The 288,358-nt window shown below is 40.5% G+C and overlaps 2 protein-coding genes across 15 annotated transcripts; one reads left to right on the forward strand and one right to left on the reverse strand.

The window, feature by feature from the left end:
• Nucleotides 1-11,649: 11,649 nt before the first annotated feature.
• On the forward strand, nucleotides 11,650-177,449 carry PHF21B (PHD finger protein 21B). Its single transcript, XM_040565494.1, has 14 exons — nucleotides 11,650-11,841; nucleotides 12,797-12,862; nucleotides 117,701-118,045; nucleotides 139,393-139,485; nucleotides 149,337-149,687; nucleotides 151,890-152,012; nucleotides 157,333-157,384; nucleotides 162,187-162,263; nucleotides 166,273-166,327; nucleotides 169,859-169,881; nucleotides 171,289-171,447; nucleotides 172,904-172,979; nucleotides 173,925-174,028; nucleotides 176,342-177,449. The coding sequence occupies exons 1-14, from the start codon at nucleotides 11,788-11,790 to the stop codon at nucleotides 176,564-176,566; spliced, it is 1,803 nt and encodes a 600-aa protein (XP_040421428.1). The 5' UTR covers nucleotides 11,650-11,787; the 3' UTR covers nucleotides 176,567-177,449.
• A 15,010-nt stretch (nucleotides 177,450-192,459) lies between these two features.
• Nucleotides 192,460-283,139, reverse strand: ARHGAP8 (Rho GTPase activating protein 8). Of its 14 annotated transcripts, XM_040565071.1 has the most exons (15): nucleotides 282,109-282,185; nucleotides 281,631-281,732; nucleotides 281,175-281,240; nucleotides 259,877-259,987; nucleotides 255,218-255,355; nucleotides 244,212-244,299; nucleotides 241,356-241,487; nucleotides 238,238-238,324; nucleotides 235,213-235,311; nucleotides 233,987-234,097; nucleotides 223,674-223,747; nucleotides 209,339-209,416; nucleotides 208,514-208,642; nucleotides 199,727-199,830; nucleotides 192,460-192,916 (listed from the first exon to the last, which is right to left on the reverse strand). In XM_040565071.1, exons 4-15 carry the CDS (start codon nucleotides 259,911-259,913, stop codon nucleotides 192,719-192,721), a joined length of 1,275 nt encoding a protein of 424 aa, XP_040421005.1. In that variant the 5' UTR covers nucleotides 259,914-259,987; nucleotides 281,175-281,240; nucleotides 281,631-281,732; nucleotides 282,109-282,185; the 3' UTR covers nucleotides 192,460-192,718. The 14 variants fall into 14 exon arrangements, with proteins under 14 accessions (XP_040421005.1, XP_040420985.1, XP_040421038.1 ...); XM_040565051.1 differs by lacking the exons at nucleotides 259,877-259,987; nucleotides 282,109-282,185 and adding an exon at nucleotides 282,922-283,057; XM_040565104.1 differs by lacking the exon at nucleotides 259,877-259,987 and having other exon boundaries at nucleotides 281,175-281,235.
• Between the last annotated feature and the right edge of the window lie 5,219 nt (nucleotides 283,140-288,358).

Genomic DNA, 288,358 nt, shown 5'->3' on the forward strand with positions numbered 1-288,358 from the left:
CAGCAGAAATGTTAAGCAGGGCTTATATGTGCAGGAGTGTGCTGAATACAGTGAAATGGGTTTCTTCATCTTTTCTTCCTATTCAGCAGAAATTTGACTGTCCCGTGAAAACGTTTCTCAGTACTGCTGGGGACTTTTGCACAGAGCCAAAGAGAGGTGAAAGCATTGTTGTAATACTACTCTTGCTCCCTGCTGGGTCACTGTCTGTTCATGGCACTACAACACCCTGTTGCATTCTACCACAAAAAATTAATTTAATATTTTCATCTGAAGTAAAAGTGGTGTTGAGAGAAATCACTAGCAGCACTCAGGGGAACAAAACCTAGGGAATACATTTGCAGGCACTTCGTGTGAGAACAAAATGTGGCATCAGGCAGCGAAATCAATTGGGATGGAGCCAAGACGACAGGTTGTCAGAGTGCTTTTTCCATACTGACCATGAGAAGAAGACAGAGATCAGAAAGTCTGTGGCCTCTGCCAGAGCCAGGCCTTGGTGTTAGGACAAACACAAAATTTCCCCCATGACAGGTGACTTGTTTGGTAGAGTGAAGACGCTAGTGGCACAGATACCTCTGCTATAACAATGTGCTTGAATCATTAGTAGGTTTGGGCTGATACTTTGTTATTCTCTCCTATCTTTCCCTACTGGAAAGCTTAAATAAAGGATTTTCCAAGCTTTCCAAGAGATTTAAACTCATAACTCCAGGGTTTAGGAAATAGGTTTAAGGAAATAGGCCTTAAATTCTCCTTGGCAGCCTGGGAAACCTCAGGCATAGTGTGAGACATATTTTTTGTATGACTGTAATTTTCAGCCAGGCTTAAGTATCAAGCTGCCCAAGTTTTCCCATGTACTAATGGGAGATGAACCTGTTCAGAAAGCATTTAGTAGAAACAGTTGGCTCATTACCCCCTGCCTGAAAAAGAGGTCAAGGTGCACTCTAGAGAGTGGTGCTGGAAGGTATGGACTGCTCATTCCTGGGGAAGGAGACGGATCAACTAAAAGTGAGAACTTCAGATGAACTTCAATAGCCTGTTGATTTCTTCATTAATATGAAACTTCTTGGAATAAGTGATATTCAGCAGAGGCAGGATTCTTTTGTCAAAGAAAATTAGGAGCCCAAATCTCACTCAAGGTCAATGGGACTCAAGTGTAAATGCACACATCCTGAAAAGGATAGAGCATCATAAGTCCAAGTGACTAAGTCACTTGGAGAATGTAAGTTGCTTTTTTAATCCTTTAAACTTTGACACAATTTTCTGCTTTACTAGCTATATGTCCTGGTTGTTATGCCCGTAGCCTAAATTAAAAAAAAAAAAAAAAAAAAAAAAAAAAGTTAAGAGAATTTGACTACACTTTGCTTACAGGTGTATAATTTGATATGTCTCAAAGCAACTTGACCCCACACAAACAAAAGAAAAAAGAAGAAAATAAAAAGTACTCTTTCCAATAGGAGAAATATCCAGAATTTCCTGATCAAATTTTTAAAGTATTCCTTCAGCCTCAAGGTCATGAGAGGGTTTTTCAGAAGTGCTCAGCACTAGCATTATTATACCTCATTTGAATTTTACCCTTCACTTCAAAGTTAGTGATGCTAACCCAGTATGAGAGCTTTTGAAAATCACACCTCATTGATTTAAATCTCACAGTCAGCGATTATACTTTGCACTGACACCACAGGAGTAAATCAGGGGTGTGTTACACCCTCAGGACTTGCTTCAGAAGTACAGCCTGGGCACATCTCCTCTGAGAAAGATGCTAGGTCTTTCTTTCTGCACTGATTACACTGTACATTTCTTTGAGATAGTGGAAACCTTTTCCAGAAAGAACATTTTCTTGACCAGCTTTTCCCAAATGTCCAGGACTATGTGGACTTCAGCCACTTTTCTGCAGAGGTTGCTTTATAATATAGGGACAGTAATAGGGCTGGGGTTTTCATAGGTTTGTATGGGGTTTTCACACTGTGTATGATCATAAACATGACTGTAAAAGTATATTTAGTTAGATTAAAGCTGTTGTTCTATCTAAACAAAGACAGTTGAGTGAGAAAAGATCTCTTCACAGTGAAAATGAACATCAAAATTCCCAATGGGGAATCATGCTTCCAAAAAGCATTTACTTCAAGCACTGTAAAGTATGCCATATTATGAAAAGCAGAATACAAAAAGTAAGTTTGGTATGTAGGATAAAAAGGATTGGGTAAAGAATGGAGTTGACTTTACCTCTTTGCCCCCAGATAAGGAGTGTGTAACTAGCTTGTGATTTTGGATGGATGAGCATCTGACCTTGTCAACTTTTCGTGATCACTCCAGACAAAAGAGAGAGGAAATGTATTGTTTATCTTTCTTACCTGAAGTTCTATGTTACACTTATTGATACAGTTGTTTTTCATTAAAAACAAACAAACAAACAAAAACAGCATTGGGACAGTGCTGCTGAGAATTGCAAACGTTCCAAAAGTTTTGTTTTTAATAGATTTCTCTTGCATCAGAATGTCTGCAAATTTCAGAATTGCCTTTACATGTGGGCGTGACAGCACAGGGAGGGACTTTCCAAGGACTGAACTGAAAGCAAAAGCACAGTTGTTGCTTTATAGTGTCATGTAATCCCCTGTCCAGTGCATTAAAAACTGATGGCATATCGCATTAAGGGGCCAAATCTTTTCTGTAGGTGTAATCAGGCATTTTTATACAGAAGTCAGTAAGAGTCGCCTGCACATGAAACAGAATTTAGTTCTATCTTGAGATTCAGTCTGCTTGGTAGGTCTGATACTGTGCTCCAAATAGGAGGCTGAAATGGGACAGGTGGGACAAACTGGGGGAAATAGAAGAGAGAGATGGAAGCATGGGATGAAAGGGAGAAAATGAATGTGCTTATAACACAACAGGAGAACAAAGGAGAGTGTTATAACTGGAGAACGCTTAGAGATGATAAAGGAAAGAACACCATTTAATTGCAAGCAATGGACTTGAGACTACCAGAAGAGATCCTTTCTCAAGGGAAATGTCATATTTTAAAAGTATACAGGCACCTAACACCCTTTGAAATCAAACAAATCAATGCTTTCAGATTTCCGAAGGTGCCTGGTATCCAGGTCAGAGGTGTAAATATATTTATGAATCTGTCTTTCTGGACCCTTAAGCCTCTGTGTTGAGGAAATCTATGTTCCAGAACAGGGAATGTAGCTGATATGAATGAATGTAGCATGACAGAAAAATTCCATGGGCCAACTCCTGAATGCCTTGCTAAAGCAAGGAGAATCATAGAATGAATTATAAAATGACTTGGGCTGGAAGAGATTGGGTAGCCCATGGCCTCATCCAACCTGGTCTTTAACACCTCCTGGGATGGGGCATTCACAGCTTCTCTGGGCAACATGTTCCAGTGCCTCACCACACTCTGAGTGAAGAATTTCCTCCTAACATCTAATTTAAATTTCCCGTCTTTTAGTTTAAAATCATTCCCCCTTGTCCTGTCATTACCTGATAGAGCAAAGAGTTGCTGTTCATCTTTTTTATGTCCCCTTTAAGTGCTCAAAACCGCAGTGAGGAAACCCTGGAGCCTTCTCTTCTGTAGGCTGAACAGCCCCTGCTCTCTCAGCTTTTCTTTGTAGGAGAGGTGCTCCAGCCCCCTGATCAACCTCATGGCCCTGCTCTGGACCCGCTCCAACAGCCCCACAACCTTATGGTGCTGGGGGCCCCAGAGCTGGCTGCGGCACTCCAAGTGGGGCCTCACAAGGCAGAGCAGGTGGGGACAATCCCCTCCCTCGACCTGCTGCTGTTTTCCCCCCTCTGCTGCTGCAGTCCAGGATGCAGTTGGCCTTCTGGGCTGCAAGCGCGCACTGCTGGCTCATGCAGAGCTTTTGGTGCACCAGAACCCCCAAGTCCTCTCCACAGGGCTGCTCTCAATGAGTTCTTCTCCCAGTCTGTGCTCATGTCTGGGATTGCCCTGACCCAAGGGAAGCACCTTGCACTTGGCCTTGCTGAACAAAAAAACAAAGGTTCCTCCTTAGGTTCACGTGGGCCCAATTCTCAAGCTTTCCCAGGTCCCATTGGAGAAGCAAGTTTTCACTTATAATGGTAGGACAAAGACTGAGGAAAAACCTTAAGATGTTCCACTGTGGATGCCAGTTTTGTAGAATTAACTTTCAGAGACAAGTCAGAGTATTGTTTTCTTTTGGTCGCACCCTAAAATTTCTGTTTATCTGCTTTCAGATTATGAGAGTACCCTAGAACCACATCTTATCTTCCATTATATTGACACTGTAGCTTGTACAGTTTTTGATGTGATCCTTCTCTCACTAAGAAAGCCGGGAGAGTGTGCTTATGTCTACTAACCTCAACTGAGTCTGAATTAGGAAGGATGTTGTACATGTCCTGACTGATATTAAGCATATTTCTGAGGATGTGTAAATCCTTTCTGTGGATGTGGGAGCAGCAAAGCAAGAAGATAATCATGTTCAGAAAAAAATTTCAATACTTCTTTAAAGACTAGAAGTATTTTGGACTTCTTTCAAGTTGTGTTTTACATTTCAAATTATTGCAAATAAAGGATGTCTATTCTCTTTTTTTTATCTCTCTAGATGAAGGTAACTTGAAGGCTAAAAAGCCCAGTAACAGAAATATGGTCATAGGGAATTATGTTTTTCTCCTTTTGCTCCAAGCAATCAAGGGGAAGTTTGGGGTTATGATGCTTTAGGAACAGAAGCAATAGGGACTCCTGGGTTGCAAGGCACAGAGTAATGCTTATTGCCACCAGCTAACTGGGAATAAGAATCACTTAGTGGATGAAATATAAGACAGGACAGCTGAGTATCAATAGGAGGAACCTCGTGAGGAAGGAGAGCTGGTAGTAGATACAGTTTAGGGCATACTGATATGATGTGCTGCGTTATCAGAGCAATAACAGTATACTGGTCTGGAAAAGGTCTCAAGAAGTCATTTGTCTATCCCTCTCCTCCAAAAGAGTATACAACTATACTCCTGTCCTTTCTGGAGGCTACTTGTTGGACCTCTTCTTAGAGATCTCCAATAACAGTGTCTCCAAAGGGAATGTGTACCAGCATGTGTACTTTCAACTTTAGATATGTTTTTCATAATGCTTAGTCTGACTCTCTCTTACAGAAATGTAAATTCAGCTCTTCCTGTTCTCCCTCCTCGGATGAGAACCAGTGATTCCCTTCCTCTTTTAGGTCTCTGAAAACTGTTACCATGTCTCTCTTCAGTCCTTCTGTTAGTTTAAGTAACTCCAAGCTCCTAAGGAATTCTTTCCTTGTAGATAAAATATTATCCAGACCTCTGATTGTTCTTACGTGTGTCCTCTGCTTTCTCTCCAGTTCAGCCACATTTCTTGAAGTGTGGTACTCCAAACTGGACATAGTTGTCCAGCTAAGGCTTTGTCGCTGGTGAGTAGGGCACAGGGATCATCTCATTTACCATAATGACTTCACTCCTGCTCATGAATCTCAGTCCTTTTTACAACAACTTGAAGTTTCTGACTCTTACTCAGCTTTTGATCCATTATAAGCCCCAAACCCTTTCCTGCAGAACTGCTATCTCAGTAGTTAGTTCCTACTTCTGTGTTTGTAAAGTTGATTACATCTACCTAAATTTAATCCCTCACACTTATTCATATGGAATCACAGATTACTTTTTCAGAGCATTTCTCCAATTTGTCACAATCATTCTAAGCTCTGGTCCTACCCTTTAACACACACATTGCCCTCCAAAGCTGAGATTATCTCCAAATTTAATACTCCTCATTTCATCATATTGTTCATAAATGACAATATTACAAAGTCATAAATGACAGAATGAGATATCTGGCAAGATGTCGATTTGCTGCTTCTCTTTCCTTCAACCTTTAGAGGAACAAATGTTATTTGGAGTCAAAGATTTTCTGGCAGGAGACAGGGAAGGAAGTAGGTGAAAGGATTTGTCTGTATTGACAAAAGATCACTAGATGTCAGACCACTGTTGGAGACATGCTGAAGAATCTTAAATAGTTGCTTCATCTGCAGGCACCTGATGTTGCTGTAGCATTGTACTTCCAGAACCATCAGAGGGAGCAGGATCAGACTGGATAAAGTTATGTGAGTTGAGCAACAAGGGAACTGAAAGGGTGCTGGGGAGAAAAACAAAACAAAACAAAACAAAAAAAAGAAGATGAGGAAGAAACTTGCACACTGGGAATAATAGCTTGAGGAATTTCAGTTAAGTAGGGGTTGCAAAGCTCAACCATAGTCTTCGTCATGGTAGGTAGGGTAAGCTCTTTTTTCCCCACACTGAATCTCCAAAGGGATTTAAATGCTTCGTGTTGTTGTTCTTGTCTAGTAATGCTGGACTAATAGTTGGGGTCCTCTCAGCTTTCAGGTGCATGATGCAGAAGAGATCAAAGGAAAGTAAAGTCTACTCTGTGGCACTGATTTTACTGAAGTAAAGGAAGGGAAAGGACACAATTCCTCTTGAAATTGCATGTAAGGAGTAACATATGAACCTAGAAATTATGAATGATTTGCAGCTCTGGTGAAGGAACTGTTGGGAGGTGGGCACTCCCAGATAATGAAATGGTGAGGAGGCCAAGGACTTAGAAATGAACCTGGAGGACGGTTTCTTCATTTGAATATTGCAGCCTCCAGCAAATCCTAGACACTGGCATTTCCATGTTCTTCGTGTACCTTCGCTCTGATAATTGGAGGGAAATCATTAATTTCCTGATTCATTCTGCCTCTACTGAGGGTTTTTCTTTTCTCAGTCTCATTGAGACAGACATTGCCTCTAATCCCCAGTTAAGATGACTTTGTGATGAGGAAAATGTTACTTCCATAAAATGCTTCCAGTTCTCTAAAGCATCTTCTTAGTTAAGCTGGAGAGATGATCTTGAAAGGGGAAGGAACAGATTGTAGAATGAAGGTATTCAGAAAATACAGGACAAATTACATGTCTTGGATAGATCAGCCAACCTTAAGCCCCTCAATGTGGCTTCAAGTTCCACTCTTTATTTTTTTCTTACCTGGCTAGTTCCAGTGGTTTATTACCACTGTCTTCTCCCATGTGCATAAAGAGCCCTTGCTCTTGCAGGAAAGTTAGTACTGACTTGTACAAAGACAACCTCCATGGTACATTGCCATTCACTTGAAGTACTTTTCCAGGGCACCCTGTGTTGAGCAGCTACTCCCTTCCTGTTTGGCTGCCCATGATCTTATTATCTTCAGATACTTTTCAATGCTAGTTTGGGAAGAGGAATTTGAAGTACATGCAATAAAGCCGTTGATTGACTTTACAAATCACTGTTCAGCACTTTATTCCTCCACATCTTTGTACCACTCTGAAGGAAGAAGAGGAAGCATATTACACAAAGGTATGAGGGAGGTGGATTTTCTAAGTTAATTGTAATAGACATAAAGCATTACCAGAAGCAATTAGGTGTGTTGTTCTCCTCTGTAGCTTTGTAAGTCTTCTCCTGAAGCAGTGATAGTACCTGGTAAGGGTGGAGGAACATCATCACCTACCTCATATGGGGATTTAAAGTGTGAGATTCAACTTCTAGGTGTTGGCTACAGGTCTACCTGTAATTAGATATATAAGAAGCAAGAACTTTTGGTTGTTTTGAGTTCTGGGGACAACGATTGTTCCTGGGTCTCTGTCTGCAGGAAATACTGTTACAGAGAGTGTCACTTATTGGTCTTCTATTGATACAGTGCTGTGGATATTCTGGTAATCCTATGAGGCAGAATAGGATCTCTCAAACACAATCCAATCTGTCCACACATTTCTGCAGTAACTTTTTGTAGGAAAAGGATCTGATTTTGAAACACTTTTGCACATAAGTAACTTTATTAGCAAGGCCTATTAAATTGATTCACATGCATCAACTTTTCATTAGTAGATGTATTTGCAAAACTGGCCTCTTTGCCCTTATTCATCTGAAAAAAAAATAAATATATATATATATATACGGAAGCCAACAAAACTTTTAGCAACAGAGTGGTAACATTTGTATTTCACTGTAGAAGACATACCAGTACTCTGGGATTGCATGGGTACTTTAAAATGTGAAAGCCTCTATCCAGGCTCTGAATGTGATCTCCACTGTGAGGAGAAAGGAAGGGTATGGTTTCTTCTGGAGGACTTCCTAAGTTCCAAAACTTGTATGAGCAAGGACAGCCTTTCCAGGGATGAATGAAAAATGTGTTTAAAAATGTGTTTAATCACATGACATGTTATACTTCATATAGCCTGGCTTTTTGTTGTTATTGTTTTTTTCTTTTTGTTTTTGTTTATTTGTTTTCTGGTTAGCTCTGACCATGTAAGTTTCCATGCTTAAGCAGATCTCTTTGCCACACTGTCAGCCAGTCTGCTTGATCTCATTCCCTTTGCATTCTCCAGCTAAATTGGAGTGTCCCTTATGCAGATGCAGAGGTGGAAGGGAAGCTCAATGAGCTCTCACATCCGTCCAGCAAGTAGGATGACTTTTGCCACCACAATCTCCAAGTAAATTGCATAAAGCTGTTAACATTTTTATAGGTGACTGTATAACATTATTGCATAAATGAATTTGATAGATTAATGTATTTTACACAACTTCACTAGGAAACAATATAAGCAGTATCAATAAATGAAAAACAAAGTACTTTATTATGTTTTATAAATTATAATTTATATTTATATTAAAATCTGTGACCCATCATAGCGTTGTAGAAATATAAACCTATTTTGAATGGTAAGCAGATTGAAACAAATTTCTAAAATTTTCCTCCTGGCATCTCACTGATGTGGGAAGGACAACACAATAACCCTTGCCTCTTGGAGCCAATAACGCAACATAGTACACTTCTTGAAATTGTACACTTATTTGTGAGAAGTTAGGCTAACAGTAATTGCCATTTTTATTCTGATGAACAAGCAACTATTTTATAGTGCTGAGAAAAAGTCTCTTTGCTCTACCAATGAAAAATGCATTAAAACAAATCAACCAGCAGAATGTCAATGAATTAACAACTAATACATAAATAAGTCATACCTGACTAGTTTAGTCAATTTTAGTTGATGACCCGATTCTCAATTCCCAGAAGTTTTGCACTGATATAGGCAGAGTTTACAAAGGTAAACTACAAAGGTAAAGTTCCAAATTTACAAAAACCTTCATGCTTCCCTTTTTCAAAAGTTGGTTCAAATGCTTAATTAGCTTGTGTAGAGTCACTTTAAATTTATGAACAGAATCCCATAACCATTTAGAAGCCTAGCCTGCTCCTTAAATGTCTGACATCAAATCTTATCTGGTATTTATTTACCTTACTTTTATTTAGCCTTACTTTTGCTGGACATAGCACTATAAAATACTTTTGTACAGAAGGCATGAGCAGTGACATTGATTTTACATTGAAAGATCTTATTCGTCAGTTTCTGTGTGACTGACCTACTTGTCCTTACTTGTGTGCGTAGAGTTTGTTTTTTAAAAATCCCTTATGCAGATAAGCCATTTTTACTGAATGGAAATTAAACACCCCCTCCAATATTTTCAATCCAGAGATCAGATACACTGACTACAGAAAATAAACTGCTTTAAAAATTATCATCATAATAAGAGTGAAATTAGCTCCTCGATTTTACCTGTTCAAGATGTGTGCAAACCCTAAACAACTGCTAAAAATGAGGCCCATTACCATTACCGTAAGGTAGACCATCAGCCACTACTATTACATTGCTAACTTTAAGATGGGTCTTTTAAAATAATTTGTTTAATCATAAGGTTAATATAAAATTAAAATTTAATTTAGTCTTTATTTCTAAATTTGCCAGGCTGAGAATATCTGAGAATAATTTTTCTTATGACTTAAATGTAAAAAGTTACATCATGTTTGGACAGAATATATTTGAGGAGTTTACTGAAAGTTCGGTACAAATTTTGGATTCCCAGCATGTTATATCTCAAAACAGCTTTAATTAGAGTATATTTGACCTAAGTTGGTTTTGGTGTGTATTGGTGTCTTTAATTAGTTTTGAGATGAATTTAATTAGTTATGAGAATTGGCATCCAAGCACATCTGGAGCACAGTGGTGTTTTAACTACTGACTAATCATTTAGGATGAGTTTCAACTTCATGTTTCAGTGCTGTTTAAGTAAGATGTCAGTGTGCAATTACTGCAGGAACGGGAGTATCTGTGCATTAAGGTTCTTGTCTCCAGCACTCTGTCATCAACCAGCATGCTAAGATGTGCCCTCAATTTTGAGTGTCATCAGTAAAATTATTCTGAGCACTACTTTTGGCTTCCAACCCCACTCCGGCCATGCGTCAAGAAGACAGTAAATCTAACTCTGTTACTGCATCAAAAACACTGCAGCTAGATGGCCAAGCACTGACTGAGTATAAATTTGTGCTGCTGCCCTAAAATGCACTTAAATTGTCAGCTGGATCAGGTGCTGTTGGGATGGCCTGAAGGTGGGTCACACTTTGATGGTACAGAAGTGATGTGGAGGTGATGTGGTTCTGTCTGCAAGTGATGCAGACTGCGTTTAGAGTGCTGGGTGGGTTGGTCGCATGTGTGTTTGTTACTGATGGCTTGGTTTGATTGAACTGGATGAAGTCCCACAAGTGTACATCAACTTTTCCATGGTGGTTTGAAGTGTTGATTATGTGGTTACTGAACACAGGCTCTGGTGCTGAGCAGCCCCTACCCCATCCAACTCCTGGCTTACAATGGGTTTTGGTGGAGACCTGCAGCCCCCCACTGGGAAACTTTCTCCCCCTCAAGAGGGATAAGACTGGCGGGGTGGGAGGGCTGCGTTTGGAAAATTCAACCTCCCAGGCAGCTGGCAGCTGCGTATGCCCCCAAACTGTGTTAGGGAGACAGTCAAGACCTCCCTACCCCACAGCAGCTTCCCTGAAGTGAATTGGTGGGGAATACGTATGAGGCGGGATGGTGTGAAGCGGCGCATTCCGCCCCTCCCCCGCCCGCCCTGTGGCAGCACCCTGTTGTTCCCTCGCCAACCACCACCGAGTCGGGGCGAGCAGTGCGCATGCGCGAGCCCGCAGCCCCATGCTCCCCCGCCCCCCCGTCTCCATCCGGGCACCTTCGCGCCGCCCGGCGAGCCGCCGCACAACTTTTTTTCGCCCGGCAAAGTGAAATCAAGGCGCGGCCGTGCGCGCGCGCGCGCGCTGCGAGGAAATATAGTCCCTCCCGTCCCCCTTCCCCGCCCGGCCCCATTGGCGGGGGAAGGAGGGGGGAGGAAGAAAGGGGGGGCAAGGGGGGTGGGGCGGAGGCTCAGGAAGGGGGGGTTAGGGGGGGGAAGCGGGCGGGGGCGGCGGGGGAGGGGCTCCCCCAGTCCCAGTTTGGCGGAAAGTGAGTGATGAGTCTGTGTACCCAGCAAAGAGGCGACCAACTTGCTGGGTACGCCGAGGAGTTGGTCCCCGCCACTCTCGGGGGCGCTTTTTTTTTTTTTTTTTAATATATCATCGCTATTACCGATCCTTTTTTTTCCCTTTTTTTTGGTTATTTTTTTTGCTTTTTTTTTTTTTTTTTTTTAGAGGGAGGGGTGGCTGCCCGGTTGCCAAAAGGAAAAAAAACAAAGCAAAAAGAAAGGAAAAAAAACGCAAAAAAATTACAAAAACAAACCAACAAAAAAAAAAAAAGCGAAAGGAAAGGGAGCAAAAACCAAGCAAGCCAAACAATCCAAACCACCAACAACAAATCCAAACCAAACAAACAATCAAACCAACCAACCAAACAAACAAAAAAACTTCCCTCGGATCTGAAAGTGGCAGGAAAAGTGCCCGGCAAGTTGCAGGAATGGAGCTACACAGCTTGCAAGAGGCGTTAAAAGTGGAAATCCAATGTCACCAGGTAAAAAAAAAAAAAAAAAAAAAAAAAAAAGGAAATAAAGTTTAAAAAAAAATCGTTTTCGTTCTCCCCGGCGCTTCTCCAGAGGGAGAGGAGGAGGAGGTGGCAGCTCACGCTACCCAGCAGCGGCTGACGCCTGCCGCGGGGTCCTGCGAGGGGCCGGGGGGGCGGCGGGGCCGGGGGGCGGTGGCGAGGCTGGGGGGGAGCGGCACGGCCCCGGAGACACCCCCCCCCGGCCCCCCGCGGCAACGGCGAGCACTTCGCCAAAGTAGTTTTGCGGATTGTTGGCTCGAGTTTTGTCTTGGCTTTCCTTGCTTTCTTTCTATATTTATGTGTGTGTGTGTCTCGGGCTGTGCTGGGGAGAGCCGGAGTTGTTGGTCGGGGCTTGCGGGAGTGAGTGTGCGAGAGTGTGTGTGTGTGTGCGTGCGTGTGTGTGTGCGTGTGTGTTGGAGAGATTAGGACGAGACTTGAATATTTATGAGCTTTGCTTGAAACTGACTCGCAGTGTTTACTTGCCTCTTTGTTCCTTACCCCCTCCCTCCCCCGTCCTCACACATACATACATTTAAAAAAATCTATTAAACTTGAAACAGTTTCTAATTCCTCCTTTTTGGGGGGTGATTTTTATTTTTATTTTTATAGAAACTAGTTGCACAGATGAAGCAAGATCCACAGGTAAATGCAGATCCTTTTTTTTCTCTTCTTCAGTATTTTATCCCTGCTGTAATAAGCGCAGTAGTGCTGGGACACCAGGATGAGAAACTTTATCAGTAAGAGATCTCATTTTGTAGTCTGCACTGAGCTTTCTTACTAAAGAGGGTGTTTTGTGTGTGCATGCTTTCGTACGGCTTTGGTGGAACGGTTTTGCCTTTGAACAATTTCTAGATCGCAAGTTTATTCATTACAGGGGTTAGGTTACACTTTGCCTTTAATATGCATCGTATTGCCGTTTTTGCAGAACGGGGATCTTAAGAAACAAATCCATGAAAGGCAATCAAGAATAGCAGCTCTTAATGAGAAACAAGTAAGGAACATATCGATTCAGTCGTGTTTGGTTTTTCTTCTTGTTTTTACAATGCACTTTCTAAACATCTGAAAAGTGTCTGCGTTAGCTGAAAAATACCGACAGCAGAGAATATAACATCCGTTTTCCTAAGCGTAAAGTAAGAAAATGCATGTTTGCAAAATGAGGTCGGGTTCTTGGATGTCTTGCTGGGGGAAAGAATGATTTTAGTACTACTTGTAGTAGAAAAATAAGCAGTAGTTAAAACGTAAAAAAAAAAATAAAAAAAAAATGAGGCGTCCATTTTGAGTTGGTCGACATGTTTTAGGAATATGGAAAATTCTCCTATCTTGGGCTACTTTGTGCACTTCTGTGTAATGTGCAGAGCAAGAGTTGGGAACGGGGAGGCTGGAGCACAGTTTGGAGCCATTTCTGGGTTTGGTTACAGAACTATTTTTTATTGATCACTTTATTTTATTTCTTTTCTACTTCTTTATTTTTTTTCCTCCCCACTTGCCTTTCTCTTCCCTTGGTCTGATCTGACGTGTTAGCTTTTGATTCGAGTTCACTTAGGCACTCTCACTCCCCCCCCCCCCCTTCCAAAAATACGAATAAAAACGGATTAACCTGTTTCAGCCGCCGGAGGAGGGGGAGAGGGAATTAAAAAATCGGAGGAGGGGAACAAAATAACCCAGAAACCTCTCCCCCCTCCCTCTCCCTCTCTCTCTACCACCTCCCAGACCCTCCCCAAACTTTCCCGTCCCCTGGCTGTGCAGGGGTGCGCCCCCCACTCGCGGCCGGGGAACGGCGTGGGGCGTTTCAGCACCGCGGACAGCAGCGGGGGATCTCATTCTCTGCCGAACTATCCGCCCCCCACCCCAAAAACCCCAGCCAAAGGCCCCTATCCCCACTTGCAGGACTTCCACTGCGCGAAGGGCAGCTGACAAAGCCGGAGACAGATCTGCTTCCATGAGACCCCCCAGGAGTGAACTTTCCCTCTCCACCCCCTCTTTGCTCTCACCCTCTCTCTACTCTCACGACTCCCGCCATCTCTCACGACCCCACTATCTTTCACAACCTCCCCATCTCTCACACTCCCCTCCCCGCCACCCCCCGGCCCCCGGCAGTGTAGTTCCTGCGGAACGCAGCGGCCGCTTCAGCACCACGGCCGCGGACAGCGCCCGCGGGGCCGGGGCAGGGCGGGGGGCACGCGTGGGACCCCCTCTGGCTTCCTTCCTTCCTTCCTTCCTTCCTTCCTTTCTCCCTCCTCTGCTCTGCTCTCCTCCCCTGTCCTCCACTTTCCTTTCCTTTCCTTTCCTTTCCTTTCCTTTCCTTTCCTTTCCTTTCCTTTCCTTTCCTTTCCTTTCCTTTCCTTTCCTTTCCTTTCCTTTCCTTTCCTTTCCTTTCCTTTCCTTTCCTTTCCTTTCCTTTCCTTTCCTTTCCTTTCCTTTCCTTTCCTTTCCTTTCCTTTCCTTTCCTTTCCTTTCCTTTCCTTTCCTTTCCTTTCCTTTCCTTTCCTTTCCTTTCCTTTCCTTCTCTCTTTTTTTTTTTTTCTCCTGGAGTTGTGCTTAAAGTTGAAAAGTGATCCGTGCATATATATAGTCTGTGCCCATAGGTGACGGCAATTATGTGCCACCCTTTTCCTCCCGGTTTATTGTAATCAGAATTTGCCAGCACTCTCAATTTGGTAGTGGAAGCTTCCATTTTGTGAGGAAGGGGTGTTGGTTTCTTCTAACATGGAGAAAAGTCTGCAGAGTTTGAAGGTGGGGGATGGGGCCCCATTCATGCTGAACATTACCATTTTGATTGCTTTGATGCCATTTTTGGAGGGGGGAGGGGATAGAATACTCTACTCAGCAGAGCACAAAGATGTTTAATCACTGTATAGAAGCAAAGCAGATAGTTTCTTCTTAAAAGCAAATCTGACACTACATGATAGCTAAGGGCTGTTAGTCTTTTTTTTTTTTTTGTGGTGTAAAACAGCAAGTTGTTGACTCTAATACTACTATACTGAGTAGAAGATTTTTTCTAAACAAGGTAACAGCCTTTACTGCAACAATGCATCTTTATGTGTTCTTTCTTCAGTATGAAAATAGTTTTACTGTTCTAAGTGGGTATTTAGAACATACATTTGATCATTTTCCCCTGTATTGGAGCAACTATTTCAAGGCTGTTTAAATTTTTATGATGATAGTAAATGAGAACCTATTTATTATGTGTCATGCTGGAATTTAGATAAGGCAGAGAGACACATTTGAAAATACAGTTTGAATGTTCTGATTCAGCTCGGTGAAAGAGGTTTGTGCTAAGCTTGCACAATGTATTTATGCATAATCCAAACTAACTAGTAAACAATTGTTGTATATTTATGACTTGCCCTTCTCATAATCTTATAAATAAATCAATAAACTATGAAGTAATTAAACATAAAATACCAACATTCTGTAAACACCAGATTTGGCCTAGCAGGAAACCTATTATGTTTAGGCAAAAAAATAATAATAGTTTTTTAGATTTCTTTTACTGATTTCAACATCTTGTGCAACAAGAGCTTATAAGAGTCTAGCTCTTATGAATAAGAGTCTGGAGGATTTTAATAAGAGTCTAGCTGGTGATGTGCTGTCTTCTTGGTCCAGACTGCCACCTCTGGAGGTCTAAACTGGAATCTTTCTTGGGTCACAAGTGAAATGAGTTTGGAGGTCTTAGCCTTTGACCAAATCACAAAACCATCATGCAACTTTGCAGACCTGGTTTAATTGGTAGTTGCTCCTTGGGTACTGGCTTAAAAGTGAGGTACTGGCTTAAAAGCTCTTGAGAGTCTCTTGAGGTGCAGTGAAAGCTACTGAGACAATAGTTTGACTAGTACTGCAGCTGTTTACTGGTTTCAGGCTCTCACTTTTGAGGGTACACCAAAACACTGAAGTAACCTTAAGAAGGCTGTGTAAGTAGGGAATTTTTTTTTACATATGTTTTTCCCCCCACCCACACTCACGCCCAATTTGTTTAGGCACAACTGATTCATAATTCAATAAAACATACCTTTGATTGTGCATGCACTGAATACAAAAGATACTGAAATTACATTTCAATTAAAATGCATGTGTGGATGTTGAAGCAGGCAGTAAAATGAATAACACATCCGGTAGAAATATAGCAGGGGGGAGTGTTACCTTTCAGTACCCCCACTCCTCAGTTTTCCATTGTAGCTGTTAGCATTTGTGGCAATATTTCTTTTCCTTTAAAATTACAAATAAAACCAGAAAGAATCGAATGAGAAACTCAACTTTTGGCATATGAGGTAAATGTGTAAGGGAGATTTGTATGCACAGTTGGCTTTTAAGTTGTGGCCTAATTAAAGATCCCTGGCTAGTCATTGATGCTTCTTTTTCTTGTTGGTGGTTTAGAGAAGTATGGAATATAGTTTATATAGTTTTCCTATTTTCTCAGTCTTTTCAAATAAGTATTATGGAGCCATTATTTTCATTACCAAAATGGTGCAGCCTAAATCAATACTTAACTTGGCATCTTACTCAGAAAGACAAAAGTTAGACTTTTGTTCAGAGTCCATCCTTCATATACTATAGCTTTGATGAATTGTAATAGCATTTGAGAGTGGGTTACCTCTTCTTTAACAAGATATGATGTGTGAAGACTCCATTAGTTGGTCCAGTGGTTTTACACCTTCAATCTACAGCACATGCAGAGCAGCAGTAACATTTTTATCTAAATTGTCAAGCAACAAGCATTTATATGTAAATAAAAGAGCTATCATAAGAGCCAGCATTGGTCTTAAAAGCACACCAGAGGTGCTCTGCTGCATGTGTTTCTTTATGTCCTTAAAGAGTCTTTAAGGGTCTTTTCATTTTAGAAAGTTGTCTGTTATTAATTAATAGATTAAGATAAACAAATAAAGAAACCTTTCACCTCCAGTCGGAAGTTAATTGTTACTGACATAAATATTAGGTGGTGAGGCAGGTCTTAAAAATTAACAATGAGTATGTGTGGGCTACTATATTTTCGACTCTGATGAACTCTGAATTCAGACAGCCTGTCCTGGAGCGCAGTAATAAAAATATGTCTTCCTGAAAGACATTATGTATATGCCATTCACTTGTGCTCTGCCTTATTTCTTTACCATAATTTACTATCTATGCAGAAAATCAACATTAGTTTCAGGCAGACTCCCCCAACCTTTGCTATTGCTGGTTTGTATTTTTGGGTAGTATATCTGAAATTAAATCGCTGACTGTATTTTGCCTGTGGTGATCACCAATAAAACCTGTTTGTGGAAAGTGTTAGACTTCTTAAAATTCAAATACAGTTCTTGTATGACTTGTTGGAAAGGATTTAGCTCAAGATGTCTGATTTTACCAATGCCGTATCTTTATTTTGGGGAAAAGGAGGAGGTGGTTTTTTGGTTTGTTGAAATTCAGGATGTGCTGTGCCTGGAAATGGCAACATTGTTTACACACATTAAAGGGAAAATTACTGACGTTTGCAAAAGCTCAGTATTTCATACAGTTGGGTACTTTCAAAATTGTTGAAATCAAATAGGGGTTATAAGCGTCAGTGAAAACTGAGATAAAACCTGAAAGGCATTTCCAAATCAAGTTGAACCTAATGTGAAACTCCGTCACATGGCACACGCAGCACTCCCATTTACTGTGGCATGAATTGTATCTACTTATGTTCATCCCAGCAGAATTTGGTTCGAAGGGCCTTACCAAGTACTCGCTGAAGTCGAGGGAGGCAGGGTGACGAGCCCCGAGGTGAAATATTAAACTTTTCAATCACAAGTCTTTAAACATAAACACAACAGGTATTAAATCTGGGCTTGACCTTACAGTTCCTCTGCATGTTGAGGTCCCACTGACTTTGCTGGGAAACCTGAATGACTGCAGAATCAAATGAACTTACTGGATCAAAGTAAAGATTAGTTTGGGATTGTAATTCAGAAAGCTTCCGTTCCTCATCTTTTTTGCTAGAACCAGCAATTTATTAGTTGCTTTGCCATCTGTTGAAGAAGTGACAAAACTAGGAAAGAATTTACCTTCAGCTCCTTGGAGGAGAAACTTGGGAATACAGTTTGCATAATGGCAAGCCCAGCCTTCTGTTTGTACTTTCAGTAATACTATGTTGAGATTCCATGTTCACATTGGGAAAGAGGGTAATAAAGACCATTTTCATAGAGGTGAACCACAATGGAAATATGTATCCTTGTGGCTTTCTGCCTTCCATTAGGTTGTCCTTCTAAGATTCATGGAAATTGCACATCTGTAATGAAAATGTGTACTGGAGGGGGTTAGAACCACCTTTTGTTTGGTAGCTGCTTGACTGGCATGTGAAATGCTATTTTGTTCTAGCATTTTTCTTTGACTGTATGCTGTTCTGTAGTTGTACAGTATATCACTTGGCAAGGCTAAGAGTTGAAAAGTGAACGTTACATTCATTCTAACCATTTTAAAGAGTTCACTTTGATATTTTAGCCACTTAAAACACCTGCTGTCAGAACAGTACAATTGATTTCAATTAACTTTGAATTTCTTCAATAAGATGACTTTTACAATAACTCCAGTAATCCCATGATGCCTCATTAGAGGAGCTGGCTATGATGATTATCCCTGTGATATAGCATTTTTTTCATTACAATGCTTTTGTCTATTCAGAAGAAGAAAAAAAAAAAGGAATTATGGCAACAATACCTTTTTATTTCACTTCTGGTTTTACACTGACAGAACCTGCTTCCTGTTACACAGTGTAAAATACCTAATTTATACTTGCAGCAAACAGGTATTTGTTCAGATGTACACAATACTTTAGTAGGCAGACCCTTTCAAAGAAACTTTAGTTCTGTGTAGGAACTCTGTCTGGGAGTTAGAATTTGCTTTAATTTCCTAGTAGACACTTGGACAGTTAAAAGCTATGCTTTCACAGGAGTCTTTGTCTAGAGCTCTGGTTTAATGGGACAAATTTTCAACTGGCTCGTGCCATATGTGCAGCTGATTTGGAATTGTGTTATCATGTCAGATGCTTGTATCAGATCACTTCATTTCCGAATCTAGCCCACTGACTCATTCTGCTTGTAGAAGAAAAGTAGAATATGGCTCTAAATGTCTCCTTTCCATATCATGGTGTTAGAGAAGGGTTTTTGAATCGTGATTTTAAATCTCATTTCCAGTAGGATACTGCATCACTCTAAACACTTCTGGTATGTTCAAGTAGAGAAAATCCCTTTTCATCTCATTCCAGATTTGATTTTCAAGATTTGATTTGATTTTTGATTTTCAAAGCATGAAGGTGTATAAAGGCACGTTAATACAGAGTTACTTTTAAGTTTTGCCTCTATGCCTTTCTCTTTGTGATCAAAGATAAAGTATGCAGTATTTTTTTTACTTGATTATAAAATGATACCTCCCTCTCCCCTCAGCCCCCCAAAACAAAATCTGAAGCATCAACACAATTTCTCATCAATAGAGTTAAAGGGTAGAAGTTTGCAAATCAATAAGATAAGACCATGGTAAATGGTGCATGTGTGACCACGATGTCAAAGAGGGCAGTTTGTACATGCATAGTAGTTGGAGGTAAGGGAAGTACAAAAACGGGCTGCAAGTTTAAAATAAGACCAAAGAAAAACAACCAAACAAAAAAAGAATTGGACTAATTGAAATGCAAATTTGTCTTTCTGCCATTAAAGTGGTCAGTTATTTCAACCTAACAGAATTATATTTGGTCTATCCAGTCCTCGTGGTTAAGTCAACTTAACCACACTTCCCTTATGTGCATCTATATAAATGTATGTGTATCTTTTTTTTTTCTTTTTTTTTTTTTTTTAATTATTCGCTTAAGGTGGTGCCACTTTGTTATTTGGAAATATTTTTCTTGAGCCAAAATGTACTTCCTTAAATATGCTCTCTCTCTCTCCCCCTTTCTCTCTCTCTTTGAATCAGCTACTTATTGTTATGTAGTAGCAATTTCCAGAGTGTCATATGAAATTGCTGATGCGGCTTAGTTCCAGCTACAACCTGCAACTGCCAATAGTAACGTCTATTGAAATCTAATATGTACTACAGGGCTTTTTTGCACAAGTACAGGCAGACCCTTCTGGTTAATATACAGTGACAACGGAAAAAATATGAGGACGTGTTTTCTTTTTTTAAGCCATGGAGGAGTTAAGTGTATGCCTGAGTTTAAACTACAAAACAACCCATCTGACTGAAGGAAAGTAAACCAGAGAACTGGCCCTAAATGTGGCTTCAGGAGAATCAAAACAATAAGTATCTGGGAAATCTGTAGATATGATGGGTGGTGTTAATCTGAGGTGTTGTGAGGCAGTCTTATTTTCAGAATTGGAATTCAGTCCTAAGAGCTTGGGCATTGAGGTTGCGGCAAAAACAGTGTGTTCGTCTGGAAATTTGTCTGATTGCGTACATTTCATCAAGAGAAGGGTATAATAGGTCTTGAAACAGAAGTTAAATCTATACCTTACCATGTTGATTTAACTTGATCATGTAGGTACTTTGTGATATAGCTTACTTCTTAACCAGAGAGAAGGAATGGCATAGCCTTTCTGAGCAAACTCGGCTATTGATGACAAATCTTATAAGACTACAGAAAGTAAAAATGTATATTATATTTTGATTAACATGAGTCAAGTGAGAATCATTGATACTTTTGACACACAGCAGAGATTAACCCACAGCTTCTGTAATTTTACATTTTTCTAAAGTGCTTTGAATCAGCTAAGATTGCCTAAAGATTTATTGGCAAACTGAAGCTTTTCTAAGAATGAAAAAGATGAGAGAAGATTCCATTCTCAGAAATGCACAGACTAGAGAGTCTCTGTGTCTGAATGTGCTCATTTGTGTGTGTGTGTTGGTTGGGTGTGAGCATAAGGTCTTTCTCTTTGATATCATTCAGGCAGAAAGCCAATATGCGCATGTAAATGAGCCTGAAAATATAATTAAAAATATATACATACTGGGGACTGTAACACAGAATTTTATATGAGATGCAGGTTACAAAGTGACAAGTAACATTTCCTATATAATCACTGATACTAACTCTCATCTGTGATTTATGCGTCTCATATGTTATTAAGTACTGAACAGATAAATGCTGGAATTATTTCTTAAGATATAATTTCACCACAGTGAGTGAATGCAAAGTATGCCTTGCCCATTCTTCTCCCAAAGCAAAAGCCAAAATACACCTACCACGAAAATGTTACTACGGACACTAAAACTATCTTATATAAGGTCAGATAAAGACCTCTTTGATAGAATATATCTCTTGGATATAAACTGTGGCAAAATAGACTTAGCTGTGTCATTAATATATTAAGATGAAGGAGATTCTGCAAATCATTAACACATATCTAGGAACTCAAATACAGATGGAAAAAGATAAAGATTGCCAGGTGAAAGATATAAACAATCTTGGCCTGTATTTCAGTGTAGATAACAAAGTCTTGCACGTAAAAGCTTACACAAGAGACATCTCAGAAACTCCAAACTTCAGGCAAGAAGCCAGTTTTCTTTGCTGTCTATTCTAAAAGTTAGGTTAGAGTTCTGGGTACAGAAGCTAACATTTCTGCTCTCCAGCTTGGAGAGTAGCTACTTTGTAAAGCTTTATTTCTTGTTTAAAAATACAAGTGGAATCCAGATGTATTTCTATCAGCAGCTCTGTAGCCCGTAAATATACACAACCTTAGCCAGTGTCTTATTTACGTTATTTTATTAACATTCTTTGCTGAGTGGGCTTGAATGGAGCACAATCTCTCATATAGAGGATCTAATTATAAACACAAGGGACAGAACCAAATAAGCAGTCTTTAAAGGGAAAAGAGTCTGGCAGCTTTGTTTAAAGTGTCCTTTAATGAACTTCTTTAGCAGCTTGTATCTTAGCAACACATTTTATTACATACCAGTGCGGGAGAAGCAGTTTGCAGATGTAGTTGCACAGTTGCACACAGTAATTTATTTCACCCCTTTTTTTTTCCCTTTTTTTTTTTTCCCTACTTCTCTGTGGTGACTCAACTGGAATGCACAGACTAGTTTTTCTAGCACTGATAGCTCACTCAAAATCCTTGGTTGGTTCATTTGTATCTGTTCTGTTTTGTTAGTTGATGAAAAAGGCATTTAGTGTAGTAAATGCATAGTGATTTTGCTTGCACTTAGAAATTCAGATATGACTGTTCTGAATAGGCATGGATTTCAATTAAAATCAAACCAAGCTTCTTTCAATGTGCTTTTTTGCTAGTAAGTGTTCTGTCCAGTGCTAGTCCTCGTTGCACACACAAACTAGTTTCCAGATTTGTAGGTTATTTACTCTTCACTGTTACATGGAGCTGTTTTAATCTGTCACGTTTTCCTCCTTGAAAGCTAATTGGAATATGGCAGTGACAAGAACATTTGCAAGCTTTTTTATTTTTCTTCCTTCTTAGACAAAACTTGGCACTTAAAATGCAAATATATCAAAAAATAACTTGTTTTAAAACCAATTAAAAAAGTGCACTACGGTCTCTCTTTCAGATGACCTGAAAGAGTTGAGAGTTTCTTTGCTGAAAAAAATACCTTTTTTTTTTTTTCTTTTTTTTTTCCCTCACATTACTAATTGCAGACTGAGTTCTACTTGCATGTTTTGACTGAAAAACACTGTGGGTAGCCCTTTTCAATAGTGTCTGTTGAGGAATGAGATACTACTGAAGATATATATGAGCATTAGAACCTAGACTTTTTTTTTCTTCATAAATTAAAGGGAAAAATACTTCTTATGAGCAAACTAAATAGCATTCAACTCAATTTGCATTTTCTGCCAGCTAGGCAAATGTAAATCCAGAAATATATTTCCCTGGAGTTCACTGGAGTTACCCACAGTTCGCTCTGGTGTGGTAAAAATTAGAAACTGGTCAGAGGGAGAAAAGCAGGTGAGAAAAGGTGAGGGAAGAGAAGGGCAGTCCAGAGCATTAGGTGAACCCACAGAAGAGGGGTAAGCTAGTTGCCTTAAAGATACTGCTCTTGGGGAAGGTTTCATTATAAACTTCTTTTAACAAGTAACATGTTGGGGGTTGATATTAAAAAGTCAGGAGACATCCATTTCATGAAGTCCTTTGGTATTTGCAAATAGACGGGCGAAGGTTTTTGAAAGAGTTGGAATTGTTTCTATGCTTAATAGTAGTTAAATGTATTTGCATTAACTGACAAACCATTAAATTTCTTAAATCCTTATTTCAAAACAGAAGTTTCTTTTCTCTCCAGAATATTGATGGATTTGACTCTAGTTTTCTGTTTTCAGTATGTCAGGTGATAGTTTGCCTGTACCTTCAGAATTGCAATAGTTCAGCCTTATCAAGATGCATAAAAGAAGTCCTCCAAACTTAAAAACAAAGTGTACTGTAAAAGGAGAAATAAAAGACAGTCCTAACTACCTTTAAAACACTGTGATATTAGACCTAAACCAGTAGGATGTCCTCTGAAACCAAAAGCATTTATGTTGCCATGTGATTAACTTACTTTTTTCTTTTACAGTTCAGCCCACTGTTTATTAACTTAAATTGGATTGAAAAAATTCTAAGCTGGGGAATGCATCAGAATCTTGCACAATCACCAGGATTAATGATGACAGCATGAACTGTTGAACAAGAAAATCATGAAATTTGCAATATTGCTAGACAAAGGTGTTATATGCATTTCTGTAGCTGTATTGGCCATAACAGAAGGGAGTAGCAGTTTCTGGCATATTTCATGTCCTGTCAGGAGAAATAGTATTTACAGCACACACAACATTTGAAGTCCTTGTCCCAGGGTTGTTTTTTTTTTTGGGTGTGTGTGTTAGTGCTGGGAATGTTTAAGTGAGGTAGAAAAGCAAGGGACTTAACACATTTAGAAAGTTCTTCTGCAAATACTGCAGTAACAAGGAACAAAATGAAGCATTTAATTACTTTCTGAAACATTTAGGAAACAATTAGGAACCTGTGTCTTGATTGGCCAAAGCAAAACATCCAGCTTGAGTTGTTCATTTTTGTATCAATAAAGAAAGAAAATACTGTTTTCCAGAAACACTAACATTTCCAGAGACTTCTTTAACCCTCTGAGTGATAGCATTGCACCTTGTTACAGAAGTACTTTTACTAAAAGAAACTTAAAGGAACTTCCATCCCCAGATGAAGCAACAACTCATTTATAAACAATGAGATCAGGAACAATAGAAAGCTGAGTGCATTCTGCATGAATAATATAACTGAGGGTTGTAAAAAGCCTGTGATTTTAGTATGCCAAACTCAGTGTGGGAGTGCAGCATTCAGCTGATTTTTCGACACTGGAGATTCATCCTTTCTCTCCCCCACATGTATGTGCCAACATACATACACAGAGGACTAGCAGTGATGATTAAAGAAGGAAGTCATCAGCAACTCCTATGTGGTGATGTTGAGACTTGAGTGTAAATTCATAAAACTGATGGAACTCAGGTTGAAATCTAGGCCAACACTTCGATTTAATGCATGCCTTAGGTAGGTGGAAGAAAGTCCGAAGACCTGATTTAAGAATAAAGTTTGAATGTCAGTCACTGTTCTTGGCTGCAATTCCGATTTTCTTAGCATTCAGGAGCTTTATGTCAGAGAGCTTATGAGGCCTTCAGAGTGAACTCATATTTCTGGTACCTTTAGGTATATCATTTTTATTAATGAGACTAAATTTGGGTTTAAGCTCAGGATTTCAGGCCTCTTGGTTGAAAAAGAAAATTAGCTGTAGTTAGTTATTTTCTCCTTTCTTCCCATTGCATTTACTTAACTAAAGTCTTTCTTCTAAAGGTACTGAACTGTAAGCTCTTTGGATCTGGTTCTCTCTTTGTCCTGTGTATATTCAGTGTTTGGCTTAATGAGATTCTTTTCATAGAATCATAGAACAGAATCATAGAATATCCTGAGTTGGAAGGGACCCATAAGGATCATTGAGTCCAACGCCTGGTACCACACAGGTCTACCCAAAAATTCAGACCATGTGACTAAGTTCACAGTCCAAACACTTCTTAAACTCCAACAGGCTTGGTGCTGTGACTACTTCCCTGGGGAGCCTGTTCCAGTGTGCGACCACCCTCCCAGTGAAGAGCCTCTTCCTGATGTCTAGTCTAAACCTCCCCTGTCACAGCTTGACACCATTCCCATGGGTCCCATCACTGGTCACTAAAGAGAATAGATTGGTGCCTGCCCTTCCACTCCCCCTCATGAGGAAGTTGTAGACCATGATGAGGTCTCCCCTCAGCCTCCTCTTTTCCACGCTGAACAGGCCTAGTGACCTCAGCCGCTCCTCATACATCTTCCCGTCTAGGCCTTTCACCATCATCATAGCCCTCCTCTGGACACTCTCCAACAGTTTAATGTCCTTTTTGTACTGCGGTGCCCAGAACTGCACACAGTACTCGAGGAGAGGCTGCACAAGCGCAGAGTAGAGTGGGACAATCCCTTCCCTCGACTGACTAGTGATGCCATGCTTGATGCACCCCAGCATACGGTTGGCCCTCCTGGCTGCCAGGGCACACTGCTGGCTCATATTCAACTTGCTGTCAACCACAACCCCCAGATCCCTCTCTGCAGGGCTGCTCTCCAGCGTCTCGTCGCCCAGTCTGTACGTATAGCCAGGGTTGCCCTGTCCCAGGTGCAGGACCCGGCACTTGCTTTTGTTAAACTTCATGCGGTTGGTGATCGCCCAGCTCTCCAATCTGTCCAGATCTCTCTGCAAGGCCTTTCCACCCTCATCCGAGTCCACAACTCCTCCAACTTTGGTGTTGTTGGCAAATTTGCTCAAAACACCTTCTAGTCCTACATCCAAATCATTTATAAAAACATTGAAGAGGACTGGCCCTAACATGGAGCCTTGAGGGACCCCACTAGTGACCATCCGCCAGCCAGATGTGGCCCCATTTACCACAACCCTTTGAGCCCTGCCTGTCAGCCAATTGCTCACCCATCGCATGATGTTTTTGTTTAGCTGTATGCTGGACATTTTATCCAGTAGGATCCTATGGGAAACTGTCAAAAGCTTTATTGAAGTCCAAAAAGATCACATCAGATGGTTTCCCTTGATTTTCCAGGACTCCCAGACAATAAGGTAATGCAAACAGCGGGTAATAAATTGAAGGCAACTGTCACTGAAGTTTAGCCAGTGACAGAATAAACTTTCCCCAAGCTCATCTTTGGGTGTCTTTGCCAAGTATGTTACAAATACAGAACAAGCAAGTTTGAATTTTTCTGTCTCGGGCTGTCTGAGATAATCCACTACATCTACAGTTGTAGATCTCATATCATATAAAAAAGTTTGTAGTTTTGTAGAATATAGCATGTATAGTTATTTTCTTAAAGTTGAGGGTTTTTTTTTGTTTGTTTTGTTTTGTTTTGTTTTTCATTTCAGTCCCTTGTTATTCTTGGAAGTGGACACCTATTAAACTGAGTTCTGTCAGATGATAATGGTGGATTTTGTAAGATAGTCAAATGTCCTGAAAGCTGGACTGAAATCCGCTAATATATTTCCTAAAGATTTTTCTACTGTATGACATCTTTTAATTTTACTAGTGTTAACTGAGCACAAAGCAGTGAGCAAATGCTTTGTCCATAATTACCATTTGTGATAGGCTCCCATTTTGCTTCACCATTATTATTATTTTTAAAAAAGAAAAAGAAGTAGAAAAGTTATCACTGTTTCATCAGCTGGATTAAGATCTTGTAGTTTTGTTGCATTCAGTTGAGCCATAACTCTTGATACTTCCTGAGCATCTGAACCATGTGGACATAACTTCCCCCACCACACTCAAACTACTCTTTATTAAAAAAACAACTTTATTAAACAAACAACTCGTAAATTGACCAACCACTGATACAAAGCATAACTTAATCCCTGAAGTTCTTACTCCTTCTTTAAGCTAGTTCCCACCAAAGTCACTGTTAATTTGCTACTTAGAGTTTCTCAAATGACTGTGTAAAGACTGTGGCTAAACCTTCAGATTTTGGTTCTACTTTTATTATTCCTGTAAAAAATAGCTTTAATAATGTTGTTCTTCCAGAAGAAATTCCAAATAATAAAAAACTATATATTGCTACTTATTTACTTAACAATTCACTATTGTTTAAAAGAGATCTTGCAATCATCAGGCGCTTGTGTATTCATCAGCTAGCTTCTGGGCTGTTGCAAACTATCATGTAAATACATAGTTAAAAAGTTCATTAGTTAGAAACAATTCGTCCAAAATCATTACACTATTAGCAGCTTAGAAAGGCTTGAAATTAGCATTAAAGAAGTACTGGACTTCTGTGGGAATTTGGTTTGATATGCTGAATGTGCAATGAAACAGTCTTATACAAAAATTATTTGGTTGCTTTACAAGCACATCCTATCTTATTCTGAGAGAACTATCCCCGGTTTAGACATCCAAAATGTTTTGTTTTCTTTTGTTTTAGTGACAATGACTTAGAGGGAGAAGTAGACACACATTTATGTTTCAAGCCCAGATTCTGCCAAACTCAAGGACTTTGGCGTAAGTGCCCTTCTTATTTAAAGGAGAAAGATTCCTCTCCACCTGGCAGGAGAGGTTTTCATGCTGCATAGACATCAAAACAACCAAAGAGCTTGAGAAACAGGAGTAAGAGGTGATGCCCAGAGTGAATACAGTAAAGTTTAAGCTCATGGGTTCTTTGTGAACAAAGCAGGGAGGCCCAGGTACTGGGACACAGAATTGAGTGGGACGCTAGCAGGTAAAAGTTTGAGTAGATGATTTCTTTCCCAGTTCCTTTCCCAGTTCCCAGCGAAGGGGAGGCTGAGGAGATTGTGTGAAGTTTGTGACTGTATGCATACCTCTAGCTGGCATAGCTTAGAGCAGAGTTTTGTCTTCTCATGTTTTCTCTTTTCCTGGAAGAAATTTTATGACAAATTAGCTAATGATGAGAGGCAGGAATTCTATTCTGCAAGTTTGATGTTAGGTGGGGAGCTAAGATGGGGATTGGTATTCCTATGCACACATTTCAGTTTTACTCTATTTGCATGAAGTTGATCCATTCTTGCATGGAACAAAATTTTACTGAATACATACCCAGGAAATGTGTAGAGAGTTGACTTTTAATCTCACTCAAATCAGTAGTGGCTGGAATTGCCAAAATGCTTTGTGTTTTTGTTTCTTAAGACTGATACACTTCATCTTCTCTTAATTACCAGCTATAACTGGAGATTGGCTTAATGAAGTCCCCCAGGGCTCAGTACTAGGGCCAGTCCTCTTCGATATCTTTATCCATGATCTGGATGAGGGAATTGAGTGCACCCTCAGTAAGTTTGCAGATGACACCAAGTTAGGTGTGTGCGTCGATCTGCTCGAGGGTAGGAAGGCTCTGCAGGAGGATCTGGATAGGCTGGACTGATGGGCTGAGGTCAACTGTATGAAGTTCAACAAGGCCAAGTGCCGGGTCCTGCACCTGGGAGGTAACAACCCCAAGCAGAGCTACAGGCTGGGAGATGAGTGGTTGGAAAGCTGCCTGGCAGAGAAGGACCTGGGAGTACTGGTTGATAGGCAGCTGAATATGAGCCAGCAGTGTGCTCAGGTGGCCAAGAAGGCCAACAGCATCCTGCCTTGTATAAGAAACAGCGTGGCCAGCAGGTCTAGGGAAGTGATTGTCCCCCTCTACGTGGCTCTGGTGAGGCCGCACCTCGAGTACTGTGTTCAGTTTTGGGCCCCTTGCTACAAGAAGGACGTCGAGGTGCTCGAGAGAGTCCAGAGAAGGGCAACAAAGCTGGTGAGGGGTCTGGAGAACAAGTCTTACGAGGAGCGGCTGAGGGAGCTGGGACTGTTCAGCCTGGAGAAGAGGAGGCTCAGGGGCGACCTTATCGCTCTCTATAGGTACCTTAAAGGAGGCTGTAGCAAGGTAGGGGTTGGTCTATTCTCCCATGTGCCTGGTGACAGGACGAGGGGGAATGGGCTAAAGTTGTGCCAGGGGAGGTTTAGGTTGGATATTAGGAAGAACTTCTTTACTGAAAGGGTTGTTAGGCATTGGAATGGGCTGCCCAGGGAAGTGGTTGAGTCACCATCCCTGGAGGTCTTTAAGAGACATTTAGATGTAGAGCTTAGTGATATGGTGTAGTGGAGGACTTGTTAGTGTTAGGTCAGAGGTTGGACTAGGTGATCTTGGAGGTCTCTTCCAACCTAGACGATTCTGTGATTCTGTGATTCTGTAATTTTCTTTACTGTAGTGTCATTATTAGCCTTTCTGTATTTGGATGTCCATGTTAAAATGTTTGATTAACCCTCTAGTTACAGTTATGATGTCTCTGTTCAGAGTGGTAATTTAAAGATAAGTCATTTTATTTATACTTATTCTTAATTCCCAGACTGGATGAGTCAGTTTTCTTACCTTACCTGTGTACCAAGAGATAATAAAAAGCTGATCTAGCAAAACTCTTGTTTTCTGTAGGTTTACCTACCTAAACTAAAACAAAGTTATCCTGGGCTTTCATTGGGCAGATAAGAATATATATCAGTGTTGTCTTGAGAGATGTTCCCATCTGATGCTATCCGATGCTGGCATGACTAAGACAATCTGTTTCTACTGTGGATATTCAGAATGCTCTCTGAGTAGCACGAGTAATCGTATAGTGAAAACTGAATTTCTGCTAGTCTCTGGTAGTTGTATTGGCTCCCAACTGGCCTCCTGCCTTTCTTGCTCCTTCACTCTTGAGTGATTTTTATGTTGAAACGTGAGCTACACTCTTGCAATACGATCCTTTTGTTTAGCTTCTTGGGGTTTGTAGGAGGAGGGTAGCTATGTCCACAGTAGCAAGCAGAGCAGTGCGATGGAAGATCTGGAAAGCAGAACAGTTGGTGCTGGGGACCTGTTGTCTGCACTGTACACATACTTGGGGTTAGGCTAGCTCTGGTCTGGGCCCAGGGAGTGAATGTCTGTTACACATTAAGTGTGCTCTGGAAGAGTACTTTTCAATTATTTTAATCCAAAAGTAATCCACTTGGTCTGCTCCAAGATAGCTTTATAATGCAAACTGAAGCACAGGAAGGGTTGAGCACTGGGTGATCTGCTTCCAAAGTGAGTTCTTGATTTGGAAATGATAATTAATGTGGATTTCCTCAGTATGTATTCCTTGCTGATGGGTTCCTCACTCAACACAGCATCACTCAACTCCAGCTTTTCTGTCTTTACTGATAATGATATCACAGGGCATGAATGGAGAGGAGAGAAGAAAACAGCTGACATCCTTGTGAGCATGAATGTATCAATTCTATTCCTCTGTATTCTTCATGCTAGAGGGAAATGGAATGAAGAATCAACTCCTATTATCTTTTCCCACGCTATTTTGAGGGCTACAAGTGTTTTACATCTCTGAGCTCTGGACAATTTCAGGTCTAATGGAATTCTGAAATCCTACTTAAAACTTTCATTTCTTTAATTTCAGACATGAAGCCTATACCTTACTCTGGCAAGGAACACTGTTCCTCAAGGAGAAAGTCTCTTCCATGGTATAATAGTATTTAGGGCTGCTGTCTGCAAAGATTTACCTATGTTAATTGGAGTTAGCAAATGTGAATTTTGTTACCTTACCTGGATATAACATTAGCAGAACACTTTGGAACTCCTTATATTTCTTGAAGAAATATCACCAATTCACTTTTTTAGTAAGGAATATTTCCTTTCTTGTCAGTTTCCTAATGCTCGTAGCATTGTCCAGAACATGAGACCCAGAAAAAATAATGTGATTCATATACACAGTTAAAACTTCTTTGGCTTGGTTTGCCTTTATCATTTTGCTTGCTGTAGGAAAGTAAGCAAATAACATAAGTGGAAGAAAGCATACTAGTGCCTAGATTTCTTTAATGTCAAATAATAGTGGCTTTTATACAACAAGGGAGCAGATGGCTAGTTGCCCAGTATTCCTTAAACAAACAAAAAACCAACCAAACAAAAAAAACCTTAGCATTCTTTCTCCCAAAACTTTACTGATGCGGACTTTCAGTGCTCCTAGGAGCTGTGCAAGCAGCCTGGAAGGAGATCAAAATGCCAGTGGCATTTCCTCCTGTCAGATAGGGGACTATATAGATTGGTTTAGGTTTCACACAGACTGAATGGTATCTAGGTTGTACCATAATGTAGCTGACCACTCTGTGCTCCCAGCAGGTGCTTAGATACCACAGGTAGGGGTGCGGGTGGGTGACCTTATACAATTCTTGCCTGTTACGTAGTCATTATTTCATCCTGTCAGGATGTTTTTCAATGTCGTGACACTCCTCCTCTGCAGTAATGAGTCTGCATAGAAACATATGACTACCTACATCTCTCAGTTAGATGGAGAACTGTGTATGCTAAGAGATGAGGGCATACTAGTATGTTCAGTGCATAACAAATGTTTCTTTAAAACTTTGTGAGATGCGTGGTATGTAAAGGTAAATTGTACAGTGGGCCTCTTACTGCAATTATGGTCGAAATAAAGGTTGGGACTTGTGTTAGCCTCAAAGAAGTGATGAGAAAAATAAGGCTCTGGAACAACTTTCAAACAGAGAAAGTGAAAGCAAAGAACCACTGTTAAAAGCAAGGGGAATCTGTGACATGCAAAGGTGCTGGGGAGGCTTGGCTGGCTGCAGGGGAAGAGAGCACATAGCACTTGTTTATAAGCTGTAATGTTTGGAAATATTTCTGCAGGACACAGAAAAAATGTTAAGAGATGAAAGGGTAACTCAAAATGTTAGCCAGTTTCTATTTACTGCATATGGGAAGTCAGTTCCAGCTATCATAAATTTCCCGATGCCCAGATGCTTTTGTCATATTAAGAAACTGATTTCAAAATTAGTTTCTCTTCTGGGTCTTACAGCATTTGTCATAGGAGTGTCTTTTATAATAACCTGAGTGCAGAGGGTGGTTTTTTTGTTGTTTGTTTGCTTGTTTTGTTTTGTTTTGTTTTCCAAAACAGAGGTTGCTGACTTAGTTTGTAGACAGACTTGGTATTCTCACAGTAAGTCAGAATGTTGCTGGCACTTCATTTTTCACTGTGATTTTGGTACCTGGAAGCCCTGAAACATTTTTCCAAAGTGCAGTGTTGCACTTAGAAGCAGAAGGGTAAACAGAGGGCTCTCTACAGACTCAGAGATGAGGGTGACAGTGTAAATTCTGACACTGGTATTTCTTTTTTGCTGCCAGAAAGCACCAGGAGATGGCATGGTTTGTACAGACGCATGCTTGAAAGTGAATGAGTGAGCTTGTGAAAGTGCTATTAATAATCTTGGGTAGGGTGTTAAACACTATCATAAAGAAAAGCAGGAATGTGCAGTATTTTAATTCTTATTTCTTCTTTCTGCCAGTAAGGGATAGTAGTGAAGTCCAGCCTATCCTTTTCTGAGTTTGAATGGCACAGAAAAGGGGAGGAGGAAGTGAAAAGAAAGAAGATGATGTAATTGTGGTGCAACAAATGCAGTGAGGTCAGCCTAATGAAAAAAGGTATTGATGGTAATGGGTAGACATGGCACCTTCTCTCAATAATTTTGACATAAAACTTTTTGTATCTTCTCAGGAATCTGTCAGTCAACCCTGATACAACCCTTATCCCTCTCACTTCCCCTTCACTGCCCGCAGCTCCCAGAAAACACGGTGTGAGGAGCACAGGGTAGTAAGATACTAGTTTACCATCTTGACTGAAGTGCCAGTGCCTGCTAGCTTTAGGGACTCAGGGTGTAAAAGTACAGTATTTGTTTCATCTTAAAAGCAATCCCAATGTTAGGAAAAGTAGGAGTGTATTTTAAAAAGGTATTTTTGTGGGATTCTGCAACATTGATGGGCTCTGCACAGCCTCCCAGTGTTTTCACTGGAGGAGGGCAAGAAGCTTCCACACCTCATGCTGCACCTCTCCACATAGGGGACCCAGCTGTCATCCAGCGGGAGGAGAACTGGTGGAGCCTCAGCTCTTAGAGTCACCGTAGCCTGACCAGTGCAAATAATAATCTGCTTTTTACGGAGACGGAGGTGTATTTGTTTTCTCCCCTGGGAGGAAGAAAAGAACAGGAGAGGAGCTGTGTGTGATGTGAAGGAACAATCTGCTGTTAATTTGACTTTAATGATCTGAGCCAGCAGATAAATGCTTATGTTATTTTTCAGTGTTTGAAAAGCTCAGACAAGGAGGCTACTAAGAGGCAGTAATGCATGTGGGCACATTTGAAAGAGGAAATTTTTCTTTTGATCAGATATAGGAAGAAAAGGATTGCCTACATTTTACTGGACCCAAAGTTTGCTTTCCCACAGATGAAACTCTATATTTTATGGGTTTTTGCTAGTTTAATGCAAAGGAGTTTTCAGTTCAGCGGTTCGTTGAGATCATGGACTAATTATATAATATTTCTCTAGCCTTCTAAAAGAGCAAAGAACTACAAAATTATAAAGAACTACACAAATTCTTGGTTAAAAGTTAATTAGTACGGGTATGAATTTAGACAGGAGAAGAAGCCGGATAGAACAAACTCCTCTACCATAATTGTTTCAGCATGTGAGAATGTCTGAGTTGCTGTGGCTGATAATCACTGCATTGTAAAATGCATGGAAAAGCTGTGTGGCTAAGGTTGAGAGTACATATTTGTATATTGGTGCCCATCCCATCCAGAGACTAGTGCTTCCTCTTTAAGGGCAGGTTGAGTTTACCTCCATGACTTGGTTCTGTATGAATTCTTGAGGTGGAGAGCTCCAGACAGCATCTGATTCTGATGTACGCCAGGCGTAACTCTGCAGAAGTTGATGGAGTGCTTTAACATGAAACTGCTTTTAGAATCACCACAGTACTTACAGGGGTACTCGGGATTTGCTCTGTCATCCCATGTGCTTGTTTCTGAAAATGGAACATTTGAACACACAGGGACATCTGGGGGATGGCTTGTATTTTCTGCTGGTTTAAAAATTCCTGAAATCAGTACATTTACACCAATGGGTAACTTGGCTAGGTATGAGTAAAGGTGGGATTTTAACAGAACTGTTGGATAAATGCACTCACACCTCTTCCTTCCATCTCTCCTGAGATGCTGTCTTTCATTTCCTGAGGTAACTGGCATGTATTCTGAAGCAGCCATATATATAAGCACTCTGCGTTTCAGATGTGTATTGTTTGGTTTTTCATTTGTGTTTATTTCACGAATAATCTGTGTGCACGTAGAAGTGTAAAGAGGCAGTGATTTCTTTACATAGTTGACCCCAGCCTTCAGGTATTGAATAACTATTCCAAACTTCTTTAGAAAATCTCATCTTAACTGGGATCTTGGAACATCTGTTAAAGATGCTGAAACTCCCTGGTGGTTGACAGGTTAGAAAAGCTGTCCATGTATTTTCACAGTCCAAAGGAGCTGAAGAAAGGTTTGCATCGTGGTTTGTAGGGTTTTGTTTTGTTTTGTTTTGTTTTCTGTCTCTATTGGATTAGTTAGTAGTCAGAGGTAAACATTGTGTTGGATCATTCTGGAATTTTATATCTCCACAGTATCATGTGAATCACTTTGCAGACGGGATGCTTCCAAGTATAAAGAGTCTTTGGATGATGTAATAAAATGTAGTTTTCACACTGAAATTATGCTAACCACAGTAGGGGTAGGAAACACTGTGTATATTTAAAGCTAATATTACAGGATTACTGTCAGAAGTTTTTAAGGAATACATGGACTATGATTTTAAATACAGTTCTGTATCCATAGGTGCATTGCCTCTCCAGTATGCTCTTTGTTGTATTCCTTATGGGGTAAGGAGTAGTACGGTTAAGAACAGTTCTGCTCTGAGAAGTGTCAGTGTGTACAGCTAGACTTTTCTTGCTCAATAGATCTGCTTTTTTTTTTTTTGCTGTGTAGCTTAATGATGTAGCATTGGATTTTCAAAAGCTCTCAACAACGGCCTGTACTATCTCTTGCGGAAGTCAATAGTTTTACTGTTGACTTCAGCTGAAGCAGACTAAGTGCTTCTACAAGACGAGCTTTTGCTGAAACCTATCTGTAACTACGATCCCATGTGTAAGTTACCCCAGAAGAGTCTGATCACAAGAGTACCTCTGGTCCCTGGTCCCAAGTCCTTGATCAGCGAACTTCCTTCAACCTTAGTCTAGCAGCCCCTGGAGTTTTCTTGTTGAGAAGGGACAATAGACTGTAGGACCAGTGCTCATTAAACTTCACTAAATTTGTAGGAACTGCCCAAGGAACATGTTCAAAAGAGACTTTTTTTCCCCAATTACCTTTAAGATGCTTTTCTTCCCTCTTCAGATTTAGTAAGTGTTAGAGTCACCAGTAGAGAGTGGGCCAAAAGCCATTTTGCTTTTGATCCAAGGCCATTTCACAGTCAATTGAAAGATCCCTGGCATATAGCATGGACTCATTTCCACTTCTTACAGATTTTCTAGTGGCCTTGGTGCCTTACCTTCAGTTAGGCCAAATGCCAAGTTCCATGTTTTCATGGAGCTTGTTGATAACTTAACGGCCTTGTATCTTTACCCTTCTGTCTGGTTTTTCTGAAATTGCACAGTAGATTCTTCTCCGTATTATCTAAGTTTCATCTGCCATCCAGTGGGAGTGGTAGACTTCTTGAGCTGAAAGGTGTCAAGTTGTTAAGGTTGTTTGTTGTTCTTTCCTACTTAGTAAGTTGTAAGAAGAATCTTAGCACCCTTTTCAGCAGTAATGAACAATGTTTCTGCTTTCCTGGTTATTTCAGTAGGCATCAATGGCATTTTGTTGTCCCAGGGAGGGCTGAGAATCTCGTGGGACAACTCTTTGTCCAGGACACCTGCTCTAGGAGTTCCTGGATGTGTTGCTGCTCCCTCTCAGTAAGAGTAGAGTTTGGCTTTTGTTCTGCACAGATGTTGTTGCCTTCAGAGTGTGCCGCTGAAAGTGCATTTTGCATTTTGAAATTGGAATTTGCACATGGCAGTAAAATTTTAAAAAAGAACAGAGACAATATAGGAAAATCCTTGCATTGACTGGACCAAGCACCCTGTTTAACCCCCCAGTGGAGGTCCTGTCTTGCTTTGCTTCTCAGAAGAAGTCACTCTAAGACCCTTATGAATGAAGTAATGTCTTCTGGAAAGTGTAGGACTTTGCTTTAATGTTGCTATTTACAGCCAAAGTGATACACCAGTCAAAATTAAGGCACAGGTGCAATGTGCTGCAGATAAAGGTCTAAAACACCATCTGTTCTTCATAGTTTACTATCCTAGTCCTCTATCTAGCAACTAATTCTGAGTAAGAGCAGCAGAGCAGCTGACCATTTGGTAGCTAGGTATAAGTTTAATTTAATTGTGACAGTGACAAAGAAAGGGAGGAATAAGAAAGTAAAGAAAGGCCCCACATTTGACGTGACTTGGAAATTCTAGTGGCTGGCTTGTTGCCTTTGGTCTTTGGAGATATAAGTTCAGTTCCTTGTTTTGGTGTTTTATTCTTGTGTGGAATTTAGTAGGTCCCTTGAGGCACCTGAGTCTTGTTTCCTGTTTCTAAAATGGAAGCAGTAGATCACTCTTTTTTTCAAATAATCAGTGTAGTACTTGCAGAATAAATACTTTAAATATTGCTGCATAGCTGAATGCTGAGTAGTTCAATTGCCGTGCATATACATTTATATATAAATGTAATTTATATATATAAGCTGTAATTTTGCCATGGTCATATAAATATCTGATTTCAAAGATAACCAAATATCTAAATTCAAAGCTGTACACAGAAATCCCAGAGAAAGTGAGAATGCTCTGTCTGTAAAATACAAAACAAAAACCAAAATTCTTCTTTCCTTCAGTATGGTATAACCACACTTGTGCACTGATTTATTTCTGTCAGTAGTTCTGACAAAAGATTTTAGGGGAGAACCAAAAACCTGGTGGACTAATTCGGGCCAATATATTGTCAAGAGCTCTTCATATACTCATGTGTCTGGAAAGGGCCAAATGAGACTAGGAGTTTCATACAGTTGCGAATTCATTTGTTCTAGAAGCCCTAAGAGAAACACTGTTTTCATAATGATAACAGTTCTTGCTGTTACTGAAACCAGTGGCAAGATAGAATGCCCAGAGAAGCTGTGTTTGCCCCGTCCCTGGAGGTGTTCAAGGCCAGGCTGGATAGGGCTGTGGGCAACCTGATCTAGCGGGTGGGGGTTGGAACTAGGTGATCTTTTAAGGTCCCTTCCAACCCAAGCCATTCTATGATTCTATGGCTTAATTTTTCTTCAGCCGTGACAGTTACTATTAGAAGCAGTTATATTTTTGGGTGCTATTTTAAGTGAGGATGTTCCCAACCTTAACACGCCACCCCCTCTCAAAAAAAAAAAAAAAAAAGTTGCATATAATGCAATGGCAACATTTTGTGTCCAAGAAACATGACATGCCTGGTGTTATTACTGGTAGGTTTGCAGAGTGCCACACAGTGGATTAATCCCCACAGACCTGTCATAAAAAATCTTTCCATTCGGTTGTTTTCTTTCATAAAATGTTCTGTAGCAGTTAACTAAATGCTGTTTATAACCATGTTAGTAATTAATACTAAATTATGCTTCAATTTTTACATGACTAATCGCAGAAAATTCAAATGAGGAATATTATCCATATTCTGTCTCCTAGAAATAATTTTTTTCATGTATACATTGATGTAGTCAACATGGTAATCACCAGTTGCATAGACCTTCAACAAGTCTTGCAAAATCCATGGGTGTCTCTTGGTGCTAGAGTTGCAGCTAAAAATCTGAAAGAGCTGACAGATAAGTACTGCGCATGCTCTTTTTCCTTCTCACAGTTTCTTTGAACTCACTTATCTGTGAACTCACATCCACAGCACTGGTTCCTTCCCAAAGCCAGAACAGCTCCAGTTCTATAACACACCATGTGTTAAATTCATTTCTGATGGATCCTGCACCAGAGAAAGTTTGACTTCTTTCTGGGATTTATGTTGTTGAAAGGGTTCCCTACTAAACTTAACAATGCACAGTTAGGTGGTGTTGAGATGCAGAGACTATGTAAAAAGCATGCATTGCCTGGAAGATAGGTGATTTGCTGAAGTGTAATATTAGTTTTGTGGCTTGGTTCATAGACTTTATTTGATCTTGGTAGGCTGGAAGCAAGAACTTTATGGCTAGATGGAGGTTCTGGTGACATTGCTTCTGTAGTTTGGGGATGAAGCTTTTCTGTAGGCACTGATCACGAATCCTAGTACTTCTCAGCTTCAGTTTCCTTCAAAGCATACTCTGTTTGGTGATAGCATGAGAAACTGATTTTTTTTCACTTCCTAGTTGGGACCAACAGATAAGTGCAGTTGGAAGTTTGTGCAATGCACTCAAACTGTTTGACATGAATCCTGCCTTTTAGAAAGCCTTTTAGATGAATCCTTCCCTTCCCTGTACCTCTTCAAGTGGATACTGAGTCTGAGTGCTGGATTTTAAGCATTCTGAAGTTCAGGATCATAGTGTCATAGAATGGTTTGGGTTGGAAGGGATCTTGAAGACAATCTAGTCCAACACCCCACCGTGGGCTGGGACACCTTCCGCTAGACCAGGTTGCTCAAAGCCCCATCCCACCTGGCCTTGAACACTTCCAGGGATGAGGCATCAATAGTGTTTATATATATGTAGTATATAGATAGATATATGCACATACTATATCAGTAGTATATTAATAATAGTAATAGTCACATCTGTCCACTGCTACATGTTTTATCTTGTTATTGTCAAACATCAGGAAGATGTTGCATGTCTCACGTTCTTGTTGAACAGGAAGGAGTTGAGGATGTATAGTATCTCCTGTGAAGGGTAGTTAAGCACATTACAGAATGGGTCTACAGCTTGCCAGGCAATTTCTGGAATATGGTGTGCATGACTTGTATTTAGTGGAGTGCCACTGACTCTTGCAGCACAGAGTCCGGCTTTCTCAGAGGTTTCACATTCCAAAATATTATTTTGCTTTAAAAATATAGGGGACAATAAAAATCCAGGGTTTCTATGTCTAGTTTAACGGTTTGCCCACAACACTTTTCTATCTTTCAACTAGCTCCTTCTACCACTGAAATCAGGTGTTTCTCAATAGCTCCTTAGCAGAGTCCATGGGTGGACATCTTCAAAAGGTGCTGCTCACCTGCACCTCAGCTGCAAGTGATCTGTGCCGTTCCCCTTCCTTCTTTGTGGACAAAAGCAGCGGTGGCTGCATGAGCCTGCCAGGCAGAGCAGTGCTATGCACGCGTCTGCTTACCTCCTCTGCCTCTTAAACTGAAACGTTCACAGTACCAAATAGTCTTCCTGATGGCATTTTCTACTACTTTTGTCACAGTGTGAAATAAATGAAAAAAAGCCACTGGCCTCTCCAGACAGCCGTAACAAAAAAAAAAAAAAAAAAAAAAAAAGAGAACAAAGCTTCATTTTTTATACTTGCTGAAATGTTTATTTGAAAGCAGCATGGCAAGGTGGAATGGTTTGATTTGATTAGCAAGTCTAAATGTATTAGCAGCAAGACAGAAACTATATTACAATTAGTGATAATTAGTTGCACTGATTACTTCAGACTGCAATACTGTTTGACAGATGTTTTTCTGTGGTACAGTGTTGAAATAGGAGGGTGCTTTATCCTTGTGGTAGTTCTTAGTTCTCCTTCTGGTGATATTTTTGTCATGTCATTGTTTGCTAATGAAGTCTCTGGTGCAGCTTCTGTAATTTGTGGCTTTGCAAATACAAACACTCCTTTTAAAGTAAAATTTAAACTGGTAAAATAGCATTAGTAGTGTGTCTTTTTATGTTGATGCTTGATAGCCCTAGGGAAGGCCTCTCGTTTTCCATGGAAATGGTTACAGCCCAGCTGATCGTCCCTGCTCCTGCCAACCAGCCCTGTCCTTAAAGTCTTATCCCAAACCCATTAAATACCACTAGTGTCTCCTTTGACTGCAGAAGATTTTGGATCAGATGCCTGCAGTGAGAGGTGAATCTGGCTTCCCTGACCATCCAGCCCTTGGTCTCTGTAAAACACAGTGGGGATGGCTGGTGTTGTCAGGATTACTAGAAAATAGATGTTTCTCAGGTTGGATTAGCTGCAGTAAAACCCTGTGGGGGACACTGTCCCACAGGGAGGAAATGACCTATTCAGTTGGCTTGCTCAGGCCCACCTGTGCAGAGAAATGTGGAAACCAAATTGCCATTTTCAGATTGAGTAGGAAGCAGGGAGGAGAGGGAGCGTTCAGGAGCTACCGTTTACATGTCTATAAACCACCTCATATTCACTGCTTTGTTAGTTAAAGGATTATGAAACGTTCCTGTAAATTACAGATACCGTTCCAAAGAGAATCACTTTTCTTGTTGGGTGTCCTTTTTTGTAGACAGTTGCTGTATTAAACACTGACTATGAATCCTGTGACACAATCATGTTCTCTAATTTCCAGGCACTATATAGACCTAACCCCGCTGGTTCAACCTCATGATGATAAACATATTAGGCTATGACAATCATTCTGTTCCTTAGGAATAAACTGATATAAGTTTGGATGTCGTCTGTTTGTTGTATGAGCAATAATCCCATTATCAGTCATCCAGAATAAACTGAATTATGATATGTATTAATACAGACCTGTGCACCATCTGTGAGCTGTTTGGGGACAGATAAGCTAGAAATATGAATTTGTACAAGCCAAATGTTTTGGGGCTTCTCCTAAACATATGTCTTATGTTATTGTACATGTTTTGCTTGTCTCAAAACAGGGATATACAGACTCCACAAAGCACTTCTGTCAGTTGGTAGACACGGTAGGTCACAGCGGAAAGGATTCTTTAAATATGTAACACGTTTACTTACTGTTAGTGTAGATAGCAAAAGCCAAAGGTTGAACCTCTGGAATGGTCCATAAAAAATATTAGGAGATTTCTGGACAGTTAGTTCTGTTAGAAAGGTCTTGGTCACTAATACTGTGTGACCAGTCTCTTCATGCCTATCAAGTCTTTCAGAAATGTGTGCATATTTCCATCCAGGCAAAGTTATGAGTCAAATATTAATTAGAAAAAATAGTATGTAGGCACTGCTTTGTCATTCTAGAGATGAGATGTTTGTGTCCTGTACCAATAAGGCTGTAATTTAGTTTTTTTCATCTGGCAGATCACATATCCCTTGTGACTGCTGTGCTCAGCAGCCCAGAATCCTGCATTGTAGGATTCTTTTATATTGTGATGTCCCTGAGATCATGCTGAGTGACTTGTACCTTGTACAGTTCTCCAGGTCATTTGTTAGGTTGCAGAGTAAAATGAGGAGAACTGCACAGCAGGTAAGAAAGTATCAGCTAACCTATGTCATCAGGAAATGTTAGGAGAGACTTGTTTGCTGAGTTTGTTCTCTGATGGTGGGATCCAGCAATTCTGCAAAGCTCTGAACATCCTTGGTGCTTTCCAACTTCTGTGGCCATGGGGCATTTCACAGGGGAGCTCAGCACCGGGCAGGACTGAGCCCAGAGCTTGCAGTGATCTACAGCAGGGGCAGAGCACCAGCTCTGATCTTGTGCAAGGAGAAAACAATCACAGAGGCTGAGAGAACTACACAAAGTGTGAAGTGAAATCTGGGGAGTACATGAGAAACAGGGAGTGGGGGAGTTTGCAAAAGGCAGGAATGAAAGAAGGAGGCTGACTAGTTGCAAGCCTGATGGCAACTCTGCCACAGCACTCCCTCCTGCAATCACTGCCTCCCTCTGTGTGCACTTCCCCAGCTGGGAGCCTTCCTTCAGGATTACAGAAGTTGTCCCACTTTTTATCTTCCAACTAACTCTGTCTAATAAAAAGACTTTGTTTTTACATTTCTGTCTCTTCCTCAGCTCTCCAAGCAATTAATAAGCACAAATTAATACCAAACTCCCAAAGCCCTTGTTGTAGAGAATACTTGTCCCCCTTTCACAGGTGGGTGAGGTAAAGGATGAGGCTAAGTGATGTGACCAAGGTCATGTGAGGAGTTGGTGGCAGAGGTGGGAAGAGCTCTCCTGACTTGTGTGCAGATCCAAAGAGGCATTTTGCAGCTAATAGCCCCTTGAAATCAACATCTCATAGATGTGTTTATGGATCTGGACCTTATTTCTAACAGCTGCACTGTCTCTCTGGTATCCACGTAGTCAGCAGAAGAGACTTCATTGAAATAATTATGCTCATGTGGCTTTGCAGCTGTAGTGAACAGGAACTGCACAGTGTACCTTTAAATAGGATATGAGCTTTCCTGCATGTTCCTACTGCAAACAGAATACTCTTCTCCAGTTTGAGTCTTACATGCTTAGAGTTAGCTGGTTGATATAATGAGTTGAAAGCCATCTGTGAATGCATGGTTTCCTTGGAGTATTAGCATGTAAAGTACAATGTCAGGACAGCAGCCCATAGAAAATTTCCTTTACTGGAAATGTAGAAGGTGACAGGTTTATTGATCAACCAAAACAGGAAGTTAAAATGTAGGAGAAAAAGGATAGGTGATGTAAATCTTGTTATGAGGAGCTTAAAATATGGAAAAATTGGATTTGCAGAATTAAAGGTAACTTAAAATGAGACATTAGAAAAGACTTAAGGTAACCTTCTGTCTGTCTTGTTGTATCTGTCCTGATTTTGGCAGTGCACCTGCATAGACCATTAAACTGATTGTCTCAGGATATATGCTTGAGACAGAGTAAACTATCTGATATTAATTTAAGAAGAGGTGATAATGGTGTCATGCTGGCAGTGTACATTTGTAGCAATCAACACTGGCAAATGTTTCTTTGAAAGCTCTGAGCACAGATTTTCATTACTGAAAAAGAAATGAGAGATTAGGACATCCCTAAAATTTGAAATTAGAGACAGCCTTATGCCAAGCTATTTAAAATTAAAACAAACAACCAACAACAACAAAAAACATTACTTGTATTCCTGTATTGATCAGAATTTTGTGTTAATGGCCTGCTATGGCCTGCAGTACTCCATTCAGAAAGCTGGTAGAAAGCTTGGAGAAACCAAATCAGCTCCAAGTCCAACTTCATAATTACATCTTTTCTTAGTTACTTGGCCAAATGGCAGCCCCTCTACCACTCATGACAGTATCTTATTCAAAGTCTGAAATTGGATCTGGATTGTAGCTTTATTATATGTATTAATTTGTGTGTCTGTACATGCCTGTGCGTGTATACATATATATATGTGTACATGTATATGTATGTAATCTCAGCATAAGCATAAAGCTTAGAGTCACTGCAAATTTCTAAGTCTTTGGAACTGACTCATAGAATCTCCTTATAGAATTGTCCTTAAAAATAGAGGCCCCAATTTAGTTAAAATGCATAACTTTAAAATGTAAAAGCTTTATACTGCATCCTCACTGATGCTTCTGGAGTCATTTGCCAAGAGAAGGTAAATGGATATTAGTGTAGCAACTCCAGATAGCTACTGCCTGAGACAATTAATCAACAGCAAAACTCTGAACCCATCTAGATGCAAACAGCTGTTGAATATAGAACAAAGCTTACTTAAAAAATACAGGGAATGTTTTTTTCCTTTGCTAGTGTAGTTCATTTGTAACAGAGATAGTCATCATTTGCAGCCATAATTGATAAAGTAATTTCACTATTTTTTGAAGCTGATAATGTTTCCTTAACTACAGTGTTACAGGTCATACAGTCTTTTATACAGCTGGTCACTCTCAATGAATCTGTTTTTAAAAATCATTTGGCAGTCGTGGAATATATGACAGGTGTCTTATTACATCTAATCTTTATATAAAACATACTTAGCAGTGTTCACTATACAATACTTGCCCTGTTAAATTTCAATTATTGTTGTAGTTAGGAAACCCTGATTTAAACTGTCCTTCTACATGGAATGGAACCGTGTCTGGTACTTAAAAGAACCATTTTTCTTCCTCTTCCACCTCCTACCACCATTTATGCACAGTGTCCTACACTAGGTCACACTGGGTGATACCACAGACTGAGTGAACAGACAGAAGCCGATGTAACCAGGTGCATTATGGCAGCTGTGTGCAACTGTATTAAAAGATTGGATGAGAAGATTGAGTGTAGGCGTGTCTGTCTGTTCACAAAAGAATAAAAATCTAGAAGCGTCTGAAGTTACATGCCAGTAGCAGATATTTGCTGCTGTTCACAGATAAGGAATATTATACTGGTGATTATTTTCTAGAGCTAGATACTGCTGTGCTCAGGACTATGAACCCAAACTCATTAGAAATTATATACTTTTGTTTTAGCACTGAAAGCATCCATGTGCATATCCAAAAGACTTGAGTGTATTTAAAAAAATGCAAAATATAGTTGTGTTCTTATATTTTACACCCAGTGTTTTTTGGAAGTTGTGCACTGGAAACTTTTGCAAATTCCTTCTCCTTTTCTAGGACAATAAACCTGCTAGCTTGCTTTCCCAGCATATTGTAGCTACATAAAGCATTGCTGGCTTCAATTTCCTCCTGAACCTCTTTAACTTTAATCTTCCAGCCTCCTGCCTTCTCTCACACTGTTTCCCAGTTATCAGGCAAGAGCAGGGTGTCACTTGGCTTTTCAGAATTTGATTAGTGTCGTTGTTATGAATCACCCTGTTTGTCTGGTACCAGCAAAAGTGGTACGAGTAACAATTTGCAAAATCTGATTTAGGATTTAACATCACGTAAAAAAATTAGTTAGTGCCACTGTTGAGGGCTCTCAACTTTGTACTTTCATACTGATGAATTTAGTGCCAGTGAAAAGCAAGATACAAACAATCCAGCCAAAACAATGTGTGTTTCTGTGTCACAGAGCCCGTATTCCCTTTTTAACACCCTGTGCTGCAGCACCTATGCTCCTTCCTCTTCAGTTTAAATCTTACTGCCTTATTGTGTGCACATTTCCTTCTGCAGAGTGAGTTCCACAAGACAGAAGTTGTTGATAATGGTAGTTGTTGCAATGGCAATCACACATCCATGGTTTCTATGTGGGTATATTATTCTGTAATCCTACCATAAAACAATTCAGGGAACATTCTGCTCTGTCTGCTCTGTAAGAATTTGAAGCTGCAAAATCCACCTAATTTGTGACCAGAGCTTAGTTAATAACAGGGGCTTCTAATATAAGGCAGTAAATATTACTTAGACATAAATTTGACACTTATAAATTTGACAGTACTTATTTGATCAACAATACAAGACCTTGTATGTTTAAGACAGTTTTACACTACTTTCATTAAAGAAGTGGTTGTAAGAGTGAGGGGTCACTGCAGTCACAGTGCCTCTTCTCCCTTTCTGTGATGTCTGAACTTTGTGGTCACCCAGGCAGAAAGATGTTACTGTTTTTTATGCTAAGGCACTGAGAGATGAATGGAGAGATTTTCAAGAACACCCAGCACTTTCCCCCACTCTTGTCAGTGGGAACCCATGACCACTCTGGGAGCTGAAGCTCTGTGGCAGAGGTGAGCACAGCACCATTGTCTCAAGTCCCAGGGTAATGTCTCTCACACAGGGTTAACCAGCATCTGTGGACCATGGTGAAGATGCAGCTCAGAAGCTTTTGTTCTATGAAAACCCACCTAAATCAAGTGGGTAGATCATTTTTGGAAAATAGGAGCCTGTCCTTCATCACTGAGCATCTGGCTGGTGCCAGCGTGCAGCATCTCAGGTCCTCCCTGGCAGCTTTAGCAGACCTGATCTGGGAGAGGCCCATCCTCGAAGCATCCCAGCACTAGCATGCCTCCCACCCAAAGGAGCACCATGAGAAGGCTGCTGTTGGCTACATGTCAGCGTTTAAACTCAGATTCTGTTTGGTTGCCGAGTTAGGGAGCCACAAGATCATTTCTAGCTTTGTATGTGGGGCTCCCCATTTTGAACAGTGCTTGTTTGCTGTGGCCCTTTTTATTCAGTTGGCTGTCAAGCTGGCGTCTACTGAGAAAACCTCTAATCTTGGCCTGTGTTGGTCAGCCATTTGCTCGGTGCTGCAATGAGAAGCAGGCGCGTAGTACACATCAAGCAGTATGCCAGTCTTTATCCTTGTCAGCGTTATGCAAATCCTCAGCGCTGATGTTAATGCCAGTTTGGTTTTTATAGCCTGGTGACAGCAACAGCCCTCAATATTAAATACAAATATACGTACACAGTTACGGCAATGATTGCTCTAGATGTTCAGCTAGTCATAATATTTGCACTTGGCATGATAAGGAGCTTTGAATGATAATAGCACTATGATAGAAGCTTGTTAAAGTGACAGTAACCCTGGTGTCATTATTGAGTGGTGCACTTGTGCTTGCTTTCCTACAGCTTTCTCAGAGACTGTCCCTTTCCATTTGTGTGTAACACATGCGAAGAGCACATGCTCTAGCTGTGCTTGAGGATATTATATGAAGTCCTCTAAACTTCATTCACAGTTTGATCTGCTGTAAGACAGCACTAAGACCTTGGTTATCTTAGCTGTTAGACATCTGTTTCTACATAAGTCTTATTCATTAAAATAATCCACTCCTGATGCAGGATATCGGGTCCCAATAGATGCTGTTTTTACTTGCTAAAGGAAAGAAGGCTCCTGGCCTCCATCCAACGTTTTAAACAATACTAGCTGCAAAGGGGAGGGAGTTAAAGGCATGCTATCACATGATGGCAGCATTTTGTGCTTTGACTCTCTATTTTGGCTAAGATGATAACATACCAGAAGAATAGCTGCAGCCATCCCTGTGTCTTTTTCCAAAGTGCAGCCATGCAGACTGGCTTCTGTTCTGGGAATTCACGGGACCCCACACCACAGTTGGGTCGGTAAGGCCTGGGACATGTCTGCTGTCAGATGAATAGAGGCAAGCTGCCAGGATTTGTTGGCAGGGTCAGTGCTTGGGTGCCCTTGCGCTGGATGTCATTGAGCAAACCTGAGCCAACAGTCCTCCACTTCCCAAAGTCCCACTTCCCCTGGGCTTAGGCCAGTCAGAGTTGTCCTTGTAGGTTTTGTGTTGTTTGTCAGCTTCCAGAACGTTTAATGTCAGTGCAGGGTAATCACTATGTACTTGCACTGCTGTGACCAAGAATGCCAGTATGTGAATGCCCCTCTTTTCAGGATTTTCTTTTTTGTGCATGGCTGTAAAAACTTGATCCATGCTATACTTGAGAACATTTAGCGTATAGTAGTGTCTGCTGGCCCTTGGGATTTTGGAAAGGGATGAAAATAAAATGTTTCAATGGCTGAAATATTGTAGTAGTTATGCTGTTGCATTCAGTTTTTGTCCACAGCTTGGGGTGAGGATGGGCATGATCTGCAGAAGCAATGAATTTTAGGATGTTCATCTTTGGAAGGTGTACGGCATTCATGTGTGCTGGTCAGAAGGCTGTCTGACTGCGGTGCTAGGAAAGGGAGGGAGGGGTCATATAGTGTTGGGGGGAGACAGGCTGGGGGAAGCTGGGGGGCTACGCCTTGGCTGGATAATAGGCTTTCACTGCAGTGTGAGCCAGATACCATAAACCTGTTTGTGTGCTTGATCTTGAAAGGGTACATGCTTGATAGTTTATAAAACTCAGGGCTTGTAATCTGTGTTAATCTTACACTCAAAATAAAGGCATAGTGGGTAAACCTCTGTTATTATGTATAGCTTTTGCATGGCAGCCCACATAAGGCTTGCATCTTTCACATATTTATTGCATGTAACAAGTCTGCATCAGAAAAGACAAGTGAGATCTAACTGAAGATCTGTTTTGTCAAGCTTCTGCTTCCATTCCTGACCAGTAATGATGTAGAGAGAATTCCCTGGGGAAAAGAAAAAAAAAATGTTAGTGTATTCCTGGAAACATTTAAATAACAACAGATATATATTTATATAAGTATACGAAAGACTGCTAACCGAATACTCCTGAATTATTAAAGAGAAAAAAAAAAAAAAAGGAAAGTGTCTTTTTCATCTATCTGATATCCAAGAGACTATACTGGTAAATAACAGGCACTTTCAAATTAGTCTTTAATTTGACCCATCTTCAGGAAAGCTCACTGGCCATGGGCAGGAAAGCTCTCCCTGTACATTAGGAGAGCCCTGTGGAGCACCCAAGCTATTTGCCAGGTATTGTACCACCCATGTCTCCTCCGTGACAGCAGCCTCTCTGACGCTATTAAGAACAAGAGGGATGCAGGAATCACAAGTAACTGACTTATGGCAGAACAAACACTAATAAAAAAAACTAGTGATTTCAAATGGGTTTCTTGTTAAAGTTGATGTTCTACAAATAATAATCACATTTGGAGCAGGCTGAATTGGCAGATAATGTGCCTTTAATGCCATTTTATGACTTTGCCTTCTTTTCATTGTGAATAACTGAGATTAGGGTCCATTATTTGCCCAGGAAGCCCACAAAAGTCCCTAACTAAACATAGTTACCTCTGTGTTCTCATCCAGGAGACAGGAGTTGCTTCTTTGAAGCCATTTTGTTGAACATTTAATGTGTATTTTAATTCCAGTTCTTCTGTGTTTAATATGCAGTACTGCAGTTTCTATATGTATTAAATGTATGCTTCGTCTAAAAGATTGGAATAGCTCTTTTTTAATTGAGTTTCAATTTTGTTTTACTTTTGCAAAATTAATGGGCACTAGAAACCCATTTGTGTTAAAAAAGAATTCGTGAGGGTTTTGGACAATTTGTCACAAGACAATATTCTGATTTGAGACTCTCATTTGCATATTTTGTTGTGAAATTTGAAAAACATGGAGCAGCTGAACTCTGAACCAGCAGATATTTCTTTTTATAGGGTAAATTGAAATGAAACACTGATGAAATATACTTTTTGTAGTCCTTTACTATCTTAAGTGCATGTGTACAGCTACTTAACTAATGCTAAAGGTTGTGGATGTCTATTAAAATGTTATGAAGTTCAGTGTGTTTGCACAGATTGATATTGTTAGTATTTTGCAGTTCAAGTTAATATATGCTGTTATCTTCTGCATATGTCAAAATACTTAAAACATTGCAGAGTTGTTATAATTACCCCAGAAATAGCTATTATGCATACACAGAAGTAAAGTTAACAGATTGAAGTTTAAAAGTGTACCAAGCATGTTTTAATATGGAATTGGAATATGTAGCCACACAGGTGTTCTTAAGTCTATGTTCAAGCAGTGTCTGGCATTAACTGTACAGCTATGATTACTATTTTTTTTAATGTTATTTTTGATTAATCTGATTCGTTTCGAAACATGGGAGGACTTTTGTCCTTTGTTTATGTTTATATTTGTGTTTGTGCTGTCACTTCAGGTCAGAGTAAGGATGACTTGGTTTTATGCGATATATCTTTCTAAAATGTACAAGAGAGATCTAATACTATTGGCTGTGACATTTTAACACAAATAATGCGAATACAAACCTGTTACTTTCTTCTTGTTACTTCATGAATATCATGGCAACTCCTATGAATCTCAGTCACAGCTCAAGATCCTTTGTCCTGGCCTTTACAAAAATGCACAACAAAAATTATAGTTCCACTCCCAAGATCCTGCAGTCTAAGTTACCTACATTTATAATAAAAATTAGCACACAGTATTATTGTGACCTGAAATAATGCAATGAGCTACTTTTATAAAGAAATGACTTATAGACAAATGTGATATATTTTCACATGAATAATAAAATGAATTATACATTAAGAAAAATGTTCTTTGCAGCCCTGAAAATACCAATACTGAAACTCCAGAAAAGCCTTAGGTATTCAGGAATCTTTTTGTCAAGGAGCAGTAGCTTTTCATGAGAACACTGACTGGTAAATTCTGCTGCATGACTTTTTATCATACCATCTTTCCACTGGGGTGTTAGTAGTTGGAGTGTACTACGGCAAGTTCTAGCTGGGTGAGCTTAGTTGAAACAGTGTGTTTTAAGCAAAGAGAGCTTAACATCACAACCTTTTCCTGAGCACAGTGTTCATTAATACATTTTAAAATAGTAGTTTAAAAGAGGTGTTGCACCAGATGGGTAAGATGCAAGGCTTGGAGAGGCCAATCCTATTGATTCCAGAGTTTTTTGACTCATATCTTATGTTCAGACCTGTTGTGTCTCTTGCTTAGAGAAAGGTCTCACAGAATTTACCTCTCGTTTCACTTCCCCCTTCAAGCAGACTGGACACCGCTGTCAAATGCAGCAGTGTGCAGTGGTCAGTGTCCCACTCCAGGATCATCTGTGCCAGATGCAGCACGTTAGTCAGTCAGGCTTGGCTGGTCAGCTGTTTGGGGCAGGAGGTGGCAGAGCCAGAGGCTGGAGTGTTACTGGAAAACACACTGTCTGCCAGGCACCCTTGAGTGCCTGCTTCTCCTGACTCATGGTTCAAAATGGTACTGAAATACAAGGGGGATGTTCAGGTAGTTTTTGAAAGTATTTCTTGGTCCCGTTGTGGTCAGAGCTGTAGGAACAAATGAATGCTAGGAGGCTAAGCTGGAGTGGAGAGAGGCTCTGCAATATCTCCAGAGATAATGGGAGCTGTAGCTTCTCTCAGGAGGTCAAGAAAATTAGGGATGGGCTTGTAAACTGTATATAGAAGTATCTCTGTTTTTCAGAGATTGCAGCTCCCAACATTCCTAGAAGATCTGTAGCTTTTTGCTTATTGCTGGTTTCGTATCAGTCTTTTGGTTATTTCTGACACCTGCATATGGTCAGCCCAGTGACAGCAGTTTATATCTCTAATTATGTGGGCACCTTTCTCAATACACAATAATCACAGTAGGTTTTGAGCGGCGTGTTATTGTGTAAGTGGTAAAGGAAGTACATCTTATTTTTTGAGGTAATTATGTGTGTGAGGGGAAAGGAGGGAAAGAGATGTGTAAATCCTACCAGCAGGTAAGGCTCAACTAGCCGTTTGTTGGAGGATGCTTGTGGACAGTAGGTGAGAAATCAGAGTCACAGGGTGAAACTCCTGTGTAAATACTGGGCAGGGCTCAGAGTGGCTTCAGTGAGCTCCTCGCCTGAGTTACAGTTTGGCCTCAGTTAGTTGTTCTGCCCGTGCATCATTTCCTTTGAGCAGCCTGGCTTTTCTCACCTGTCTTGTTAAGCAGCTCCTTGGGGCAATGAACTGCCTGGTGCTGAGCTTGTATGGTGCCTCTGGTGTGGGGCCTGGTCTCAGCTGGGGTCTCCAAGATCTGGTGTGAAGAGCCAGTGGGCAGAGGCACAACTCCCCACCTGCTCTGTGACCGAGGCAGTGGTGGCACAGGGATGGCACTCCAATCACACACCAATCTAGGAGCACCTGAGTAACCTCAGTGCTGGGGAGGGGAGGAAGAAATGTGTGTGGCTCTCTAGTGCTTCCTAAATTTTAAACATACAAAGAAGATATTTTATTTATTCTTTGTCAATAGATTGAAGTATTTGGGGATTGAATTTGGACCATTAGTCTGTAACCTGCTTTTGACAGTGACTAGCACTGGGTGGTTCAGAGAGTGGTGCCACAACCCCTGATGGTATGGTTCATCCTCCGCATTGCTGGAGTTTAGCCTTCTGTCCTAAGCTCCAGAGTTGGCATGACTTTCAAACCAAGACCTCTGCAATTCTCACAGCAGATGTTTATGTCTTTTTAAAAACTTGCTAAAGGAATTGATATCATGTGATAGCAAGTTTTAGAGGCTTATTGTTGGGGAAAAAGGAAAAGGCTTTGCATGTTAACTTGGAGTCAGTCTTCTTTAGCTATCTTTGAATTATTCTGTTAGAAGCCAGAATAAAAGAAGATCCTGATTTCCTTACATTCTTACCAGAGGGATCATGCTCGAATTGTGTCAGCAAACCTCCCATTTATCTTTGGCTTAAGCTCTAGAAAGTGTGCAGATAAACATGTATTGAATGTGAGTAAAACACAGGGCTCTCAGTGACTTCAGTGGCTCTTGTGGTTGAAGTAACACCATGAGTGAAACATTGTGCAATTCAACCCTGTGTCCGACTGTGGAACTTCCAGTCTCTCATCTGTAACTGTATGCAAATCATTACATGTCTCTGGCCTCAGTTTTCCCATATAGGAAAAAAAAATTGAGGATAGTCCAACTGTGCTTTAGTGTAAGAGTTAATGTGCAAAAGCTTTGAGACACATGCTTGGAAAAGGCTGCCATGTCATTTCCACACAAGTTATTACACGCAATATTTAATCTTTAATTATCGGAGATGTCTAGTGTATTGCTTTTTTTTTTTTTTTTTTGTGCTGTCAAACTTTTGTATCTATTAGGAGCAAGGCAGTGAATGCCATGTTTTATACAGAAGAAAAGGAATAAAGGAGGAGCAGTAAAATGTTATGACTGGGGGCTCTAGTTACACCCACTGAAATCTATTGATTGAAAGGGGAGCAAGATCAGATTGCTTATGCTTTTATTAATGATACTGGCAGTTTAGTATGAGAGGAGAATGGCTTGTAATTAGGTTTGGAACCGTTATTGATTATTGTCATTTTCAGTATCAATTATCTCACCACTTGGAAAAAAACATAATACTGAGACCCTTCAGCAATGCAGAGCAGGGTCTCTTTGGCCTGCCTTTCTGCTCTTGCAGTGAAGATTAAGCTGCTGCTCAGGATCAAATAAAGTGCTGTCAGACCTGTGGGATGGGCTTTTTGTTGAATGATGCTGGCTGTGCACTGCTCCTCCTGCTTGGGATCTTAGTACATTGGCTGGCCTTTAGGGAAGGGTACACCCCTTCCTTTTCTGAAATGCTTTCCAATATAAATTTCTGAAGGAGATGGGGGCTAAATCCGTATGTCCTAGATAGAGAGTCAGGATTAATGGTAGTTATTTGTCAGCTATAACCTCTGAAAAGAAAACATATTTGTCACCCACTCCTACCATCAATGTTTTCTAAAGCCATGCATATAATGACTGTGAACAAGTGAGAATATCCACGACATGAGCTAACAGGACTGAGGCACAAAATATGCATAACTCCTTTGAAAAGTCTCTGTGATCCATCTGATGCCTCAAATAATCACTGTCAGTCTGTAGGAATGGACACTAAACTAACATTAAACAGCTCCAAAGCTGCTAGATTTCAAAGGCCAGCACTGCTCACCACTCACATATCTGTAAGTCCAAGGTTATATAAAAATTGTTTTTGGAGTAAAAGAAGGGTGTGCTTTAAAAATAGAAGCAATGCCTGAGTTTATCTTCAGTTGTGGTGACATGGCTCGTAAAGGAGTTTTGCAGTTGGCTGTTTCAGAGGGGAAGAAAACCTGTGTGGTTCAGGTCTGCTGAGGTCACTGCACCTCTATCAGTGCCTCGGGAGAGCAAAGCTGCCTGTAGCAGAGGCTCTGAGTTGCAACGAGGGTTAGAGGGCATTCCAGTGTCTGGGCAGTATCCTTCATTTGTCTCTGGCATTCAAACCGAACAAAAAGACTTCTGGGGAAGAAAAAATTCCTCAGATGCCTAGGATTTCTTCTGTGCCTTTTGCAGCAAAGGCATTTTTGCAGAAGTAGTGCCGAGTATTGAATTTTTGCCTAATGGAAGTTTCTTTGAACCCAAGAAGATAAAGTGTTTCCAGTGAATATCAAGAGAGACAAAAGTATGCTATTTTTTCCCTTTGGTCAACTTCTTCTAGATCTTAAGATTTTGGTTTTTTCCACCATTTCTGTTTTGATTAGTATGGAACATCTCATTCTGCAGTGGACTTATATATATATATATATATATATATTTTTTTTTTTTTGGAAGAACAAAACCCGCCTTTGACCTGGATTTGGATGCATCTGTGACAGCCTACTTCACTGCCTGCCAGCTGAGCATAGTGCATTTAATTGATGAAATAATAATGATGAACCGTGCCTGAACTTGCTTTGACGACCACTTGAAGCAGAAGCTGTAGTAAATCAGGCCAGTGCAGCAGCACCCCAGTGGTCACAGTCCATCCTCAAGCTTGGTGCATGGAAAGCATCATCTAAGTGCTGTGCTCTGGGTCTCGAGCATGTCCCCACAGGCTTGCTTCATTCCCACCTAAGAACTCCCCTCTCCTTCTTTTAATTAAAAGCTAAGCGAAAGGAATCTGCAACCTTTTTTTTTTTTTTTAAGTTTTAAAGAGCAACATTTTTATGCACCCTGTTAACTGCCCACTGCATTAAGCTGATTAAAAGAGAGCTTTCCCTTTGTAAACTGTCTTAATGTAGAGACAGGCTAGGGTAGAACTGCTAAATAGACACAATGGCAAGGCAATATATTTGCCTCCATATCAGTTCTTTAGTGTGATTACTGCTGCATGTTCCCTCTAGCAGCCCAAGACTGCATCTCATTAGCTTCCAAAATGGGAATTTCCCTGATAGGGCTGGAGCTTTGGTTGATTGTTTTATGTGGGGAACGTGTGATAGTCTCAGGAAACTTTGTATTGAGACTCCCAGCCTTTTTGTGTACATTCTTAAAGATCAGTGGAACGTACCAGTGGTTTCTTGTTGTAGTTCTTTAATGAGTGGAATAGATTTGGAGGGGTTTTTGTACAGCTTAGTTAACATTACCCATTGGTTTAAAGTTGTGAAAGAGGACTTTAAGAAGATAAATGCTATGTGTATACAGTCCCCCTAGGTGCCCTTTGCCTCGAAAATTGGTCTTTTGTTTTCAGGACCAGTGTGGAAAGAATAAATACAGGATGCACAAGGAGAAAAGGTTTTCTTAGACCTTTCTTAGAATTTCAGGCTGATTGTGCTTTTTTTTTCTCCTTCCCCTGGTCCTCTGACATGCTAAAATGTATCAATTAACTGCAGCAAAGAGGTCAAAGCAGTTCTTGCGTTGCAAAAAGGAATATTTATGCTTAAATATTGTCTTTCAGTGCATGGGATACTGAAAGCTTCTTTTAGAAAGTACTATAGTGTCTTTTTTTTTCTTTTTTTGAGTGAGATACTTAATCTTATATACTGATGGCAATTAAATGAGTGAAAGAAGTTTATGAAACAAAATTATTTTTTATTTTGTTTTCAACATGAGACACTTGATAAAATAATTGCAGGGGGTAAGGCAACTATGTACATGTATCCCTAATAAATGTCATTGTTAGGTTTGCAGTGAATTCCACATTGGCTGGCAATGGAAGAACTTGAGCAGATACACCGTAGTCCTTGATACTCCATCATGATGGTCAACTGATGCAGGATTTCTTGTAGAATCTAAGTAACTTTGCAAGCAACTTGAGATATGGTATCCCAGGAGTTCCTGGGGTGATCAAGATCACTTAGAAGCCCACTTGACCAGCTTTAGAAAGACCACCTTTGGCTAGATAACCTAGATGAGCTTTGCAAATTCAATTCTGTAGAATATTACTTGACCTTAGTCCTCCCATATAAAAGTTATCTTCTGAAACCCAAGGAAACATATGACCAGGTTGAGCGAGATCTAACCTGCTGTGAGTTTCAGTTGCTTAACATTTTACTGTGAAGTGATTTTACCCTCCACTCGAACCAGGGTATGTGCCTGTTGATCTGCAGCCTGAGTGCTTTAAATCCTTTGTTCACAAATACTAATGGAAAATGTTGTCTAATAAGTAGAACACAGGGTGGGAACCAGGGCTCTAGGGTTCCTCCTTGCGTCCTCATGGCTTTTTCACTGTGGCTTTTCATCTGATTCCCAGTGAAGGCATTCCCATTGTCTTCAGCGTGAAGTCATATATGGCTTTGGCTGCATCATTCAGTTTATTGTTTGTTAAAAGGGGGACCCAAGCATTGAAAACACTGGTTTATATTTGCAGAGAGATCAAAGAGGTGAAAAGGAAGGGGTTCTTTAGAACAGTAGATTGTTGTTATTAGTTCTTTTCTGCATTTTCTTCTCTCTCAAAACATTAATGTTTTGCTTCTTCTAGGGGGTGTTTTGGTCAAGAGACAGTCACATTGGCAACTTTAAAGTTGCAGATTTGCTTGTGTTACAAATCAGGTAAACATGTTGGTGTGTTGGCTGTGATGCTGTGACATATAAAAATCCATCTGTATTCTTGTGAATAACTTTGTGGTTTCTGATCTCTTTCTAACTTTCAAGATCTCTTCTCAAAGTAATATACCAAAACTCAACACAGATGTTTCAGGAGATCTTCATTACCATTAGCAATATGAACCACATACCAGCATGATTTCATGAAATTCAACAATTAGAAATTGACGTTGTCTTCTTTTTGTTTTGCCACACACCATACATGACCTCTTCGTTACTTAAGCAGTGTTTTAGGATCATAATTTAAGGTATATTTCTGGTTTCAATATTCTTTAAATTAAGGAAAGTCCTGTTGACAACAGTAATTTTACCAATGAAGACCAAGTCCTGGGGAGAGAAGTCAGGTCAGATATGTTAGAATTCCTTCTTGGGCTCTATAAATCTTCATGAGAAATGAGCATGAATTATATATTGTACGTAGATATTACTCAAATTCTTTTGAAATAAACAAGTGTTGAGTGTCAAGGCTTTGTTTGCCCTTTTTCTTGTATCTCAGTTTTACTAACCTGGAACCGAAATTTCATTCACTGCCAGGATTAACATTTCTTCACGTGGCTTTGGTGGCATGTTCCAGTGGCCAACAGCATCATGACAATCTGTCTATAACTGGAAACTGATCTGTGCCTAAGCTGAGTGAAACAGAAGCAAACAGTAGGAAGAGTGAATATTACTGACATAAAATTGACTTCTTATTGGCCTTGTTATCCTAGATGCTGTATTAGGATGAATGAGGCATTCCCTGTACCCACACAGCTTTCAGCTAACAGCATTTATTTTGAAAAATGTGATCTTATAATATAAAGAAATAATTGTGTTACTCTGCTATTTTTAGTTTGCTACAAATCCTGTAAAAGAGCCGACAGCATCCTGTTAGGGACTACATCCCATTTAGCACTGAGCCTTGCCCGTCACACAAAACCCCCAGGAGCTGGGGAAATCCCTGGAAATAGAAGGGAGATGTGGACTGGTTGTGTGCGGGGGTCTGGCCCTGCTGCTTTTCTGGGAGTGGTGGCATAGGGAAAGGTGCTGACAGATACACACAGTGCAGAACTGAAATGCTTCCCTGTTTTAGCCTCTGCAAGTCACCTGACACCACTCAGCCACCGCTTGTAAGAGCACCTTGTTTGTTGTTGTTCCCCATTTGGCACTGTGGTTATCTGAGAGCACAGAATGAAGCCAAAGGATTTTGAGATCCTGCCTTGAGTCTGGCCGGTTTTCTGTCAAGCTAAGAAATTGTGAAGAGAAATGTAGGTCACTTTAGCATTCTGCTTCTCCCTGGCTTTCAAGCTCTGGTGCAAATTCAAGCAGCCTTCAGGCCACTGGCCCAGCTGGAAATTGCAAAGGCCATGGTATAAAGACTATAAACATGGCCAGAGTCTGCCTCGCTGAGTGTCCTTATGAGCTGGAACCATGTCAAAGTACGTTTTTTTCAGAGTGCAAAATAAGGTAATAATTGGTGGGTGAAAATACTACAGGAATGATGTTTCTTCCCATGTTTTCAGCTCAGAGCAATCTGTTTTTGAATCAGCGGAAAGAGAAGCCCCAGATTAAACAAGAGAGAGAAAAAATAGAGAGTTTGGGATGGAAAGGCTGGCAGAGCTTTGACAACGGTGCTGTGTCAGGTGTGGAGTCGAGCTTCAGCTCCTACGAAAAAAGACTGGGGAGGTGAGAAGGAGATAGGGGAGTGGAGGTACCAGGATGGCATGGTGACTAGTGGGGTATAAATACCCTGTGCACTCAAGAGGGCTACCTGATGCTAAAAGAGGTTCATGTTTCACATACTGATGATATGGAATTATCTGCCTGGAACTGAGGACCTAAAAATGCCAGTTTTTGATTTTTCTATATAGCATTCATGTTCATGCTGTGTGATTGGGGAATGGAGAAACTTGGAGAGCAACAAAGTGTCTTTAAACCCCTTCCATGGTACCTGAAGAGATTCCTCCCTGCTTCCCTTCCCATTAAGCAACGATGTGCTCTGCAGTGAACGAACAGCCTTCTGAAAATGTACCTCCTCGCTTAAAATGCCAGAGGGACAGGAAAAGTACAGCAAAGCAGATAGAAAAAGTTTAGTCAGATTGAGATAACACAGGAGAGGGAAAAAAAAAAAATGCTCCTACTAAAATTGTACCTTAAATGTGAAGAAATGGTGCTTATATGAAGTGACAAGGAGCTAGTTAATGGGATCCATATCCACAAGTTACAATAATGCAGCTTTTAAATTGAGTTTTTGTGGCAGACCGGCTGAATAAAATTGCTAAGCTGTGCTTCAGTTGTGTAGTAAGTGGTGCATGTGGTGTGAAAGACAAGCTGCGGCGTGATAACAGACTATCTCTTCCATGCACAAAGAGCATATTCTGATCAACTCAACAGCATGCACTGGTAAATATTGGTCCAAGCTACTTGGTCATTAGAATTTATTGTGTTGGTTTAATCACACTGAGTTTAGGCACTCTTTCGGTCTGAATTTACTGGTTAGCTTTCGGAAACACTCTTGTGCAATTATTACCCTGTACCCTACTGGCATGAGATGCAGAATTAGTGGGGAGCCCAGTGAGATGTAATGGCATGTACAAGAGATTGGGGTGGCTGAGAGTGGAATCAGCTTTTGCTTCTCTCTGGGTTTTCAGGGTCAATTCCAGGAGTGTTCATCTCTAATCTGAGTTTTTGGCAGGACTAGAAATAGAACAAATTCCACCATGGTTCACTGATCACCTAAGATTCATTTGGAGAAGTTTTGCTCATATTTGCTAGCAATGGGGTAGCTCCCACGTGCCTCTCCGCATCCCCTTGTTGTGTGGCAGAGTTGGTCTGTTATAAAGAGGGGCAGCACAAGCTCACGATCATCTGCTTTGGTGACTTGGCAGTGATGTTGCTTTGATCCTCTCAGTGCACACCCAAAGTATTGACTTCAATACAAACATTTCCCGATATTTCCCCAGTGACTTTTATGCCTATAGTTTACAGATGCCAACAGCACCTTCACTTTGTTTTTGTTTGTTTGTTTTTTGTTTTTTAATCTTGCTTTTGTATTTTTTCAATTGTAAGCTCTGCTGCTTGGTGAACTGAAATGTTGGCAAAAGCTACATTTACTTCGGACAGTTGCCTAGCAAGTGTCCTTCTGTCCTGGCTGATGTGAGTGCAGAGATGCTGTTACTGCAATTCCAGCAGTCCATTGGAGAGACACTGCTTGTTGTCCCACTATGTTTTGTTATTCGGAGGTGTTGACAGATGGGGGTTAAGGTGAGATAAAACACATTTTTTACTGCTTGTGACTTCACCCAGGTGAAGTGGCTTCAAACTCAGCTTCAAACTCAGCCTGATGTCCTAAATGAGAACTCTGGGACTCTTTGAGGCTTACATCACTGGCAGCCCTCATGGTTTTATCATAGGTATCACAGTGGTGAACACTTTTCAGATTAAGACTCAGCTTTTGTTAGCAAATGTTAACATTTCATTCTAAAAACAGAAAAGTTGTTAGCTCACCTGATGGTTGAGAGAAACTTGAAAACTCAGTTGATTTAAAGGAGCCTACCTATATTATTTTGCTCACTTCTTATAATTTTAAAGCTCATTTCTGTTCTTATATGTTTGGAAAGGGAACTAGGTCCTGAGTTTCTGAATGTTTGAAGCTGACAGCATTGCTTTTTATATAGCACTGCAAGATTGTAAGCCCAGGTTTTTAGACATGTGATAGCTTTTAACTCACATTGAAATCAAAGGGAGCATAAGCACCTAAATACCTTTTAGAGTTTGATCTCCAACTTCATACTAGCTTGTACCCTCAGTCCAGGTTATTATTTCTTTGAAAGCAGTGTAGGGGTCAGATTCTTTTGGAGAGAAGAAAAGTTTCTAAAATCCCTGAAAGAACTTAGAATTATCTATGTTGTCTATTCTGCAGGCTTCCCTGAAATGGAAGTAACTTAGAGAGAAAACATAAGTTGAAGATTTTTATTTTCGAATTGCAGTCACAGCCACAGGAATTTACTGGATCCAGCTTGCTATTTTTGCCTGTGATGTTTGGAGAAATAAACTCCTTTTAAAATGTAATTTCCAGAGTAGAAGAACATATCTGCAATCATTCTGGCTCTGGAAACACTAGGAAATATTGGAGAATCAAGGTTAGATATTCTTCCTGGCACTAGTCAAATGGAAACTCAGCGTTAGGGTTTGTCATGTACCTACCAAGTTGATATTTCGTATTCAGTCTATGAAACAGTTAGTATTGGAGTTGACATTTTTCAGCTCACACTTCTTACTGATGCTGGCTTCTTAATAACAAAAATATCCATAAGAACTTATAGGGTGGCTTACAAGGTCAAATCAAAGGTCCATTTAGGCCAGTATCCCATCTCTGTTAGGGGAGTGGTCAATAACAGGTACAGGGAAGAGCAGGGCAAGCAAACAGGGATACTTCATTCAACCTCCCACAATTTGTGGCTCAGGGACTTTGCAAGCCAAAAGCGGTCTTTTTCTAATGTCTCTGTAATGGTCCTCAGCGATGTCTTTATTTGAAATTTGAGTAATCATTTGTCTACTTGGACTTGAAATAATTTTTGAGGCATATTTATACTGAAGGCCAGGGGCCCATTGGATAGCCCAGAATATATTGCTACATGTGAATCACCACAGGCAGCATATCTAGCTGTGCTCAGAAACATGAACCCCTATCAGCTGCCTTCATTATGGTATTAAACTTGAGGGGATAAAGTGAGATGAAGAAATTAAACCCCACAGCCAATTAATGAAACAAAAAGAGTGGACTGTGGATTTACAGCCAGGTTTTCCAGAGTGCTCAATACCCAAAGCTCTCACTGGAGGATGATAGCTGGATTTTCTGAACAGCTTGGTTCCCAGCATTTGAAGTCCTTTTGAAAACATGCCTTAGACTTGTGAAGGGTTTCTGAATGGTTGGCCTTTAGGTTTGCAGCCTCAGGAGCCCTGGCAGACGTTTAGGGGCTGTTTCTACTGCACTTAGGCTCTTCAAATGAGCCCCAAGCTGCCATTGAGGTGCTGTGACACTGGTGGAGCCATGGCTGGCAGCGTGGTAGTGAAGCAAACTGAGAGGGTTGAGAGCTGAGGAAGCAGGCACGTGGATGACTGATCCACATGTCACAGAACCAGTCACCAGGTGAACAGGTTTGCTGCTGCTGTGGCTTCCCCAGCCCTCCTGCTTTTTGCATCCAAGGGCATGCCATGTCTACCTTCTTTTCCTCATGGTGAGGCTCTTGTTATTTGTAGCTAAAAGGTTGGGAGAGCTGGCTGATAAATTATGGTCAATGCCTAGATGCTATCCTTAAAGCACTCTCTTGCCCAACCATTCTTCCTTCTCCTACACTTCTTTTCACCATTCGTGGACTTGCTGAAGCATTTGTGTGCCAGCAGGACCATTTTGGAAAGCTGGGGGGCATCATGAAGCATTTTGAGGCAACAGAACTGGGCCTGAGATAAAGTGAATGTAAACACTTGAACAACCCATAGGCCAGCATGAGGTCAGGCTGCAAATGCATGTGTGGTAAATGTGGAGGAAACCCTTGCTAAATCATCACTTGACCTACAAATCCCTAGAGCAGTGCTTCTACTCGGCCACACAGGTGCAGCACACCTCCTCCTGTCTCTTCCCATGTCCTTGATAAGATGATGGAGAAGGAGTGGGAGAAGGTTTTGCTCGGTCACCCGAGGGTATCAGTGAGCACTGCTGAGTGGGGTTGGTGCATTGTAATTTACTGCTGCTGTAGATCAGCAGCAAATTACTATCTCTTGGAGCAAAGAGGAGGCAGAGATTTGATTCTCTTCTGATGCTGAGGAGGCAGAGTTATCCACAGTGCTTGGGGCAAAGATACAATCTGGCTCTCCATTGTTAGTGGTGTAATTTTTGCATGGGATCATTAACACGTGTATAAATGTAAACAACGCACCCACAGTTTGTGGGGACTTGCATTCAAAGTTCAGATAAATAAAAATTGTTCTCCAGGTGAAAGGAAGGCTCTTTGGCTGTGGGCACAAATTTATTTTCAAACAGCTACAAATATGAAATTATTCAACTCATTAATTGAGTGTGCAGCTTTACGAGAATGAGCATATGGCTACAAAAATTCTTTTCTCCCTTTTTCAGCGCATGCTCCCCTTCCCCCCACTCCCCATGATAATCAGTCTGTGTTTAGACCTGGAAATTCAATGCACCATAAAAACTATTAAAATTTCCTGGCTTTGCGAAGCATAAAAGTCTTTGTAGTATCAAGCTCGTTATTCCATTTTGTCAATTTAATAAAAATTATAAATACTTTTGGTCTGGCTCAAAAATTTAAAAAGAAAAAATTCTAAATGAAAACCAGATTTTTTTTTTTTGTTTTGTGCAAATGCTTATGCCAGGACCAACCAATCGAAGTGTTTACAATGGAAAATAGGGAAAATTTCAGAGACATTTTTGTGAAATGTTCCTGTTTCTCAACCAGATCTTTGCACATTAACAGGAAGCAAAGTATGATAACTGTGCATTCCATAATGACATACACAACACATGGAATTCCAAACAAGTATATGCAAACACATGATTAGCAAAGCAGATTGTTGCCCAAATTAATCCCAAAGCAGATTTTTTGCTAAATCACTTACAGGAAACAAAGGCATATTTCCTGCAACTTTCTTAATCAACTATTTAATTGCACAGGTTGCAATGTTATCTTAGGGCTGAGCTGTTTCTTGCTTTGCAGGTAGATACAGAGAACAACATTTTATGCGCTAGCATCTCGGTTTGGGAAGCCCTGCCTCTGAGTGGCTGCTGTGAGCAGAGGATTTCTCCCTTCAAGCCAGCGAGGAGCAAGAAGCGAGGGATGTGCAGAGCCCTTTCTTGGGCATGCTCCTGCAGCTGAACCCGTGCGTGGGGAGAAATTATGTGCAGCCACTTTTCATAGTGCAGAAGGGACCCTGTGCAAGGCCATGCTGGAAAATCTCAGCTGGATTTTTCCGCGGGCAGAAATTCACAGGGGACTGGGGGTGATAGAGGCCATCCTCAGGCAGCCTCCTACAAAGCTGTCTTGGTCGCACAGGACAGAGGAGCTTCAGTAGCTTTTCAGAGGGAGAAGTCTTTCTGCTTGTCTGCTGATGCTCCGTACCAGCTTTCTGCTGGTGCTTGCTGGCCTCCCCTTCTCCTACAAAAACCTCCTAGCTCATCCCCCAGGGTGAGTTGAGTATGGGTCTTTATACGAGCAAATATTCCTTTGAGATGTCTGGGCATTAAGGCAAACTTGGCCCTCTGTGCCCTCTCAGCAAGAGAGGGGAAGAGAGAAGGTTGAATACTCAGCCCAGGTGTGCCTTTTCTTTCTGATTTCTGACCTTTAGGGAAACACTAAACTGTCCGTGGTGGATATGATGAGGTTTTGTGTGATGCAGTAACAGATGCATGGAGTCATACAATTTTTCAGGGGGAAAGGGTTTCATCACAAAGTATGTCTCATCAGGGAGCTGAAGTGAACATTTTGGTACACCCAAAATAGTGCTAACAAAAAAACAACAGAGTTGTAGCATGTTCATTAAAAGGGAGCAATAACATTGCTGCTTGTTTTCTCCTCTTGGAAAGCTGGGCGAAAATGATCTGTCTTCAGTTGATGAACTCTTAAGTGGTCAAAAGATCAGTAATGAATGTCACGAAAATGTTTCTGGTTGGACTCCCCCTACTTCTGTAATGGCTTTTATGTAACTAAGCCAGCAAGGTCAAAAGAGTAGAAATTAACCCTGATTGCCCTGGGTTGTCATTAATATATCAGGTTCTTCTAATGCCAACCGTTGTGCACTGCTAGCTAGTCAATGGGTGCTCTTAGAAGAACCAAAGTGTAGGTGCTGTCATGGTGAGCTTACCTGGCCCCTGGATACTCACGGCAGCACCCTTTTGCCTCTTCACTGGCACTGAGTGCCCAGAAAAGCAGGCAAAAGGAACAAGGCCTTAGTGTTCAAAATCCACACTCATAAAGAGTGACATATGACTTAAAGCCGCGTGGACATTTTGCCTAATAAAGGAACACCATATCTACTGAAGACTCATAAAAAGTGATAAATACCTATATTTCTGTCATTAAATGATATTGTAACTGGAGCTAAATCGCCACCTGCAATGAGTAAATTAAATATTGACTATTTCATTGACTGTTAGATTTAATTTGAAGCAATCATGCAGGAGCTATAATGGCTCAGAAGATGAGTGACTATTTAATCTTGGCTGTCATCCCTGTTAAGTGTTGAATAATGAGAAAAATATGCACTTGACAGAGTAAGGGAGTTGACTTCATCTTGGGTTTCTGTGTCAGGACTTCCACTTCATAAATTTGTAACAAAGCTGCTAGGAACAGCTGTTGTGGCAGCATTCACATCCCTTTTAACATGGCAGGATTTGGTAACTTCAGTGCTCTGTCTACAAGAGCTCCAACCCCATTCTGTTTCCAGCAGAATTGTTTGTATGAGCTAGCAGAGAGAATTGGTGCTCTTCGGAGAGCCTGTGCTCTGCCAGTGGACAACTGTGCCCAGGAGCCAGATACAGCTCTCATCAACGACATTGCCTTCAGCAAGCTTATCATGGAAAGTAATATGGCCTGCTGTGTTTTGCCTGGGATAGCATTATGCAACTCGGGCACACATAGAGTATCTTCTCTTTTTCCTTTTCAGAGATACTTTCTGCTTACTGCTTAGCCAACTCTATTAGAATCCACACCTCTTTAACAGAAAGCTTTTCTGGCTCCTGGGGACTGCTGTCTCATTTAAAAAGAAAAAAGCTTGGATCTCATGGCAAGCCGAGTGCCCTCATGTTCCATTAAAATCAGTGGCATTTCAGGTGCACAGCACTATTTAGCATCCAAAAAAGTCATGTACAGCAACACTGTACATGAAAAAACTGTCTTCTTCCAGTTTTTGCTCTCACAGAGTTGCTGGGTTTCTAAGGGGATAGCAAAGGATGTTCTTTACAAAGAATGGAATGTTTATCTTATCCCAAGCTTAAAACATAGAGATCAGATTGAATTTAAATCTTTCTTTTCAGTTGAGATTTTTTTTTTTCCTAATCTCATCTTTCTCCTTTGATTGGATGTTTTTGGTGTGTGGAACAGGTAAAGGTTCTTGTTTGCACAATGCTGACATTTTTCCCTTTAGCATTCACATATCTTCATGAAATAGAGGTGCTCTCAGCAGTGCATGCAAACTAGTAGCTCTGCAGGTTAATGCCACCATTACTGTGTATGACGAAGAAGCCTGCACTTAGATGATTAAATTTAAAAAGCAGCTGTCATGTACAGGCAAGCATAGGAAAAGCTATTAAAATGGTTCTGTTCGCTTTTAATGCCTTCTGGGTTTTCAACTTTGCCATATTATTGCTTATTTAATTGTTTTCTACTTCAAGTAAGGTCTTCAGCTCTAGGTGGTCAGCTCCTGACCTCTCTTTCCATGTATTTGTAGCATCCCAGTCTTCAGCTATACAGAAAAGATTGGGATGAATTTAATACAGTAAATGAGGTCTCACTGCTAAACAACCTATGAACTGACTTTGAATGTAATTACAGGCAGTGTGTATTACTATATACCATCTAGAGGCTTTTAAGGCCAAACCATTAGGCCTGAAGTTTTTTTTTTTTTTTTGGAATGTGCTCACAATCTATGAAAAATGACAATAAAATAAAGGACAGCTGTCTCTTGAGAGGACAGTAACACTGATATTCCTTGGAATTGGTGTTGCATTAAACTTGGGAGCTGAGGCTACACCTGGTTCCTAGGGTTAGTTCTGTTTTGTTATTTGAAGAGGAGTAGCACCAGGCACAGGCTTTTCAAGTCCTATCGCTAGATGCAGAGAAGTGAGATTATGTTAAGGGTTCTCTGCTTTGCTGTTTTGAGGGGATGAGAGAGGTGGAACAAATCCTGTGCTGGGTTTTGCAGCTTTACTGTGGCTGCTCGCACCTGCCATCCAGAGCTTTGCAAGAGGTGCTGAGATTCCTTCAGGTCCTGGTGCAGCATGGCAGGCCTGATTCAGATCACGTTGTGCAGTTTGTTGATGGCAGACAGCTAGATAGCCACCAGCACTAACACTTCCTCACATGGCTGGACCCAGTAGAATGAGCACAAGGTGAAGGTTGCAATCAAAGTAGCTACCCTGAACTTGTGCTTGAGTGGTCACCTGCCCATGGCATGTCCCATGTAGGGAGTCCTGGTTTGCAGATGACCTGAAACTGTTTCCCACATAGCCCCGCCCAGGTGGGTCTGGTGACACTTAAGTTCATTGATCCAGAGGCTACATCTGGCTCGTGGCTTCCAAGTTTGCTGTCTCCAGCAGCTGTGAGCTTGGTCATTGAGGTGGCTTTGGGAAATCCTTTCTAAGATTGTGGCCCTGCTGCTCTACAGATGGTCCTTCATGTAACCACTCATCCTGGGCAATGACTTCGGCAGAGTCATGCCTGCTTTACACAATGCTAAAAAGCTCAATTTTTGCCCGATATCTGCTGTAACAGCCCTCTACATCCTCCTTGGATTGAAATTTGTGCTTTAGGCAGTAGTGGATTGAAAGACATGTTACTAGTTAAAACAGCTATTTTACATTATCTGGTTGTGCCAATTACACTAATATGTTCTGTGAGGTACCATGCTTTAAACTTTTAAACATGTTTCAATAGGCACACAGAAGAGTCCAATGTGTGAGCCCCATCACAGTCTGTGGGCAGAGGTGCTCAGAGAAGTTCATACTTCTGCAAGATACTTGCTTTGCCTGGCTTTGCTTGCCCAGGTGGGTTATAAATAAGGAATGTGGATCTGAGATCTTCCAATCACTGTCATCCATGTGGCATGCTTTCTGTGAAGATGCTCTTGGCAAATGTTTAATAAGCCTTGAGGGAAAAAAAAAAAAAAAAAGATAAAAAAGACACTAGTCAATTTGCTAATTAAATTAATTATGTTTTCAAAGGTAGGTATTAGAGATGACAGCTAAAATTTAAATGGAACTTAGTGATGACTGCAGGAATAAAACAGAAAGTCAAAAAGCTCCTACCTGTAGCAGTTAAATAATTATTTTGTGTGTCCAGGGCAAGATGGGCCAGATTTTTCACTTTTCCCCCACAACATTCATCATTTCTACATGAATCTTCTACGTGTGGGACATTTTTGGAGTTTGACCACAAAGGCATAGTTTAGATTTTTTTTTTTTCACATGATAGTCAATCTAATATAGTGAAATTAATAACTTTAAAAGTCAGTGGCTGCAAAACTTGTATATAAACCATACCTATGGTAATCTAGAATATGCGTTCCTTTCTTAGAGCAAGCAATACCTATGAAACAATTCAGTGCAATCTGAAAAGCAATGGTTCTGTGACTTAGTAATGCCTGGGAATTTAAAGATCTGCCATTGCAGAAATGTGGCTACTAGATCACAAGAAAAAAAGTGTGGCCCTGCCAACCAGTTGTTTCCAGTGCAAGTGAAGGAAACAGCTTCTCTTGTTTCCTGTACATCTGCAGATTCCTACAGGTTGGTACTACAGGTTAATTTTTATGGGCCCGTTCTTGATCTCAGATAAAATTTTTGCCTCACTATATTAAAAAGAGGATTGGGATTTCTGCTTGCTGTGGTTTGTATGTATGCTGGTGTGGCTACAGGTTAGCTCAAAAGTTGTGCTCTTTGGAGACAATTTCACCTGAAGCTCATTTTCTACATGGTAACTCATATATATGCAAGTAACAGGCAGAAGAAATACACACAGTAAACGACTAGTGTATCTTTTCTGTTTATTTTCATCATCACTGAATCACTCTGATCCTTCTGGGATTGAAATGTTGGATCTGACCTTTGCATGCTAAAGTCAGAAGAAAGCCATAAGAGCTTTGCACATGGATCAACAACTTCATTAAGTTTAGAGTTACTGACTACTATGAAAGCCTTCCTAAACCCTCAATAATGTTGATATATCTGATAGAACATAGGAAGGATTTAATGCCTTGTTGCTTTCCTTACTCTTAAATACTTTACAATTTAATACCTATGTTTATTATTATACCATCAAGGCCTTAATCCTCTGTGACATAATTTCAGCATTGTCAATAATTGTAATATCACAATATACCACTGTTCTGATGATTCTTTCAACAGTCAGTGGTTTTGTCTGGATAAACATACTTTTTTTTTAAAAAAAAAAAAGTTTTGTTCGATTGTGGTCTCTCAGTTAAGGCAACTTGATGATGTTTGCTTCTTGTGTATTTAGCACAAGACTCAAATCCACCACTCAGTTCCAATTAAGATAAAATTTGAGGACTGAAAGTAGACTGACGTAGTAGATTGGATTTGGTGATGGCCTTCTGCAGAGGGTGAATTTCACTGTTCCCTTACTTATTCAGCTGAAATCCCTTTGAACTCCTTTCAAATTTCTTTGAGTGTAAATTAAGAAGGAAACAACAGTACCAAGGTCTATGGGGAATGAGTTCCGTGAACAAGTTACTCAGTCACCGAGTAAGGATTTCAGAATTTTGTCCTTTGTCTTGCCCAGAAATTAGCTTCTGTATGAGAAATGTATCAATGAACAAAATTACTCATCAGTGAGAACAGTCTTCTCTGGATTACATTGCTCTAAATTGTTTGGCAGTTCCCAGAGGGAAGACCTACTCCATTTGAGAAACATTCCTTCCAGAAAACATTCAGGGTTTTTAATTGCATTAAATGAAATACACTATGGCTGGATTATATTTCAAGAGAGCTGATTAATTAATAAATTAGATCAGCTAAAAGGGAATGAAAGTGAAGATGAAAAAAGCATAAAAATGTGAACTTATACAATTAGAACACAATGAAACACATTTACTGTCTTAATTTGCATAAAGTGGGAATGGTGAGTTTTGTCATTAGCCTGAAATATGGGGATTGCTGAAAGTGATAACAAACAGTTCAGTACATGGGTACAGCTAGTTTTAAATGACCACTGTTGAGAAACAAGAGAATATCGGGAAATACGTAAGAACCTCTACACAGAATGCTCCAAAAGCCATATCAGGCAAAATTCCATATTCTGCTCTTCAGTGAGCAAAGACTTATTTTTCTTGGATATATGATTACAGGATAAAGCATTTACATCTCTGAACACTGTCCTTGAATTTGAAAATCTTAAAAATTGCACTAGTTCTCAGTGTTCTCCATACCTTATTGAACCACATACCATGATGACGAAATATGAACATTTTGAGGCTTCAGCAAATACTGTTGTTTCCAGACTTCTAGTTGTTTTCAGGCTGAAAACAGTTTTCAGGTGTATGGTTTCCAGAGTAGTTGTGGGTTGCTGGTACAATCAGTAGACCTTTAATTTGGACCAATTGTTAGGGAATTAGTGACTCAATCAGAAGTTATTGAGCAGGTATGGGAATTCCCCAGTGGTACTTGATGTCTGCTTAAGAGATAGACAGTAAGACTAAATAATCCGTGCTGACCTTGAGCTCTTTGAACGCAGACACTTTTCTGACTTGTGAGCTAAGACTTTATGGGAGAGAAAAGATTTTATGTTTCCAGCAATAGGATGGTCAGCTGCACATTTGGAAGGAGCTCTGGTATGTTATAAATGTTGTGGTCGAACCAAGCACACAAAACAATCTGTGAGCAGAAAAGCAAGGTACTAGAGACTTTTTTTTTTTGAAAAGGCTGAGTATGCACAGTTAACAAATAGAAGATATTAGTAGCCTTTTCCTTAGACAGCTCTTTTACAAATTCTGCCTTTATCTCTGTTAAAGAAGGAATTATAAACAGTTTGTCTTCAGGGTAAAGGTAGAACTGGCTCTCAGTCCTTTCTGAACATTTTAAAGATGATTGTATAACAAGACACTCCTTAAGAATAATGCTTTTTGTGAAATGCTGAAAATGCCAGGAATTATCAAATTCCACAGAAAGAATCCTATCGAGGAAAAACACTGATACATTTCCAGGAAACCTATTTAAAGAGATTAATATTCCAACTCCTTTCAGACATTCCCGGCAGGAAGTAATAACTTTACACCTAAGCAGGTTTTAAGATTTTAACTGTGGCAGTTGAAGCTGTTTAAGTAAACATGCTTATCTGTAAACAGATAAAAGTGAGGACAGACTGGCTTTGGAGTTTCAGAGCTCTGCAAAAACACATTAAATAAACCAAGATCCTAATTTAAAATAGTGAACCACATCCTGAGCTGGTATAAATTATGTAATTCCTTTTGAGTGAATGGAATTATGCTGATTAACACCATCTGAAGACTTGTTTTCCTGTTTCTCAGAGTGAATGGATTTTTTTTTAAGTCTTTAACAATTCTTTGCACTTTGATAATCAGCTAGATATGAATCGCAAACAACAAATGTGTGTTTATTCAAAATTGTGAGTAAAGCTGCTAGTGTCAAGAAAAAATATAAGACAGGCTCACCAGAGAGAGAACAGAAAAATAGATAATTACAATATTTGATTGTTGTTGTTATTGTCAATCTTCTTTTCTTGATAATAGATAGTTGAAATCAGAGACTCTGAACTGGTTGGTTATTTTAAATTCATTTTCATTTTAAGATGCTATCATAAGTTATTTTCTTTTTTCCCTTTGTGTTGAAAACCTTTTTGCCTTTTTTTTTTTAAATAATTTATTCATATTAAAGATTTTTAACAAAATATTTTTAATTTTATAAGGTGGTCCAAAACCAGAAAATCTTCACTAGTGTTAGAAAAGTTGAAAAAATTTTGAACAGTTTCCAGAACAGAAAGAATACCTGTTCTGTTGGAAGTGCGAGTTGTAAGTAATACCATTTTCAATGGAGTAACCTCTAAAGATACATGAGGTCTCAAATCCACAAGCCATAGAAAGGCAATCTGTAGCAGGACAGGATGCAATGCTGTTACTGCTTTGGAGTGGTTTCTCACCAAAATAGAGCTGAAAGTACTGCCATCTGGAATGGTTAGGATTGTGTGAACTCCCCTTAGCCTGCTGGACATTAAGTACAAAATTTCACTTCAACTAATGATGAAAACCAGGTTTGATCTAAGCCTAGACTTTGCATTGAAATCGTCAGAGGTACCTATGTACCTTTTATCACAAACTCTGGAATGGCAGTCTGTAGGGAGATGATAGATGGAATGGTAGTCTTGGAGAGGATAGGTGAGCACTAGACCAAGCTCAGGCTGAAAGGATTCATCATCTGACGATTTAGATGAAGCCAGGAAAAGGTGGAGAAAGAGGGTTGCATTGCCTCCATTTTACACTTAGGAAAGTGAAGCAGAGAGGTGTGCCTTAAGTTTCAAAAAAGCGATAGCACTTAATCCAGATTTCCGGTGAGGGTTCTGCCCACCGGACAGACCTGTAATCAGGATAGACTTTTGGTCTAGATTTGAATAATTATTCTCCAATTGCATGAGCTAGACTGCCATAAAGTTGCTTTTCTACCTAAGTAATAATGAGAATGCAATGTGAAATGATAGTTGGAGATCTGTAAAATGATGAGTTTTTGAAGCACAGAAAATGTTTCGGTATGTGTGAGCTAGGAGCGAGAAAACACAACTGAATCTTGAAGCTCAGATCAAAATCTCATACACTGTTCCTATCACAAAATGCTGTTTTTATTCTTTTTCAGGAGAGGTTGTTACTAGAATGAGCATAAAACTCTAAAATCCTGTGTGCTGAATAGTTGTCATGATAAATGATGCCTCAGGGTAGAAATGCAAATGGAGAGGTATTTGAAGTACAGTTGCTTGTGGATTAGATAGTCAGAACTTCCTTCTCATCTCTGTTACACTAGAGTAAGCTGATATGGCACACAATTAGAGTCAATAGAATTGCACAGGCATAGCACTGGTGTATGAGGTGAAAAATCAGTTCCTTGCATTTTTAGGAGGGCTACAACTTGCTAAGGTACATCCACGTGTCATAAAATGCTGATGATTTTCAATAAAGTACCCTCAAAATACCCTTGCAACCCCTTTTGTTCCCATGGACTTTAATGTGGAATGAGGATGCTCAGGATACTATGGCAGGAGGCCTGATCTGTGCTTATCTGCAGGCCTTACTTATGCCTGGCTTATGCTTAAAGGCCTGATTCTGCTGTCCCGATGTGCATTCCCAGAGGCAACAGTGCAGCAACCATTCTGTGAAAAAAAGGATGCAGGATAAGACCTCATCTCCTTCCTTTGCTGGTTGCTAATTTTTTAAAATATGCTGGAGGAAAAATAATGTGACTAATTAATTATGTTTTTTTTCCTCGCAGCTCTTTAAATGTAAGGTCAGACTTATAATGATGAGTATTTCCATTGAGAATTGCTCACGAAATACCCAACCAAATGATTTTACCCCACTACAAGAAGTTCCTCTTAGAAGAAACATTAGAAACAATTAAAACATTTCAGAAGTTAATAAAGAGCACTATGAAGTGGGAAAAGGAAAGCCATGCTCATCTATTGAAGCGTTCAGAAAGAATTGTTCTTATAGTATCTTCCAGCGAATCTTTTAATATTAATGTAATTAAGAGCAGAATTTTGCAGTAGTTCTTTCTGGGAAGGTTGTTCATTGGGATTTCTGCCCTTCCCTTCCCTTCCCTTCCCTTCCCTTCCCTTCCCTTCCCTCCCTTCCCTTCCCTTCCCTTCCCTTCCCTTCCCTTCCCTTCCCTTCCCTTCCCTTCCCTTCCCTTCCCTTCCCTTCCCTTCCCTTCCCTTCCCTTCCCCTTCTTCTGCCCAGGGGATGGATTTCCAGGCTGGGCAGCTCTGGAAGGAGTGATAGAAAGGGAAAGGGGATGTATAGGAGAAAAAAGGCAGACTGCAGGTTGCATTGCGGCTTCAGCAGACCCCCAGTGGAAGGTGCAATTTGCTGCCTTCACCAGAAGAATGCCAGTCTGCACTGTCAGGGGGATGTCTTCTTGTCCTTCTCATCTTCCTCATGGCTATGCATGCATATGTGCATGTGTGTACAGGGTTTTCTCCCCCTTTCCACCCTCTCCTAAAGGATAATTGGAGGAAGAGTCAGAAAAAGGAACAGCTGGCAGGTTATACAAATGGTTTTAGGGAGGGGTCACCCAGGAGGATGTATACATTCTTGCTCACAAAATGGCAGCCTCCAAAGAGATTTACCAAACACATTCTGGCAGATGGACTTCTGCTCCCAGTTACCAAAGACAGATGCAACTCTAAACAACAAATTCACAAGCGCTCATCATTAAGGAATTGCACTTCAGTCACAATCAAACAAAAAAGTCCTTTAAATGCCTGCATCCTCCTTGCCCTCATGCAGATGGAACTCTAAATTTCATATATGTTGCATGAAACTACTTAAAAGACAGTTGAATGTAATGGAACAGATACTCCCCTCCTCCAGCAGGCAGTTTTAATTGATTTCTTTAAAAATTCATTGGGAACATGTCTTTCCATCTGATTTGGAAGAGGTTGTTGTAGAGTATTATAGGCTGAAACTCTTACTGAACTTTAATTGTGAAACATCTTAGAGGCAGTCCAGAGTTGTCTTTAGAATATTTCCATACCCCTGGCTCTAAGTGTGTTGTCAGGGGAATGATTTATGGCTCAAATAGGTAAGGCTTTTGCCTCGAGGCAAGTTGAATGTGCATTGCATGTGCAGTCATACCAAACTTCTTTGTATATCCATCAGTTTTTTCTTATAATTGAGCTCAGCAAGAGCAATCCTACCTGTTTGCAGTTAATCACATCTTATACCTTACAGTTAAGCTGTGTAGCAGTCAGCACCTTATAATATGAAAACAGTATTTCTTTCCCTTATTGCTAATGCTGGCACCTGTGTCTGTCTGCTGTGTGGTTAGGATTGGTTTGTTATTGTTTTATCTTTTTAAAAAAAAAATCTAATTTGACATTTTTCCACTCATTCGTTAGCTATCAGGAGATTTGCAATTACACCTGAGAGAACTGCTGGCTATGCCAGACTACCTGGGAAGCTCAAACCTGAGTTGGGTCAAGGATGGTCTCATTTACAGCCTGGAGGAAAGTGTTCATTTTGCAAGGGACAATCTCTCTCTTTAAACCTATGTCTGGGAAACCTCAGGTTAAGCCTGAAATTTGGAGAAAGTGTAATTCCCCACATTTAGTAAACAGAATAAGTAATTAGCTTCAAATCCTAAGTTTCCATTTCTTTTCACAAATGGGCTAAAGTCAGCATGGCAGTCATCCAGAACTTTCTGTGACTGGAGTTTCAGGTGTGGATTGCAGGCTGGTCTGCTAGGGAATGAGGATGAAGCAACATGAAGCAACTACAGTAGCTTTTCTGGGGGAAAAGTGGGAACATTGCTTTTTGGGAGTAAGAGTCTGTTGAACACCTAGTTCAAGGAGAGGGAAGCCAGAAGAGTAATTAATCATGGTACTTACCACTGATATTGCAGTTCTTTTCATCTTCAAAGTGCTTTGCAAACATTAAGTAATTAATCAGGTTCTGAACAGATCCTTGAGAGGCAGAGGGACAGCCACAGCAAGCATCTGAGCCACATGGCAGCGGCAAGGCTGCAGCTACTGGCATTAGTGCTGGGGGTGTGCAGGATGGAGGGGAGCTGCCCCAAGACCTGGCTTGCATTGGGAGGAGTCTTTTTAAAGACAGGGTGTGTGTGGGGGCTGGGGAGAGGCTGGTGGGAAGGAGAGGGAGAATATCATAACTGGTGTGAACAGCCATGAACAGTCTCATTTCTGAGACCCTCTTACAGCTTGTCAAGAAATCCTTGCATTTTCTAAATGCAGTGAACAAGAAAAGTACCTGCAAGAGGTGCAAGCATCCTGAGCAAGGAACAAGACCTTGTATCTATGAATCTGAAAAGCCAAAGATATTACATGTGCTACCATACATGCACAGAAGTCTTGTCTGCTTCTCTCCCCAGGACATATAGGCATAGTCTAATCTCTCCATGAAAAGGCCCATCTGTCCAGGTTATTCAAGTGACATTTACACTTCAATGGCCTGTGATCATCACTGTTTAGTGGCTTCCTGTATACCATGAGGAAAGAGGTACAAAATTAGTTTCTCTTCCCTCACTTTCAGCTGCCTAGTGTGAAATGATTTTAAGGCCTGTGGAACACGAGGCAGTCTCACAGAAATGTCTCCTTTCTCTTAGGTGACATCATGTCTTCATCCTTGCTACTGAAAGAGAATTGAAGGGATTTCTGATCTGACTTCTTCTGATATCCTCCAGATCAAAAGGTGTTTGACCTCTCTTCAAACTCAGGTCACTGTTACTAAGGGGACTGCCCTCATGTCAGGAAACTTTAGTTCTCCCTTTTGCCTTGGAATTATCACTGGAAGTGTCGAAATATTGTTTAAGTTGCATACATCTTCAACCACTGCTCAGGTGCCTTTGACTGATTGTAGACAAGTACGATGGAACAGAAATCACCTAAATCTTTTATCACCACAGCATTAACTTATCTGTAGGTTTTGTATTTAAAATACAGAACTAATCTCTTAACAGATCTGTTGAAATAAATATTACATTCTTCAGGAATTAGTTTACCCAAAACCCAATTTTATTTATTGGTTGCGGGAAATAAGGCCATAAATGGAAAGCAAAGGCTTTTTTTCATCTGTGCTGCAATATAAGTAAAAATGAGCAACAATCACAAGAGCCCCAAGAAGTTTAAATATATTTATATTTTAACCTTTTCACACTATGGCTGTAATGTAACAAAGTGTGACTTTTAATTACCAATGGCATATAAGCTGCCAAGAGGAAAAGTGTCATGTAAAGACAATATTGTTAGCTTTAGTCTGGCATGTGTGCTGTTCATTAACAAATTAAGTTAAAACTTTATTCTGACTAATTCCTTCTTTAGTTCCTGGGAGCAAAAATACTGACAATTAACGTTACATTTTACAGTTTGCGCTGGTCTGTGTATCCTGGCCTATACCCAAACAGTACTGGTTGAAATAAATTGGTTTCTAAATCAATTTAATAAAATCATTGCTGCCCCCTTGTGCAGACATTCTTAAAACTGAATTAAGCTAGCACAATATTAGCCATTCTTAAACCAATTTATATGTCCTCGCTTGGGAGCTGCTCCAATTTAACTAAATTGATTTAGAAACCGATTTAGTTAAATCAGTGTGATTTCAATGTGTGTAAGCCAGACCTTAGATTCATCATAAATTACTCAAAGTATCAGTTTATCTAATCAGAATGCATTATAAAATGTTCGTGGTTGTGAAAATAAACCAGAACCAGAGGCAAGGATTAAAGTTGAGAAGTTTCTAAGAGATGCTTGGTCAAAAGACAGTACTGCCACCAGGCACTGGCAGGTATAAACTACTGTTTCAGTGGAGTTATATGGATTGATTCCAGATTGAGGAACTAGCAAGGCACCCTAGAAAGCACCAAGTACCCTTACATAGTGAGAACATGATTCTGTTCCCCGATAGTATAGCTGATTTTGTGTGGATCTGATCCAGTAAAAACAAATAGATCTGTGTCTCTTGTGCTCGATTGTTGAGGTACTTATGCCAAAATATCCTGAAGGGGAAGTGAGTCTTTAGATCTTCAGAATTTAAGTATTCAAATAAAATCATTATATAAGCAGCCTGATAGCAGTGTTTTACATCAGCAACCAAAGAAGAGCAGGGTCAGACATCTATTGTTGGGTAGCCATCACTCAAAAGTCAAAAATATACAATGGACTATGAGAGCCTTCTTTCCAAACCTTAATATGATAGGAAGATGAATACCTTGCCAGACACTTTGTGGCGTTCTCTCTGTTCTTTCTAGATTAAGAAGGGTATCAATCCATGTTTTCTTTGATAAGAAAAAGTGTGATTCTATGTGCCAGTAGTCTGAAATAGAAGCCAGTAGTATTTTGGTCATGAAAATAATATAATTAGTACAATGGGAGTAGGCACTTATTGCTGTCACTTAGGAAAATAACTTACATATGGCTGTGATTTTCACTGATTTCATCAGGGAATGTGTATTTAGTTTACCACAAACGGACCTGGATGCAATAGGATGATCAACATTTATGAATAGGGTGATTCAGTCCAAGAGAAGTTCTCAATGGTGGTCAGAAGTTCTTCATTTAAAAAAAAACAGTGTTCTGAAATAGTGTTTCTATTAGATCCATATTTGCTAAAGCCCTTGTCCTGTGAGAATGTGTACAAAATTCCACCTGTCATTGACACTATAGCTGAGCTTTACTCCGCTTTCAGTATGTTAGGCTCTTGGTTTATCGTAATACTTGAAACAAAGTTTACTGTAGACAAAAATCACAGCTTTTGCAGCATAGCCCTCAGGCTGGTGTTAGAGTCCCAGTTGCCTTGTCTGGGGGTTTACTAACTAAGCTATGGCTTTCTCTCCTGTTGCCACTCATTGGAGAGCACAAGAGTCAAGAGTGTGACACCTGATTTCCTGTGGCCTTCCTGAAAGCACAACTAACAAATACTGCTCCTTTTTACATTCGAAACAGAAAAACAAATGCAAAAGAGGTACCAAGACTCTTCTGCAACATTATGCTGTTTGGCAGGCAAACTTACATATGCATAGATACTGTTATGAGTTTGTCTTCAAAAACAGCTTGTAATCACAGTTTTGTTCCACGCAAGTAAAGTATTTCTTTCATGAAAAGGGTGACAATTAATAAGTTTATCTTTCAGATCTTGCAGAGGTTTACTTTTGTCTCTTAATTAGAGAAGGATTCTTTTTCTTTTTTTTCTTTCTCTTTCTTTCTTTCTTTCTTTCTTTCTTTCTTTCTTTCTTTCTTTCTTTCTCTTTCTTTTTCTTTCTTTCTTTCTTTCTTTCTTTCTTTCTTTCTTTCTTTCTTTTGTTTCCTTCCTTCCTTCCTTCCTTCCTATCTATCTATCTATATCTTTTTTTTTTTTTTTTTTTCCTCTAGCAGGAAAAAAGTCTTTCTTTTTAAGGAAGAACTAATTTAGCATAAAATGTATTTAGTGTCAGGGCTTAATAGAATGAGTAAATCATCATCTAGTACAATAATATCTTGGGTTAGTTAGAAAAATTGTCAGAACAAGAAGTAAGCATTGGTATTGTGAAATCCCAGCAGTGCACATCTAACATGAAAAGCTGACTAATAACATTTCTAGTTTGGCTAATAATTTTTCAAAGCATTAATACTGCAGCTAGTGTGTGGAGTCTTCCACCTTTAGCATCATGAATTATTGGAACTCTGAAAACACATTGTAAATAAGTTACAAATGTGTGTTCACAAGGATCTTTACGTTTCCTTTCATTACAATGAAAAATTTCACATAATTAAGAACCTGACTTCTACTGCCAAGGAGGAATAATGGTTAAAGCTGGATATGAAAAATGATGCTGAGTGTGTAAGCGTGGAAACATATTTTAAGATAAATCTTACTTCCAAATCTACCCCTGTCAGCTACCATCTGAATTCATATTGCACAGAGAGCATATATAGAATGCTGCATCCATCTCCCTGGAAAGCAGGGAATATAAAGTATAAGCAAACCCAAACCTCATTAGCTATTATAATTTCTTCTGAAGGTATGTAGTTCGCAGTGTCTTAGTAAAGTGCATTAGCTGTCAGGCTTTTTAAATGCCTCATAATAAAAGTGCCGGCTGCTGACAAGCTAGCCTTCTCTCCTCCCCCTCCCAATGCACACTGGGTTTATGGTTGCTAACACAGTTTTTATTAGATATTCTGATTCAACTAGCAGAAATTAAAGTGTTTAAGTTTTGAAAATCTGATGATGAGAGACAAAGAAGGCTGTATGCTTTCCTATGGCTTTCATTAGGGATGTGAAGAAGTGAGTGCAGCTTTGGAGGTTCTCAAGGCATTCAGGGCAATGTAGCTACACTTTTTAGGCAGCAAGGAGCAAGTAGAAATAATAATCTTAAAATTAGGTAAGATGCTTTACTTTTTTTAAATGGTGTTCTAGGTATTATTCCAGCCATAATTTCAAACATAGAAAGTAAAAGATCCTCCACTGGTATTGCTTTGCTTGTAGCTATTAAAGGCGCCTGATTTAAATGACCTTACACTGGCTGTAGGAAACACACTCCTTCTCCAAGCTCATTTGTGTTTCTAGCGATGTTAATAAGAGCTGTGTTGTTAAGCATGTGAATGAGAATGGGGCTGTTGTAATTCATACACTTGTATCTCCAACTAGAATCCAAAGTCAACTCTAATTTCATATAACAGAAAAATCAGCTTTCACTTGTATTACTGTTCTCACTTTAGTGCAGAGAAAGCACAGATGTTTAAAGATCCTTTCTGGACAATGTGTAAATAACTTGTAAAACAGACAGAAAAGAGGGCTTTCTACAGCTAATTTCTTTTGCTCCTTTGCTTTTGTTAAGATGTATTGATACATTGGCAGAATTTCCCCCACCTGATATTTCAAGAGTTTTGTAATTCCCAAATCAGAGAGGATGAGTGAAACAGTCTTGTGAGCTGTCCTGAGTTCAGTAATGTTTTTCACTGGATATGGGTTTTACAAATCCCTTTTCTACATCGTGTATTTCTTACAGACTGACTTTGCAGCAGAGTCTTGGCTTAGTTCCCGACCCAGCTCTTTTTACTAGGTTGAAAAAGACACGTACGGCCACACAGTGCCAAGCGTCCTTAGTTCTGTTTGATCTTGGTAGCTATCCAGAACCTATTCAGGAATATCTAGGAAATACATGTCGCCCTATAGATTCTCTCTGTTTATAATCCTAAGCCTAGTTCTCTGTCTCCTCTATAAAAGTAGTAATCATAATAATATCTGGATGTTTTGTAAAGGATGAGGTGAGATGCAGTTCATCCATGTTTGAGAAATTCTTTGGGATCCCACAAAAAAATTGGCCTCATTAGGACTCCGTTTATTACTAGTGCTTTATTGTGACTGGTGCTTCCGCTTCCCTGTGGAAAAGGTTATAACTAGATCAATGGTTTTCAGCATGACCTGAGGGGTCTGGGAGAAGTAACAAAAGGCTCAGAAGGTCTGGGGAAAACAATCATATTATTGCTATGCTTAAATTTATTGTCCTGGTATTAACATGTGCACTGGCAAATTTCAAGGGGTACACAGACTGGAAAAGCTCTGTTGTTTTTCATTAAGGTTTTAAGGCCACACAGTGATATTATAATTATTGTTAGTTAAACTGGGCACTTAGAAAAGACGTTTCTTTTATACAGAGGGTTCCTTTACTTCCCTCTGTCCATGCTCAGAGAGGTCTGAAAACTGTTGGAAAGGAGTGTTACATTGCATTTCAAGCCTCTTTTCAGTAAGAGAGCAAAGTACAGGAGAATTCAGCTCAAAGAGGCCACGCATGAGTTTTGGGAGCTGCCTCTGAGCCAGGTGGCTCAGTTTTTGGGGACATTTCTTTAGGATGAGAGAGAGGAATTCTCTGAGCCAACCTGAGTGGCACCTGGGTAAGCAATAGACTTTGCAACAGACTTTACTACACAGAACCCCGCTGCTTTACTGCCATCCTTATTGCCTCCAGTCATGTCCCACTGGGTTTAGCGCACCCGGCACCTCCACATACGCAGAACAAAGACTGATATGAAATAGGAAAGAAAGGAGGAAGAGGAATATATCAGGGGAAGACAATGCAGTTTAAATGTTGAACAGTGGCATCCTTGTGACACTGAAATAACAATTGGTGGACAACAAACAAAAATCCACCTAGGATAATAGGCAATCAAACTGCCGGTGAAAATCAAGCTCATTTGGAAGATGATTTGTTAGTGTTGTTTGTGAAGGATGGTTTGCAACTGCTGTGTACTTTTTTCTTTGCATGAGCAGGAATATGTTATATTATACATCTGTGATAATGTTACATCTCACAGGCAGAGGAAAGAAATGAGATACAGGACAAGAGGGACACCAGTAGATTTTATTATTATTATTGGTTAGAAAATAAGGAAGATGGAATTTGAACATATTCACTATTTTTTATCAAGATTTTTGAAGTGTACATTTTCTCCCTCTGTTATTGTTGTAATGACAAACGGGAATAGTAAAGTGGTTTAAACCTTGAAAGCATGTGTAAGTAATCTTAAAGTAAAAATCACTACAGTATGTAGGTCTTAGAAAACAAACCCAGTAAAATCAGCAGAAATCCAAGGTCAACTCAAAGAATACCTAAAGCTTTATATAATTGTGAAGATGTGCAACTAAAGCAAACCAAAACGACCATTTCCTTTTCCTTTCCCATGGCATTGTTCAGTAATCATATATTACAGGACGTATGAGAACAAATTAAATTACACATACTGACTGTGACATTTTTTTTCCAGTCTTCCTCCTCCTGATTTCAGCAATGGTCATTTTTATAGTCTTCTGGATTGAGCTTTCTATCTTGGGTTGTCGATTACAAGATGAGTGGTTCGTAAAACCAGCCACTCACTGGCAACCATGGTTAGACTAAGGATGAGGCCCCAGGCCTGACACGTGTAAAGCTGCTTTAGTGATGAATGTGCAGTTCCAGCATTAGCAACCGTTTCAGCAGGGACTGAGGTGGGGTCAGGAAAGTGGATATAGCCATGTTTTGATCCAGTGTTTCGTGTCCCCAGAGGTGACTGCTTCACCTTGAGTGCTACAGGTGGAGGTGGAAGTGGCAGTATTATTCACATCAGCCTACTGCAAAGCAGAATCACCACAGGAGCTGATAGTTTCCTCCCTGTTAAAGAAGGCCCCATCAAAGGGAACAGACATTTCTCTCTTGTTGATGATAGAGGATTTGGCCAGTTCCTTTCCACAAAATCTCTTCTTTTCCTCTCTGAAGGATGATCTCATTGTTATATGTCCTTTCAAAGCTGACTTTGATCAGTGCTGTGTACAGTCAGGTTCATGGATGTACACTGCGAAACTGTTATGCCTGCCACTCAGTGCAGTGTTCTGACCTTAATAATTTTGGCACTCCAAATCCACAACCCCAGCATACTCAAATTAAACTTTTTTTTTTTTTTCTCCCTGGCTGGCTGTACTTTATTCATGTGAACTATAATTTTGTGCTGCTCCTCTTCCACACTGTAAAGATTTTCAGCTTTTATAGATTTAAAAACTTGTCATGGTGTGGTTTATTTCAGAAGGGATGTTGAGATTTAATGAAAGGAGCTTGCCAAGGTAAAAAGGAGCAAAATGACCTGGCCTGTTTGTTTTAGGAAGAACATTAACAATTCACTATGATAAATGGAGCCAGGGATTAACAGTGTAATGACATTAATATTCCCCCTGCAGTTATACTCTATCGATTTGTACCAGAATTATATTGCCTTTCCTTACTGCATTTTCATATTTGGATTCATACCATAAAAGCTTTATTGTCACAGATTCCAAAATGATTTTATGCTTTCTGTTCCTCATCACTTGATCATCTGTTGGGCTTGGGAGAGCCCATACAGTGAATTCTGTGTGTCCTGGGTGGTACACAGAACACTTTGGAGTCTAGAAGCTCAAGGACAGAGAGTTTGAGTTCCTGTCCGATGGCCATAGCTGTCCCTACTGCTACTTGTCCTGAAGCCCCCTGGCCCACGTGATGCCACTTCTGCTAGAGACATTATTTACCACAGGAGAATGTGGTTGGCTATGCCTGCGTCAGTTTTCTTTGCCCCTTGACTTCTTTCTTCTTGGCATATGTTTTATTTATTTTGTTTCACTTTAGTGCCTATATTTAATACAAATCTTTCAGTGATCTTCACCTTTATTTCCTTCTCTGCTTGCTTCAGTTCAGGTTCTTTATGGTGAGATGAGGAAATCTCAGATTTTTCCTGATGTCTGCCTATGCTAAGCCTACATTAGCTTTCAGTTGTCCCCCATTACTAGAAAGCCCTAAATTTAAAATTAAAATGTATTATCGTCCTACTCAGACCTACTGCTATCCTCCTTTTTCATTATTCTGGTTTATTAACATTTGAAGGCCTGAGAAGAATGCAGCAGGACAATAGAGGACCTTTTAATGTGACGGCTTGGATGCAGACGCAGCAGGCAGAGCATCAGAAGATTAGAAATGGTAATACTTGTCATTAGGAGTTCTGCAGTCAAGTAATGTTAGGTAGGAACTCAAAAGCATAATTTAGGCACTCAAATTGTAATCTATATGGTGTGAAAATAATTATGTCAAGCCATGTGTTTCACCATCAGGCTATCCCTGGGATGAATCCCTTAGATTGATCTTCATTTTGAGTTCTTGTGATGCAGACCCAGAGTGCAAGGCATCAGTGAGTACAGTGTAGAGTGGGGCCACTAAGTGCAACTTGTACCTGCTCTCTTCTGCAACTGTAAAGGAAGCAGAACTTCTGAATTCTGGGTTTGTGGAGTACAGTTACACATCCTTGTAAACAGTGCTCAAAGTGCTGCAGCGCTGAAAAACGCCAGGCAGGGCAGAGAAAAGTTTTCAGTAGGTACAGATAAATACCCATTTTTTCACAGCTCACTGGTAAATGTCACCACCATTAGACAAGTATGTTTTACTGTCTTCAGTGCTGAGTGCATACATTTCCTATCCATGTCTCCAGGAGATTTGTGGGCATTGAACATCTTGTTTACGATTTGCCTTAGGGAATTTGTCATTGTATAAAGCAGTAAACATCCATTTTGTGGGGATTACAAAAGCAATCATGCTTTAACTAGCACTAGTAATATACAGAGTTTGAAAAAATTATAAACTCTTACATTTTTTTCTCCCAGTTCAGTCCTGTCTCTGCTCTTGAATGTTACCTAGCAAGTCTGGGATCCTCATACTGAGTATGGCTTGTTCTCTGACTGTTTTTTTTTTCTTTCTTTCTTTCTTTTCCTTTTTTTTTTTTTCTTCACCCATACCTGCTGTTTCTCTGTATTTGGAAGCATGACTTTGCTCCTCAACAGGCTCACGCTACGTACGTTTCTCAGGCTGCTTTTTTTTTGAGCTCCAGCTTCTACATTGGCTTTCTTTTTAATGGGAAGTCTACAGGCAACACCCACTCCACCCCTTTCAGTCATTCCCCTGCAGATATGGCCGGACTGTTTTTCTCAGTCTTTGTCCTAAGTGAAACCATTTGAGTTGGAGCCACCAAGAAGCAGCAGCCATTTCTTGTCTGCAGGCTGAATGGTGCATGGAGAAATGCCGTCAGGGTAGGACAGGCTGAGGCACTCGGTGACATAGCAATCTCACGACGTACACCAGAGCTCTGTATAGGCACAGTCTCCTGCATCATCATGCACAGCAAATGCTTCTGTATATCTCAGCATTTAGAAATCAAGGGCTTCTTAAGTTACAGCAATTTAAAAAGGCTGCTGCAGAAGATCACTTCAAAAAAACCTTTCTTTCCTAAAACATGGGAAACTAGGAATACTAGTTCAGAAGCTGAGGTGAAAAAGGTAGCAGATTTGTTTTAATGAGCATTAAAAACTGTCAGTCATTTAAATTCAACTTGTAGAATCAATCCCTCTCTAGCTAGGTTAAACAAGCATCTGTGGGGGAATGTCTAGATATACTTGAGTGCATTTGAGCCTGGCTCTCAGCAAAAGTGCAGAGATGACTGCGTAAGGTCCCTGGGACCCAACATTTCCTATGTTTCTGTTTCTTTATTTGCATAAACACTGTATATTGATCTGAAAACTGTACTAGAACATATCCAAAATTCTTTACTAGGTTATATCCTGGCTTCACTTCCACCCTAGATCATTATATTTTTAATACTGTAATTGACATAATTAGAATTATTGATTCCATTTCAAATGAAGCAATTTAACTATAAATGTGCCAAGAGGCTAAAAAATAATCAAACTACTGTTGCTTTGCTTGCATGAATGAATCTTCATCCAGAATCAGCAGGGGCTTTTTTGTTTTGTTTTGTTTTTTGTTTTTTCCATTCTTGGGTTTGGATCATTTACCACTGAGTAGGTATTGTCCCCAGCTTGTATAATTTTTTGGATTGCTTAGTGTCAAAGAGAAGATGAAAGGTATAAAGTGAGAGTGTTGAAATAATCTCTGATACCATCCTTGGAGGGACACAACACACCTGAAATGTAGAACAATTTGCAGTTTTAGAGCATGCTTCCCCAGTAGGAGGTTGTATGGTAAAATTTAAAATAGTGTGAGTATAATCCAGATCATGGAAAGTGGAACAGAAAGACATTCTGCATGGGAAAATAAATTTTAAAATTACATTACTTTTTGCCTACATGAGGCAGAAAACTATAGTATTTAGATGGCATCATTTGCAAAAAACACTGCATTTGAGTAGATGCGCATGTTCATGGAACAAGGGCTTTGAACAAATGTGAATAACACACAAAGAAAATCTTGGTCTCCAGAGCAGAAGGGACAGATTTGAGCCTACAGGTTTTAATAAAATAAAAAAATCTACAAGAACCTTTTATTCAACATATTGATTACCAAATTCTCATTTTATACCTGTACACAGCAGCATGTTTTATGTATTTTTTTTTTCACATAAAGCTTTAGGAAAGTTCCTGGATGGCATTTCTATGTAATACTTGAAAAGAATGGAAGCAGCAGCCAGTGTTACTATAGGTCTCCCTGGAGAAAATGCCCAATCAATTTATTCTGGCGGTGGAAAAACAGTGGAGGTTCTTTCAGTACAGCTCATACTGTAAAAGTAATTTTTAACTATATTTAGCAGGGAAAGATTTTTTTTTTTCTTGGTACATCTTAACTAAAAGTCTGAAGCTTATATTTTCAACTTACTACATATTTCCAGTACAATGTGCTGTTGTTTCTAAAAATACAGGATTGGAGGAGAACAGAATGTTTAGTACCACTTAACCGGGAGTCATCTGTGTGCATAACTCCTGCTACAAATATCTTTCTGAGAGTGCTGTTTGGAGCTGCTGATGTAGTTGGATTCATGGCTCAACAAAGGTTCAGTGTGGACTGTGAAACAAGCTCTGCTTTCTTAAGGGGCTGGGCTTAAAGTAGTGGCTGAATAGTGAAGGAGAAAGGCAAGGAGTGGAGGATTGCAAGGATGCTTGGTTTGTGTGTCACTGCCACTGCTATACAGCATCTTCTTTTGTAATGCTGTCATATATGAACTTGGCATTTCTCTTGGCATGACATTTGGAGGCAGTTCCCCCCTTCCCTTCCCTTGCTAAATTTATACGGATGTATGGCCAAGGAGAGATTTAAAAGGCCAGAGATACACTCTGTCATATTTAAAATCAAATACTTTTTTTAATGTTACACTGACAGTAGTATTTGAGGGAGGATTGAGAAGGATAATGACATATTGCATTGCATTGCCTATTTTTATGCCTGTTGTTTTCCTGGAATGGAATGTTCTTAAAATACAAATATCTAGTCCGTTTTCAAAATGCAATATAAAATCTGAGTCAGAAATAACATGTATGTTGAGTCTTTTAGAAAAATGGTAGTTTGACAAAGAGAAATGTCAAAAGTTATTCTACCCTCTGCTAATTTTTTTGTTGTTGTTCATTGTTTTTATGTGATCCTTTGGAGGAAAAATATTATAGAAATATGAAACATTTCTTTCATGAATCTCTCTGGTTTCCTGCACAGATCCAAACTTGTAATTTCTAGAAGATTAAACTAGAAAAAAAAATCCTTGTATTTGAAGAGCAAGTTTTGAGTTTTAATTAGTAATATTTAATTAGTATCACAAAATCGGTCAAAGACAAAGTCAGGAGACATCTACTAAGGAGCTGATGCAGTTATTACTTAATTACTGAAATGATACTTAATGTGTCAGGCTCCATTGTACAATTTTCTTGTAACAAAATATAATAAGAAGTACTCAAAATAATAAAGAAGTAATCCCTATCCAAGTACACATCAGTTAAGTGGTTCATTTTTGCATATACGTGCATATATATATACATGCATGCACATAAATACAGCATATATATATAAATATGTATGTTCTCATATATATGTGTCTGTGTATGCATTTATCTCGATTTCATTATTTTATGTCTGTTACAGTGTTTCAGCTTGTTTACATTTGTGTAAGTTAGAATGTAAATTTAAATTGCAATAGCTAACAGGTATGGTTACACATGTAGACAAGACTTTTGTTTCCTATAGAGATGTTATGAGAAATATAATGCACATTTTCACACTTCTCCTTGAGTTTCTATTCCTTCACTTTTTGAAAGTCATTTTACCTCACAAGTATATAGAGATGTTTCTTTCAAAAATGTGTCAAGAGAAATTCGATGTGTTGTATGAGGCTGTGTAGGATGAGCACAGTAGATGCTGCTAACTTGTCACTTCTTAGCATGCTTGTTAATAATTACATTGCCTAAAAACAAGGGACTTTGAGAATATTTAACTACAAGCCAGCACTGCAGGGATAATATACCTTTGCTGTTTCATGTATAATCCCTGTGCATTTTAATAGTAGTCCAAATCTAATATGAACATATTTCTTAACTTTTTAATGGAGTAAGGTCTGACCCTGAAGCACTGCAATTTTAACCACCCCGGTGGCAGAATAAATGTAACCCTGTCTAATGTTCCTTGAATGTTCACGTGTATCATTCTTTGGGAGAAAAAAATGCAGATGGAGCTGGTAAAGTTCCCATCTGATTGCAGTTATTGATGAAATTCTGACTTCAGCAGAAGCAGAACAGGGTCCAGTTGCAAGATATAAGACATAGCTAGTGCTTTAATTGATTACAACCTCCCAGTTCAGCCCCAGTCAAACATTTCAGTCTTTCCTACAGCTTGATTTAATTTGTTTAAATGTCGTGTGCAGAAGCGGTGGGGGCTGTTGGCTTCTTGACAATCTTGTTGGCATTTGATCAAAGTTGAATGTTGCTTGCACTCATCACAAAAAAAAAAAAAAAAAAGGAGTATTGAAAGGTAGGACTGGTGCAGAAAATGTTACCGTTCAATGTGTAGTTACAAAAGTCCCCCCCACCTCCTCTGTGTCACTTAACCCCAATTTAGATGAGGAAGTGATTTGACACCTGCCTGCTGTATAGTATGGAAAAGATAATCAGTTTATTTCTGTTCAAAGACTGTGGACAGCCTGCTGTGTTCTTGACTTCAGTTTCTATCAGAAACAGAAGAAACAACAAACTAGTAGGAGAGAAAACAGTGAACCCAGTCAGCCTGCAGAAGATGGAGGAATGTCCTCAAAACTTTTGCCAGCTTACAGTTACTTTCCCACTCTCAACTCAGATAGATAGCACAAACTTGGAGAATGGTTCACTCTCCTGTCAGACTATTTTGCTGTTTTCTTCAGTACTGCTCACTGAGTTTAGGCTGAAAGCAGCACAATAACCACTGAGATAAAATACAGATTACTTAGCATTTGGGTGAAAGGGATAGATGATCTTTTTCCCCATAAGGAATTCAGTTAATTAGAAAAAGGTTTTCCTTAAAAAAACAAACAAAAACATAAAATTATACTTTTTTTTTCTGATTGACCTTAATCAGAAATAAGCCTTTCTGAATATTATAGCTGTTGTTCCATTAACTTCTAAACTATTTTTGATTTTTCTTTCTCATCATCATCAAGGATTTAACTCTTCTTTCTTTTGTCTTTTAAATATCCACATTTTTATCCTTATAAAATGATTAAGAGTAATTGGCACCTTGAAGTCCTGTACTTATTAGCTCTCATTGATTCAAAATCAGTTTGCATTTGAAAAAACAAACAAACAGACAAAAAAAAAGTTCTTAAACAATAGAACTTCAACACCATCCTGCCTTTTTCAAATAAAGTTGAGTTCTTCTCAATTACATATCATCCACAAAATCAAGTTAAAAAACAAAGGCCTGATTACTATTATGAGAACACTGCAGTGATTGCACTGAATCGGACTGGATATTCATCCATCTCAGCTTCCTGTCTGCATCAGCAGCCAGAAGTGAACATGTAGGGACAAACAGAAGAGCAAGACGTATATGGAATGCTTTCTCTAAGACTCCCCAACCACCAACTGTTTAATCTTAGGTTTGCTAAGCCAAATGTAGTCTTCATGTATTTAGATGCTCTCAGTGTCTTTCTTTACCATGAACGTCTAGTTTTCCCTAATCCCCTGCTAGCTTTCGGCAGCCAGTGTCCTTTCACAAGGCCCTTCCATTTTGAAGCTGGGTCCCACAGGTTTCATTTGACAGCCTGTACTGGCTGACACAAATGTTGCATCTTTGCATACCTTCTCCAAGCTGCTCAAGATTCACTAAACCTTTATCATATTCAGCTCCTTTCCAAACTGTCAGCTCCTTTCCAAACAGGAATCATAATGTTAGTCACTCTTTGCACAAAAAAAAATATTCCTTACCTCTGTTCATGATGTGATGCTGTTTCAGTACCTTATTGATGTCTGAATTTTTTCCTGTCTTAACAGTAACCTTTTGTGATGGTAGGATCAGAACACTATGCAGTACTCAGGGTGCAGAATGTCAGGACTTGCTTCTTCAATCTATAATCTCCTTCGTTTGTGTTTCTCTAACATATAGAGAATGAAATCGATTACAGAAGAACCTCCCCTTCAATTGGTTTTCTAATTCAGGAAAAACAAACAAACAAACAAACAAAACACAAAACAAAACAAACAAAAAAACCCATCAGGGTCAAATTCTGAGAACTTGGAGGAAGGGAGGGGGACTCAGGGTTCCTTAGGAAGAAGAAGAGGGAGATTACTATTGAGGAGAAAAGCACAGTAGAAAAACAGAAAAAGTGAAAAACAGAGATTATAGATTGCTTACAGTTGCACACTAAAAAGAATATATTTTCTCTTCTTTCCTTCTTGCAAAACTTACATTTGGAATAGAAATGGTCTAAAAACTTTTCTTGAGCTTCTTTTAGATTTGTTTTCCCTTTAATCCTTTTTTAATACAGAGGAACTTTTTTTTTTTTTTTTTTTTTTTTACACATTAGAATACCCACAAGCTGGGATCTGTGTTTTTTCCCTCTAGTAGGCAACTTTAAGAACCAGCCAAAGTACCCACTAGATAATATGAAATTTAGAAAGTTAGAAACTGAGTGGTTTGCTAAAAGAAGAAAAAAGTTCAAAAAAACTCATCATGCCCGTATTTATTAACATGCCAAGATGGCCTCAGTGAAAGGAGGAGGCAATCAAATGAAAAAAGCACCTCAGATGTGCACAGGCATGAAACAGGGGCATATCACGATTCTCTGGAATATCTGCTAAAACATAGCTCCCTCTAGCAAAGCCATGGCTCTGTGCTTTGAAAGATAACCATACAGCCAAATCTCCTTTTAAATGGATAAACCCTCAAAGATAAAGATACACCTCTAGGTTGGTCTTGCTGAGCTTATTATTTTCCAGTTCCACTCTGTGTCCTCTCTTGACATATTTAGTCGTGTGAGATGCTTTTCCTGATGTCTGGTCTTCCCTGCCAAGTTTTCAGAATTAGGACCACAGTTGGAAGCCTGACAAATAATTTTATTTTATGAGCAGCATTTCTATAGAGTCAATCCACAAAAGAGACACGATAATTTAAAATATCCATTTTGCTTTAATTTATTTTACATACACTTGTCCAGCTTTTTCTAAAAAGTTTTGAGAACCTGTCACCCAAAACAAAAGCACCATGTGCTATTTGTTAACTGATTCAGCATTCTGATAAAGCTTGGATCTTATGCACTGAGACAGAAATTCAGCATAGAAGCTGTTCCCTTTAAAACAGTGCTTGGAGTGTTCCCAACAGAAGTTGTGCAGATACTTTCCCTGATTTTATTGTTCAGAAGCTGATGTTATTTTTGATTCATAGAAATATGAGAGGCAAAATATAGAGCCCAAAGTATAATTAATCAATTCCAGTATCCATATACCTTTTAAAATATGATTTTGTGGGAGATCTTAATTAATTCATTGTATTCCAGATTCCTAAATCTTATGTTATGTTCAGACATGGGAGCATGTCATTCCCAGGGGTTGTCTCTGATGGCTGAAAGTAGTGACACCCAGAAAAAGAGTCCTGCAGGTCTGGTCCTTTGAGAGGATAACATGGTGCTGGAAGTCACTAGTATAGCCACATAATATAAGGAGCATATTGACAAGTTTAGTCTAGAGCCTTTGAAATGGTTTTAGTGAGGAGAAAAGGGAGGGCTTAAAGATCACTACAAGAGCACTGTAAGCAAAGTTAACTACTCTTGTAAAAAAAACATATATATATGCCCCGCCCCCACCAACAAAGAAACAAACAAAAAAACACCCCCAAACTAGGATGCTGTACTGTGACTTGCAGCTCTCTGAAAGACAGTGCTCGTATTTCTGATGTGATCTGCATTTGTACACAAAGTATATTGTGAGACAGCCCTGAGAGTTAAAATATTTCATTAGAGGTCAATCATTAAGACAGTAAGACCTACGTGGATGCTTTCAAGGGTACTTATCAAATGTGCATTTTTGCATACATGGGCTAGCAATGGACTGTATGAGCTAGGTCTTCTAATAGCTGAAAAATAAAGGATCAATAACAAAACCAATGCTTTCTGATTTGGTGGTTCTAAGTTCCTTGTACTGGCCATTAGCTAGCATTTTTGTTTGTTTGTAGTAGTTTATGAGAGGAGTTTTTAAAACTGTTTTGTGTTCTTTCTGAGTTTTCCTGCAACTAGCAAAACTCTATAATGAATAAAATATGGACATATCACATCTCAAACAAACAAAAATCCCACAAATAAACATACCTCTATGTTATTCTGAGTTGCTGGTAAGACAAACATTGCAATGCTGTGTGGTTGTCTTGTAACAAACTGTTTGTTTTTATCACATAATATTAGTATTTTATAATAGCACTAACAGTTAATTCTGTGTTTTAAGCACTGTAAGAAAACTTGGGCCCAGCATCATGAAAGCCCTTAGGACTTTGGAATTCAAGATCCCCTCTCTGTTAATCCAGGACATGGTGTCCTTGCAGAGATGTCATAAACTGACAAACATTGCCAGGCATTGTCTCTACAGCTGTGAACAGTGTATGAGTATTGATCCTTAGGGAGTCCAAATTGGCTTCAGTTTACTAAAGTCACCTGAATTTTGACGATTATAAACTATACGTAGTCCTTAATGCTCATGCATAATCCTTCAAATGTGCATGTGGTTACTGATGATCCACAGAAACATTAGTCACTGTCACCACTTGCAGTAATTGAAGTGCTGGTCCATTTTGATACGCGAATGTTAGAAGGGTGAAATCCAGAAGCCTGAAAAGGTTATGACTCACCAAGAATGAGTAAGGACTGAAATACAGGTTTTGAACAGCAGCATCAGGTAAAACGCTGCTGGGAAATTTAGTTTCATTGTCCACTTCGAGTATACAGCATATAAATGAAGCATTGCCAGCTGTGGTGGCAATACTGTCTGTCACACAATACTTGACTTTATTTTTGAAGTCCTAGCTTTTGGAGTCATGTGACTGTGTAAATTCTTCACTCTAATTTGTATGAACAATTAGATTTCTAGTGCTTACTCCTGAAAGTCTGGCATCTCTCCTATAGAATGAGTGATTAGAAGGGGGGAAAAAAGCATTGATCATTTATTGCTTTTCAAGTCTCATATTTTAAAATCCCTTTCGTGATTTGTTGGTTTTACAGTATCTGAACGTGTGAGTTCTGTCAATATTCTGGATTTAAATTAAGTGACATAGTGTTTGCTTGTTTGTTAAATGTGTTCATTTGCATTCACTACTAGAGACAGTTCAGAAATATTTGAACAGTAATATTACTGGTGGAGTCCTCTTAGAAATCTTGTGCAGTCTTTGCACTGCAGCATGTAAAGGTGTCTCAAACTGGAGATGCAGCCAATGGAACAATATCTGGAAAAATGGAAGGAAGGCTGTGGGTTTCTTTCTCCTCCCTCTGTGGTAAGGAATGACACAGTTGTAGACCCTGCACTCTAGCTGCCACTACAATTCCACAGTTACTTTAGCACAGTGATGGGAAGTTATGGCATAATAACAGCTGAGCTTCAAACTGTTCCAGGAATACCTGAAATGGTATTGATGGGCTTGTTAGGGATGTGAAGGTTGGGGGCAGCTTGGGATGCAGCGACCATGAGATGGTGGAGTTCAAGATGGAACTTGGTGGAAGACGTAAAGCTAAAAGCAGGATTGCTACCCTGGACTTTTGGAGAGCCAACTTTGACCTCTTCCGGGACCTGCTTGGGGGTATCTCATGGACTAGGTTGCTAGAAGGCAAGGGTGCTTGTGAGAGCTGGGCAATATTTAAACAGCACTTCTTCCAAGCTCAGGATCAGTGCATCCCTAAGAGTAGGAAATCGGGGAAGGGGGGCAGGAAACCTGCGTGGATGAGCAAGGAGCTCATCGATAAGATCAAAAGGAAGAGGAAGGTCTATGAAATGTGGAAAAGGGGCCTGTCCTCTTGGGAGGAGTATTGAAGTGTTGTCAGGGCCTGCAGGGATGCGACAAGGAAGGCTAAAGCCCACCTAGAGATGAGGCTTGCAAATGAGATAAAGGATAATAAGAAGGGTTTTTTTTAAGTATGTAAACAGTAAAAGGAAGACTAGGGACAATGTGGGTCCCTTGCTGAACGAGGGGGTTGTCCTGGTAACGGGAGATGCCGAGAAGGCGGAGATACTGAATGCTTTCTTTGCTTCAGTCTTTGCTTCAAGGACTCCCCCCCCGGGACTCCTCGATCCTGGAGGGAGGAGAAAGGGTCTGGGAAATGGAGGGCTCCCCCCTGCTTGACAGAAGAGTGGTTCGGGAGCGTCTGAGTGGGCTCAATGCACACAAATCCATGGGTCCCGAAGGGATGCATCCATGTGTGCCAAAGGAGTTGGCAGAGGTGATAGCCGAACCACTCTCTATCATCTTTGAAAGGTCCTGGAGAACAGGAGAGGTGCCTGAAGACTGGAGGATAGCCAATGTCACTCTGGTCTTCAAGAAGAGCAAGAAGGAGGATCCGGGAAACTACAGGCCAGTCAGTCTCACCTCTGTCCCTGGAAAGGTGTTGGAACAGCTTGTTCTGGATGCCGTCTCCAAGTAATTGGAAGAGAAGAATGTTATGAGGAGTAGTCAGCATGGATTCACCGAGGGGAAGTCATGCTCGACCAACCTCGTTGCCTTCTATGATGGCATCACCAGCTGGGTAGATGGGGGGAAAGCAGTGGATGTCATCTACCTTGACTTTAGCAAGGCTTTTGACACTGTCTCCCTTGACATCCTGCTAGCAAAGCTGAGAAAGTGTGGGATAGAGGAGTGGGTAGTAAGGTGGGTTGAGAAATGGCTGACTGGCTGATCTCAGAGGGTGGTGATCAGCGGCACAGAGTCCAGCTGGAGACCTGTGACAAGCGGTGTTCCCCAGGGGTCGGTGCTGGGTCTGGTCTTGTTCAACATCTTCATCAACGACCTTGATGAGGGAATAGTGTCTGCCCTCAGCAAGTATGCCGATGACACAAAGCTGGGAGGAGTGGCCGACACACCAGAAGGCTGTGCTCTCATTCAGCGAGACCTGGACCGACTGGAGAGCTGGGCAGGAAGAAACCAAATGAGGTTTAACAAGAGCAAGTGTAGAGTCCTGCACCTGGGAAGTAACAACCGTACGTATCAGTACAGGCTGGGGGACGACCTGCTGGAGAGGAGCTCTGAGGAGAAGGACCTGGGGGTCCTGGTGGATGACAGGTTGACCATGAGCCAGCAGTGTGCCCTGGTGGCCAAGAGGGCCAATGGGATCCTGGCGTGCATAAAAAGGAACATGGCCAGCAGGTCAAGGGAGGTGATCCTCCCCCTCTACTCTGCCCTGGTCAGGCCTCACCTGGAGTACTGTGTCCAGTTCTGGGCTCCCCAGTACAAAAAAAGATCTCCTGGAAAGAGTCCAGAGGAGGGCCACAAAGATGGTACGGGGCCTGGAACATCTTCCCTATGGGGAAAGGCTGAGAGACCTGGGTCTGTTCAGCCTGGAGAAAAGAAGACTGAGAGGGGATCTCATCAATGTGTATAATACCTGAGGTGTGGGATACAGAGGGATTTGGCCAACCTCTTTTCAGTGGTTTGCGGGGATAGGACAAGGGGTAATGGCCACAAGATAGAGCACAGGAAGTTCCGCACCAACATGCGAAAGAACTTCTTCACAGTGAGGGTGACGGAGCACTGGAACAGGCTGCCCAGGGAGGTTGTGGAGTCTCCTTCTCTGGAGATATTCAAGGCCCGCCTGGATGCCTACCTGGGCAGCCTGCTTTAAGGAACCTGCTTTGGTGGGCGGGTTGGACCCAATGATCTTTTGCGGTCCCTTCCAACCCCTACAGTTCTGTGATTCTGTGATTCTGTGAAATAACTGTATTTATTCATTGAAACATTCACATCAGACAATCTAATTACAGAACTTAGTCTCATCTGCCTTTAGGTTGACAAAAGCAATCCTCCAAGGTTAGTGCAGAGTTTTGACTATTTGCTGAACTTCTTCCCTGGCTTGTATCTATACAAATGCAAAAAGTGGAGGGAGAAATATGCAGTGTAGCACATCTTATTCGTGCAGAACCAGTTTGGTAATAATCCAGGATGCTGATCTCTCAGATCAAAAGTGGTGTAGAGTGAGAGTTGGACACTGGGTATGCTTTTTAAATCTTTTTATTTTTGTGAAAGAATATCAGTGGGACAGCTCATCATAACTGACACCAGAACTCGTTTAAGCCCGTAAAACAGGAGGCTATGTGTGTATGTGTGTGTGAGATAGCAAGAGAGTCTCTGGACCTTGAAAGGACAAATAAGTTTTTGGTTCCAGTCCCTTTGGAGAGCCTCAGTTTATTTAAAGCCTGAAGTGAGCTGTGGGACTGCTTAGCTTGTTTTTGACTTCACAGAGCTGGAAGAAGCATTGAAGGAGTAGGATTTCTCTGTGTGTAGAGATGAGCCATATGGGGAGTTTGTGTAATACCTCCTTGTGGGGAAGGTATGAAACAAGATCGTGATTCTCTGTTCCTTCTTTAGAAAGTTCCTCATTATAAGGCTTCTCTGCTCATGGGAAAGACGCCACCCTCTGCCATGCAGAACCAACCACCTTCTTAATAGCAGATACTCCATTATAACACACACAATGTTTGGCTTCTTGCCAGGCTGTAATTTGTTTTTGACATCTATCTACTGACTAATGTGACAACCCACACAAGTATTTATTTCCAGAAGGAGGAATGTATAATGAGAGCAGTAGCTCTCCCAAGTTCTGAAGAGCCGGTTAATGAAAAGGAGGGGGAAAGAGCAGCCTCCCACCCTTCCTCCCAAACGACAGGTTTTTCAAAGCCCAAGCACCAAATTCAATAACTTTGAAGTTGGCCTTTTTCTTTCTTTTTTTTTTTTTTTTTTTTAGCTACTCTTTTCTCTGCTGTAGCTTCACAGAAACTGGTATTTGTTCTTTGTTGGGCTTGGGGTATTTGGGGACTTAAAAGAGGTATGTTGCCAGAACGCGAACAGCTGACAGCTAGGCGAAAGGCTGGATTGTATGCTGCATTGCACATGAATACCACATGCTTCTGCACTCTCAGCCTGCTTTGCTATGTCTGATAAAAATACAGAAATCCTACAGAAACAAGGCAACCATCAGAAATTCCAGCCATACTAGAGGGCTGATAGCTCTAGCAAACCTAGCAGCTACTGCAGGTAAAACTCCTGAGCAATTCAAGTGAGAAACTTGGCTGAAGGCTTTAAGAGGAGCCTGGAGGCAGGGGGCGATTTAACAGTTTGAAGGGATGACCAAAGGAAATAGGGGATTTGCTATTTCATGAGAACATCATATCAAGGCAGGATGCCTTCTCTGGAATGTCAAGCTTTACCTGAAAATGAGTTATTAGTCTCTAATTGTTTGAATGCTATGGTCATGTTAGGTGCGATGTCAGACAAACTGAACTTAATCATCCTTTGTAGCTTCAGCATCCATGAATGGGATGTGTTGGGTTTTCTTCCCTTCAGCTGTACTACTACTGCTACAGGGTCTTTGCCTGGATGCGAATTCATTTAATTCCAGCATTGGTCCATAAGTGTGTTGTTAAATCTTCAAAGTCTGCATATCATGCATGTTACAGGTACCTGGATGATGTGCTTATATTCTTTTAATTTGCTCCTAGTTATTATTATTACATTCATAGGTTTGAAAGCAAATTCAATGATAAAAGGGTTTGAAAAGCTATTTTACCAAAGAGCAATGCATCTTACTGAAAGTTTTTAACACAGTGCCACAGGCAAGCTTCCCTTTGACTCAGTTATTACGAATAACTGTTCATTGAATATAGATTTAGTGTAACTGAAATGGATTTTATTTACACACCATTAGCTAATGTAATGGGTTAATTTTATGTGAGGCAACCATTTCCTGGGAAAATCTCCTGACTTGAATCAAGAGAACTTGGCATCCATATGCAATATTCCAAAGGCAACTTGCTGGTGAGTCCTCCCTGTTCATTTTTTTTCCTAGCATTGAACTGGGTTCAGGGACTGGTAGAGCAAGCATTTCATTTCCCAGGAGTACAAAGAGCTGATTTGGCCCAGACCTAGGCTGAAACAGTCAAAAGTGCCCCCTTTTCTTCTACCCCACTTCAGTGTCCTCTGTGGGTATGGGTGTTCTTATGAAGAAAAATGGAATCATCATCCCTCTCTTCTGGGAAAAGAACTTCTGGGTTAGCAGGCAGCTCTTCTATGTAGCTGAGAAAAAAAGGCATAAGTAGCTAGAAGCTAAAGCTTGAAATAAGATGAGGATTTTTTTTAACAGTGAAAGTCCTTAACCTAGTAAAGCAGTAGATGCTGTTACTTGAAATCCTTAAATTGAGGTTTAACTTTGTTTTTGGATTGGCTTCTGGGAAGAAATTGTAAGCTTCATGCAAGAATTTCAGAGTTAGGTTTTCTGGTTGGTGCTATGTGATCAAGTAGTTACATAGTCCTAAAGCTTCCTTACACATTTTGCTGTGCATATAGTTATGCCAGACCACTGTGTGATAGCCAGCAGAATGAGATAGCCTGTGAGATGGGAGCCAGTGTTGGTCCAGAGGAGTTTTGGTGTACACCTGTACCAACAACTTCTGTCCCTTCAACAGGTTTTCTGGAAGACATGCATTCCTGTACACATCTAGTTAAGGCTTTTGGGGTTAGAACCTCTCTCACATCCTATGGCTTGAGGCGCTGATGGACAATGAGTATGTAGGTAATGTTCTACACGTCTGTCAGGCTTCTTCTAGCAGTCATTGTAAATGCTCTTTCATTGGACGAAATTTCCAGGAAAAATGGAAACAGTTTTGGAGTGCTTGGGCCAGTTTCCAAGGTAAATGTGACTGCTTTTCAGAAACAACACGTTCTCAAGGTGCTAATGAAGGTGTGAAACCTCCAGTCACTCTTGTCCACATGTTTTCAGAGTGAGAAACACAGCGAGAAGCCAAAGAAAACAAAAATGTTCTTGTAGCTTCCTGTTGTCTCCTGTTTTGGAAGTCAGATGTGGTGGCAGGCAACAGTTAAAAGCATTCCCTCTTCTGCAGACTGCTGTGAAAAGTTTGTTATTGCCCTTGAAAGACTTTTCTTTCTCATGAAAAAATGTATTTTTCCTGGCTGCTTGTGCTCCAGCAGATACATGCCTCTTGGTATTGTAATATAATGCAATGCAGAGTAAAACTCACTTGTCTTTTCTTACTGTACCAGGCTCAAACCTTACAGTATCTGTCCCATTCTTTATCAGTCAGTTGAAAGAAAACAGGTATTGTGAGAATTTTTACTTACGTCAACATGAAAAGGGTTAAGAAGTCAGTTTAACAATACTTCGTAAAATGGTAAGAAATCTACTCTCACATAAGCAGCTGTTAGAAAGAATCACATGTAATTAAAAAAAAAAAAGAGGTATCTAATTATAGTTTAGTCACGATGATGTGCGAGCAGATTTATGTTGCCACGAGCCAACTTTTGCTTGATTATGTCTTGTTCTTGTGCTCTTTGCCAGGACACTGAGTTTGTTCAGATCTTTTTGCTCCATCTCCTGCATAGTCGTAAAAATCCTTATCAATAAGATCACACCCAAGCTTCATTGCTCAGCATGGGCAACCTTGATGGTGTCAACCTTCCTCCTAACCAAAATCGTTCCCATATTACATTGCAGCTTCTCAAGGAAAGCCAGAACTTTCCAAGTTAGGAGGGCTTCCATGCCAAGCCTTGCCAAAAGGCACATACATGTTGCCTGCGTCCCAAAGGGAACACATCTGAGGAGCCATTTTGCCCTAAAGCAGAGACAGCTAACTGGCAGCCTCAGACAGGGGGAAGGCAAGGGTGCCAAGCCTCAGAGGCAATTTTGTCCCCATCATGGGGAATGCTGGCTGGTCACCAGCCCATCTGTGTGTGGGGGAGATTATTGCTGCAGGAGCTTGGTGACAGCAGATCCAGATCGGAGGTGGCAGGAGATTATGTGTCAGCAGATGCGTTATGCACCATCATGGGTCCTGAACACCCAGACAGGCAATGTACATACCCAAATTACCTGTCCCTGAGGTCAGTACATAAATTCTCTTGGTTTCATCTGATTCATGTTTTTGGCACAGATTTCCTAAGGCTGAATCCCCACTGAGACATCCCAATTTTATATGAGCACAACCCCCAAGATAAAGAACATTGTGTCTGCATGACTGAACATTATGCCATTTAGTTTTGGGTCTTGAATTCTCCAACTTTCAGCACCTAATAAGGATAATAAATGTAAAAGCCCACATGCCCAATGTCAGTGGAGAATCTATCAGGTCACCTATCAGGTGGGCTGATTTGCCCCCTTAGGTGCTTGTCTCCTTCCATGGAAAGGCACTAATAGGATGTTCCCAGGGTCTAATACACACTAAGGAGCGTGGGTCTCAGCTCACAGTGGGGCTGTGGGCTTCCTTTGAAATGATTGAGGAGCCTCCTGCTTTGCTACATGTTCAAGCTAGTTCTCACAATTGGTAGTGGAGGGAGCCTCATGGAGCTAGTCCGCCTGCCCTTTATAAAACATCGACCGGAGAGAAAGGAGTGGAATTGTTCATGTATTTATATGCCTTTAAATATATTCAATTTGATTTCTTTCTGCTCTCATGAACCAGGCCTAATTCTCCTGAAGTTGATGGGTTTTACTCCATTGAATGAGAGAAAAATAAAGCTCAGTGAGCATATAAACTAAAGCAGAAGTTTCCTCTGTCTCTATAGTCCAACAGAACTCCGAGCTGGAGGTGTGGCAGTGTTGAATCTGCAGTTATCATGATCAGTGAAGAGGGAACTGCAGAGACGTACATCTTGGAAGATGAGTAGGTATCACAACTTCTGAGGCACTGTTTCCATCTCCTTGGCCCAATATGAATGTATGTGCCCTGCTCCAACGTGTGCCATCTTTTGTTCATCCATGCCCTCCCCAGATAAGCAATCAACTAATAAACTTGTATCATGTTGAGTTTTTGAAAGGAAATGCTGATAAGCTCTTAAGTACAGTGATGTTAATGGATGATACTGAAATAATAGATAGGAGGAGATTCAGTCATGCTTACCACTAAAATACATAGGAGCTTCACTTTCTTTCCAGCTTGGAAAAGTTTCCATTTACAGATTGCTTTTCCCTTGTATAGGATTAGCCACTGCTGAATTCAGCAATCTTTGTCTCTTGCCACTTTGTGCACCTTCACATTAAGACAGCATCACTGAAGCTGTACTTCTTCCTGTAACTTTTGGTTAAAAAAATCAAATGTGTTTCCTTTTAGCCTTGCACAGCACTGCTGTGCCAGCATATCTTGCTTTTGGTTCCTGGAAAGACTACTGTCAAAAATTCTTAGGTTTGAATATCTTTCACTTGATGTCCTATTTCTTGAAAACAGGTCTTTCCTTGTCTGCTCTCTCCCTTTCCATTTGGATGATTTTTTTACTCATTTCTGTTGAGTTGTTTTTTTGATGGCTCTAGTTCTTGTGGTTTTGATTCCTCATGTCAGCATAAGTCTCAGGGTGGTATTTGTTAGGGCTTATCTACATGGGGATGTTAGTACATATTAAGCTGAAATGTGAATTAGGAGTACATAAGCTTTTTTGGTAAAAGTTGTTTGTAGAAAGAAATTGTTAGTAGAATTATTAAATATATTTTTATAATCAAGAGATTTATTTTCTTTGAAATGGCTGTTGAAGATATGGAATGTATTCCCTAGCAAGCTATAAATGCTTTAAGACAGGTCAAATTTTAGATCTGAACGACTTGACAGAGACCTATAATCCTCTAAGGGTTGAGAGGGTAATTTACTCTCTGTGTCCATGCAGTCCTTAGCCTCTCTGCTGAGTCTGCTTGTTATTACTGGTTATGTTGTAGGCAGCTGTCAGCTGGAAACTGGACTGTTTCCACACAGGCTGCTGAACACCCAGCTGAAGAAAGTGAGCGTTGATTACTGCTGGAAGCAACTTGTTGGCCTTGTGGTGAAAGGCACTGTGGCTTTTTACTTGGTACCTTTAGCCAAGATGCATTGTCTTAATGAGCAATTCTGTGTGCTCTGTTTCTTTCTTTTATTCTTTAATCCCTTCTTTTATATTTTCCAGTTTCGTCACAGTCAATTGTGAGGTCACCAATGCCCGTAGCTGCCCAAACGTCACACCAGCCCTCTTTCTGAAAGAGTGCTTTTCCCTCCTGCTTAGGTCTGCCTCCTCCTGTGGTGCTGGCCCTGTTGTTCCTGCAGCTAGGGTGTTAGCTGAGGTGGGTAACTGGTCTGAGTTAAAACTTACATTATTTCTTTGCCAGACTAGCTTTAATTAGTAGGAGCTCCTGCTCTTTTGCACAGCTAGCTGAACGCTGATGCAGTCACATAGAGGGGGCAGCACAGGAGGAGGATGAAGAAACCAGGAGATGGCTTTCTTTGGAAGCACTGCGGGTCTATATTGGAGTACAGTGTTGGGTAAAACACAGCCCATTCCCCTTACCTCCTGGAGAAGGTCATCATTATAGGGCTTTATTTTATTTTTCCACAGTTCCCTTAGACGGTTTAGTTCTGAAAATAAAGGAATAAAAGCAGAGGTGAAAGCAGGAATAAAATAATGCAGGGCTGGATGCAGTCACAGTATCAATAGAGAAGCTGCGCAGAGAAGTACTTCTACCACGTTGAGTATCGTTAATATCCTCACCTCCTGCTCGGCTGGAATACAGTGGAATGAGCAAAGCTTCATTTTGTACCTTATTTGCCCCACTCTTTTTCTACATCACATCTTTGCAATTCGTACAACTGCTGGCTAATCTTGTCCCAGGAGGGAGGGTTACACCCAAGACGATTTTGGAGCACGGGAACTACAACAAGGCCTACCTTTTTATTTCCCACTTATGGTCTGACCTATATTTGAACTTGGATCTCTAGAGGCTGCATCACAAACATGCCACAGTACTCCACGGCATGTCCTAATCATTGCCTTCTACTCTGACAAGATGTAACATGCTCCACTCTTCCAGAAGAAGACAAGTGGCGGCACTGCAGAACTAGAGATCAGAGCATGAGATCTTTTACTGGCCATCCTGTGATTTTTTGTGTTCAGCTTCTTTGCACAATAGCTTTTATCAGAAGAAAAGCTATCAGCTATGATAAATGTTCCAGGCAAAGGATCTGAGTGACTGATTGAGGTAGAGTCTGTAATAAGTGGCTATGATGTTTTGCACTCCGTAGCACACAATGGGAAATAAGGCCAAGAGGGCATTGTTTATTTGTATCCTTAAATATAACAAAGGTGTGAAAAAGTTTGCTAAAGCTTCTCTTATTCTCTTCTTGCCTTTCTTTTGTGCCCTTGAATCCTTTCTAAGTATACACACAGATCCGTGTCACTCTGTGTAGCTCCCTATATAGCCCTTGTGGTTGAAGTATCTAAGTGCTTTCCACTATCACAGCAAAAAATCAACATACAAAATGTCTGTCTTTCTCCTGTCTCTGTTTATGAGAGTAGTTTAAAAACTAGTTCGGATAGTCACCACTGCAGACTAGCATCTACATTTTCCAGATAATTTCTGTTTTATCTATGTGCTATGTAATCATCTCTGTCTTTATTTGTGGAGGTAAATGCAGAGTTACTGTATAGTGTGTCCTTGCTTTCTCCTTATCCATTGTGTTCATTTCCTATTGGTGTTTTGAAGTGGGCCCAGTCTGTTCTTTCTCATTCTCTCCTCTAAATTCCATTTTATTTACTGCCATTGGCATGATCTGCATTATTTATTGCTCGTTACTCTCTCTTTGGCCTCTGGAATAATGGTTGTGAAGAGTCTTAGTTTCATTTTAGGATCTACACAGTCCTTCATTAGCAGATCCTTTGTCTGTTTTTAATATTCTTTGCCAACACTGCTTCCGTATACTTTTCTTTCCCTTATCTTACCATTTGAATTTCCATTAAGTTAGAGTGAAAGCATATCATTGCCTTGTTTCTTAAATTTGCCCAATATTTCCTATATCTGCTAATATATTTGTACAATTCAGTCATTCTAAATAGTGTTTTTGGTTTTTTTTTATGCATTCTCTGAAGTTTCATTAAAAGAAAAATGTTATATGCTGCATCCCCCTCTTGAAAAATGTTATATTCTGCATCCCCCTCTTATTATGACTGATCAGTTATCTGTATCTAGGCAAGTGGTATTATTTGTGGTTCCCAAACTGTAAAAGTTTGCTTTTGATTTTTCACATGTATGTACTTTCACAGCATTCTTTGTCAGAGTGCGGGGATTAAGGGAGAAATAATTTTTGTTTTGTTTTGTTTTTTTAAATCTGTCTAAAACATCCATGTCGCTAGAGGAGCTAGATCATTGTATGTTCCCCATTTAAAAATGGTGAATTGTACAGTGGTCTGGGTACATGAGAGAGAGCTTGGAGTTCCTGATTTCCAGTACCCTCTACTTCTGTAAGGGGGTATATTTGATCAGGTGATAGCCATTTGTCCAGGTGTTGAAAATTACCTTTTTTTTTAAAAAAAAAAAAAAAAAAAAAAAACAAGCACATGACAAATGAAGTGGTGCAACTAAAGCAAATATGAAGGAAGGATGGAGTGAGGGCACTGTCTGGATGACCAAAGTTTTGGGTTTGTGACTTAAAGGTTCAATTTCTGACTTTGACTTGTTATGTCAAGTGACCATGTCTCTCTGCCCCCAGTTTTAACTCCTGCAGCTTCTTTCCATGGATGTACTTTGAGCTGCCACCTCTGAAGAGGTTTACTTGGGTCAAAGGGGTTTCAATGAATGATGTCGGGGTGCTCAGGGATCCTGGGAAAGGACAGAGAAAGGCTGTCATCCTCTGTATATTTATTAAGGTGTATCAGGAAGTAGGAAGTCTTGACAGTGGAAGTCCATTGTCAACTCATCCTTCCAATTTACACCTGCAAAGCACCTGGCACAATTCCCATCATTCGCATTCCACATAATAATTAATAGTAAGTTATTTTATCTTACAGTGCAGGGGGAAAATCTCTAAGAATTGCCACTTTAACCTTTTTTGTTCATTGACAGTCTGAGCTCAGAGAGCTCTACTGTGAGTAACATGGTCCCTGTACGTCTCCTTCCATTCTTTCCAGCTTCCTTGACCACCTTCTTCCTCAGACTTGTAGCACCTCTTGTTACTAGTTATCAGTTGCATATTTGTCATCTCTAGTGCTGGGCTTTGCTGCATTTCTGGATCCATTGATTGCTTTTTGTGCACCTTGTGGAAAGGAAAAGACAATGAACTTTGTGCCTTCCACTTAGTTCAGCATGTGGCCAGGCCTACACACACAGACACAGAAAAATACTTGGACCTGTGAGGTCTCAACTTCATCTCCATGAGGATTCCTTGGGTGGACATTAGAAAATGTCAGTAGACAAGATTAGATATACAGTGTGATACTGCACTACCTTTGATATGGCAGCCATTATCCAGTTGGATTAAAATGAGATCATATGACTTAATTTGCCTTTAGTAACGAACAGACAGTATTTAATAGATGCTAGCCAGTTAATTTCCACAGCATCTTTGCAAGAATGACATATTATCAAGTGGGGAAGCTGAGGCAAAAGGATTTATCTAAATCTCAGGGGATGCCTCCAATTAGATTTCAGTTCTGTTATGCTTAACCAGAAATAGACGCAGGTCCAGCTGGAGGCTAGAGGGGAAGGATACTGCTCGATGTGCTGCCAGGCCATATGGGCTCTTCATTAGCAAGGGGTACTAATATAAAAACTGGTGGGAATGACAGCTCTGTTAGTCCCCGTGCTTTCCAAAAAAACTGTTCATAATGCTGTCCTCCTCCCCTGTCCTCTGAACTTCAGGTTTTGCACCAAAATCTCGAGCTCAGCTTCAGCCACATACCAACACTCACTTTGCTTCAGTGCCAGCTGGCAGCTCTCCGTGCGGGCACAAGTGCCTGGGTTTGGGTTGATGCACCTAAATGGAGGCACTCAGTTTGGGCTTTTTTGTGGGCGCGCTTTGTTTACTTTCACTAAAGCTATACTTTGGGGTGTTGGAAAATTAAAAGGTTGCTCTGAGCAGTTTCATGAGCAACATGCAAATATGCCTGCCACTGGAAAACAGTAACTCCTGAGTAATGCAATAATACTAAAAGCTCATGCTTGTCGGGATGAAATGTGCATACGCAGAAGTCCTGGGGAAATTTCTATACAAGTTCTGGAGAGGAGGCAGGGATTTTATTTTTCTTTGTAACTTATCTAGAATTTCTGATGGTAATACTTCACAAGTGATGCTCTGCTTTCCTTTGGGGGAAATGCAACCATTTAACTTCTTTCTTCTTTATATGTATACCTAGGAACTGATGGTTTAATCCCATGAGAAGTCTGTATCTGTTCACAGTTACATTTGTTCATTTCAGGAGGATTCTGTATTATCTGGGAAAAAGAAAAAGGAAAAAAGAGAAAAAAAAGGAAAAAAGGATTTAGCTTAGTTAATAGTATTGCCAGTTCTTTCTGCCACACCAAGGAAAATGTGCATTTGCAAATTTAATTTTAAGATGGGGTGAAGAGAGAGGAATCAAAGAAATAATTACTATGTCTGGGGTAGGGAGGTGGGGGAAGGAGGATGCAGGGAGGGTGTGTGAATCTGGAGGAAGCAGATTTTGAACCGGATATAATAAATTACTCGAATTTATTGTTTACTTTTTTCTGATTGCATGCAGTTGCATCTCTTTTTGCTTTGCTTGATCATAGGAAGTCACACATATGTTTAAGCAAAAACTAGAAGCCCCTGAGTTCACATATGGGTCTGGAGACATACTAGGATGCAAAGTTTAATGACATTCATACAGAGGAAAAGAAAAGAGTGAAGTAGAGTACCAAAACAAAGGGAGGTAGGATATCAAGAAATGTGGGCTTTGATGCTATTTAAAAGGGTCTGGATCCCATGATTTATCTAAAAATGGCAAGATGCCCCTCTAAAAATGCAAATGGCCGCACTATATCTTGTAGCTGTAATGAATGAGTCTTTCACACAACGGGAACATTCAACTTGTTCTAGGGCACTTAGTGTGGCTCCATATGCTGAACTGCATGCTCCTGGCCTTTAATCACTCTGCCTTTGTTTTTTCAAAACTTAAATTAGAAGCACACTAGTGTTTATATGGTGTACACTCAGGTTTTGGTTTTTGTGTGTATGTTTGGGGAGACTTGTTTTTGTGTGCGTGTGTTTGTCTTCTCTTCTCTTTTCTCTTCTCTTCTCTTCTCTCTTCTTCTCTTCTCTTCGCTTCGCTTCGCTTCGCTTCGCTTCGCTTCTCTTCTCTTCCCTTCCCTTCCCTTCCCTTCCCTTCCCTTCCCTTTTTTCTTTTCTTTTCTTTTCTTTTCTTTTCTTTTCTTTTCTTTTCTTTTCTTTTCTTTTCTTTTTTCTTTTTTCTTTTTTCCTTTCCTTCCCTTCCCTTCCCTTCCCTTTTCTTTCCCTTTTCTTTCCTTTTTTGTTTTCTTCTCTTCTCTTTTCTTCTCTTTTCTTCTCTTCTCTTTTCTTCTCTATCATTAGATATGCCAGAAGAATGCAGTCTTCTTGAATGCATGGGACATGGCAAATCATGGGAAACTTGAGTTGGCAACAGCAAAGGGATGTGAATTTTGAGCTGCTAATGGCAAGTAGGATTCCAGCTTTGGGGCTAGGGGAGAACCCATGTTACACAGCAGGGAGCCATTTAAATCCCCCTGTGACCTGCCAAGGGGATGCCTGCATGCTTTCTGGTTTATTCAAAGTGAGATCAAGCCCAAGTTTTTCTTTGTTGTAAGTTTGGATTTAAAATTAGCATTTCATACCTCTGTAGGCCGAGCTGCAGCCTCGCTCCTGTGGACCCGATCCCAAACACAATGAAGCCCATCCAAAGGCTGTCATTAACGGGGGGGTTAGGAGGGGCTGTATCTCACTATTAGCAGTGTACTGTGCAGTTTTTATTGGGATTAAGGGAAAGAATGGAGATCCATCCATCAAATAAAATCTGAAACAAGCCACTCTTTCCTTGAGGATTTTTCAGGAGAGGTTTATCCCACGTGCATAATATTAAATTTTCTATATATGTGTACATGAGCGGGCACACGTGTATATAGGTAACTCCGTTGCAAGTTTTAAAAGCTCTTTTCCTGACAGAAAAGTGGGCTAATTAATAGGAGTAGGAGACAAAATGCCAGCTTGTAGATTTGTTTCCCCTGCAGAAATCAGCCCCCCCTGTTACACTGCTCCTTCTTGATCTGATATAACAAGAAGAGAGAGTCAGCTGTGAATCAAGTGCCTTGTTCTCATTTCCTTGATCATTGACATGGTTTGAGAGAGAGAAAGGAGGAGGATTATTTGTGAGGTTATTAAAAAAAAAATCCAGCTCCCCCTCCTCATCTCCTTCAAGACACACAGGCACTTCCAGAATGTTCCACCATATGAATCTGACTTTTCTCATTAAATATCATCCTCTTTCTCCCCTACTCGTTGTTAGTTAAAAAGTGTTGTTTACAAGTCACTAAGCGGATAATTCAGAGCTTTGACGAGTGGATTGCCAGTTAGCTATACAGTTGAAAACACGTGTTTTTTTTTTTCTTTTTTTTTTTTTTCTTTTTGCCAGCAAGCTGTTTAATGGCTTCAGAAATTAAAGGATAATTGCACTTGAGTGAGTATGTGCTTTTATAAGCCCACTGTTTCCATTATTAGGGTATTTACTGCTCTTGAAATTTCTCCCTTAACATAAATCTGCTAATTCTTCATTCCTGCCCTGCCCGGGAGAGCAGCCACCCCCAGAGTTTTGGCGACATCAGCCTGGTGAACCAGGGTGAGCTTTTTTGTGCAACTTCAGTTGTTGCCTGTTGTCGCGTTTCTGCACGGCAGTTCGGTTGGTGAGGGCGTGCAAGTCTTGTTCACGCCACGTTTACTTTGTGAATGGTCCCTTGTGAAAGAAAATCGCATATCAATAGTCTCGTTGGGTTTCAAGGAGATAAGCACCCTGCTGGTCTTCAGAGAATAGGTGGGAGATTTGGTGGTGGGAAAAGTTTAGCTTTTTGTTTAGCTGCAATATGCTTCTGCAATATATAGAATTGCTGATGTGTAGAAGAGCTTGGTAATGCTTCTAAAACAGGTTTTTAATACTAATAATATTAATGGAAGCTATTCCTGGAGAACATGCCTGGTCAGAAACCCAGAGCCATTGCACCTTAATAGAAAAACTGATTCATTATTTCCTGGCATTTGCTTTCTTTCTAATTAACGTCATACACAGAAGGGGTGATCATTCAGCCATCTTTTTAGCTTAGAAAGAGTCAAAGATTAAAAAACAATTACCCAATGTAATTAATTTGCGAGGGGATTTTGGTGGGTATGTCGGGGAGGGGGCTGTTCCCCTCTTATGTTCCCAGCAGCACTTGTCGTTCTTTGGCAGGACCGAGTAATTTATCGTCTGACTCTCCAATCTGAATTCATCTGGAGTGGCTTTCATTCCCTCCCCCGCCGCCAAAACTCTTGTGATGTGCTGTGCATTTGTTTGGGAGGGGAAGGAGGAGGGGGGAAGGGAGAAGGTTATATGTTTCTGACCTGCTTTACTGCTTTTCAACTGAAAGTAAATTAATGCACACACTAGATTCCCCTCTGCTGCGCTGATTGGATCCTTGCGCCGATTAAATATTTCACACTGATAGAGGGATGCTGAAAGCACTCAGCTGGTAATGTGGTATGTGCATCAGTGGTACAATAACTGACTTTCAGGTTAAAGTCAAACAAAATCCCCAGTTTGCTGCAGTTTTGATTAGAATGAGTTTCACTTTGAATTTAATTCCTTGCGCCTGCTGCAGCGATGGCTAATTAACTGGGATCTGATAGAGAAAATGAATAATTCTTACTTTCTGATGGCAGCCAGGCAGTGAGCTGTCCAAAAAAAAAAAAAAAAAAAAAAAAAAGGAAAGAAAGAGAAAGAAAAAAAGAGAAGAAAACAACAGACAAAAGAAGCTTTAAAACAATAATGCTGTGATTGTACTTCAGCACATGTAAACCTCCCTGCCCCTGTGTTCCACTCAGCACTGCTTGCCCAAAGTCAGTCCCATGCAGCGCAGTGCTGCCAATGAGTATGAGTGACTCACCTGCCTCAGGTAGTTTTTGGAATCCCCCTGCCCAAAAGTAACACCCAAGTTCCACATAGTCGGCAAGTCACTACTTCCTCATCTATAGCTTTTTAAAAATTTTTTGAATGGGCTTTCTTAGGTGGTGGCAGAGGAGCAGCCAAGGGGGCTCCGCACCACTCCACATAGCACCAGGCTGAGGGAGAAGGAGGAGGAGGAAGACGAGGAAGGCTTCATTAAAAATATTTTCTGATGGGTCATTTATGGGGAGGAAACTGGCGGGAGGAACTACCCTGGGCTTCCTTAAAATGCTCCTCCTTCTCCTCCTCCTCCTCCTCCCCCTCCTTCTACTTCTCCTTCTTCTCCTTCCTTCTTCTTCTCCTTCCCCCCCTCCCCAGCTGCACCACTTGAGCAGTGTTACATCGAAATACTGTGTTTCACAAACAGTGCCTGTGAAACTTTTCCACTCAAGTGTCCCCAGTCTTGGTTGCACAGAAGCACACTGTGTTCTCCTCTCATTGGGCACAGGCAACCTCTTGCTCAGGGCTGTATGCAATGGGGAACATTTTTCTGTGGGAGCCCAGAGACAAAACACAGACCACGGGGCCCTGCTCCTCCGTGAACATCCCCCAGGCTCCTTTCGTACTCACATACGTGTGCATATGCACACTCAGCCTAAAATCTGCTCATTTCTGCTTCAGCGTTCGAAGTTAGGTAGTCAGGCAGTGAATTAAAACCCAGATGAGGCAGCATCAAGGGGTGCATGTAAGCAGCAGCTTGGACAGGTATGATAAGCTCATGGAAATTCATAGGACTGCAACAAAATCCTAAGACACCATACCATGGGTGCCATGGCTGGGTGGCCTGTCTGCAATTCATTTGTGTGTTGTCACTCTCAGAATATTAATATTCCATTGTTCAAGTAACTTTTATTGTGACAATTGAGTAAATTAACAGAGGTCATGGCCTGCCTTGCTGGAGGAGTCTGTTCAGTTGTTTTCCATGCAGGGCCTTAGATTAGTGACAAATGTTAGATTATTAGTTGATAAGCCGTCATTTTGGTTTGAAAGTAGATTGCTGTTCTTCTGCAAGCTAAATAAACTCTTGGGGTTATGCTAGATATTTTCTTCTCAGCCACGGGACTGCTAAGGAAAAGAACCGATCTTGCTGTGAAAACAATTGCAAATTTTCACAGAGAAAACTGCTTTGTCAGGAGAGTATCATTCTCGAAAGATTAATGGACTGAAGTCTCTATCTCCAGCATAGGTGTTAAAATATAAATGTGATGGACAGTGCATTTTAGGTCCTTTTGAACGTCTCATATTTTACTAGGAAAACATGAGGGTTGTTGGGAGGCACGCAAATGTTTTAAATCCCTGCCGTGGGAAGAGTAGCCAATAACAGGGTATTCCCCCATTGAAGAACGTGACCAGATTCTTCTTATTTGAGATGTATGTGCAAAGTGAAGTTGACATCAGCTTGGTACATATTTGAAGAAGCGATAGAAACTGCAGCAGAGGAAAAATGAAGAAACTGCAATCTCATGCTGGAAGCAGTGGTGCTGCCTGCGTGGAGCCCAGCTATAGCATGTGCAAGTGTGTATTGTGCTGCTCAGGGTGGGTATCACACCAGCACAAGTGTCTTTCAGTCCCTCTCTCCCACGGCTTTTTGCATTTCTTTATCCCCTGAGCAGAAAGGTCTCCATTTTGTGATGGGAGAGGCAGAAGCTGACTTCTCACCTGTAAGCCTGCAGAGGAAAGGAGGGGAGGGGACTTACAGGGGAAAAGAAATAGAAAGGCCAAGGCTATTTTGACACATATGGAAAAAATAGCTCTGCTTTGAATAGTTGAGACCATGCCACATACAAGATAGGAAATCATAAACAAGCGGCAGCTTCCAGCACATTGTGGTGTGTTTGCATGTGACTGGCATACATATTTCAAACCTCCAGTTTGCCTGTGGCATCCTGCAGTGAAAATGAAAGTTATGTTGCTATTGAAAGGCGCTGCTTCAAAATTGGTTGTACTGTGAGGACTGTTACACTGTGGATAAGAAACAGCGACCTGCTTTCCAGCATTTAGAGTCAATGTTCTTCCTTCCTTCCTCTCTTTTCTTTCTTTCGTTCTCTTTCTTTCGTTCTCTTCTTTCGTTCTTTCTTTCTCTTTCGTTCTTTCTTTCTCTTTCGTTCTTTCTTTCTTTCTTTTGGCTCTTCCATTATATCAGCATGTTTTCCACTGCAGTGTTCCAAGGCATATTTAGTTTCTTATTCATCATTCCAAAAGTATCAGAGAATATGTTATGCTGCCTGATTCTCAAAATGCAGATTTTATCTCTCTTTAAAAAACCAAGACTATTCTTTTAATTAAACTGGCAGAAATAGAATACAGCAGATGTAGGTTTTGTTGAGGATTTTTTTAACCTCTCATATCATAATCTTTGTGTCTGCCAGCACTTTGATGCCTTCAATGCCCATCATGGGTGTATGAAGTATGGGGGTATAAAACCTCCTCAGTAAAAGGATGGTCATTGTCATTGGTGACTCACTGCTGAAGGGAGCGGAGGACCCAATATGCAGACCAGACCCACTACACAGGGAGGTCTGCTGCCTCCCGGGTCCTGGGTTAAAGATGTAAGGAAGAAACTTCCTTCACTAATATGGCCCTTGGACTATTACCCTCTTGTTGTTGTTTCAAGTAGGCAGCGATGAAATAGGAGGAGCTCCTCTAAGGGCTATGAAGAAGGACTTCAGAGCCTCGGGGAGACTGCTCAAGGGTTCAGGAGCACAAGTCATGTTCTCCTCTATCCCTCCAGTTATAGGAAATAAGGAGGGACTGGACATGATGAGCCAGCAGGTTAATAATCGGGTCCGAGCCTGGTGTCACCGGCAGGGTTTTGGTTTTTTGACCTTGGGTCGATTTACTTGAGACCAGGCCTGCTGACAACAGACAGGAATAGCTTTATCCTCCAGCAGAAAGGGGTTTTAGGATGGGAGTTGGCAGGGTTCATTGATAGAGCTTTAAACTAGGTATGAAGGTGGGGTGGGGGTGGAACTGGGAACACTATAAAGGAGCCTGAATGTAACATGCCAGTTCTTGTGGGTGAGGAATGTGCTAGCAAGACCTCCAGTCTTGTGTCTTGGTGAAGGGTGAGGACGACATATTTTGCAGGAAGGACACAAGGGTTGGTGAGAGGTTGGTAACTATGGAAACACTTGAGTATGGTCAAGAGGGTATTAGGGCTTCTCCCTCCACAAAGGTTGCCCAGCTGAGTGCATTTACACTAGTGCATGCAGTATGGGTAACAAACAGGAGGAGCTGGAGGCCACCAGTAGGGAACTATGATGTAGTTGCTTATCATGGTAAACTGGTGGGATGATTCCCATGACTGGAGTGTGGTTGTTGATGGCTACAAACTGTTCAGAGGGATAGGCAAGGAAGGACGGGGGAGGAGGAGTTGCTCTCTACGTCAGGAAGTGGATAGATTTGTGAAGAGCTGTGCCTGAGAACAGCCATGACCAGGTTGAGAGCTTGTGGGTGAAATCAAGGATTGGTCTGGTAAAGGACATCTAGTGGTTGGGGTCTGCTACAGGCCACCTGATCAGGGGGAGTCTGTTGATGAGGTCTTCTTGCTTCAGCTGCAAGAACTGTCATGCTCACAAGTTCTTGTCCTGATGGGGGATTTCAACCACCCACTATCTGCTGGGGTAGTGGCCACAGCAGATTCCAGGCAACCCAGGAGATTCCTGGAGTCTGTTGAGGATAACTTTCTGGTCCGGTAATAGACAGACCGACCCAAGGTGAAGCCTTACTAGACCTGGTGCTCACCAATGTGGAAGAGAGCATTAGAGAGGTTAAAATTGGAGGCTGCTGGGCTGTAGCGAGCATGCCCTGGTGGAGTTTGTGATCTTGGGTCTGGCAAAAAGCAGAGTCAGGACCCTGAACTTCAGGAGAGCAAAATTCGCTCAAGGAATTACTGGCTGGGATCCCCTGGGAAACTGTCCTTAATGGCATAGGAGTGGAACAGAGCTGGCAGCTCTTTAAGGATGCCCTTCTGAGAGCGCAGAGCTCTCCATCCCCAGCAGAAGAAATCGAGCAAAGGAGGTGGGCGACTGGCATGGCTGAGCAAGGACCTGCAGCTTAAACTGAGGGAAAAGAGGGAAATGTACAAGAAGTGGAAGCAGGGTTGTGTAGCCTGGGAGAATACAGGGGTGTCGTCCAGATATGTAGAGATGGGATCAGGAAAGCCAAGGCACAGATGGAGCTGAACTTGGCAAAGGATGTGAAGAATAACAAGAAGAGGTTCTACAGATACATAGGCAGGAAGAGACAGGCCAAGGAGAGTGTTCCCCCTCTGATAAACGAGATGGGAGAATTGGCTTCCTCAGACATGGAAAAAGCTGAGGTACCAATCAGTGCTTTGCCTCAGTCTTCACTGCTGGTCAAGTTTCCTATGTCTGTCAGGACCCTGAACCTCGAGGAGAGGGTGAGAGGAGCAGATTCCGACCCACTGTGACAGTGGAACAAGTCCAGGATCGCCTAAGGAAATTGGATGTGTATAAGTCCATGGGGCCAGATGGTATACAACCCAGGGTGCGGAGAGAGATGGCTGATGTGGTTGCCGAGCCACTCTCCATCATATTTGAAAAATCATGGCTGTCGGGTGAAGTCCCCGGCGACTGGAAAAAGGGAAACATTACTCCCATTTTTAAGAAAGGGAGAAGGAAGACCCGGGGAACTACAGGCTGGTGAGCCTCACCTCTATGCCTGGGAAGATCATGGAGCAGATCCTCTTGGAAGACATGTTAAGGCATGCACAAGATAAAGAGGTGAGTGATCTGAGACAGCAGCACGGCTTCACCAAAGGCAGATCTTGCCTAACCAATCTGGTGGCCTTCTATGATGGAGTGATGGCATCGGTGGACAAAGGAAGGGCGATGGATATCATCTGCCTGGACTTGAGCAAAGCCTTTGATATGGTCCCTCACCACATTCTTCTCTAAATTGGAGAGTGTATGGATTTGAAGGATGGACTGTTAGGTGGATGAAGAATTGGTTGGCTGGTCACAGCCAAAGGGTTGTGGTCAACAGTTCTATGTCTGGGTGGAGGCCGGTCACAAGTGGTGTCCCTCAGGGGTCGGTCTTGGGACCAGTGCTCTTCAACATCTTTATCAATGACATAGATGATGGAATCAAGTGCACCCTCAGCAAGTTTGCAGATGACACCAAGCTCAGCGGTGCAGTCGATACAATAGAGGGAAGGGATGCCATCCAGAGGGACCTGGACAGCCTGGAGAAGTGGGCCCATGAGAACCCGATGAGTTTTCAACAAGGCCAAGTGCAAGGTGTTGCACTTGGGCTGGGGCAATCCCAGGTATTTATATAGACTGGGAGAAGAAGAACTTGAGAGCAGCCCTGCGGAGAAGGACTTGGGGGTCCTGATGGACAAGAAGCTGGACATGAGCCAGCAGTGTGCACTTGCAGCCCAGAAGGCCAGCTATGTCCTGGGCTGCATCAAAAAGGGGTGGCAGCAGGGAGAGGGAGGTGATTTGTCCCCCTCTACTCTGCTCTTGTGAGACCCCACCTGGAGTACTGTGTGCAGGCCTGGGGTCCCCAGCACAGGAAGGATGTGGAGCTCTTGGACGGGTCCAGAGTAGGGCCACTAAGATGATCAGAGGGCTGGAGCACCTCCCCTATGAAGAAAGGTTGAGAGAAGGGGACTTGTTTTAGCTTGGAGAAGAGAAGGCTCCAGGGAGACCTCATTGCGACCTTCCAGTACTTGAAGGGAGCATATAAACAGGAGGGGAAACGCCTGTTTACATGTGTTGATAGTGATAGGACAATAGTGATAGGACAAGAGGGAATGATTTTAAACTAAGACAGGGGAGATTTAGGTTAGAAATTTGGAGAAAGCTTTTCACTCAGAGGGAGGTGAGGCACTGGAACAGGTTGTCCAAAGAGGTTGTGAATGCCCCATCCCTGAAGGCATTCAAGGCCAGGCTGGATGCGGCTCTGGGCAGCCTGCTCTAGGGGTTGGCAACCCTGCCCAGAGCAGGGGGGTAGAAACTAGATGATCTTTAAGGTCATTTTCAACCCGGGCCATTCTATGATTCTATGATAAGTAAAAGTGATCATTACAAAGAAAAAGGGCATTCTCTCTCTTCTCTTACTAGCATAATCTGATTAAGGGGGACATTTTTGAAGTTTTGGTAGGTACGTTTTCAGAAAATTATTAACTGAGACACAGAAGAGATTCCATATCTCTGTTTCCCCAGACAGTTTCTGTAACTCCTTTTTGGAAGCTAATCTGGAACACCTGATCTGTTTTGTATGCTTTCACATTCTGTTTCTAAAATTTGCAGTTATTTAAATAAAATTTGCATAGCATTGATCCCTGTGGAAGTAGCTGGCATGGGCAGATTGGTCCTTTCAAACCCAGGGACAGAATTCTTGTATTTTTTGTATTTTCTTTCAAAAGGTCCAAAACCAAAATCAAAACATAAGCTTTTCACTAGGAGGTGAACGGTCAACGTTGAGCGTTTAATGTTTATCTCAAATTAGACTTTGAAGCAAGCAGTAGCCCTTACTTCAATTTTTTTTTTGTTCCACACATACATATAGGCATTTTTGTCAGTTTATTGGCAAAACGCTAACACACATCATGTGCAAAGAGTCACAAAACTAACTCATAGTTAATGTACGTAGGGAGAATGGCAGAAAATAGATGGTTGTTCGAGTAGTGATTTTTTTTGTTTGTTTGCAGAATTTCTGCTTTTGTACTTCTCAGGATGTTTTCCTCCTTTGGAACAAGATAAAAAGCAATTACTGGCTATTAAATTCTGTCAGGAAAGTAATAACTTACTCCTACTTATTACTTGCCTGTACCACTGAGCTGCCACATATTGTATATCTTTTGGGATCTTGGAGTTTTGTTTGCTTTGATGTTTCTATTGCCTGAGGAAAAAAAAGGTAAAGCTGTATTAATGCCATTAGGAGATTACATATTAAAAGTTTTATTTAAGTGAAAGTATGCAACCAGTGCAGTAAGACCAATATTTGTCATAAGTTGTTCATTCATTTAGTAACTTATATGTTTGCTTTTTGGGGGACAAACATTAAAATATATTTTAATTATACGTGGGCTCCTTAGGGGGACAGAGAATGGTCTTAGCTGCACAAAAAAGAGTCACAGGGCTACTGGTGTCAGCAGTAAAACTCTGGTTGTCTGCAACAGAGCTGGATTTCACTCCTGGACTAACTCCACTGGCCTCTAAGTAATGGATTTACATCCCTGTACAGAGTACAGTGTTTTCATGCAGTCTGTAAGCTTTTAGCGATGTTCACATGACATAAATCAAAACAAAGACATAACCACAAAGCTGAAATCTTAACCTGAAAGCTTTGTACTATGCTGTAAGGCACTGTGCAAGGATGTTTTCAGTAGAGTTGAGAAGAGGCAGTGTTCAGTTGTCCTGCGTGCAGTAGTTTTGCATCTGGAACAACATACTACCAGGACACTGAGATAGTGCAAGGAGCACCAATGGAACAGATAAATGCAAGTTTTACAGAATTTTGTCATAAGCAACTTTCTGCACACACATTAAATGCACTTGAGCTGTTTGGCTTTCACTAAAATACTTTTAAACTAACAGACATGTATTTTTGTGCTGAGAGTAAAGATTCTCCCTTCTTCTTTAAAAGATCTATGACACAGTAGCATAGTATATGGAAAGCATTGCCATTGGTTTCTTGAGATGACTGTTAGGTTAATGGAGAAAAAAAAACATGCAACAAAAACAAACAAAGCTTAAAACAATTCATATGAAGTCAGTTACTAGAATAATGTTGATGTATTGAAAAAAAAAACGTTTCTTTATATAAAAACGAAGCAGCTATCTCTAATAAAATGCATGCTTTCAATTTCATACAAACACAAAACCTACAGTCCCTAGAGCAAACATATTTGACCAGTAAGGCTTACAGCTTCAAAGTATATAGCAGGTTTAAAGGTAAGAAGATAGGTATTTCCTTAAACATCTGTTTGTACTACACAGCTTCTGCTTATACCCAGAACAGTTTTCAGTCTTTGTTCTTAAAAGAACTAACCACACTTGTGTGTTTATACACACACATACATATGCAATATTTTAAGTTGACAAGAAGACTCTTAATGGCTTTGCTAGTACAGCAGCAGACCTAGAAATGTGGGAACCTTCCTGGAAGGTTACACAGTAGATGCAATTTCACTAAAGCCAACTCAGGACCACGCAGTGAATAAAGTTAAACACGGGCAGAAGTCTTTGCAGGATTAAGTACCAGATGGCAGCAGTACCGGACACCAGCCGGCAGCTTCACAGTGGCTGTACAAATCTCAAATACAGTTCTGAGAGGAGATACCGTACCTAGATGGTAACAAGTGTGTTGGTGTTACAAACGAGAGGAACCACTCTGGAGCAACCTGAAAGCAGAGCTGTGAAGAAGGAGAGTTTAAGGGGAGGCAAGAAAGGGCTCGGGCGGCGCTTGGGGCGAGGCCAGGAGGAGCTCAGCCAGAGGACTCCGCTCCACAAGCCCTGGCCCGGCCTCCCCCTCTCCCTCCGCTGCGGCAGCCGCCGTCAGACACCGCCGGGCGGGCGGTAGGGTCCCGGCTCTTCCTCGTCCCGGTGACGATGGCGCCTCTCTCTCTCTCTCTCCTTCTCTCCCCCGGCAGAAGCTGGCGGTGCGGAGCCGCCCCGCGGCCCTGCTGGTGGGCAGTGGCGCCAGCGGCAGCGCCAAGCCCGGCGGTGGCGGCGGTGGAGGTGGCGGCGGTGGAGGTGGCGGCGTCCCGGCGCTCCTCAAGGCACCCGGCGGCGGCGGTGGGAGCCCCGGCGGCAGCCCCGCGCAGAACCTGGCCATCTCCGTCGTGCCGGCCAAGGCGCCCATCGCGATGGTGACAGCGCACCTCAACGGCGGACTGGGCGGCGTGGAACCCCCCCAGAGCGCCCCCATCAACCTGCAGACCCCGGCCAGGCAGGCGGCCGCTCGCCGCCCGCCCGAGCTCGGTTCCCGGACACAGGTAAGGGCGGGCGGGGCCGGGGCCGGGAGCAGGCGTTGGGGGGCTCCGCCGCCGCGGGCTGTGGGCAGGAGGGCCCCGGCGGCGGGGAGGGGCCTCCGGGAGACGGGCCTGCGAGAGACGGGCATGGGGTGGCCCACGGGGACGGGGGGAGCCCCAGGGTGACGGGGGGAGCCCCGAGGGGCAGGGGGTGGCCCCAGTGGGGAAGGGGGTGCTGCAGCCCGAGGGCTTTGGGAGGGGGGGAGCGAAACTGGTGAAGTCGGAGCGTGATTCTTAGGTTGAAATGTGCGGGTGTCCAACTCAGAGCAAAATTTCTTGCCTCCTTTCCGCACTAGAGGCGGTAGTGGTGTACGTGGTGTGTGCACCAGCTCAGGGTGTGAGTCTGGTGATGGGGAAGGAAGAACACAGCAGGGATTAGGGCAAACTCTGACTGAACACGTCTGTAAGTGGGCCTCATGTTACAGGCTTAAGGCTTTGGGGTGCCCAGTTAGCCCCCTGTCCGAAACACTGGAGTAAGGGAATGGCTATCCCATTTTTCATCCACTGGCAGCAGCGAAAGCACACCCAGCCACCTGGGGAACCAAGTGGTCCTGTCCCTGTTGAAGCATCACTGTGCTTAATGATGTCCTTGCTTACACTGAGGTAGCTGCATGGGGAATTCAACTTGGGATCTCTCCTCTGTATTCACGCTGGATAGTTTCCTTCATTGAAGGTGTTTGTGCTTTTGAAAGGATACTTGAAGCTGTTCCAGTGGATACTTCCTAGAATTCTGGAAAATAACTATATAAATGATAATCACATGAATGATAAAAGTTTCAGTATTTCAACAGTCTATCATTTTGTGAAAGACTGTCTCTTACTGGCACTGTTACCTGCTATAGGAATGAAAGAATCTAAGCAGTGGAAGAAGCAGCTTGGAACGCTGTTTAGCCTAGTTAGCCTGAATTATGAAATAGCAGTCCCAGGTGCTGGGGAACAGTAAAGACTAGGACAGTTGGCTGCAAACTTGCAATTTGGGTACGTTGTTACAGGAAAGACTTTCTGACCTGGTAAGCCGTCCTGCTGCTGAATTACCCTTGGTGCTTCCCATTTACCTTTTCGGAAGGGCAAACAGGTCCCACTTCCACTGTCCACTTCCCCAGACGTGCTGTGTTTAGCAGTGTATTGTACCCCACAGCGATAAAGCCCCAGTGCAGCTGCAGTATTGCCCCAGTATTAGGACTTTTTTTTGCAAAGAACAGTTTCATTTCAAGCAGAAGCTTGCTGTTATCAAAATAGCGTGGGAATATTGTCCAGCACCATGGGGTTTGCCTTTATTTTGCTGGAAGAAGAAGTCCAGTGTTTTTCTTTAGAAAAGTCTTCACATTCACAAGTTTTCAATGACTGTAATTTGTGATTTAGTATCTCTCATTATGTTAGTAAATTATGGAATAAAAGCTGAGCAGTTGGCACATTTCTGAAGCAGAGGACTATAGCAGTTTCATCTTTTCGAGAATAGTCAGCAAGCATGGATAAAAACAATTAGAAATATTGAATTGTAAATGTATAAAATGCAAGCTGACCTCTGGCCCTAAGCTGTCGGAAGTTTAGTGCTGGTTGCATGTTAATTATCACTCTTCTACCCAAATTAAATTTATTTTGCAAGGTTTCTTCTTCTGGTCAAATGAAAAAAAAAAATGTGTTTTTGCTTCCATGTTCAGTATTCTTGATTGTTCCTGGAGTGGTGATTACAGATCAATAGCAGTAACACCTTAGCTAGTAGCACTGCAGTGTCAGAGGGAACTTGTTCCATTGTTGACATTTATTAATAAGCATTTCTTTCTTTTTTTTCCCTTTTTTTGGTGGTATTGTTATGGCTCAGAAAAGTATTTTTTTTTTTTCTGCTAAAATGTATGAAGTTTGCGAGATGGAGGATAATGACAGCCTTCTGCAAACTGGGTTAAGGTGGCAAACTTATGGTAGTAAATGAGATTACTGGTGTAGTGTAGCCTATTCCTCTGCATCTGCAAAGTGAGGGAAAGGGCAAGGGCATGAAATGTAATGTTATGAGTTTCTGAACAGTAGTTTCTGCTCAAAAGCATTTAAGGGGATCAGGATGTGCATACGGTCATCTCAAGTGGTATCTAGCAGGAAGAATGAAATGTTAAATGAAATTCAGTGGAAAAAATAGGGCATCAAACACTATAATCTAAATACAGAACTTTTAAATATAGATAGGATTAAATATAAGTTTGTTACAGAATTTTTACTTGGGCAGCTGTGTGTCAGCACTTTCATTTTAGGCTGTCGTTTACCAAGCAGATTTTTAAAGTGATTTTGAAACATCGTTGGCTATAATGGAAGCTGTATCTGCATTGAAAAAAGTATCTAAACAACTATGTGCATAATGGATACTGGAGGATTGTTTAGATATTATCACATCTTTTATTAGAAACAGGAAACATTGTGGTATTAACCATGATTTAAATCTGTAAGCATCAGAAATCGTGAGCTCAAGAAATTAGCGCTAGGTCTATGCTTTTCCTTGGCAGCCTTTCAGTGTCAATACAGTGTATGAAGATACGACTGATGGAGCTACGCTGATGAAAATCTACGTGCAGGGATGTCATGAGTACAGCCCTTTCTCCAGCTCTGAGAAACAAAGCTTAGAGTTTCATTTGGCTGATCTGGAGCAAGTTATGTTGACAAAAGCTGAGTTTTGCTGGCATACGCTGTATACACGCTAGAAGTTGCTTTGCCTTCGGAGTATAGCTATCGCTTTTATAGGGAATGCCCTAGAACTGCTGGATAGTTGTAAGATAGCAGCATGCCTGTACCTACAAAGTACTCTTACTATAACAAATTTTAATATAACCTCTCAAATTTTGTTTTCATTATAATCGTATTTATGTGGTATTTGCTGTTTCCTACCAGCAAATCAGATCAGCAGGATCTGAGGTTGCTTTGCTGAAGGACAAAGTCCCATCTGCTGTGCTGGAACAATGCACTGGGTAAAGACAACGCCCCTTTGCTACCTCCTCATTCTCTTCTAAATAGCAAAACTGAGGGCTGGCAGGCATCCCAAAACCCAGTTCTGGGAAAAGCAGAAAACCTTTTGGCTTTTCAAAGGATGGTTGGATCACTCAGCTATCGGGAGAACCAGCAAAGAGAGGGGATACAGCTGTCAGCCCCCTTGTCTGCTTTCGGGAGCTGTAATGAAAGAAAAAAAGCACCGGGAGGGCATATCTGCGCTGGACTGTGAAGCACAAAGGTGTGGATACACAGAGAAGCATGGCACAGAGTGGCTCTGCAGAGGCAGTCGAAACATCATGCTGGGTGCTGCTCAAAGTACCCTTTGCCTCTCTGGCAGCTGCACTGCTCTAGTTCCAGACAGGTTATTTGCAGCCAGCTTAGCTATCTCTGGGCAGCACAGCGTTGCTGGGTTTAGGCTTACCCATAACCCTGAAGCAAGAGTGCTGCTGGACCTGGCTCTGGCTTCGTCATTGTAGACAGTGGTCTCTGTATTTACCTGTCGTCTGCTGTGTGGGCACTGCTCACCTATGGCAACTCCTGAAGGCTTCCAAAATGCGAAGCGGGTATCAGGTGCGGGAACATTTGGATACTGGTAATAAAAGAGCTGGCCTTTATCCATCATCCTGGTGTGGTGCTCTGTCCCCTGTTACTCTGTGAGGCGCCGAGAAAAGATCTTTGTGTGGCACTGACTCCCTGTCCATTAGGAATCCAAAATCGACCGCACAAAATCTGCCTTCTGCTCCTCTCCATTCTTTCCGTCTGACGCGTGTGTTCCCTGAATCAGCTGGAGAAAAGTTTGGCAAGCCTCCCCATGCACGTGTGCTGTTGCATCTTGGGGCTTTATACAGGGAGGTTATTTCAAAGAAAAATACAGTATGAGGATTTATAGAGCTATAAATTCTTGGCAAGATAGTAAACTGTTCTCCACAAATGCTTCATTAACTCCACTGCTCAAAGAAATACTCGTATCCGTGTTTAGATCGAGCAAGCTACATGGGTATCCATTTTTTTTCTACGAAAAAGTGGCTTTTATACATGTAGGAGGATGCTCATATATACTTCTTAGCTGTCTGTTTATTCAATTTACTAGAAAAACTGCATTCCAGAAGTGTAAGAACATACCTTTGCCTGTGATGGCCATTTTTCAGAATAATTTATTTGTAGAATGATTTGTTACCTTTCTCTTCTCCATCCCACTTAATGTGCTCCACTCTGCTTTCTGTAAAAGTGCTTCCTCCATAATTGGAAATCCACCTGTGTGTATGACTAAGTCTTTTTGCCTGTTATTTATTATTTGTATTGCAGTAGTACTTAGGGGTTTTATTTATAGATACATTTACCTGTATTGTTTATGTGGCTATATACAGCTTTCTTCCATGATCCATGTTACCACAATTTCTGTGTACAAGCCAATAGTTAATTTATCCTCCCAGTACGGAGTTAGTATGACTAAAGTGCTATTATTCCACATTTCACCATTGGAAAACTGAGAAATAAAGGATCCATTTACGCTTCTTCAAAGGAAAATCCCAAGTGCTGCCTTTGGCAGAATCAATGTGTTGGCATCCACACTACTGGACTTTCCGGTCATTTCAAGAATGCCTTTAGACATGTTCATGTTACACACAACATCCTTGGGAACAAAATCTGTCCCATGTGTCCTTGGAGCATGCCACAACCTCTTTCAGTTCTTGCCGTGGGTCTATAACCATCTGCTTCATACTGACTTCTTGACCTGCTGCTTAGTCTTCAGCATGAGCTAACATGACTAACAGTGCATGAGCGAACTGCACAAAAAGCCTGTGGCATTTTAAACAGGCAAGCCCAAGGGTGACGTTGTGGTGCTGCCCATGTCATCATGCCCTGTGGACACAGGTTCATAAAGCAGAGTTACTGTAGACAGAGGAATTCTGATGTCTGGTACAATTAGACAGAGCTAGAGGAACCTAAGGATTAAAATCCGTCTCTGGGATCCCACTCGAGCTGCTGTGAAGGACAGCAGCATGGACAGGAAATTTTGCATCATGGGCTTTGCTGAGGTTGTGGTAGGGACCTAGGTTCTCTGGAGTATTCCCTGCCCTAAATCCCACTGGCAATTGTGCTTGCCATACCTGGGCCCAAGGGTCTTGCCTGTGGACACACAGACACCGTGATCAAGGAGAGAGCTGAAGCAGTCTTAGGAGCCTGTTAACCACTCAGTTAGCCTTTCTGTTTGGTCTCCATGGTAGATACTGAAAGCACACCTGTTGGAGAGTATGTCTGCTAAGGAGCACACAATGTGAGGAGGTAAGACAAATTTTATGGGGGAGTTGAAGCACAGAAAGATGAAGTTACTTCTGGGGTCACACCGTAGGAGAGAGTACAGGTTCATCCATCACAGTCCTGTGTTTAGTCCATTGCACCACACCTCTCAGGCTGTCAGACACACTGCGAATATGCGTAGGACAAAGACATTGGATTGCTTTAGTATGGGACCTCAAAGGGTTTAATGTCACGTATTCAGTCTCTTAGATCATTCTTTGACAGCTTTAAGGCTAGTTATGTTCAGGATGTATTTGTAAATGTAGAAAAGGAAAGGTGTCTCAGCCAAATTAAAAAAAAAAAAAAAAAGATAAGGGGAGGGGGGAACCCCAAGGATTCAAAGCCCCACACAACATCCAATGATCCATTCAGTTCTTGAGGCTTTACTGACTTTTAACTCTACAATTAGAATGTTGTAAAGAGCATGGTAATTTAAGGAAATGGATTACAGGGAGTGTGTAACGCATTCTGCTTGCATTTGCACCATTTTAGCTGCAGATTTATTAAGAGAGGTATATGAATTTACTCCATATTTAAATAGGGGTAGCTTAAGAGCAGAATTTGGCCTTACTGCTTTGATATATGCTGCGTAAAAGCACTTTAAAATTTGTATTTCTTGCTAAACAGCATAAAATTACATCCTTTCAGGTTAATTAAACCATTTTGCAATGCTGGTTGCTGTTGATGGAATATTTAAATGTCAGATTCAGAATAAGCACTTAAGCTTCCTGATTATAAATGGCTTCCTTTTAAATATCCAAGACATATGCATGTGGTCAATACATCTAAAGTACATGGATTTCTTCTTTTCTCAACCTGCATTTTCATTTGGCCTACAATAGGGTCAAACACCCACCGGTATCAAAGGCTGAATAAAGACTATCAACAGCTGAATAAAACCTGATTATGCCCAATGTGGTATTCCTTACACAGCCAAATATTTCTAGTGAAGGCAGTGGAGTATTCAGCAGGAAAGGATAAGCAAAAATGGACTTGCACTGACTGCCTGATGCTGCATTTTAAGAATGTAGGAGCAATCCTTCCCATTTTGTTTCTGTGGGGACAGACAAACAGCATGCTGTAGGTTGTACCAGGAAACAACACAAAGTCCCGGTTTTGGAGACTGTCCTGTGGTTCTGTCCTCTGCTACGTTCATGTCACTTAACGACACTCTGCAGGTTCATGTGAACTGAGATGTAGATCTGGATATGCTGCTCTAGTGTTTATGGAATAGATTTCCCTCCTGCAAGTGTCTGGGAAGAGTGTCTACTGAAGAATGTGAGCAGAAGGAGGCAACTAAAGGGGCTTTCATTTTGATTCCTGATCCTGCAGAAGAATGACTGAGCTCTCAGCTTGTTTGTATATTCTCTAGGTCCTTATAGACAGTTCATTGCAATTAATTGGCTGGTGTATAGAGAATCAACCAGAAGTGACCAGGTGAAAGGAGGGAAATGCACTTACTTGAATTTCACACCTTTCCTTGGGAGCTATTTTAACTTGCTAATACAGATCTCTTATACAGTCTTCAGTCTCTAATACAATCTTCATGTGTAGGAATATATAGGTAATCCTCTTATGGAAGTTTCTGTGATATTTTTATACATTCTTATATATCATCCACATAAACAAAGTTTGGAGTCCCTTGTTCTAATGCTAAGAGTTTCTAGCATGTTACTGTTTTGACACTAATCGGAGTAGCTCCCATGGAGAGCTTTGATTCACTTCAGAAAACGAAAGAATGCTCTAAAAATGGTAATACACTAGAGCTGTTTTGTTGTAATTGTCTATGCCTCATGGAAATTACCTGGCAAGCATTCTTGAAAATGTCAGAATTTTCAAGTTAGTTCTATTTAAAATGGGGGAGCAAGAATGCAAGGGGATGGATAGAAAATTTGAGGGATGTGTGATTCAAACTTGAAGTGCAGTTTGTAATAACGAAAGATGATAAACTTTGGGTGTGGGGAAATCATCTCTCAGGTTTTCTAAATTACAGGATAAATAAAAACATCCACTTATTCTACATGTACTGCTACTTTAATAAAAGGCAGCACTTTAGGAAATGAAAGGCTTTGGAATATAGCCAAACGTCTTAGTTCTATTTATCATCAAAAGGTGTTTTTTTTTTTCATTATCCATGGAGTTTGTGGGGTAGTTGGATGATTTGCAGGAATTTCAGGGTTTGATACCAGACTGTAAACTCTGTATTTATCTTCTTTCAATGTCTATATTGCAAATACAAGCATGATAAGATTTCCTGTTGCTGTTATAGCTGTATCAGGATTTGGCAATAGGTCTGCTACTAATCTCATAATGTGTATCTGAGTCTATATTTAAATTAATTGGAAAACTGTATCAGAAAATGCTGTTCTTAAATTATTTTATGTATAACTAGCAGAGACACAGAGAGAGAGAGAGAGAGAGCAGATGCTGTAAATACAGAGTGCTGATGAATACTCAAGTAGTAAATAGAAATATCTTAGAAGTCATTCCTGGCAGTAATAAAGGCAGCAATTTGATTTCATCTGTGGATAATAAATTGGTTTCACATTGCAATAAAAGTGGTGCTTATGTTATATTAATATTTATTAGCACTTACTGAAGTTAGAGTTTAGTTGTTATCATTTTTTCACATCACAGCCATTTTATATAAAAAAAATCAAGTTAAATTGCAACACAATAAGCAATTAAAAGTGTTTGTGTATGTAAGAGAGAAAGAAGAAGAAAAAACACACACCTGTCTGTGGAGGTATTCCTATATGGAAGGCCAGACCCTCACTGCCTAGGAAGCTGCAGAGATGTGTTCAAAGTAATGGAGTTATGTGAGTTTACTCTAGCTAAAGACCTTGCTCCCTGAATGCATATTTAAACACATAAGCACTGTTCTGCTTTTTATATCAGAATTATTTGTATGGGTTTCTTGTTGTTTAACAATATGTTTTTGAATTCTTTGACTATGTGCAGTGAAATTACACAAAACATTCAGTGGCCTTTTTTGTGTGATGTGTGAAGGATTGCTACCTTGCAGGATAATGTGAGTCAGAGAGTGATCTGATCCAAATATAACCAAATTTGTTCATCTCTAAATTCAGACAATAGCCGAATGGCAGGACAGATATATTTCCGTTTCCATCAGTGAGAAGGACAGAGTGTTGGCGGACAGCTGTTAACAGCTATATTGTGTGTTTTTGATACTCATATATGTGTACGTGTGGGAAAAGACTAGCTACTAACTTTTATTTATCATGAGCCTGTTTCTTCTTTGACTGCTTTTAAATCACTCTTAGGCTTGATCTTGCTTCAGTGCAGATAATTGTTATGCAGGAGGTATGCTGTAGACTTGTGTCATGTTTTGCCCTGTGAGTAGAAAGACTGGCATTGGACTTGGATTTTTATCAGTATGAAAACAGAAATGTAGACCCTTTTGAAATAGGCCAGGTACCAGCCAAGGTAAGAGGAACCAAATTTCTTTTTGTTGCTCTTACAATCAGGCTTCAAAACCGTAACTTCTGATTTTTTCCTGTAGGTGAGCATAACCCTGAGTTTAAGTTTTCTATGTGTATAATTCACGTCTTCAGTAGGATTAATCCTGTGCTTGTAACAGAGTTTGTATTTACCTGCTTTTCTGTGCTGGATCTTAATCTTTTTGATTATTCTAAGTCTTGTCCAAATATTGCCCTTGGGGATTTGGCCAGTGAAAGCAAGAACATGTCCCCATTGCTTTTATACAAGACATTTAGTTAACGAGGACAACTGTTTTTACCTCAGTGAGGTCCTTATTGTAGACTTCAGTATGATTTTATTAAGACCCTAGTTCAGTGACTGTCATCAAATTTGCACATATAGTGATTGACTGTGATATTACAAACGATTTGATTGTTGTATCCCTCACTGCTTCAGTGAGACTGGCTGCTTTAGAGATAAGTTTGATTTTTTACTGAACTAGCAGTGACTGAATAGGTAATACTAGGAAGTGCCTGACAACTTTGATAAGATTTAAGTAACATGTATTTCCTGTAGTTTGCTGAAGTGGTAAGGAGGATTTAAGGGTCTTACCTGCATATTTACTGTCCTTATGTGTGCAAAATGAACACACTAGACAGCCTTATTTAATTTAATGTAATATGCATTTCTCTTTCAGGAATGAGTATGTTAAAACATTCCAAAAAGCAACTGTTTTAGCCTAACAGTAGTGAGAATCTCAGAGAAATTTGGCAGGGATGCTACAGGGTATGATAGTAGAAGAATGTATGTGGTAATTAATTTGCAGTTGCTCTAATAAAATCCCACTATTTGCAGATTTCACAGTGTTAACTTCAGAGTGAAATATTACTACACTCATTTTCCCCTGCCCTTGTCTTTCCAAAATATACAGCCAATAATCTATGTTCTATCAACTTGTATTACTTCTTAATATTTTTTGTTATATGGGAAATTGGACACTGCATTTGTTCGTATTGCTGGAAAAGTCCAACCTTCCTAATAAGAACAAGCAGATAAGAAGATTCAGGTTTCTGCTGTATCTGTGTTCTTAATGTGGGCTTCAAAGCAAGAATAAGTGGCTTTGAACCACCCTATGAAGTTCAAAGTGTTTACACTTTGTTCTCAGGTCTTGGGGAATATGAGATCAAACAAGTTCCTAGACAGAGGCCAAAAATTGTTCCTGCATTTAGAAGTTACTACACAGAACCAGAAACAACCTATGTCTTGATATGTAGAGTCTTTTCTCAAGACATACTTTTAATAAGTTTCAGTTCGTAAGTCTTCTCAAGAGCAAAGTACGATTCTGTGAGTGTTTTCAAATGTGTGAATTTGGAATGTCTCCACTGAAGTCTAGTATGGTGTTGCTAGACTTGGAGCAGCAATTACTCAGAAAGTTTTATTACTGTCTGCAAGATAACATTTCTAACCATTTTCCTAATAGCAATAAAATTGGCTTAATATGTCTTTAATGATTATTACATTGTCTTTGAAAGGAAACTTACCATTAAAAGAAAAAAGCATCTTTGTGACCTGTTCATCCTAATTTTCACATTTTTCAATTTATAGCATCAGGATGTAGACTACACAGAACTTTCATGTCTAGAAGTAGAATATAACTGAAGACCCATGTAGCATTTTTTATCAATGTTTTGCTTTTGGGGTGAACAGCATACTATAAATGACCCTGTCTGGGTAACAGCCAGTTAGTCTAAAAAACTAAAAACGTTTCAGGTAGTAAAGTTCTCTCTACATGTCCCTGATAGTTACTGTGAGCTTAAAATTCCATTCTCCAGTTAAAAAAAAAAAAAAAAAAAGTATTTGTATTTCCTCTTTTAGCTCTGGGAATGACCGTGGAATGAAGTTCTGATCTCTGCAATGACCTGTGCATGGATACATGCACAGACCTTCACTGGGACCAAGTTAGGGCTCATAGAGGTTTGTGGTTATGCCTTACGAATACATTGCTGTGCTGCCAAATTGGCAAAGGACATAAACTGAAAACAGGATGTATTTTTTCCATATGTCTTTAATTTCTAGCAAAAGAGATTTAGAGTAGATCTTTGAAAGTACTTCAGTGCTGAAGTGAACCTAACTGTCTTGAGTTCAAAACTTAGAGTCCCAAACTATTTGCTCAGTAGTTTTCAAGTCTGGACACAGGTGAAATCTCTAAGTGCCTGTATTCCTACTTGTCACATTCCCTATATGCCAAAATGTTGGTGCAGTGCAAGAACTCTTGTCAAGTCAAAAAGGGTTGAACAGCAAGATGCCCAAAGCATTGATTAGAATTATTGGTCCTTTCTTCCCCCAAGGGTTCTCAGACCACTGAGCCACAAGACCATGTTCTTTCTTTTCTCACTGACTAATTTAGCAGAAAAGATAGGAAGAGTCTAGCTCTCGAGTATGTTCTGACATTTAAATTGGTTACTAGAGACTAAGTCCTGGCCAGTGTGGGAACTGAAATCTTCCTTCTGTCAAGCAGGTACTTCAGCTCCCAAGAAATTGGCTGAAGAGAAAGACAGGAAGGAAGAAGAAAGGAAAGCACAGCTGTCTGGGAGTTTGTTGTGAATGAAACTGCTTAAACGGTTTTGCCCCCGAGGTGGGGTCTCAGGAGATGAATCCCAGTTGTGCTGAAGCAGGTCTCTTTCAGAGCAAAGTACCAACAAGACCTGGAGTAAGTAGTAAAACACCAGAATTGAAGTCTATCTAGGCAGCTTCTGCCCCAGGGTGCTGGTTTGCAGATTTCTTCCTAAGGTGTCTCTTCATACTCTTTGCATACCTGCTCCGAGACACCTGGGTTCCTACTAAAGAAATGCAGTAAGGCCCCTAGCAGGTGGACAATGTATGTCACAACACCTTCATGTGTTTGCGGATTCAGTTCTAGACACTGAGATGTTGACACCTTGCTTCCAGGCTTGCCAAGAAGTGAACCTTCAGGTGTCTTGATAATGTTAGAAGTTAAACCTAAAGTGCATTAGGATTTTAATGTCTTTAAGGCTTGACAACAGCTAAGAGGAGGAATGAGAAGGTAGTTTTGAACTCTTCACTTGGAGCGAGGTTGGACACAGGCACACTGGGGCTTTTTCTGAAACTCACACCTACTAGGACTGTGGAAAATGGCCCAGTATCCAGGTTTGTTTGGGACTAGCAGGACAAAACCTCTTAAGCAGGAGCCAGAAAAAGTCACACAGCTACATAGTAGGCCAGAGCTGTGGCTTGATTTTTTTTTCTGGTTTTCTACTTGTGATTTCCGTACTCGAGGCACAGGTACAATTTCTAGGCAGTCAAACAAAGGAACATTTGCTGATTTTAGCGTTTAGAGGGCTAGTTTTGCTAGCACTAACATAAATGTCGAACCTCAGGAAGTAGAGGAGTTTTTCTGTTTATTAACTCTCAGATTTTTCTGGCTCTGTCATTGTGGGAAAATACTAGTGTTCATTTTAGTATATTTACAACTCCAGAAAAAATATTATGTGTAATACATGATGATGTGTTCTGAAGTGTGTGTATATTCTTGTACACAGTGTGTATATATGTATCTAGATGTATTTATTTATATACATATATATTTGCCAAATCCTATTACTATCTGTACAAATCAACAGAAAAGATCAGCTTTTCTGTTTATATCATCAAAGGATCAACTACATTTTAAAGTGAATTCTGTAGAGTTTATCACCCTCCAAAACTAAATAAGGTGCTGCTCTATTCTGCTTATTTCCTTTTAATTAGAAGAAGGCACCTAAATAACGCCATCTACAATGATTTTGAACAGCTGCAATCCTAGAACTGTTGAATAGCGAAGTTAAGAATTCAATAGCGATGGTAATTCAGCTGTGGTGTACTACAACAGTATTTCCCACTGGGTTTTGGTGATGGGCAGGTGGCTCAATATTGCTGAGTAGCCTGCCTAAAAAATAAATAAAGCAAGCTTATGGGATGTTTTGCACATTCAAATTAACATTTCTTGGGAAAGTTATTGCTTTCTTTCTTCTAGCTAACTGTATTAACAGTAAAACGTTAAGATCAGTCATATTTAAACACACCTTGTGTGGAATTTGGGCAAAGACGTGTTCCTTCCCCAAGTTCTGTGCTCAAGGATGTTATGTTCAGTAACAATGTACAGTCATTATGGCTGAGCAGCTCTGATAGCTTGCTTTCTCCAGAAAGGTTGGAACCATCAAGCCATTTTTCTGTACCTTTGTCTTTGTGTTTTGTGCTCCCCCTTCCTCCCCCCAGCTAGGAAACATTGTTTTTTCCCCTTGCCTTTATTCTGGTGCTTGTTGGACACTTTCCTCAGCTAATTCAGTGAGCAGAAAACTTTCTTTATCCTGGCTCGAAAGCTGAATTAGCTCAGCTCAGGGTCTGACAAAAGGGCCTGTGTGCCAGTGAGCAATTAGATTGTCTGAAGCTGTCACTCCCCTCATGTTTTCAGAGTGACTGAAGGATGCATAATAAAAACTCAGAGCCAGAACTGCAAAAGCAGCTCTGAGCCCTTTGGGTGCTTGGGTGGAATGATGTGGAACGATGTGGATGGAAGGTAGTCTTTGTTTTTCAGTAGCTGCGTGGGCCATTCTGGTGTGTGAGGATTCCTCAATCTGTAAGGAGTGGCGTTCATTTTTTCCATAATTTTTCCTCCCACCACCTTCTCTTCCCATGCCCTAACACTCACGCCCTGGGACAGAGCAGCAGTGCATTAGCAGGTGCCAGGCCCCTGTTGAAGATTTTGCTCCTGCTTGAACTCGCTTGAGAGAGGCAAGACTCGCTTTGTGCAACACGCTGTACATACATTTTTCCCCATACTCAGAAATATTTTCACAGACTGTGAACAGAGAACAAGTAATTTGAAGACATTAGTCATTAAAAACATCATCAACCTGGAACAGTTCAGTAGTTAAACAGCAAATCTTTTATGAATAAGCTGAGCAAGAGACTATAGGTTTGATCACAGCTGCTGAGCAGTGTTGCTGCGACTTGGTGAGACTATACTCATTTGTGCAGGAGGTGGAGACTTAATTAATTGAATATGATTGCTGAATAAAGCTTAAAATCACAGAACAGGTATGTTCATGCTAATGCAGTTTGCATTGCTGAACTTTTAATTTTTTTTTAAGGAAGTTAGACTGATCTAATCCTGACTGTTTCCTTTGATAACAATAACGGTGCCTCAAAACAAGATACTAACAAGGAAATAATGTGATGGAAGCTGTGTTTAAGAAGAGGTATTTCGCATGGCTCTCTACCCCCTTGGAAGTAAGCAGTGGGGTTTCTGAAGCAGGGAAGCCCATGAACTTCATTCAGCGTCTTTCCTTTGGTAGAATGCTTGTCCACAGTGTGGCCAAACTGAGTCTGTATTTCTGATGCCCAGATGGGAATGTGCAAGTGGCAAGAAGTAGAGGTAGTGCTCTGAAAAATCTGAGAGCTGTGGTAAAAACAGAAAACTCTTTGTTTTATCTCTGCTTATTCCCCCCTCGTGAGCTTCTATACCACCTGTGGGCTTCCTTGATGACAAGCACAAATAATGCAGCAGCAATGAAAAATTGGGTCGCACCGTCACATTCAGAGCAGGTTTGGGATTTAAGATGGTGCCTTGCCTCTTGCTGCTTGCTTGCTGCTACCGTCTTGCTGGGTCATGCAACAGGCAGTGGGAGCAGTAGCACTGTTACAGTGCAAAAGCATCTGGCATAGGTTGAATTGTTATTTGGCTGTAATGGGGGGTGGTTTAAATGGTACTGTTGGAGCCCAAAGAAAGAAAGGTTTCAAAAAAAAAATGGTACTTAAAAAATGCAATGGGTCTTGTTACATCTCTGATTGTCTACTTCATAACAATAATAAAAGTGCACACAAGAATGTGATTAATGAATTCTGAGTGGAAAGAAAGGAAGGGGGGGAAATAAGCACTTTTAAAAGCTGGAATAGAAATTTCTGTGAAATCCCAGCTAAATTACTGTTTACACAAAATATGTGCTTGAAGTGCACTCTCTTTGGGATACAATCCAAGTGTGAAACTAAAATATGCCATTATTCTACCAAATTATTAGAAATACCATGTACAGTGATTTCACCATACTTTGAGAATGAGGAAAAATGTCCATAGATTTTTGTAGCAATTTAGTCCAGAAGGAAATTAAAAATAGGTATGTGCATATGTCTTGCAGGAGCCTCAAAGTTAAATCCAAGTGCACAGTGCTTTTACTGGATGACTATATGGAAAAATAATAGCATTCAGATATTTAGATTAGCTAGTGAATGGTAACTATGTGGGATTATTGAGCTAAGGTGCAGCAAGTTTTAAGTTGAATGAACTTGGAGGTTGCATATAGTGCTTTGCATTTATATAAAGCAAGCTCAAGGTTGAATGCAGCATTCAAGTTGTAAAATGGATGTAGAATGGGTAAAAAAACCTGCAATTACTTCAGTGATGATCCATTCAGGTTAAGAATTTTCATCTTTGCTGTTGCCATAGCAATCTGTTCCCCTGTCACTACCACATTAAAAATCCATTCTGTAAAACTATTGTTGCCAATATTGAACACATAACAGACAAAAACAATTTTTTTTAATAGCTTAGGTATATTGTTTGCAACAGGAAGAACTAGATCTTAAACAGATGCATGTGTACTTTAAAAAAAAAGATTAGTATTTTTGTAATATATTGTAAGAACACTATTTGTGCTGCAGTATTGATGTCGGTATAAAAGAGTTTGCAAATAATACAGCAATGCAGTGTCAGTTGAACTCAAATAATTGAACTCTTCTGCTAAACTACAACAAACCCCTATGTTTCTGAGTTAAGTATTAATTTTGGTGACATGCTGTAGCGGCAGGCTTTTGAAACTACGTGGCTATTTAACCTTCTGCTGCTCACCAAGTCTGATTCTCTTCAGGGATTGACTTCAGTGGTTTTGTCTGTTCTGGTGTAATTCTGGAATGGGAAGAGAGTTGTGTCCCCTGACAGTTGTACATTTGTGATCTACACCGAAATTCCTCCTGTACCCAAGCTCAACAATGAGTTTAGATGGATAATGAATTGTAGGAATAGGCTTTTGTAAGTACATCCAAACGAGGAAGGAAAGGAATTTATAATTCAAAGCTAAACTAGCAAGACATAGTCAGACATAAATATATAAATACATAAATAAAAATATATTTAACCAAACTGAGTACAATGTAAATATCTTTCAATAAAAACGAGATATATGCCTGTGCATACTCTGGGCTGAGATGCAGAAGTTTACTAATATCAAAAGGTATCCAAGCCATGAATTTAATAACTCAGGAGTTGACTAATAACATCATAACAAAGAGTAGACAACTGAACGTATGGCCCTCAGTCTGATCACCAACAATGCAAATCTCATCCCTTTTTCTAGCTCAGCATCTTTTTATCATCTAACCATCTCTAGCGTTCATCCTTTGAATTCTTATGCTCTGACCATATCATGCTTTGTTTCACTTTTTGTGTCTTCCACTTGCCACTGTCCCTACATACTTCTGTCCCTCAGTTCTCTTTGAGTGCCTTGATCTAGGAACAGTGTTGATTTAATGCAGAAGAAACATCAGAGGAGAAGATGCAGCAAATAGCTACAATGCTATTGGGCATTAATGGAAGACTTGAAGGCAAGAAGTGAATTTAGTTTTTGGCTGCACCTGGCAGTATCTTCTAATTTTTTTCCTTTTCTTTTGGTTACACAGGATGAACTTTTTTTGGTTTTTGGCTTTTAATGCAACTGTATCCTCCTGTCTTGGGACTTTGGGGTTAGTTTTCTTTTAAAGAACGTTGTTGTTGTTTTTATTATTATTATTATTATTATTAATAATAATAATCTTAGTAAACTGCCCACTTATAAAGAGTATTTCATTTGCTTCTCTTCACCTGTTTTTGCAATTCAACTGTGACCCTTCAGAGCATGCTACTGGGTAAACATTTACCCAAGAACTGAGACTGCGGGTCACCACACAATGGGCCTGCTCTGCTTCCTCTCCAAGAGCTCCTGCAGATGGCTCAAGCGAAAAAGGTGCCCCTGGCATTCCAGGTAGCCGTGCACCCTGTATAGGTCACTAAAGACAGAAGTTTGGAAGTGGTTTATGTTGTGGCCATACACGTTCATTAGCCATTAACTGTTACAGAGGGTGATGGCATGGTTGAGGTTCCTCTTTCAGTCCAAGAGGGGGGCTGGTGCTTGTCGTAGGAGTTGACCTAGGGGTCACAAGCTCCCAGATGCTTACCTGTATTAAGTGCTGCTGGATGTAAAGTTTGGTAAATTAGGCAGTGTGACATACATCTGACAAGCTTGTTTTTATTTGAAAACTCTTCACAGTATTAAAGATAATAAATCTGTCTTAAATGTATAAAATCAAAAGAATTCTTGAGGCCAACGTAAATTTGGCTCTTAACTTTCCCCCATCACTACACATTTCTGTACTCCTTCCACATTGTAGGTGTTTCAGAGTGTCACCAGAAAAGCCCAAGTAGGCTTAGATAGAGGAGAGATTTGAAGTTATCTTTGACTTTTATGGACCTTTTTTATTAAAATGCTCAGACCTGTAAATGTAGTAATAAGAAACTCATTTATCGTGACAAAAGCACTGCCATAAACTATTCAGCACTCATAAAATAACCTTTTAAATTATTGTTTCTGCTGGTATCGATAAATTCATACAAAGTGCTTAAAGGTCAGGCATTGCCAGAAAAATGTCTTTTCAGCCTGTTAATTAAAGGTTTGTAAGAATGTACACCAGCTTGCTCTTTGGACAAACTGGAAAAAAGGAAGGAGAGGGAAAAAAAAAAGCGCGCCACATGGATTAAAATGATAGTGTGGAATTAGAGAGTGACAAGTGTTTGATCCACCAGGCTCACCAAAATAGTTGTCACTGACCTAAAAATTAGGGGACTCAAATGTGACTGTGCACCGACAGATGAGATGACATTAATCAACCGTAGGGATGAGAAACTGGAAATAGGAAGTCTGGCTTTTCGACCTTTACAACGGGTTAGCCCTGACAGTGTCATTTTGCCCCAGATATTAGTTTTTTCATCACTAAAATGGAGACTGGCCTAGGTGAAGTACCTTGAGATAAAGATGAAATGTGTTGCAGGAAAAGTCGAGACATTTCTGTTGTTGAATGTTTCTAATACAACATCTTGATCTATTTATTGCCCATGCTGAGAAACAATAACAAACCAATGCAAAGAGTGAAAATTAAAGTAGATTCTTAGGTAGCTCTCTGTCTGACCATGCTATAGTACTATTATTAATGTGAGGTTAAAATTTTGAATTTTCTCTCGGCCATATGATTTTTGTACTGACATTGTTTGAATATTAAATAACAGATTCTTACTGTAACAGCATTTGCAAGCAGTAGGCTGTATCTTTGTCACTGAAAATTTCATAACCCAAGAATGCCGTAATTTGTTTTTTCTCTCTTGAGATGGCTGCAGAACTCCTACTTCAGGAAAATAAATAGGAAGATTTTTTTTTTTGAGAATGCAGGTGACAGAACTAATGGTAGTTCATTCCTCCGATACCCACAGACAATACATCCTGTCTTTGTTTTCAAGTGAAGCCAAGAGAAGAGTGCAGAGTAGTTTTATGACGTTTCTTGTTTCTTCTCATTCACATTCCTTTTGATTCCATTGCTGTGTGTTTTTAAACATAGCAGAATTGGCACAGCAGTACACCCAGCAGCTGAGATGAGCTCCTTTCTCACAGGATAGAGGCACTGTATTCCAGACAGATTTATTTTATTTTATTTTATTTTATTTTATTTTATTTTATTTTATTTTATTTTATTTTTCTCGTGATTGATATCTGAAGTAGCACAGATTTGTTACTCAGACATGGAGTTTTTTTGCATTCTACCAACTGATAACCACATCTTATCTTTCAAGCAAATTGATTTGTATCTTTATAGTCAATTCCCAATTTCACTCATTGTCAGCACTTCTGATTTTGATGCATGGTATTCTGTCTGCCAGTCTGAAAATCCTTGCAAATCCAGTCCTATCTGTAGGAATATGAATGTCTGAATGTGTTTTTCCAAGGCCCGTGGTAACATGTATAAAAACAATGAGAGTTGCAGCCACACTTTAAGCACAACCTTCCAGAAGGAAGAACTTCTTGTTTTAGCTTGCAGTAGAGGTATATGTGCCGCCCAAGAGAAGTTTTGGAGTTTGCAGAGAAAACTTGGCTTGGACTCACTGCATTACCAAAGAAAACTTGTTCTATTCATAAACACTGATGGAATTGAGGGAAAATGTAGATCATACTGTGTGATAAACTTCTAGATCCTCTAGCATAGGTTGGGAAATTCCTTTTGATATTGACCTTAAAAAGCAAAATAACTGGGCTGAATTAATTAGCTCATGCTAGTATAAAGCAGGGAGTGGTGATACATCTAATAAGTGGTGATAGCAGCAGGTGGCAGCTCAGGTTCTCCTTCCCTCCAGACTGCAGGAATTCATCATGTTGTCCTTCCCAGTGTGTGAGACCATGATATGGTAGAGAGGACAAAGAAGTCATTAATTCAGACAGTTTTAGTATCCTTCCCATTTTTTGTTATCCCTTGTGTCACCCTATAGTGATAACTGCAGTGGAAACACTCTCTCTACCTCACTCTGCTGCCAGTATCCTCACTTATGCAGGAAGGTAAATCTTGCATGTTCTTGTGTCCTCAGGTAGAAATGCTGTGTTTGTGTGTGTTTGTTTTCCCCTCTCTGACTCAATACAGTATTAATGGAGTATGTTTTTCCATAGATAATCCAGGGTACTGATAATCCACAAGCACTCAGAAAAAAAAATGACTTGCATGTTTATAACTGTACAACTCTCCTTAGTGGTTAACTCTGGCAAATTTTAAACTTTTCTGAATATATCACATCACATAACCAGATGTCTCTGAGAGGAGTGGCAGTGTAGAAAATATGAAGTCAGTAGGACAGGTAAATTAAAAACATTCAGCATGAAAATGCATGGTATTCTTAACAAACACTATAGTTAAAATGAAACAGGCTATTTTACAACTCTGATGCTGAAGTCTGAGAATAACATATCAGCACAAACCTGGTACAGTCTCATTTTGCTTGAGCTGGCTATGTTATAGTTTCATTTTTATTGATAAATTCCATGATCAGATTGGGATAACATTAGCATACTTTATTTTTACTGTCTGTGATCCAATATCTTTGTTTAGAGGAAAGCTAAATTCAGAGAAATTCACTTGAACCTGTTTTTCTTTCCTTATTAGCCGTTTCTAGCAGCCCAATAAGTTTTTGATCAGTGACTAAGTGTCTCTTGCTCTTGTGATGACAATCATCTGCTTGCTTATATTGCCATGTCATCCCAATAGCAATTAACAAACATTAGATAGAAGTTGTTAAACTTTGTCTTAAGAATACTGGCCAGTTAACCAAAATAGGAACTTTACTTGGAGGTGAGTGAATTAAAGAGGGTAAAGAGGAAAAGTTTGAAATATTCTTTAGACCTAGGTCCCCATCTTAAAATTGTAAACTATCTGTTCTTTTTGTTGGAGAAAATGAAGTACAAGTTATTTACAACATCTCAGATCCACTATTTTAGGAACATCTGTGGGTGAGGCTTGAAAAAGATGTGCCATTCAGACCACCTATAATAGAATTCATAAATGTACATCTATATATATCTGTACCACCATAGATAGATGAGAAGTCAGCAAAGAATTGGGGTTGAGCAGACGCCAATTTTTAGGGGTGGGGAATTCATGTGTTCTTTACCGTATTACAAAAACATATTTTGCTTACTCTGTTGGTGTCTTTCTGTATTCATAAGGGATAAAGACAATACTGGGTTAATAGATATCACTTCTCTGCCTACAGAGTAAGCTTTATGTAGAAGACAGCAATGTATTTCCTCATAGAAGGAGCTACCTCAGATCTCTTAAATAAGCTTTGAGTAAAATTGTTATGCAACAGAGAGAAAAGTGAGTAGAGAAAATGAAGGTGGATGGTAATAGCTGTTGAGTTGGCCCAAATGGATGCTATCTTTGCTGAATGTTTTGTTACAGCGTGCTATAGTAGATTTGTAAGTACCTTTCAGTTTTAATAATTCAGTATTTACTATTTACTAAGACACAGTGAACTTCTCTTATGACCCTGGCTACCATGAAATGCATCATCTTACCAGTGCACATTTTGAAGTCTCACCATGGTGCATTTCACCTTTCTCTTTTGAAAACATGCTGGTGCCCAGACAGCCTTCAGCCATGGCTGCACAGTTGTGTTTGCCATGTGTTACAAGAAAACTTCACAATAATGAGGCATATCCTTTGCACTCACAATTAGGAGCTGCGGTGAGGAGACAGCAGGCTTTAATGAACAGTGCTTTGAGGAGATGGTTAAAGAGAAGGAAGAGTGACTCTTACGAGGGGAGAGAGCTCCAAGTGGACTGCCATGGTATACCCTTCTGCCACGAGTCAAAGGAAGAGACTAAGAGCTGGAAAGGGAATTGCTGGGTAGGGCAAAGTTTACCTGGGAAAGTTGTGCCATTGTTTCAAACCGTGTTCAACTGTTTTTCTTCCAACAGACTTTGGGAACTATCACTGCAGTGCCCATTAAGGTTCCTCAGGTCAGCTCCTTGCAGAGGTTGGCAGGACAAGGACCAGCAGTGCTACCTCAGGTACAAAATACAGTTCCAAGGTTTGTTTTTTTTTAATGTCATTTTGTATGTATTCTGCTCTGTTCCTCTCTGGTGCCCAGGCCTGTGTAGGTCAGCACACTCATTTGGCTGAATAAAGACTAACTTATTTGATCCTGTATATTACCTGGGCAGCTCACTGGTGAGTTGAACAGCAGAGCTGTGATTTTCTCCAATTTATGAAGAACAGAAAAATCAGTTTTCTTTTGGAAGCATACTGTGTTAGCCATAAAAAAAAAAAAAAAAAAGCAAACAGATTCATTGTGGAAGTACAAAATACATATGGTGAACTGTAAATTTATGCTTTATAAGATGAATCGCAAATCACAGATGCAAAAATCTGTAAATCTATAATTAGAAAAGAGGTAGAAGTATTAACCTTTCTGTTCAAGATTTAGACTCATACACTCTTTTACTAACTTACTTGCTTTCTCTCTGCCTATCCCAGTATAGTGTTTTGACCCAACCAACCCAGATGCCAGACTGAGGCAAGATTGGCTGGGTAGGAATGAAAGGCAAGTTATGCTCACAGATCAAGACCTGAGTTTTCTTTTCTGAATATCCAGCACAGTTTCCATAACTGTACACTTTGTTCCCCCTTTCAACCCTCTTTCTCAAAAATTTTAAATGTCATTTTCAGCATGTGTTGTATTGCAGTTCTATGATTTTCTTTTCAGGCTCGTGATTATTAAGTATAAATCTATTTTCCCTGCGTGGCCCTGAGAGGTCTATTTTTCTTATATGAACATTGATCTAGCACTGAAGTCAATGTTGGGTCTTCCTATTGCTCCTTAATTTTTTTTCCTATTATTTTCTTAGTGCAGAATCTAGTAGCAGATCTATGAGCTAAATCTGCCTGGAGGAAGGAGTATTTCCAAGATAAAGGTCTTAAATTTTCTCTTGAAATTACATTTGTGGAAAACAAAAGTTGTGAACGTAAAGGAAGGTCATAGTTTTCTTATCAAGTTTGAGACTTTGCTTTTCAGTTGTTCTTTCAGCATAATGGCACATTTGCCATTTTGGGGTGTCAAAGATTTTCAGATTGCTTCTGAAAATAAATGAGGTTCAAGAGCAGCGGAAAGATCTGTAACAGGGGCTTAAATTATCATTAAAGTTATGTTTTAGCAATGATGATGACATTGCAGATGTTGCACTTAGAGAAGCATCAGTGTTCTATGCTTTTGTTAGTAAGAAGAAAAATTTTCCTTCAGTGTTAATTACAGTTTGAAGAATTGAAAAAAGTGGAAGAAGCTGATTTCCTGAACTTTTTGAAAATAACACAGATTCCTTCTACCTTGCTGTTGAGCTCATGGCAGTATTTGTGTTTGTATTTCACTTTTCACTTGTATTCTAGCACAGTCTTTAATTTCAGGCCAGTTTATGCAATCATACTTAATATTGATGAAATACCAGTGCTTTTACAGCAGCCCTGGGCCATAGTTCACTAAATTTTGTACTTCATAAAGATAGCCATGGAAATAACCACAAAGCAATCTTACTGCTGTCAAAACTAAAACAGAAGTATGCAGCTACAAAGAAGACCACAGTATCAGGAGTACTTTATGTTCTGAGCATTTTCTGACTTTTTACAGGCCCAGACCTCCTTCTTTGGCAACTGCCTTGCCCCATTTACAGGCTGTGTCTTTCTCTGCAGTTCGTCATGGTCTATACGTTCCTCTCCCTCCTGAAGTTTGCAGATAAATTTAACATTTCCATATTGGATTCCATATTCTCCTTATATGAGCATTAGTCTGGCTGTAGAGACTCCCTTTGAAGGGAAGCTTTGAATATTGGATAGAATAAAACAGAAGAGTTCAGTTCAGTTGGAAGGGACCTTCAAAGATCATCGAGTACAAGTGCCTGACCGCTTCAGGGCTAACCAAAAGTTAAAGCATATTACTGAGGGCATTACCCAAATGCCTCTTGAACACTGACAGGCCTGGGGAATCAACCACCTCTCTAGGAAGCCTGTTCCAGTGCTTGACCACCCTTACAATGAAAACATGTCACTTTGTTGCAAAATCTGTGGGAATCTTGGTTACTCACTAGTGGATAGGTTTGATGGGTAGCCTGTGTTGCTGATAGAGGTATGGGTTTGCTGGAGCATCCAGAGTGCTCCATGCTACATATTTTACATGTGCAGCCATGACAGATGAAGGTTTGAATAAGGCAGTGTGATAAGAAGTGTTCCTTGAGGATGGTGATATGCTGTCAGTTGGCACTGACAAGAAATCCAGTCTTCGGCAGTATGGACAAAGCTGAATGTATGCGTGTAGCAAAGGGGTCTGCACCCAGATGCAAACTCTCCCCAATGCCTCCATCTTCTCTGCCTTTCTGAGTTCCTGTTCTTAATTAGAGAACTTATCCATGGTGGTGGTGAAGAAGAACTGGGATTGCTGATTCTTGAGTCTTTCAGATATAGTCAGTGTCATGAACATTTTGAAAAAGATCTGGAAAGACTGATCTCCATGATAGTCTGCAAGTAGGAGCCTAAACTATACAACATACAGGAAAAATTCAAGCCGTTTTAACACTTGACACTGTACCTTTTCCCCCAGGTAAAGTCTCATGTTTCTCCAAATCAAATACTGTTTTGCAGAGTATCAGGAAGGTGAGAACTGTCCCTTTTCTCCACTGACACCATTTGCATCCATGCAAATGATGGATTCAGATCCATGTCTGGCTTAGGTCTGGACTGTGCTGCCTCTCAGAGCCTCATTGTCAGTTGTATAAGCCTGTGGTAGGACTCTGGTCACACAACAGCCTGAAAGAAAGGTTGTCCCAGTCTGCAGTACCTCAGCAGAAGCTTGGAGGAAGTCATTGCACCACTTCATGTCCCTAAAACCTTCGCTTTCACCTCTTGATATCTGAACTTTTTGTGTGCTTTCATCTGGTTCAGGCTGCCACCAAACAGAACCTGTTTTTGTCATTGTGGATAATGGTGACACGATATGTAAAGACTAGTGATGCTTCATCCAGTTTCAGCTCCTTAAACCCTGAGCAGAGTTATGTCGTCATTTAAGCTTTTTGGTTTTGACTAGTCATGGCTGGTCAAATCATTATAATGTGCCATTATTGTTGTCCAGAATCACAAAAAGCTCTTAGCATGATGGACAGCATGAAACAGTGACATCCTGGTCTTTAAAGTGACAGCAGAATTTGGGCTCAAGGAAAGCCTGGTTGAGTGGGTTGGTCCTGAGCCCACCTATAGATGAGTAAGGATAGGAAGAGAGCAGACAGATGTTTGTTGTGCCTAAAGGTTTCATGGACACTTTGTATTTAACTTGAAGCAAGTTAATCACAGATGAGTATCTGGGAGAGAAGCAAGCTGGCTTGAAATACTGAGGAGAGTAGAAATAGAAGTAAGTTATTGACTGTTGTGTTAAATCACAGCCTAGCTTTTATACTTCTATTGTAATCCTAAACAATAAGGATTAAATTCTTTCCTCAGAGGCACATAGATAACTGCATATTCAAGGACAGAATCATTGTGCAGAACAAAAAAACAGAAATCCTTGTCAACTTCAACCCCTGTGTGTTGTTTTTTGTGTTTCTTTTTTTTTTTTTTGAAATAATATTGATTTTAATTTGCTGATTTAATGGTAGTTTTCCCCTTTGTAAATGGAAAAAAGCCACTTAATGAATCACCAACTCAATAGCAGCGATGCCAAACCGGAAAATACAGGAAGTATAACTGAGGAGAGATGTACGTTTCATTAGCAAAAGTCAGTCAAGTTCCTCTGAAAATACAGTTTTGTGTTCAAAATACTGATAATGTTTTTAATAAAGAACTCCCACCTGACTGCCTTCTGCCAACATCCGCAGAAAGCAGAGCTGACAGATTCCAGCATGAACATTTCTCCGAGCAAAACTTCTGTTTCTAGTATCAAGCAAGGCTGAAGAAGAAATAAAACTTAATGAAATACCTTTGTTGTCTTAAAAAATGTACAGGGGTTATGTTATCTGGGTATCACCTTGTCACTAAAGTTGGCTGTCCATGACTAACAAATTGAGGTACTAAAATATAGTAGGTATACAGTCCAGAGGAAAACATCCAATATAGTGCGTGTGATTTGAATATATGTCAAAATATCACAGAGTGATTTTGGGGTGTTTACTTTGCACAGCATGTAAAATGAGAGACGGGTGTTCATTTTGAGGTGCTAGCTGTGGTTCTGGTCATACTGAAGCCTGTTAAAATTTGCTGTTGATTTCAGTGAAGATTAAGATTTCTTCCCAGCTCACCCAGTCCAGAGCAGAAAGGATTGAAAATGTGGGCTAGTATACTTGCTTGGCTTTTGTTCTGCATTTCATATCATTCTTCTGTGGCTTTCCAAGCTTGTATTTCAGGGACGGCAGCAGATGATAAGGAGAAGCTGATGTTATCTGGGGACAGGACTCCCTGAGCTGGGTCATCTTGCATGGCATTTCCTTGTGGTGCACACTGAAGAGAAACTTCTCTTTTGTGTAGCTCCATCAAAGGGAAGGAAGAAAAACATATATGGATCCATAAAAAACATATATGGATCCATAGTCACTTGTGTTTTTAAATCTTCCTGCTGTGGCAAGAAAATAAACTGTGTTTAATTTGTCTGTGCTCTCAGAGCAAGCCGAAGACAACAGGAGCTTATCAGGAAAGGAACCAAAAATCAAGCAAGGTGGAAATGCTCATATTTAAGTCTGCTGGGCATACCGTATTTTAGGGTGTTTCATTGTTGTGAAGTTATGAATAATTTTTTCTTTTGCCCGATTTTTAGTGATCTAAAAAAAAGATGGAGAGTCAGCCCTCAGCTGGCGTAAATAGACACAGCTTTACTGAAGTCAGTGTGCATCTGTTCATTCTGGTGAAGGATATAATTACTCCACATTGCACTCATTTTATCAGCCATTGCTAATGTTTTCTGTGTGATCCTCTAAAGCTTTTCAAGAATGAAAGCTCTGTCTGCTGCTCCCAGCGCTTTGCCACTGTGACATATGAATTGTGCCAAATCCATTTTGAGTTTTTGTTTTTAAGCTCCAAGTACAAGGGTGAAGTGAAAATAAAGTGTGAATAATGGTCTTTCTCTCAAAGGCAATGTGATATTGCGTTGAGATGAAAAATTTACTCTCATACAGATCGGCCCTGCCAGTATGAAGCGCTGATTGATGCTGAGCACGATCCAGCTGATATCTGGTATAGGGAGGGGGAGGGCTTTTCAGTGCTGCTGACAAAGCTATAACAAGATCCAGGACTGGAAGCTGAACTTAGGCAATTTCAACCTTGCAATAAAATGCCAGTTACGAGTGTAATGAAATATTAAAACAGTTTATTGGGCTGATGATGAATTCATCATTAAGAAGTTCTTTGTATTTTCTGTTAAAATGAGCCTTCGGTTTCTGGGGGAAGTTCTATGGCCAGTTTGTGAGCTGGAGGATCACGATAATCCCTTTTGGTTTTGTAGTTGAAGTACTTTTTTTATCATGTTCCCTTCCTCACTGGGTCGTAAGGAGAACACATTTGCCAGAATTCTCATAGCACCTGCAGATCTGCACCGAGATTACTATTCTAATTAAATCCTGTCTTTTAGGACTGCATATCATTGCCCACAGAGATGGGAGGAATCATGTGTCTTTGTTCTCTTCTCCTCCTTCTCCCCCATACTTGTTTGGGTTGGATCTTGAGGGCTTATTTTGTAAGGGTTTATCTTCTTTATCTTACCTTCTTTTTCTTCACTACAGCACATAAGTAGCTTACCTGATGGAATGTAGCTCAGGAAATAGATTGCCCGTGATCACAGTTGCTTTTGTCAATGGTGACATACCAGGCTCTCCCACCTCTGCCACTCAACCATTCATGCACCTCTGAGGTATTCAACAATTTGCGCTCTTGAGAGCTGGAATGATGTTTTGGTATAATGGAAGCCTTTGGGCTTCACACAGGGACATCCGGATGGAGTTTAATGATATAGGATGTACACAAAGTTACGTTAGTCACAGGAGCTGATGCCCTTCTGATCTTAAACTCTTTAAAATATATGAAATTAGAGGTTGCTGAACAAAAGTGCACCCTGCACATGTCACAGGATCAGGCTCCATGTTAGTTCCCTACCTGAAAAGTAGACAGCCACCTCGTGAATTCTCAAGTCTGGAAGTATCTTCTCAAACACCGTACTCACCTGCAGGCTATTTGGGAAGTACCATGGGTGTCTGAATATTGCAGCCTAAAATCAAATGTTTCTTTTATTGTGGTTATTGAGCACACTCAAGAACAACGTGGCTTTGTGAAATCATTACATTCAAGCAACAGCCCTCTCTTCCCGTACATTTATAGCCCTGGTAGTATCACATTCTGCTTTGACAGCTGTCAGAAGTTAAATGAAAGATATTTGGGGAAAGGAGGGTTGAGCTACAGGAGAAACAGTTGTGGTTTTCTCTTTGTGACACACATGCTGTCTGTTACTTCCTCTTTTTTCCTCCTTTTCCAAATTTATGCACCTTGTAATGTTGTGCCTCTTGTAATGGGGACTGGTGCCATCCAACCTATGCTACTTTCAGTAGAAAAGGCTTCTTTCTTACCTTCCATCTAAAATACAGTTCATTGGTGATTGTCAGCTGCCAGATTTCTACTGGTGCTGCTGTCTCCCTTCTGTCTCCCAAATTTAAGCTACAGCTTTGCAGTGTGGGAAAGGAATTTGTTAGCTCTTTCCTTCATTTTTTTTCCTTCCCAGATAACACCATTTATTCTCACAGAGTACTATAGCAGGTTAGTTTTTAAATGTGAAACTCTGCTAAATGTTAGCCTAGCTGCTTTTTAAGTACTATGCCTAGTGTTTCAATTCACAGGTATTAGAGCACTGCAGAGGGGAATGGCTTTCTGTGCTTGTTTTCTTTTTTGGATGCATGCCTGTGGGCTGAGGAAATAAATATTATTTTAACTTATTTTAGCTTTAACTCATGCTAGGAGCACCTGAAACTTTTCTGTAGTCAACCCTTTTTATTATTCTGTAATAAATCTACTTTCACAACGTTAAATGAACTTGTCAGGGAATTTGCAGAGGTTTGGACAATGAAGACCACTATACCTCCTTCGTATCACAAGGTGGCAGAAAATCCCCAGCTTATGTTCACGTGCGCTAAATCAGATCAAATACTTCAATAGGTAGTGCTCTATAGGGAATATGTTACTTTGGAAAATTACATCTGTTTAATTGTGCAGGAATAGCTTATTATATAGCACAGTCATATGCATTCATCCACAACTTGCAGAATGAATATAATTGTGTAAAGAGCGTGTATAGAATTCATTGAAGTATTACATCTGACAATCAATACATATATAGGTAATAGTGTAGAAAAGATAACTATGTAGCTAGAATATATATAGGCATTTAGTTTTAATTAGGCTTTTGGTTAAATATAAACATGCAAGTAAGAGTGACAGATACAGTAGATCTGGGTAGACTGCATGACAGCTTTTGGCTAGAAAAACTACAGAGATGACTTTTTGTCAGACTTGATTTTTTTTAAAGATCCCAGTGACTGTTACATTGACTCTTGGATCTGAGATACTATTTATTTATTTTTCTCCCTGTATATATGTACTTATCTGTTTGCATGTTTACAGTATTTCTGTTGGTAACTGATGTTATACAAATTTACAAGAAAATTGTTTTAAGGAGAGATCCATCATTTAGATGTTTGCCAAACAGCTTACAATTAAATTTATATTTTTTTGGCCATGAGAGTACATTTTAACTGTATTTTGCCAAGCGTCTCAGACTTTTTCTGAATAACAACACTATTTCTGTGCACATATCTCTGAGCACATGGGCATGAGCAACTTGTTAAAGGCTTACATATGAAAGAATTATATAAGATATAACACAGGAGGAAAAAGGATACTATTATGAAAATATAAAAATAGATGTTAAAATATCTGCTTGTATAACTGACTCTGATACAGACATGAATGCTTTAAGAGTCTGTCTCTGCTTCACGACTGCTATTGCACTGGGCTGTTGTTCACATTAGAAGCCTTAGTTTTGCAAAATGCCTGGGCTAGGATGGTTCTAAACCAAACCTCTGTGCACTGCTTTTGAAAATAAAATAAGACCATTAATTAATTTTGAATATGAAGCTGCCTTCTTAAATATCTTGACCAGAGTATTTGTCTGGTATCTTCAATAATAAAACCAAATAATCCTTACATAAAATATGTGGGGTGGAACTCATGAGATGGAGGAAAAAGAGCAAAAAATTTCGTTTACTGTCAGAATACCTTGAGCATGGTTAGTTCTTGTTTAGTGTAGCTTTGAGTCATTTCACACTGAGTCTGCAAGGCTTTTTGTTGTTAATTTGAAGTTGTGAGCCAAACACAACAGATTCCCAGCTTTGTCACTCGTCTGCCGCTGTACTTTGGGCAAAGCCTCTTGTCTGCCTCTGTTTGCTCTTTCACTTTACACCTACCTTGATTACTTGTAGTTTATGTGCTCCTAAGCAGGACTGTGCTTCTAATGCATGTTTATACTATTCACCAGTTTTAGGAGCCAAGTGGCAACTGAGCACTGTGCTACTGGAATAGAAAGAGTTGAGATACGTGTGCTGCCATGCTTCATATTCTCTGCAAGGAGAAATGGGTACAGCTCCTCCTTGATGTGATAGAGGATGACGGCCAGCTTTGAGAGATGATTTTCCCTACATCAGTGAATCTCTGCCTTTTCATTAAATGGCTTACTTAGGCTGGAGATTGGAGGCAGCATCATTGGAAGGGCTCTTGCTGGCTGACGCACAGCAGCACAGGCAGCTGTTTCCACTGCCTGACTGCTGCAGCTTGTCATTTTGTTTCACAGTATGGAGGGTGTGAGAAGTGACAGGATGAAATAAGCACAGAGGGAGCCGGCTGTTTTATGTGGCCATGTTAACGAATAAGCTAGGAGTGAAGTTAACTTCATGTGAAGCAGTTTAAATTATTTATTTTCAATTCTGGAACTGTACTTAACACGTTGTTAAGTCAGAGCCATGTTGACAGGGTGACATTAATTACCCCACTGGAAACACATCACATTAGCTGGAGACAATTGTTTTCAGCTATCATTCACGGCTCTGTGTAAAACCTCAGTCTTCACAAATGTTGGCAAATGATTTCCCCATCCATCCATGTGCCTTCTTTAAAGAAGTGCCTTCTTTACTCACCCACAGCCGCATATCAGCTTTTTTCTTACAGCACAAAATACTAAGTTAAACGTTTGTGGTTGTCTTTTTTTCCCTGTCTTTCACTCTGTTGTTGTTGTTGTTGAGCTGAGTGGTTGTGTCCATTGAACATGTCTTGTCTTAAGAATATAAGGATCTTCATTCACTGATCCACCAGTACAAATGATGTGCATACACTTAATGTTCCTGTAAATGCTTTCCCACAACTCCCTTAATGATTCAATTCCCACTCCTTAATTCATAGCAAGAGTGTTGTGTCCTTCAGAACAGGAAATTATTGCATCTCGGTTTTCCATTCTTTGGAAAAAGGCTTTGGCTTAAACATGCCTACTGAGGCCTGAATGTGGCTTGAGTAGCGTGTGTATGGATGTGTGCTAATAAAAGTGAGGAATTGACTTTTTTCTCCCTTCTTATTTAGCATTGCAATGAGTTAGGGACTACAAAATGACTCAGCTGGGGAGTGCTGGGAATACATCTGCAAGTGAATGAATGGCTGTCTACTTCAAGTTGCTACACTACATTTTTCTAGGCGCTCCTGTGGTGTGGTTAATACAACTAGAGGCTCTACGGCTAGAGTGCACGTATGCAGTGTTTTTCCACTAGAGTGTTGGATTATGCCTAATAACATCTAACCCTCTTTGCAGGTTAGGCCAAAGACCCTGATTCCAGACAGCCTCCCTATTTCCCCATGCAGAGACCAACCATCCAAGCAGCCTCCTACCTTCCAAAAGGCTACTGTCGTCAGCATCAAAAACCCCAGCCCTGCCCTCCCCACTGCCAACAACACCGTCAGCCATGTACAGATGCCTAACAGCCAGTCGCAAAGCATCACCGAGCCTACCCCTCTCTCGTCACCACTGAGCAGTGCCGGTGTGGCGTACGCCATCATCTCCACCTCCCCTAACAATGCAACTCCTATCAGCACTAGCGCTACCGTCTCTGTGGTCAACGACAGCATCAAAGTGCAACCACTCCTCATCAGTGCCGACAGCAAGGTAGGTTCTGCTTCTTGCTGTGTTTCGGCTGCCAAACTCAGGAATTATGGCACAGATGTGAGCAGAATGGTCATGGAATCACAGAAGGGCTGAGGCTGGAAGGACCCTCTGGAGGCCATCTGGCCCAGCCCTCTGCTCCAGCAGGGCCACCCAGAGCAGGCTGCCCAGGACCACGTCCTGGTGGCTACTGAAGTTCTCCAAGGAGGAGACTCCACAACCTCTCTGGGCAACCTGTGCCAGTGCTCTGTCACCAACACAGCATGGAAGGGCTTCCTGATGTTAAGAGGAAGCCTCCTGTCTTCCAGTTTGCGCACCACTGAAAAGAGTCTGGCTCTGTCCTCTTTGCACTCTCCCTTCAGGTATTTACAGACATTGATAAGATCCCCCCTGAGCCTCCTCTTCTCCAGGCTGAACAGTCTCAGCTCTCTCAGCCTCTTTTCATCGGAGAGATGCTCCAGTCTCTTTACCATCTTGGTAGCCCTCTGTTGGACACTTTCCAGTATGTCCTTATCTCTCTTGTACTTGTGGTTCCTCTGGGAGTGCAAAGCCCTGACAGAGTGGTGCTTGTGGTTCCTTTTGAAGGAAATAATGAGAAAGCAGTGGAAAAATCCTTAAGGGGACACCTGGACGCCAGTAGACATTTGTCTGTGTACATGCCTTGATTTTAGATGGACCAAAGTGCATCATTGTGTAGCCTGATGTTAATGGAACAATATGATCTTCTCTTTACTTAAACCATTTCTTACTAATAATGTCCCTGAATTCTGTGCAGGCTCAAATTTCCCATGGACTCCCTCTTCAATTATACAGAGATATCAGTTATATTAACTGATCCCAGGGGAGTGTATCAAATAATCAGGCATTCCCTTCTTCTTTTCTATGGGCAAATGAAATGAGAGCTTGGGGTTTCAAAACCGATCAGTAGATCAGTAGGAAAAAATCAAGTTACAAATTTCTTGTTTCCACTTTGTGTGTCTTTTTAGCTTTGAAATATAAGAACTTTTCCACTCATGTACCAGAAACAGATTCAATAAAGTCTGCCAATGTACCCAGCAGACATTCATTGTAATTTACTGCTAGGTCCTGCTACCCCGGATTTTGTTGGCAGCACAGGTTCCCATACAGTGCTAAGAAAGAATACAGGATGTAGGATGGTTTGTGAGGTAAATAAAAGTAAGCATCTCTTCTACATTTTTCTAACATGATTTATTTTTCTTACTTTAACTGGCTACTGGTTAAAAAAAAAAACTTTTTATGCTCTTGAGTCTTCTGGAGTGACTGAGTTGAGATAAAGTATATAACAATTAAATAAATTTTTTGAAGGTTAGCAGTGAAATAGATGGAAGAGGCCCAGTGTTCAAATCCAATAACCTTCATCAAGAAGGTGACCTTGGGAAGCTCTTCTGTACTCTTTTATGAAGCTTTGAGTATGGGTGTAAAGTCACGTATAGTTCCGTGGTTAGAAATTGTCTTTCATTCCTTTTAATTTAATAGCTTCTGAGGTAATGTTATCTGAAACATGTAAATCTTTATGTGGTAATTCAAATAGTAGCAGATGGACATACAAACACTTGTGCATGCCTAAGAGATCTGTGTAGTAATTCCGATGGTTAAGGTTCTAACCAGAATTAATTTTAATTTAAAACATATATTTTATTTTGTTTATGCAAAACTGGATATCCACTGCTTATAACCCATAAATGCTGAGGACTGAACTCTGATCTGTCACATCAATATTGCTAAGGAGCATCTTCTTTCCAATCCACATGTACTTACTCTGTAATAACACTGGAATAACTGAGATGAGACTCTTATTTTGAATGTGTAGTAGTTCCATCTCTTCTATGTCTCTGTGAAATAAAATAAAAGGAAACAACTTAAAATCACTGGCAATATGAACACCAAAGGTAGGCCACTGAATCAGCTTCAGGAGCCCTCTAAATAGAAAGTGTCCTAATTTTCGGAGATGCTGATCAAATGGCTCCCTTAGGCTGCTGCTGGTTTATGATGCATCTATAAAAATTCGTTTTCAGAATATTTAGAGGCCTAAGCTAGGTATCCAGTTTTTAATATTTTTGGCTTGTGACGTATTTGTTGCCTATGTAGGTATCAACTAACACTACAATGAAGAATCACATTTTCAGGCAGAAAATTCTAGTTATATAGTGAATTCTGTTCTTTTATTTGTATGTTGTCTTTTAGGTTATCATTATTCAGCCTCAAGTCCAAACCCAGACAGAAAGTAAAGTGGAGACAAAGAAACTTCCTGAAGAGTCAGCTCAGGGATCCCCTGCTACCAAAAAGAAAAAGGAGGAAAATCCAGAGGTGACTTTTAAAAAAATTATTATTTTAATAAATGAGCTACAGTATGATTAAGTTTTAGGGGTCATTACTAATTTTTTTTTCTGTGTGCATACATAATTACTGATTTTGTGCTTATGGTTCACTGCAAAAGGTGTGTTCTGCCCCTGTGAGTTGTTCTGACAAATTTGGTTTGCATCTTTCAAACCTCCCAGTGTCGTAAAAATGTAAGAATTGTAGGCATCGTAATAATCCAGGCACCTTGCCTGAGTATAGCTGTATTTCTCGTGAAAGGTATATAAAAGCTGAAAATATTTTCTTTTATGCTATTGAATATGTAACACCGGATTTACAGGCTGTATATGAGGTTGAATTAACATTTCTTTTGTAAGGTGGGCTTTTACATTTTCATCTTATTTGTAATGAATCTTGCAATCTCTAGATTGTGTGTAACAATATAGTTCCTTGCATTTGCTGTGTGCGTTATCCCACATTCCCACATGTACACAGATTCTTTCTACTCTGAAACACATTAAAATTGTTCAAATTGGGGAAGAGAGAAGAAAGCAAGTAATAAGATTAAATCTCTTTAATGAACTATATTTACTATGGAAACTGAAAATACAAATCAGAAGACCTTGTAGAAATGAAATGGAATCTATGTTTAACAGGCGTTTTGGTTTTGACTAGATGTATTCAAATTAGCTTGTAAATACTTTTGAGGCAATTTGAGAAATTATACAAACTGCATTTACTTACAGTGCGGAAATGTTCATATAATGTGAAATCTTAACCTTATTATTCTAGTAAGTTTAGAGCAAGAAAGCATCCTTGGCACTGTAAGTTTAAGAGAACTATCACAATATAAATTTTTAATGTTATGTGGGCAATGTCACTCCTTGTGACATTTGAAGACAAAAGTTGGAACAGTGTTAGGGGATAAATATTGTGGCTTTTAACCTAGAATATCACAGGTTTATGCAAAAGCCCTGCAGAACTGTGCTTATGAAACCTCCGAGTTTAAAATCTGACCTTCATGTGAATCTTCGTTACCACTGAATGATGGGACTGCATCTGTTTTCATTAAGGAACTATTTCCAAAAGATTATTTATTGTCCAGCACCTAGGGGGCAGAAAGGCTAGTAGATCCTGCTTAAAAAGAAAATGCTAGAAAAAAAATAATCCATTTTTCTTTGACCGTAATTTATTCCCCACAAAAGAATACTGAGCAAAAATCTTCCAGAGGAATGCAGAAAGAGACCGTGCAACTCGGGACAGATTATGGTATAGCATTCTTAAATTTAATGAGCTTTCCATTGAATTGCTAACTAGTATATCCTGGTGCCTTTGGCTCCTCTGACTGTCTTTTTTTGTAACCAAGAACATTGTTCCTACCATGTATACAGGATGTCTTGGCAAACACAATTTTCTGTGTAGGATGCTGAAGCTATGCCCTTAAGTGTGACTTTTCATAGATTTGTTTCACAGCCATAAATATGTAAGTCCAGAGTTAATTTCTTTTGTTCTTTGAAAGTAAACTTTAGTTGATTATCATGTATTTATACAATTAGTGTAATTAGAACTAACAGCATAATTAGTGTAAACATGTAATGACATAAATAGAACATGTAATTACAAAAAGAAATGGTTTTGTAAAAATCTTTGTTTTGCTTTGTGAAAAGACATAACACACATTTCTAAAAGCATTCATAGCTGTTTAACAGACGATTGAATTTAAGGCAAAGAGTAACAAAGATACCATGGTATTTTTTTTAAGAAAATAAGCAGTCCAGGCACTTCTTTCCACACCTTTATTTATCTTCAAAGCACAAAACTGAGGCAGGAACTTGAGTATGTCTCTACATAAATGTCAGTCATGACAGACTGGGATTTAACATATTAAATGTAAAATTCGAAATAAATAAACCAGAAGTAGCCAGACCTAACAGTAGCCAGGAGTTCTGTCTGCAGTTTCTAAGCATATCTGAACAAACACAAAAGACTGAGAACCTGCTGGTTGTCTTTTGTTTCTGGCTTGGTTGTTCTTTTGGGAAGCCAGGAAGCTAGCTCTGGACACAGCAGCCCTGAAATACGTATTCCTTTTGCATAAACCTAAGATTTCTTCTTTCCCAAGTATCCTTAGACTATAGCAAATCTCGCTGTGCCTGTATTTCACAGCCGTTAGTCCTGGATGAGTGGCTATTGGAGTGGCTTTCCCAGAAGGGATGGAGGGAGTCAGTCAGCCAGGATGTCCAGGTCCAGTGGTCAGAGCCTTCTCCTGGGACATGAGCTGCGTGGGTTTTGTCATCCGGAGGCTGAGGAGTGACTGGGAGAATGGTGTCCTGTTCCCTTCACTAAGCCAGGTGCTGGTGAGGATGGAGGCCATTAACTGCCAAACTAAATTGCCGCCTGTCTAGTAATGGGGCCTCTCCCACCAGAATGATTTCTGCAAAGAAGTTAAGGAATTACACAAGGGAGTGATCCCTCTGTGGAGCAAATGGCTGTTTTTGTTGTTTTTTGTTTGTTTTTGTCATCGGTATGCTTCTTAGTTTTTTTGTTTGTTTTGTTTTGTTTTACTTAAAAGTATCTGAGTTCAGCACAGAAGAAGCAGTTAGAATTGCACAAAACTTTTTGCATTTCGGTTTGTGTATTACTAAAATTTTACATTGCTGGCAGCATTTTCCTGCACATTCTAACATTCTTTTACTTAAAATAAAAATTACTGCCAGAAATCCTGGTTATTTAGCTAACAGTGATTTTAATCCTACTTAAGAATAGACAAGAGAGACACATTGCTATTGTGGACTAAATGCTAGAGTTGAGCCTGCATTGAAAAGATGGAGAAATCAAAGAATCAATTTTGTGGATTCCTACACAGAGCAGAAACAACATTGCATTGCCATTTCTCTGTGATGCGTGACAGTAAAGCTTTGCAGTGGAACTAGTATTTTGAGTGGAATCCAATGAGCTGCAAGAGTGTGAAACAGCAAAACCCATGAAAACAAATATGCTGTTAATATAATGTGCTTGTTAAAATGAATACCGCTTCTATTGGGATTTTAAAAGAGGAACCATATTTCAAATATCTATAAAACCTAACCCTTCCTGTCTTTAATAGTGAGATAATTATCAAGTCCATTTATGAAAGCTCTTCATAAGCAAATATGCTGTCATTACATTTAATTAGATATGTATTCAAATAAATTTAGTATAAAGAGAAGAAATTTATCAAGCGTGCCAGTACTGAAATAATTTTAGTTTAGATGTCAGAAAACGTATGCTCCCTTTACAGTCTCATCTTTGGGTAATATAGGCAATCTGTGCTCCAATGGGAACATACAATCACACATTAACCATTCCAACTTTCTGATTTTATATCTAAATGTTACTATGACTTCTGCTCAGAGCACTGAGACATCCTGCCATAAAGTTACTTCTAGTGAGGGTGAAGTGAAGCTTGTAATTCTACTCAATTGACAAATTTTCTTCTCAGATCTACACAGTGGGTCTCTGATCAAATATTCATCTTTCCCTTCACGTGTGGAGCCCCCACCATGCCTAGCTGGTGTTTTAGACATGTAAGGAGTGAGCATTAATGAAATCAAGGTCTGATGTGCAAATGTACATGTGCTTGTCATTACCACAGTTATGGAAGGCAGAAATATAGCATGAATGTTATCTAAATTGCAGTGATGAGATTCTACATGACCATTTTTTAATCTACAGGAAGAATTACGCACTAGGAGATCATGGAATGACAATATTCCTATCTTATGACTTTGTTAGTTCACCTTTTTGATGTAGATATTTTCACAGATGTAAGAAGAATAAGGATATCCAATCCTGACCCTCTGATTTGTGAAGAACCCACCCCTTAGCTAGATCTTTTCATCTGTAAAATGAGGATGTGCTTACTTTCACAGTTTCACTATGTGGAAGTCAGAATTGCAAAGGAAATGGTACTTCCAATAACTTAGTAGTTGATTTTACAATGGGCTGAAATGAAAAGTTGAATCATCAGGTGTTTCACAAACAAGAAGGTCAAACTAATTTTGACTCGGAAGTGTTGAAATATGTTCTCCTGACACTTCTCTGATTGAAACAGAATGTTTTGACCATCTACCACTTAAACACTCAATTTTAGTTCAACCTAAATCTACACATTTTATTTTGGGTGAGTATGATAATTACATCTTTCAATGGTCTTTGGGTGCTTTATCACAGCTGGATTGTGAGTTTTGCTTGCTAGATTCGTAATAGCTTGTTTTTTCTAGCCAGATTGTCTCTTCTGTGGAATTGCACCTTGTGAAAATGCCACTTGGGTAGCATGACCCAATGAGGTTGTTCAGCACAGCAGAGAGAGGAGGCCCCACGGTACCATAGATGTGACGCAAAACCAAGTAGTTTGGTTCAATTTGGGCTTCGAACTACACAACAGAATTTCAGTTTTCCTTTTAAGGAAAAAAAAAAAGGAATTAAATCTTCAGCAAAACTTTCTCTTGCAGGAAATTTCATTGGAAAAAAATTCCCAATGAAAAATCTCTGACAGAAAATGTAGAGTCTGCTCTAGTAATTGCCCTATAATTAGGCAATTATAATTATATTGCATATTTCAAAGTTTTGTTAGTATGCAGATGTGGTTTGTGTGTACACAGTGTGCCAAAAATTCTGAATCATTTTTTAGATCACATTCCTCACTGTAAAATGAGTTCACCACTATCAGTGGGAGATGTTTGTTAGCTTCCCCATTGAGGCAAGATAAGGGATCAGCGGACCCCTTCACAGTTCACGCATGTGATATTCTTTCTGTAACTTGGGACAAACAATTTCTGAATTATTCTTTTTTTTTGGGGGGGGGGGGGGGGGGGGGAGATTTCAATATGCTTAAGGTGTCTTGTTAATTATTAACAGATATATAGCATTGAAAAGTTCAGTGAAAGTGTGTCGTATCTTCTCCATATAGCTTGCTTGTATCCAGTAAAAACAGTGCCAGACGGTAATAATAATACACAATTACTTTTCTAAAGAGTGGAGTAACAAAGCAACTAGCAATATGAAATTGAATTGACTGGATTTTGGTCATGCATTATGTACAATTAATAATCATACATCATTGGCTTTATAAGTCTCTGAACTGTTAAAGTTCATATAGTCCTACAAGTAGGGCATGACTGACCAGGCATATCTGAAGCAAATCTTCAATTAGTTCTTCATATTGCTATGCATTCAAGTAATAGACATTTCTGAAAGACCTTATTGGGTTTATTCTGTCAATGCCAGATTATTTACTTCTACCAGAATTGTTGTAGTAGAAAATCTAATGTGTGTTTATTTCCTTCCATAGAAAATTGCCTTCATGGTCGCATTAGGACTGGTTACAACAGAACATTTGGAAGGTAAGATGCCATATGTTCTACAGTTCAGGTTTTGAGTGAAATCTTTTCTCTCTGCTGCTCCACAGCCAAATGGAACTGCTTTAGAGTTCGCCACATTCTTAGATACCTTGTTGACTCAAGAGTCCAAGTTATTTACAGCTTGATTTCTTTTTAATAAGGTTTCTTTTGCTTCTGTTCCTTGGTTTTAAGAGAGGCTGTGAATTCTGGAGAAAATAGCATCTTAATTATAAAGTCTCCGCAATATATGCAGCAGGTTTTCTGGTGTTTTGTTGCTTTTTTTTCCCCTCTCTCTTTCCTCTTTAAATCTGCATTTTAGAAAAACGTTTAATGTCCCAATGATTGAGAATTTGAAAGCAGTTTAGAGAAACTTTAAGCCATCGGCCTTTTTAATCCCTTAATGGTAATGGATTGAAATGGAAATTTAAAAGCTACAGCAATTTTAGGAGAAGATTTATAATCCAAAAAGTGCAAGTGATGACTGGTTCTTGTTTTCTTTGTCTAAGGAAAATAGGACAACGTTTGAAATTATGCTGAAGTGCAAATTATGCTTACAACAGAGAGAACTTAATTTTGAATAATTCTTTGCCCTTTGATTTTATTAGAACTAATAAAGTGTTTGTGTGGATTTAATGCTTATGTTCAAAACATCAAGTACTACTCTATTCTGTTATACAGTAAGTGCAGAGATGCACATTTTGAACCTAACTGGTATAATACTAATCTTGCAGAATCAATTCTATCAGACAAATTCACTTTTTATATTCCTACTACCTTGAAATAAACAGCTCCCACCAAGAGCTATTTACTATGGAAAGGGTATTTCTTCATGAGTGTTGGTGATTGCAACTGCCAAAAATACCCTTATAGCTTTCACATGCTAATGGTTATTTTTTAGTGCTGTGTCATATTTATGGTTATCAGCCATTGCTGTTTATCAGGAAGGAGTGGTCATTACGCAGTTCAGTTTATTTTAGTACTTCTAATGTATTCCTCAGTTTTACATTTTTTTGAATTAAACAGTATCAGGATTGAGTCATTAAAAGCTTATTCACTCAGTATCATTAATCCACAGCATTACTGCATTTCTTCATTTTATTTGCTAATTTTGTGGTGAGGGACTGTGATCCACTTCTCTATGGATTTCTCTATCAGTCCAGCAGCCTTTCCAGCTAACTTCCAGAGGAGGATCTTTCACCTTACTGGGAAAAGAGCTCTGTTTTGCAGGGCCCCTTCCACTGACGTTCTGCAGGATACAGATTGCACTAAAGATGAATTGTCATTACAGGCCTCATAGAATGACCATACAGAGTGTTACATTATACATACATTATACATACATTATACATACATTAGCTTATTGAAGCTTTGCTTCCAACATAAAGCTATCTTCAAGATTATTAATCTCTATCAAATGTATTACCATTTAGTTTCTTTTTTTTTTTTTTTTCTGTTTTGGTTGTATTTTTAAAATTAGTAAACTAAATAATTCTGTGATGTAGTTTGTGGTTGTGACAATCTTTTTCTCTAGGCTATAAGAAAGTTTTTTATCATTGCCATTGTGTAAAAAAAAATCTAGATTGAAAACAAAAGATTTAAAAGAAGTCTTTAGTTCATGTCTTTCTAGAAACAAACTTCTTAGCTAAAGAAAAAAAATCAAGTATTTCCATTTAGCTTATTGGAATGTTTTAATCAGTTAAACCAAATTACTTATTTTTACTTTTTTAAGCCCTGTTTGGAAAAAGGAAGAGAAAACATGCTCAATACCTTTTTGCAGAAGTGGCAAGTAACAAAGTCTACCAGTCTATGCCTCTGGTCTAGCTGGTTGTGATTATTTACAGATGCACTCCTGGATGTATGTACTCCTTTTATCAGAAGCATGGATATTTTTTGTTCACAGTTTCCATAAACGAAGTGCTGACATTGTGCCCTCCCTCCCTGATGGCTGCATAAGGTGGAGTACATCTAGTGCTATTTTAGTTCATTTCTCCATCTCTTTTTCCATATATTTTCACTGCAATTGCTTTTCCCCCCAGCCAGATTTTATTTCTGCACCACAGTGATGCCTCTTCCAAAGCTGTATTCCAGGTCTCTACCACATGTGTGAGTCAGGCTCCATCAAATATTTCTGTTGCCTTGGTGAGAGCATGTACCAAAGAAATTCTCTCTTAAACCTGGGACCCAAAAGGGCAGAGAGTTATAGATCCATCACAGGCTTCTCGTGAAGACAGTCAGCCCAGTTATGCACCCCAACATACAGAAAGCTCTGCTGTGTCAAATCCTTTGTTTCTTTTCCCAGACCAGTGGAAAGTCCCAATCTTGCATCCTTGTGACAACCTCTGAAAAGGAGTAAGTCTGTCTGGGCAGTCTGTCTGTCTCCAGCTTCTTCCCTGTGCTGCTGTGAGTGCTGAGATGCTGCAGCCCCTGGATGCACTGACCCTGTAGCTTGGGTTACTGCTACTGGCTGCAGAAACCACGGCTCCTGCTCACGCTGTTGAGACCAAAGTCAAAAGTCAGCGCAGCTTCACTTGATCCATTTCTTTGCCAGCATCAAGGCACATGGGTTCTTCTTTTGTGACATCTCTGGCACTTCTGGCCTGGAGCACATTCCCCTTGTAAGAACTGACATGGAGAACAACAATCTTCCTTCCCATGGCTCTGTGGCAGGCTGTTGGATCCACATGTAGCACTCATCCGGCTGCAGAGGCCAGGTTCCCTTCATAGGCTGCCAAAGGGTTTGGAAGCTCCAGGATGGCAATTTCTTCATAGCTAGAAGAGCACATCGTAGGGAATACTTCAGTGGTGGGGCAGAAGCCATTACCCATACAATGGCTTCCTGTTTGGAGGTTTCATGGCACCGAGGATGTTAACGACATGCTGGCAGTGGTCTCAGAGATGGGGTTTATTGCACATCTCAGTGCAGTCTCAGATCGCACATTTCTTCATAGTGAGGTGCTGCACAGCTTCAGGAGTTGCATGGAAGCATATGTCTGTCTTATGTCAGGCTGTGATTCAGACCTGCCTGTACTCTTTGAATTGCCCTAGGAGAGACACCTGAGTGTGAGAGGTGACATGTTCCCATGCCAGTGGGAAAACCCAGCCAGAATACACAAGTAGTTGCTCCTCTGTTTTTCTTGTCTATCCAGTTTCTGTCTGCTACATCCACCACTGCAAGAGTGGCGGCTTAGCCAATAGTCCTTTGTGAATGAGAAGTTTCAAATCAGTATCTGGGAACTCAGGGCTGTACAAAATCCATGCAGAGTGTTGGCCTTGTCCCTAAGGACACCGTGTTCAGGACGTGACCAGTGATACTCATATCACATACTGTGGCACACGGCCCTTTTTACTCTGTGGAGAAGTGATCAACATTTGGAATGGGTGCCTGGAAGCCAAAACTGTGTGTCAGGAATCCAATTCCCATGTATTGTAAACATCCTGACAGCTGGACTGTATCTTACTGTTGGGTTGCAAATGGGAGATAGTGCTCAATATCCTTGAGACCGTTTTCTGGCCCGGAGGACCTTCTGGGATGGGCCTCACACATTGGCAAAAGATGCCAGACCTTCTGCAGAACCAGATGGTGTCATGAGTTTCTGTTGGGTGTGCTCCTGGTCCTCTGATGGGCTGACAGGCTAGTGTTCCTGCCAGTTCCTCCCCTTCTGAGAAATTTACTCAGAGCAAGAAGAGTGGAGGTGTCACAACCATGGGAGGGGCATTTAGACTAAAAAGAGCTCTGTGGTTTATCACCGCAGAGTGTGAACGTTGCCATAAAACATTCACTTGGGGAACAAGCATCAGCCCAGCTGCACACACTTGTCATGGGATGGATGCTGGGTGGCTCTCCTTGCTAAAGCATGTCTGCTCTTACTTTATTATTGGAATAAAAAGTAGACTGTAAAATACACGCTTACAATAATCTCACCATTCTGAACAGACATAAAGAGCTGGAAAAAGAAATTCCTTGTGATGGAAATGAAATCCTAGCTCAGATAAAAGCAGCATTAAATCTGCAGATTTCAGTGGGCCAGGAATTCGCTCACTTTTTCTGTGTGTGTATCCAGAAGCTTGCACACAACTAGTTTTTGCTAAATGCAGTCCCGAGTAAGTGCCGTCTTCGATGAGTGTTGCCATTTAGTTGAAGGGAGTTCTCCTGTTTTTCCCCCTTTCCCAAATAGGACAGCAATTCAATGAGCTTATTTTTGCACTGCTCTTTCCAGTGGCACAGTTACATGTACAGCTTGCAAAAACACTTTGCAAGTTTAGGATCATGAAGTTGTGTTATTTTGGATGAATAAGTCATAGTGCCCTAGTTAGAGCTGAATCTACCCATCCCATTCTGACTGGTTTTTCTAGCCTCTGCAGAGAAAAAGTAATATAAATGAAACTTAAGAGGATCTCTATACTTTCATCTGATATGGGTTTCAAGGCTTAACTGCTTTGTATGCTTCATTTTTGTTAATAGCAGACATTGATAGCATTTTGAAAGCTCTCTGTTGATGCTTGCTGAATGTGTGTCTGAAGGGATCATCATAAAAATCTTGTAGGGCAGCAGAATTCCACCATGGAGGAAGGGAAAAATAAAACATCCCTGTTTTGTGAGTCTTACAAGGAAAAGCTTATTAATGTTAAGCCTTGAACTGCAGCAAATATCAATGCTGATGCAACCCAATTAACACTTTAGAAACTGAAACTGAACACAGAGCTCAAGGGGTTGAGGGCAAGAGCATCTTGATTAACAAGTTCGAGCTACATTTTTCCCTGATGAATGAGAAACACACAATTCATGCTTTTTTCCATGGTTACAGAAATCCAGAGCAAGCGTCAGGAAAGGAAGAGAAGAAGCACAGCGAATCCAGCCTACAGTGGACTCTTGGAAACCGAGGTACTTGATCATTCACTTAGTGGATGAGGGAAATTGGATTCACGTAGTGGATGAGGGAAAGGCTGTGGATGTGGTCTACCTTGACTTCAGTAACGCTTTTGATACCGTTTCCCACAACATTCTCCTCAAGAAACTGGCTGCTCATGGCGTGGACTGGCGTACGCTTCGTTGGGTTAAAAACTGGCTGGATAGCCGGGCCCAAAGAGTTGTGGTGAATGGAGTCAAATCCAGTTGGAGGCCGGTCACTAGTGGAGTCCCCTAGGGCTCAGTACTAGGGCCAGTCCTCTTCAATATCTTTATTGATGGTCTGGATGAGGGGATCGAGTGCACCCTCAGTAAGTTTGCAGACGACACCAAGTTAGGTGTGTGTGTCGATCTGCTCGAGGGTAGGAAGGCTCTGCAGGAGGATCTGGATAGGCTGGACCGATGGGCTGAGGTCAACTGTATGAAGTTCAACAAGGCCAAGTGCCAGGTCCTGCACCTGGGAGGTAACAACCCCAAGCAGAGCTACAGGCTGGGAGATGAGTGGTTGGAAAGCTGCCTGGCAGAGAAGGACCTGGGAGTACTGGTTGATAGGCAGCTGAATATGAGCCAGCAGTGTGCTCAGGTGGCCAAGAAGGCCAACAGCATCCTGGCTTGTATAAGAAACAGCGTGGCCAGCAGGTCTAGGGAAGTGATTGTCCCCCTCTACTTGGCTCTGGTGAGGCCGCACCTCGAGTACTGTGTTCAGTTTTGGGCCCCTCGCTACAAGAAGGACATGGAGGTGCTTGAGCGAGTCCAGAGAAGGGCAATGAAGCTGGTGAGGAGTCTGGAGAACAAGTCTTACGAGGAGCGGCTGAGGGAGCTGGGACTGTTCAGCCTGGAGAAGAGGAGGCTCAGGGGCGACCTCATCGCTCTCTATAGGTACCTTAAAGGAGGCTGTAGCGAGGAAGGGGTTGGTCTATTCTCCCACGTGCCTGGTGACAGGACGAGGGGGAATGGGCTAAAGTTGTGCCAGGGGAGGTTTAGGTTGGATATTAGGAAGAACTTCTTTACTGAAAGGGTTGTTAGGCATTGGAATGGGCTGCCCAGGGAAGTGGTTGAGTCACCATCCCTGGAGGTCTTTAAGAGACATTTAGATGTAGTCCTTAGTGATATGGTTTAGTGAAGGACTTGTTAGTGTTAGATCAGAGGTCGGACTAGGTGATCTTGGAGGTCTCTTCCAACCTAGACGATGCTGTGATTCTGTGATCCTGTGATCATTCACTTTTTTCTTTACCCCAGTGCTATTTCATGTCAATAAAAGGTTTAAGTACTTCTTATTACAAAAGTATATATGAATGCAGAGCCATGCATTCAGTTGTAAAGATATATTGATGTGGAAAAGAAAAAAAATTATTTAATCTCAGTAGCTAAGCAACAGGTTTTCACCCCACAACATCACTTACTTCAAACTAGCATTCATGATAGTTTTAGTAAAGGCCAAAAGGACTAAATTAATGTGGGATCTAATTACTATTTTACCGATACACATGGTCCCGTTAGGCCAGACCTGAAGAATAGAAGTGCTGCGTTGTCTTCAGGCTTGCATGGCCATTCCTCTTTTCCTATGTGCCAAATAATAAACTGAGAACTTCGCTTTTTTTTTTTTTATTAGAGACATTCATAAAAGGAACATACTGATTTAAGAATCAGTGTGCTGTGCGGAGGGTAAGAAAGCCTACAAAATAAGTAAAATAATGTATAATTAGAAATAAAATGGATCTGAATGATCTCTATCATCTGTTATGTGTATGCTGTTACATTTATGGCAATAGCAAAATTTGGTCCTACAAAATATTGCATTGCAAACCTGGTATAAAGTCAGCATGTAAATAGACTTAACTTGTTCTAAAAATGTGTTTTTATTATGTTTCTATTTATTTAGCATGTTAAAATTCCATCTTTAACATTTTACCGCAGTTTGGGGTTACTATTTGAACTTCCTGCAGAAATTAAACTGATTTGCAGCCAGCTTTCCATTTAAGCAAGATTCCTCCATGTTCTGGGTTCTTTAAGCCTAAATAAAGTAAGTTTTCTTTACGTAGGTATCAGTGATGAAATTTTGGCATACCAAAATTTTTGCAAATGTCTGTGTTTGTTAGCAGACAGCAGACAGATGAGGCTAAGAAGAAAGCTATCAGTGCAGTCAAGCTGCTTTTTAACTTGGTTGTTCTTTTTTTTGGAAATAGTATGATTTTTAGGCTCCCTCTCTGGGCACTTGAATTCTTCAGGACTCAGTTTTTCTCCAGAAACCTCTTCAGAGCAAATACTTATTTTCATATATCCAGTGTTTAACACAGTAGGAACCTTAGGCTTGCTACCATTACATTTGCAGTGTCTTCTCATAGGCCTTTCTGTCCTGATGAGTTTATTAAAATAACTTACAATCGAGTTTTGTGACTGTAGTCTAATCAACGTTCATGAGAAACTCAGTTATCTTGGAGCAGGGATGGAGGGGGTGACAGAGGAGGTCTGCTGCACCCCTAGTTCATACTCCTTATTATATCTATTCTCAAAAGCATATCATGAAGTGAAGGATGGCATGGAGAAAGAAATGTCTGTAAAAGAGTCCTATGGCTGATCAGCTGTGTCCTCATTCGGAGCTGTCATTAAGTACTGACCATGGGGAATGCCATTCAAGTAAAATGGAGGCAGATGTTTTTTCACTGATCAATTAGCTGCTCAGATTGATTTGCTAATCAGTGAGTTGAAGTATTTTGTGGCATTTCAGGCATTCTGGTGCAGTTTAGTTTACGGTTAGTCTACAGAATGATCTTTAATTCATGATTGTTTAAATCGAAATTGCATATAAATTAGACTTTTTATTTGTCAATGCCCCTCAAAACTGCAGGAGCTCAGCATTCGTAGTGTTGATGTTAACTTCTTTGATTACAAAAATGTGATCAGTCTTATGTCTTCAATTGAATGTTGTGCTTTTCATTTGCAAAGCTTTTTTTTTTTTTTTTCTCTAAAAAGGTTTCTGAGATACCATTCTATTTTCCCACTCTTGGTAGCTTCTTTGTTGTTGTCCTTCAGCATAGGAAAGGGTTAGGTTTCAAACTGGATATTTTTTGAAGACAGAAACATCAATTCAAAATTCCTTAACAAACTGCCATGCACCCGTTTATAAAAGAAGAGTTTACTCATCACAGAATAAATTATTTATTAGCAAAAAAAAATCTACTTTTCCTCCAAGCATAGACTTAACATCTAATGGAGGAAAATGGTACTGTTTCCAGTCCTGCTGTACGAGGATGGCTTAGAGGAGCTATTAAGGGTTATGTAGACTGTTAATGAAGCCCAGGTAGCTATTGACCAACAGCTTTTACCATCTTCTAAGCTGCTGATGGACTGCATTACAGTTCGTTAAACATCTCAGGTTTACAGTGGACTGTGTTTGCAAGTTTGAAGGTCTTTAATAACCACAGCAGACTGAAATGACTGCAAGCTTCTAGAGGTCATATACATTAACTTCTGAAAGAGAAATACTTCACTTGGGTTCTAACGCATAGCTTACAAATGAAGTATGTTTCTACTAACTGTGGGCAAGTGTCACAGAGGATAGTGATGTTTTTCTGCAGGTGGGAAGTCCATCTCCATTTCTATATATGCAAGTAAAGATGTCATCTCACAGAAACAATATGCGGTTTTTCCTTTATGGATGTTATCTGCTAGGTTTGGAGTTACTGTTGCAGTTGCCTGGAACATATACTGAAATTCAGTCAATAATGTGCAATTTGCATTTCTCCCTTGTTAATAAAATCTAATGCATGTAAAACTGCTCTGTGAAGAACTTGTTAGAAAGGTAAGTAATGCAAGTGTTTATATAGCTATCTTAGGGGTTAGCAATGAATAATCTAAGTCACTGAACTGGCTTCTGGATACTTGGTTATGTATAAAGGAAGCTCATAGGAAGTATAGCCATATGGAACAGTAAGAGACAACTAGAGCACCTTTCAATGATGCTATGGTTTCTTTTTCCTTGCAGCGGAAACGCCTTGCATCAAATTATTTGAATAATCCCTTGTTTCTTTCAACAAGAGGTAAGCATATTTTTAAGTGAATATACTACTGCTCTGATGACACATTAAATATTTATTAGCAGGATTTCATAGGAATTACTACTAGGATACCATAGGGCATTGCTCTGTGTAAGGTTCCTGCGCTTTTTAGCGTGGAGTGAAAATAGATGGTTTTCTTGCAAAAATGGGTAAAGGATAAAGCTAAAGGTCAGGGCTGTATAGAAACTGATCCAAAGACTCTGCAATCAATGGCAAATCTGATCTCTAGTATTGTAAGCACCATGAAGTTAGAGGACTGATTCAAGAAGAGAGTATTGCCAACTCCAACTGCTCAAAAGCATGTGTTGAAAAATTGGGATCTAAAAAAAAAAAAATTATATTCTGGACTTTTCATTTGCCTCTTCTTGTCAACTTTAAGAAGCTGTTCTCCATCCTCAAGGGCTAGAAATATACCATATCTTTTGCTTTAAAAACAACTGCTGAAAACCACAGTTTTTCTCAGTCCAAGAGGTGGAGACATAAAACTGGATTTGATGGCCTTGTAGATGCCTTTCAACCTTGTATTTATAAGAACTTCAGAATATGAAAATTTTGTGGTAAAAGCATTGAGAATGAACAACTCGGAGGAGCCATTTGGTGAAGATGATGAATAGCTCATGAGAAGAGCTCGTTCATGGAAAAATGTGCAACATATAGAGAAGGCAAAGCGTTGAGAGGTGGGAGATGAAACAAGGACAACACTGAGTACAGTTTAATTCTTTAGATGAGGCCCATGTAGGAATTTAAGAGACAAAGCAAGAAACTTTAGTTGCATTTCAGAAGAGGAGAAAAAGAAAATAAAGAAGTGTGATTATATCCTTGCCCTTGTGCTGCCTTCTTAACTTGGGCTCTGTTGTTGTGCATTAGAGGTAAGGGAAGGCAGGCTTTTTTCTGATCCAAATATTATTTCCATTTTAGGAGTATTTACACGAATAATTTCAATTAAGTCTTGAAGTTTTGACAGTTTTTCAGTGGTTGTTTGGTATGCCTGTCAAGTGTCATGTTTAGTGCTTGAGAGTCACCTTTCTGGCCTGGCCTTGAATTCCTGCACCACAGGATCACCATCTTAAATGTGGCGGTGCTTCTCTACTTTCAAAACTTCATGTGCTAGATGCAGACAATTGTCCTACTTACTGTATGCCTCTAGTGCATGAGGTGTCAGAGGACAGGAGAGGTTATTATACAGTAAACAGCTATGATGACATGCCTCTTAGCAGGAGCCCATCCTCATGTGAGCTCCAGTTGAAAGAATGTTACTCCCAGCTCAGTTTTAGCCTGAAAATTAAAATTATAATTTTTATTTGTTTTTCCACTTGTTTTTCCCTGGTAAACATATATCTGGAGGGAATGGCAATGTTTGCAAGCCATGCTGCCAGCCCCTTCATAGATTTCTTTTAAGTTAGGATTTGACGTCTCTGACCTTCTTTCCTCCACATGTTTCCCATTTGATTTGCAAGGAAGGAGGCAGGGGACAGAGTTCCAGCAATGTGCCTGTCACGGAGCTGCTTGGAAGCCACGGCGCTCTCTCCTTAATTGTTAATTCCTATTTGGTTCCTGTATCTTTGGTTTGTCCAGCTTCCAGAATCTGTGCTGGGGTTCTGCAGATTCTGTCAATTTTACACTGAACTTCCTGAGAGCAGACCCACCCACCTCTGGAGGTTGTAATTACTTACATGCACTGGGCACTGATGTGCACAATGTGATGTAAGCTCTGACCGAAGGCAGATGCAGTCCCAGACAGCTTGAAATAACAGAGGTGTAGCTGTCTGCCGTTAGTGCATAGCTGACTGCCCCTTCTGCTATAAAACACTCCTTAAAAAAATCCATCTTCGGTTTAATTTTAACTAGAAAGCATAGTTTGACATATTTTTAAATGTCTAGAACTTTACAACAAAACTGAGCTGAAAAGAGAAATAAACAAACTAAAAAAACCTCTGTGAAGTACAGGAAACAACTGTCATTTCCAGAAATACAGAAGAGAACATTTCTTGTAAATTTTCAGCAAAATGTCAGTTAATCAGGATTCATTTATCTGAAAATGTCTTACCTGAAATGAGGTCACATCCCCTGACATACATCATTTGTAGAAAAGACTCTTCAATTATCAAGCCTCTGTTTATCTGAATAACATTTATGCCCCCTGAGTAATCGTGGTGTCATATACCCATGGATCTCTGTGTGTGTATTTGTGCATATGTAGTGACATCTGCAGATAAGTCTGTGGTTATTTATGGAACTGAATGCCAAAGGAAGCTACAATTGTTGGAAAAGGCAGACAAATCTATGGAAGAAAAATCTAAGTCTGTTAAATGTAAAGATGAAGATGCAAGCTCCAGGTTAGGGAAACCCATAAACTACAGACTGCTAGCATTTGGGAAGATGCTTCTGGAGTATAAAAATTTATGCTGTGCTTGCCCAGTTCTTGCACTCTGCCTGAGCAGCAGAGTTAGATGCTCTTAGCAAAGGACCTTGGGCCTTTGGTCCAACTTAGGTGAAGCTGTTCCTGTGTTCTTATGTTCCTCTTTTTACATGTGTGTGACCATGGTGTCTCTGTGTCTGCATCTTCTATGTGTGCATCTCACAGGTTGCTCAGTATATGTGGGCTCACACTGGGACAGCTGTATTCCCAGTTGTGATCAGGGAGGGAACCGAAGGAGCTAAGGACAGAAATACGAGTGTATTTGTCACCACTCCAATCCAAAGAAAGGCCTCTCCATCAGCTGTTTGTCACTGGAACAGCATGTACCAGTCTCTTATGAGTCAGCAGCAAAAAATCACAAGCCACTGTGCAGTTTCCATAAAGCTGTTAAAATTTTCTCAGTTTTTTATTTTTGGATCAAAGTGGGATCAATGTCACAAATATTTTTATGAAAGGCTTGGCCTGTTTTCCAGAGAGCTCTGATGCTTCTTGTTCCTATCAGGCTGTGAATGCAATCACCAGAGCTCAGTTCATCAGAAGGTCAGAAAACGGCAGCATTTTGGGTGGGAGAAGCTTGATGATAAAGAGCTGATGATAACGCAGAACTCTCTCCCACAAGTAGCTGAACACTTTGGCCATGAATCAGCTGAACATTTAAATGCATTTAACAGTAAGTCAGTGGCACCGCTTTTGTACTCCAAGTTAAGCACCTGCTTAAGTGCCTTGCTGGTTCAGGGCCAGACTGTTCAACACCCAGCAGGCTGAAGTCCTTAAGAAAGACTTTCAGACCACTGACACGCAGAGAAGAGCTCCGCAGTAAACTTTTTGAAAACTGAAAATAGTATCTGTGCTTCTCGTATTACCAGACCTTTGGGTGCTGGATTCCTTCAATGTAAATTTTAAAATCTCAATTTGAAAAATACTTGCTGCTGCTCATTCTCCTATTTGTAATTGCATCCTTTTCTGCCCACGTTAATTTTGACAATGTCCCACATCACAGCTTGACTAAAATCACTCCCATAGCTGAGAACTAGCATTCATTGCAGCAATGTATTTCCCACTAATCTGTTCTCTACCCTTCTTTCACATGCTAGCAAATGAGGATCCATTCTGGAAGGTATGTGTAGCAAAATTTGTGTATTTACCAGTGTCTTTTATCATCACTGTGTAGTTCAGAACTTTCTTCTGATTATTGTAGTCTCTACTACAGAACTGCAGTATTCTCTTTGCCTTTCATACTACTTTTGTGAAATATTTCTCATTTATGTAAATCTTTGCACCTCAGAGTTACAATTTCAGAGGCAGAATCTCAAGGGCTTGCGTGTACACAGTTTGAGTTTAATCCCTTTGTAGAATCCCCTAACTGAGAAAGTGCTATTCCAGATTTGTGTTTTTTTTAATGAATATTTTAAGAAAAATGAATTACCATTATAGGTTATATATATTAAATCTCTTTACTTTGAGTTTAAAAATTTAGAGTAGATAATTCTTAAACAGTAATATTTGGAGAGTTGGGTTTTTTGTTTGTTGGTTTGGTTTGGTTTGTTTTTTGACAGGACTGATTTCAAATTCAAGATGTAAGCCTGACCAAAATTATTGTGAAACATTATAATTAATATCCCTAAAAGTGAAAATATACATTTGGAATTAACAGAGATACAACATTATTATTCTCCTTTCTGGAAAAATATTAGGAAAATTTAGATTTTCTTTATAATGATTCACAAACCATGAGAGTTTCAAAATCGGTCTCTATTAAAATGCACTTAATTATACAAAGAGTAATTAACATTGCCACCAGATTAGCATAGCTATTTACTACATGACATTGTAACTTTGTTGATGAGTCTTAGTTCATGTTATATATTGCTTCAGACAAAGTATTAATCAGTCTTGTTGGAGATAGTTCGTCAGAGTCTGAACAGAAAACAATTAGCAAAAGGGAGAACAGAGGGACAGAGGAGCCCTCTAGAGGAGTTCACAAAAGAAGGGTACATAGGGAAAAGCTATACTCGAGCATACTGTTTTCTTAACTGCTCTTTGAGGCATCATGCATAAAACATGGAACTGTGCTTTTTCCCCAGAAACTTTTGCTTGCTTGCTTCCTTCTGCCTTGGACTTGAAGGACAAGTGATCCACATACTGCCTTTTACCCACGCTTTAAAGTAGAGCTGCCCATGTTGATACATGTGTCGGAGTGACACATTATCAAGAACAAGTGAAATAATTCTAACATCACAAACTGGCTATATTAGTTTACTCCTTCCTGTGTTTGATTAGTTGATTTTTATTTTTCTATCTATTTCAATTTAGGGAACTTGCTTCTGGCTTGTTTGTTTATTTGTATTTGTTGCTGTCATACACCGTTATATCTGTTGCCTTCTACAGCTGCTAGGGTGCTTCTGACAAGTAGATTTTGTGTTTGAATGAGCCTGGCTGCTGGAATAGTGGCTGTGAGTGCTGCCTAGGGAGAAGTGCTCAATGGGTTGACTTGACCCAAGCCATTCTTTCTCTTCTCTTGCAGAATGAGATCCACCATGATGAACACTGCACTGCTTGCAAGCGTGGCATTAACTTGCAGCCCTGTGGCACATGTCCCAGGGCATATCACCTCAACTGCTTGGACCCACCCCTCAAAACTGCCCCCAAGGGGGTTTGGGTCTGTCCAAAGTGCCAACAGAAGGTAAGCTACATGGGACATAGAATCATAGAATCATTAAGGTTGGAAGAGACCTCGAAGATCATCTGGTCCAAGCATCACGCTGCCACCAATGTCACCCACTAAGCCATGTCCCTAAGCACCAGGCCCAACCTTTCCTTGAACACCCCCAGGGACAGTGACTCCACCACCTCCCTGGGCAACCTGTTCCAATGCCTGACTACTCTTTTTGAGAAGAAATGTCTCCTAATTTCCAACCTAAACCTCCCCTGGCACAACTTGAGGCCATTCCCTCTGGTCCTATCACTAGTTACCTGTGAGAAGAGGCCGACCCCCAGCTCCCCACAACTTCCTTTCAGGTAATTGTAGAGAGCAATAAGGTCTCCCCTGAGCCTCCTCTTCTCCAGACGAAACAACCCCAGTTCCCTCAGCTGCTCCTCACAGGACTTGTGTTCCAGGCCCTTCACCAACTTTGTAGCATAGCGCACCGAAAAGAGAAAATAGGAAAAACCTTGAATCTGTGTACCACTAAATTAAACTAAACTATGGTCACAGCTTAGGGGACCACATTAGCTAATACTGAGGAGATTTTAATACAGTTTGCAACATTTATTTCTGGTATTTTTGTTATCTCTGACTTAGAATATACATTCTAAGCCTAGCTTCACCATAATCATATCTGCTGAGGTTTGTCCTGGAAAAAGATTAAAAGTGTCTCTTCATTTCCTTTGTTTCTCTTCCTTACAAGAAAGTCACCAGCATGTAGATTGCAAAACAAGTAATGTAAACGTTATGTATGAGTACACAGTGTCAGAAGCAGACACTTCACCAGTAGATCTGAAAGCTGTAAGGAGAGCACTTCATGTTCTTTAAATCATGTTTATTACATGATAGTTATTGATCATAGCTATGTCAGAAATGATAATTTGTCTAGTTGCTGTGAATAATGCTGATTGCAGGAGCAGTAAAACAATTACTAAAACAGTGCAGTGTCACTAAACTGTAGAGTGGAGGGTTAGATTTTGTGCCTTAGAGTTCTTTGTGTTTAGCGCTGAAATCACTGTTACACTCCTTTGAAAATGTCAAAGGGAAATTCTAGCACATAGTTGTAGAGAGGAGAGAAGCCCAGGATTAGGTCTGCAAAGTCATGTTTTCCTGTGGACCATCCACAATACTCCTGTATACTCCACCAGTGTGGAGGTCTGCTTGTCAGGGGCTGAAGAATGTCTTCTGGTCATGGCAACAAGAAGCAGAGGCTTCGTAACCCCCTTTAGCACTGTTTGGTAGGTACAGGGATGTGAAAAGGAGTGAGCCCCAGTGGAGGGTGCTACTCAAATTATTATCTCATTACTTTTCAGCTTGTGAATTCTGAGACAGGGACCCTAGATCTGGTCCTGCAGAGCTGTGAGGCTGGAGGAAGAAAAACATTAATGTGTGCCTTTGTGAGGTCCTAACTTTCTGTTGTTTCCTGGGCTTATAGGTGTTAAAGAAAGATGACAATGTGCCATGGACTGGAACTCTGGCTATTGTTCACTCCTATGTTACTCATAAAACAGGTAGGGATTGACACAGCTTTTGAGAAGTGATTCTCTGCTCATGATAGGTGATACCATTTGAATCCTTCATGGCACTGATACAAAAATAGTGTTGTAATGCTACCAGTTATCATGGCAGTATTAAGCAAAGGGCCATAAGGGGCTGTGGCTGAGAACAGTAGGTGACTTTCTCTTCCCTTCTGTCTCTCTGCTCCTTCTCCATCTTTGCTCTTTGAGGAATCTGAGATCAATCTCAGAGGAATTTCACTCAGTGGAGGAGGCTATCATGGAAGCGGTGCCTTCCTGGGAACAGGGCTGAAAATGGGATTTTGAGGCAGAATCATGTCAGGCTAGGAGGCAGAGAGACACGGTCAGGCTAAGCAGAGCTGTACAGTTGGGTCGGTAGCATGACGCCAGACTAGTATCTCACATACTGCACTAATACCAGTCTATAATTGCGTTGGTATTATTTGGTATCACAGTCATTAGTATCAGATGGTGTATTGTTATACATTGGCCATTATTCTTGTTTTGCTCCCTGCTGCACTCTTACCATGGGCTGTTTGGCATTAGAGTGTATTTGTAAGGAGCTTTGCAGAAGTCTGGCATTGTTATGATCTGTGCTTTTCACCCAGGGTCACTGAACCTGAACCAGGTGGCTGACCAGTTCTTAAATACCCTTCACCTCTTTCTTGAAGACTTCCAGGGCCACATGTGGTCCAAGGTTGTTTCTAGTTCATCTCAAAGGTGCATGATAGCTTTTGGGTTGTCCTGCATGCTAGTTGTTGACATAGATGCATGCAAACAGAAACTCCAGATTTATTCATCCGTACTTGCTGACAAAAGGCTTCTGAGACCTTAAGCTCACCTTTCAAAATACATGCTTCTGCTTTGTGGTGTCAAGCACACAGTTTTGGTGTATGGCCTTTTCTTAACTTTTGCATCCTTAATGTTATTGTTCTGTAGTCAAAGAAGAAGAGAAACGGAAGTTATTAAAGAGAAGCAGTGAGCTGAAGAGTGAGCACAGACAGTTAGAAGAAAAAGATCGACTTCTCAACAATGCAGTAAAGGTAAGACTGCTGACTGGGGACACAGTCTCCCACAGAGTTGTTTATAAAGAATTTATGCTTGAAAAACTGGTATTTTTGTGGCTAGAAAATTTTTTATGCTCCAAAGCTACAGATGTTAAAGCATGCATGCACTTCTGTGTGAGGAAAAACATGTGGACTTCCTTTATGCACAAAAGCAAACTGCTTGGGCAGCCTGATGAGGAGAAGTCGCTGGTGACTGAAGTCCTGTTGCACACGTAAAACACAAAGTAACTGTGCCTATCTTCCTTGTAGTGCTTACACAGCTCTGTTCTATCCAGTGACATTAAGGCGTTTCCATTCTCCAGGTGAAAGATCAGTCACAAGCATGTGTTCCATTGGTAGCTGCTTGTTCATCAGCTCCAAAACTCCTGAGTTGGGGTAGAAATAGCCATCCTTATTTGTCTTAGAGGATAAATGGTGTTACAACCTCTCCATGAGTGAAAAAGGATTCACAACTCTGCTGGAGATGTCTCCCACGCATACTGTGCTATGAGGACCAATCTCTGGCAGTAATGAGTGGGCTTAAATAAAAGCTATAATCCCTATCCTCCATGGAGGAAGGAGCTTATCTGGGGCTAGCTCACCTCAGGCCCACTCTTAAGGGGTAGCTGTTAGTTTGCATGGCCGGCTCAATAAATATTTGAAACTTTCTTACCCTGGAAAAATCAAAGTGGCAGCTGCAGGAGTAACTGGTCACTACTTGTTTTACTACTGCAGTTATCCAGAGGAGGCATACTAAAATATTTATTGCATTTAAAATAAAGAAGAAGGAAAAGTACTAACTTATTAAAAGGCATCACAGTAGGGAATATTCCCTGTAACTGTGCATAGCCGCCACCAGCACAAATGGAAATAAACATATGTATGAAGAAGTGACTCTGGTGTATGGAATATCTCCAATGCTTCGGAGGGTGCAGTAGCATGAGGTGTTCATGAAAAGAAAGGCATTTGGGGATGCATTCAGCTATCATTTATATGTCACTACTGTCAAAATCATAAGTTTTCTACCTAAGCAGAATCAGGATCTTTCAGAGGGAGACAGTCTTATTTAAATGGTAATATCAGCCAATGATTATATTTATTGGAGATACGTCCACTTGAAAGGAGAAAAGCAATTAAAGTTGTTCCAGCACAAAGCAGTTTCATTCCTGATATTTTCCTTAACAGAGATTTAAATTAAAGAGAGAACTTGCATACACCCCCCCAGGTGCAATGGTATTATTTGGTAAAAACAGAATGTGATTTATCTTTCACCTGAGATTTCACCTGTCTACACCAATCGCTGAGCAGCTCCACACAGTGTCTTTTTGAACAACTTGACTTTCAGCTGAGCTCTTCCCACTTCTCTAGAGCTGGAGACTCCCCCACCCCACTGTAGCCAAAGAGGGGCAATCTGTGGACAAGTCACCAGTTTTGCCAGATCCCTGAGACCAACAGGAGAAAGAAACTGGGAGGTGTCAGGTGATAGAGAGGCCACCATCCCCTTCGATCTAGCAGGCAGGCTCTGGTTTTTGGTCCATCACATAGTCCCTCATGGGCCAGCTGGGGTCCAGTGGATGGGATGGGAGCTGCAGCAGTTGGGGAGAGGAGGGAGATTTAGTGATTCTTCCTCATCTCCTCTTGGAGAAGAGGGAGATTTGGGATGCTTTTGTTTGGCTCCTGCTCTCATGCTCATTTTCAGGTAAGTTTGTGTGAAGCGTTTCAAGTGATGGTGAAGTGCAGTTTGGCCACCCCACAGCAAAAAGGTTTTCTTGTGACTGTTGTGGTATAACAGTAGTGTCTTAGATTCTAAGTTTTCCACCAGAAACATATTGACACCATGTTTAGAGAGAACAGCTTACTTTCACAGTACCGACTCCATAAAATCTGTGGCAGGTACAAAATGCATCATGGTGAGGTTTATCCCTCAAATCTTTGTCAGTGCCATTGGGCAAAATTGAGAGACCTCACTGGTGGCTTTATGGCTTTCCAGTAATACAGCTATTACAGTCCAAGCCGAAAACCTGTCTAGAGTGCAAAAGGCATTTCTGCATACAGGACAAGGTCAGAAACGCCCTCTGCATGCATTTGGACGTGGAAGAGTGTTGTTACCTTAGACAGCTGCTGCAGTGGATGTGACACTGGTGATTGCTCCATTCGTTAAACCATGCTTTTGCTATCCCCAAAGGAGAATATACTTCATTTGAGAAGGACATGCCCTTGAGACACAAAAGATGTTTGGAGAGATGTTTGACACCGATTTGAACGTATCCTCAGTCTTCCCTTCTCTCTCCCCTTCTTTTTGTTTGACAGAAATGCTTAGAGCTAAAAAACAGCCTGTTGGCCCAGCAGAAAGGGACTCAGTCATCACTGGAACGTCTCAAAACCCTCATTAGACTGATCCAAAATGAGCAGATGATTCAGGTTACCATGACGACAACCACCACCTCCTCCCTGCTCACCGTCCCCTGGATCAAACCCTCCTCTGCCTCTGCTGCCATGCACAAAGCCTTGCAGCAGTCGCAGGGCAACAACTGACAGAGCCAGCTGCGCCAGAGCCGAGGAAGGGGGAACAGAAACTTTACACCCATGCGCGAAGGAGAGATTAAACTGAGACAAAAGAGAGAAGGAACAATCTCGTGTTTTGTACATGTAGGAACTCGCAAGGAACAAGGAAGGTCCAGTTTGTAGGTCACTGTGGCGGCTGCTTCGCAGGGAGCGGGACGCACTGCGGTTTTGTGTTTGCTGAGACCTTCAGTGCTGATGAGATTTTTTTGTTATGTTGGCCTTAATGTATTTATGACTGAGGATGAACAGGAAGAGTACGGCTGATAGAAGGCGGAATATCCCTTTTGTGGGAAGACAGGCAGTTTTGCAGTTCTGCCTTAAGGGGAAAATTTAAAACGCAAAGAGTTAGTGAGCTAGTGGGGACGTAGTTGGGCTGAAAGCTGTGGGAGGGAAATCGGTGATATCAAAAGAAACCGAGCTACTTAGGACTTGACATGGATTCTTATCAAAGGAACAAAGTTGGCTCCATGGACTCGGGCAAGCCGGAGCTGGGGCTGTTTTGACCAGAACGGACACTCACAGAGCCTTCAAAACAAAAGATCATTTTTTTTAGTATTATTAGAGTTGAGAATTGCAGATATTTAAATAAAGAAACTGTATGAAGTTAGCATTTCTAGTAAAATATTGAAGTATTTTCATGCTGATGCTTCTGTATATGCGTTCCGAAGTATTTAAAAAAGTATGACTGTAAAACTCCTTACTTTTTTGCAGGTCCTTTTTACTTATTTTGCTATTGGTGTATTTTTCTCATGGAGTTTTTGTGCAAGATTCAGCATAAACCAGTGGATATCCTTGGCAGGTTGGCTTTCATTTTTTAAAGAGGTTATTTTAGGGGTTTTCTTTTTTTTTTTTTTTTTTTAAGAAAAAAAAATCTGTTTTTTGTTTATTGACAGTACAGATAATATGCCAAAAAGATAACTTTACATTTTTGTACTGCATTTTTATTGTTAAAAGTATGTAACTTTTGGTATTGTATGTATTTTTGTTATTATTATTGTTGTTTTTTCCTTTTTGCTTGCAGAAATATCTGCTGAAATGGTACAGGAAAAAAAAACAACTGCCTCAAGGGGTTGTTACTGGATAATATCAAGAGTTCTTGGGGAGGGACAGGCGGCGGCAGATCGTAAGGGTTTGTTGGCTGTTTTGGGGGGTTACTTTTTTCAGGTTTTTTTTGGAAACGATTCCTTTTTAAGATTCTGTTGGCTTTTAGCACATTTGGGAAGCATTTGGCATTAGCCTGAGAAAACCCTCGCACGCCTGTTTGTTTCACTAGCTAGTCTTCCTGATCCTGCCAGGGTTTCCGGCCCCCTGCAGGCCACCCACCCTTCCCACAGCCCCACTGCTGGCCTGGGAAGAGAGTGACGGGCACCCCGTTTTTTCTCAGCGTCACCCCCACCAGGTACCATCATCTCTGTCGTTTGAGTTCTTCATCAATTAGCACAACAGATACTTGAGGAAAGCGAGAAGCCACCAGAGCACGGCACGAGGCTAGTCTCTCACATCAGCATATCACATGGTGCCGAATCTCACTCTCTCTCTCTTTTTTTATTTAAAAAAACACAAACAAGCGGGGGACAGGCTTGTTCCATCACCCATCACTAGGCAGCACATGGTCCCTTCAACCATTTTCACAACTCCGGGAGAAACTGTGCAGTACTATACAAATCTATTTTAATACACAACACTCAGTTGAACAAGATTTTTATATTCTTTTATTGATGAACAAAGTGAACTAAATAAAAGACAATTGTTATACATTGGTTATTGTATGCCAATTATGCATTCTAATGTGGCTTGCAATGTAAATGTTTTCAGGTTTAACGATTTTTTTTCCTTCTCAGACAAATTAAAAGAAAAAAAAAAGTGTGGAAGGTTGAATATGTGAAGAATTTCTGAAGAAGTGTCTTGGACTGTTAAAAGTAGTTATTTTGAAAAGGGGACTGTCCAGTGGATAGTGTGCATAGAAAAAAAAGTGTTTGTCTTATATATGCCAATGTAGTTTTACTTCTTTATGATGCATTAAACTCGACTGACAATTTAACAGTTGTCGTGCCATTCATTGCTGAAGGGGTGCAGCTCGCCTTGGTCAGGACCCATCACTGTGAGCCCTTCCTGGCCAGTTTCTGCACAGGCCAGGGCAAGCAACCAGCACTCATTTCTCCAACACCATCTTAAAATTTTTGGGTCCTTGCTCATGGCAGGTTACTGGAAAGAGACTTGCCGCAGGCTGAGGAGACGCGGTTGCTGCTGCTGCAGATCTGCTGGCAGCCTTGCAGGCTTTGCATTTAGACCTGTGCATTCAGGCAATGGTCCAATGCTGGGACGAGAGCAGTTGGGCCCATTCTGCCAAGCTGTTTATAAATCACTGTATAAATGTAGTAATTAAAGAATGAGAGGTTAGGTCCTTTGCAGGAGCTGTCTGGTTTCTGGAAGGTGGAAGGGGCACAACTTCAATAAAACAACCAAAATAGAACAAGCCAATGTTAAAGCCCTATGAAACGTACCATAAATGCTTATGCAGAGCAGGAGACACAGCAACGACACTTGCACCTATTGGGAAGGTTTTCTTTGGTTGGTTGGTTAGTTGGTTTTTTTTGGTTTTGGTTTTTTTTTTTCCAGAGAAGACAGGATTTTTTTTGCTTGGCTGTTGCTTCTGGGTGTGTTTCCCCCCCCACCACCTTGTTTTCACTTGCTGGCACTGTGTCACAGTTTAATTCAGGCTGTAGTTAGCAAGAGGGATTGAGAACTCCTCCACTGCAGCTAGGCTTCCCCCTCCCTCCTATCCTCTGCTACTTGAAGGGCACCCTTATTTTCCCTAAAGGTGCTTCGATTCTAGAAGAAACCTTTCCCACAAAACAGAAATTGTACGTAACCACCACCATCATCCTCATCCTGCCGCCACCTTAACACATAAACTCAACATTGTGCTAACAATAACAGAACTCTGATTGTTGCCTTAATAATTAATATGGTTGCAAAGAGATGTAGAGATGTAGACTTACACTAGCCTTTAGTGTTTGATAGTAATTTAAATTAAGGTTTTGGTGGAGATTTGTGGACACTGTGGTAGCTGCTGCGTTCCTTGCCATGGCACCGGGCACCATCTTTGACAAGAATCAGTAGCTGTGGGGTTCCCATCCTCCCCTTCCAAGTGCAAGTTATTTTTAAAGATATGTAAGACTTCACAGCTTCAGAGCTCTCTTTTTTAACATGACAGACTGTTTTCTGCGTGTAGGACCTTTTCACATGCCATTAGTTATCTCTCAGAGGAGCTGCTCTGCAGATCAAGGTTGGAATGAAACGTTGTCTCCAAGCTTGTCACTTTTATATTTGTACTTCTTCAAATGTAATTTCACCTGTTCTTCCCTCTCTCACTGCCTCCCCTTCTTCAGAAATGAGAGAAAAAGTAACTCTTTATGGAAAAAACACAGAGCCCTTTCCCATTTCTATTAGACCGCTGCATAAGGATGACGGTGCAGACTACAGCAGCTATATAGGAGTTTATTCTACATGTCAACATACCATTGTGTGCTCCTTTCCTAGCAGTTTGATGGCCTATTAGTAACACTTAAACTTCTAGAAGAGTGTTATAAACTGATACGTACTTTTTGTTCTGTGTTCTGCAGGTCCTCTGTAGTTATAATGGCAGGCATTATGCTGAAATGAGTGGCAACAGCCACATCAGATGAAACTCTGCTCACTTTAATCAGATTTTGCCAACTGCAGCTTACTTTGCTTAGAAAATGAAGTCTGGCTTCCGAGATCAATCACTAGTGAATGACTGGTGCAAACAGAAAATGCCAACCTCTGCCTCTATAAGCCACTTTTAAGTTCACCATGGTGTATATCATTAAAGCAAAAGTTGTTGGGATTTTTTTTCCCTCCCTTAAAAAAGCAAACAAAAAAATTAAATTGTCATGACAGGAAAAAAAATACTACAAAGTGTACACGGGCATATAGCGATTCTAGCCAGGGAGAAGAAAGAAAAAAGATGCTGTTGCTCTTTGAAGTTGCTGTTTGCATTTGTACCGACAGCTTGCAGATAACTTGTGTGTTGTTTAAATGCAGCAGAAATGCTACACACCATCCTTTGGTCATCAGCCTTGCTTACTAGGCAGTTACCACAGACATTTTAGTTCACTTTTGCACCACATCTCTGGGCTGGAGATGTGGCACACAGCCTCAATATTCATACAGAAAACAGGACTGACCACTGCCCAGTTGCTGTTGAAGAAGCAATCTGCTGGTTGCTGAGCTGTGAACTGACATGACCATTTCTGTATCCGTGCTTTATACATTCCATGTGGAGACGGCCCTATTTCATTTATCCCACATACTCGTGCCCCCTGCTGAGGCTGTGGATACTTTGCAGAGCTCCCCACCGCCTGCCCAGCACGGGTGCTCTGGCTCCTTCATTGAACTCTGATCCTGCATCTGCTTAACTCCCTCTTAGGCAACCAAAGGGAAGTGTAAGTAGAGCTCAGGGTGCCTTGCCAGAATCATGGCCAAGGTGCTGCCCTGAAAATCAAAGACACGCTAGGCTTGCTATTTTCCATTTGAGGAGTCCTGAAACAATCATTTCACCAGTGAGTCCAATAGCTCTTTAGAAACTACATCTGTCCCTCCCTCTGTCAATGTGTGCTACATTATTGAACCCCGGGATTGTGGTTTGAGCTGTATCTGCTGGAGGTGAAAGGGTTGTGCTGTTGTCACATGTGGGCCGGGGCATCCTTCACCCTGTTGGGCTTCATGTCCCTGTGTGCTGCAAATCACTATTGTCTTCATCTACCTCTTGGGGCCACTCCTGCTTTTTTTGGCTATGGAAATAATACTTCTTCTTCTTAGCTAAAGAAAAACACGGTGAATCGAGAAGGGGTGGCATTAGAAATAAGTGCATGAAGCAGCAAATTGAGAAAAATGGAGTTCTGGGTTGGATAATATGTTGTTTAAAGTGCATTTGCACAACTCTCAGTAATTTTCTCATAGTTTGAAATTGCCTCATAAAAAACTGTGATGAGCCACTGACTACACGTTACTTTCTTCTCCTCTTCCTTGATTGCTTCACAACTGCAAAAAATAAACGGAACAAGTCCTCCACACATAGCAGGCTTCATTTATGGGTGCCACCTAGACCGCCACGGCATCACTCCTGGGTCCCACTCCTAGCACATGGAGGAGGTTGGTGGCACCTCATTTTCAGCTGCAAACTTGCCAGGAAACCCTAAATATCAAACTTCACTGTGGCTTGGGAGGTTCCTTGCAATGGGAGTGAACATCTGACAGGTCACAACCCCTGCAGCATGGTTAATATAATGTTATTCCAGTCATGGAACCACAGAATATCCTGAGTTGGAAGGGACCTACAAGGATCATGGAGTCCAACTCCTGGCTCCACACAGGACCACCCAAAAACCAGACCCTATGTCTGAGAGCATTGTCCAAATGCTTCTTGAACTCCGTCAGGCTCAGTGCTGTAACCACTGCCCTGGGGAGCCTGTCCCAGTGCCCGACCACCCCCTGGGTAAGGAAGCTCATTTGGCTGGCCTTTCTGGGCTCAGGCTGATGTGCCAGCACAGTGGGTTGGGGAGCAGGGCAGTGAGAGCAGGGGAAGGGGAGCCACTGTGAAGGTCTGTGGCTGCTGAACCTCCTGGCTCTGAATGGGCTGTGGTTTTGTTACGGGCAGCCTCGGGGCAGTGCCTCCGCTCCCCACAGTCAGTGCAAGGCAGAGGCATTGCTCTCAAAGGTGTCGGGCTGCCAGGCCCTTAGAAACACAGACTTGATAGCTGAGGGTCCCTCCCTACCACTCACTTTTTTAATAGCTGACGGATGTTAAGCCAAATCTTTATTTTTTTTTTGGGGGGGGGAGGGGAATAACTAAAAATAAAAAGTGTTTAATTATCCACAAGACAAGCACCATCTGTAGACCCAGAGCACGAAGGCCTGTTTGACGCCCACCAGCATTCAAAGCGGAGACATTAGTATATGTACAAGCAGCGAAGTCTAAACTTGACCCCCCTCCACCAAGCTGCCTGCCTCATGCCTGTCCAAGACAGCACCCAGCGGGGCAAGGGTGCTGAGTACCCATGGGTGCTGAGCATCCATCCATGCTTCGGACCCACCCCAGTGCACACAGACATGAAATAATGGTGAGACAAAAAGACAAAACAGAGCTTTTAATTTCACTCTACATACTTTGCTCCCACTAAAAAATCCTTATCAAAGACAGGCAGATGCCACTGCTGCCAGGGGCACTGACGCAGTGGTCTCTGATTTGCATTTATTCCACAAATCTGCCTGAAAAAAACAGAGACACCCAGTGCAGAAATAGCAGTTCTCTGTGGTGAACCCCCCCATGCTGGAATTTAACAGCACAGCAGAGCTGGGTAAACATTTCTGTCCCCGATTCAGTGCTGTAGAACTGTAAATACAAATAAATCCCTGTACAAATGCCAGTGAGTCTCTGTGTACCCTTGAGATGAACTATTACCAAATAACATACATGTTTATTTCTCTGTTGGAGCACAAGCCCTCCCTTCCAGGCTATGTGTTGGGCAGGGGCGACTTTGCAGGGTCTGTAACTGAGGTCCTCCACTGCTCTCCACTTGGACCTCTGGAGAAAGCTGCAGGATGGGATTAGTATTGGTGACTATCATCACCTCTGCAGTCTGCCCTTTGCAGGACTTCGGTCCGGAGGGATCTGACTTTGGGGGTCCTACCATTAAACCAGGGAGAGCTACCAACACTGGAGATCCAAGTGTCCACCTTCAGAATAGGCTGGCTGCAGACCTGTCCAAATGGAGAATTTGCTGTCCACAAACCATCACCATTACACCGCCCTTCAAGATAAATTCACTTGCTTAAGCACTTTCGTTATGGTTTGAGGTGGCATCCACGGAGTAGTGTGGTCAGCAGGAACAAGGACCAAGCCAAGCAGTTGTACTGAGGAAATAAGATTTAATTCAGCTGGCTTAATTCCTTGAGCCCCAGGCTCTATACTTCCAAAATAAGGCAGTGGCAGAGAAAGTTTTTGATGGGCAATGAGCAGCACATGAAGACTACATTGGGTTGAAATCTTTCTGTTTAATAGTAGCTAGGACTTTACATCTGTCCCCACAGCGCTCTGCCTATTTGAACCACTTGATGTGTAGCAGTTTTGCAGCCCTTTCCTCTTGGGTTTCTTTGCTGCTGTGTGAAAGCACAAAGTGAGAGGCTGGTGGTAGGGGCGATGGCAGAGCCTGTGGCACTGGTAATGGCTGAGCCTCTAAGGGCTCAGACTGTCAGGTCTTGTGTCTATCTTATTTAAAATAAAATAAAATAAAATAAAATAAAATAAAATAAAATAAAATAAAATAAAATAAAATAATAAAATATTCCTTTCAACTGAGTATGCCTGGAGAAAGAAAAGACTAAGAAATAGGCATGCTCCAAGACTGCTTTTCCTCCATCCCTCCCCTAAACCTCCCTGTAGAGACAACATCTCAGGGTTTTGCAGCGGCCTGGTGGGGCCTGGCCGGCTGCAGCGCTCACAGACATTGCGCTGTGGAGAGGCCCAGCCATCAGGCACCGATCAGCATTGGAGCAGCCTTCTGAAGTCACTCTGAATTAAACTAATGACAGTCGGCTTTGATAGCTCGCTCCTAATAGTACAGCCAGAGAAAAAAACAGCCACAAAGGAAATTCATTTTTTTTTAATAACTATTTTTTTTAATAATTAATTTGACTCTCTTTACTATATGATTTCTGGGTATTTCAGTCATCCTTTTTAACTTCTCTCTGTACAACATGAAGGAGAAAATCTTCAGCAAATAAAAATGCTTGTCAAAGTCCTGGTCGAGGGAGGACACGGGAATGAAACATACCAATGTGCTGATATCAGTTTATCAGCCAGCCTTGCTCGCAATGTACAAGGAAAGGATTAAATGGGATTAGGCACAGACAAAATACCTGGTTTAAAGACTGAGGCTTGCCTCACGAGGAGGATGTTGGTGATGACTGTGGTGAAGGCCATCAGTAGGGTGTTCAGGGGAGCACATCTGGCACAGCTCAGGCGGAGACCGCCAGCCAGCCGCAGTGGCAAGGCAACGTTTCCCTTTCTCGGTGTTTGTTGGGTATTCACCAGATGGTGCCTGTCCAGAGCAGCTTCCTGTGCTGTTACGCTGTGCTTTCATTGGGGCCTGCTTCCCCTCCAACAGGCCGATGGATAAGTTCACTGCTATGAAGGTCCAGCAGAAGTGCCTCGGAAAAATCCTCCCCCCAGGAGCTGACCATTTACTCACAGAAACCAAATCAGCAGTTGATTTGCACTGGGCAATGCCTGAGTGCACAGAAGCAAGAGGAAAGCACCCAGCATGCAAGTGCTGGTGTCTGACAGTGTGTGGGACACGTTCTGGGACGTACTGTTGGTGGCTCCTCTCCTGCTCTTCAGCTTTGGGACCCCCTACTGGCCAGATCAAAGGAGGATTGGTACAAGATGGGCTTATGAAGATCTTGACACACTGAGTATGTCAGCCCCTTCATACTTGACATGCAGTAAGTCCTTATATTTGGCAACAGCAGACTGTAGCAGAGCAGCTTTGGCTGTTTGCTGTGACGGACATACACATACACTGATATGCACACTCAGTCTAAGGATTGCGTTTAAACACGAAACGAACAAAGGATTTAATGCATTATGGTTGAACTAACTCTGTACAGAGCACGTTCAGTCCAAAACCTCCCCGACCCAAAATGTGATGAGCATGAAGCACAGAGTGTGTGGTCAGCATTGGCTCCAGATGCTTCCCTCTCCATTGCTGCACCAGTTTCTGCAGTGCATCTGGGTTTCCTAAAGGAAAACTGCTTTGTTTCTGCAGCAGCCCTGAACCACTTGTCCTGCCTGCTGCTGCTTCCACAGCCAGGCCCCCAGTGATGACCGTGGATTCCAGACATGCCATGACTATAGAAAACACTGCCGTCACACTGGGAGCAGAGGCCTATTAACTTTCAAGTGGTAATTATACCGAGAAGTTGTGATACTGTGACATGCACAGAATGGAGTGTTTATTTCCTTCCCGGCAGGAACATGCCGGGTGTCAGGGCTGGTGAGCGAGCGCTACAAAGCCTCTCATTATTTTTGTCCTCTCATTTATATTACTTGGTAAAATCTCTTTTGGTGCAGAAGACAGTGATATTATCTTTCTGAATCGTAATGTTATTTTGTAATGGAATGGATTTGTTTTGGCCTTGTGCTATGGCTACTTACCCCTCAGGCTTGCCAGTGAGCACACTGGACTCTGAAACCCTTCTGCTGCAGCACTGCTTGGGAGTTCAGCCACAAGCCAGAGTAGAAAAAAAAGATTTATTCAGACTTTAGGTTGCAAAAGACCTTCAAATCACCAAATCCAACCATCAACCTGCCTTATCGAGTCCCGTCATTAAACCATGTCCCTCAGTACCACATCCATGCATCTCTGGAATACCTCCAGGGATGGAGAGTCCAACACTTCCCTGGGCAGCCCATTCCAATGCTGGACCACCTTCTCCATGAAGAAATTCTTCCTAATGTCCAATCTAAAATTTCCCTGGCACAACTTCAGAACATTTCCTCATGTCCTATCACTTGGCATCTGAAAAGAGACCAACACTCTCCTTGCTGCAGCCTCCTTTCAGGTGGCTCTACAGTGTGAGGGGGTCTCCCCTCAACCTCCTTTTCTCCAGACTAAAAACCCTGTTCCCTCAGCTGTTCCACATATGACTTGTATTCTAGCCCCTTTACCAGCTTAATTGCTCTTCTCTGTGGAGACTTGAGCAACTCAATATCCTTCTTGTAGTAAGGAGCCCAAAACTGAACATAGTGTTTGAGGTGCTTCAGAATAGCAGAGGCCCACGAATCCTTCTGCAGAGGTGGTTTGTAATATTCCAACATCTGACTTGTATATTTGTTTTGCAGCAGCATCAACTATTCCATACAGAAGGAACCACGTGAAAGCATCTGGGGGCTACTGGCTGCTGCTGTTTGGTAGCCCAGCTAGCTGCGGGAGCTCTAGAGACGCGCTGAGACAGATGGGGAAGAGAAATATAAATCCTCGCTCTTATCGCCCTTCATCACAAGATGTGTTGGGTTATTAAATATAAAAGCTCAATCTAGTTATCAAAAGTATAACCATCTATCTGCTTCAGAGATGAAAGAAACATGATTTGGGCAGTTTCACTCACTCAGACACTGCAGTTTGAAACTTCCCTGCAGAACCAAACCTCTCATAGTTTCATCAGTTTATCCTGCTGCAGAACAGCCACGAGAGCTGCCAACCATTCCTATCCCCAGAAAAACACAGCAGGGGACGTGCATGGCAGGCTGAAAACTGCTTTCCCCAACTTATGCAGACTGCTGCCAGACTGAAAATGGACACAAAAGGGAATAGGCAGAAGGATGCAGCTTTGATGGGATAGGAAATATGTTACAAAAAACAAGACAATGCTGGCAGGTGAAACAGAGAAGAATGTGTTTCTTTGGAAGTTTTCAAAACAGAAAAACTATTCACCTTATTTCTACAGCTTTGGCTGAAGAAACGGTTGGGCAAAGTGACAGAAATCCACCCACTGGAAGACTCTTACATGACTGCTGCAGAAATTCAGTTCAGACACTAAAGATGATGCAGTTTGGCCTTTTACAGTCGCTTGTTATTGTCCCATTAATTAAGGGGATAACTTTCATGGCAGAAGAGTAAGAGTCTGTAAACTGCTTTTGTGGTGATTAAATGGTGAAGTGGAAAAATCATCTGAGAGCACATTTCAGTATTAGGGAGCACGGTCCATGGAATAGAGAGAAAAAAAAAACAAAAGGATAGACATCCTGATTCCCTGTTAAGCTTGAGAAGGTTGTCAATCATGTCTGGACTAACAGTAGCTTAGAGGCTTGAAGCAGACAAAAACAAACCAGTTGGCACATAGGGATGTGTTCCTGAGAAAAATGTTTTGCCACCTGAGTGTCTGGGTCAGGCACCAGACCCAGCTGCTATAAACAAACGGCACAAACCCGCACCCTGTGACCAACAAGCTCACACTCTGGGGACTGCAGGCAGATCACCAGCCATTAAAGCAGTTTCTGTAAGATTATTACACCACGGGGAAATCAGGGCCACAGAAAAAGTTGGCGATAATGCTCACTCAGCTATGTGTGCTGTCTCCCCCAGCTCCAGCAGGATTCCCTACTTGCCTCCAAACAATAATTGCAACGCTGCGTGCAGACAGGTGATGCCATCCCCAAAGAGATGGTGATGGAAAGCAGCAATGCACCAAAACCAAGCCTCCGAATAAAATTTTCTTTTTTGTTGAGTTGCTTTTATTTTTGTGGAGTTGGCGCTTTACAGCTGAAATATTTTTCCCAATCAGCTAATTATTTTTATAGCAAAACTTCTGCCAGCTGTTCTGGAGAGGAATAGCCAGGGTAGCAGGGCCATGGTCTTTCTGCAAACAAGTACCATGGCTTTCAAACACTGAAGACAATAGACCCCAGTTAGGAAGAGGCAGGAGAACTTGTGTCCCACGTCCATTTTGTGTTTGTGCATCTCTGTCTTCAAGAGGCAAACTAAGACTCTTTACTCTTTTCTTGCTGAGTGACAACTGGGGGTAATGCTTCTATGCTTCTTAGGTGCCAACAGGACCAAAACATTTATTTATTTATTTATTTATTTATTTTTTCTGGTGGTATCTGGAAGTTTTGTTCTTAGTCTCTAGGCCAGCTCACTGTCCAAGCCAGCAGCTGAAGCCCAAAGAAATCTCACTTGTTAGTGGAGCACTTTCTTGAGCTTTCCAGTTTGCAAGCAGGAAAAAAGCATTTGTAGCACCCCACCGCTTTTGGATCCCCCACTGCTCTTAGGTGATGCTGAAGGACATTGGAATTGTTTGGTAGCAATATACTGAAATGTCTTTCCAGCCTGTGCATGGATAAAGACAGAGATCAAAAGCTCAGATGGTGAGAATGAGCGTTACTCCATCAGGAAAGGCAGAATGCCAACTTACACGTCAGCCACACGTATCATTGAGCACACGCGCTTCTTACACCTCTCCCTGTCACACCTTTGGCTTCAGCAGAGATGTGCCTACTTAAAGCAGGGTGTGTTGGCTTCTGACTTCTCTGTAGGTAAAAATAGTCTAGAAATGAGAAGAGTAGGGACAGGAATGTGAGTGGCCAGTAGACCTTCAACTGAACATGAGCTTCTTATTTAAGAAATTACAGGTGCTGGTGGTAACTCTTCCCCCACCACCCTTGTTGCCACTTAAAACATGGGAGTGTTGGCAAACCCCCATTTTCCAGGGTGCATGGACACCCACTAGACAAACTACTCAGTCAATGAAGGGGAATGACTACACCTTCAATTCCCTGATAAGTTCAGTTTACTCCCTTGCTTAAGCACACATTTAACATGTGAATAAAATAGCTGGGGCTTTTCTGTTATTAGTATTGTGATGACTGGATGAACATATTGAAGTTTGCAAGGCTCAGAGATTCTGTGATGCTCAAGGCGTGCAGCATGCACATGCAAATCGTCTGCTCACACGTAAGTGATATTCATGCATGGAAGTTTTTTGTAAGAACTGTAAAGACCCCCCCCCCCCCCCCCGGTGAATGACATATTGTTCAATCCTCCTACATTTCTTCATAGATTCAGGGTAGAAAAGTACTCCCTACCCCCTTCAGTGCTTGTTGCTAGAAGCATCCTGATAATCAGACTAATCTTGGGACCAATTTTCAACTCCTAACAGCTCAGTAAACTAAAATACTTAGGCAATTTATTCTCTGTATATTGTCAGCTAGGTAACACTTGATTTCTCATTCCATGACTGCATTTTATTGTTTTAAACTGAAATCCAGCATGTGTGTTTCCAACAGATCATCTCCATAAGCATTTTCTTTTTGCTATGGAAATGATCTGAAAATTGTTCTTTGATATGAGAGAAGAGTTCACAGGGCCACACTGTACAAAAGCTTGAATTGTGCAATTATCATTTGTAAAGAGAAACTGTTATCAAAGTAACTGCAGGGGACACCTCCAGGACTCCTCTTAAAGTCAAGAAATTTGAAACATATATTTCTCTAACATGAATTTCAGTCCAAACCCTTCTGAATAATTCATGAGAGCTGATTTAATGTCATAGTTAAATCTGGCACTCAGGACAGAGATTGGGGGTTTCTGCGGCAGATGTAGGATTTAGGATTTTGCCGGTTCCTTTGGGATCTGGGGGGGGGGGGGGGGGGGGGCTGGGGTCAGCTGGGATCAGGAGGGTTTGGCTACTGAGGTGCCTTTGATTTGGGAAAGTTCGTTACCTGTGATGAACAAGTTGGCAGGGAAAGACTGGGGTGGAAGTCACTGCCACACTTGGTGCTTGCTGCTGTCGACAGGGGAGGCAGGAAGGTGATGGGGAGCTGGAACGCGCCGTCCCCCTGCCCCATTCTGCTCCCCACCAGCGCTAGCGGCAACCAGAACCAGAGCCTCTATTTTTCTTACATGGCAACAAATTATCCACACCAAGGGATAACAGATGTTATCTGTTCTTTAAAGAAAGAAGCCACCTCGAAAGAAGAAAACACCACTTTGCTCTTCATTCAGTAAATGAGAGTTATAAATTGCTGGGAAATGGTAGCTTACAAAGCACTCAAAGAAAGACCTACAGTTTGGCATGTGACCAATACCAAGGAGTGACTGCTTCTAACTAGCAGCTGGTGTGTCTACAACCAGGCAAATTAGCTGAGGGGATGCTCATTTTTTGCAATCTCTGCTCTTTCCCAACCCAGGATGAGTTGGAGAACTATGTCTGTGAGGTAGACTCATCTCCCCCCATTGAGCAAAGCTGGCTTCCACGAACTAGGGATTTCACCCCACTGCGATCTGGTATATTAAAACCATCCAGTAATCACATTCCCATTATGCAGTGTAGCCTGAAGACTACTACATTTAAAATGCCATTTAATACTGCTAGATTTTTGGAAGAGCACAAGTGAAATGGAAAACAACCATTTTATAGTGCTTATCAGCATTTAATCTCAAAGCACTTTTCTAATGCCAAGTGCTACCTCATTTTACAGACAGCAAAACTAAATGTTATGCATATGTATTTTTACCAAGGTCAGAGAGTGGAAAAATACTCATGTTTTGTTGATTCCCAGCCTCAGCCACTGGCTCAAAGCCAAATTCCTCCTCTGTTAAGAACATGCTGCTGATTCCCAGAACCATGCTCTGCCAAATCACTGAACAGCACTGAGCAGAACTGTGTGTTTTCCATAACACAAGCTATGATGCTGTCACTGGTAACTCAGACAGAACTGAGACTAACTGCAATACAAAACCTAGACAGTTGTGTCCTTTGCAACCTCCTTTTGCTGAAATGCAACAATCATGAATACATATTAATTATTTTCTTTGTACTACGTAGAATTTTATATTTAAATAGGAGTCATATGTGGTTCTTACTCATAAATATTCAAAAGCCAAAAATTTGTCCTTAAGACACTTGACGAACTACTGAAAACACACGACTATGATGTGGAAAGTTGGTCCTAACGTATCTTGCTCTAAAGCCTCTGTATTTTTCAAATTTTAATCGTTGTCTAATGCCATAGGTGACACCTACTGGGCAAATGAAGGCCTGGCACATCCAGCATGACACAGCCCTCAGTATGCTTGGTTATTTCCCTAAACTGCTGAAAAGAACAAATCATCTTTACCCACTGCAATAAGATTTTGTTGCACCCATTACATAGGGAGGCAATTCATAACTGCTGAGAGGAAGGCGAGAAGTACAAACCATCAACTAGCTAGAACCTTCAGGATAAAAAGTGGCTTTTTTTTGCAGAGGAGGGGATGTCTAAATTGTCCTCCAGAGACAAGTAGTTCTATTGAAGTCCCTCCGTTTCTGTAGTTCTGTAGAAGCAGGAAGATGTGAACATTAGGGCAAATACTGCTTACCTTTTTTTTAACCATTGGTTAATTTTATTTTGCTTTGCAAGCAAAATTTCATTGCACCAATAATTTCATTACACCAACCCACATTAATCAGTGTTTAACAATGAGAGAGTAGTGGTTTAGAGTTCATCAAATACGAGCAATATCAATGTCATAGTTAGAAGGGAAACACTGAAAAATCTCCCTTTATGTTGGCTAATTATTCACATTGAGTCTAATAACAGACTTAAAATGTATAATAATGGCATTAGGTATATTATCCAACTTGTTGCTGTTATTGCTTTTTAGAGAAATCAATTTGAAAACAATTTCCATCAACTTAAACTGCAAAGGCATGCAGCCCAAACATAAGGAGTACTTTTCTCAAAGTTATTCTATATTATCTATTATGCACTCAGTAATGTTCCACTGATAAAGGTTACAAGTACCAAGAGTAAAAATGTAAGATTATTGTTCTTCATTTAAACTTATAATAAAAAGGACCTTCCACACATTTTGCATGTGTAGGTACAGTGATTAACTGCATATGTTAGAAATCTGCAAGCATAACTAGCTAGCTGTCTGCACAGCTCATACTATCCAGGAAATACTTCATTCTCCACGGAAGCAGCAAGCCTGACGTGCCACAACTGCACACACCTTTCTGTGTAAAGCAAGACACTTAAATATAGGGAAAAATAGGTCTAGACATTTTAATATCTTAAAAATTGATTCCATCTTTATTAACTTAGAGAAATTTCTAACAAACTCGTATTCACGTAATAGTAGTAACAACAAAAAAGCTGTACAGTCAGGTGTGGTCCAGAACTTAGCTCTGCATGGCCCCAGAAAATAATGTCACATAGTAAGGTCTTCAGATCCCTAAACAAATGACAGAGTGTCACCTACTGTCATGATTTTTTTTTTAACATATCAGTTTTCGTCAACTGCTCAAGTTTAATAAGGGGATTCACTTTGACCTGTAGGTCCTTGAATGTTCATATTCTCCCATTTGAGAGGAACACATGGGGCAGTGTGCTTCTTTCAATGTCTTTGGTACCTGGAAAGTTATAGAAACTTTACTCTATATTGAAAGTATTTTTTTTTTATAAGAGAGGGAACTGAATATAAAGCTCCTGCCAGCTGAGGCACGGAGACATTTTCCTTAGGCAGCCTAACCTCATTTCCCTTTCTGGGAGCATTAAGGTAAGATCTCACCAGGCACTGTTCGGGAGTTGAATATATTAATGTAGAAATCTATCAGTAGTTCAGTGAAGAGATTCAGAGGTACCAGAGCACTCAGCGAGGCTGTTCCTTTAGACGGCCAGATCAAATTCAAGCCAAAGACACAGGCCAGGCTGGATGCTGTCATTCTGTTATATATGCTCTCCTGCGAAACCTGAAAAGATATAAACATAAATAGGTATATGCAGATGCATGCCCCGTGACTGGGAGATGAGACTCCCCCATACTGAGGATGAGCCAATGATGGGCATAGACCCTGACCACAGGTACGTCAGTAGCTTCTTAATAGCCTCAGGACTGACCATGTAGCTGAGAGTCAGGGGACTACTGGGGTCTGTGTCCCACAAGAAAAGATTTCAGCAACTCAAGCAAAAAGACTGAACTGTTTCCTTATGCTAGGAAAAATAATTGTGTTGAGTCTTCTATATGGAATCTGTTGTTATCTCTGCTGGAGGGCAGAGAAGGACAGCAGAAACAGCTATTCCATCTGCTTGTGCTACATCCTTTACAGAATTGTTGTGGTTTAGCCCGGCTGGCAGTCAAACACCACACAGCCGTTCGCTCACCCTCCCCCCTCCCTCTCTGGGATGGGGGAGAGAAACGGGAAAGTGAAGCCTGTGAGTTGAGATAAAGACAGTTTATTAAGACAGGGAAAAGAATAACAACAATAATAATAATAATAATAGTATTAATAGTAATAATGTGTACGAAATAAGTGATGCACAATGCAATTGCTCACCACCCGTTGACCGATGCCCAGCCAATCCCCGAGCAGCCGGCCCCCCCCTCCACCCTGGCTAGCCACCCCTATATATTGTTCAGCATGACGTCAGATGGTATGGAATACCCCTTTGGCCAGTGTGGGTCAGCTGTCCTGGGTCTGTCCCCTCCCAGCTCCTGCTGCATCCCTAGCCTGCTCGCTAGCAGGACAGAGAGAGGCTGAAAAGTCCTTGGCTTGGTGTAAGCACTGCTCTACAACAATTAAAACATCAGCATGTTATCAGCGCTCTTCTCATTCTAATCCAAAACATAGCACCCTGCCAGCTACTAGGAGGAAAATTAACTCTGTCCTAACTGAAACCAGGACAAGAATAAACCTCCAAAGTTCTGAAGTTGTTTGCAAGGGTTCAAAAGAACTTTTTTCTTCTGCTGAAGCATGACTTCACTTCCAAGTACCTCCACATTCATCCAATTCCTCTAAAGCTATCGAGGTGAAAATGGGCTGTAGGTGAGACATACAGCACTGAAATCTGTTCCGTACCTGGATGATGTGTCCTACATGTGTCTATAGATGTGAACCCCAAACCGGGTAGCAGAAATAATTCTTCTTCCCTGTATGATGTTGGCAAGGAATTTGTGGATATTCTGCCCTCCTGCATTGCGTGTCTCGTATCCAAAGCCCAATAGGGTCTGGGTGTCCTATCTGACAGGTTCCCTGCTATTGTAAAGAGCCAGCAAGTTGAAAGTTGGTTCTTCCTGACATAGGTAATTCAGCCAGTTCTTCCCAGGCTGACGGCTGCAGTTGCTGATGAGCAGTAATCTGTCATGGGAAGACCATACAGTCACATACTGTGACGTGCAGGCTGCTTTGAAGTTGTCGCCTTGGAGTAGAATGGGGAAGAATTGGCTAAATAATCCTGTGTGCTAGAGTTTCAAGTAGAAGAGGAAAACAAAAATTCTGCTTCTCAGTACCTCTCAATTTCTGCCTTTGCCATAGGGCCTCCTGAAAAGGCAGCTCAGTAGTATTGTGAAAAGTCTTATGGCAGTAAAGGAAAAATCTAAGAAACACTATAATCATGTGAGCACTTCTTAGTATATGCATAAAGTCCAGTTGCCCTCTACCCCGTAATGAAGGTTTTGTTCCCGTCTGCCTCTTCGCATGGTCCCACTCTCCTCAGTGCTCTACCTAGAGAGAAGCCTTCTTGCTCAGCCATCAGGGGATATAAAGTCCTTTAGACACACGTGCAGGATGAGTGTTTTCCTTGGGAGACATGAAGAAGCACACGTGCCAAAAGCTTAGCATTTTCTCCCTAGCCATATTAACTTTTTCCAAAAAGAGGTACAATTTTTCCTTCCAGTCTTTCCTTTACCCTCCTAGGCCATTAGAGATACTATGATGTTGCCAGTATTAAAGGGTCCTATTTTTTTCAAGGTCATGAAGCAGGGCTGGATAAAGGAAGGGCTGTTAATAAGAACATACTGGTGCCATAACTACCTTTTCAAAAGATTGAGTTCACAATGCAAGACTAAAAAGTCATCAGATTAAACAACGATGCCTGCTTCATGACCTTACGCAAAACGCACATCATTCTCTCTAGAGTATGAATCACGTATAGCAATGTAGCAAGCTACCACCAAAGTAACTGATGAGGGAAAACAATCAGGACAATGACGATTACCCTGCTATCAATGTGGCACAGACCTAGGTATAACCCTGATGGTAGATGGACAGTGAAGCTTGCCTTTGGATTCAGGTAAATGCAGCAAGGTTAGGGACTGGTGTTCTGGCTCTCAGGTCAAGAGACCCACACTGGCTACATCCACACTGAGTAATGTGCTGAGTGAGAACAAATCATTTTTTGGTGTTTCTTTCACTTGGAAGTCTCTAAAATAATGTGAGAGCTCTGCTGCAGCCCATCACATTGGTGTTTTTTTTACAGCATGAAATGAAAATCATGTGATGCATACCCTAAGGAGGGTACTTTAAGCACATATGGGGCAGATACATTGTGATGGCACAAAAGCACATTGTATACTACTCGAGGGCAGTGGAGGGTGGAAGGAGCCAAACCTGTTGCAGGTGCCTCTCCCATGGTTTTTGAGGGTACTCCTGACATACTCTCACCTGCAAGGTGTACAGGTTCTGTCTCTGAGCGCTTGTTGACACACATCCAGATCAAACTAGCCATCTCCTCAAATGCTAATGCTTCAGCCCAAAGCAACAACACTGCAACTTGCTGGTAGAGCTGGATTATAATAATTCTTATTATTTTTTTATTTTCAGGTCCACTGTCTCAAAGAACGTTTCTAACTCTGAGATGAATCCACCTCTTCTTTCCTGTTACCACTTCATGAACATTTCAAGGAGGCAGTCAATGTTGAAACAACCAACAAAAATACCCACAACACAGCCTCTCTCCTGAGAGAGAAAATTCTTCACATAAAATGAACCAGTGATTATGTCTGAGGCAGAGCTATGCTAAGCCTTGCCTGTGAGTCATCAATTAGGCAGACGCTCAGGAATTCAAGGGAGACACTGCACTCATTCCACCTTGTTCTCATTCCACAGTGCGCAGCAATGCCTTCCTCAGCAGATCCCAGAAAAAGTGTGCAGCTGAATCCTATTCTTTCTCCACAATAATCTTTGCTGGCTCATCAAAAGCTGCAAGCAAGGAAGCCCTTTCATACCAGTGGTAATAGCTTTATCCCTCCGTGAGGGGATTTGGCTTCTTACAAGAAGAATACAAGAATTTGGCCATACAAATGGCATCTTTAGCATATGGACTAACCCCCCTAGACTCTTTCTTTGATTCCATCATGAAGGTACTAACCATTGCCTGTTTCAAGTGAGAATAGACTTGCTCTGCCAATTTGACAAGATAATAAAAGACAATTCTCCAAAGACCTAGATTTTATCTTTGAAGGAATCATCTGAACATCACAAAAAAGTGTAACAAGAAAGAACTACACAACTCCAGCTTGTTGGGTTTTTCCTTCTTTGACTGGAACACGTATAAAAAATCATTATGCAATGACAACTTACATTGAAAGAAAGACCTCTAGAAATCTTTTTCTTTACCTTCAAATAAAACTTGCAAATTGCTAAACTCATCATTGGAAGTAAACACTGAAGATTTAGTGCCACATCAACAAATACAAAATATACATCTCCACCACTCCGGATTACATACCCAGTTTCCCCCAGCAAAGCTGTAACAATTTTTGGACTCCACAAACATGCATCCCAGCACCCTGATGGATAATGCAGGAGTGACACCAGTCTGCCACTATTCTGCATAATGAACTTCAACAGTGTAACGGTAGAAGGTAGAAACAACCAATTACCATCACATTTTACAAATATATTAAATATATAATAATTAAATAATAATAAATAAAATAATTAATAATATATAATAATTTATATTAAATATAATTTAAAATATAATATAAAATATAAAAATAAATATAAATAAATATATCAATAATATATAATAAAATAATTAAATAATAATAAATAAAATAATAATTAAATATATATATTAAATATAATATATAATATGTATTTACAAATACATCACCGTCTTTTTGACTTTGTACTCACAATGCTTAAGGGAAGTTGACAAGACACTTCCAGATGAAAATTACTAAATATTAAAACACTCCCACAAACTGACTGGAAATGCAAATTTCTATCCCTTACTCTCTGCTAATCGTGCAGAGGTGCCAACTGCTTGTATCTGCTCCACGAGGCTTAGTCATCTAATCCTTCCCAACGTGCCCCATAGCCCCAGCCACCTCCAAGCTTTCCTGGTGCTAATTACACTTTTAAATTGGACAAGTGATTGAGATAAAACATCAATTCAGAGCAATTCAGAGTTTTGAATGTTTTTTTTTTTTTTTGCCAGCTTTTACTTTGCTTTAGGTTTGTTGCTTCGGTTTCAGATCTGAAGTATAGCTCACGTGACACAAAATCTTATCTATTTTTTCCATTTGGTCCAGGTAGACGTTTTGAATTTGGCAGGTTTTTGCAGTAGCTCCCTTAGGCAAGTCAGCCACCCTTTCCCTGCATCAGCGATGATTAAAGGGACAGAAAGATGCAGCAGAGTGGGAAGGTGTGTAAGTATAGAGACAAGGGCTGTATTTGCTGTTTTGCCACTTGTTCCTGGTTGTCTGATTTTGTCTACAGACCTCAGTTCTCTGTGAATCCAAGGGGGGCCTGCAAATCCCTCACTAGAGGCCATCTACAGTGCAAAGTGGAGATGGACAGTGTGGATCTTTAACAGTATGCTGGGCTCCTTACTGGCAAAATCCCTGCCAGTCTAAGGTTAAGGAATTTGGACCTATTTTTGAAATGCAAGTCTTTTACTTCTGTAGGAGTTGTAATGTCTTGCTGTAGCACTCTTGGACTAGAAGGAGCTGTTTCATTAAGTAAGGGGACTGAGACTGCAGAGAAAATGGAGATTTTTTTTCTTCTTCCACAAGCCTGTATCAGCCTGTACTTAAAGTATTCAAAACCTGTATCTAGTGATTACAATGCATCCCACTTCATGAAATTAGCACAAGTGCCTCTTGCACTTCTCAAGGCTAAGCTCATGGAAAAATTAAATTGCCTCTTACATGTAAGAAGGTTGATGCTTGCAGGTAAGAACTAGGATTATTGGTAGAGAGGTCTAAGTTTGAATTGTGTCACTTTGCGCAGCACACCAATCTGCAATGAATAGAAATCTCTAGCTCCTAGATTGTTTCACATTCCCTTGACCTTTCCACATGCAAATATTCCCCACGACATTAAGGACGAAAAGCTATGGATCAGCAAAAATTGCAGAGCTGAGCACTAGTATCAACTTGACGCTGTGCTTTACATAACAAGACACACTCAAAAATAATGCTATGTTCTGTTGCCCAATTACAGAAAACACTATATAGTACTTTTGCACACCTCATTAACACCTCAAGTGCTCACCTCTTAAGAAGTGCGTTGAGATGGTGCATCTATTACTGGAACAAAGTCACTTACATGATTCGTAATGCTGAGGAGAGATATCAGTTGCTAAAAGAATAGCTAATAACACGAGGAGTTCCTTAATAGCATTAGAGTTCAGCTAAGCAACAGTAAACAAGCATGTGGGTATTACAGAAACCTTGAAAGCACAGTCGGAGCAAGGGTCGTATCAATGTCTTTCCTTTAATCTTGCTTTTCTGTAGTGTTTTGAGGTAATACGGGATTAAATGTATCTGCTTATGAAATACGCTACAAGCTAGAATATGGTAAGCATGATCATAGCCCAAGAATAGTTACAGTTACAGAGGGCTAATTCCTCCAGTGGTAAAAATCAGCATCGTTCCACACCTGTCATTAGTTCAGTGGGCTCTTCAGACTTCTGAAGGCTGGGTCACTTCATTTAGTTGTCAGCTAAACTATGATCCTCAATATTAGGCACTTGGGTTTGAAAAATGCAATCTAGAAAAGGTAATGCACTGGATAAGGCAGAAGGGAGGGAAACTAACACTCTCCTTACTGTCTTTTCCTGCACATAAACTGGCAGCAAAAGGATGTCACTAGGATGACTGTAGAATGACATGTACTGGAAGTTCTCCAAACCCTCACACTTGTGGGGTTTCCAAAACCAGGTTAAAAATAATCAGCAAATTGTAAAGTAAGACAAAAGACAAATGATTTAGTTTATTCAGAAGTATACCAACCGTCCTTGCAAAATGGCATGACCAAACCTTTTGTTCAACATTGTAGTAAATTCACTGCAGTAAATTCAAATTACAAAATTAGAGGCTAATTTACACAGGAAAATGTTATTTTAAAGATTATATACAAAATATTTTGCTGATTGTTGTTCCAAAGCTCATCAATATTTTTACCATTTACTAAAATGACACAAATGTAGTGTTTTATTTACCCAAAACTTACGCTTCGGAAAAAAAAAAAAAGTGATTTCATGTAGTTTTATTCTGGCACCACAAATTACACACTCACCATTGTCAATCTTTTTCACTCCAAATTAGGGAAAAAAAAAAAAAGAGTAAAACATATATTTGTGAATGGGAAGTGGAGGACAGAGGACTTTATATATTTCAGTGCAGGCAGAGTTTCATTCACACAGTAGATTTTCTTACATCTAAAGAATTTCATGGTCAAGGTACGTCTGAGACTGTTGTTTAGCACTGGCTTTTGTTAGAAGTGGCACTAAAGATTGGCACTACTTTTGGAAATTTTGCTTATACTCACCATATGGAGAAAGCATATCAGATACTTCAGAACAACATAATTATGTTCAGGAAGTCCATGAATGATCTGTTTACATCTGGTTACTCGTAAACTGCTCTCCACACCTGCAATATCAAAGTCAGTCTTAATTTAACTCAAAAACTTCAAAATATTACCAAGAACTAACACCTTATTTATATCATCTGGAATTACTTCGGCTATTCATCTGTAAAACTGACCACAAAAATCAGCCCTATTAACTTCCACCACCATTGTAACAGTTTGGGCTATCTCTTTGTATAAGCCTATCATATTCAGTATTTATCTGGCTAAGACTAACTTCCAGAGTATTTTCTCCGTTCAGTGAAATTGCCAAAATAATTTGCTAGAAAATACTTTCCAAGGTCTTGTTTTGAATCCCATTATCTCCCCATGCATTGAATCCAGATGTCTGCCTTTCATGCCTTGATTTTATTCTTGCTGCTCAAAGTGCTCTTTTGGCACTCTACTAACTTCAAACACACTTTTGTGATTCTGCAGGAAACTTTTCTGTCTTGGACAAGGATTTGTAAGGCAGCCACTTGAATGGGTAAGAACTTCGTAGAGATAAGCTTAAGCAGGTTCATTAACTCATTTCTACAGACAGGCAAATCTGCAACTAGACCCCAAACTCACTTAGACAGTCTGGGTAAGAATTATGCTAACGTTAGAATGCATTTTGAATGCTATTCCAAGTGACTTTTTTTTTTCCCTGTAATATTGTAATTATCTTAGTACTGGAAGTTTAACATCAGTTTGGAGAAAGGTCTGACTGTTACAATCATGCCTGACCTAACCAACTGATTTGTGCTGATGTTTTTTCTCCATTTGTTCCATTTTTCTTTCTCTCCCTGACATTGCTAGAGATGCACAGAAGAATCTATGCATGCACAAAATTCCAGCATGTTAAATGTTCCCTTAAGCTCTGATTTAAATACATGAAGCTATACCATGGTGAGCTCTGTTGATATTTTTACTACTGCAAAGCTATCAGTTCCTGTAAGACACAAAAATCTGAGTCACAAGAATTTTCTTGCCAGCCTTCTGCAGAGTAAATAATTCAGGAAGTACAGCAACACCAGGCAAAGGAACTTTAGCAGTTTTCATGACCAAACAAGAAGTTCTTTGAAAATTTCAAGCTTCAAGTTTCTATTTTTTTTCTTGCCAGTCACTTGGCTAATTTATTTCTCAGCTCCTGTCAATAAATCTTGTAAAAAATGTTTCAGATGAGACACTAAAGAAAAAAGCTTCACTATTATTTCGAAGTATTGTAAAGTAGGCATAGTGTTTTTCTGGGTTTGCAGGTTAAGAGATGTAATAGATACATCACACACTGCTCTGGTGTTTTCCAGAAGCCAGAATGAGAATTTTCAAATCATCCCAAGACAGCTGTCTGTGATCGCACCTCTTCAAAGCTCCCTACTGCACTATATTCACAGAGAATACGCCTTTGCTGCAGTCCAGCTTGGCTTTCAGGCTTAACATCTTTAAAAAGTAGGATATCATCATAGCATCAAGAAAAGATAGTGGACATCACACTACATAACAAAAAAGTTCAAGGAGAAATTCTCTTAAACTCCATCTTTGAACATACACTGACAGCATTTAAAACACCAATAAACAAAAATAACATTGAGACCTTCACAGGTGCTTTGCCATGAAAAAAAACCTCAGTATTCCTAGGACAATGCATTGCTCTCAGACTCTTCAGATTTGTTCTTTTTTTTCACTTAGCTCTAGCACAGAGTAACATCATGCCCAGAAAGTCAGCAGACTAATTCAGTAAAAAATAACATTTACCAAATTGAAATTCCCCTATTCTTTACTCTGTTCTGAATGACTATCCTTACTTCCTTCATTTTTACAATTGCCTTGTGAATAGACTTACTTCTCTTAACACCCTGAGATATTTATTGTGTAGATGGATGAATCCTTGATTTTAGTCTTGCAAATAAAAAACAGTATGGAACTTCAAAGGATTCTGAACATGACTAACTTGATTATTTTTTAATGGAAATACATCAACAATGTTAGTGATATTAAATAATACATGCAGATGCTAGTGATGGGCACAGTATAAGAATTTTATATAGAATAAAGTGTATCTAGGTACACTAAACTTTCTGTACTGTTATTTGAATAGTAGCAAAACATAGAAACCTCAGAAGGAGTCTTCACTACACTTTACCAACATGCGGCAATTGAGATTTATGACCAGCCCTAATTATTTTATTGAGCTACCCCAACAGCAATGGCCATGATAACGAAGATAACCTTCACTTTGCAACAGCAACATCCAGTGGTTACCAGAGGTATGATACCAGACTCTATTGGAAACTCTACTCCATTTAAGATCTAATTTCCTCAAAAAACAGGTGTTGGAAAAATGTGTGCTTGTGACTTGTCACTGGAAGCCCCACTGGTTCTCTGCTAAATTGACAAGAGCCGCAATGGCAAAACACCAGCCTGAACAAGTACAGGGTAATTGTCCTGGTTTCAGGTAGGACAGAGTTAATTTTCCTCCTAGTAGCTGGCAGGGTGCTATGTTTTGGATTAGAATGAGAAGAGCGCTGATAACATGCTGATGTTTTAATTGTTGTAGAGCAGTGCTTACACCAAGCCAAGGACTTTTCAGCTTCTCGCTCTATCCTGCTAGCGAGCAGGCTAGGGATGCAGCAGGAGCTGGGAGGGGACAGACCCAGGACAGCTGACCCAAACTGGCCAAAGGGGTATTCCATACCATCTGACGTCATGCTGAACAATATATAGGGGTGGCTAGCCAGGGTGGAGGGGGGGGCCGGCTGCTCGGGGACAGGCTGGGCATCGGTCAATGGGTGGTGAGCAATTGCATTGTGCATCACTTATTTCATACACATTATTACTATTAATACTACTATTATTATTATTATTATTATTATTATTATTATTATTATTATTATTTCCCCTGTCTTAATAAACTGTCTTTATCTCAACTCACAGACTTCACTTTCCCGTTTCTCTCCCCCATCCCGGAGAGGGAGGGGCGAGGGTGAGCGAACGGCTGTGTGGTGTTTGGCTGCCAGCCGGGCTAAACCAGAACAGTCCATTTGGCACCCAACGTGGGGCACAAAGGGTTGAGATATCGACAGATTTGACCAGAGTGTGTTAAACTAAAATTGGTGTAAGTATTCGACCTGCTTAATAGTTGCTAGTCACAATGTTGATTGCCTTAATCTCAAGTCTGCTGTGCCTGTTTCCCAAATTGAGTTTTATAGCACGTTACTTTCTATATATGCTCCCTGTCGTGCTGTTTATCCTTTCTGGGCCCTGGTTTAAGATTGTTATGGTACTGTGTGGTGTAACGATGGCTTATGAAATGATGAGATTTCTGGTCATGACTCTAACCTGATATTTGTACTCAGCACTGTCGTCGACTCTATACTTCGGAAACCATATCTCAGAAACTATTAGCAATTACACCTATTGCCTTTTTTCATCAGGGAGTCAATCTGTGGAGGGGACAGGGGAAGATATTTTTTCCTACCTGCTCACTCTCCCTTCCTCCTTCACCACCCTCTTATCCCCCGAGCTAGTTACGGTAGCTCTCCAAGATGTTGAATATCCTTGGGATACTCAGACCACCATGTTCTTGTTGTTATGTCTCCTGAATGCGCTTCAAGTTTTGTTTAAGGTTAAACAACTACTTAGGAATCTCATCCGGAGATCTGTCTTGAGGCGGGATAGTTGCGAGTGGCAGGGAGTGTGGGAGGATATGGGCAGGTTTCTAGAGCAGTGGGCACCTCCAGTGTTTTGGACATTCACCCCTGAACAACTGCAAAATCCTAAAAAACTGGTAGAATGCTTGAAAAAAAGGTGTCATGACTCTGGCAGTTCCAAAGTGACACAAATCACTGTGGCGTGCTGGGGTCTGGCTTGTGCCTATCGAGCTGCAATTGATGCTACTATCAACCTAGTGACAGACCCTGCGGCCGTTCCAGTCCCGGCTCCCGCAGCCGTTCCAGTTCCAGCTCCCGCAGCCGTTCCAGCTCCCGCAGCTGTCCCGGCTCCAGCTCCCGCAGCCGTTCCAGCTCCCGCAGCCGTTCCAGCTCCAGCTCCCGCAGCTGTTCCAGCTCCCGCAGCTGTTCCAGCTCCAGCTCCTTCAGCTGTTCCAGCCCCTGCAGCTGCTCCAGCTCCTGCAGCTGTTCCAGCTCCAGCTCCTGCAGCCGTTCCAGCCCCTGCAGCTGCTCCAGCTCCTGCAGCCGCTCCCACTCCTGTGGCTGGGTCAGAGAAACGAACTGTAGCAGTGCAAGTTGCCCCTGCAGAGGGTACTCCAACCCCTGTGGCAGACCCTGTGGCTGGGTCGGAGAAACGAACTGGAATCAAAGGCAGCCAAGCGGTATGCCACAATTGATATTGCTAATGCATTTTTCTCCATCCCTCTAGCAGCAGAGTGCAGGCCACAGTTTGCTTTCACTTGGAGGGGAGTCCAATATACTTGGAATCGGCTGCCCCAGGGGTGGAAACATAGCCCTACCATTTGCCATGGTCTGATCCAGTCTGCGCTGGAGCAGGGGGAGGCTCCTGAACACCTGCAGTACATCGATGACATCACTGTGTGGGGTGACACTGCAGAGGAAGTTTTCGAGAAAGGGAAGAAAATAGTCCAAATCCTTCTGAAGGCCGGTTTTGCCATAAAACAAAATAAAGTTAAAGGACCTGCACGAGAGATCCAGTTTTTAGGAATAAAATGGCAAGATGGACGTCGTCAAATCCCAATGGATGTGATCAACAAAATAACAGCTATGTCTCCACCAACTAGCAAAAAGGAAACACAAACTTTCCTAGGTGTCGTGGGGTTTTGGAGAATGCATATTCCAAATTACAGTCTTATTGTAAACCCGCTCTACCAAGTAGCCCGTAAGAAGAATGCTTTTGAATGGGGCCCTGAGCAACGACAAGCCTTTGAACAAATTAAACAGGAAATAGTTCATGCAGTAGCCCTTGGGCCAGTCCGAACAGGACCAGATGTAAAGAATGTGCTCTACACCGCAGCCGGGGAGAATGGTCCCACCTGGAGCCTCTGGCAGAAAGAACCTGGGGAAACTCGAGGTCGACCCCTGGGGTTTTGGAGTCGGGGATACAGAGGATCTGAGGCCCGCTATACTCCAACCGAAAAGGAGATATTGGCAGCATATGAGGGAGTTCGATCTGCTTCGGAAGTGGTCGGTACTGATGCGCAGCTCCTCCTGGCACCCCAACTGCCGGTACTGGGTTGGATGTTCAAAGGAAGGGACCCCTCTACACATCATGCAACTGATGCTACATGGAGCAAGTGGGTTGCACTGATTACTCAGCGGGCTCGAATAGGAAACCCCAGTCGCCCAGGAAACCTGGAAGTGATTATGGACTGGCCAGAAGGCAAGTACTTTGGGATATCATCAGAGGAGGAGGTGGTCCGTGCTGAAGAAGCCCCACTGTACAACAAGCTACCAGAAAATGAGAAGAAATATGCCCTGTTCACTGATGGGTCCTGTCGTATTGTGGGAAAGCATCAGAGATGGAAAGCTGCTGTATGGAGTCCTACACGACGAGTTGCAGAAGCTGCTGAGGGAGAAGGTGAATCGAGTCAGTTTGCAGAAGTGAAAGCCATCCAGCTGGCCTTAGATATTGCTGAATGAGAAAAGTGGCCAGTTCTCTATGTCTATACTGATTCATGGATGGTAGCAAATGCCCTGTGGGGGTGGTTACAGCAATGGAAGCAGAACAACTGGCAGAGCAGGGGCAAACCCATCTGGGCTGCTGCATTGTGGCAAGATATTGCTGCCCGGGTAGAGAACGTGGTTGTAAAGGTACACCATGTAGATGCTCATGTGCCCAAGAATCGGGCTACTGAAGAACATCAAAACAACCAGCAGGTGGATCAGGCTGCTAAGATTGAAGTGGCTCAGGTGGACCTGGACTGGCAACATAAAGGTGAATTATTTATAGCCGATGGGCCCATGACACCTCAGGCCATCAAGGTAGAGATGCCACATACAGATGGGCTCGTGACCGAGGGGTGGACCTGACCATGGACACTAGAGCACAGGTTATTCATGATTGTGAAACAGGTGCTGCAATTAGACAAGCCAAACGGTCAAAGCCTCTCTGGTATGGAGGATGATGGCTGAAATACAAATACGGAGAGGCCTGGCAGATTGATTACATCACACTCCCCCAAACTCGCAACGGCAGGCGCCACGTAATACAATGGTGGAAGCAACCACTGGATGGCTGGAAACATATCCTGTGCCCCATGCCACCACCCGGAACACTATCCTGGGCCTTGAAAAGCAAGTCCTATGGCGACATGGCACCCCAGAAAGAATTGAGTCAGACAATGGGACTCATTTCCGAAACAACCTTATAGACACTTGGGCCAAAGAACATGGTATTGAGTGGGTGTATCACATCCCCTATCATGCACCAGCCTCCGGGAAAGTTGAACGATACAATGGACTGTTAAAGACTACACTGAAAGCAATGGGTGCTGGGACATTCAAAAATTGGGAAACACATTTGGCAAAGGCCACCTGGTTAGTCAATACTAAAGGATCTGCCAACCGAGCTGGACCTGCCCAATCAAACCTGTTACGCACTGTAGAAGGGGATAAAGTTCCTGTAGTGCATGTAAGAAACATGCTGGGTAAGACAGTCTGGGCTACTCCTGCCTCAGGAAAAGGCAAGCCCATTCGTGGGATTGCTTTTGCTCAGGGACCTGGATGCACTTGGTGGGTAATGCAAGAGAATGGGGAGGTCCGGTGTGTACCTCAAGGGGACCTAATACTGGGTGAGAATAGCCCATGAGTTGAATTGTAGTATGTTAATTATCATATAACACTGTATGTCATCACTACCATGGTTGCTATATATAATAGATGAAAATGGTGATTAATTAGAAGGTATTGGAAAGAGTGTAACCTGAGCATGACATAAATGGTATGGAATAAGGGGTGGATATCTGTCCTGGTTCCAGGTAGGACAGAGTTAATTTTCCTCCTAGTAACTGGCAGGGTGCTATGTTTTGGATTAGAATGAGAAGAGCGCTGATAACATGCTGATGTTTTAATTGTTGTAGAGCAGTGCTTACACCAAGCCAAGGACTTTTCAGCTTTTCGCTCTGTCCTGCCAGCGGGCAGGCTGGGGATGCAGCAGGAGCTGGGAGGGGGCAGAACCAGGACAGCTGACCCAAACTGGCCAAAGGGGTATTCCATACCATCTGACATCATGCTGAATAATTAATATGGGTGGCTGGCCAGGGTGGGGGGACCGGCTGCTCAGCATAGGCTGAGCATCGGTCAGCAGGTGGTGAGCAATTGCATGGTGCATCGCTTGTTTGTACACATTATTATTAGTAGTACTATTATCATTATTGTTATTATTTTCCTTTCTTTTCTGTCCTAATAAACTGTCTCTATCTCAACCCCACAGGCCTTCATCTCTTTCTAATTCTCTCCCCCATACCAGAGAGAGAGGGGGGAGGGTGAGCGAACAGCTGTGTGGTGCTTAGCTGACTGCCGGGTTAAACCAAAACAGTTACCCACACGAACAGTTCCAATAAAAAAAATGTTCCTGTCCCTCTCCTCACCCAAGAAAAACCGTAACAAAAAATAAAATAAGCATACAAATGACCCCCTATTTTTTTTCTATGATCATATTCTATGGTTCTACAGTTTGGAAAAAGGACTTTCCAATTTACTGCAAGGTTCACAGTTCTATCCCACAAAGGCTGTAAGAAAAGGAATTCCAAAATGGAAACATATTTATGTGTGTAAAAGCAGATTTTTATTCTCCCAGACTCCCAGTAGGGAGGATGCATTGAAAAAAAAAAGGGGGAGAACAGTGTCTAAAGTACTGATTTTTCAGGCTGCTTTTCTGCAGAGACTGGACTTCTGGTGTTGTGCTATCTGCCATCCATCTTCTGGTCCCCACCAACATTTAAACTGTTGGCACTATTAGATCAGATTTGATAGCGGTGTAGATCAATGTCAATGTACTATATGCCTACACATTTTGTGGAATTAGGCAACTGGGTAAAGAAGATGGACCCTAAAGGTGTGCCTGCTTTGAAAACATGCTACAGTGTGATATCAATTCTCACTAGGCATTAGAGGAGACAAAAGAAAGCTCATGTTTGTGATGCAAATCCACAGGAAAACAAGCTTCCTTAGCTCTGCTAGTCACAGGACTAGTTGTTCTTAGAGTTCTCTGTATGCACAAACAGTGAAAAAGATTGAGAGTGGACGTTGGTATCAGGAAATGCAAATACAGGGAACACAAGAAAAATGATAAAGATGATTAACAGCCTATTTACCATACTTATAGCAGAGTCTCTAATGTCTACAAAACATTATCTAACAATATAATGTGTTTGTACTTTTGTATTGAAGGTTAAGCCAAACTCCAAAAAGAACAGTAGTGGTGTTAGAGAAATTTGTCCCTCATATGTCCCAGTAAGGAGCTACCTGTCAGCCTTCTGAGCAGCCCATGATACTCAACAAAGCAGCAGAGCTTCTGATTCCCATGTTTGAAACTTCTGACAAGGTAATTACACCACTGTCCTCTTCTGGGTGGAATCCCACCTTGTGCTGGTACAGATTATGAGGTTGCCCATTAATGGCTGCAGTGAAAGCACTAATAGTATTACGTACCCACAACTACGTCACGGTTAGCAAACAACAGTGATTAAGAATTAGCCTGGTCCGGTTCAAATTGCTGTATGAATTTTTCTAAAACTGAGTTAATACTCACTGGTGATTCCAAGGATAGGATCATAACATTCAAAGGTTAGTAATGGCTGAGGGAGTTCCCTAAGGAAAGTCTTTAGGATAACAGCAGGAATATGGATATCATGATAGTCATCGAAATTCACAGTCTTGCCTAAAAAAAAGAAAGAAAAAAAAAAGAAAAAGGTGTTCAATCATATGTTTTACTTATTCTTTAAACTACCAATTAAAACCTGTTTCACACCACAATTAGAAGAGAAAACCTCCTGGCTTTCCAGCTTCTGGCAACTCCTAGCATTTTCTTTTACTATTTTTCATGGAGTTTTATTCATCTTGCTGTAAGAGATTCTCCCCATTAAGGCATTTCATAAAATTACTTCACAGGGATGTCAATGACTTTCAAAATGACTTCAATGTATTTCACAAATTACTAGGTAAAATTACATTTCGGTGCCATAGCCAGGGAAAAACACCAGAGAGGCAAAATGACACAAAGACACTGTACTTGGCATTTTTAACTAACTCTGGTAACTCAAACTGCACAGAGGTAATATGGGTGTTTATGATAAAACAGACCATTTTTGACTCAAACCTCATCACTCATTAGCTGCTACGGTTTTTGGAAGCTTTGGTCTGACATAATTGACGACTCTGTGTTCAGCAAGCTTTCAGTGCCTATTGCTATTTTTCAAGCTTCTGTACTAGTGCTTTTATTATGATATTTTAGTTTACAAATGACTTCATGATTAACTTATTATAAAAAAGCTAGCATCTCTGCTTCACCAACAGAAACAAGATCAATAAGCCCTCACACTATTATTAATCTGCGGCAGTGGTTATGGCAGCTTACCCTGATTGTAGAGTTTCTGAACATCTTTGATAGTCTGGACACTGGCTGACCTTCTGAAGAGGCCCTCTACTTGTAGTCCTGAAAAACAGTTAATGTCCCATCTGTAAAAGCCATCACTCTCTTGTTTTTCCACATAGGTTCAGTTGAAGATAGAACAAAGGGGGAAGGTTTGGGAACAAATCCACTTGATACACTCAAGGTGGTAATAAAGTCCTTCAGAAGAGAATATAGAATCAAACAATGTTGTAGCAGTGCCTAGATCACTTTCTTTAACGTGTCTCACAGAAATCCTACCACCTTTCCTTGAGTGTTTTAGCGTGTTGTACCAACTATATTTTTTCTTTAAAAGTAGCTTTCAATTGTGCCTAGTGACAAGAAGCTGCATATTTACATTCACCAGGCTGCTTATGACCTCACCCTCACTGAGTGCATCTGCAAACTGAGCCCCCAAACTATGCCTGTAATCTGCTATTCTACTTTTAAACGTCTTAAAGCCTTTAGCAAGCTAAAGAGAGTATTTGCAAAGATTCCCTAAGCTCCCTCTTCTGTCAGTGGGAGAGACAAGATCCTTTACGCTGGGGAATTTTTTATAGCATCTTTGGATGGAGGAGCCTATATCTTATCATTGGAGGGACATTAGCCTCCCCAGCCTCAAGACAGTTTTGTGCAAACCACTGCTCTTTCTACCTCTCTCTGGAAGTCAGTTGGATTTAAGACTCTGCCTGCCCATGGTATTTTGAAATACCTGATTCTAGTCTTGAGGCACTGCTGAAATAAGTATCATAAATTTCAGGAAGGGTAGCTGTCTAATTTGGTTTCATGACTTTGACTAACTGAAATCCGTTTTCAGCTACAGAGGAAAAACTTCATACAATCAAGGATCTAAGTAGGATCTAAGTAGGATCTAAGGACAACAGCTTTTAAGGTAAGTTATTTATCTGAATTATTATGCAAAACAGGATTTGGACAAGAAGTGTTACTTTTTTTTTGAGACTTGCATTACTTCCTGCTTTTGAGTTTGGTAAAATCTTTGTTTCCCTCTCTTTTTCCCTCTCTGGTTTGTGCTGTTCCTTCCACCCAGCAGGTAATGCAATTTGGCTCACACATAGTCTAAATTTGAGATACCTACTGGAATCACAGCTATGCAAAATATTAGACTATCCTAGTCTGACAAAACATAAAATTGCAGGCATTTTGAGAAGGGTGGCAGACTACTCACTGACTTGAAGGGGTTGCTGTGTGTTTTCTTTACATGAATGTGTGACAACAGATGATTGAACTTTTATTTTCTTTATAATCTTGCAGAAGCTAAGTAGCCAGGCTGAAAGCAATGCTTGTGTATCTCAATTGAAGTATGTGCATATCTATTTGAATGGTCAAGAACTGTTATGGTGTTCTAAAAATGTTGAGTCATACACTAATGAAAGATACTGCCATTCTTGTAAATTCACCCAGGTCACATGCAAGAGAACATTTTATACTTGAAAAACTAATAAATACAATATTCCCTAATCAACCCATTCCTTACAGAATACCATTTAGTATTGGTCATATGAATTTAAAACAGTATACTAAAAGAATCGATAATGTAATATTGCAGTAAGTTTTCGGAGACAAGTCTCAGAGGCTTTTGCAAAGAAACCCAAGCTCTACTTAAAAGTTCCCCACTCACAAGATTTAGAGGCTTAGGGGGAGTTTAGTTGAATATGGCCCCTTGTTTTTCTTTTTTTTTGTTTGTTTTGTTTTTCTGAACACTTATGCTCTCTTTTTAAGTCCTAGGTTAAATATTAAAACTTTAGCTCATGCCTTCAAATCTGGAAGGAGTACGAAATCTCAGACTACACCATCCCTTCAAATCTGGAAGGAGTATGAAATCTCAGACTATACTGTCTGAGAAGAACATGTGTGTGTTTACTAAAGGAACCCAATGGACAGTAATTACGATCTATTTGAAGGCTTTATTCCCAACCAGATCATGTTTCAATTGGATAAAGTTACTGCAAATGACATCACTGTAGTAAAACTGTTGCTTTAAATTTATAGTGCAACCTGTCTAAAGGCATGGCTTTGGAAATGCAGCTCTGAACAGCTAGCTTGTCAAGGCATTGCCCTCAGCAAACAACAAATGCAATAATTTTCTTAAAAATTTGTAGAATTTTATGCTGGCTGTCAGTGGGCTAGAGGTTTTCCATAGAAACACATTTCAGAAGATGGACATAATAAATGCTTACAATTTGGTTTGCAGGAATTGCCTGAATAGTTAATGCTTTAATCTGATGTGAATCTCACTGTATAAACTACAGTATAATAAATATCCATTTTTAACATGTTTATTCCTTTATTGGCTGTGCCTTCAAGAGTCTAATTAAAGACATTAATCTGTAGTGCAGACAGCAGCTGTACTTGTCTGGCCCTGCATCCCATCAGTGTAATGGCACATAACACTAAGCTCTTTCTGGATATGTTGTTTGGACGTCTTAAGGGGGAAAAAGCATCTTTCCTCCTCATCTGCAGAAATGGGGAATATGGGTGAAAACTGTGTTACTTCTAGAATTAATTTTCCTGGACAGCTGAAACTGAATAAATATACAGTAATTTCTTTGATCACTAGTGGCAACAAGCCAAATACGAATGCATGTATCTCCATTCCTTACATTTGTGGACAGTCACATGTACAACTTAGTCAAATGACATGACTAACTAAATGCAGATTAATGCAACAATTCTTAGGAATAAAGAAAAAGATAAACTCTTTCTAAAGTAAAAGAACAGCAACTGCATAATAGCTGTGCCTTTTTTTTTTTCATTAAAAATGCTCAGAACAGAAAATAATATACAACAGGGATTTTTAAACAAAGCATGGGTCACAACTTCAGCCCACTGGTAAACAGATATGAGTCAGCAGCAGTTATGCTATTGAATGTGGAAAATGATGAGCCTGGGCACAAAAACAGACCTTCTGTTACACATTTTTCTGACTTCTGTGATACATATGAACTGAGTGGGATCCTTTATTAAGAAGTCTGCAGGCTTAGTATTTGCTCTCAGTGCTTTCTGTGTTTCAGATGGACCTGGCATAATGAGAGTAAGGGAAAGCTACCTAAAACATTAGAATGATGGTGCTACATGGAATTTGCCATGTCACATAGCCTGAACAGCATTAGCATATGCCCCCAACTGGAGTCTCATAATAAGGGCCAGGAAAGGGAGAAGGGACCTGATGCCTCTTGTTGGTTATTCCACTGGGAAGGGTAAATACACAGCCTTACACACAACCAGGAAATACATTTGCCAAGCCTGGCTCTTCCCTTTCAGTCACTAGAGGGAAAAAAAAAAAAAAAAAAAAAAAAAAAAAAAAAAAAAGAGGTCTTGGAACTACCATAATTAAGCAACATTTAGCACTAGGTGTCCCCACTAAAGTGAAATTAATCACTTTGGTTTTGGAGACAAAATACATGTCAGAGCTACCAGAGTTATGAGATGAGGAAACAAAATTGGCTGAAGACAATCCTGGTCATTGCACCTCAAAATATTTGTTTTTATCCTTTCAAGAATATATTTTGATGTAGCCTATTCAATTTTTTGTTAGCGGTGTTCTCCAATCAAGTTCTGTTTACAGCACAATTTATGTCAGCTATCTCTTTAAACAGAAAAAAAATAAATATATATATATATAGGTGTACAAGTTGAACTATTTTGCCATTATAGGCATGGGTAACCCAGTCCATAGAGAATACAAAAATTAGACTAAAGGTGCTCACCAGACCACTACTAGGCACTGACTGGCATTAGCAGGTAGTCTGTGCTTTCCAGTACTGATTAACACACAGCTGCATGTCACTCAGCTATCCTATTAACACTGCAGATCCTCTCTTGAGATAAGTAAGCACAAACTGCTCCCTGCTCCTTACACACACACAAAAAGACAGAAAAATAGACGGATAGATACATGGATAGATACAGAGATCAGTGGAATTTTGTTACCGTGCCCTAAGCTCTCTGGACCAAAGAGAGCTAGTTTATTTTAAATATTAAATACTATACAGAAAACCATAGTGATATGACCAGAGAAAAAGCTATCTGTATCCAGTGAAGAGTGATTCTGAGATTGAGAATTTAACTGAGTAATTATTTAAATGTCAGTAATCATAAATGAAAACAGACGGGCACTTCATTCCACACTGAAATAAGATGTGTTTTACCATAGTAGACAAAATTTTATACTGCAATGACACAATTGTGTCACACTGCGAATTAATAAATCATTGGTAAAAATACTTAACCCCCTTCTGCCTCCCTGATCAGTTGTCCCAAAGGAAAGACACAGAAAATCAAAACACATAAAGATAAATTAAAGCAACACATGCTGTCACATTGCTGAAAACTTGTCAGAGAAAGAGAGATGAGAAATTTACATTCTTTTTCTTTCAATCATCCTTGATTTGAGGGTTGCTGGCATCAAAAACCTTTGTTAATTTGTCTGCTTTCATAAGAGAAACAGCAAAGAGTGAGCATCTGAATTCCTTCTGTCCCAAATTGAGTTTGGAAACGCTTCTTTTTACTGCTGGTCCTGCCAAGTCTCAGGAAGTGTCCATTCCGATTTGGAACCAGTTTTCATCCTAATACAACTGATTGAGGCATCTTCTTGCAGATTACCTAATCCTAACAAGATTCCCTTTTAAAAATCTGAACTGATTTATTTCTACCATGAAGACTGATGAGTTCATATCATATTTCGAGTAATATCGTAATTGTCCAAAGTGGTACCAATTAAAATGTTTATACTTAGGATAAATTTGAGATTTTTTTTTTTAAGGCTAGAATACAGTACGAATTTTGTACTGCCTTCCTTTCCCTTGTACTCTGTGCAATGAATACAGAACAAGTGAGCATGGTGTCTGCAGTTTGCAAAGATGATTCGCACAGCAAGAAGGTCCATAGAAAATCAAGGACAAAGGGAAAGAGAAGGCACAGTTTCAGCCCTACAGAAAAGCTGAGCAGTGGCAACAAGAATTTAGAACAGTGCATCTTCCCTAGAACCCAAAGTGTATTTGTGTCCTTGCAGCTTTGAAATGCACAGTCTAGCCTTTGGATTTATGAATGAATATTCTCGGTTTACACTTGGCACCCCTGAACATAATTTATTTACAATGCCTGAGCATCTAAAACACAAACTGCTTATTACAAGGTTCATTTTTATTTGATGACACATGAACCAGTCGTGAGGTTTATCTTGTCCCCATGAACCCTAGGTAAAAACATTTTCATGAAAACAGAAAGAGCCAAGAACTCAGAAATGTTTATATGGCCAATGTCAAGCTTTCCCACTGTTGCATTTTTAAAAGATATTTGAGTCATCACAAGAAGTGGAGGCCAGGAGGCAAAGTCACTAAGCTGCAGCACTCCATATGTACTCTGAATTCATAACCATCCATCTCTACCCATTCTGACTATCACCATCAGGATGCATTCATTCACATTAAAAAATGGAACCCAAAATTCCTCCATCAGCAAGATTTGTTGTGCTTCATGAAAGTGATGGGAAGGAAAGATTAATCGCTGTTTACCACTGCTTTGGCTATTGAACAGATAAAGGACAGCTTTAGTTGTCACTATAATCATACCATAGAACATTTATTACTTTATCATTAAACTTCTATAGTATAGTTATTATCACTGCATTTAGAAGTCTTAGTCATTACCCAGGACTCTCCTGTGTCACAAGTCAACATGGAACAGAAAGTTTGTGCTGCAAAGCACTTGCAGTCAACAAAAGAGATGAGGTAAGAGAGAAAGTCTCAGTAATGGGGACTACTGGGAGATAATTTTCTTTAGGGGACTGTTATTTTTCATTTTTATAATTCTGTAGAGTGATTCCTTCGCTGTGAGTTTATTGGTCTGTTCCACCACTTCTGAGCTGCTGCTGATCTCAAATGGTCTCTTCAGTAATCAGCTCTCCCAAGTCTTCTGCATAATTTTTGTAGCTGTTTCCTTTACAATTAATCAAATAAAAATTCCCTTAGAAGCTGGTTTCTGAATTCCAGAAGTTGGTCTGCTTACCAACAGAGTATTGATTTTGCCATGCAGCTTTATTTTTAGTGTTTATCAGTTAGTACACTCACACCGTGGGTTATACTTTAAAAACTGAGAGCATAGTGAATTGTATTAATACTGCTCTAAACAACCACCAAAACCACAAGCCACACTCCACCCAGCTTTTCTCTTGATACCTTATATCCAGTATGTAAATTGATTTCTATGAAAAAACAAAACAAAACAAAACAAAAAAAACCAGACACATAAGCAAAAGACGTGAAAGGGAACTGCTGTGACGTCTGAAGTTTAAAGGCAGAAGTGCATGTCTGAATCCTAAATCCTTCAGTGGATAAAACAACCAGCCAGGCTGAACAGTTCTGAAGCCATCAGGTCCGCCTCTGTCCTGCCAGGTTGCAGTGAGCAGCACTTGCAGCTGCAGCTACTTGCACATCCCTGAGCATTATGGACACACAAAGGTGCATCCTCTGTACCGTGGCATTACTTATATCCCTGGTTAGCAAAACAGTTTGTTAGAAGTGACAGCTCCCATTTGCAATCTCACTTCAGCACAAAATAGGTTGCTGAGGACATGTGGGGACATATTAACCAGAGAAAAAATTACTACCCTGTGGCATAAGCTAGGATTTTTTGAGCAAAGGGCCTGTGAGCAAAGCATCAAGATCATTACCACCAAAGGAATGACACCAAGTTAGAAACACTTATGAATTGTTCTGACAAAAGAGTGAATATTTAATTAAGCAAGGTAATTTCTCATGGCATGGTAGACATAAGGTAGTACACAAAAATCTTATTTAGTGCAAGTCAAGCCTTGCATTTATAAACTAGACAGACGAACAGGTTGAGGCTTTGAGGCTGAACTAAGGAAAAAAAAACATTCTCTGGCTTGCTGGTGTCTATGAAGATCTATTCACAAATACAGAATCATAGAATATCCCGAGTTGGAAGGGACCCATAAGGATCATCAAGTCCAATGCCTGGCACCGCACAGGTCTGCCCAAAAATTTAGACAATGTGCCTAAGTGCACAGTCCAATCTCTTCTTAAATTCACACAGGCTTGGTGCAGTGACTACTTCCCTGGGGAGCCTGTTCCAGTGTGCAACCACCCTTTTGGTGAAGAACCTCTCCCTGATGTCTAGCCTAAACTTCCCCTGCCTCAGCTTAACACTGTTCCCACGGGTCCTGTCACTGGTGATAACGGAGAATAGGTCACCTGCCTCTCCACTCCCCCTTGTGAGGAAGTTGTAGACTGCGATGAGGTCCCCCCTCAGCCGCCTCTTCTCCAGGCTGAACAGGCCAAGTGACCTCAGCCGCTCCTCATACATCTTCCCCTCTAGGCCCTTCACCATCTTCGTCACCCTCCTCTGGACACTCTCCAACAGTTTAATGTCCTTTTTGTACTGTGATGCCCAGAACTGCACACAGTACTCAAGGTGAGGCTGCACCAGCGCAGAGTAGAGTGGGACAATCACTTCCCTCGACCGACTAGCAATGCCGTGCTTGATGCATCCCAGGATGCGGTTGGCCCTCCTGGCTGCCAGGGCACACTGCTGGCTCATATTCAACTTGCTGTCAACCACAACCCCCAGATCCCTCTCTGCGGGGCTGCTCTCCAGCGTCTCGTCGCCCAGTCTGTATGTATAGCCAGGCTTGCCCCGTCCCAGGTGCACGACCTGGCACTTGCTCTTGTTAACCTTCATGCGGTTGGTGATTGCCCAGCTCTCCAATCTGTCCAGATCTCTCTGCAAGGCCTTTCCACCCTCAACAGAGTCCACAACTCCTCCAACTTTGGTGTCGTCGGCAAATTTGCTCAAAACACCTTCTAGTCCTACATCCAAATCATTTATAAAAACATTGAAGAGGACTGGCCCTAACATGGAGCCTTGGGGGACCCCACTGGTGACCATCTGCCAGCCAGATGTGGCCCCATTTACCACAACCCTTTGAGCCCTGCCCATCAGCCAATTGCTCACCCACCGCATTATGTTTTTGTTTAGCTGTATGCTGGACATTTTGTCCAGTAGGATCCTATAGGAAACCGTGTCAAAAGCTTTGCTGAAGTCCAAAAAGATCACATCAGATGGTTTCCCTTGATCGACTAGATGGGTGACCTTATCATAAAAGGAAATCAAATTTGTTAAGCAGGACCTACCCCTCATGAACCCATGTTGGCTGGGACCAATGACTGCATTGTCCCCCAGGTGCGCTTCAATAACTTCAAGGATCATCCTCTCCATAATTTTACCAGGCACTGACGTGAGACTGACAGGCCTGTAATTGCTAGGGTCTTCTTTCTTACCCTTCTTGAAAATTGGCACAACATTTGCCAGCTTCCAGTCCAATGGGATCTCTCCAGATTCCCAAGATCATTGAAAAATAATTGAGAGAGGTCCCGCGATCACGCCAGCCAGCTCTTTAAGCACCCTGGGATGAATCCCATCCAGACCCATGGACTTGTATGGATCCAGGTGGAGCAGCAAATCCCGCACACATTCAGGGTCGGTTGGGAGTTTGTCATTCCCACCGTCATGGTCCTCCAGCTCAGGGCACCCTGGGTCCCAAACCCCATCATCAGTGTTGAAGACAGAGGCGAAGAAGGCATTAAACGTCTCTGCTTTGCCTATGTCATTGTCTGTGAGGAGACCTTCCCCATCAAGTATCGGACCTATGTTTTCTTTGGTTCTCCTTTTTCTGTTCACGTATCTAAAAAAACCTTTTTTATTGTCTCCCACAGACATGGCCAGCTTCAACTCTAGTTGGCCTTTGGCCACACGAATTTTCTCCCTACAAACACGAACAGCATCCCTGTATTCCTTCCTCGTCGCCTGACCCTCCTTCCAGCAGCCGTACACTTTCTTTTTTCGCCTAAGCTCCAGCAGAAGATCCCTGGTCAGCCAGGCCGGCCTTCTGCCCCACTTGCCTGACTTCCAATGTTTTGGAATCGCCTGATCTTGTGCTTTTAGGAGGCAGTGCTTGAAGACTGACCAGCACTGATGGACACCAGTGCCTTCAAAAGCAGTTTCCCAGGGGACCTTGCTGACTAGTTCCCTGAGCAGCCTGAAGTCTGCTTTCCCCATATCCAGGGCTGAAGTTTTGGTGACAGTATTCCTTCTGTCACCATAAATTCTAAACTCAACCACTTCATGGTCACTATGACCGAGACGGCCGCCAATTGCCATGTCTCCCACAAGACCCTCTCTGTTCTTGAGCAACAGATCTAGGAGGGCACCTTTCCTAGTTGGCTCTCTTAGCACCTGCACCAAGAAGTTATCATCTAGGTGCTTTATGAACCTCCTGGACTTGCTCGTGTCAGCCATGTGGTGATCCCAGTTGACGTCTGGCAAGTTGAAATCCCCCATAAGGACAAGGGGAGTTGATCTCGAGGCATCTCTTAGTTCTGCAAAGAATAATTCATCGGCGTTGTCGTCCTGGCCAGGTGGTCTGTAATAGACTCCCACAACGACATCCTCTTTATTTGTTCATCCCTTAATCCTTACACAGAGGCTCTCAACTTTGCCATCGCCAACTTGAAGTTCCACGCAGTCCAGCCCATGCTTCACACACATTGCCACCCCGCCACCTCGCCTACCCTGCCTGTCCCTCTTGAAGAGCCTGTAACCATCTACTGCAACACACCAGCCACAGGACTCATCCCACCAGGTTTCGCTTATGCCGATGATGTTGTAGCTGTGGGACTGGGCCAAGACTTCTAGCTCATATGCTGTGTTAAACCTATCCTTTCTCTTTGGCTTGAGATGCTTTGGCATCTCATCAGCTGGCTTCAGGATGATACTTTCACTTTTGAAATTAAGAGAACTTCTCTATTTTGGTCCAGAAGATGAACTCTAAGACTTAGTCTTTATGAGACGATGATCTTCTCAGATACTCAGGAATTGTTTCGAGAAACCAATTCTTCCCTATGAAGGTTAGCAAGAACCGAAATGATGCATTTTTAAAATTCAGTAATAAAAACATCAAAACCATTTTCACCCTCAAGTCAAGCTAGAATGAATGAAAGTAGTGAAATGCCTATTTTCTCTTCCTTTGTTAAAAAAATAACCTGAACTTTATTACAGAAATTAAGAAACGTAGTTCATTGTGTTTATTATAACAGCGACTGAGGCATCAGGCAGTAACAGATCTCATTTACATGATACAAACAGAGGTACATATGTTTACGGTAGATTCTTTAGTCTCTGTTAAGCTGTTACAGTACTGGGTGACTTACTATGGATCTGTTCAGAGTCATCTTGCTCAGAGACAGCTATCTAAATATCCTCTTGGATAAATATATGAGGAAGAAACCTGCACTCACTGTTTATTTGGCTGCTGGGGACAAGGATGTAGTTGCTGCCTTCACAGTCCACTCAGTAATGTGGTAAAAGAAGGGGAGTTGTGGCTCACTTGCAAACAGTGGTGTCTGAGAAGCTTCTGTGATCTAAGTTTCAGAAACTGATTTCAGGTACATAGATGGGAAGATGTAGTAATGGGAAGAAAGAGCGGAAATACTGCACCTAGTGTAAAACAACAACAACAAAACTTCCCCCTGCTAATTCTGTGAGGATAGATACTATGCCAAAAATCAAGTGGAAAAGGTAGTGACGGTGACTTTTTGTCACTTCCGGAAGATGAACTGAAGTTTTCACCACACTCAGAACTGCATCTGGAGTACAAAGAACGCTGCCAGTCAGCCTCCAGGGCTGTCAGCACTGGGACCGACACTCGCTGAAGCTAATGGCAGAATTGAGACATTCCAGATTTAGATAAAGAGTTAAAATCAGAGCAGACAGCAGGTACAACAGATACCTGCACACTTATAATCAAGTGCAAAAAAATGCATGTCTATCACCTACAGCTTAACAGCCTTGGCATGGCAGGTACTTGGCTTTCAAGCATCAGCTGGCTGAGAATGTCAGAAAATGCTCTACCTGACACGCCACCTCTCTAACTTAGAAATCTGGTTTGAGGATCTCTCTTTATGATAGGGAATATGTCAGCTCTGAACAAACCTGTGCTCGGTTGGAAGATATCAATGTTGGCAGAGTCTGTGCCCTGCCTTCTTGGGGACCCAGAAGGACAGAGAGCTGAGGAAAAATGTGATAGTCTGGCCAGCAAGTGCATTGTCTGGACTACAGATCTGTGGTCAGCATTACCATGCCACTGACTTGCACAGATGCACAAAGCAGAAGGGCTTTTGTTCAGAAGTGTCATCACAATTCCTCAGAGACTATCCTTAACAAATTGTGCTGATACTGCACTGAACAGATGAACTTTTAGCCAAAAAAAGATAAAGTTTGGAGAAAATGGATGATTACTGCTTTCAGAATAACAAACATTAATCTAGGAGAAATTCTGCAATGACAAGGTTGAGACAACCCTTTTTTTTTTTCAACCCTGAAAACTGAAACTTGTGGGTTGTTTTTTTCTTTGCTTTGTTGTCGTTATTTTTGAGGGAGGGGGGCAAGGTTTTATATGCTGTGTTTTCAGAAAACTGAGGGCACCTGATCTGAATCCAACGACTGGTGAGAGGGAAGGGTCTGAGATTGGTGCAGTGGTGATGAGACAAAATAACAAGAAAAACAGGTCATGGGGGAGCTTTTGAGTCTGATCAGTACAACAAATTGCTAGTGAAACACTGGTCACCAAAATACAATGACAGCAATAAACCCTCTAAACTTCTTAAAGATTTCTTTATAATCTTTAAATAGGTCCAAGGAAGTGCCAGACGAGCAAACAACACCTCCTCCATGCAGCCAGAAGTTTAAATCAATTGACAATTTTAGTGGCTGATTTTTCACTCAATTTCTTAATAATAACAGCTATGAGAAGTAATCATATTAGTGCACATTCATCCTTGTTTTAGCTCTCCTGACTCCTGTGGATTAGTGAGGAAGAGGTATTTGCCTATTAAGATAAGCTAAATATATGTAAGGATGATTGTTTCATAACAATTTAAAACGTGAAAAAGCCTGGCTTTCATCTGCAGATGGGGCATGCACTGATACACTACACAAGCTCTAATTATCCACTTACAATTATAGTTACAGAGATTGTCTCAAGCTGCCAGTCACTTGCCTTCAACATCCTTAGTAGTGAACTATTTACATTTTCTGTATCCAACCATAACACATTCAAAACAAGCTACACCTGCAAAGTTTTCATCTTTAATGTGTCTTGGAGCAGCACATCCAAACAGTTTTATGAGCTTGAGTGGAAGTTCTGAATTAGGACCAAGAGGCCTTCAATAAAGTCTATTAGGGGCCCTTCATGTGCTGCAGATCAGTAGATACCTTTAATAGCAGGACTGGCCCCACTCCAATACTTGGCCTTAGGCTGCTGCAGGTATTTTGAAGACAAATCAGCAATTTCAACAGGCAAGGAGCCAGCTGTTCTGTACACAAGCAGGCCTATAGATGCTATGCTCCACTTGTGAACTGAAAGCAGGTATCCACTGCAGTGGATCTATCTCTCAGTCTCCTACACACATCATTAAGCGTCACTCAGGGTATGAAACCTAAACAACAAAAAAAAGGCAGTTACTGAATATTCTCATTTTCTACAGGATAAACTAAAGTATGCAGGAGCTTAGCTAGCAATGAGGGCATGATCTTGCACTGATTTAAATGAAGCTAGGATTTCTCATGAGAATCAGCAATACAGCTGAGAAGCATTTTTCTTGACACCCCCTCTTTGTTTTCACAAATGTGAAGCCTATTCAGTGCAGGTTTTAAAAATGTTTGAAATTTCTCACTCAGGATTCAAATAAACTCGTAACTCAAAACAAACCCTAGTGGCAACAGTTAAAATGAACAGAAATCAATGATGCACATACTTGAATATTGAAAGGAAAATTTACCTTGTTCAGAACAGCAGCTCAATAATGCAGTTAAGAATTGGGAATATTGGGGGATGTAGGTTTGGGGTAAGCCTCTCTAGAGAGGAAATAACTTTAAATAAATTTAAATTTAAATCAAATAATTTGTATTTTATTCTCTTTATTTGTGTGCTGTCAATACAAATAGTTCTTTAAATAAGAAAAATCTCAGATAAAACTGTCATATTTAACAGCAATATAGAGATATGACCCTGTTTTTAGCCTTAAAAAAATCACGCTAATCCTTAAAATTTGTTCAAACATTGACCAAAATTAATAGCATATTAAAGGCCGGTGATGTTTCCATTAAAAAAAATAAAATACAATAATGGAGCCAAACACATTCTGATCTTCTTCACTTGCTTCTATCAACACACCTATTAAAAAATCACACCCTTCTTTCAGAGATTGTGGGATCATTCCCAGTTTTTCCAATTTGCAATGCTGTGCAAGTCACATAACTGTGTTATGCTTTGTTTCTGTTCTGCCAACTGTAAGATAAATGTACTTAGCCTATAGATTTGGCACTGTAAAATTTAGTGAACACTTGTGAACCTCTGAGGCCTTGGAACACGAAGGGCTATGGAAATGGTACTGTCATGGCTTTCAAAATCAGGGATCAAAATGTGCAATTGTATTATACGGAGAAAAGAAAAGGAATTTCACAACTTCAGCCTTGTATCTTTCTCCCTGTATGCTACTCCATCCCTATGTCAGGAAAAGAGTCCTCTTGCCCTACCGATAGTACTTTACATTGCTCAGGTATGCACTGAGGAGCTCAGCTGGTACAGCCAACATTTCAAAGTGGCCCTTCTTCACTCTGTTACATGAAGGTGATTTGGGAGCTCAGATTTGGACATTCCCATTTTAAATAAGGGCCATTGTAATGTGTATACCCACATACTGCAGCTATAGATATGAACTCCCGTCAAAGGATATGTAACTGCCATTAAAAATATTTTGTGAAGGGAAGACTTCAGGTTTACTCCTGCAAAATGCATTTTCTTCAATGAGTTGTTATGCCCACTGGTTCTGTAAATACAGAACTACTCATTGATTTTAAAAGTAAGTTCTAATTAAAATCCACAATATGATATGGGTTCATGATGTGGACTTCAAGACATCTTTTCTCACTTGCTATTCCCTAATCTAATACTGAGAGCAAGAAGTTTTTTGTTGTTGTTGTTTTGTTTTGTTTTGTTTTCCATAGCGGGACAATAATCTACTTCCTATCAATTAAAGATCTTGAGGCAGTGCCCAATTGCCACTCAAGTTTTCAGGATTTAAACACAACCTTCAATTTTAGGCTGCAGATATTAACTTTGGTGAATCTGGCACTGAGTGCTACAGTTTCATGCTACTGACCTTGTTCTGAAAAACATATCCCCCTTTAACACAAAACTCACCTTTTCTTTTTAGGTAGGATATGGTTTCCTTCATTACTGGGGGGATTAGTTCACCCTTATTTTTGTCCTTGATACTGTTAGAAAGAGAAAAAAAAAAAAGAAGTAATGGTCTTTAAACAGTATTAAAAGAAAAGTTAAACACAAGACAGAGCAGCCTCAGGAAAACTTGGACTGAAAGCATACATTTGCTTCCACAAATTAAGGAGCCAACACCTCGGTGCCTGCACCAAATACAAGAGTCCTCCACAATTGCAAGAAGTGTTGAACGAGCCACTGAAAGAGACAACTTGGAGTTTCAGTCAAAAAGCCATTCCTAATTATTTTTTTTTCCTGCTAGAAAGGATGTATGACCACAATGGTGATTCGTAGACAGAAGTGCTCTTTGCTGTGCTGAAACAGAGTCAAGGACAGAGTGGCAGAACGGTGTTCCAGGCTAACTCTGCCCCCACTTGAGGCTGGTTTTGCTCTAGTTTTGTTCCCCTCGCTTGGCATGCCCCAGCTGGGCTGTGCTCAAGAGGTCATGGTGACAACAGAAGTGATTGCGTTGACTGGATTTCGTTGCATGCCCCTGGTGGAATGTGGCTTTAAGGCAGCTTAGAGGCAGACGAGGAGTTTGAAATGAATGCTTTCTAATAGTCTTGATCAAGGGATGCTGCAAGTTTAGGAGCCCTTTATCATGCAGATTTTTCTTTGTCATTTCTTTCTAAGGCACAGTGTATGTATAATTAAAAGGATATTGTACTATTTATTTTGAAAGCAAAGTGATGCAGTGAGACTGAGGTTATTAATTCTTTGAATGATTCCCATGAAATGAGATTTCTTTCTCTTTTATGAATGAGCAGCTGAGGCAAAAATCGAACATAGCACTTTCTTGATCTAGACAGCACGGAAAATTCTGCAATTATCTTATTTAAAAAATGAATTTGGCAGTTTTAGAAGTATAACAAAAAAGACAGTATCTGCTGAGCATTCTGCTACATTCATACAGTAATCAACAAAAAAATAAAGGACCAATCTCAGATTTAAAAGTAACAATTTTATACGTCATATTTAAAGGGTGACCAGCTTTACTGACAAGCTCTAAAGCACCAGCACAAAACAGCATGGAGACTGTGAGTGTACAGAGAGAGGCTGCCACTGCTGCAGCTCATCTACAGAGTATGTGAGATGCTTAGAAAAGATGATACACACAATGTGTTAAACATACCTTCAACCTAGCTGAGGTTTGCACCTGTAGACAGGAATGATTCTTACAGAGTTTTTCTTTTCAAAGCACTGTGATTTCTTCTCTTTTTGTGTAGGCTGGCTTAGTTTCTCAGCATAAAGCAACTGATACTAACTGGAATGTATTTGATAAAACTTCTGTAACACTGTTGCATGGAATGAGCAATCCAATATTCTATTCTGTGTTTACACTACACATAAAAACATATTTTAAAATAAATATTACAGCTACGTCAGTCAGCATGGAGCAGTAAGGAAAGTGGTGAATTAAATCTCCCCCTCCACCTTGCATTTGTTTTCCCTCTGCCTATGAAGGGAGTTAGAAGAGGTCATGTAGATTGTTTGACCTGGGTTCTCCAGGCTTAGGAGGCTGCCCACCCAGCCTCACTCACAGGGCTGGTGAGGGAGCTCCCCAAAGGGGAAGAGTCAGAGCAGGATCCTGCCTTAGACACTGACTCACCATGTGGTTTTGCCTCTCTCATAAACTGACAGGAATATACTTCACACCATTTAGTTATTCACCCTTCAAACATTTTCATCTAATTCATCACCCCAGTGACACAATGCTGAGCCATCAGTGCCATTTCTTCCAATTACAGTTTTACTGTCAACCCAGTCCTGCTCTTCCTCTTTCCTGTCTTCACCATCCAACTTCTTTCCAGGCACTCATGTCTGTGAATGTTATTCAGATCTTCTCGGACCATATTCTTTTTCCTCTACTGTGCATATTTAGTGTCTCTCTTCCCCTAGTGCTACGTAAAACAATACAACTTGATAGGTGATTGGGATAAACTTGCTTATCCAGCTCCTAGATCTTGCTTTACTACTTCAAATACCCTAGACCACCCTGCTGTTTGAAAGGAAATAGGCTGTCCCTTCAGCCACAGAACTAATGAAGTTGAACTGCTATGGATTTGTATCCTATGTATGTCCTATCAGTTTCCTCATCATAGTGACTGTGGATAGTTTCCTTATGTTATAAACTCACTTTCCTTCCACAGTACTTTCATTTCCTCCCCTCACCTCTTTCCCACAGGTTTCCTCACGTTAAGAGCAACTCATAATTAATCACCATCTAAATACTAACTGGTGCATCAGCAGACCAAAGACAAAAAAGAACCTAAATTTGTGCTATAGTTCCCCCCCTTCCAGCCAGTGATTTTTAAAAGCTTGTTGAAATGTAGCATTTGTGAGAGCCCTTTCCTCTGCCAAATGTGGTTCACATATGTCTGTATCTTTCCTATGAAGCCTGACTAAAAATCAATCCACTGAACATTTTTTTCCTGCTCTTCTTCAACAAAGTATCCATACCAGAACATGAAGTGTATAAAATTCAATTCTGATGTATGTATGTATTAATACTACTTTGTGGAGACAGTGCTGTATCTATATGTAACAGGAACTGTAGGAGAGAGGAATTTTCTGTGATGTAAGCAGACATAGGAATTTTGCTAGAAAATATACTCCGGTTTCACCTACCACATTCACAACATGATAGTTTTAGTCATTTGACCAAATAAATTCTGCGTATGTGTGCAATGCACTTGCAGGAAGAAAAAGACCAACAGTAATGACTGAGTTTAATTCAGATAATCCTAAAGTATGACCTTTTATATATCAGTAATTCTCATCATTTGCTGCTGCTTGCAAGTATGATCTTAAGATCAAATGATACAAATTCCTGTCCTTACACACCGGCAAGGCACCGTTAATTTCAATATGAAACAGTACTGGACTTGCTGGAGTAATCACTGTCTGCAATATCATAATAACATGGCAATGGCCAGAAGATTTATGACCTGACTTGTAAGTCCAACTTCACCTTTCTCATTACCACAGATATCTTGTGAGAGCTACATTAGAGGCCATAAGTGCTTCACGGAAAATCTCACTGGCTAGAGACAGACATGGCCTGAAATGCTACCAGGGCCAAGTTTATGACCTTGCCCTCAGAGGAGCATCCTCTTTCTACCCACAGTGACAATCAGGTACCTGAGCACCCGATTTTTTTTTAACCTGAGCAAAATATCTCTCCCAGCAGCATAAGCCTCCTAACCGCTTCCAGGATAGGAATTCTGTTACTCCTAAAGCACTAAGTCTCTCCCTCTCCTTCCAGCTTCAGCAGTACCTTCAACAAACTTCCAGCAGTTTCACAGATGCTGGTGACACCACAGCACAGAAAGTCAGTGTTACAACCATGCAGGAGATGTGCAGCGCTCTCAGAACAGCTCTGAGAGCCAGGTTGTCCTCCCCTTCACCCAACATCCATCTAGACCCTCGGGAGGAAAAATTTAAAAGCAGCTTTGCTGCAGTGCCGTGAGCTCTTATACCAGCCCCTGAAAAAGGAACACAGCCACATAAACACAGAACATGTGAACCACATACTGTCCTCTGAAAGGTTGCTTCTGTATGTGAATTGTTTTCTCTTGCAGCAGATCACTGTTGTCTAACAACCCTGATGCAACAAAATAGAAGAGAACAGGCAGTGACTATGCAGCCCCACTAATAAATTAGCCTTGCTAATAAACCACAAAAGCAAGGAGGTTCTAGGGGTTCTCTGCACTACACGCAAAGTTGAAATCCCCAGTGAAATGATATACCCCAGAAATGTATTAAACAAGAAAAAGTGTTGGGAGATGAGGTCAATTCCAAGGTCACCATCTGGGATACCAGTGAAGGAAAGGTTGCAGCAGATCAAGACAAAGACAAAAAAATATTATAGCCTTTCTCATAGGGCAGTTATGACACATTCCTTGTGTGCCAAATAATTTTATTTCATGTATTCAAGTCAGTACCTTAAACTTTTAGGGCAACTTTTATTAAAATTAGTTGAAAGTCTAATTCACTTAAATGGGAACATCATCAAGACTTTAATTTGCTTGGAAGCTGTTACATCTTTATTGACAATTTGAGCTCATGGAATCCATTCTCAGTCTCTCTGAAGTTGCACTGATTGTTTTTGCTTTCTTACAGCTGCTCACTCCAGAGGCACCAAATAGCAACCCGGCAGCTTTTTATAAATGTTTTCTAATTATTATCGTTTCCCATAAATGTGTTTCCCCATTTCAGGGTATAAATAGAAAACTGATTATTTACAGCACTTGCACCTGCTGAGTGCTAGCTTATCTGTCAGAGAGGTGAAACAAATAACTGGGCTATAATTTGTAATAATAAAACCTACACATCGTTTTTCTTTTTCTAGGAAAAGAAAACCCTAGTTTCTGCACATTTGCCACTTTCTATAGGATTCCTTTTCCTCTTGAAGGAAAGGTTCTGTTCCAAGCACATGAAAGAGGGCCTCAGGATAAATTGTATTTTAAAATAGAGTAGAAAGTCACATGCCAGGTTTGTTCTGTTTTTCCAACACCAGGGAAAGTTTGGATGCATACTTTCACAACATTTCACAATGTGGGACATAGTGTTCAGTTTACTGGACCTAAGGTGACAGAAAATAATAGGGACATTACCTCAGCTAATATAAGTCAGACCAGCTCAGAGGTCAATGAAATTACACCTCTATCTTGTCTTTGTGGATCCTGTCAAGTAATCTGCATTTTTCTTCTCCTGTTCAGGATGGTGTGATGAGCAGCTGTGCTCTGTGATGGACTATGGAAACTGCCACTGGAGATCAGGCTGTACGACAGGCAATTTGAAATGCAAGGTCTCTTACACTTTCTGTTTAAGAGACATGGGCAAAACAGAGCATTTCAGTGCAAGGTATAGTTTTCTGTAACTGATTCAGGTGTCTGAATCATAGTGCAACAATATGTCAAATTCAAGAGGGATCTATTTCAGTAAACACCGTAGCCAGGGAGACTGAGTATTCTTCACTATAGAAATATATGATTAGTTACTGTGACATGTTATACATCCAATGACTCATTTCTAGTCTTATCATGAAGGGCCTCCACACATTGTTCTGAAGTGTCATTAAGTATTCTTGGTTGATAATTTCTCTCTTTCTTCTCCTCCTCTCCTTTTCATTTTTTCCCTGCTGAGACATGCTGAGATTTGGTTTCAAATGCATTCTTCCTCCATGGTCACGCATGCACAGCATGCACAAGCAGATTATGACAAAAAGGAAAGTACCCTGAAATATTTATGATAACAATTCAACAAGCAAAAGCTGTACGGTTGTTGCAATTTTGTGATTTTTTTCTCTGCCCTCAACTAGATAGGAAATGAAAGCATTTCCTAAATTGCCACAAAAGTTATTTAATTTTAGATTTTAAAACCAATTGGAGAAAACAGAACAATGTCAACAGCTAGTCAAGGTCAACTGTTCTGTGGTGGAGCTCAGCTGTAGCCATCCTTGATTACAGGGGCAATAGGGTGCAGCAACAGGGGTTTGTAGGACCTTGCTGAACGTACAGCAGAAGACAATGATACAACTTGGCCCTCATAGTCAACTATTAATTCCTTTTAATTGTCGCAAATTTAGGAAACTTCATTTGTGCATTTGAGCTGTATTTAGCTGATCACCATACACAGCGGGTCCGCCCCTGTCCCTCTCCCTCCCAAATTTTTTCTTGCCTTTTTAAACAAAAAATCTTTACTAATGGTTTTTACAATAAAAATTTTTCACCCTGACACATGGTGCAAAGTAGTGAGGATGTATTCTGAACAGCTAATTCCTGCTGGTCTGTATTTTGTGTGTGAAAGAAGAATTGCTGGATAAACAGGGAACTAGTCCTGCTACATGAACACAATACATGAAATCGAAATCTCTGGATTTATAAAAGTGATAGCTACTGGTGAGTAACAGAAACTAATTTTCATAGCACTGTAGTACTCTCCTCCATAAGTCATCGATGACTGGAGGCTGCAACATTATACCAGAAGAAGCATCACCATATGCTTGCCCTTTCATAACACTGCTCCCTACTAGCATCTGCTGTTGTCCTCTACTGGAGACATGGCATGAGGCTTCAGAAACCTTTAAACTGGTTCATTATGGTTGTTATTCTGCTCACTCTCTCTACACATGAGAAGCTTGAGTTAGCAAGACAGAGGAAGACATAATTAACACTAAACATGCAAAATATCCCACCAACTCTGAGATAACATTCTTAAATACTTGTCAAACTGAGGCATGCTTTCCCATTAAATTAGGACTGAAAAATAAAGTATGGGCTAAACCTCCTCAGGAAGGCTGTTCTGTCTGATATACCCACGAAGATGATTTTTGTTTCAGTCGTGTTATTTTACATTTCAAGAAAATCACAGTTTTTAACATGAGCTCAAAACTTTAGAAGTGTTTTGAGTGACTGAAACAAGGAGAATTTGGCACCCAGGCAATCCAGGATGGAGATCAAAAATCCTTGGAAAGACATTCAGCCAACTGGGCAAGTCTGCTCTCCACATGTGGGCACAAAGAATTAAATAGGGAGAGCACCAATCTTTTTGGTTCCCCATATTTATTTTTTTAAGAAATCCCATGAGCCACCTCTTGATGATTTAACTTCCTTTATCAAGTTCAGTTATCATTGTTTGAATCACAGTAGTTTCCATGGAAACTTCAGCACAACTTGGTACCAGACTTAAGTTCTAGCTGCAAAGACCCTGTAACTCACAGGAGCTCACGATGATGCAGGTTTCTATTTCATGTCTCTGCCTAACGATATACACATCTACATTACAAAGAATTACATTTAAATAAAGTGGATTCTTTGCTGAATCACAATGTGAACACGGCTTGGGATAACATAAATTTCTGTCACTCAGTCCAGAACAGATCTCTGATCTCCCAAAGCCCAGTCTCATACCCTTGCTGTCTTGCTCTTCTAGGTAAGATTCAAGCATCCTGTGCAGGAACACTTACAGGTTTGAGTGCATTACAGGGTTAATTATAATTAATTTTTTTTGCTTTAAAAATGGTTATTTTAATTAAGTCTGCTCCAGCACAAGATTCTGGGTCCCTTCACAGGTCTGCTAATAGGCATTCACAAAATTGGGACCACAGGCAGATGCAACTGGGAGCAACTACCTAATCTGTCTTCCTTTCTGCACGTATAGCATGTGTAGCATGCACTTGATCTGTGCCTAGAGAGATAGCATAGCTCATGCATCGAAGAGTAAAAACAAAGTTATGGCTGTTCAGACTTCCTTCTGCACTTGAGTCTGAGCTCCCCTCTACACCTCCACCCATTTCATTGCATCATGCAACAACAGCACCTTGATTCACAGAAAAGCTCTTTAAAACAGACTAAAATTTCTGAAAATCCCTCTATAATTCCATACTTCAAGTAACAGAACTACACAAAAAACTAGTATACACATATTTTTGAAACATTGGAAAGGTCTAAAATAGCGATCTTAAATTATGGGACACAAACAAAATGCCTGAGAGTGTGCAGCTATAACATGGCTGAAATGACCAAAAATGCTTTCTGCCTGTATGTACTCCTCATGAGTAACATGATGACTGCTAACTGTGGCCCATACCCCTCAAATGTCATCACATATTCCTTCAGTGATACCTATGTATTTATAGGTTTATTTTCTTCCTCTCTGCATAAACAATCACCTTTGGGATTCAACATAAATATAATTTTGCACTTTAAAGATATAAAGTCAGCTTGGTGTTTGTTTCTTGCCCCCACATAGAGCATAAGTTGACACTGAGGGGTTAAAGAGATCAAAAGAAGACTTAAACTCAGATTTTGGATCATGAGCAGAGGAGGGTAACATAAGAAATAAAAGTTTTGAACTAACCTGATAATAAGTCCTTCAGCTAACTCGTAAATTAAACCCAATTCAGTATATATTACATTTCCAAGTATTACACTCACAGCTCTCACAGATTTTCCACGATTTTTAAATGCCCGGTTGCCTGATGTCATTTTGAAAATCCAACTCTACAAGGTTAAAAATGTCTTTGTGATTTAACAGATTAGTCCAAGATGAGACACTGGTCCCAAACAGTTATTTCTCAGTGTCTAGATGGAAACTTCCTTCAGTTTTGTTTTGCTGTTCTACCAAACCAGGATTTTTTTCCCCTGCCCACTGGATGAAAATGAGAGATCTTGAACCACTGCTTCGTCACTTTTTGTTGTTCTAATTTTTAATTACAGCTATGAAAAACAAATGCATTAACAAATACAAACCGAGAAAAAAGTTAAATGAGGAAGTGTTACCTAAGACAGCATTGCCTGCTGCTTTTAGGGAGAAACATTCAAAAGGAGATGGGTATACCACTCTCCATAGCCAGAAGTCATTGGGATACCATTGTGAAATATCTGATCAAAATTAGGCCATCTATGAGGGTTTTGGATAATCTCATTCACCATCCTTTAACTGCCTGAATAAAGATCATCATCCCAGAAGTACAGAAACTGGCAAAACCTCAGGTCTATGGGTCTTTATTTTTCCTTTTCTTAAGCTACAGAAAAAAAAAAAAAAAACTCCACAGAGAAATAGTCCTTTAATGACAGTAGCTTTCTCTCAGCAGCATCCCTGATAATACAGTTTCTACTGGACTATAATGAAATAGGCAGCACGTAGCAGATATATTCCCATAAACCTATACAAAATAAAATCAGGTTATCCCTGCAGCCCTCTTCAGAAAACAGAAACAACCTCACCTGTCTCTTTGGTGGGAGGTCACTGACATTTTGACATTACAGACTATAGAGATCATAAAAGTAGAAGGAATCAGCAAAAGCAGTTAATTCATCAAGATAAAAGCTAATACTTTCTTTTGGTTTGGATTTTAGAAGCTCTCAACACATACCATTCTCTCTCCTTCATCAGCTTTACTTTTCAAAAAAAGGTAAGACCTTTTAAATCCAATAAAAATCAGTTCATCTACTCATTTATAGATTGTAGGGGATTTGTTTATTTGTAATTTCTACATGGTGATGCAGCACTACCTCTTCTGCAAGAAGTGATCTGGACAAATGTGGGCAGACGATGAATATCCACAATGCTTCAGTTTTGGACATCAGAGTGCTCTGAACTGAACTCACGCAAGGAGCCTCCTTAGTGAGTGGTAGAACTCTCCAGACCAAAAATGATACTAATGCCTCTCTCAGTGATTCTCCACTGACAGATCTTCCACAGAAAAGTTCTTTTTAAAGCAGCCACCCTCTATATACTTGCAAAGGTTGAGGCATGTAAGACGGATGTGGTTTGCTGATGGTAACACAACTGGAAAGCAGCAGAGTCAGGAAGGATAGCCCCTGCACACTCATGATATGCAACTCAGTCAAACACACTGTTCAGAGACACTGTTCAGGCATAGAGAAATAAAATACCAGTAGCAGATGGTAATTGTGGCACACAACATGCTGTCTGATCGCATAAGCCTGTGAGAGGTTAGATAGAGCTGCTTGAGCAGCCAGGCTGTGCTGGAGGCAAGTGACAGCATGCCCTGATGCCAGCCAACAGTCCCACCTTTACTACTGAAGCAGTGGCTTAAAACATTGTCCTTCTTAATGACCCAGTGAAGCCCACCTAAAAGATATTTTCTGAATTAGGAAAGTGAGTTAGTCACGTTTAAAGTGTTAAGTTAGACTCTAAAGAGATATCATAAAAGTTAATGTCATAGTAGCTCTTACACAATAGATATTGATTGTTCTAATATCAGGCCTTCCAGAGAGGACTGATGCTTAACATTTAACCAGGGGAAAATTATATATATTTTATATCTCATTTAAAGCTGAATCATTAGAACCAGAAGAGCAGACTTGGGGGTGGGAAGAAATCCGACAAATGTCCATGGATCAGACAAACTGAACTGTTTTTATTGAATGCAAACAGTATTTGTCAGCCGCTCTTGAGGAGGATGCCATAGGAAGATAGTTTTCCATATCTCTGACAGAAATGACTATGGTTGGAAGTTAGAAGTTTTTTTTTTTTTTTTTTTTTTTTTTTTTGTTCTTGTTGTTATTGTTTGTCACAGGGACTAAGACCTGTCCTGGATTCATAAAAGCTACTGCCTAGCTCTGTAGTTTTACGGCTTTCAAAGAGAATGAGAAACTAAACATATACTAAATGAAACATCTGTTGACTTTGTGTCCAGTGAATTTGCATATTATAGAAGGCTGCAGGATATAGAAATCTTGTATTATAGAAATCTCATGGCTTACTATTGTAGGCTGACTCCAAATTGCTGGGTAGGTAGAGGTGGTCTTGGTGGAGGAATTTTAACAACAGGTGGCAGTTTTCCCTTCTGTTTCCCCCGAAGATTTTCATCATGTCTGCAAAAATCAAGAAATCATTGATGTTCTCTGCATCACAGCTGACAAACTGCATGTACAAAGAGGTACCATTTTTGTTCAGAATACTAAACTCCTGACAATAGTGTATATGCTGCAGGTCTTACAGAATTTACATTTAATTTAATGTAAGAATTAGGGAATTTTTAAAGTAGTATTTGCAGAAGAATCCTTAAGCAAGACACAGAAGAGTTTTTCGCTTCAGCCAACAGAGTGCACTAACATAAAAAAATAGGAACACATTATAATTTAAAGCCTATTTGCTATGCAAAATATAACTTCCCTCTCTTTTGCAGCCATGCAATCCAATTTATAACCTTAGAGCTGTAAGGTATTTTCTGCTATTCCCTATTTACAAAAAAGGTGTGTAAAAACACAACAGGCATCAATAACAGTCACAATCAAAGCTTCCGGTTACTTTCATTCAGCAGTGACATAAAATCACTTCCTGTCAGTACATCAAAGCATTTCCATGTAAAGCATTGAGTCGTAAATACTGTTACTGACACTAATACCAGCACTTGACAATTTTGGCATGTATACCCTGTGCATGTCTTTTTCTTTCCCTCTCCATTACTCCTCCCTAACACACATACATACACAACATAAAACTAATGGATCTGCTAACAATAGATGTATCCATAAAGTTTAAAATCAATCAACTCTTTGCTGATTGTGAATGCTCTTATCAAAAGGAAGTCACTTGATCTGTTACAATATGCAAGCAAAGACGTCAGGATTGTTATTTTTGCCCATGAACATTACGTGGTACTCACAAGCAGTAACAACATATGGATTGGTTTTGTTAATGCTCACAGAGGGGCTGCAATTATATGAAGAAAATGCTCCAAAAGTGAGATGTAGATGTTTCAGATCTGTAGAAAACTATATAGGGTTCTCCTCTGTAAACGTGAAAAACTTTAGCATGTCTTTCATGACAATGCAGCTTTCAGAATTAAATCCAGCCAAGCACAGATAGGTAAATTAGACTTTGAATCATTGAAGAAATAGGATTAGATTCTGCTTGGAATACAGTGAACATGACACAACCCTACCTGTTAAAAGGCGAGACCAAGTATTTGAAACTTGCCACTTACTGGATGACTTCTTGAGGAATATGAAGCTGGTCATATTTGAGATGTTCTCTCAGGTCACTTAAATAGTTCAAGTAGGTGATTTTTTTCCCAAACTTATGGCTAAAAAAAAATTGCAAAGAAGTATAAAAATCAGCATGAGAGGAACATTTATGAAGGGTTTAGTTTCCATTACAAAAATGTAAGTGCTGATGCAACTCAAAATTAGACTGTAATTGAAGCAGCAGGAGACATAAGATGTATTTCATTTCATATGATCAAACATACAGTGCATGCCTGAGAGTCTGATTTGAATAAAAATAACTGACTTCCATCTGAATGTTTTGTGATTTGCATAGATATGAAAAACACTGCTTTAAACTACACTGAAAAACAGCTTTCCCATAGCATTACAAGGCTTGCTAACAGAACTGTTAACTTCTTTTACGTGGCCAACAGACCACGTTGGTGTTATTTAGGTATTCCTCCCTACCAAAAGACAAAATAATGGGACTGTAGACAAAAACTATGAAGTAGTAAGTGACGGGCAAGACTTTCAAAGAGTGGACAGTGTATACCCTTGAAGTGCTGGGCCATCATTATGTATCTGTTTTGGAAAGGGCTGCATAGCTTCTAGGAAACAACTTGAATAATAAGGCTCTTGTGACAAATTGCACAAAACAGACTTTCAAATTCGAAGTACCAACTATCAGTAGTTAGGTCTTGAGTTTCAGTTACAGGTGGTCCAAAATAATTTCATATTTTTCTGCAATACAAAATATCTGTCCTGTAATGAATTGTCAAGAAAAGTAGTAGGTGTTTACAATAAAAACTGTACTTTGCTGCAAATTACTTTGATAGCAAAACTGGAGAAAAATTCTCTCACAGTAATGAATTTATCAGTGAACTGTCAAACATATATACACACTCTCCCTCTAGTGGGAGATGGTACAAATGCAAGTTGCTTCAGAATTTTAGGAGCTTTTAATTGCAAAGTGCAAAATTTTGCTAGCAGACAAGTGATTTTGTAACTCTGATAGCTATCTGTCCGTGTGTGTACAACTTCAGAGCTTTTCAGCTTGTCTTTTTTCCAAGCATTATTTTTTTTTTGGCCTGTGATTTCAAAATTATAAGTAAGGGCTAACAAAGAATTCTCTGTAAGTGACTTAGGGACTTTTCAGAGTTTACTCATACTTTCAATTATTTTCTCATAATACTTAGTATTATTATGACATAGTAATTATGACATATGACATGTCATAATAATCATTATTATTATTCTCAGTGTACAAATTTCTGTTGGTCATGTGGTGTTGTTTTGTTTGGTTGGTTGCTTTGTTTTTAATGAGTAGAGTATTACCAGATCAGAGTCAAAACAATTATCCAGGTATACAGTGGTAAAAGTTGAGTACAACCAAGAATACCCAATCCCGATGAAAGCAGGGTGTTCAGCAAGATGATCATGCATCTAAGGTTACAAGTCCTGGTTTGAATTTTCTATGCCAGATACAAATGCTTAAGTTTATCAGTATCACTCATTTTCACATCTGAAGTAAACAAGGATTTAAATGCCAGTGTATCAGTGTAACATACTTTTGTAAGAAAAAAAAAAAAAAGTATTAATTTTATTTATCATCTTAATATCCAGAGAAAATGAATACTTGAAAAGTAAACTAACTTCTTGTTTTCTGAGTATTATCAGCCAATTATTATTCTAGACAAATAACATGGTGGTTATCCACCTGTGGGTCCACCAAGCGCATTAACACCCAGGGTATGTTATTCCTGTCAAAAATTTGAAGTGCAAGGAGGGTTATAAAAGTATGCGGCCAAATCCTGGAGCCAGTACTGGTTCCATGCTGTGGTATGATCACTGAGTACACCCAGACAACAGCTTTCCTTCCCCACTAAGCTTTGTTCCTTAACCACACAATGCCTGGCTTGACATCTTACGCCTGAAGCTGACTTCTCGATACCCCACAAATCATTCGCAGCTGCCTCTGAGAAAGAAGTTGGCCATGTCTGAGTCTTTTAATACAGATTAAGAATGTTTCTGTTTCCTTAAAACTTCTGACATCTCCTACTTCTGTCACACTTTGCTCACTAGTGGTCTCTGTCCTGGATCTCTGGCATTTATTTCACTGCCAGTCAAAATAAGTATCTACAGTAATTCTTCTTGTTTCAAGAACAACAGATTCCAGAATGATTTCAAGCTGTAATTATTTTTTTATTTTCACATGCTTCTTGCATGTTCCATTCTGTCTAGAATTTAGATTTCCCCTTTATAATTAAATAATTTGCTGCCATAACAGACATCAGTAGTTCGTTCGTTATGGTTTCTCGAGATAAGTTGCTTTATTCCTTTAACCATGAGGACATTCATAATATATTTTGCAAAATGTTAGAATTTGAAAGTGACAGAAGTTCAGGAGCAAAATCTTAAGAAATCCCAACCAACTTAGCACTTATCAGTATCCGTCCGTTGTTGCTGGTTTCATGTAGCTACTACCATTGGTTTCTACTACGCAAAGGAAAAGAATCCACCAGTAAAATACATTCAACATTATACCCTCCATCTCAAATTCTTATGGGTACTTCAGGGCTTATCTATTAACTTTGAACACAGGAGTAACATCATTCCTATTCATCCCAGCATTTGAGATCAGATCAAAGGTTAAGCATTCATTATCTGCTTTACCATACAACCCAGTAACTCCAGTCAGGGACCCAGTTCTCTTGTGCTAAGTACTGTTAAACAGGACAAAAAAGTCATTCATGGGCCACAGAATAATTACGTTTTAAAGTGGTGTTTACTTTAACATACCAATGAACCTACTATATATCGAGACTGCCTTTTCTTAGAAAGGAAAAATCCTCTACCCTATTATTCATAACCAAGCTTAAACTCACCTTACAAGTTCAAGGCAATTTAAATGGGTGTTGTGCTGTTACCTGACATATTTTACTTCAAGCTTTTTAAGAGCGAATTATTAGAGAACAAATCATCCTTAAATAAACAGAAAAATGTGTTGAATAACCTGCCAAGTACCTTATAAGAGGTTTAAAAATATTCCACAGAATTTTTATGAAGTTCGTTGGATGTACAACATACAGTGCTTTAAGGTTTTTCTTATACCTAGTAGAAGAAAATGAAATTGTTAGAACATTTTTCATTATCACAGACTGTAGAATTGAATAGATAAAACTGAATGAAAGCTATTATTACAGCAATATCATACAGCATTCTTAAAAAGACCTAATTCAGAAGAAACTCAATATGAAACGAATGAATAAATAAATAAATAAAAGGTCAGTTTTGATGATACAATAGTATAACATTCCTAAACAATGTCTGTTGTCTTGAGAGCTTAATAACTGGAGAGTGGAAGGGAAATTATGAGAGAAGTGGCAACTTGAAAAAAATTGAGAAGAGAAGGAAGAATCATAGAAACCGACTTTCCTTCATTTCCCACTATTTTCTGCTTAAAAGAGTTTCACACTGGAGAAATTTTCTAAATTTTCAGATGTAAAATTTACACCTAATCTTTTTCTTTCTTACTACTTTTGTCTTGCTTTGGTCATTATTACCAAAGTTGACACAAATTACACATTGTTTTATATCAGATGGTCCCCTTCATTTAAAACAAAAGACTTTATTACAGCGTTGCCTGATTTTACAGTGTTATATCATGGTACTCAACAGATCCTAGTAGGCTGAAACTGAAATGGAAACCAGGCTGCACAAAAAGACTCTGATTTTATTCAATCTTACTGCAAAATGAAATTGAGAAAACACATAATCAAATACCCTGCTTTTCTATATAAACTGTTTCTTATAGATTGCTAAGTTTTATTCCCAGGAGGGAAGCCTCCCTGGTGTTCACCATTCATTGCTAAAAAAAACAATCATTAACTATTAAGAAAAATCTTCATGTAACAGGTTATGGTAAGAGGAAAAAAGGGTCCAACTCAGCAGTTACAACAGCTTTTCCTTTTGGGTTTTAACTGGGCCCATATATCTTTGAATAAAAATAGCATTGTTTTTACAAAGCCAGTATCATACACAAGCAAGAACTATCCTCCTGTGCAACAGGCACCACTGCGGATAAGAATTCAAATTCAATGATAAAAACTAACAAGCAGAGCATCTAAGGTGTTTTACTGATGTTTATATTTTAAGTCTTTTTTGCATCGTGAAGCAACGTCATAAGCCATTACTTCTATGGAAGTTTACATACTTCACATTTTCCTGAGCTGTAATCAAATGCCCAAAAGACTTCAGTGAGCTTCTGCTTAAAAACAAGATCTATTCTTTTGAAACTATTCCAGTTAAACATTTACTTTCATGACGCTAGCTAATTACTATCTTCCTTTGTACTCTCTTCTTTCTTTTATTTGATCCCCAAAACACATGCATGGAAGAGGTCTGAAAGGTGCTTTCCCCTCCCCCCCCCTCCCCCAATCTGGCTAGTACCGCTGAACATTTATGTTGTGCTGTAAATACCGCTGTGAGCTTCTCAATGACAGTATGCTAAGAACTTCATTGTGTATAAAACGATGAGTGTAAAGTTGCCTGCTTTTTCCCAGCTACCTGGTTTTATCTGTTCCTCTTTGGTTGTCCTGCTTTCTGGGTTAGGATGGGAGAACAGAGAAAACAGATTTCTGGCCTAACCCAGTCACACTGTACACCAGAGGTATTCGCAGGTCAGAAGGCAACAAAACTGAAGAAGATATTACCCCTCGTAATGCCTCTCCCCATAGCACTGCTGTAAATTAGTTCGGGATTGTCTCATAAGAAAAAGAATACAATAGGGTAGGCTTCTAGTTCCTTACAGTGATTTATTTTCAGGAACCGTCAGAGTACAGCAAAAACCAGTATTGTAGTCCAAACCTTTCACCAAATACAAAATACAGGAGATCCCTTGCCTTTATTCTCCCTTACCCTATTTATAGAAGCAATAGATGCATTCTAGTAAACATATTCAGAAACCTACTAGAAAAAAAATAAGCTTTCTTGGTCTGTTGCTGAGCCAAGAGCAGTCTCTCATGAAAGCAGTTAGATGCTTCAGATGATACCTTCCCACTGCAGCTCTATGCACAACCTCATTTTCTTGCATAGTGGATTTTAGAGTTTCAGAATGCTACTGGGTAAGATTCAAAAGACTGAGCTCTGGCACTAGACAACCAAGTGTTTTTGTACACATTTCAACTTCCATTTTCAAAGCAGGGTGGTGTGCAGTGTGAAATGCTCATGTATTTACATTCCAGCTTAGTCTAGAAACACCCAGTAATCTTTTTCACAGTGTCTTTTTGGAGATTTACCTCTTGTTCCAGCTCCAAAATGGAAAAAAATTAGACATGTACAAACCATCTCCCCAGTACGCACACAGTTGTACACTTCCACTATCAGCAAAGAGCCATTTATGTATGTTCTTGCTTCCAGTCATGTTGCTCTCTTGAAGCCAACTTACAAAAACAAGTAAAACAAGTAACAACTTGCAACCAAGTAAAAGCCTAACTCATTTCAACAGGAACTTACAGTTCCATTGATAAGTACTCATTTTCAGAGAATAAACATCAGATATTTAGTTTTCACTTTTGAAATGCTATATATAGAGAAGCTTTGGCCTAGACCACACCACATCCAATCCCCTAAAAAAGAAGTCAGCAGCAGTAGCCATTGTTGCTCCAAAGGACAGGCATATACAAAGCGCAGGGGTCCCTTCAGGCTTTACATATAACAATGAATGCCACAAGTGCTGTGTGAAATGATCTGTTAGAAACTAATCTCTCCCTTTTCATATAGACCCTAGCCTTAAGATGATTAAAGGTTCACACACAACTGTGAGATTATAGAGAATGATGGCTAATGGCGTGCCACAGGCTTCTTGTTAAATAGTGCACAGAAAGGCAGCGCCTCTCAGTTCTTGATCCCGAGGCTTTTCATATATTTGTATAACCATTCCAACACCTAGGACATTTGTGAGCACTTTACAGACGATATTTATAAGAGAACCAACAGACTGAGATAATTACAAAAATCTGCAATGGCAAAATAAACTCAACAGCTAGCTGCGGGTGGATCGGGATAAATATGCTTCCTTCACAGAAGTTAGCTACAGACATTACACAAAAGAATGAGTAAATCAAATATTTTGGAGACATACTTCCTGTCAAATTCTTTGTAGGCAGTTTGTAACCATTTCAGAGATGGTTTATTCAGACTCTTCAAGCCATAGTGAAAGTAGACAACCATATAATCATTCTCTACATACTGGTCCAGAGTATATTTCAAGTACCTGAGAAGAAAGAGAACATTTTAATTTTAAGACAGTTTACTGGATGGGATTCTTAACTGAGAAATAAATGTGCTATTTTTGCTCTGAACACTCATGACTGCAGATTCATGCTTGCTTCAATGTATTTATCAAAAAAGTTCGTCTTGCTTTAGTGACAGTGTTGTCAATAATTCCACCTCAGTACAAAGCATGAAATTTAAATGAACATAATTAATTACAAAAATGATGGTGTTCACAAATCACTAAAAGATGAAGACAATATAGGACTGTGCTTTCCAAGAAATGCTTTAAAGGATGCATTTTAACTGACAGTGACTTCTATTTTTGCTGTTTTTCTGGTCTTTGTAAATTCCTTTCTATTAGCCAAGTTTTACTTTTCAAAATAATACGTCTTTTTTTTTTCCTCTCAATTTAAACCATTTTAAATTCTCAAAAAAATCCATTAACCCTAATTACTGCTAATTACAACTGGTTACTGTAAATTGTTTTCTTGAATATGTTTGCCTTTCCCCTGTTTGTGATATAGGGACTACATTCATAGATCACTTCCTTTAAAACTAATTTAAAGAACTACACTACTTATCCCATCTTGAAATAATACTGCATGTTTTATAAGAAGATTTCTGTACATTGATTCTTTTATGGTATAGCGTAAGATGCTTTTGTCTTCCCTTTCTCCTACAACTGAAAACACTGTATGGTCTATTACACAGCTCAATGATTCAAATAAAGCAATGATGGAGGAGTACAATCTGGCCTCATTTCTTGCTGTGTCAGATTTGAACTTTCTCAAGTCATTCTCAATGCTATCTTATTATTCTGCAACAGAGCCCCAGCTATCATTCTTAACTGCATGTAAGCCTTTTTCATTCAACAAAATAGTCTCCAGTGACATTTATTAGGCTGTGGCTATTTGCAAGTATGAAGGACACTGAGTATTCACCTATGCAAAAGCAGATAACTTCACTGCTACACTGCACTCCCACAGTCTTACTGATCTACTTATTCGCCCATCATACTGTAAATCTTAAGACTGAGAATAGTCCGGGACAAGGAATGCCATTTCAATTAATATAGTGCTGTTTTGATCCCTGACTTGAGTATTAAATGTTATTTTAATGGAAGTAGTGGTAACAGTTGTTCAAGACTTGGAAAAAAAACAAGAAAAGAGTCTGAAAAAAGAGTCTGAAATCAAAATATACCTAAACAGATACTCTTACATAAAGAGAGCCTCATATTTTATTTTATAGCATGCAAATTCCTTGCCACATTGCATACAGAAAGCCTGTACTTCTAAAAACAATCGAGAGCTTTCTGGGCATAAAATAAACAATGTTTCTGTACAATTACCTGTTCCATGCCTGTAACAGAATTGGAGGGACATTATAAAAGCTTTACCAAATCAATTCTCTAAGTGATTTAATCACAAAACACCTGCCAATCTGGATCTACTCCACAGTTTTTTCCTCAAAATTCAACATCTTAGGCTAACTACTATCAAGTGATCTACTCTAACACAGATCACTTGATAGTTACATTGGCAGCTTCACATTCAGACATTTGCCTTCAGTTCTCTCTCTTAGCACAGACTTTCAAAGCGAATTTGATGTAGGCTCAGATACAGAAAAACATTTAAGTGTTCAAGTCCAGGAGAGTCCTAGGGCTAGAAATCCTAGTTTCATCAAGGTGCCTCCCTGCAGAACTGAGGAAGGTATTTAGATCTGATAATGTGGATTGTCACACTCCTTTCTTTGGCATTTCCTATTAATCTGTGCAGGTAACTCCTCCAGGTTAGGTGCTGACTGGTGTGGCTCTTATTCCTAGGTGCTAACGCTCCCCATGTGTTACACAGCAAGCTTTGGCTTAAGGCTGTGGAGATATGCTAGGCGTGATGAGCACACAAATGAAGTAACATGGTCTCAAACACTCCTCTCTGCTTCTCAAAAGTTGAGATAAGAACACTTCTGTCCTTCACAAGGGTGATGGGTACTGATGGTTGAAAGGTGCTCAAACATTTTGGCAATGGTGGCTGTACAAGAACTCCAAAAAGATTTAAAATACTTAATAAGAACAAGCATTTCATGGCGGAACAGATCTCATTGTAATGACAAACTGTGAGTCACAGCAGAAACATGTCCTTGCTGCAGCAAGTTTATAAGGAAGAACATTGTGATTTTACAGTTATATCCTCTTTTAAACAAAAAGAAATATTACAAAGTGAGATATAAGAGAGCTAAGTATAATAATATTGTACTTAATGCAGGCCATTTTATACAAAGAGGAAAAACACTAACACGTAAATAACAAAAACTTCTTGTTAAGTGATTTAGGAGCTGAAGTATAGCCAATTAAGGAAAATCTTGCTATTCATGAGAACATACATATAGAGCACTAAAATACTAGAATTCCTCCTCTCTTACTGGTCCTCATCATAAATTCCATTTTAAAATACTATCAGAATTCATTAATAAAATCATGACACCAAGTTAATTTCAGTACACAGTGCATTGCTTCTGCTAGTCAATATTCCAAGTGAAGTAACTGACGGTTTCATCTACATTTCATTGATTTAGTATTAACACTAGTAGGTCATGCATTCTTTTTTCTTTTCACTCTCTGCCTCCTGCTTCTCTGCCCTGAAAGCTCATTCATCTGGAAACAAGCTAATAGAAGTTCACACATAAAATGTAAAGTAGTCCACACAGAAGATTGAGAGAAACTTACTCCAGCAATCTGGTGTGATTGAGCTGGTGAGAAGGGGGCATACGGCAGCAACTGAAGGTAATCACCTTCCTTCCAGAATTGTCATCACCTAGTGAACAAAACAGTTAGTAAAGACAACATTCACTTACTTATGCAGTGAGACCTCAGTGATCTGAAGGAAAGGCTTGTATCTTCTGATATTGGGAGCTACCTTTGTATTTCTCAGCTCTACTCAACACCCTGTGAAACTCCATAATCAAATAACGTTGCCTACAGAAATCAGTTTGGCCACCACTGTAGTGAAATGAAGCAGCTGCTGGGCAACTGAGGCAACTAAGCTGAGAAAGTCACATTCAAAGGGTGGCTGGTAGTATGCAGCTCCTGAAAGAGAACAGTTAAGTCCTCTCACAGAATTCAGGAATGGAAGAAAACAGGCTGGCTTTCTCTAGTAGTCTTAGAAGTGACATTTTCAAACTCTTCATGCCTTATTTCTGGAATTTATAAAAATACTGTTCTGCTACACACGCTTCTGGCATCTGCTTTGTCAAACATTTAAGTCAATATTTTAACCAAATTAAGCTTTCTTAGATACTTTTCCAAAAGCACTGCTACATTCAGATCCAATCTAAAACAATAAATAGGGTAAACACCTTTGCTTTTTATAATCTGAAGATCATTAAGACACCATCCTTTCGCCCCTCTGGCAAAGCACATATTGTTGCACTCCATTTCTTTGTACTCTTCAGCTCGTGACAACTTCACCCATGCTGTCTCTATAGACAAGGCTGGTGATCATGCCAATGCCTACCCAACACTCAAGTTCTGCTGTCTGGAAATCCAGACTCAGAAGTAAAGCAATGATCATACTGAAGGTAACTGCACTGAAGACTGTGACGTGTTAAGATTTTAACATATATCTATACGAAAGATATCAATTCTATTAAAATAATTCAGAAATATATCAGAAAATCATAGAATGGCTTGGGTTGGAAGGTACTTTAAATATCATCTAGTTTAAAACTATTTCCCTTTGTCCTATCATTATCTGAACAAGCAAAATGTTGCTCTCCATCTTTTTTATAAGACTCCTTTAAGTATCGAAAAGCTGCAATAAGGTCATCCTGGAGCCTTTTCTTTTTCAGGCTGAATAGCCCCAGCTCTCTCAGCCTTTCTTCATAGGAGAGGTGCTACAGCCCTCTGATCAACCTCATGGCCCTGCTCTGGACCTGCTCCAACAGGCCCACATCCTTATGGTGCTGGGGGCCCCAGAGCTGGCTGTGGCACTCCAAGTGGGGCCTCACAAGGCAGAGCAGAGGGGGACAATCCCCTCCGTTGACCTGCTGCTGGCCATGCCTCTGTTGATGCAGCCCAGGGTGCAGTTGGTCTTCTGGGCTGCAAGCACTCACTGGTGGCTCATGCCGAGCTTTTGGTCCACCAGAACCTTCAAGTCCTTCTCCTCAGGGCTGCTCTCAATGAGTTCTTCTCCCAGTCTGTCCTCATGTCTGGGGCTGCCCCGACCCAGGTGCAGCACCTTGCACTTAGCCTTGCTGAACCTCCTTAGGCTCAGGTGGGCCCACTTCTCGAGCTTGTCCAGGTCCCTTTGGATGGCATCCCTTCCTTCTCTTGTATTGACCACACCACTCAGCTTGGTGTCACCTGCAAACTTTCTGAGGGTGCACCCGATGCCACTGCCTATGTCATTAGTAAAGATATTAAATAGCACTGGTCCCAGTACAGACCCCTGAGGGACACCACTTGTCACCAGCCTCCACTTGGACATGGAGCCATTGACCACCACTCTCTGGGTGCGGCCTTCAAGCCAATTCCTTATCCACTGAATGGTCCTCCCTTCAGCGGACCAGGATGTTTCAACTGAATTAATATTTGAGACATTATTGGTCTAATTTCAATATCCAAACTAAGCTATATTTAATCCTTGCTTCTATTTCCATTAAAACATTGAAGTTTGGCTTTGATATCAGTAGAGTACAATAAAGTTAATAATTTGCCTTTTTTTAGATATTCTTTATAATTGTTGTTCTCCTTCCTCCTCTGTATGTATGTATGTAGCTGGAATGAATAAGCAAGAAGTAAAATGGGGCAAGTTAACTCTATAACATAGTAACTTAATGAATAATAAAAAAAAAATCTTACATTTCTATGACAACTGGGTAGAAAAGCTTCACCTGTCCTAGTTTGTATTACTGATGTTGATTCAAATTACATGATCTGAATGAACAGAGTATTTCCCAGCTTTAAAAACACACAGTTTCCATGAAAACCCACCATTGACAGTAATATGCATCCCAGAGGTCACAATGGGACAGTATTGGGTTTTATTATTATTATTATTATTATTTATTTATTATTATTATTATTATTACTTCTTCTTAAAGCAATTCTGTTTTAGGTGTGGTAGGAGAAAAGGGATGGAAGACACAAGATTAACTCTTAAGGACTTTTCACTTATGAATGCCGACTGGGAGACATCTTCTGCATTATAATTTCCAAGCCTGTGTTATCACCAGGAACCATACCCATAACCCTTCCATTGACTTGTCAAGCTCCATCTTGAATACCAGTTAGGTTTTTCTGGTTCTTGCTCATACTGCTCAATGGTTTGACAACATGCAGCCTTTCTTTCTCAATTCCAATCTAAAAGTCATAGCAAGTTTGAACAAATTTGTTTGTGGGACAATGACATGACTCAGGTGAAACAGCTCTTCTCCTCCAGTATTGTTTAGCATCCTGAAGGAATATCTAGGCAAGAATCATATCCCCTCTCAGCCTGCATTTTGCTGTTTACAAACAAGTTAGATCTCTATCTTTTAAGAGTCTCCCTTCTCCGATCTAGCTATTTTCTACACTGGTCCAGTCTTGAATGCATCTTTCCTAAACATGGGTGAGTTAACTTGTCAAGGTGAAGAGTTAGGTAGGTGTCAGGTGAAGAGTTAGGTAATAAATTGCAGATGAACATCACACACAGAACTTAAAAGATTTTCTAATAATATCAACATCATCTTTACTGAAAACCAAGATGAAGTATTAATTTAATTTGACAGCTATAGCTGGATTATCTCTGATGTCCACCCCACTCCCATTTCACAGATCATTTTTCTCCTTTTTCTCTCTTTATAAAACCAAAGAAACTTTTGCTATTTGCTCTAACATCCTTTAAAGATCTAACTCAGCTTTACTTTTAGCAATTAACACTTTAGTCCTGTAGTTTTGACTTCCACAACATAGTTTTCTCTGCTGGATGGTGACTTTCTCCTGTTCTTTTTAGGTTGGCTGCTTATTTTTATTTTCTTTCTTGAAGGTACTTTTTCATCCCCCATGGTCCAGTGCCCCCTGCCACATTAATGATAAATTCTGACTCCTGTGTTAAATAAGGTGCTTAAGCACCACTCAAGGAAAGATATGCATAACAACACAATTATATGTACTCAGGTACATGTATATATTGCTCTTAAATAGGCCATAATTTTATTTCCTGAAGTTATATTTAAGTGTCTTATTTGATGTTCTCAGAGCACTTATAAAGGCATTATAATGTGATAAGCATTAATATGAATGATGTACTTAAATTAAATTAAAACATTAATAAAAGATGTTCTCTAAATCATGACTTGTTTGTGGAAAAACTGCTGTGTTACAGTACACTGTGGAATATTATATTTGTTAGAGACAACCATTTTTATGAGCAAAATAAATCCAAAAAATGATTCCAGTTAAATTACTAAATGAGTCACTAATTGTTACAGTTGGTTGCATTCAACTGTCTGATTTAAAAGGCAGAAAAAAACCACCTACCTTTATAAAAGAGTGCAAGCAGATACGCTTAGAACTTTTCTAAACACCATTTCCTAGTTTCAGTGATGGGAAAATTAAGCCAGAGTGGCTTTGTCAAAACTACCAGCAGAGCAGAGAACAGAATCTTGTTTTCCCATCACATAGAGCCATCAGGGCAACAACCACAAATCTGAAACACTGACTGAGAACCTCAACTTGACTAAAAACTAAATTAAGCAGTGCCAGGTTCCCACTATTGGTGACAGATAATGAAGGGAAGAGATGGCTATTTTTGCATGGGCATCAATAATGCTTTGAAAAACATAATTTTTTTTAGAAGACACATGAAGTGTTGATGCAAAGCCAAGCAGATCTCCCTTGCCCTCCACCAGAAGGGCTGTGACCGAGCACCCTGCAAAATTCCTGTTGCTCTAGAGTGTTTGCTTCTCAGTCCGAAACAGTTTGAAGCCCAGGACTTTGGGGATACAACTTTTACCCAACCACGTGAAAGTGCAGTTTGAAGGGTAAAGTGGGGAACAGCAGTCATAATTAACAGAGTGCAATTTGAAGTATGCTGATTTTAAACCAGCACAGAGTATGCATTTGTTCCACAAAACCTGTATTTTCCTAGTACTTGGAATTAAATAAGTTAGAACAGAAAGACGCCTCAACTCTCTACAGGGGACAATGCAGAAAAAAAAAAAAAAGAAAAAAAAAGTGCAATTTCAGCTTTGTTCCTTGATGTTTTACTTTCAGGTCAAAAATACAGTTTTGTGTTAATCTACTTTGTTCCACATTACCAAACACTTTCAGATGATAACCTGTTCTACAGTCCCTGGAGATGTGCTCCTCCCCTTATCCTTCTATACTTTTTGAGCTCCAAGCATTCCAGAAGCATTCCCAAAGATGGAGTGTCTTAACTGCGTGGGCACCCAAACTCCTCTAACCAACAATCTCTATCTTCCTGCCCTTATCTTTTTCATGTCGGCAAATCCCCTGGCTCAAATTCTGCCCTCATGCACAAGAAACGTCTGATAGATTTCTCTTGCCCATGGACAGGAGGATACTGCCTTGATGTCAGTCCCTTGGTATCATGCAGACGCATTCACAGGTAAAGTATGTATATACAGAAATCTCAGGCAGTCTCAGGACTGTGCACACTGCTGAGTCATTTCTGTGAGCTCAGCCCTGCAAAACCAACCTCCTCCTCTACGCTTCGTGAGTAAAGAGGAGTGTGAGAAGTGCAGTGTCCAGAATAAGATTTATGCCCATTAAAATACAAGATATCCACTGGCATTTTATTTGTGTGTATTTCTCTGAATCGGATATGATTCATACATCACTTTTGATATCAAACTTTGCAGTACCAAAAAAAAAAAAGTTACAGTAAGAGACAAGGAAGGGCACGTGAGAAAAGGTATTGTTCTCCTTTTTAATTAAGAATTTGGATGGCACAGCACTTACTGCTTCTTGCAAATTAAGTTTTTTTTCCAATGATACAGATCATTCCGATTTGCAAACAAGATCTTTTGAATGCTGCAATTTTAGCATGACTTTTTAAATGCCTTTATTCTGATGATCCTAAACATTACCATTTTATAAGTGAAAAGTGAAATATTATTCTATTTCACTGAAGCTTGTCATTATCAATTGCAATTACAATTACACCACAAATTATCAATTACAATAAAACAAAGTGAGATCCTAAAGTCCATGGAAGTTTTGCCATTGGTTTCAGCAGGAGTAGAAGCTGGGACAAAATCCAGGAGACATGCTACGACAGTGAAAAGACTTGCTCCTGTATCTGTTTCTATCACAGAATTTAAGCTCATGAAAATTAGTTTAAATCTCAATTACACTGTGATAAATGGTAAGACAAACTGTGCTTTCTAGCCTCCTCCTGCTCTCTCTGATTCAGAGAAATATAGGGTTGCGAAAAGGCCATTATTAAACTTCTATGTTTTGCCCAGGCTGAGTAATGGATGGACAATAAATACACCCACAATTAATACCATATGGGTCTTTGCCCATCAATAATGACAAACTTCTCACTTGGCTAAGAAATACACAGGCAAGATATCTTTGAGTCTCAACGTTAGAGATAACAGCTGAGTCTCAACATTAGCAGTAGAAGCTTATACCTTTACATGTAGAGACTTGAGTCCTCTTTCATCTGGCACTGATCACCCTGGCTGATCATACGAAAGTACATTACAATGGATATTTTAATACTTCAGCTTTAAGATGGCCAAAAATTGTGATAATGAGCCAGCTGTTCATCCTTCAGGACAGAGATTGGATTCCCCGAATAGATACTGGGAGTGACATCAACTCTAAATGCCAAGTCAACCCATTTTGATTTCACAAAGTTCTCTCTTTGTATTCATCCCTCTGAATGCTCCTCAGGTTCACCCATTTATTTAGAAACCAATTTTCTGTGAGAGGATGGCACCTGCACTGTACCTGTCTAACTCTGGAAAGTGCTAAAATTGTAATTAAAATCAAGTATATGCTCAGGAGGGTTCCTAAAAAGGAACTACTGTAAGTGACTATTTCAGAGATTTCCTGCATCAAGACCCTTATACATTCCCTTTGGAAAATAAATATTCCCCATCAGAGATTCTTCCATGGACAATTTTTCTTCTAAATTTTGACTAAGAGAAATACTTTGCCACAGCACATTTTCTTCAGGCCAGATGAAAGCAAAGGGACAGATTGCTTTTTAGTGTAATTAATTATTTACATTTCATCTGTGCTATTCTTAAAGTATGGAAAATTAGCTGAAATACCAGTGAGTTAAAGTCATTCCTGAACCTAACGTCTAAACACAGGTACATCTGGCTGATTCTCTGTATTTTCTCAGATTCAACAAGAAAACATGTCCATATATTTTGATGAAATTAACTCTGCTCTGTCTTTAAAAGTGACACTATTGCAGGCTGATGTTCAAAAGTGAGAAAAGGATTTGTTTTATTTGACATTCTGAGAAGGAAATAGTTGGAGAAAGAAGCAACAGAAAAACTGTCTCAATGTGGAAAATCCAAACTCAATTCCTCCCTGAAGGATTTGAACCCATGTATTTAAAATGACAACAACCAAATGGTTAGAACAGGCTTCCTAAAGTGCAAAGTCCACATTAACATCTTCTCTTGTACTGCAGATAAGTTACAAAGCCCTCAGTTTCCTTTTTGAAAAGTGTCCAAGTCTTAGGTCTCTCCAGTTGATTTTTTGTTTTCACCAAAAGGGTATTATTCTTGATATAATGCCAAAGATAACAATTTCAGGAATACCCTTTGCAAATATGATTTACTTTGTCCATTTTTTTTTCTTTTAAGAAGAAAAGTTTTAAACACAGTTCTTTCTGGTTGCACTGCAATTTATATACTACGAATCTGCTCCTGAAGGTATTGCAGGAAGTGGCAAAGCTGTCAGTGATATGGCCTGAACGTTATAAAGACCCATGTCTTAGTCTTATTAGGTAATTCACTACTGTTTCTCCTTACATGTCACAAAAACTACATTACCACTATCTTTCACAGTCTGATCTACGTAGCACAATTTAAATCAGTTTCTAATGCACAAGTCTAAAATCATAAATGTGTATGAAATGAAGCTCAAAGAAAAATATAGTCAGTCTCTCCCAAAGAACCAACATTTCAAATCTTTAAATATAACCAGAAAAGCAGAAAAAATGATAAGCAAAATAGGGAGTTAAAACAATAACACACTTTACTTCCATTAGAAAGTTTAATCAAACACATAAGAAGATGTAACTGGTAGTTAATGAAAACATAAGCATTGGGGACAGACTCATTCAAAATCATCACACGTTAAAAAAAAAAAAAAGTACTATAAAAAGTTATCAGCAATGATATTATAGCAGCAAACCATAGAAAACTGGGAAGCTTGATACATCTTATATGCTTATATGTCCCTTCCTTTTTGCCACAAAAAAAAAAGTCTACTTTCTTTTTAGGCAACAGACTGAAATTTCTCCTTAAAGATGGAAATAAAAAGAACCAGCATTGCAGAACTGTTCCATTTACACGTGCTTAGAATAGTCAGCTGCACTTTGGCGTTAATGAGATAAACCAACATAATTAATAAAAAATAATTAAAGCTTACACCTTTTAAAAATATTCCCTGTTTTTATTTATTTGTTTCACAATGTATAAATACAACTCAGAAATCTCCATTGCACGTAGTCAAACCTATTGTTATAGAAAGCATGTACAAGTCAATTTACAAGAAGTGAAGAGGAATCTTATTTTTTTTAATAACTTGGAAATTAGATCATTGTAAGAGATGGGTAAATCACTGCAAATATTTTCACCTGAATTCCTTCTTTTTCTTCAGTCACTTCAAACAATACATCTCATTGTCTTTCAAGGACAGAATTTAAACTGAAGGAACAGCTTTTAAAATTGCTTTAAAACAGCCATTCCAAACACTGAAATTACACTTTCTCTTTTTCAAAGAGATTATTAAAATCATAATAACCAAGTATTAATCATTTTAAAACGATTTGTTTCAAAAGGGACGGGCCTCTTGCAAGATGGGAAAGAGATCTGAAGAGCTCATCCTTTCCTCACTTGAATGTAAATCCAGAAAGCATTCAAACCTGACTCCACTCCAGTTAACAGCAGGGATAGGGAGGTCTCCTTTTGTGGAGGTGAAGCATGTCTTTGGATGGTATTTTACCTCCTACATGTTTCTGCATGCATATGCACACCTCTATGTTCCCATCTTATACTCTACTATCAGAATTATTTTACATGCACGTATACTGCATTCTGAAGCACAGTTCCTAGCTTGTGCTTTGCATTACAATTGTCCAGTAGACTTGCAAAATCCCATCATGTATTTCTGACTGAAATGGCAGCTAAAGTCACTCTTTTCCAAGCTTAGACAAAGACTAGGGGACATGTTTTCCCTACAAAAGACTGCTATATTAAGGCGAAAAACATCATAGAAAATCCAATCTTTCAGCCAAGATTCATCTTGCGAATACCTCCACTTACTTCAGCAAATTTATACCAGGAGCATACCTAATGTTTGGATTGTACTCCAAGCAAACACTGATATGAAGGAAGTTCCAAGAAGAATCAATGAATACTACCACTACCAGGAGGTTTCTTTAAAAACCACTATTGTTTTCACTCTAGACTACACTTAAGCACATTCCCATTTTCTAATACAGGAATAAGGCAAAGGCATACACATAAAATGAAGGCAGTTGAGACTGATCTGGAATGGACAGGTTGGTTATCACTCTGTCCCCACCACATGTACTCCGTTTCACCAACAGTAAAAGTGATGATTTTTAAAAGGAGCTGTTCCAGTATATTTCATCATCTCATCTAAAACTTAACCCTTTTTTGAGTTCCCCCACCATTTTAATTTTTCCGAGTCAAATGGTAGTGTCAGTCTGCAACTATGGAAGTTGTGGTTTTTGTTTGCCTAGGCAATAAGTGAACTTTTACTTACTTTTTAAAATGAGCAGGGAATGTCTTATTGGTCAGTCAAGCAGAGATTACTAGGACTGCCAACTTGTTCCCTTCCCCTCCAGTACAAAGGGACAGAGAAAACAAAATTTTTCAAAATGCAGACCCAGGGGTTTCAGCTCATCATCAGGCAGGTCTGCCTATAGCTGTAAAAATCATAATGATTCCTCCCAGCAAGATAAACACAAAAGGACCCTTTAGAATTACCACCACTAAACCAGACAAATACCAAGTGCTTCTGACTTCCAGGGCAGCTTTGACTGAATGAAAAATGAGGACGAACAACAAATGTTTACTAAATAGTTGTGCATTATTAAAGCTGAAGCAGTAAATATATGGCCCACACAACTGGATCTTGAGTATACTAGCAGGAGAAAAAAAAACTCTTAATAATGTTTTAAAAGAGAGCTCCTTCAGTAGCACTGTCTAATAAAGCAGATGGGAGAAGTTCTTAGAGTGACTCTGGTGTATCCAATGTGACTGTTAACACATTATTTCACACTTCGTCAGTTTGATTTCCATGATTTCATTAATAACTGTTGGGATTTCCTCCATCCCAAACTGGTGCTTGAGCGAGAAACATCCTATTGGGCTAGTAGGCAGTAGCTTTTTACTCACAAGAGTGTGTATGTTATTCCCTTGTTTATGGATAGGAATCTTATGTTGGGGTGTTAGTTTTGATGAAGGTAAAAGGTAATTATTATCCTGTGTATAACTAGCTTCAAGAAGAGACATTAGTATGGGTAAAATTCTCATTCCACTACAGTCAGAAGTCAAACGACAACAGTTTTTCCTACCCTATTCAATCAAACTTCTTCAGAGGACTGGTTTTGCTGAAGGTCATACTCATCTGGATGACATCCTGTTTATGGCTCAAATTCAGAAGGTGAATACCTATAACTTGAGTTCATCATTTTCCAGAAAAACCACAGGCCCATCATGCCCACTTAAGTATGAGGTGCAAAAAGTTTGTACTATTGTGCAATCTTAAGCTTCATTAGAACGAGCGGTGTTAAATTTTTTTATTTCTTATTGTATTTTTTTTTAGTTCAGTACTCTGGTTATTAATATTAGCTTAACAATTGTGTTAATTCCCAACGTAAACCAAACGGATAAAAAAAAAAGTAATGTATACTTTAAAGAGGTGCTTTTATTTCATAAACGTGCCTGCATGTCCTGTATATTGCCAGAAAGTTTTAAAACTAAATAACTGTAAACATCAAATGATCCAATATTCAAATATGTTATGTACCCATAACTTCTCTCCATATCACAACATAAAGTCAGGTGATAAATGTAGTTAACATTTATGCCAACAGTTTCCTTTCTGTCTTTTATTAGTTTTTATACAGTAACCCATATCTCTTTAGCTGCATGCCCTTTCCTGAGCAGACTAGAAAAATGATTACATGTGTGGCTTCACAACACTTCAGGTTATTCAGAAAACAAAACAACTTATCACTGAAATAAAGTACAGCTCTGTTACAGCCACAGTTAGGACTTAGATTGTAATATATTATTATGGTTATATTTTAAAGCAAGATTAAGCTCAAATATTTGGCTAATATGTCAGCTTTAGAAAAGCAAGGGATCACGTTACTATTCAACTACTTTTCAGGATTAAGGCTGAAAGTATTAGCATGATTACAAAGCATCACCTCGAGGAGTACAGTGAGAAAAATATGGTAAGGGGTTTAATAATGTGAAGTCATGCTCTTTCTCCAAACATACCTGCTAATTGGATGATGCCGTGTCTTGCAACATCATAGTAGGGGTGATTGATATTTAGCTCAGTATCCTCAAATGGTGGAGACATAAATGTTTTTTCCTGTCCTGACTGTGCATCTTCTGCTTCATCTTTCTGCAGTTCTAAAGAAGCAAGCAAGAATGCTTAAGTGCTAGTGAACAAAGAAAAACTTTTGCCTCTGATGAATTATTAAGGGGGTACATTTTTCCTCAATCAAAAACACAGGCCTTGATCACCATTTGTTTCATTTTCAGTTCAGTTTCTTGCTCTTTCTCCACTCTCCAGTGTGGAAAAAACAATCTTCTAATAACTCAAAGCTACCTTCACATCCTACTTAAAGTTAGTATCTGCTGCAATGCTCATAAATACCTTGATAATGACTGGACAGCTGGCATGCTGTGACCTCGCTATTCACAACTGCTGTTGTTGTCTCATTATTTCCTAGACTCTCACAATCTGCTTGTTGTATCCATCTACATCTTCTTGTCTTTTACTTCAAGGTTGTCCAAACGGGGAAGTCAAAGTTTCAGTATGCTAATGCGCATTGACAACTACTCCATGTGTGCACTGTCTGAAAGCAGACTTGCAAAAAGACACCTTGCATGAAGGTATCAAAGTGAAAAAAAGCCTCCATCTTAACTGCATGAAAATCCACCATTTTCTTTAAATCCTTCAACCTTCAGAACCTGCAATAAGCAAAGCAGACAAATGTCGATCCATCATATACTCCAGCTAGAGGCCAAGCTAAGGCGCTCAAAAGATCATCTCAAGCCCAATGAAATCAATAGGCATCTTTCTCCCCTTGCCCCCCCCCCCCCCCCCCCCCCCCCCCCCTTTAGTAGATTCTGGACTAGATCCTCAAGTTAAAATCTACTTTGCACTAAAATGAGCATACAAAGTCAATCAATCTTGGCTGAAGGTTTGGTTTGGTTTGTTATGTTTTCCCCAAACTTCTTCCAAACTTTTGTACAGTTCAAGAAGGAATGATCCTAAGTACCTCCCCAGATCAATGCAGATTCTGGGATAACTGCTGGCCTTAAGGTTGCCACACTATCCAAGTGAATGCTTCCTAGAAACTGACTAGGGGCCAACAATAAGGCCAACCATACCCTGAGGTGCATCGAGCATGGCATTGCTAGTGGGTTTGAGGGAAGTGACTGTCCTGCTCTGTGCTGCGCTGGTGCAGCCTCACCTTGAGTGCTGTGTGCAGTTTTGGGGCACCACAATATAAGAAGGACATAAAACTATTAGAGAGTGTCCAAAGTAGGGCTACAAAGATGGTGAAGGGTCTAGAGGGGAAGACGTATGAGAAGCAGCTGAAGTCACTTGTTTTGTTCTGTCCAGAGCAGAGTAGGCTGAGGGGAGGCTTCATGGCAGCATGCAGCTTCCTCACAAGGGGAGCAGAGGGACAGGCGCTGAGCTCTGCTCTCTGAGAACAGCAACAGGACCTGAGTGAACAGCATGGAGCTGGGACAGGGGACGGTCAGGCTGGATGTTAGGAAAAGGTTCTTCACCCAGAGGGTGATCAGGCACTGGAACAGGCTCCCCAGAACAGTGGTCACAGTACTGAGCCTGACAGAGTTCAAGAAGCATTAGGACAACGCTCTCAGACATAGGGTCTGGTTTTTGGGTGGTCCTGAGCAGAGCCAGGAGTCGGACTCCATGATCCTTGTGGGTGCCTTCCAAGTCAGGATATTCTATGATTCTATGACTGGAATAAACATTATATTAACCCATCAACACACAAGTGTCTTGGTGGCTTAAGAGAAGAAAACATAGAATCATAGAATGGATTGGGCTGGAAGGGGTCTTAAAGACCATCTAATTCCATCCCCCCCTACCATGGGCAGGGACATGTTGCACTAGACCAGGTTGCCCAAAGCTCCATCCAACATGGCTTTAAACATCTCGAGCATGGGATGGGGCATTCACAACTTCTCTGGGCAACATGTTCCAGTGTCTCACCACCCTCTGAGTAAAGAATTTCCTCCTTAAATCTAATCTAAATCTTCCCTCTTTTAGTTTTAAACCATTCCCCTTTGTCCTATTACTACACTCCCTGACAGAGTCCCTCCCCAGCTTTCCTGTAGGCCCCCTTTAGGAACTGGAAGGCTGCTATAAGATCTCCCTGGAGCCTTCTCTTCTCCAGGACGAACAACCCCAACTCCCTCATCCCCTCTTCATAGGAGAGGTGCTCCAGCCCTCTAATTATCCTTGTGGCCTTCCTCTGGACTTGGTCTAATATGTCCATGTCCTTCTTGTGCTGGGGCTCCAGGTGGGGTCTCACGAGAGCAGAGCAGAGGGGGAGATTCACCTCCCTCAACCTGCTGGCCATGTTTCTTTTGATGCAGCCCAGGATACAGCTGGTTTTCTGGGCTGCAAGCACAAACGTGTAAAGAGAAGGAAAAAAAAAGTACATACACATAAAAAGAAAAATTAATGTTCTGCTAGAGTACACCACACCCTGTACATCATCCATCTCTATTATCATACAAGTTTTTATATGGTGGAATCAGCAGGTTTATCTGTAACACTATTAGTGCCACTTAATTTTAAGTCCTTCAAGAGTGTTTCGCCTTCTGATAATTTTGTATGGCTTAAGCACCACCAAAGATACACTAGGGCAGACAGAATATATTAGGTATTGATTTCAGCCAGATTTATGTACCAGTAGCTAATACGTGTCAGAGAAAAAACCCTCACTAAATATTTTTGAATGCTTTACACTCAGTTTCCCAGTATCTTTCTATTCTATAAATGGTTACATGAAATCTTCTTGTCTCATTTTTGTTTTTAACATGGTTAGTACCAAAAATTTATTTCAAAAGGATGAAAATTGTAACCAATGGCTGGGTTTCTCAAAGACAAAGAGCAGTCGCAACGTATATTTTTTCTTAAATTTGTTTATGTTTGAATTCAAATTAAAGCTTCCTCAGAAAATAAAGCAACAGTCCTATTAGTCTCAGTAAAAAAAAAAAAAAAAAAGAAACCTGTGTTTAGAAATATACCATTAGAGTTCTCCACATACACAAAAACTTAATTTTTTTATTGTCTCCAAAATCTGTATTATTCTACCATTTAGAAGTGTATCATATATAAAGAGCTACACTAACCTCAACTGGAAAAGTATTCTTTCCCTTTAAAGAATGATTTTTTCCCCAAAGCCAAAAAGAACAATACAAGTATAACCCAATACCTGAATTTCACCATTTTCCCCCTCTATTTATATATTTAAAGTCACATTAAAATGCCGAAAAACAAAAGCGCTGATTTGTTTAGTAGGTTTCCATATCTGAGCACTGTAACCACCCTAAGTAACAAAAAGTTGCAAAGAAAATAGAGAATGTGACTGGGTGGGAATGTGAAGCGGGAAATAGAAACTATGTACCACAATCCATTGAAAATTAACAAGCCTTATTAAAAGTGAAATGTATATTCAAGTTAAAAACAGAAACAACTAATATTCCAACTACAGCCTTTAGTACAGAGAGGTGGATGCCAATTCCTCCTGTAAATATATATATATTTTTATTATATATAGTAATAGACAGTGTTCCAACAAGCCGGATTTGTAACCAAGTACAGATAGCTATCTGGCTTTGAAAAATGGCAAAGAACTAGAGAAGCAAAATATGCATGACCATTTGTACTGCAGTTATTCACAGGGACTAAAGCAGTCCCAGCAGTAATCACAAACTACTTGAAAAGCTAGTTAACCCTAACGTAGTAAATAATTCTTTGTTTATTCTTTTTCTTTTCCTTATTTTTTTCCCCATACATGAACAAGAGGACTGGATCTCAAGAGACATTTCCAAATAAACACAAATAAAAAAGATTAATTGTTCCAAACTGAGGAAGACCTGAGCTCCACTTTTCTCCTGCAAATGATAGGAGTTTATTGTCCTGCTTCATGAGCCATAGCAGAGGATCATCTGTTACCACTCACACTGCTACTGCTGTTCAACCCTTGCTGGGAGACACCACAAAGGGCCTGATCCAGAACTTGCCAAGGCTGAGAGGAAAATTGCTTTCCATGGATTTTGAAACAGGCCTTAAGAATAGAACGCTGGCCAGCTGCAGTTGAAAGTCATGCCATAGAGAAATCGGAGCTAAATGGACCGTCAGGGAGACTGAGGCAGAGGGGGAAAAACAAACAAAAAAAACCTGGAAGACACTTGCTCTGGAGTTCAGCCCGACATCCTCAAAATCTCAGGGGAAAAAGAACATAATGCTGATCTTTCAAAATGACGAGCCCCCTAATGCCATGGTCATATTGCTCAGGTCGACTAACATCTTTGGAGATAACACACAATACAGCAATCTCTATGCTCATTCAATACATGTCTCTTTGGAGTAATGACTCCCATTTGTGCCACAATATGTGATGATGGTGATATTCCAACAGCCTAGAATTGCACTGGGAACATCTACCAATAATTCATAAGAGAAGCATGTATTAAACTAACCTTCAACCCTAATGGCTTTAATAGGGTACCTATTAGTACAGTGACTGTAACTCATATGGGATTGCTCCAAGAAGCGTTACAAAATGCCAGTGAAGCCTCTCATTTACTGAACATGCTCTATTAAATGACCTGTAACTCTACACAGATGCCATTTGAAGTATAATAAAACATATTTACCTATTTCAGCTAACTTCTCATAGTCAATCTCAGACATGTTTCCCTTAGGAGGAAGTCTGCGCAGATCTTGCTAACTGATTCGTGCAGGATGAAATGGTTGTCAGGTCAACCCTACAAAAATAAACGAAGCTGTGAGCACAGTGTGCCATATTTTACACACTACACAGGTATAAAAAGAAAAGAAAAAAATAACAGTAACACAAATCCTCCTACCCAGTTATTGCTCAGGAACAAACTCATTTGCATTTAGGCACCATTTTCCTAGAACACAGAGTACTACGAAAGAATTTTAAAACAGCAGTCCAAAAAGAAAGCTGCATATAATAACAAGACTACCAACCAATTGATCTGTTTTTATTTGGGGGGTTATTCTACAAAATACATTATACACATTTGGATGATAAACAACAGAATTTAGGATTAATTCACTTTTATAAACAACATTAATCTTCTTTATATCTTCCTAATTGTATTTCTCTGATGAAGATACATACTCCATACCCTCACACCAAAGTCACTTCTATGGCAGCCATAAGGTTTATTACAGGAAAACATTGTATACCTCACGTTGCACATGCAACAGCTTCATGAAAATTTCAAGTGAGCATTAACATACATAAAATCGAAAAAACAGCACTTCCTGTACCTAATCATTGCTTTTTGTCAAATTCTCTGCGGAGCACTTCGTAAACAGAATACTAAGTAACACACCCAAAGAGAACATCAGGAGCTAAAAATACTATTTAGAAGCTCTGTTTTCCCAAGCAGCTACTCCAAGTAGCAATAAGGGTACTTCCCTTAAATTAAAAATCCAGACTCAGATGGGGAGGTGAGAAAGAAATTGAGCTTTTCAAGCTCTCCTTTTAATTTAATTTCAATACCCTGCTTCACACCAGTTTGTTTCCATCTAAGCACGTTAAAAATAAGATAGGTAAATTTATGGTCTGGTTGTTGAGAAAATGCATATACAAGCACATTCTTCTCCTCTCCCAGGTTACATATTGTACTGTTACTTCAAAGCACTGTAACTGGGAAATTACCCGATGCCAAACAAACAAACAAGCTAAAAGACCAGTCTGCCTGCTCACTGCTGCCCACCCTGCGTATCCCACAGCTTAAGGATGCTTGTTCTAGACCCATGAGTCCTCAGACTAGATACCATCCATTTTCTTCTAACCAGAGAATGGATATCTAAGTAGTTTTCCAGGAATAAAATCAATATTCACATCAACAAAGCAAGCAAACATCTGCTTAATTACAGGCATATGTTTACCTATTTCTTTGAGGAGGGATTAGTCATTAGAGTGATCACAGTTATTGGGTGTGTGAACTAGAGTCAGGCTGTCACTGGCTGATGCAAAGTTTAACTTTCGGTTTCAAGTTTATGCAAAAGAAATGAATTTGCATCCTAGTATATGACTACAACTCCCACGTACTACAGTAAAACAAGTACCTGTTAACAGTCACAATAATTAAGAGCTTCTAATGGTTAGTGAAGCTTTTTTTTAATTTCATAACATTTTACAGATCTGATACTAATGTAATAGTAATTATCACCAAAGGCAACCATGCATTTCCATAACTTGCTGCACTGTAGATATGGTTCTACCACTTTGAAGATTTTCAAACACAAACCAACTATTTCATAATAATTATATTCATTTCTTCTTGAAAATTATCGTCTTCATTTTCAGCCAATTTAAAAGCACAATTTACAATTTACAATTATTTACACCCAATTTAAAAGCACATATACTGGGAAAAGACCTAAACAAATATTTTCAAGAGAAAATTTTGCAATTCCCCACTGAATAACAATTTTCTTAAAAAATTAAATTAATTCTGGGCCAGATGTATTTCATTTTGTGTTAACTTTTTTCACATGATATTCAAAATGAAAATACCATTGTTGTTTTAAAGTTATGATGCAAAGAAAACACTTAGTGATTGATATTCCAACCAGTGATTAATTTGTTCATTACTATTTGGAATGGTATTTCGACATTTCTAAAATTAACAATTAGCAACTAGTGTGATAATGTGTGTTTTATTTAACAACTAATTTGTGACAGGTATTCTAGATGAATTGCTAATTGATGCAGTTTGCTCATAAGTAATTGGTATATTACCTGACCATGTGTGCCTGTGATGGTGAGGAGCAATTGGTACATAAGTATGTAATTCGGCTAAACCAAAAAGGTGTTTTTGAAGCAAAAAGCAGTTTCAAAATAAGGTCAGGAAAGATGATTTTTTCTACCTTACTTGAACACTTCCTTCCCAGCTTTTCCTCCTAAATGAAGTATTTACATTTTGTAGGCATATTTTATTTCAACACAGAGTAGTTTTCAAGGAGCTCCAAATTAAAACAGAGCTCACACTTGTATTCCACTAATTTTAAAGTCTCCAACTCCACCAAGCATTTAAAGCTAGCCTTTCAACCCTCTGCTGAAGCTGGAACTTGACCGCAATAAGCTCTTTGTAACAACACAGAGATTGTTTTTGTTATGCTTTTCCATTCTATGTCCACAGACCACCACCTACACCCAGTCAAACTTTCAGAACAAAGAAAGACAATGGGCAGGATGGATGTTTTTACCTTTGTAGTCTCTTCATCCCAACCAAATACACCCAAAAGCCCTCATAATGCAACAGACTGCTACCTTGCTTCTGCAGTGCCTCCTTGTGCCAGGCTTTTCCATCCTATTGAACATTAATCATAAATAAGTGAAAAAAACTAGCCTATATCTTTGGTGCTGCAATGCTTTTCAGATCTCATGAGTAATGAAAGTCTCGGTGTAATGATGGGGGAAAAAATGCCACCTCCTTATGCCTCTTCTTGGCAAAACAAAACAAAACGCCATACACACCACCATCTTTCTGCTGCATAGAATGAAATTAAAACCAATTTCTCCTTCACATCAATTGCTAACACTCCAGGCTAGGAGTAGTGGCTCAATCTAAAGAGGACAGATTTAAATATCTCCCAGAACCTGCTGAAGAACATCAGGCTTTTGAAGAGCCAAGTTATTGTACAAGTGAAAGCAACTATGATAGTGTAAACATTTAATGCACAAAGTTACTGGGAAGCTAGAAATTATTCAGGTGGAATCAAAGAAGGAGGGAAATAGGGAAGGAACTATCTGCCTGGTTTTCAGCTCACTGTTCCCTTGGGGCAGCAATTAGAAAGTTTCCAGTTACAAGACAAATTTACTGTAGCACCCTCGGAAACTGATTTCCTGTTGACCACAGCATTCTCTGTTCCTGGGAGATAACATAATCTCCTTAACAGTGCTCCTTGCCACGTATCGCTGTTTATAGTAAACCATCAGATTTAGTACCTTCCCCCACCTCACCCCACCAGAAACGTAATAAAAAAGAGGACCCAACAGAACCAAACTACAAGCCTTTTATTAATAACAGATATTTAGAAGTATTTTACAAAATACCACATCCTACATCCCTCCACAGGCAAGGTTATTACTTACTGACATCCCTAAAACAGCATTACTTTATCAAAAATGAAGGCAGTCACACAGAGAACTGCTCAATAATGAACTCGCATCTACACATAGTCCAAACAAAGGTGAGGGATCCCTCACAACATTTGTCAGGGCACAGATGCATTTGATGCCTTTTCTTTTTGTTCATTCAGCTGTCAGAAATGTTCTTCTTCAAATTTAAACAGTGGGGCTTCTCTTCATTTTTTCAAGATGTTCTTGCCTTCCGCTGATATTCTTTGTTACTTTTCAGAGGTGTGACACAGCATCAGTATGCAATTTACATTTCAATTAGATGATGCTTCTGCATACACCAGCATTTGCTAAGGGGTATAGTCAACAAAACCAGGTAAAGAGGTTTCAGAAGGTTATTTTTTTTTATTTATAATGCTGTGGTAACTTTGCTATGAAACTTACAAACACAGAACCACACAAACTGATTGCATAATGTGCTTGTGGAAAGTGTATTCAACACATTCTGTTCTTCCTCCCATAGATTGTCTGTACTACATAATATTTTTCCTCAGTGTACTCCTCCCACAATGTCTACCAAACCCAAAGTCCATATTATTCATCAGCAGAATATTTCAAGTGTTTGACACTTATATTCTGTATCAACGTACCACTCTTTATTGGCAATACATAAGAGAAAGTTAGCTAGACCACACATAGGAAGCAAACACCAAGAGGACTGACTGTCAGCTACAGCACACAGGGCTGCAGTTCTTCGGGCCTCCTTTAGTTTAACCACAGAAGGGTTGAGGTGGAAAGGGCCCTTTGGAGGCCATCTGGCCCAGCCCCTGATCCAGGAAGGCCACCCAGAGCAGGCTGCCCAGGCACCACGTCCTGGTGGCTTCTGAAGATCTCCAAGGAGGAGACTCCACAACCTCTCTGGGCAACCCGTGTCAGTGCTCCGTCACCCACACAGCACAAAAGGGTTTCTGATGTTCAGAGGGAACCTCCTGTCTGCCAGTTTGTGCCCACTGCTGCTTGTCCCGGCGCTGGGCAACCCTAACAAGAGCCTGGCTCTGTCCTCTTTGCAGCCTCCCTTTAAGTATTTATACACACACTCATGAACTCACACCCTGAGCCTCCTCTTCTCCAGGCAGAGCAGTCCCAGCGCTCTCAGCCCCTCTTCATAGGAGAGGTGCTTCAATCAGTTTAATGACTGAATTGGGTCTAGTTCAGCTAATGTCAAAAGCCTGCCTTGCTTCTCAGAGGCTGTCACTTCTAGATAAATTTTTGTATGACAGAAAAAAAATATAATTCAAGAAGAGCACCATATTTTCACATATATAACTTAGGGATTAGCTTTTAAAAAGGAAACTGTGGTTCAGCATCAGAATAGCGGTACATCCAGGCAAGAAACATGAGCAGTGCAGGTTGTCACAGCCATCCTTCATTGCACTGTTTCTTCCAAGGGGAGCATTTATTCCAACAACCTCCCTGCCCCAAATCGTGCAGCAGCACTGATCCCCCTCCAACTCTTCTTCTCCTCCTACTTTCTAATTTTGATTTTGTGCAAAATCCTGCAGAGGCCAGCCACATGAGGGTACGGAGCACACACAGACTCATTTTTAAATACCAACACCAGAATCAAGATCTGTCACTGGTGAAAATATGGCAAATCCTTTCTTTTTCGGAGCTTTTACAAATTATCATACCACACAACCTGTTAAAGTTTCACTTGTCAGCAGGTGGGGCTTTGGGATTTATTTACTTTTTAATCTACAGCTGTCATACTAACACTTTCAGCCCTCCTGTTTCCTCTCTCTCGCTCTTGCTTCTCTTCTTCCTTTGTGTCAGGCTGTTGTTTATATTGAATATACTGTATGTTCATACTGTATATACTGTATGCATAACCTCATAGCAGAGGTTTACCCTCAAGACCCAGATTCCCTCCCCCCTTTACATGAAACTACTGGAAGCATTTGGCATAGTATTTCCCCTGAGAAACAAATAAACAACAACAAAACCCACACTTTCTTGTGAGGTCTGTTACTTCATCTGCCTTCCTGGCATCACAAGGCTGGACAGTGCACTGCCACCGCTACGCAGCCCTGCCTGCGCCAGCCCTCCTGCTGCCATGCCTTCAGCCAATACCAAGGGATGAAGGAAGATGGGAGCCTGTAACCAACAGGCATGCTCTCAGTTGTATCTGGCAGCAGCTCGCGTGTTTTGGAGAACATACAAGGTCCCAAAATCAGGCCTACACCCTGCAGTAGAGTTGTGAAGACTTGCAGTGTAAGATCCAACTGTACCACGCTGACTAGAACAGAAGTGGGAACAGATGGATCAAACTGTTCTTAAAATGCAGTGGGTCTCCTGTTCATTACAGTGCCTCTCCATCGAGTCCATAGACTCGGTGGAGATCTACCTTCCAGCTGGGACTCCTGAGCTCTGCCAGGATGCCAGCCACGCAGCCAGGCTTCGCAAGAAGAGAGCAGAGTCGCCTGCCAGCGTCTCAGGCTTTGCACGACACTGAAATACCCAAACCAAAAATACTGAGAAGCCTGTGAAGGCAAATATTCCATTATTACTTCCACACATCAATATTGATGAAAAATGGTATCGAACTGAAACTCAGAAAAATTTAAACAGCTTTAATTTTATTACATTTTCCATTCAGGCTCTATTCCCAAATTAATTTTATTACTATAATAACTTCCATTGATTTCAGTACAGTAAAGATAAATACACAAATTCATAGAGGTGGCCACATTCCTCTGAAGCATCAAAACATTTTTAACCAAACTTTCCATGAAAAATTCATTTTAAAAGAAAAAAGTAGTTCAGCAAACTGAAAAAAAGAATTTGAAGTATGATGATCATACACAGGTTGATATATTTATATTGACAGAAAGTTACTAACTTGTAAATATTATGATAAAAATATTATGCTAAAATGGAATAGTAAAATTAAAAATTAAATGCATATAGCCTTAAAAAGATGCCAAACACTTTATCCTTTGTTATCACTAGTTTGGTGGATTTTGAGCTTCTTTTTATGTAATGATCAGAGAAGAAGCACACACAGAGGTTAATTCCTGCCATAGATTGATATACAGCCTTGAAAATCAGAAAGCAAGGAAGACAGTCACCCTGTCACAAGTCTCTGTGCTCTATCACACCAAGTTACACACTGATCAAACAGCACTGATTTCTCTAAAAGCAATTTGCTACTAGTCTCACCCATTCAGTGCTTGGAAAATAGGAGAACAGTGTCTACTTGGTGATGGTAAATATTGTCCTAAACTTGGAAAGAAGCCCAAGTTCATGCGGCTGTATTTTTTCCCCAGTATTTACTCCTGGATAAATACTGAAGCATTATTCTGTAACTATCCAAAGCCCCCAGTCATCTCTCAATTTCCTTCTTTCTTTGGAGTTTTGATGCCACCCTGAAAACAGGGCTTTGCTCTTCTAACATCTGAGCCACACAGCACGTCCACGCTGCTGTTCTGGGCCACAGAAAGCAACGCAATGTGGCGGAGCCCCCCAACACAGCACAGTGCTGTGCAGAAATCCTGGCTGGTGTCTCAACTTGGCAGAGCAATTACTGTGGAGAGAGTGCTACAGTTATTTGGCACTCCCATGGTCGTCCCCTCCACAGTGCATGGGGCGGGGTAGATTTATCCACCTAAGCCTACCCCTACTGCCAGGCACTACTTCTTTCTGATCTAGGGACTCTGATTTTGATATCAATTTTTGCTGGCAACTTACCCCTGGGTTTTTGCGCTCGTGCTCTTTTGAGTTTCCCCATTCTAGACAGGATGAGACAATCCTATCTTTTGCTCAGCCGAACACCAGCTCCTTGGTCATCCTGGATCTCGCTGGCAAGGGGAAGGAGGAGGGAGAGCCAGGGATCTGCTACTGGTCTTCCCTCCATGACAGTGTTTTCAGTCATACTTTTCTGTGCCCATTCAAGTTGATCATTCCTTCTTTAGCTCTCACCTCATTTTCTGTCTTCCCATCCACCAAGCTCTCTCCTTTTCCCTGTCTGGCTTTCCAGTTTGCTCATCTCTCTGTTTTCCCTTCCACCACAACCCTCTTCTTTTCCACATTCTCTCTAGTTCCCTCATCCTGGCTTAGTTCCTCTGTATATCCTTTTGCTCTCACCAGAGCAAACTGCAACTACCACCAAATCCACTGGTTAACACACCCCTCTGCGTTGCTGATGTCCAACTTCTCCTGCCTAAACTCCTCTCTCTCCTCAACTCTCCCAGCGTGATCACATTTTGAGCTCTCAGGCTGTACAAGAATTAACAAACCTCTGAGGCTATAGGAGCAAAAGTGATGCAAAGACCGTAACTGCAAAAAAAGGCACTTCTTTAGTCCCCTGCATTTTTTACTGCTCCCCTGTTATCTGTTAGAGCACAGTTCTCTCTGAAACTTACAGAAACATCTTCTCTTACTTCACAGTTCCTTAAATAATTACAGCTTAAGAATTCATCCCTCTATGTTTTTACTGCTTAAACTGTTAATGATGAAACTTGACTGAAACAGTGCATTTGTATTTCCTTACCACTTAAAATTATACTGGCAGCCAGAACTGCAATCTTCTAAGCAACAAACTCTTTTCATTTGTGATATAGTTTTTGAGGAAGCTTGATGGCTCAATAACCTGGTATGCAGACAGTTTTCATCTCTAAATTAGTAGCATGAATTACTTATGTTTACTTAAGTAATAGCTTACTCTATGTTCATCTTACAGGTGTGGGACAGCAAAGACAGAAAAGACCAGTAAATTGACAAACAAATAGTAAGCATTTTTATCAAAGGTGCTAAATGCAGTTTTGAAACATCCTTTTACCGCCCCCCCAAGGTTTGGACCTTATTTAGAACACAAATTTATTCATGCTGAAGGAAGAAAGGAGGTGCTTACATGCTACGTTGTACTTGCTCCAACAATAAATCAGACTGCATTTTTTGATAACTTTAGTGAGTAATTTTTAACCAGTGCTGCATTAATTTAAAGTAAACATCCACTGTATATAAAATAGATAAAGCAAAACGTGTTACACTTTGTAAGAGCAAATTTTCATCAGAAAGAATGGTAAACACTGCGTAGCATAGTCCTAAAATGAGAATTGTTCACAGAACTGTTTTTCCCCCAGAAAGAAACTCAGAGAAGAGAAACACATTGATTATTTTTTTCTACACACACACACGTATGAAAATTTAGAACATAATTACCTAACAGTACAGATGCTGGAGCAGGACAGATATGAAAGAGCAAGATGACTGTCCAGTGCAGGACCACCAAGCCCTTCTTGCAGCAGTGGCTATGGTGCAGTTTGGGATGTCCTTCACAGCCTGTTCTGGGCCATGAGCAACCCAGCAGGATGCCTAAACCTGACTCTGTCCCTCCTGTCTTTCCTCTGAAAGAAGGAACTACTCCGTAAGCTGACTCCGGCCTGCAGGCTGCCATGAAGGCCTCACTAACCTAGTAAAATATTTTCCCAAAGTTGCATACTGTTGGCAATCTCCAGTTGTATTGCACAGTGCCTGCCTCTATAGTGTTTGTGATCCCCTCTGTTGCAGGACTGGAACAGGCAGGTTAACTAGAGGTTAACTAGAGGCTATGCTTCCAACCTACAGAGCACCCATCATGAGATTTCCTCAATTAGGAAACGAGTGACACATGGTAAAGGGGAAAAAAAGACAGGAAACCATGAAATACATAAGCACAGTCTCTTCACCCTCACCATACCTTCCCTGCTAGACAGTCAAAAATCTGTTTATGGGAAGAATTAAATATGTCAGAGTGAAATAGAAATTGTTTCCCTACTGTGTATAAATATCTGCATGTATCAGCTAATCCCATTTCTGAAAGCACTGAAGTAAAGGGATTATTTCTACCCATTACTAGCACAGAGATTTTTGGAAATACTCTTTTGTTGTCTGAAACAGTGCAGTTATTTTCTTATCACATCCACTCGTTCATCTGGCACACCGCAAGTAGATGGAAAAAAGTGCCTAATGTTTAACCTATTAACAGAAAGCCTCCTGTATCATTAGGACAAAATTATCTGAACATGGATAAGTGGCTGTAATATGACACACTGCAAGACCATTTTTTTTGATTCAATGTAAGTGTTCATTGGCTAAACAAAAATTACGATAATGTAATCATAACAAGCGTTAATGATCAGTCATCTATGGAACTTGCTTTCTAAATTAATATACTGTAATGCACACTAATGTGGCAGAATTATGTCGGGCTGAACTCATGTTTAACTAGTGCTTCCATCTCAAGCGATTAAACACTTGCAATTGCAGATGAGTACACTTTTAAGACTGTATTCTTTAATTAAATTAATCTGACAAGTTACTGGACAAAGAGTTGGTGTATTTTTTTTTAAATGTGTAATTATTCACTGGGGATTCCTCTGGCTGGAATAAATTAGGACTTGTAAAAGAAATTTATATTCTTTTTTTTTTTTTTTTTTAATAACTCAGGCCATTGTTTCTAGTTCTTGTCAAGACATAGTTATAGCTCACCCAGCTTAGCACCACCCTTCCTGTAGCCTAGCTGCACCAAAATGAAACAGTGCATTATAGCAAAGAAGAAGAGTTCCGTTCCAAAATCCATTTTATATGGGCAATGTATAGCCCATATTTAGTTACAAATCTTAACTCAAAACTAAGCAAAATGATGATAACCACACCTGTCGTCCCACTGTTTCTCCATTTGCACTGGATTTGTCCTTAATCAGTGCACTAAAGACCTGGTTGTCTGTTTGCCTAAAATAATTATTTTTCCCTTAATTCACAAGTACTAAGTATTTTTGTCCCAGCAAATTTGTGAGTTATCATAACTTACTGTGCAAAACAAGAAATTTAGTATTGCAAAGCCTGGTAGTGTTTTACTATAAGAGCTCAATGCATAATGTCAACGCAAGCTGCCCAAGCAGTCCAGCAAATGTTTCAAATGAGAACTCAGAGTCATTGATCTGCATATGCCAAGGGACTTAGTAGGGCCCGAAACAGTTCACATGTTCGATAATCTCATTATAATCAAGCAGTAATAACAGCCACTTCAAATCTAACCCTGAAACGAACTTCCTTCTATAATCTTCATTTTTAGTCCACCTCAAACTTCCTCTCTACTCATATCAGCACATCCCATCCCCCGAACCTTATTTTTTAAATTGCATCCCATGCTAGATAATCCATAAATGTTTTGTAGTTACAACTGAACACAAATTGAGAAAGGATCTAACATTTCCAGAGTTTTGACTGTTTTTTGATGTTAGAATCGTAAAGACATTTTGGCTTATCTTGCTACCAAAACTAAAACTCACTGCAAAGTCACAAACACTTTATTATTTTGCTGACTTTTGTGAGCAAAGCTATTAGTTTGTGATGGGTAATGTTTGCAGAAGAGCGCAAAGAATCCTTATATGTGGAAAACTGCAAAATAAAATAATAAAATAGTATTTTTGTCAGCAAAGACCACATAGTATAGGAAACTAGAGGAAGACAAAGAAATAGAAAAGGAAAGGAGGGGGAGGGGAATCTTTCCACACCAAATTATAAAGGCTGGAAAAAAAATTAGATTTAAAGTTTGAAATGTGGCTAAAATGCTTCCTGTTCATTTTCCTTCTTATTCGCTATGCCCATATCTTACAGAGAAGTAATTCTCTTGCCTGGTATAGCATACAGACCTTCAAAAGACTAGTTAAAATCTCTGTGAGAAGCATCTCATGCCATGGTTCAATGATACAGTATGTGTGGCTTTTAACTTCCCTGCACAGGATCAGAAAAATTGAGGTCACAGGAAAGAAAAATGGCCCAGCATAAATGAACTCTGAATTCAAATTTGTTCAAAAAATTTTGGCAGGTTAATTTTTTATCGGAAAGATTTATGTGTTATCAAGTATCTCCTGTCCTTGAAAAGCTAACAAACAAGGATTTATGCATTTTTGCTGCCCCTATGTACTTTTGACTAACTTGATGGAAATGGGATTGTGCATCACTGCATGAGATGGATCAAATTTTTATCACTGGGTGTTCTGCTTGCACATATATTTGGCAATAGTGGCTGTGAAACCCCTGCCCCATTACGAAGGCTTCTACCCTGAAGACCTCATTACCTTATTCAAAGGTCTTTGTCTATATCCATGCACGTTACAGAGCAGTTTTCAGGTAAGAGACTGTAGGGAAAAAAAAAGAAGCACTAGCACAATGGCTGAAAATATGGCTTACAATTATTAAGTGGATTCTGCTATCAGGCCTTTTCAACACTTTAACGGAAGTCCAGGAAAACTTGTCAATTCCCCAATACCACATTAAACTACTTGACATCATTGCACCTGGTGTGTTACCTTTCTCTCTTTACCTACAACCACAGAACATTCGCAAATTATCATCCTAGGAAAGAATCGAATGTTCTAGTATCTGGAAGATAACAAATCCTATTTCCCACCTAATAAGTCTAACAATGGAAACATACTGCAGGAATGATGCGCTCAGCCCACTAATCTCCATGAAACACTACTAGAAGGCTCTTCAGAGACACTTAACAACAACGGTACCCGTATCTTTCTGAACTTGCAAACATACATATGCTAACTGCTAGACAAACCTAAAGATACATCACTTGTATGCACACTTCTCTAAACCTATGCTAACTTCTAACAAGACCACACTGCTTATTATTCTTCTTAGCAGCACATCACAAAAATGGAAACCTTAGAGAAATCTTATATTTATTCCATGTTGAAATAGTCATTGGTGCTGCTACACTCTACAGTATGACTACAACAGTAGTGACATGAAGGTCTGAGATTAAGCAAGTAACAGAGGGAAAGATGAGGTTTTTGCTTGTTTGTTTGGTTTGCTTTTATTGATTATTTTTTTATTAGACCAACTAATGCAGCTGTTTAAAAGAACAACTGGTAACTTTTCAGGCATTCAAGCCCTTCTGGTGACCTCCAAGAGAAGCTTGTGCACCCGACAGCTTATCATTTTATGCACCTTCCAACAACATTCCCTTTGATATGTTTAAAAAAATGTTTAATAAGCAGCATATAAACAATGAATTGCAGAGTTTGGGAAAGGAGCAATGGGACAAAGCTACCCTAAGTCAGCTGTGGAAGACAGCAAAGACATAGCCTAGGAAAGGAACATACAAACCACTCATAAATGCAATGATTGGAAATGTATAAGGTTGTCAGGTAAAGCTCTTCTCCTCTAACTGCCATAATTTATAATTTAACCATTTAAATAAACCTTGAGTTTTTCTTAAACAACATTTATACTCTTCCCAAGGATGTAGAGACCTTGCTTACCTCTCCTGAAATGCTACGTAACACACCTGATTTACCAAAATGGCTGGCAAGAAAAATGCAATTACTTAGAGTGGTTAACATATATGCTGTTGTTGTCTTTGCTGTAGTTATACCTATTCCAGCTGCTTCTTAAGCCAGCATCATTTTTTTTTTCTTTTTTTTTTTTTTCTCTCTTTTTCAGAAGTAGCTCAGATGCCAAACCCTGAAAAGAATTCAGGGTCAGCATGAAAAATCCTTCCATTCTTCTCAGATGGTCAATTAAAACTATGCAGCACCAAAACCAAACCAGACCGAAAAAAACCACCACAACAACAAACAAAAACCATGAAACACCCTCCGCACTGCTTACCAGGTAAGTTTTCAGTTACAGTGACACACTGGCATAAACTTTGAGAATCCCATCAGTACAACAAAGCATTTGACAGTGCAATCCAAACATGGATTTTATTCTTTTCTTCATTTTAATTTAGCTATTAAGAACAAACACCTGTAAGTCATTTGCTGTACCTCAATGTAAAATAGATATACAACCCCATTAGGCCCAGATTGAGGAAAGCATTTGGGACAGCCATAAAGCAAAAGCATATATGCACAGAAGCCCAGCTGCAATGAATGATGTGTTCAAGGTTTTCTTGAATCAATGCCTCAAAGAAGTCTTAGTGGCCTGATTAGTCAGGAGGCAGCTCTGCTACTCTTTGCCTGATCACATCTTGCCACTTTTAGCTTGCATTGTGATAGATTTTCTTTCAAAGTACTTTTGCAGGTACCAGGATCACAATGAAATTGGGTTTCACTCCCCCCAGCCGGAGCTGCTGGAATCAAAACCCCCACTTGTACCCCACTCAGTGCCCACCTGGCAGACACTCAGTGAAAATAAATGGTATTCCTTGTGGCAAAGCATGCCATTTATTGTCAGTCATGGTATCACAGCAGAGCTCTTCGTGAGCTTCTGTTGAGAAGTGTACTTCAGGAGTAAAGTAATACCGATTTTTCATCCAGTCCTTGGTATATGACTTCTAACAATTCCTCTCTCTTCATAAATTTAGTCAGCCTTCTGTAGGGTTTCATGAGGCTTCTTAAACGTTGTATTTTTTTCTTATCGCCTGACTTCAAAATCCACAAAAAAAGAAGTTTCAAATAAGTTACCCCAATAACAAATATGAATTGTTTGACTCCAGAGCCAATTCATTCATGTTTCCTGTCTGCTGGCAAAGAAAGAAGAGAGAGAAATAAAAAAGAAACCAAAAGGTGAATTTATTATAATCCCGCTTATAATAATTGGACCCTACTAGATTTAAGGCTGGAACGAGAAGCTATTTTAATCTTTCAAATATTTTAATCTTTCAAAGGCATTTTATACTTAAAATTAATTTCTATCCAAAACCTTTTATCTGTTGTTGGTACAACTAAAAGCAAAGAAAACTACAAGAAATTAAGAATAAGACTTTTCCCCAGTTTACAATTTCTTTCTTTTAGTTGATACTTTTAATGGTACGTAGTTGGTGGGTACCATTCTGTACTGAGATACCTTCACTGTCTCTTCAGTAGTTTACTGGTTCCTTTGCATGGGTCTTTCACAAAAGGAAGAGAAGGCTTTTTTAAGAGACAAGAAAATAAGGGATGAGAACAGTTACCAGGTTGTCAGAGGGAACAAGAAGCAAATGGAATATGTGAAGCTAACTATAATAAATTGCTTAAAAATGACTAGCTTTCAGTTCCTATCAGTGCAGCTCTTCCTTCTATGTTAACTGCAGTACAACATTAAATATTTATAGGCAGGATGTCAGCTAGTAACAGTAAACAATCAACAAGGTCAACATACTCAAAACAAAACTTAAGACACTCATAAAAAAGACCTATATCGCTTGCGCTTTTGTAACACCAGCAGTACTACACTACATCCAAAGTCCATTTGCTAAGACAGCTGTTGAATCAAACACAATTTCCTTTTTCCTTCAGAATTTTCCTTTGTAGCTCTTAACAACATATATTTTATCCTGACTTGTAGGGCTCTGACTGCAAAGATAAGTTTACAACTGTGAGTTTGTCAAGTCTGCTTAATCTTTCGGTCAAGCAAAACAGTAGGTATCATAGGTCCAGATGCTGAGAAAAATAAAGCAGCAAACACAACTGCAACTCATTCTGCTACCTGAATGCTGTCTCAGAAGAATTTCTTTGCCATTAGGCAGGGTCATAAAAACGTTGCCAGAACAACATCACCCAGTGGACACACCAGAGCAGGTAAGACAACACAAAGCCTTTGGGCACTGCCTGTTTCTGAGTTCCAAGTTTAACATAAAAGCTTGCCTACCTGTTTAATGGCATTCTTGCATACACAGCGTGAAATTCTGTCTCTGGGGAAATCAGCACCATAACTCACACTGACCTCAGCTGAGCTGGGATAGGATCTCACTCAGGCATTTTCCTCCCAAGCAGATCAGTTCTTATATTAAAACTTTCTTCTGAGGAATGCAAGAATTATCCACCTTCTTTTGTGAGTCGTCTTTCTTCCCCCACAGTGCTCAGCTTCAGCAGAGGACCCTGTAGCATCCCATCATGAACATACTCTCAGCTAAGACTCAACAAGCAGGCTGAAGCTTTCAATTCTCATCTTCTAAAATACAGGGTAAAATCCAGTAAACCAATGGTATTTTTCAGAAAATAAATAAATAAATCACCTTTTGTTCATATTTCATCCAATAGTTGTAAATAAGCACCATATCCATGCAAATGTTCATAGTTATATTGAACTGAGATTTAGAGCTGAAGCTACCATGGTGTCCAGATTACTGCATACTAAAGCTAGATATAGATGAGAGTTGCTGTGAGCTTTGGTATTCTCTGAAGCTACAGAAATCAGCCTATGTCGTAAAGGCTTTGTTTAAAGCCAGCTTTATAAGTAACATGCCAAATCTTTGAATTTCAGCCCCAGACTCAAGCAGGTATCTTCTAGAGATTGGGACAGCTTCCAAAAGTGGAACTTCCAATGACACTACTGACTTTTGTTAGCAACATTTACCAGAAGAGAAGACTGAAATTCTGAGAAAAAAGACCATTAAACTTTTTTCATTGTTTTTATTCATTTTAATGCATAGTATGAGTGAACATATTAAAGGCCATGTATATAGTAAACAAAATAATCATTTTTGTGCTTTTCTCTGCCTTGCATGGCAAATTAAAATACAGAATGATAAGACAAAAGATGGATGTGGAAACTACGTGATGGGAAACATCTCAATCTTTCCAATTTCTATTATTGGTTATGCATTCTTCCCTAATTATTCGATGCCTTCTTATAAGTAAAAATTGACTCAATAGCCTTATGTTCAGAATGTGTTGTATAAAGCAGCAGAGATTTAAGACAGCAACATCAGACAAAACAGAAATAGTGTAGGTTATTTATTATCAAAAGAACACCAACAAGATTTGGATATTTACTGAGATTATTCACTGGAGAAAAAGAGAGAGGAAAAAAAGACCACTTTTCTGTAAATGACCTTGTACCATTTTCCTGTACATCCCTTTTTACACCTAGCCCAAGTTCCACATGCCCATCTGTGAGAGCCCATCAGTGGCCAGCGAACCCCTCCAAGGGCTACCACATGGGCACATAAATACCTGAGAATGACAGAATCATTTCAATTGGAAAAGACCTTCAGGATCATCGTGTTTTTGAAAGCTGTGGTGAAAACAGAAACCAACTATCCCCTACAAGGAATTCCTGGTGAATGATCTTCTTGCAGCTCTAATATTCACCTTACAAGCACAGCCCTGGAACATCATGACAAAGGCAGTACTTTCCTTGACGGTTGCAGCAGCCATGTAGAGAAGGAAGCCCAAAGTCTCCAGCAAGCTCAATTTCAAAGTCTGAAAAGCCTAGTGAAATATATGCACTGCACAGCATATATAAAATGTCGGGCTAAGAATTTACAGTTAAAAGAAATATTCCTAGAATATATTAACATAAAGTATAAAAGATATCTTCAGAATGCAAAACTCAAACAGCCCTTTAGGCAGACATCACTGAATGGCAATGAAGTTACATTGCTGTTGATTTTCTTTATTACAGACAGGATTGGTATCATAGCCTAGTTGCTATCATTAAGGTTACCTCAAACTTTCAAGTCTGAGACCCTGTTTTCAGTTCTTCACAACTTTGTGGACTGAAATTTTCCAACCTCAAAAGAAGCATGTGAATAAGATTGATATTCAGGAAGGATTACTGAGAAGGATAAGTGAAAGAAATGGGATTTGAACAAATAAGAGAGAAGAGATGAGATAGAAGAGAAGTCGAATGAGTCCCAACTGGGGATAATAGGCAGAAAATCTGTGCCCATTAATGTAGCTTGAAATGAAACCCAAGATTGTTCCATCTCACTTTTCTTTTTTTTCCTCCTATCAGCACATTGGCTGTTACATCCTCTTACACTGCTTGGACGCAGAAATAGCAACCTACAATTGCTATCAGTTATTCCATCACATCAACACACAGAAGGCTGTACAGTCAACCTTGAGATTCAGCCTTGATGATGATAGACACTGCTGTCAATAAGATGTCCTACAACAGAATTACCATGGTTTTTGTTTATTTAAATTCAAAGTCTATATACGGATACAAAATCACAGAGTGTGTTACAACATCAATACTCTTCCTAAGCGTACTATTCAAGCCTTCAGAAACACCACAGATGAGTTTGCCTCAAAAATGTCATCTGAGGTCCCTATGCATGTGTAAAGACATTTTTAATTACAGGCTCAGAAGAGAATTTTTTCTTTCCATGTAATTCCTGCTCCAGCTTCTGCATAGGAGAACAAGATCCAGGGGCACTGAAGAACCATCGTTCATTTCTGACAAAAAGGCGATTGTCTTCTCATTAACATACTCATACAAGCAAAGCTTGCACACATGGAAGAGGAAAATGGATGATCTCAGAGCTAATATCAAAGATCCAGAAGCTATTTTTGCCTCTGCCAACAATTTCCAATGGGATACTTTGTAAGTTTTCAAAGAAAACTTTTCTCTTAGATGATTTTAAGACTACCTAAAAGTTTGCCAAGAGACAACATATAAGAAAAATGAACAGAGCGGTTCCCTCAGGAGAGCTGATCCTAGCTTACTTCCCTTGACTGACAGATCTGTAAGGCCTTTCACATGAGCTCACATGACATCCTGATCTCCAGGTTGCAGAGAGATGGATGTGAAAGGTGGGCCATTCAGTGGACAAGGAATTGGCTATAAGGTCACACCCAGAGAGTGGTGGACAGTGGCTCTACATCCATGCGGAGGCCGGTGATGAGTGGTGTCCCTCAGGGGTCTGTCTTGGGACCAGTAACAAATACCTTTATCCATGACATAGACAGTGGGATCAGGTGCACTCTCAGCAAGTTTGCAGGTGACACCAAGCTGAGTGGTGCAGTCAATACAAGAGAAGGAAGGGATGCCATCCAAAGGGACCTGGGCATGCTTGAGAAGTGGGCCCATGTAAGCCTAAGGAGGTTCAGCAAGGCCAAGTGCAAGGTGCTGCACCTGGGTCAGGGCAATCCCAGACATGAGGACAGACGGGGAGAAGAACTCATTGAGAGCAGCCCTGCGGAGAAGGACTTGAGGGTTCTGGTGGACCAAAAGCTCGGCATGAGCCAGCAGTGTGCCTGCAGCCCAGGCTAATTGCCATCTTTCACTGCCTTTTGGTTAGATATTGCTGACTCAGACTTCTCCTTAGAATATGAGTGATAGCACTATTTTTTCTTTTTTTTTCTTTAAAAAAATAGTGTTTACATTTTCCAAATTATTTTTTGCTGTATTTATTTTTCCATTAAAATTTTGATACTGTCCACACAGCCTGTTTCTTCATGAAAAGTTTTTTTTGTTTTGTTTTGTTTTTTGTTTTTTTTTTATAGATAAATCCTATCTGCAACTTTCACTCCTGGACATGCAAATATCTGCTTCTTTTTTGTAGTTCAGCTGGACCAATGAAGTCAGGCAATGTGCAGAAAAGCTGTCAAATACAAGTCATTTCTTCTTTCCTTTGAAAGCAAAGGGTGCTCAACCTGTGCAACTTGCCTGACTCACAGGCCAGTCAGATGTGGTTCCCATGATAACACCTGTATCATTTCATAGAATCATAGAATATTCTGAGTTGGAAGGGACCCATAAGGATCATTGAGTCCAACTCCTGGCACCACACAGGTCTACCCAAAATTTTAGACCATGTGACTAAGTGCACAGTCCATACACTTCTTAAACTCCAACAGGCTTGGTGCCATGACTACTTCCCTGGGGAGCCTGCTCCAGTGTGTGACAACACTCTCAGTGAAGAACCTCTTCCTCATGACTAGCCTAAACCTCCCCTGCCTCAGCTTGACACCATTCCTGTGGGTCCTATCACTGGTGACTAAGGAGAATAGATTGGCACCTGCCCCTCTACTCCCTCTCGTGAGGAAGCTGTAGACCACAATGAGGTCTCCCCTCAGCCGCCTCTTCTCCAGGCTGAACAGGCCCAGTGACCTCAGCCACTCCTCATGCGTCTTCCCCTCTAGGCCCTTCACCATCTTCGTCGCCCTCCTCTGGACACTCTCCGACAGTTTAACGCCCTTTTGTACTGTGATGCCCAGAACTGCACACAGTACTCAAGGTGAGGCCGCACCAGCGCAGAGTAGAGCGGGACAATCCCTTCCCTCGACTGACTAGTGATGCCATGCTTGATGCATCCCAGGATGCGGTTGGCCCTCCTGGCTGCCAGGGCACACTGCTGGCTCATATTCAACTTGCTGTCAACCACAACCCCCAGATCCCTCTCTGCGGGGCTGCTCTCCAGCGTCTCGTCGCCCAGTCTGTATGTATAGCCAGGCTTGCCCCGTCCCAGGTGCACGACCTGGCACTTGCTCTTGTTAACCTTCATGCGGTTGGTGATTGCCCAGCTCTCCAATCTGTCCAGATCTCTCTGCAAGGCCTTTCCACCCTCAACAGAGTCCACAACTACTCCAAGTTTAGCATCATCAGCAGATTTGCTCAAAACACCTTCTAGTCCTACATCCAAATCATTTATAAAAACATTGAAGAGGACTGGCCCTAACATGGAGCCTTGGGGGACCCCACTGGTGACCATCTGCCAGCCAGATGTGGCCCCATTTACCACAACCCTTTGAGCCCTACCCGTCAGCCAATTGCTCACCCACCGCATGATGTTTTTGTTTAGCTGTATGCTGGACATTTTGTCCAGTAGGATCCTATGGGAAACCGTGTCAAAAGCTTTGCTGAAGTCCAAAAAGATCACATCAGCTGCTTTCCCTTGGTCGACTAGATGGGTGATCTTATCGTAAAAGGAAATCAAATTTGTTAGGCAGGACCTACCCCTCATGAACCCATGTTGTCTGGGACCAATGACTGCATTGTCCCCCAGGTACACTTCAATAACTTCAAGGATCATCTTCTCCATAATTTTACCAGGCACTGACGTGAGACTGACAGGCCTGTAATTGCTAGGGTCTTCTTTCTTGTCCTTCTTGAAAAGTGCAGAGGCTGGCAACAAATCTGAAACCCCAACTTTGAACACAGTGAGCAGCAGGCCACCCAAACTCCCTCATTTCTACCTCTCAGAGCTACATCTGTAGCCATAGCAACATTTTGGATAATCACTTGTATGGTCTGGAGGGCGACAATCCATATCTTAGAGTTATAATGGTCTGTTAAATGCCACAAAAATATGAAGCATTGATAATTTTAATCAAAAATCAATTTTAAACAAAATTGGATTTCTAATTTCAATAACAATGGCTATTAAATAATGACTGTCCAATTATAGCTGAATTTCAAACTTAAACCAATCCAGTCAGCACAGCATAAACACTTACAGCTATTCTACACACAAACACTTTACACCAAGGTCAGTTTTGACTCTGAACAATTTCCCTTAAAAAAAACAAAAACATTAATTTAAGACTGATACCCACATAAACATACAGAATACTCATCCAGCTGAGTTAAAGAATGATTTCATGGCTCTATCCATATTCTTACAGAAAAGCTTAAAATTTAATAAGTACAAAAATACTGTTTATGCATTTCCCCAGCTGTACTACTATTAAGCATCTATTCAAACCAGAAGACCTTTAAAAATACAGTTTACATCTCACCATGGTTATTTACTTTTTGAATTCCTGCTCTAATAATGAAGAAACCAACACAAGGAAGTCACCGTCATTTCACATAATAAAGTTAGTTCCACTTAGTATGACTGCGTATTTTTGTCTGAAGCCACTGAAATAGCAACTTATTTGTGTAAAAACAACTTTTAAAATAAAGTTATTTTGTCACAGAATCATTGTAGCCTTTCTTAGATGCATTCAAAGCCCTCTTCAGCTAACTGCTAAATCTGAGGCTAAAATGGCATGCTCTTTTATACAAGGTGTGAAAGGTCAATAACAAGCCTGCAGTAAAATCACACACAGATCCTAGAACACCTCACAAAAGCAGAGGTCACTCCTTCTCAGAAGTAGTGAGGCCCTTACCTTCAAAGGCCCTGGCTGCTGCTCCAGAAGGAGCCTTCACTCCTGTACCCAGCCACCTAGACTGGACTTGCAAAGGGGGAAAGACCTGACAAAAAGCAGTTTAGTGATCATTCAAGCGCAGGGACAGGCAAAAGTAACAGGCAAAAAGCTCATCTGTGTTAAAAAGAAAAAAATGCCAACATCCCAGCAAGGCCATCATTACAACATGTAGGACAGGGGACTCCTGGCTGCGCACCCGGTCACATTTGAGGGAAGGGGAAAGGTATCTGCTTGGAAATGGGCTTCTCTCTCAGATTGAGACAAGCTGTTTAGTTGCAGTGCAAGCACGTGAAGAAGGGCTTAAACTCTTTTGCCACTGTTGGAGGTTTTCAGCCTCTTGGTGGACAACTTCTACCAGGGTGCATTTCCAAGGGAGGCAGGTAGGAAGGAATTGCAGGAATGCTGGTGGCAACTCACCCATGGGACCAGTTCCAGAACACTCTCCTGGGCTACCACGGCCCACCTGAGGTTAAAACCGTCTCAACTAAACCCTGCTCTGCCTCCTACCAGGAAAACTTGCTGCGAAATAACAAGGTCACAGGATCATTGCTCAGACATCTGGAAAGGTCAGAATGAAATATTCGTGTACAACATGAATTCAGCCCCCTTCACGTTTCACAGAATAGCCAGATGCAACATATACAAAAAGAGTGCTGAAAAATCAAATTAATAATAAACATATATTATAGTAGCAATGAAGAGGAATTCATTTTTCAAAGGGCTGGTAACACAGAGGAGGAAAGAAAGCCCTAAAAGAACAACATATGAGTATATAGCTAGAGACATTCTTTATGAGATTTTATGGCTTCTAGTTACAGTGTTAAATCTCTACACCTACAGTTTGTCACGTCCAGACAACCACATGATGTTTACTGTAATCTTTACCCCTGCTTACCTTGTGTCTTGTGAGATTTTATATCCAAACACGAGCTCCAATTCTGCAACAGCTCTTCCATGCAGAAGCTTTTGGTCCTTCCATGAAGGCAGGGTGCATGACTGTAAGAGCACAAATTTACCCACCTACCATTGAACCAGGAAAATGACATTGCACGAACATAGAAAATCTTCCTGGGCTGAGTCATATCCCTGTGTAAACAGCTGCAAGGCTCAGTTCTGTGACTGGGGAGCAAGCATGGGTGTAAGCCAACAGCCTCATATAAAGCCCGTGACTGTTGACCCCATCCATCATTATGACCTTTGAATCCTATCATTATGGGATATTGTAAAAATGGACGCATCCCACAGAACGGGCATGTTCATGCTCCCAGTTGGTCATAAGTGGAAGCTAAAAGCTTCTTTAGCTTCTGAACAGACATCTTGCCCCGCACAAAAACCTCTTGCATATCCTCGTGGGGCACACGAAACACTCCACAGGTGGACAGCAGGGCTGCCTCCCTAGCATATACACACTAGGAAGAAAGGCTAGCAGAGGACCCCAGCCCGACCAGCGGGTCGCTGCACCTTCTGACGGGGCACCTCTCGCCCAAAGGCCAGCACCACCGCAGAGGCTGGCTGGAAAGCGAACCCTATCCTCCCTCCCTCCCTCCCTCCGCCCTGGGCAGCCCCAACCGCTTTCTCCCTCCCTTCTCCGGCAGGCAACCGCTGGGGCCGCAGGGAAACCCCCGCGGGGCAGGAACCGGACGGGGGCCGCTCCCTCCCGGTGCCCCCAGGTAGTGGCGGGCAGCGGGGCCGGGCCAGTCTTACGTACCTGGCGGGGGTACGGCGGGCGGGCACCACAGGTGCTTCTCCCGGCCGGCAGCAGGCCCCGGGGCTGGCCTCACCTGCGGGCGGCCGGAGGAGGGGCGAAGGCCGAGGGCAGGACGCCTCCGGCCGCCGGGAGGAAGCGCGGGGGCGTCCGCCATCGAGAGAGATAGAGCGAGAGAGAGGGAAGAGGGGAGGGAAGGAGGGAGGGGGAAGTGGGGGGGGAGAGGGAAGGGAAGGGAAGGGAAGGGAAGGGAAGGGAAGGGAAGGGAAGGGAAGGGAAGGGAAGGGTGGAGGTGTGGGGAGGGGGGGGGGAGGGGGGAGAGACGGAGGGGGAGAGACGGGAGGGGGAGAGAGGGGAGGGGAGAGAGAGGGGGAGGGGGGGGAGAGAGGTGAGGGAGGGGAGGGGAGAGGAGAGGTGAGGGAGGGGAGGGGAGAGAGGTGAGGGAGGGGAGGGGAGGGGAGGGGAGAGGGGGGGGAGAGAGGGGGAGGAGGAGGGAGAGAGAGGGGGAGAAGGAGGCGGGGAGAGAGAGAGAGAGAGAGAGAGAGGGGTTGGCCCTGGGGCTCGGCTTGGGGCTCTGAGGGGCATGGTAAAGCCCCGGGGCCTTTCGGTTTCTGTTCCTGCTGAGGGTTGCTGGAGGCAGCAGGAGCTGAGGCTGGGCTTGCTGTGACCCCAGGGTCCCTCAGCATCCCTCAGCGTCCCTACTGCGTGCTCATGGCTCTGGGGGTAACCGAGTATCAGAGTAGTCGGTATCCGAGTTAGTCGGATTTCCAGAGGGGAGGAGGAAAATAAAACCATATGCAGAAGGAAGATATGGAAAATAATCACATTTTACTGCCTCTTTATTGGGGGGGGGGGGGGGGGAGATCAGTTATCAAGTATTAGAGCAGCACCATCTGAGTACTGCAGGGAGCAGTGAACATATTGACAGAGCTCAGGGGGGATCGGCCCTGTGTGATTCACTCCAGCGATCTGTGGAGGAAAAGTCAAAAATGCAGCCCCTTGCTGCAAGACCTGCATGTGCCGAGGGGCTCTACGCTGCGAGTGTGCAGTGGCAGTGCTCCATCTGTCTGGAGAACAAACAGGAGACATCTGCCCAGAGGAATTTTCCAGTTTGTATACAAAAGACTGACGTTCATCATTTTCACATAGCTTTTTTTCCTAAGTGTATGACACCAGTAACTCCTCTAGGCTACCCAAGCAGATGTAGTCCTAAAGCAGGTAGGATAGGGTACGAAGTACCGTCAGCATCCTAATTAAATACTCTAGGTTGATCTGTCCGACAGTTTCACCTGGATTATGCCATTTTCTAACTGCTCCCTCAGACTGATGCTGGGAAACAGTCATTGCCAACAAGAGGGTGAGGGAGTAGGAAGTAAGCTAAGATAAATCAATGGAAGGGGAAAAAAAAAAAAAGGCATGAAAAAAGGCACAAAGACATCACTGAGTCACAAATTGCCGGCTGCTTCCACAATTCCAGGAAAATACTGCTGGATTCCCCTTTTCCCTGGCTTCTGCTGCTGGCTGCTGTGAGAGAGGAGATGCCAGCTCTGACCAGAACAACTGCCTGTACGACTCTAGCTGCATTGCATGTCCCTTGTGCCATCTTTTCCAAACAAAAAGCAGCTCACTCTGGACTCCCTCCTGCCTCTGACTGATGCAGTTTCTTTTCTGTCTTCTGTCTGTGTGGAGAAGCATCCTCCTTACTTTATTAGAATTAATAAGTATTTTTGCTAAGCGCACAACTTTGTATTTCTTCCATTAAATTGCATGTCATTTCTTTCTCCAGTCAACAGACTCATACAATTCCTTCCATGGGGTATTCCAGTCCTTTTCTGTTGTAACAGCAGGTCTTAGCTTTATGTCATCGGCAAATTTCATTAGCACACTCATGTTTTTTGTGCGCAGGTCACTAATAAAATTTTAACTAAGATTAGTTCTGAGATCAGTCCCTATGGAACTGCATTAGTAACCGCCTTCCATCCAGAGTTTCCCCTTCAGCACATGCTATTATACTTACTTTTCATGTCTTACATTCATCCACATCTCTCCATCTTAATTAATATTTTCTCGCATGGCATCCTCTCAAATGTTTTATTGAAGTCCAGATAGATTTGATCTACCATATTTTCACTGTTTGAAAAAATGATTTATCAGAGAAAGATACTGGCTTAGTCTGGCATATTCTATTCTTGGTGAAGCCCTGCTGCATTTTAACTAGTTTTGCATTTACCTCCACATCTTTAATTAGGTTTTCATTCAGCATTTGTTTTAAAGCTTTGTGTACTAATGAGGTCAGTTAAAAGAGCCTGTAGTTGCTTGGATCACTCCATTTTCTCACCAAATCCCCACTGAAGTCTCTGGACTTTTCAGAGTCTTTCCTGAGCTGCTGTTGCCACTAGGTCTGACCTGAAATTAAAGCACAGCAGGCCTATGATTGATTTTGGACTTACTCCTCAGGCTGAAAAAGCCAAATGTATTTTTTTACTTCAACACCTGCCTCAAAGGTTTCTTCTGAAAAACTGTGCATTCAGATTGCCTAGTTCCCAGATTTACTTACAATCATGCCTTCATGATTCTATGCATGCAACCTGAATGCTCTGACATTGCCTTGCATGTTTCAAATGCATTGTTTTATATTTGTATTTTTATTATTTTAACATTGTGTCTGAACCACAAAAGAACAGCTGAAGAACAATGCTTCCAGTTTTCTCTTTATTAACACTTCCACTCAATGGATTTAGAATAAACCTTATTATTTGAAAACAAAATCATTTTGCTTGTGCAATTGCAGACAACTGCCATCTCAAAATGAGATGTAGAAGTGAAGTTCATGGGTGAGAGTTTGTCCTGCAGATGAGAGCTATTTTGCTCATGTTAGTCTGGTCTAAAAGAGATCTCTTTCTGTGGGCTTTGACACTTTCTTAATCAGCTACCAATTGATATGAGTCTCCAGGCTGCCTTCTTCCAGATGGTAATGACTATGGTGAGGTCCTTGCTGAGAGTGACATTTAATTCCTCAGAGCAGTAGTACCAATGGGAGGGGAGGAAGGCAAGTCCAAATTTTTGGTTGGTCTACTGTACTTCTACATCCTTCACTGGGCATGACACTCTCCTTGATTGTACCTTAGCCCTTCTGTGTCTTTCTGCATGTTTCAATAAACAGGTTGTTTAGAAAGAACTTTAGATGGACACCTGTCTATCGCCCTAAGCTCAATTTGTAGAGAAGAGGTTATCTAGAAATTTTGAAGAGCGGGAACTTCCAGTCACTGAGATCTCCTGAGCAGCAAAGTTCAAATCAGAGCAATGATGACTGCAAGTCATCCATTGTCACTGGAAGACTTTGGTGCTGACTCAGCTGCTCATCATCTCCTGTTGGCTGAATGCCCACATAAGGTGTATACCGCTGGTGTTGTTTTAACTGCATGGGTAGATGATCAATATTCTAGGATCATAGCTAGGATCGAAAGCTAAGTATAGACTAAGTATAAAGCTAAGTATAGACTAAGTATAAAGCTAAGTATGGACTAGAGTTTCAACACAGAAAGCAAGTTTGACTGATAAAATAGTGTAGCAATATCAGGCTATGCGTTTTTACTTGGTAAAAGATGGCCTCAGTTTTTTAACTCAAAATGCAACAGGTTTGCATCATGGGTGTCTAAGATTCGTTTCAGCACTGAGGGAAGCTGACTTTATGGGAACCAGAGTAAAGATCAACAAAAACAGCAAAGTCATGTTTTCGAGTAATGCTGTGGCATGTTTACTAGGCTAATGCCTACCAGGCTAAGCTTATTAAGTTATGTAATCTTTTTTCTTCATAATAAGAGAATATGATATGGGTGAGTGTACCCAATCTGACCCTCAAATGTGTGTATATCCTAGACTTTCATTTTATATGAACAAGAACAAAATATATGTTATTTGTCATCTATAAATCTGTAATTTATATACAGTTTCACTTAAGGAATGTAATTCACTATTGTTACACTTTGCTTTAAAAAAGTTGCAAATGAGAGCCTTCTAAGACAAAAATTACTTAATATGGGTTACCATGTCCCTTATTATTAGGGTTATTTATGATGTATATTGTATCAGTTACCACAATGAATGTAACATAAATACACAAATCCAGTATTCAGCAGTGTTCTTTGAATGCATCTGTAATTTCTAAAATGGCAGTGAAGTACTATGGTATGGGTAATAAAGCAAAAACATAATTTAAAACGCGAGAAGAAATTCCTGTTATACCACTTACAGTAAGAATAATATACATGTCAGTAAAAAAGAACTGCTTGTTTTCTGGTTTTGTTTCTTTAATACTTCCCCCCTTCATGCAGCTTGCAGAGCCTTTCATTGCTGCAGAACAGAACAGAATGAAGTAAGAAAGCTGTGATTCGAAAGCAAGATTTAAGTGACTGAAGAGCTGTCTGAATTTTGTTTTTCCTCTCCATTTGCTTTCACACATGTTTATGAACTCACAGTTGGATTTCCTCAAACAGGAAATTCCACAGTAATTACCATTAGCGTGCTATGGTAATAGCAGTCTGGTGAATCCACAGGCTCTTTTCAGAGTCACTCCCTTTTAAAGGAAATAAATGCTGATATGGGCCAAATCCTCTGTTGCTGGGTTAATGTTACCACATTAAGCAGCAAAACCTTTTACTCTGGCAAATAGCGTGCATGCTTTTTTGAAACAAGTTAATTATGATGCATAGATTAACTGAAAGAGTAGTACTTTATGACCAACAAGTACTGCTAAACCACTGCTGTACAAATATATTTGTTGCTTTAGAAGATAATGTAAATGGAAGCCAAGGTGATCTGGGCTGGTAATTCCTGGAGGGCGGAGATAAATGAGGATTGAATGAGAAAGATTATAGGTATGGGTTTTTCTGAGAGATACCTTCTGCAACCAAAGAATTCAGTAAGAAGCACATTGGTCCACCTCTCAGTGTGTACCACGTGTTCAAAAAGTTGCACGCTTCTCGGTAGGAAAACATGACAAAATCTGTCCCTTGTGAAGACATAAAAGATCCGGTCTTCAACCAGAGAGAGATTTAAACCCCTTTCCAAGTTTTTTAACAACTAATGAATAATCTTGGAACCAAGTTCTTTTTATCAATTTCTTCAGCTTTTGTCCAGAAGCCTATTCATGAGTCTTTCTACCTCATATTTAACACCTTCCTAAATTATGCATTAGGTGATGACTTACACTTTGCTTTTTGACATGCATTCATTAATCGGAATTTGTCCTGAAGTTATGGACCATAAAGAGCTGGTTTGTGTCAGGTCATGAACAGCTTGGATCTGAATTTCTACCAAAAGCTTTGTATCAGTTTTCATCAAGAGTTTCCTCTCTCACAAATTAGATGTGCAACTGTGGGATGAGTCTCTGTATAGAAGGACATTATCATCAGAACAGGATTTAGATAAGAGTTCTTCC

This window comes from Cygnus olor, chromosome 1 (genome assembly GCF_009769625.2).
Source record: "Cygnus olor isolate bCygOlo1 chromosome 1, bCygOlo1.pri.v2, whole genome shotgun sequence".
NCBI lineage: Eukaryota > Metazoa > Chordata > Aves > Anseriformes > Anatidae > Cygnus > Cygnus olor.

What these genes read in the sequence shown, in the direction of transcription:
- ARHGAP8 (XM_040565015.1), bottom strand. Translation starts at nt 283,075, where the DNA reads ATGGCGGACGCCCCCGCGCTTCCTCCCGGCGGCCGGAGGCGTCCTGCC. An exon ending in CGGCATCATCCAATTAGCAG is followed by an intron (nt 244,300 to 255,217) that starts GTATGTTTGGAG and finishes TTTGTTCACTAG; the next exon opens with GTGATGACAATTCTGGAAGG. An exon ending in ATCCTACCTAAAAAGAAAAG is followed by an intron (nt 209,417 to 223,673) that starts GTGAGTTTTGTG and finishes ACTGTTTTTCAG; the next exon opens with GACTACAAGTAGAGGGCCTC.
- PHF21B (XM_040565494.1), top strand. Translation starts at nt 11,788, where the DNA reads ATGGAGCTACACAGCTTGCAAGAGGCGTTAAAAGTGGAAATCCAATGT. An exon ending in TGGAAATCCAATGTCACCAG is followed by an intron (nt 11,842 to 12,796) that starts GTAAAAAAAAAA and finishes CCGTTTTTGCAG; the next exon opens with AACGGGGATCTTAAGAAACA. An exon ending in TACAACAGAACATTTGGAAG is followed by an intron (nt 157,385 to 162,186) that starts GTAAGATGCCAT and finishes CCATGGTTACAG; the next exon opens with AAATCCAGAGCAAGCGTCAG.